General features: G+C 45.3%; 3 protein-coding genes across 13 annotated transcripts; 1 reads left to right on the plus strand and 2 right to left on the minus strand.

The window, feature by feature from the left end:
* Positions 1–26,183: 26,183 nt before the first annotated feature.
* Positions 26,184–86,030, plus strand: MAP7D3 (MAP7 domain containing 3). 6 transcript variants are annotated; one of them, XM_039217147.1, is made up of 20 exons: positions 26,184–26,255; positions 37,783–37,984; positions 59,528–59,623; positions 59,729–59,812; positions 61,167–61,330; positions 64,782–64,896; positions 65,428–65,532; positions 68,567–68,656; positions 70,407–70,532; positions 72,911–73,851; positions 74,427–74,554; positions 74,827–75,032; positions 76,441–76,570; positions 78,323–78,458; positions 79,873–79,977; positions 80,984–81,037; positions 82,459–82,561; positions 83,613–83,811; positions 84,710–84,755; positions 85,796–86,030. In XM_039217147.1, exons 2-19 carry the CDS (start codon positions 37,948–37,950, stop codon positions 84,735–84,737), a joined length of 2,847 nt encoding a protein of 948 aa, XP_039073078.1. In that variant the 5' UTR covers positions 26,184–26,255; positions 37,783–37,947; the 3' UTR covers positions 84,738–84,755; positions 85,796–86,030. The 6 variants fall into 6 exon arrangements, with proteins under 6 accessions (XP_039073078.1, XP_039073080.1, XP_039073076.1 ...); XM_039217149.1 differs by lacking the exons at positions 26,184–26,255; positions 37,783–37,984 and adding an exon at positions 52,793–52,883 and having other exon boundaries at positions 72,911–73,623; positions 73,732–73,851; XM_039217145.1 differs by lacking the exons at positions 26,184–26,255; positions 37,783–37,984 and adding an exon at positions 52,793–52,883.
* A 4,500-nt stretch (positions 86,031–90,530) lies between these two features.
* Positions 90,531–155,002, minus strand: FHL1 (four and a half LIM domains 1). 5 transcript variants are annotated; one of them, XM_039217155.1, is made up of 8 exons: positions 154,924–155,002; positions 130,745–130,815; positions 95,021–95,202; positions 94,645–94,819; positions 93,868–94,037; positions 93,217–93,403; positions 92,420–92,619; positions 91,881–92,046 (listed from the first exon to the last, which is right to left on the minus strand). In XM_039217155.1, the coding sequence occupies exons 3-8, from the start codon at positions 95,174–95,176 to the stop codon at positions 91,963–91,965; spliced, it is 972 nt and encodes a 323-aa protein (XP_039073086.1). In that variant the 5' UTR covers positions 95,177–95,202; positions 130,745–130,815; positions 154,924–155,002; the 3' UTR covers positions 91,881–91,962. The 5 variants fall into 5 exon arrangements, with proteins under 5 accessions (XP_039073088.1, XP_039073089.1, XP_039073086.1 ...); XM_039217154.1 differs by lacking the exon at positions 154,924–155,002 and adding an exon at positions 132,412–132,487; XM_039217157.1 differs by lacking the exons at positions 92,420–92,619; positions 154,924–155,002 and adding an exon at positions 132,412–132,487 and having other exon boundaries at positions 90,531–92,046.
* Positions 155,003–230,085: 75,083 nt separating this feature from the next.
* Positions 230,086–285,069, minus strand: SLC9A6 (solute carrier family 9 member A6). Of its 2 annotated transcripts, none has more exons than XM_039217141.1 (18): positions 284,993–285,069; positions 282,294–282,465; positions 281,877–282,101; positions 272,056–272,255; positions 270,103–270,180; positions 269,753–269,829; positions 269,093–269,205; positions 266,026–266,131; positions 261,507–261,648; positions 259,781–259,886; positions 259,405–259,493; positions 256,103–256,216; positions 250,181–250,292; positions 249,108–249,261; positions 243,761–243,791; positions 241,251–241,330; positions 235,918–236,023; positions 230,086–232,826 (listed from the first exon to the last, which is right to left on the minus strand). In XM_039217141.1, the coding sequence occupies exons 3-18, from the start codon at positions 282,043–282,045 to the stop codon at positions 232,554–232,556; spliced, it is 1,950 nt and encodes a 649-aa protein (XP_039073072.1). In that variant the 5' UTR covers positions 282,046–282,101; positions 282,294–282,465; positions 284,993–285,069; the 3' UTR covers positions 230,086–232,553. The 2 variants fall into 2 exon arrangements, with proteins under 2 accessions (XP_039073072.1, XP_039073071.1); XM_039217140.1 differs by lacking the exon at positions 284,993–285,069 and adding an exon at positions 284,108–284,187 and having other exon boundaries at positions 282,254–282,465.
* Between the last annotated feature and the right edge of the window lie 3,289 nt (positions 285,070–288,358).

The raw sequence follows: 288,358 nt of genomic DNA on the forward strand, positions 1-288,358 counted from the left end.
TGGATGGATGGATGGATGGGTGGATGGGTGGGTGGGTGGGTGGATAGGCAGATAGATAGATAGATAGATAGATAGATAGATAGATAGATAGATAGATAGAAAGAACCACTTGTGGCCATACTTGAGACTCTGTGTTTCTGGGGGCAGAGGTACATTCTACTTAGATATGAGCAGAAGTTGGTGTCGTGGGGTCCAAAGAACCAGCTCTGAGCCCCAGGTCTGCCCCTTAGTCACTGCATGAATGTGGACAATTAATGCACAAGAAAGTTTTTAGGACAGTGGCATTTAGTGAGCACTGTATGACTCTTCAATACACCCACGTCACTTCTCTGTGTCTCGTTCCCCCATGGTAAGGTAGGAATCATAATTACCGTCCTCACAGGGCCATTATGAGAGGGAGTGAAATAATAACCGCCATTTAGGTTTTGCGTATGAAATGTTTATAAAACGGGAAGCCCCGTGTAAATGTCAGCTGCCGTGTTCACCGCTGTCATTATTAGAAGTCTCTTTCTTCTCCCAACCCTCTTTTGTACTCTCACACAGGCGAGCATGTCTGTCTGGAGCCCTGCTGCAGCCCCCCGGGCCCCCAGCAGGAGCTGAGGGGGGCCAGGCTGTGCTGAGGCGGGACAAGGGCTTTGCCCTTCTGTTTGGCTGGGCGAGCAGCGTTCTCTGCTGGGCCTCTCCAGGGCCTGCTTCAAAGGCCACTTGTGTCTTTGCATATGATTTAACTATCCATTGCAGATGTCTACTTGGACACTGCCATCTGTTCCCTGGCAATTTTCAAGCCCAAATTGCATGATTGCTCCCCTGAAGTGTGTTCCCTCTTGATTTGCCTCCTCTGTGTCTCCTTGCCTCTATCTTGTTTTCTTTTATTTTAAATTACATGTATTGTTTTCCTCGCTTTAAAAAAAAAAAAAAGCTGTTTCTTCCATTATAAAAGTGATACTGTCCATGCTTTATAAAAGAAAAAAAAGGAAAGTCTTAGAAAAGTAAAAAGATGAGAACAAAGTCAGCCAGAGTTCTGCCACCCCGGGACGACATTTTGGTAAATTTCCTTTGGCGTTTCTTTTCTTCGGTGCGTGGGGTTTGTTTATTTCTATGTGGCTGAGATCATATTGTATGGAAAACTGGTACCTTGCTTTTCTCACATAACATGATGACATACGTATTTCCCATGGTAGCAAAAACTTGTCATGAGCCTCATTTAAATGGCTACGTTACATCCCTGGGAGTGCCAAGCACTGTTTTATTTGTATTGAGAAAATTGACATAATACAAACTTCACCATTTGGATTGGGTTTTTTTTTTAATGTTTTATTTATTTTTGAGACAGAGAGAGTCAGAGCATGAGAGGGGGAGGGGCAGAGAGAGAGGGAGACACAGAATCCGAAGCAGGCTCCAGGCTCTGAGCTGGCTGTCAGCACAGAGCCCGACGTGGGGCTCGAACCCATGAACATGAGATCATGACCTGAGCCAAAGTTGGATGTTTAACTGACTGAGCCACCAGGCGCCTCTGAATCGTTTTAAAGTGTACAGCTCAGTGGCAGTCAGTACATTCGTGATGGTGTATGACCATTGCTGTTAACTAGTTCTAGAACATCTTCAGCCTGACAAAAGGAAACCCCATATCCATTAAGCAGTCAACGACCCTTCCCTCCTCTGTCCGTCCGGCTGGCACTACTTTCTGTCCATATGGATTTGACTATTCTGGACATTTCATATAAGTGGAAACATACAAGTGGCCTTTTGTTTCTAGTTTCTTGCACTTCGCATAATGTTTCCAAATTCATCTGTGTTTTAGCACGTATCAGTCCATCATTTTTTTAAAGATCTTTTTTTTTTTTTTAAAGTAATCTCTATACCCAACGTGGGGCTCAAACTCACAACCCTGAGATCAAGAGTCACACGCTTTTCCAACCGAGCTGGCCAGGTACCCCCAGGACATCATTATTTTTGACGGCTGAGTGATATCCCATTATATGGATAGACTACATTTTGTTTACGGACTCATCTGTTAACGAACATTTGGATTGTTTCTACCTTTTAGCTATTATGAACAGTGTTATTGTGGACACTCATGCCATTTGTTTTGTTTGAACATGCATTCCTTGCTTTTGGGTGCATATCTAGGATGGGTCATGTAGTAATTCTATGTTTAACTTACTGAGTAACAGCCACGGGTTTCCACAGCAGCCATTTTCTATTCCCTCCAGCAGCTTATAAGCATTTTAATTTCTCTACATCTTCACCAACACTTGCTGGTTTCCATTTCTTTACATTAGTATTGTAGTATTATAACCATCATAGAGGGTGTGGAGTGCTATCTCACCATGGTTTTGATCTGCATTTCCCTAATGACTAATAACATTGAGCATCTTTTCATCTGTATTTTGACCATGTGCATATCTTCTTTGGAGAAATGTCTGTTCAAGTCTTTTGCCCATTTTTAAGTTGTGTTCTTTGTCTTTTGGTTGTTATGTTGTAAGCATTCTTTCTATGTTCTGTTTTTTTAATGTTTTATTATTTATTTTTAAAAGAGAGAGAGCACGGCTGGGGAACAGCTCGAGAGAAGGGGACAGAGGATCCAAAGCTGTCAGCACAGAGCCTGGTGTGGGGCTCAAATTCACAAACCACAAGATCATGACCTGAGCCAACGTCAGATGCTCAAATGTCTGAGGCATCCAGCTGCCCCGATATATATTCTAGATACTAGGATGTTATGAGATATAGGACTTGAAAACGTTTTCTCCCATTCTCTAGGCTGTATTTTCGGTTTCTTGACAGTGCCCTTTGATGCAGACATTTTTAATTTAGATGAAATCCAATTTATCTATTTTTTCTTTTCCTGCTTATTCTTTTGTTATTGTTTATTTATTTTGAGAGAGAGAGAACAGAGGAGGGGCAGAGAGAGAGGGAGAGAGAGAAAGAATCCTAAGCAGGCTCCAGACCATCAGCAAGGAGCCTGACGCAGGGCTCGAATGTACGAACCGAGAGATCATGACCTGAGCTAAAGAGTCAGATGCTTGACCAGCTGAACCCCCCAGGCACCCCGCTGCTTATTCTTTTGGTGTCAGAACTAAGACTCTATTGCCTAATCCAAGGTCATGAAGATTTACCTCTGTGCTTTCTTCTGATTTTTTATGGTTGTTCTTACATTTAGGTCCTTCATCCATTTTGACTTAATTTTTGTACATGCTGTGAAGAGGGGGTCTAACTTCATTCTTTTTTTAAATTTTTAAATGTTTATTTTTGAGAGAGAGGCAGAGACAGAGAGAGAGAGAGCAAGCAAGGAAAGGGCAGAGAGCAAGGGAGATGCAGGATCCGAAGCAGGCTCCACGCTCTGAGCTGTCAGCACAGAGCCTGACATGGGGTTTGAACTCACAAACTGAGATCATGACCTGAGCTGAAGTTGGACGCTGAACCAACTGAGCCACCCAGGCACCCCTGAACTTTATTCTTTTTATGTGTTTACATGTATATGTATAAGTTTACATGTCCAGCTGGGCCAGCACCATTTGTTGAAGAGGCTATTTTTCCCCCATTGAATGCTCTTGGTACCCTTGTGCAAAATTAACTGACCAGAAATATATGCATGGGTTTTCTTCTGGACTTTTGATTCCATGCCATTAATCTCTGTCTATTCTTTTTTTTAAAAATTTTTTATAGTTTGTTTTTGAGACAGAGAAAGACAGAGCATGAGCAGGGGAGAAGCAGAGAGAGAGGGAGACACGGAATCAGAAACAAGCTCCAGGCCCTGAGCTGCCAGCACAGAACCTGATGCCGGGCTCGAATCCACAAATCGTGAGATTATGACCTGAGCCAAAGTTGGGCACTTAACCGACTGAGCCACCCAGGCACCCCTAATCTATGTCTATTCTTATGTCAATAACACACTGTTTTGATTACCATAACTTTGTAGTAAGTTTTGAAACTGGGATGTGTTGGGGCGCCTGGGTGGCTCAGTCGTTTAAGTGTCCGACTTCGGCTCAGGTCATGATCTCCCGGTTAGTGGGTTCAAGCCCCGCGTCTGGCTCTGTGCTGACAGATCAGAGCCTGGGGCCTGCTTCAGATTCTGTGTCTCCCTCTTTCTCTGACCCTCCCCTGCTCACTCTGTCTCTCTGTTTCTCAAAAATAAATGAACATTTTAAAAAAACAAAAATATTAAAAAAAAAACTGAGATGTGTGATTTCTCCAACTTTGTTCTTTTTCAAGATTGTTTTGGCTATTCAGGGTCTCTTGCAATCCCATATGAATTGCACAATCAGCTTTTCCTTATCTGTAAAAAAACAAAGCCATTGGATTTGGATAAGATTTGCAATGAATGTGTAGATCTCTTTGGAGATTATTGACATTTTAATATTAAATCCTGTTATCTTTTTTTTTTAAGTAAACTGTATGCCCAATAAACCCGAGATCAAGGGTCAAATACTTTACTGACTCAGCCAGCCAGGCACCCCCAAATCATGTTACCTTAATATTAAATCCACGAGCATGGGATCTTTTCCATTTATTAGGTCTTCTTTCATTTCTTTCAGCAATGTTTGCAGTTTGAATGTAGAAGTCTTTCAACTACTTGGTTAAATTTTTCCTAGATATTTTATTCTTTTAAATAAATTTTTTAATGTTTCTTTATTTTTTAGAGAGAGAGACAGAAACAGAGCCACCCAGGCACCCTTTATAAAAGAATAAATATGTACTTTATTCTTTTAGATGCTAATGTAAATGAAATTATTTTCTTTCTTTACTTCAGACTGTTCCTTACTAGTACATAGAAATGCCACTAATTTTTGTGTTGATCTTGTGTCTTACAACTTCGCTGAATGTGTTTATTAACTTAAATATCTTTTTTTCTGGATTCTGTAGGATGTTCTATATGTAAGAACATGTCATCATCTGCAAATAGAGATAGTTTTACTTTTTCTTTCCAGTTTGGATGCCTTTTATATCTTTTTCTTGCCCAAGTTCTCTGGCTAGAACTTCCAGTATAATGTTGAATACAAGTGGTAAAAGTGGGTATTCTGGTCTTGTTCCTGATCTTAGGGGAAAGCTTTCAGCTTTTCATCACTAAGTATGATGTTTACTGTGGGTTTTTCCTAGATGGTCTTATCAGGTTGAGCAAGTTCCCTTTCATTTCTAGGGTGTCAAGCGTTTTCATCATGAAAAGGTGTTGGATTTTTGTCAAACGTTTTTCCTGCATCAATGGAGAGGATCATGTGGCCCTTCTTCAGTCTAGAAATGTGTTGAATTACATTGACTGAGCAATTTTTACATGTTGAACCACCCTTGCATTCATTCGTGGGATAAATTCTACTTGATCAAGATATATAATCCTCTTAATATATTGCCAGATTCAGTCTATTAGTATTTTGTTAAAATTTTTTGCATCCAGGGACACCTGGCTGGCTCAATGGATAGAGCATGAGACTCTTGATTTTAGAGTCATGAGTTAAAGACCCATATTGGATGTAGAGCTTACTTTTAAAAAAAAAAAGAAATTTTCAGGGGCACCTGGTGGGCTCATTCAGAAGAGCATGTGACTCTTGATCTTGGGGTTGTGAGTTCAAGCCCCACATTGCATGTAGAAATTACTTAAAATTCTTTGAAAAATATTTTTTAAAAAAGAATTTTGCATCTACATTTGTAAGACATATTGGTCTGTAATTTTCTTTTCTTGTGACGTCTATGTCTGCCAGCTACCATTTTTTAACTTTCTACCAGAATGATATAGCAAAAGATTGCGTCCCAGATCTATCTCTGGCAGAGCCTGGGGGAAAATAAAACTCTTGCTATAATGGTTGCTCGATATGTAATTTTATTTTGCCTTTTGATAAGTTCCAAAGCTGCTTTGCCTGGTGATGCCATGTTTACGCAATTTTTAAGCAGAACTGAATTCATTGAGCATGAAATTATGTCAGTTTTTCCCAGAATGCTCCAACTCTTGTATTATCTGATTTTTCAGGGCAGTGGCTTAACTCGAGTCTTTATCCCCTACTGCCAGCTTCCAGTGCCCAGCATAATGGCTGGCACATAGTAAGTCCTTTAGAGCTGTTTTCTGATAAATGGTTTGCCCACTATTAGGGCGCTGAGTTGGAGTCTAATGGATGGGCAGATAGAGGGCCGCTCCTTGTGCAAAGATATTGGGGATGTGGGTGAAGTATGTGGCATAGAATGAGAAGTTCTAAACTGGAAAGTTTCCTCTTCCTATTGGACCACAAAAGTGATAAATACATTCATTTTAAAAGTCATTGCGTAAAAGGTTTAGAACTCTAAGAGACTGGCAATACAAATGATTCTTCTTCAGCAAAATCCCTTAATTTTCTGAGGACGGCATTACGTAATCACCAGATATCTCCTGTATTTGTTTCTCTGTCCTCTCTAGGCCAAGTTCCTCCGTGCAATATTAAAGTGTTTCAAAGATCAGGGGGCTGAGATTCTAGGTGTACTGCCCTGAACCATCTTTGGAGGAGTGGACAAATGAAGTTCAGCACATGATCTGTTTCTCCCCCCCATGAGGTGACCTGCTCTCCTCTATTTTACTCAAGATTTCTGATCCAGAGAGCCTCAATGAGCAGCCGGTCCGGTGCTATGACAAAGTGCCACAGACCAGTGGGTTAAATGACATTCATTGTCCCATAGTGCTGGAGGCTGCAAGCTGAGATCAAAGTGTTGTCAGGGTCCTTTCCTTCTGAGGGCTCTGAATGGAAAATCTGTGCCTTTTCTCTCTCCTAGCTTCTGGTCTACTGGCAATATTTGATGCTCTGTGGCTTCTCTTGCATCTCCCCAGTCTCCACCTTTATCTCCACATGGCCTTCTCCCTATATGCGTGTCTGTGTCCAGATTGTCTCTGTTTATAAGGACACCAGTCATATCAGATTAGGGGCCCACCCTTCTACAGTATGACCTCAACTTTCCTTAACTAATTACATTTACGATGATCCTATTTCCAAATGTGAATACATTCTGAGGTGCTGAGGGAGAGGACTTCAACATATGAATTGGGGGGGAGGGGGCACAATTCAAATCATAACACTGTATAAAGCTTGAGGCCCAGCTAACCACCTGGAAGTACTTCCTGTCAGAAGAGGGAGATAGGGAGGGGACCCACCAGAGGCATTGGCTGCTTTTATACTGTGGAAAATCTGGCCACTCTGAGGATGGGCATTCTGCAAGGGTACGCCATGCCGGACTCAAGTGGGACACGTCACCACCCACTCATAAAAGGGGAGTGGGCGGACACTCATTTCCATGGTATGCAAAACCTATATCTGCACAAAGGGCCTTCTGGCTCTTAGTATCACAGACTCTTGTAAGTGAATGTTCAGGCGCATTGGAAACTCTTGTAGACCAGGTCTGAGTCTAGCAGATCCATGGCTGTCTGAGTTAATCCATGGGTAGGTGCTTGATACTATCTGCTACCCACTGCCTATATCTCCCTCTAGTCTTGTGAGTAACCAGCTAGTCTTTAGAGGAGCCAGATCTGTCACATATAAAAGCATCCATCTTTGAGCCTCATTTCTGTCACCAGTCACTAATCACAGAGCTTTCCAACACACCTGCTCCTCCAGGCCACAGGATGCTGACCGCGTATGTGGCCTGCCAAGAGTTCTTCGCAAAATAGGAAGCAGAAGAATTACCCCCACATAGGTAATGTGATTGGCCCTTCAAATCTGGGGTCCAAGGCCCATGTCTCACCCAACAAAATGGATGTCTTTACTTATAAAGCCAGAAGAACCATGGAGAATTCATCTATTCAACTCTGTAGCAGTGCTAGAGTACCTTGATAGAGTGAACTCATATTCACCTCAAGTCCTTGGCCCTAATCTGCTTACATTCCAGAGAGAGAGGTAGCCAGTAAACTAGTAAATATAAGAATTGCAAATTAGCAATGAATCATGAGAATTTACTCCCAAAGCCGAGAGCACACTGTGTACTCTGTATGTTAGCTAACTTGACAGTAAATTATATTTAAAAAAGAAAAAAAAAGAATTACAAATTGGGGGGTACCTGGCTGGCTCAGTCAGTAGAGCCTGTGCTCTTGATCTCAGGGTTGTGAGTTTGAGCCGCATGTTGGGTGTAGAGATTACTTAAAAATAAAATCTTAAAAAAAGAATTACAAATCGGGAAAAGTGCCCTGAAGGAAATGAACAAGCTGATGAGTTAGCTAATGGGGATAAGGTGAATGGGAACAGTTACATTAGACAGGATAGCTTAGGAAGACCTCTCTGAGAGAAGAGTTGTTTCCACTTAGTTCTAGGAGACTAAAAACAGCTAGGGTTACAAAGATGTGGAGTAAGAGTGACCCAGACTTGGGTAATAGCATATGGAAAGGCCCTGAAATAAGGTTATGCTTGACATGTTCAAGGAATAGGAAGGAAGCCAGTGTGTCTGGGGTGGAGTGAGAGAGGAAGCATGGTAGGAAATGAGGCCCAAGAAGCAGTGGGAGATCAGATCATGCAGTGCTTTTTTTTTTTTAAAGTCTTATTAAAGAATTTGGACCAGGGTACCTGGGTGGCTCAGTTGTTTGAGCATCCGGCTCTTTATCTCAGATCAGGTCATGATCTCACGGTTCGTGAGTTTGAGGCCCACATCCGGCTCCTCACTTAACAGAGCAGAGCCTGCTTGGGATTCTATCTCCCTCTCTCTCTGCCCCTCCCCTGCTTCTCTCTCTTTCTCTCTCAAAATAAATAAATAAACTTTTAAAAATGATCTCCAGTTTATTTAAAAGAAAAGCAAAGGGGCACCTGGGTGGCTCAGTTGGCTAAGCATCCAACTTAAGCTCAGGTCATGATCTCCCAGTATGTGAGTTGGAGTCCCGTGTCCAGCTCTGTGCTGACAGCTCAGAGCCTGGAGCCTGCTTCAGATTCTGTGTCTCCCTCTCTCTCTGCCCCTCACCCACCCATGCTCTGTTTCTCTCTCTCTCAAAATAATAAACATTAAAAAAATAAAAATAAATAATTTAAACATTAAAAAAAGGAATTTCGATTGTGTTCTAATTATGGAAATATATTGGCAGGTTTTGAGTTAGAAAGCGACATGATCTGACTTGACATAGCGAAGGATTGCTCTGGCCACGGTGCTGAGAACGGGCTATAGCAGAGCCAGAGTAGAAGCAGGGAGACCGGTGAGGAGTCTATTGCAACTTTATTCCTGTCTCCAGCTCCGTTCCACAACTATTCAGTTCTGACTTGTGTTCATCCCTTCTTGCTGGCTCTGCTCTCAACCCTTAGACATTAGGACGGAGTTGGTTTCTTCTTCTTGACCCTCGGTCTTCTTCCAGGAACATGGTTTTGCTCCACACTCTGGCTCCATCCATCTAGAGCATCTCAGTCATCTTCTGCCTGATCTAGTGTTTCCCTTAGACCTCTATCCCACAATGCCCCTCACAGTTGGGAAGCTGGAGACTCATTTGGAGCCTGAAGGGAACGGAACCTTAGTTAAGCCATTGTTTCAAGGACCGAATCTTCCCCCACCCCCTAGGAAGCAAATGATGAGCTTCTCACCAATTAAAGAACAATTAGAATGAATAATTTGATAACCTAAAAAAAATCATTGTCTTGACCCATGGTTTTGAGACTTGGTCTGGAAAACCTCGTGAATACTTTAAAATTACTTCTTCAGGGGGTGCCTAGGTGGCTCAGTCGGTTAAGCATCCGACTTCAGCTCAGGTCATGATCTCACGGTTTGTGGGTTCAAGCCCCACATTGGGCTCTGTGCGGAACGTTTGCTCAGAGCCTGGAGCCTGCTTTGGATTCTGTGTCTCCTCTCTCTCTCTGCCCCTCCTCTGCTCACACTCTGTCTCACTCTGACTCTCAAGAATAAATAAATGTAAAATAAATAAATAAATAAATAAATAAAATAATGAAATTACTTCTTCACAAACCCATTCTAATTTTCCAGTACAACACACTCTTCCACTTTTTCTTTCATGACTATAGTAAGGACTTCTAGACCCCTCTGTTCCTAGATCCCTCTATGTCATGCTCCGTGACCCCTCAAAAAAAAAAAAATCCCACACAGGATCAGTGTCACATACACCACCACCAAACAAGAGTTCAAAACTGTGTAATTTCAAGTTGCAATAATTTGTTCAACAAAACAAATTTATCAAATCAGCAAATATGTACTGAATGCCCAACCTGTGGGTCAAGTCCTGTGCTGTATTTTTTGGATAAAGCAATGGAGAAAACAGCTTCCGGCCTTAGAGGAAACAGGCAGGGAAAGATAAATCAGCTTCTTAGCAGGTAGTCAAGGCCAGGTGATAGAGTCACAGCTGTGCCCCATAGGTCCCATTTCAACCTTTATTATGAGAAACATGGCTTCCCATCGGGCCCTGCACTCAGCAAGAAGCCAGTCAGTTGTTTCTTGTTGATGGTGATGATGATTTGGCATTTTTCCAGAAGATCAGCACTCAATCTGAGGGCTATTCAAATTAAACCCCAGATCTGTTTCGTCAAGAATTGTCACTTGCTGGCATGTAGGACCTTTTAGCGAAAGACTGATGTGCTAAATGAACAATGTTATCAACTGACTGTACTTAATATGGACAAAGCTACAGCTTTCCAAGACAACTTTTCCGGAAATCTCCAAATTACCAGCTACCTCAGTTCAATTGTCTTAACCATCTCTGCTCTGCAGAGTAAAAACAAGGAATCTCTCCCCACTCCTGCCACACAGCCTAGGCACTGTCTGGGCCATTCCAGAACAGATCACTGTGAACCAGTGACCAGCTTCTGGCACACCTCAGTTTCCCCATCTATACTCTATGATTGATTATGGCCATGTAAAGCAGATGAAGATGATATCATAATAAAATAGATACAATAAAATAGATGCATAATATATCCGTAATAAAATAAAGTCAAAGAAAAGAACAGTGACCGTATAAAACAATTTTAAAAACTGTTGGATTTAAAACACGTATCATGCTCCCAGGGATCTTTAAATAAAGCATTTTGCATGAGAGAGAACAACCCAAAAGAAACCTGAAAGCCTCTGTTAAGTGTGCATTAGCCACCAAGTGACATTTCAGAATTGCATTAAGAAATGTCAAAGACAGTGCCTCACTGGCTCAGTTGGTAGAACACGCAACTCGTGATTTCAGGGTGGTGAGTTCAAGCCCCACGCTGGGCGTGGAGGCTACTTCATTTAAAAAAATAAAAAGAATAGAAATGTCAAGGACAATTACCCAAACTACTGTGTACTTGAGGCCAGTTTTTTATCAGCCTTACGCAACCATGAGTGAATGGATTCATTTACTGAAGTTTCAAATTGCCCTGCAGCCACATTGACCCAAAGGAAGCCGTTGAGAGGCTTCCCCCGCCTCAACTTTGCAAATGGTTCATTTCCATAACCGAGTGTCTACAAGGCATTGAAAGAAATCATGAAAGTACATTTTCAGGGCACCTCGGAGGCTCAGTTGGTTAAGCATCGGACTTCAGCTCAGGTCATGATCTCATGGTTTGTGGGTTCGAGCCCCGCATCAGGCTCTGTGCTGACAGCTAGCTCAATACCTGGAGCCTATTTTGGATTCTGTGTCTCCCTCTCTCTCTGACCCTCCCCTGTTCATACTGTCTCTATTTCTCTCTCAAAAATAAATAAAACTTTAAAAAAAGTACATTTTCTTACCTGAGAGAAAGGTACAACTCAACATGAGAATCAATCCATAAAGCCTCTGACATATGAGGTGTTCTTTCATTGTGTGAACCTGTGTTCAAAAAGTCAGAAATATGCCCAGCTGAGATTCAGAACAAACGATTTCCAAGTGTATGTGACCACACTTCTCCTTCCCATCCAATGCAAGGCTTTTTCCTATCGCTTAAAGCCGTGTCTGCCAGCCGCAGTATAGACGCTTCACTGAGTTACGCAGCTTGGCTGAAATCACCTCACTGATTGATGTATTTGCATATCCTTCCAACAAATTGGGACCGAGTGCCTACATGTGCCAGAGCCTGTGTTACACGCTGGAAATACAGTGCTGGGGAGACACGTTAGCCCAGAGGGGAAGACAGACATTGAATGCGTTAATAACAAAATGGGAGGTATTCCACCTTAACGCACACAACTTCAACCCAACAGCTTGCACTTGTAATGATCCTAAACGTTTTGAAGAAAAGCACCGTGCGAGAAGACTTTACTGGCGAAGGTAACTCATGAAATCATTTCTATTTTTAAAGCAGGTCTGTTTAGAGAAACCTAGTCACCTGCTTCATTTACCCAGCTTTTCTCCTTAAAAAAAAAAAAAAAAAGTGTAATTAAAGCTGCTTATTTGGGGAATACACTGGAAATCGCCCTTCTCCGGCCAAAAGGGTGGTAAAACTACAAATCTTACAGAACACACTGCAGAAGCTTGGAAGTAGGGTGTGGATGGGCCTTTTCTGATTTTAAATAAAATGCACTTCTGAATGATTTACTACTGATTTAAACATTTCTTTTCCTATAGGTAATGCAAAGTATTGTATTTCTTTCCACCTCTAAGTGGGATTTGGAGTGAAGAGACTTGCTTTACATTTAAAGTAACGGAAGCCAATTAGGAAACCAAATGAATCCTGGGCTGGTGATGAGTGCCAGCCATTAATACGGCTCTTCCTATTTACCGAGTGATTTACTGCCATTCTCATTAGAATAATAAGGGGATTTGTATGACTTGGATGGATTTGTATGACTACAAGCTGAGAAGTGGGGGAATGCCTAAATCTTTTATGGCTTGTGCGATGGAATGCAGCTTAAATTCACCGCGCTGTAGGGGGACCAGACTGAGAATCCATAACTAGCTGTAAGACCATATTTCTGTGCCTTCATTTCCCTGGGCCTCAGTTTCCTTATCTGTAAAAATGGAGATAATAATCTGCCTATTTCCCAGAGCTGCTATAGAAGAGGATCAAATTAGGTGATATTTCAAAGGCAATTTTCAAAGTATAAAGTGCTATAGAAATGGATACGATTGCTATCTATAAAATGGAATTTTCAGTAGCGAACAATCCAATTTATATCTTTCTTACATTTCCTCTAAACTTTTATAACCATTCCAATGTATGTTTCAGAAACTTACCTGGCACCCAATAAATAAACCATGGGACACAGTACAGAATACTATGCAGCCATTAAAAGGAGTCAGGTAAGTCTCTCTGTCTGTCTGAAAAGGTGGGTGGGGGTGGGGGGTGGGCACTGAGGACTTTCCTTTATACACCATGCAATTCTGTGCTGTTTTGTTCTTTTACGATCATCATATATTACCTAAGTAATTTTTAAATTGAAGGATAGGAGGGAGAGTGGGAGGGAGGGAGGAAAAAGACAAGACAGGAAGGAAGAATGGATACTAGATAGCTTTCCTCTATGCTAATACCATTCTGTACTGTTTGAGTATTTTATACTGAGCATGCATTACTCATATATTTGTACCAAATGGAAGAAAGAAGGGAAGGAGGAAAAGAAGAGAAAGAGAGAAAGAAAGGGTAGAGATTAAGGACCTTTGTTTTATACTTCATACAATTACATGCAGTTTGGTTCTGTTGTGGTGAATATATGTTATTTTCATCATTTAAAAGACATGTAAAGGCAGGAAGAAAGGAGGGAGAGGAGGAAGGAAAGAGGGAGGTAGGGAAGAAGGAAGGGAAGGTAGAAGAGAGAAAGAAAAACGCTTACCTGGGAGCTGGATTCCTCCAACTTCCCACCCCGTGTCACTGTGGGACCCAGAAGGAGAATTTGCTTTAAGAATGACCAGATCTGGTCTCCAAATCCCTACGTTTGGTGTGAAATGGAAAGAGCAAACCGCAGGAAGGATCATTATCTGCTGGCCATGCCTCAGTCGCCTTGTTTTATAGATCAACTCAGCCTTTCTGCTCTTAGCTTTATGGGGCTTATTGACTAGGGCAGATCTTCTTTCTGTGGCCTGCAGTACGTCATGGGGCTGCTCTCCCGAGCATGAAATCAGCCTGAGCAAAGTTCTCGGGTTATTACATACCTGCAATTACCCATTAATTTGCAGGCTCTTTCCCGGTGCTCACTAAGGATTGTCTTCAGTTGCTAGTTGATTATCACTTTAATTAAATTGGATATATTAAACCAGTATTTGCTCACTTAACTAAGGCTCATTTCACTTTATTGAGAAAATGGGGATGGGAGATAGTGTTCAGAACTGGGAGCAGAGGGGCCCCCGGATGGCTCAGTTGGTTAAGCATCCGACTTCGGCTCAGGTCATGATCTCGTGGTTTGTGAGCTCGAGCCCCAAGTCGGGCTCTGTGCTGACAGCTTGGAGCCTGGAGGCTGCTTCAGATTCTGTATCTCCCTTCCTCTCTCTGTCCCTTACCTGCTCATGCTCTGTCTCTCTCAAAAATAAATATTAAAAATTAAAAAAAAAAAAGGAGAGAGAACTGTGAGCAGAAATCTGAGGCCAAGGAAGTATTAACATGTTCACATCTCACACATCAGGACAGTGGAGCCAGCTTTTTACCCTCACAGCAGATCCATTCTTCAAAGTGCTTTGAAAAGAGGTTCCCTGAACTGGTTTTGTGTCCTTCTCAAGAGGGGGCTGTAGTTTTTGCTCCCGAAGGGGTCATTATAGCCCTTTGGAAATATCAGCAAATCCCATCAAACAATCCAGGGATGATCCCCGCCAGAGTCCGCATTTCCAAGGTCAGGGCCCTAAGTTCAGAGGGGACAATGACTTGCCCAAGGTCATAGAGATTATGAGAGGCAGAGCAGGGGTTACGACGAAGGAGGGCTCCCGGTTCCCAGGCCAATGCACTTTCCACTCCATCTCACACTTTAAATGGAAAAATTCAGTTTAATAACAGACCGAGTCAACCTGTTATCTTCAGGCCAGTGGCTCTCCGCAGGGGAGAAGGGAGGGAGGGGATGTATCAGAATCATCCATTACTCACCCCCAAGCCCCAAAACTGTTAGTGGTATGGTGAACAAGAACCAGGGCTCTCCTGAAACATAGATTCGTGTTTGCTTCTCAGTTGTGTGATATAGAGCCAGTTTCTTAACATCTCTGGAGCCTCTGGTGTCCTCATTTGCAAAAGGTGGCTACTGGCACCCACCTCATATCCCCTGTGAAGATTACATGAGACATTAGGTGTAAAGGGCTTAGCCCAGGGGCGCCTGGGTGGCTTAGTCGGTTGGGCGTCCGACTTTCGCTTAGGTCATGATCTCGCGGTTCGTGGGTTCGAGCCCTGCGTCGGGCTCGGCTCTGTGCTGACTGCCAGCTCAGAGCCTGGAGCCTGTTTCAGTCTGTGACTCCCTCTCTCTCTGACCCTCCCCTGCTCGCGCTGTCTCTCTCTCTCCTAGAAATAAATAAAACATTTAAAAAAAAAAAAAAAAGGGCTTAGCCCAGAGCCTGGCAAGGGTCCCAGTGACCCTGCTCCGGCCTCGAACGCCGCTGTTTTCTCTTCCCACCGTGCACAAGGCTAAGCTTTTGTGCCCTGCTCCCCACATGGTCCACACAGCTTACAAGGGGGCATCGGGCAATTGCCAAGGGTCATCTTAGCACTTCCTCGGCATTGATTTCTTTTCCACATCAGGCCCACTCATTGGTCTGCCTCCCCCCTACCCCCATAACACTATGAGCTCCGAAAGGACAGGAATGCCGTGTTATTCGGTGGCTCACACACTGTATGGCACATAGAGAGTGCTCATCCAACATCTGATAAATAAATGAATGCATGACTATGCCTTTGTCCCCTACTAAAGCCTGTGCTTACTGAGGACAGGGAGACACATCTCTGTTCTCCTCGTGCCCCGGGAGTCGGCACAGTGCCTGGCACATAGATGCTTCGTGCATATTTGTTGAAATCGAGAAAGAATTTAGAGGAGAACATGTTCTCACTTACCTGGATATGTTAAGAAAATTCTCTGGGGGCGCCTGGATGGTGCAGTCGGTTGAGCGTCCAAGTCTGGATTTTGGCTCAGGTCATGATCTCAAGGCTCGTGGGATTGAGCCCTGCGTCGGGCTCTGTGTTGGCAGCGCAGAGCCTGCTTAGGCCTCTCTCTCCCTCTCTCTCTGCACCCCCCCCCACTTGCTCGCTCGCTCTCTCAAAATAAATAGACTTAAAAAAATTCTCTGGAAAGAGACCCTGGTAAGAAGGGCTGATTGGATGGGAGGGAAAGTTACATTTCTCTACACATGCTTTTCTTCTGTTCAAATTCTCATCATTTGCAAGTGTTAATTTTTCAAAAAAAAATACTCATGTTTATTTTTTCTTTAAATCCAACGTGGTGTGGGGAGAGGGGCACGTGGCTGTCTCAGTCAGTAGAGCATGCAACTTTTGATCATGGGGTTGTGAATTCAAGCTGCACATTGGGAGTAGAGCTCCCTGAAAAACAAATCCGATGTAGTGCAAATGAAATGATTGACTGGAAAATGAAACATGTGCAAAAAATGAAGAGGCTGGAGCCCTTTGGTTGAGAAAAAAAAAATGTCACCTAAGGAGGGAACCCTCCCAGGTGGGTATCTTCCATTCTCTGGAAGATTAGAAGGAGAAAGTTGAGCATCTGTTCTCTGGATGTACGGAGAGAAATAGGAAATGGACTAAAAGTGCAGTGGGAGGTGTGGGTTAAACATAAAGAAGCAGTTACTGCAGATAGGAGTTGATAAACACCAGAAAAGGCTGTCACAAGATTTGATGAGCCATCCATACTCGGAAACTCAAAGGTCTAGATAGCTCATACAGCTTCACTGATTTACTTGTCCTCCCACAGAGGGAGAGGGCTCGGCTTATTGAGACTCTGTCCCCATTTCTCACACTAGAAGAGACCTTTATTTACTCTGGTGAAGGTCCCTGTTGTCACCATACCCCTCTTCCCTTCCTGGTGTAAGCATCCCACCAGGCCATTTGAGAATCTGGAAATTTCCATACAACATGGCCCCCAACCACAAACCAGCTACTGAGTTTAGGTCTCAACTGTAGACACAGTGAAAGGGTCCAATGCTACGGGGTGGGGAAATCATCTGTGTTGGGGACTTGCTAAGAGCTTTTATTTTTATTTTTTAACATTTATTTATTTTTGAGAGACAGAGAGAGACAGAGTACAGGCAGGGGTGGGGCAGAGAGAGAGGGAGACACAGAATCCAAAGCAGGCTCCAGGCTCTGAGCTGTCAGCACAGAGCCGGATGTGGGGCTGGAACTCACGAACCCTGAGATCATGACCTGAGTTGAAGTCAGATACTTAACTGACTGAGCCACCCAGGCGCCCTGGAAAGAGATTTTCAAGGACAATTTTGATGAGGTCTACATGCCACCTTAAATGCTATCAGTCAGCTGATTCCCTGCTGGCTGTCATTCCCATCCTACCTTCATACGTTGGCTACATATGTGGGCATCCTTTAACAACGTGTTTTTGACATCACATAAATGTGCATGCTTTTCAACATCATGTAAAAGGTATTGTACCGTGAGAGAGGCAGCACAACAGAGTAATTAGTAAAAAAAAGAAAAAAAGTCTCTGAAACCAGACTGCCTGGGTTCCTTCCTGTCTCCCTGCCTCAGTTTCTTCATCTGCAAAATGGGGATGATGATGGTGAGATGATGATGATGGTGATATGATGATGATGATAGTATCCATATCTAGTGTCTTTATGATATAAATGAGATAATATCTTGGGGCACCTGGGTGGCTCAGTCGGTTAAGCGTCTGACTTTGGCTCAGGTCATGATCTCTCGGTTCATGGGTTCGAGCCCCGCGTCGGGCTCTGTGCTGACAGCTCAGAGCCTGGAGCCTGCTTTGGATTCTGTATCTCCCTCTCTCTCTGCTCCTCCCCCATTCATGACCTGTCTCTCTCTGTCTCTCAAAAATAAATAAAATTTAAAACAATTTTAAATGAGATAATATCTGTAAAACACTTAGAGCACTGCATGGTAGTTAATAAACTTGTAAGTATTGGCTATTACCTTTTCTCCTGCAACTTAGTTTTCAAGCTCAACAGTACTCATTTACTCAAGAACGCTTGACTATTCTAAGATGCTGGGGCTTCAGCAGTGAACCAAACAGATAACCTTTCTCTCCTCACAAAGTTTATATTCAGATGTTCTAGAAACAGCGCTGAGGTCAGCGTGCCAGGAGCATAGCGAGCTAAGGGGACAACCGGGAGAGAAGGAGTAAGAGACATGACAGAGGGCCAAACCACACAGACTCTAGTGGGCCATTTCTAGAACTTTGTCTTTACTCTGGAGAAGCAGAGAGCCACCAGTATAGAGTGGTTCAAAACTTGTGACTTCAAAATAACATCAAGCGTTCAGAAGAGTTATCAGAAAAAATACAGTTGTTAACATTTTGCCACATTTGCCTCATCCCTCTTTACATTTATTTCTGAAACACTTAAGAATAAATTGGAGCCATGGTGCCCCTTTACCCTGAACACCTCAGCTGGCATTTTCCTGAGAACAAGAATAGCTTCTTACATAACCACAGTATAATTATCAAAATTGGGCAATTTACCTTGAGGTAATAGTATCTCCTATATGGTCCACATTCACATTTTAGCCAACTGTCTCACTAATGCCATCTATCATGGTCTTCCCCTCTGATCCGCGAGCAATTTGGATGACAAGCTGCTTTAGCTGCCATTATTTTTTAGTCTCCTTTAATCTGGAAATATTCCTCAGGCTTACCTTGACTTTCATGACGTTGACATTTTTTGAAGTGTACGGGCCAACTCTTTTACTGAATGTCCCTCAATTTGCGTTTGTCTAATCTCTCCTCAGAGTTCAGGTTATGTATTTTTGGCAGGAACAGAACAGAAGTGATGTTGTGTCCTAGGTACATCGCATTAGGATACATAGGATGTCACTCTGTCCCACTCTTGAGAATGTTAACTTTGATAACCTGGTTAAGATGGCACTCACCAGATTTCTCCACTGGAAAGTTATAATTTTTCCACTTGTAATTCATAAGTGATGTGTGGAAGAATACTTAGAGTCTGTGTAAATATCCTGTTCCTCTTTCTTTGGGGGCTGCTATAACCAAATACCATAGACTGGGTGACTTGGAAACAACAGACATATTGATTTATCACAGTTCTACAAACTGAGAAGTCCAACATTAAGACCCTGTCCAATTCAATGTCTGGTGAGAGCTCACCTGATGGTTCATAGATGGCCATCTTCTCCTTCCATGGCAGGAGGAATGAGGGGGCTCTCGGGATCTCTTTTATGAGCTCTTTTATGAGCTCTTCTTCCCATGCAGGAAAGTTTCACTCCAATGACTTCCCAAAGGCCTCACCTCCAAATACCATCAAGCTGGAGATTAGGATTTTGACGTATAAACTTTGGTTCCTTTGAATTCTGTTAACTATAGTGGAATTAAAAAAAAACAACAACAAACCCGTGGCATTGCAAAGAAAGCCCTTCCACAGCCTGGTCTTTGTGAACTTCTTCCTCTCCATCCCCCACTGCCCTCATTCCTCAAATCCTACACTATGCCTGTAGTGAACCTTTTAGAGTTCCCCAAATACCCCCATTCTCTTTTATTCTTCTGTGCTTTTGCGAATGTTGTTCCCTTTGATTAGAATATTCTTTTTTAAAATGTTTATTTATTTTTGAGAAACAGAGACAGAGCATGAGAGGGTGAGGGGCAGACAGAGAGGGAAACACAGAATCTGAAGCAGTTGCCAGGCTCCAAGCTGTCAGCACAGAGCCTGATGTGGGGCTTGAACCCATGAACTGCAAGATTATGACCTGAGCTGAAGTCGGAAGCTTGACCAACTGAGCCACCCAGGTGCCCTTATTTATTTATTTTTGAGAGAAAGAGACAGACAGACAGACAGACAGAATCTGAAGCAGGCTCCAGGTTCTGAGCTGTCAGCACAGAGACCAATTTGGGGCTCGAACCCACAAACCGTGAGACCATGACCTGAGCTGAAGTCGGATGCTCAACCAACTGAGCCACAAAGGGGCCCCTAGAATATTCTTTTTTTAATGTTTAGTTTATTTATTTTGAAAGAGAGAGAGAGCATGAGCAGGGGAGGGGCAGAAATAGAGGGAGGGAGGGAGGGAGAGAGAGAGAGAGAGAGAGAGAGAATCCCAAGCAGGCTCCATGCCATCAACTCAGAGCCTTACGTGGGGCTCAAACTCACGAACCGTGAGATCATGACCTGAGCTGAAATCAAGGTTCAGGTGATTAACCGACTTAGCCACCCAGGCACCCTGTGCCTGGAATATTCTTTTCACAGCCTGTCCCCCCTCACCCCACCCCTTGGCCACCTAAAGATTTCTTACTAATCCTTCAAGAGTCAACACAGCTATTTTTGTCTTCTGTGAAGTCTTTCCTGAGCCATCCCTTCCCCTTGCATCCCATCCCAAGCAGAAATGATCATTCAGGCCGTTGTGGCACCAGAGTTACTCTCCTTCAGCCCCCTTTCTGGACTCCTAGAAGAGATAAAAGTCACCTTTTCAGGTTCTTTGTGTCCTAGTGTATCAAGGGTAACAATTGGCTGTATTGATACAAGTGAATCCCTAGTGCTAGAGTGCTGGAATCCTTGAGACTTACCAGTGGTAGTAGGATTTCCAGGAGAGTGGAGGCCTGCTCAGACCTCCCTGGGGATATAGGTAGGCCAGAATTCAAAGGAGCCTGGGGCACCGGGAAGAGGGAGACAGGCTTAGTTAACTAGAAGATACAACTCAGTTGAGTTTTGAGGCTTCTGATTTTTCAAAAATGTTTATTTATTCTGAGAGACAGAGAGAGCACAAGCAGGGGAGGAGCAGAGAGAGAGGAAGAGAGCGAGAAACCCAAGCAGGTTCCATGCTGCCAGCACAGAGCCCGATGCAAGGCTCAAAGTCCCAAACCATGAGATCATGACCTGAGCTGAAATCAAGAGGCGGACATTCAACTGACTGAGCCACCCAGGCGCCCCTCACTCTTCTTCTTGTGATGACGTGAGATAATTAAATGCCTAGTGACAAGACACAGTGAGGTAAATGACATAGGTATTGCTACCCAGTGTCAGGCTGGGTCTTCTCATGATTCGTCAGGAGGGACCATCTGCTTCTAGACCGTGGTCGACCATGGGTAACAAACTGTGGAAAGCAGAACTGAGGAACAGGAGGGACTCCTGTACTTTAATTCATCCAGAGGCAGCAGTCACTCACATTAGCCAAGAGAGGGAGGTGTTTGGCATTTTGGGGGTTGCACCATGATCTTGTTTTTGTCTGCATTTAGACAAAATGATGAAGCAGCTTTGTTTGATATTACTTACCATGGACTTAGAGTAACCTTGGCTAACGCTGGTGTTCTGTAAGATTGTTTATGTCTAACAGGAGAACAACAGAGTCTACCTGTGAGGACCAAGCCAGCTTGTACCAACACTCAGGCTTAGCTGTGAGCATCTGACCACTTCCTGGATAATATGGGTGACTTCTTTTCTTTCTCTTTTGTCCAAGGACAGATGAAGTCCAGCTACAGGACATTACTCCCTGATACCCAGATTTCCCTACTGCCGATCAAGATGGCTGTTTAGAAAACATGGTCTGTTTTGGGGCTGAGGATAGTCCCTCCTGCTTGCTGCAAGATGAACTCTTGCATTCTTTGATATGCAAGTGGCCGTACATTAAGAGGTCAATATAAAAAGCCAGGAAGGTTTGCATCGGTCAACGTAACACAAGCCATTATCAGAAACAAATATCGGGGGTGCCTGGGTGGCTCAGTCGGTTAAGCGTCCAACTTCAGCTCAGGTCATGGTCTCACGATTCATGGGTTCGAGCCCTGCATTGGGCTCTGTGCTGATAACTAGCTCAGAGCCTAGAGCCTGTCTTCAGATTCTGTGTCTCCGTCTCTCTCTGACCCTCTCCTGCTCACGCCGTCTCTATCTCTCTCTCAAAAATAAATAAAACATTTAAAAAAAAATTTTTTTTTTAAAGAAACAAATATCAGTAACAGGTCTTAAAGTCAGGGGCCCAGATTAGTAAACCCAGCGAACAAAAACATGGCCCAGAATCCAACCAAGTCTGTTTTAGACAAGCAGGTGGCTTTTTCCTTGAGCTTAGTCACAAACTCTTCCACTTGCTCTGTATTATTTACATAAATGTAACAAGTAATATTTGCTATAGCACGAACTCTCCCTTGGCTGGCTAGGAGGAGATCAAGGGCCGGGCAACTGTCTGTGACAACACTAGCTCATGAATCTAGACGAGTTTGTTGGGCTTCCAGAGCAGAAGTATGTCATTTATGACTTCTATTCATGGCAGAGACAAGTTTGGGGCCACCGATCTAGCTGCAGTACCTGGTGTAGTTGTAACAAGAGAATCAATTATCCCTCTTGTGAATTCTCTTGAATAACCTATCTTTGCCTCATTTGGGAGGCTTCTGGGTGTCTTTCTCAAGGTATAAGGCTGATATCTTCATAAGATGTAGTACTCTAGTGAAGCGCAGATGATATTAGAAATAAAACTATTATTTACTACAATAAGAATAAGCCAATTTGGGTCTCTCAAGATGGACAAATCCCTTTAGTGGAGTTAAACAGTTCTTGCAAAGCAGGTTGGAGAGGAAGGACCATTGCAACCAGAGTATCCTCAGTATTAGTGCCTACTCTTGATCGACTAGGACTTGCTGATAAGACTCTAAGGACTTCAGCAGCAGCATTTTGTTGATGTGAGGTCAAGGTCCAATTTTTATAAGACTAAAGGTCAGGCTTAACACTGGGAAGGAAACAGGTACCAGAAGGGAACTGTAAAAGGGAATCTACCTCCTGAGGTGTTGGAAGGAACAGCTATTAAGTTTTTGTCAGCAGGGATAGGCAGGGGGTAACACATCCAGCAGTCAGTTCAATTCAGGGCAGTGGTTACAGAAAAAACACATAAGAGGGTTTGGTGTTTTTCTTCAGAGGTGGAAGGAGACCTGAGGAGGCAAACCATAATCGGATGGAGACAAGGGATGTCACGTTAGTGTTCTAGAGGGCATCAGAGTAGAGTAATAAGCAAGACTAGTAGAAGAAGAAAGGAACAAAACGAGTGTTGAAGAATCAGAAAACTAGTCTTGTTCTGTCATCTTGGGCAGAAGCTGTCCACTTCTGAAGTCAGCAGCTTCTGGAGGATTCCCAAGAATGCTCTTCACATGGAATGGATGTCTGGTAATCAGGATGAAGTGATATATGTCTTTTGAGGTGGAAACCGTGAACCCAAGGATCAATACCTTGGAGCTCTACTGCTATGACAGCTGTTAACGGTACCTGATATGGCCCTTTCTGTGAAGGCTCAGGAGCAGCTTTTCTTTAGTCTTTTCCAGAAGACAAAATGTCCAGCTTGCAGACCACGCAGAGGCTATTTAGGTAGATATTTGGAAATGTGGCTTGCACCCGTTGGTGACAAAGCTGGAGGTATGGTATGAATGTCTTGCATGAGCTATTCATATCTGCTGATAATCGGGTAGAATCTAAGGCGGGGGGGGTGGTGAAATTCCCCAACACATAGGGCTTATTATTTCACTAATCATTTTTTAAAGTTTATTTATTTGTTTTTGAGATAGCGAGCAGGGAAGGGGCAGAAAGAGAGAAGGAGAGACAGGATCCCAAGCAGGCTCTACACTGTCAGCACAGAGCCTGACACGGGGCTCGAACTCACCAACCTTGAGATCATGACCTGAGCCCAAACCAACAGTCAGATGCCCAACCGACTGAGCCACGCAGGTGCCCCCTCATAAATCCTTACTATTTCATGAGATAACTCGCCAGGCTGAAGGGGGTTGACCTTACAGACATTAAAGCTAGTGGTAATACTATAAGCTATAGAAAGTTTTAAGGTTTCTGAGAGCTTTGTTAGTTCTACTCTTGGAGTTCCATTAATTCTCTTTGCTTTTTCTGAGGACTCTGGATGATGAGTACAGTGTTCTAGGTAAAAGAGGGATGTTTATAGAGCTTCTCAATCACAGTGCTGGTAAATGAGTTTCTCTGTCACTAGAGAGATAAGTTGGAATGCCCCAGGCTGGGAAAAAAAATGAAATCAAGATTGTATTTTCGCCACATTCAGGGCCTGTTACGTGTTGAATTGTGTGCCCCCCAAATTCATATGTTGAAGTCCTCACCCCCAGAATGTGATTTTCTTTGTAGATAAGGCCTTTGCAGATATAATTAGTTCAGTTAAGATGAGGTCCTCAGGGTAGGCCCTACCCAACATGACTATAGTGTCCTTACAAAAAGGAGAAGTTCAGACACAGAAAGGGAAAGTGATGTGAAGAAACACGGGGAAAGGCAGCCATCTACAAGTTAAGGAGAGAGGCCTGGAATAGACCCTTCCCTTACAGCTTCAGAAGAAAGCAAGACAGGGCACCGGGCTGGCTCCATCAGTAGAGCCCGGGACTCTTGATCTCAGGGTTGTGAGTTTCAGCCCCATGTTGGGCATAGAGCTTGCTTAAATCAATCAATCAATAAGGAAATAAAGATGAAGAAACCAACCCCACCTTCATCTTGATTTCAGACATCTTGTCTCTAGAACCATGAGACAACCAATTTCTGTTATCCAGGCCACTCACTCTGTGGTACTTTATCAGAGCAGTCCTAGCACACTAATACAGGGCTGTGCTCTCTGAGAGGAAAAGCTTTAACCCACCCTGAAAACAAACAATAACCAGGCATATTTATAGCCTGTTGAGGAGACATTTGTGTAAAGTCTATTTGGGGGTGTTCAAAGGACTCTCCAGGTTTTGGTTCCTGTCCATGACCCACTTTACAATTTTAACCAAGATTGTGTCGTTAGCTGGTAGGGCATGTTTTGGAAACATTTTGACAATACCTCTCAAATTATCCCATCAATGGCGGTGGAATATCATGGCCAATTTGCCTCCACTGTTGTGGATAATATCACGAGGAATTCTTGCTGAAATCCATTTTAAAGGATTTGGCATCCCCAAATATTTTCTTCACACAATGAGCCTTCAAATATTTCCAAGGTATCTTTTTTTTTTTTTTCCCAAATTAAAGGCTTATCACTGACAGTTAGCAACAGTTAATGACAATCTGTCTCTGATAGTTAGCAACAACCTCAGAAGAATCCACTAATTCCTCCAAAGTCCTCTCCTTTCTGAGTAATCACAGGAGCAATTATCTTGGCCAAAGCTGCTTGATTAGCATAGCAGTCAGCTAAGGTTTTCGTAGGAGATTCTGGTTTCTTGCTCTTTGAATTATGCTCCCTTTTTACTATAGCTATTTCCTGAAGTATCTAAAAGCATCTAAAAGTTCTGAAAGTTGTCGGTTTTTAGCGGTGCTTCTGTCAAGGTCAGCAAACCATTATTTCAAGGCATTTTGAAGTCAGATTAACCCAAAACTATATGCTATCAATACAGATATACCTTTATCTTTTGGCATTTGGTAAATCTAGGCAACGACGACCAATTTAAGCCCTTTGAACTGATAGGTGATAAGTGAATAGTTTAAGAGTGAATTCAAGCCTGTGACAGCGCATCCAGTTCTCCAGTTTGTCAATTTGGGTTTTTACTTTTCACATATGATATAGTTAAATCAGCGTTACTCAAGGAGTCCCTGGAAGGTCTGTGCGGTGTATGAATAAGTGCCTCCTGTTGTTTCTTTTTCTTTAACAAAGACAAACGGTTACGGGATTTCCTTTCTCAGGCAAAGGAAGGAGGCTGAGTTCATAGTGTGCAAGCAATGGGTGGTGGTGTCCAAAGGAGAAAGCAACACCTTATGAGAGGTAGATAACAAGCTAAAAAATGGTGAGCGTTGGTTTTTTTTTTTTTAATACAAAGCATGAAAAACTATGGGGTTCAGTTAGAACTGGCCTAGCTGAAGTTTTTGTGTGTTGACCTACTGCTGTTACAGCTCTTAAATCAGGGGGATGCTAAAGCAGGCATGGCTTCAGGGTCTGACAAAAGACCAAAATAAGCAATAGGCCACTGATGAGTGTCTCGGAGGAGCTTGTAAGGTAGTACCCCTGGGGCCTGTTCACACTTTTCATGAACCAAAGGAGAAAGGTTGATTGTGAATCTAGAATGCTGAACAGTTTTGTGGTAATGTTATTATATAGGGCTTCGTGCTTATACATAAATGTTTCTTCTACCTTGAAAAATATTCAATCATTGAAATATATTCATATATAACCTAGTCCTGGTCCACCTATGTCATAGTTCAGGCCAGGTCATAGTGGGTTGATGAGCACACAATAGGGCAGTCTGGGTGGGGCATGGGTATACATACAGGCTTACACCCTGGGACAGCTCAGACACCGCCGAAGAGTCTAGATGAAGACATCAGAAACCCACCTTCGTGGCGAGGCTCCAGTCTAGAGAATTACCAACATCCATTCACCCACCAGGTGAGAGTCGGATCAGAAGAACAAGGCAACAGCAGGTGGAGTAGATAAGACACATAGAACCAGTAACTGCACAGTGGTCACCAAGCTGGGGCTTAGAGGTGAAACTCTCTGAAGAAGACTATTTCTTTACTATCTCTTTATTCATTCAGCCTGTTTGTTCCAAAATGTATTGGAGATAGCTTACAAGGCCTCATTCAATATAGCAATCTAAACAAATCTTAGATAAAGATGTAGAGGGCCAATGGATAAAGGTACTGGGCAGTTAAGCTAGCCCAGCCAGGTACAGATCCAGTTCTGACACCGGGTCTCAGTACAAACTAGCAGCAAAAGGGAGCATTTAAACTAGGGGCAAGACGGCTTCAAAGGAGACAGTGGACCTGGACTTGGGAGGGCAAGTAGCACTTGTGTGAGTGGGGATGAACTAACAAGCATTTCAGGCCAAGTGAGCACTGATACCTTCGTGCCTAGAGCAAAGATGGTGGGGAGGAGCCTTGGGGATTGAATGGGGCTGCAGGGGACTTAGCAAACCTGAAAGCTAAGTCCTGGGGTCCTGAAAGCCTGCTAAGGAGCAGGACTGGGCTCCTGTGCAAGGCCTCAGCAGTTTACAAAGGCCCTGAAGTGTGAGAAGCTGAGATATGCCTTAGAAAATGTGATGAATAATAAGGTAAATGATGCGTCCCAATGTGACTGCATGTAAATCTCTATGTATGGGAACAAGCAGGGATGAGTGTCTTTAACAAGCATTACCTGGTTACTGTAATATAAGGAGTCTATGACACCATAGAATAGGAGCAGGGAGAGTGGGTGGAGATAACAGGGGAAGAAAGATTCAGGAAACTCTTAGTTATTAATGGCCCCTTTTATTTGTACCTCTGCCCCGAGGGAAGGTGTTCAGAGGGAGAGATACATTCCCTGACATGACAGGCATGTGTCAGCACAAGGTGCTCTCAGAGTGGACCAGGGACCCATGGGGGGAAGGAGCCATGATGCCTCCACTGTGAGGTATTGATGACCCAACAAACTAAGGACTCCCATTGGTGGAAGCTGGCCAATGGCTGCCTCTTACTTAATCACATCCTCAGTAAAAGTAGCCAGTGTGTTTGATTCCTACCTCATAGTGTAGGGTGGGACTGTTAAGAAGAATAGGGATGGCCTTAGAAGGTAGTGTTCTCCCTATAACATTATGAACTCACACACTTAATCCTGCTCTAAGGGAAGCAATGCAGGGTTACAGAAGTCGGATATCCCTGCCATCACTATTCACATTGGAGTGTGGGGCGGGGGGCGGGGTGGAGAGTGGGTAAGAACCATGATGCCTCCATTGTGAGGTATTGTTGGCCTAGCAAACTAAGGTCTCCTATTGGTAGAATCTGGCCCAATAGCTGCACCCTACTTAATCAAGACCTCTATCATCAGCAGCCAAAGGACTCGATTTTAAATGCAGTACTCCTCATGATAGGTCATTAGGAGCAATAGGGGTGACCTTGGAAGTAGTCCTCCATGACACATCCACTTCCTCTCGCCAGATCTCATCCTAAGAAAAGGTCTTGAGTGGATAATAAAAGTTGTCCCTGACATCTCTATTCACATGTCAACACAAGGTGCTTTGGGATTGGCTAAAGGACCCACCTGGGGTGGAGGATGCCTCTTTTGTGAGGCTTTATTTGTCTCTCAAACTAAGGTCTTCCATTCGTGGAATCTGGTCCAATGGCAGCCTCCTACTTAATCACATCCTCAGTATCAGCAGCCAATGTGTCAGATTCCTGCCTCAATACCCATATCACAGGGTAGGGCCATTAGGGTCATAGAGATGGCTGTAGAACTTAATGTTGCCCGCCCATAACACTCCATCTTCAACTAAGCCTAGTTCTAGAAGAATGAGTAGAAGATAGCTTAAGTCATTCCTGATGTCACTACTCATATGTCAGCACAAGGTGCTGAGTGACTGAGGTACCCGGGGTGGGGGGGGGAGGAATTATGACACCTCCATTGTAAGGTGTTGATGGCCTCTCAAACAAAGGTCACCTATGGCTAGAAGCTGGTCCAAAACTCCTTGTTTTTGCAGTCTCATCAGCAGCCAATGTGCTTGCATCTCACCCCAGAACTCCATATCATAGTTTCTGATCTTTGTGAAGACTAGGGTTGACCCTGGAAGATAATGCTTCCCCCAGGAGATCTCCACCTCTACACACTGCATCCCGCCTAGAAGAAGGAATCCAGAGGGTTGCAGAAGTTATCCCTAACAGGACTATTCATATACAAGCATAAGGTGCTCTCTGAGTGGCCAAAGAAAGCCACTCAGAAGAGATGGGCAGAGACATAATGGCTCCATTATGAGGCGTTGATGGCCCCTCAAACTAAGGTCTCCCATTGGTGGAAACTGGCCCAATGGCTGTCCTTCTACTTTATCACACTCTCAGCAGCCAATGTGTTCATTTACCACCAGAGCATTCCAAATCATAGGGTCCAGCCATTAGGAGGAATAGGGGTGGCCTTAGAAGGTAGTAGTCCCCATGACATATTCACTTCCACCAACTAGACCTCATCTTTGGAGAAAGACCTGCTTGGGTAGCATTTGTCATCCCTGATATCACTATTCATATGTCAGCAACAAGGTACTCTCTGAGTGGCTGACGGATCCATGGTGGGGAGGAGCCACGATGCCTCCATTGTTGGGTGTTGATGGTCCTGCAAAGTAAGGCTTCCCATTGGCGGGCTCTGCCCAATGGTGGCCTGGTCCTGCATCAGATACCCTGTATCAGCAGTCAGTGTGCTTGTTCACCACCCCAGCACCTCAGATCATAAGGTCTGGCTATTTAGACAAATAGGGGTGGCCTTGAAAGGTAGTGCTCCCCCCATGACATCTCCACCTCCACACAGTGCAATCCACCCTGGGGAAGGAATTTAGAGGGTTCCAGAAGTCATTCCTAACATTACTATTCACATGTAGGACCAAGGTTCTCTCTAATTGGCTGAAGGGACCTATGAGGGGAATGAACTATGATGCTTCCATTGTGGGGCACTGACTGGCCCCTAAATACATATCCCATTGGTAGAAGCTGGGCCAATAGCTACCCTCCTACTTGATAATAGACTCTCTCTGCCAACCACAGTGGGGGTTTGTGTTAGATCTAAAGGTGAAAAGGTCTCTCCCCCATTACCACTCCCCTGAGTATACAGAAAGCCTAAGTGGGTTTTAATGAAGGGATTATTATATCTTGAGACATTAAGTGATAAATGTCGCTGAGAGTTTGTGGAATAGGAAAGACAGTATTGCACAAAATGGGAAAGTAATTTTTAAACCTTTCCACCTAATTATATGTAAATGTATATAATATATGATCTATATAATTTATATATCATATAAACATATAATGTAAAAACAGTGCCAGTCAGAAAAAGGTATGGGCCTTTTCCTGACCCCATTTGAATCTGTTGAAAGGGATTTTAATTTCCTTCTGGGATATATATATGAACTGGGTCGTGGTTGCTATGGAGATCTCAAAGCTCATCCTAACTTCTTGGTGGTTATGTCTGAAATTATGTCTTTGGGGAGATTCAAATTATGAGAATGAGGACTGTGGGTGTCTGCCTCTCAAGATGCCACTTGTTATCAGCTACCCTCATCTACTAAACTAGAAAGACTCATAGATTCCCAATCTTAATAGATGATTACATTTCATAGTAGATCTTTTATCCTGTCAACCATCCTGAATAACACACCAAATTAATTTGGGGGCATAAATGGATGTGCTTTTTAGGAGAGTTTGGCTCTATTTTCAGCTGTGAATTATGCATTAGTAAGAATTATTTGGACAGCATTCATCATCATTTCCGAAGTTAATGAAATTCCATTACACTTCAGTACATTTTCATTTCACCCAGTGGTAAATTAATTCTCCCTCACTCTTTCTGTCTCTGTCTCTTGCTCCTCTTTTGCATCATTTACAGTAGTTACAGAGTGGGAACATGGAGAGGCTTCCTAAGTAGAATAAGTTAAATAAGGGCCAGGAAAGACAGATGTTACCGATTCCCTCAATAATGACGATGTGCTCTATAACTCAACGCCAAGATGAGCAAGTCTGCTTGTTTTCACAGCTGTCACTGCTGTTTCCACTGCTCAAGAATTCAGGGCAGGGTCTGGGTTTCTGGGACGTAGCTGGGCTACAACCTAGAAGTCTGGCATAGAGCTCATCTCCTTAACACACAGCTCCCACTTGTGAGCTGCTCGCCGCGGTGCTTGCCACCCAATCACATTGCTGAATAGACTGCTTGACCTGGGGGAGCTCCATGGGCAAGTGAGAGGGCCAATAGCATTGCCAGGTCCAGCTTTGCCCCACCCAGGAGAAGCGAACCTGGAGCTCTCCTAGGTGCTGGATATTCCCCTTTCATTGTTACTGGTCTCCTCCTTCCTGGTCCCACCTCACTTCAAACCTAGTCACGGCTCAAGCCAAATCCTGCTCCCACAGGTCTCCTGCCCAATGGCCAATAAATCTCTTCTTCTGTCTGGCACTCTAGCAACTGCCCAAAGTGCACCCTGGAAGCTACTTTGACCCCCACTCACAAGAGGCTCTACATGTTTCTAGACTTTTCTTCCAGCTAATAGTGCAGTGGTTAAAAGGGAATTCTGGCTCAGAAGTCAGAAGGAGGAGCGTTAGAGTGCCTTGGACTTCCATGGGAACACTGCCAAGTTCTGTACCAACGTGAGTCCTAGTTTCCACAGCATGAGATGGAGATGATATCTCTCTCACAGACTCATTATGAGCAAGATATGAGATAATGTATGGGAAAGTATGGAGCCTGGGGCCTGAAACTTGGTAAATGGCTGCTATTATGATTATTACTAGCTCATTCTAATGATGTTCTCTGACTGCTTTCTGATTTTCTGCACTTTTTCCCTTCAATTTGCTGTTGTGCACAGCCTCCTGCCCATCCCCCACAAGGCTTTGAGGGGTAATGGGAGGCACTAAAGTGTGGCAGTTCCAGCCCCACTCATACTAACACGCCTACCTTCCCAGTCTAGGCCCACCCTAAGCATGCCATTTACTTCCTTCCTCATTCCTCCCTCTCATAAGTAGGCCCAGACAGCTTTGTTTACAATAACTATTTGCAGGTTGGTTTTCCCTACAGAAAGTGAGGGGAGGGGAGGGCTTCTCTCTTCTCTCTAACTGTTCCATTCAGCCCAACACTGAGCCCTATCAGGCACTGTGCTAGGCAAAGAAATATTTATTTTTTTAAATGTTTTATTTATTTCTGAGAGAGAGAGAGAGAGAGAGAGAGAGAGAGAGAGAGAGACAGCACGAGCAGGGGAGGGTCAGAGAGAGAGGGAGACACAGAATCCAAAACAGGCTCCAGGCTCTGAGCTGGCTGTCAGCACAGAGCCCGATGTGGGGCTCGAACCCATAAACTGTGAGATCATGACCTGAGCTGAAGTCAGACGCTTAACCAACTGAGCCACCCAGGCTCCCCCAAAGAAATATTTATTGAACACCTATTCTATCCCAGGCACCACACTAAATACTAAAGATTTCATGATCGGCAAAGTTAGACACAGTCCCTGATCTCATAGAACATAGTCTGCTAGGGGAGGAAGATATTAATAAAGTAGATGTGGTATTGATTTAACAACTCAAAACTAAGATAGGTGCTCCCTAGAGGGAGTTTTACCATAAAGATGAAATGGCTCATGAAGCTTCGAGTCAACTTTAGGGCTCTTCGTTTGAACGGGGTCCTGTAAGTGCTGGGAGATTCTGGGAGTCAGTGTGTTCTAGACGGAGAGAGATATAGATATGAAAGTCACCCTCAAGATGATGCAGGACTTGGGACAAAGAGGAAGGTCATTTCCAAAGCGTCTACTGATTTAATTATATAAGTAATAGGTGACATATTATCAACTCTCAGCCTTTGGGCAGATGTGTGCTTCACCTAAGAAACAGAATGGAACCTTTGAATCACTCATAGAGGGAAAGGGCTCCAAGTTCCTAAATATCAAAACCATACAAAAACAAGTCTGTTTCCATGGGTGAAAAAGTCCTCCATCAATCAATTCTGTCAGAACAATTAGAAATGATCACAGTCAGATGGATTGTTTTCTGGTCGATGGTATTCGGCCAAACTAACCGGAATGAAATCAACCAGCTGGCAATCCCATCGATTGTACAATCATCGGTCATTTTCTAGTCCAAAAAAATGACCTCCACATGAGCAATTCAGGCATGTAATAACAACACAGACTCTTGCTCATATACTGTAGTCATCGCTTTGGATTACTCTCTGGCTTGATTTAGTTGCCCCGTGTAACACAATGTATATTTATTCAGATTATTTGGTGTTCTCTATTTCAATTAACTCCAGACAGGTCCCCTTTAGAGGTAAAAGGCAGAGAGCATAAGTCTATTTACCTATATTAACCAAATTGGCAGGTAGTCAGGCAAGCAGAACCATGGCAACCTCTGTCTAGAAAGCTGCCCAGAGCTCCTGAGCCAGGAGGGTGATTTGAGTCAGGTGGAGATAAGAGCATAACCTTGACTATAATTCATAGTTGTCAGGGAAATGGCAGAACTGGGGAGGTGCCCTATTCTTGCTGAAAGCAGAAGCCATTAATGTGGGGAAGTAATTAGTATTGATTGAGAAAGGTACAGTAAATCCTGGGCCCACGTGCATCCCCTTATCAGCAGATGGTTTCCAAGGGTCACCAATCCCAGGAAGCTCAGATTCCTGGGGCTAATTTGGAACCAGGTAAATCTGCACGTAAACCTGAGGGCTAAAAGGCTGCATGATGCAGTCATTAGAGGGAACATTGAATTCGACCTGGCTCCCAGAGGCTCTGCAAAAGGAGTTACACCAAATGATCACAGGTCTCTCCCTCCGTCTCTCTCTTCCTCCTCTCCCCGCCCCCCTCCCCACTTTACAAACTTCTCCCTACTGAAAACAATCTACAAAGGTGATCAATTTCTTAAAATTGAAAGGAGACATGGGCGCCCCGGGTCTGGCTCAGTTGGTATAGCATGTGACTCTTAATCTCGGGGGTTGTGGTTTCGAGCCCCCTGTTGTGTGTAGAGATTACTTAAAAATAATTTTTTTTAAAAAAAGTAGGTTTCTAGAAGTATGTAATTCTAACAGAAAGAAGGTCAAAGAAACTGCCCACCTTTGGACCAGGCTTCAGGCTGAGACTAGGAACTTAAGTGTTTCTCCAAAGTTCTTCATTTTACCTTGGAATGATTTAGTCACTGCATGACACGTGGTCACTGCTGTTTTTAGCCATTGCCCTGGGTCGGGACCTACTTATAACGCTACTTTCTTTAGCCCTGGACAAGAAAAGGTCCATTCTAGACAAGAGACCAAATTAGTACACATTTTCATCCTGCTCTCCTTGAAGATTTCTCCTTCCACCAGCAATGTACGAGAGGTGCAAATAATCTGCATCCTTGCCAGCGTGTTGATAGTATCAGTTTTGTTTTTGCTTTGTTTCTGTTTGAACCCTCCTGATTCGGTATGCAGTGGTATCTCACTGTGGCTTTAATTTGCATTTCCCTCATGACTAATGAGGTCAAGCATCTTTTCATAGGCGTATTTACCAGCATTATGCCTAGCACATAATAATTGCTATCTGCCAAGATTTCAGGTGGTTTCTACCCTCTGGTTCCCAAATGCATGATTTGTAACAGAGGCCATGAGAGACCAGATCTTATCTCCCTGCTGGGATTTTTAAGTAGCTGTCACTTGCTGTAGGAGGAAGGCATGGAGAGCAAGGGAGACAAAGGGGGGTGTCTTTGGGAATTTCTCAATCCCCACACCGAGCACAGACTGATGGTAGTACGAACTATCCTAATTCTAAAAGTTCTTTCAATACTAAAAACTCTTCTGAATTCTAGCATCTCTGAATTAAACTCTGTCTCTCTCTCTCTCTCTCTCTCTCTCTCTCTCTCTCTCTCTCACACACACACACACACACACACACACAAGCAGTTTTCTCTTTTTAATTAAACAGTTGTTTCTGTCAGCTGGATTGGAAGGTGGCTTGTGACCAGAACTGCCCATTCCCGGCGTTGGCTGTGTTATTACAGTTATGATTCATATAAAATGAGATGAGATTTACTATCTTTACAGCCTCCCTTCACACTCAGAAATCAAGTCTCTATAGTTTCTCATTTCTTTTGCTGTTGAACAAGAAAAAAAGCAACTTGATTCTTGAGGACTGGAACCTGATTACATTTTGACTCACTCAATATTTATTGAGTATCTAAAAGCTGCTAGACAACCAGCAGGGAGTGGGGGGGGGGATTTAATGAAATATGAGCCTAATCTCAACCCCAGGAGGGCAATTTGTGGTCAGTATACCTTGGGCTTATTTCAGGAAACAGTGGAAAATTCTGCTTGTCGTCCACACTTGGTACATGGGGCCGAGGCATGAGACAGGGTCCCTTAAAAAAAAAATAATAAAACAAAAAAACTAGGGCTTTTTCTTTTTTTGATGACCCTCTGAACACAAAGTTTCCTTTAGTCTCCGACTCACTTCCTCATTGTAACAGCATTCTGTGCTTGTGCTCAACTATTTCCTGTTCACATTTTCCAAATGGCCTTGTTTCTTATTCTCTGCCTTACCAAGAACTACAGAGAAATGGCGTAAAATGTTATATAAGCCTTAGCCTGTATTCCTAGCCTAAGGAACCTAAAAAAGTCAAAAGGTGGGGGGAGAGGTGGGGCAAGAGTAACATTACTATTGTGCACATTTTGTTCAACTTACAGAGGAGATATGTACGTGACAGATGAGAGAGAGGTGACAGATAGATGTTCTTGTTAAAGGAAGCTCTTCACCTAATCAATAATTTCATGGGATTATACTTGACAATAAACACTGGAAGGAAGTCCCTTTCAGTGAATAATTCTGTGCGTGCTTGTGTATTACTGAAGAGAAGTTTACGTGAGCGGGGAAGATTTGAATCACTTAACTACACAGTCAGTTCTTAATTATCCATGTTAATAGAAGCAATCGCTCTGATCAGCTGAAACAACACATAATCAAAAATTCTTCTCCTTAATTAGTCACCTGTCCTCCTACAGTCTGTCCCCCCGAACGCCCGCGCCCAGCAAACGTTTTTTTTTTGTTGTGAACTCGAGAAAATGTTTTCCCGAGGTAATCTCTCCCCCTGCAGGCAGCTAGCCTATCAGCCTGGTGGATCGGCTCCCCGAGGAGCGGCTGCCACCAGAATGCTTCTGCGCTCGTTCTGGGTGGGGTCGGAGGGGGGCTGGCGAGGAGGGACACTTCCTCGAGCTGGAAATGTGCGTGTCCCCTGGCCAGAGTGCCACCCGTGCACCTCCTGATTCCTGTACGGGCGCATCCGGGAGGCCCAGCCGGCAGGGAGGAGGCGGTACAGGGTGGTGATCACGGGCTGGGAAAGTCAGGGGGAACCGTGGGACTCTGGGTAAACTGCTCTCGGAGCCTCAGCTTACTCAGCTGCAAAATGGGGATCACAATTAATACCTCGTTGACCTTTTGTGAGATGTAAATGCCATAATGCAAAGCCCTTGGTGACATCATCCATTTTATTATTATTATTAAAGACGATTGACTGTGCCAAGAACAATTATTACAAGAGTAAGTGGATTCCCCTCAACTAGGAGCTGTGATCTTGCTGCAGGTGATTTATTATAATCGTACTGAAAACTTCTGATTGCTTAAAACACATTCTAGCTTTCATTCTCATTCTGATAACTGTGGCGACAGAGGAAAAGGTAAGATTACACCTGATGCCTTGGGAGCCCTGGGCACGCCCCCCAAGGGTGGGAATGTCTCTCCGGAAATTGAGATTCTCTCGCTGGGGGCCTCAGGGGGTCCCGGTGAGCACTTCATTCAGCACGGAGCACCCTGCAGGGCCCCGGTGAGCACTTCATTCAGCACGGAGCACCCTGCAGCGCTTAAAGCTCCGGGAAGCGGGTAGGCTAAGCCCCAGCTCCTCCCGGTTTCGGGCCAGACCACGCTCTCCTCCCCACCGGAACTACTCAGGTTTCCTTTAAATTTGTAAATAGCGTTCATTACATCTCCAAACCTTGCTCCTGGCCTGGGAGCTATTCTCCTGGGAAGGTGATTTTGCAAATAAGTTAATCTCATCCATTCTGGGTGGACTTTATCAGGCCAGCTTTTGCAGTTCTGGGACCAGTCTACTGTCACCGCTGCCTATGTTAACTACCTGTGTGGCCTTGGTCAAAACACTGGTCCTCTGTACTATGAAATGGGTTGCCCTAGAAACTCTCCAAGGACGGTTCCTTCTGCTCAGACTTTCCAGGGTTCTAGGATTCCGGTCGGGAGGGGAGAGCGTGGGAAATGACACATATAGGCACAATTTGAGGGAGACCAGAGATGGCTCACGTATACTTAATAGTGCTGCTGCCCAGAGGAGTTCTTCTCCTAATCTCACCTTAGTCAAAGGGAGAGACTGCCTTGCAGAAACATCGCAAGGTTTCAGATCTGTGAAATCCCATGAATTATCTGATCAATACAATGATTTCTGGTACTTTTTCCCTAGGCTGCCACAAGAAAAGACCAGACCTTGCACCAGAGGCCATGCTCCTTTTCCTCACTAGGTGGCAGCAACACTTAGCTTTGCCAAACAGAAAAAGGGTCCCTTGTCAACTTGTATGACTATCAATCATCTAATGTTGGATTTGGGAGCATCGCCACGCTTTTCGTTTCTATTTCTATTTTTATTTTCCTGAACAACTAGTAATTGAAAATAATGGCACAGATTTCAGGGGGAAAGCCAGAAAAGAACCAAAGTAGTAACTGAAGAGGACCCTTTAATTTGTAGAGGGTGAAACAGCTGTGGCCAAGGTCATACCGCTAGGTGAAGGCGCAGACTGGGAACTAGAACTCAGTCGCTTAATTCTCAATCCCAGTCTCTTCCACTCTCCTTTGGGGAGGTAAATATGCCCAGTGGTTTCATTTAGCAACTGTACATCCTGAGGCAGATTAGTTAACCTCTCTGGACCTGGATAGAGTTCCTCATCTGTAATAAGGCCATAATAATGGTATTAACTTCCTAAGTTTTACAAAAATTAGGGACCAGGAGCATCTGGCTGCCTCAGTCGGTGGAGCACGCAACTGTTCATCTCGGGGTCGTGAGTTGAAGCCACACATTGCGTGTAGAGATTACATAAGGAAATTAAAAAAAAAAAAGGGGGGGGAAGAAAAGAATTACAGACCATGCGTGGAAGGGACAGAGAGGCACATCACACTCAGGGAGATGTGTCACCGGCAGGTGTGTCACACACACAGGTGTGCCTGAAGACATTTTGTTCCACAGTTTCCCACGGCAGAATCTGATACAACACACAACGTACAGTTTTCCTTCTCTTCTCTCCACACAGGGCAGTGTGTGCATTTTTTAACAAAAAGCCATAAAGCTATCCTCGGGAAATCAGGAATGGGAGAGGATAGTCAAGGCCTCTTTCAAAGCTAACTGTCTCCCAACAGTCTCTGATTCAGGTATGGAGGTGAACGGTGTCTAACTCCAGGTCTCTCCCATAGGAAAAGAAGTGCGAGGTGGCTGCTGCTTCACTTACCCTCACCTCCATCACTCGCCCACTACGGTAAGACAACGGTTAAGACCTGCGGCAGAGGCGCAGGGCCTGGCTGAGAAGACGAATCTCTGAGTACCACACCCAATCTCATTCATCGGACTCCATTTGAAACATGCAGAAGACCATCAGCATCAAGGACATCAATGCAGGTGAACCTCATCATCCTCCTTCCAGCTCCATTGATGGGGGGAGGGGCAGTGCATTTGCAAACATCAGAGTGAAATTGTCCTTAGGTACAAACTATTGAGTCTCTCCAGAAAGCCTTGGGCCAGGCTAGGTAACGTGTGGCCTGTTGGAGTCGTATAGAGTCACTGTAGCTAAATTAAATCCAAGTGATGGTAATGCCTGCCGTTGATAAAATGCCTACACATGTATACAATGTTTTGTCTACTCTTTACAAAGCACTTTGGGATTTGGGTCTCATTTGATCCTTGAAACAACCCTGGAGTCAATGTGGCAGATAAGTTACCATATCATAAGTGAGAGTATGAGAGGCAGGACAAGATCAAGCACAAAGAATATCAAATCAAACAGACATGAATTCATATCACAGCTGTAGCACTTCCTAGCGGTGTGACTCTGGGCAAGTTAAAAATATTTCTAAGCCTCAATTTATTCATCCATAAAATGGGGATGATAATAGAGTCCACTCTAAGGATTGCTGTGGGGATTAAATGAGATGATGCACAGAGCCAAAGGGCCGTGACATGCAAAAATGTAACTTATTCTTCAGTGACAATTTGTTAGCGATAGAAGTCAGAACGGGCACCCCAAGCCCAATGTTGAAATTCAAGTGCATAGACACATAGATCTCCAGTTAGATTTCTCTTTGCAAAACGGCAGGCTTTTCTTCAAAGCCCAAATCGCCTTTTTGTTCATGATGGGAAATTCGCAAGTGAATCTCCGCCATATTATTTGGTGAAGTGCTTGGGACAGTCACACCCCACGCCAGGCTCTGATATATTTTAATACAGAAACCGTTCATCCTGTTCTGCATTATCATGGTCACTTCTGCTCCAAGACACTGAGGAGGAGGAGGAAGTCAGAAAAAGGGCCAGGAAAGCACTAACACTGCCAAGAGGGTGGGAAAGGAAGTTTCAGGCAAGAGTCCCCTAGTTCCTCTTCTATGCCTAGACAGAACACTTAACCACTTATTTTTCCAATGGTATAGCCTCTCCTCACTGGGTGACACACAAACACAGTCGACTGGTGGTATTTCTCTGGAAAGCAATCTGGTTTGAGAGCTCTTTCTGTGTTTCATTCCATTTTTGAGAACATATTCACAGGAAACAACCCCAAAAGGGGCAGGACAGTGGGAGGGTGGTGAGCTATGGAAGGTTTTCCAAGCGCCACTATTTATAATGGTGAAACACTGAAAACAACCCAAATGTTCAGTAATGGTAAAGTGTCTATAAAAGAAGTAGAGTCTACTGACCAGATGGAGTGCTCTTTAGGCAGCATACACAAATGTGGTATAGACACAAATGTTACAACTATGTAAACCTAAAATATATGTGGACATGAATATGAAGGAAGGAAAATGCGTAGCGGCCAGAACATAGTCATTCAGTTTTGTGTAGCTACTATGCATGCCACTTTATAGACCTTGTCTCATTTAATCTTCATGGCAACTAATCATCTTGTCAGTTTCCACACACACAAATGCCCCGAGCTGGGATTCTCATTGTGTATAATGCCATTTTTTATTACTTTTTCTAAAGTTTATTTATTTTGAGAGAGACAAAGACAGTGCAAGTGGGGGAGGGGCAGAGAGAGAGAGGGGAGAGAGAGAATACCAAGCAGGCTCTGCTCTGTGAAGGTCTCACGAAACTGTGAGCATCACCTGAGCCGAAACCAAGAGTTGGACATTTAACCAACTGACCCAACCAGGCACCCTTTTTTTGTTACTTTTTAAATGTTTATTTTATTTAATTACTTTTTTTTTTTTTTTGAGAGAGAGCACACATGCACATTCAGGGGAGGAGCAGGGAAAGAGGGAGAGACAGATTCCCAAGCAGGCTCCACACTCTCAGCCCAGAGCCCAATGCAGGGCTTGATCCCACAAACCATGAGATCATGACCTGAGTGGAAATCAGGAGTCAGGTGCTCAACCAACTGAACCACCCAGGCACCCCAGAAGGTAAGTTTTAAATCTCACCCTCTCAAAATCGAGTGTCTTTGAGCTCTCAAATAAGTCACAGTTTGAGTGTTTCTCTCTCTGGTGCTTCTGAGAATCCCAGCACTCCAAAGTATTCCTTAACTTGTTTTTTTTTTTTTTTTTTAAATGCTTGTTTATGAGAGAGAGAGACAGACAGAGCGTGAGTGGGAGAGGGGCAGAGAGAGAGGGAGACACGGAATCTGAAGCAGGCTCCAGGCTCTGAGCTGTCAGCACAGAGCCCGACACGGGGCTCGAACCCACGAACCGTGAGATCATGACCTGAGCTGAAGTCGGAGGCATAACTGACTGACACCCAGGCGCCCCTTCCTTAACTTGTTTTGAAAGGTATGGTGCAAAATGCCACTGGAGAAAAATATAACTGACTTTCTTATTTTAAAACAATACACAATTCAAAATACTGTGTTACTGTCACTCATATTTCCATGAATTTTGGAGACCATGCTGCAAGTGCTTCCTTTCTACCACACCCAGAGAATTGGCAGAGATGACAGGGAGGGGGAAATGTACTGAGAAAGAATCTGGAACCAAGCACAGATAGTGTAAGTGAAAAATGTTGAAATTCTGTGCTGTGACATCCCCAGGGCCGAAGGGAAACTTGAATCGGCTTTGGTTTCAGTTAGCATTAAAACAGCCTTGTTATGGAGGAGGCACTATGTCCCCTACATGTGAGCTGTCCTTCCTCGGTGGGTGGAGTGGAGTGTTTAACCGTGTGACCTGCGTTAACCCCCACAGACCTGAGGTTCTTCAAGGCCCATGGGCCTCCTTCTTTGCCTTCCTCCTCAGAGAACAGTTCTCTTCAGGGCAACTTCGTGGCTCAGTTGGTTAAGCATCTAACTCTTTTTTTTTGGTTTGTTTTAAATGTAGTGTAAATTTTTTAAAGTTTATTTATTTTGAGAGAGAGACAGCACGTAGAGGAGGGGCAGAGAGAGAGAGGGAGAGAGAGAATCCCAAGCAGGCTCCGTGCTGTTAGTGCGGAGCCCGACGCGGGGCTCGATCTCACCGACCGTGAGATCTCGACCTGAGCCAAAACCAAGAGTCTGACGGATTTCAGCTCAGGTCGAGATCTCACGGTCGGTGAGATCGAGCCCCGCGTCGGGCTCCGCACTAACAGCACGGAGCCTGCTTGGGATTCTCTCTCTCCCTCTCTCTCTCTGCCCCTCCCCCACCCATGCTTACTCTCTCTCTCAAAATAAATATTAAGAAAAAAAGAGAACTATTCTCTTCTTGCAAGATCTGATAAGGCCATGTCCATTTGGAAGAAATGAGGAGAGCGCAGATCCTACTGGCTGCAGCGTATGTTTGGGCTGCAGCTCCTCCTGCTTTGTGACTTCCCTAGGAGGACGTGTGCCTGCACGCAGGGGACAGGGTCTGTGACTGCAAGCCACCGCAAGGGAACAGGCCCTACCCTGCCTCCTTCTGAAACAGGCCGTCTCCTCCCCTACAGCAGGGGGAAGCAGAGAGGGAAGGAGGGTGGGGAGCACTGAAGTGTATGAATGATTCCTGTGTTTGTCTCCCCCCAGACAAGCCTCTTTGTTAGAGAGTTAAACACAATTGTTATTCTTTGCATGAAAACTTGATCTCTTGTCTCTGACTGCAAACCCTTCTTCCAGCATTTGAGCTCCAAAATGCTTACTCTCTTGGTCTCTCGTCTTTATTACCCCATCACCTTGTGAAACATCTCCAGCCCTCTGGCTACAAGTGAAAACTCCGGGGGAAGGGGTTGGAGCGAGTAGGCAGGATTAGAAAGCGTGGAATTATTCCAATCTGAACTGTGTGCTATGTTATCATTATTAATCGCATTAGGCATTTTAGGGGATAATTCTACTGGCCTCGTGGCGTAATTGCCAAGAATAAGTGAGACAGTATGAAAAAAGCATGTCACTCGGTGCTGGACATGTGCCTTCAAAATGTTAGCTGCTGTTATTACTACTATTCGATACTGAGTTTATAATGTATATGGAGAACTGAACCTGATCCTTTATATCAACAAACAGTTTTTAATAGGTAGTATTTTATTTTTTTAACGTTTATTAATTTTTGAGAGGCAGAGCGTGAGCGGGGGAGGGGCAGAAAGCGAGGGAGACACAGAATTCGAAACAGGCCCCAGGCTCCGAACTGTTAGCATAGAGCCCGACACGGGGCTCAAACTCACTGACTGCAGGATCCTGACCTGAGCTGAAGTTGGATGCTCAACCGACTGAGCCACCCAGGCGCCCCATCCACAAAACAGTCTTAAGCAACTGTTATGCTCATTTTACAGATGACGAAACTGAGGTTCCATATCAAATGGTATTGAAGCGGCGGGACTGGGACCCAGGCCACCACACCATAATGGGCAAAGGGGATGTTTGGGGACTTAGCAAGTTAGCCAATCTATCACTCTCCTCGTCACTCTCCAGTTACTAAATTTTGAAAGCTTATATAAAGACAGCATTTCTCCCAGAACCAATTTCCTTCAAATGTCATTTCCTCCTTCTGTAAACAGACTGAACACATCCCTGACTCACATTTGAACAAAGTCATTTCACATTTTGAATTTTCTTTCCCCTGCAGTCAGCCCTATGGCAATGCCACAGGCCCGGGGCCCAATTCCAGCTCATAGTGGAGGATGTGTGAATACCATAGGCTAAGAAAATAGCAGGAGACCAACTGACAGTGATCCCCAAAGTGCTATCTTACCCAGCTTTTCCCCAGCAGGCCATGGATTAAGATTTAAATGAAACATATGGAGATGGCAAAAAGCATATGTCAAGCCTGCTGTGGCCCATGTTCCTGTCAAGTGCATGCACGGGGTCATTTTTAATCATGAAAACACAGCCAAGCAGGCTTCCCAAATATTTCTACAGAACTCAAATTGAAATCAGTGCTTTATTTCTCACACCTTCCTTCTGAAGTCAGACTCATCTGCAGTACCCCAGTGTACACACATCCAGAAGGAACCAGAATTTGGCACACACACACCCTGGTCCTCCCAGAAAAAGAACTGGTTAGTTCCAGGAGACTGAACAGTTCTTCCCGAATATGTTTCAGTTGAATTAATCACCCGCAGGCATAATAATAAATATCACCACCGACAACACAAACCCGCTACGGAACACTGTGTGGAGTTCTGAGGATAACACGTGTAAAAATTTACCATCCAATAAATAGCAGCCGTTTATATCGCCTGGTTGTAAAAGCTACTTCTTCCAGGAAGCCTCCCAGGTTACGCTGCTGCTTGGTCACCTCCCCCATTCCCACGCCCACTCCCAGATTCAAATAGCAATTCGATTTTGCGACTCTTCTTACCCTTGGCATAGGCTGCCAGGCACTGTTTCTAGCGGCCCCTGCTTGTTCTGGCTCCCCGCACCTCTCTGGAAAGCCCCAGAACTCTGGACTCAGTTTATCCTGAATTTGAATCCTGTCTCTGTGAGGTGGGGGAGTGAAGTGGCACGCAGCAGCCAAGGTGTTTCCCTGGTTTTGCTGCCGCAGAAAAGAGTTCCCGGGACAGGGTAATGAGAATTGAGTCAGATAGGGCTCACGTCATTGGACCCCTCGCAAAAATCATGGTTGTTCAACATCCTTTACGTGTGCCTTTGCCAACGTAGCCATATCTCAATCTATTTCCCTCCCATCTCCCTTTTCCGTTTCATTGGGAGGATATGGGTCAAATTCCAGCTGGATTACATAATGGTTCCCAGCACCGGATCCCGGATCGGCAATTGCTCACTTCTTTTTCTTCCAAAAGACAATTTGGACAGCCTTTCACGCATGTGCAGAGAAAAGAGCATTAGATGGGGTTCCAACTTCGGGAACGTGAGTCAAAATGAAGGACTGAAGGTCGTGGACTTGACAGTCATTCCTAGCTCTCACCTTCTGTGATTGTCTCAGACAGTAATATCTAGAATCTAAAGAAAAGCAAAGTCAAGGGTCTGTGTCTTTCTAGAGCAGAGATCTATGGTCTATTTACCCGCTGGTCTCAGAGACAGCCTGCACATTTTCTCTTCTCTGCCCTATCCGCCCCAAGAGTCTTATCTGGAAACACTCCTCTGGGGCCCGGAGGGGCTGGCTGTTGGGCGAATCTGACTGTGGGAAGTTTTGCTCTGTGTTACTGAGTCCTTCAGCCCAGCTGCACACAAGGATGAGAACCCATTGGCAAAACTCGCTTAGGCTCTTGGCTGCCCGAGTGTGCATTCCACTAGACCCACGTGCTCTGGAGAGTGTACACACAGGTTCCCTTGTACTCTGGGTCCCCCTTGTTCCCCCCTGAAAGTACACATTCTCTAAATAGATCTGCCAGCTGGCCTTGAACGAACAATGGGGTTTACAGTGCAGGCTTTCGACTACAACCGTATCAGCCCATTGACAAGCAATTAAGTTTTGCAAGGGGACATTCCGTTTTTCTGTAGATTTTTTTAATTTTGAAGCAATTTCTACACCCAACACGGGGCTTGAGCCCACAACCCTGTGCTCTGTGGTCACATGCTCTACTGACCGAGCCTGCCTGGTGCCTCAAGTCTCAAAGTTTTAAAGACCTAAGAGTTTTTAGAACACTACGTAGTCCCAGATAGAACTGGAGGATTCATGAAGTGCGGTATATCAATGTGGATGAGACGCCGTCCGTCTACACAACCCTCAAGCATCTAGATCAACCACAAAGCAACAAACCATTCCCTGTGCTACAGAGGCCTCAGTTTACCGCATGATAAACCTAGGGGCTGAGTGTAGCGGGTAAAGAAAGGGACAGGATCTACCGTAAATCTGACCAGAGCTCCCTGGGAAACGTGTCTGCCTCTCCGACTGTCTGTCTGTCTCTCTCCAGCAGAGTTTCTTTTGCATTTCACCCCCTGTGTGTGAACTGGGTGTTTCCCTCTCGGGCCCTCCAACTAGCTCCTTTTAAAATGTAGGAGCCTATGTGTGGTGGAGGGAAAGAGAAGGAAAACCGAGTATGTTGTGTGTTGTATCAGGCTCCGGCACAGGAAACCATGGTACCGAATGCCTTCAGGCATCCCTGCCACAGCTCCCTGTGTGTGTGATGCCCTCCCTCCTCTGTGATGCCCTTTCCTGTGTGTGTTGCCTCCAGGTGACGCCTTGATGCCTTGGCTTTCAATCCACCCTAGGGTACAGCAGCTGCCTGCCCAAGGTAACAAAAAAAGTGTGAAGTGTCAGGAGGTACAAGACGCTAGATCTATATTAGCATTTTTCATACTTATCACCATCAAGGCGTAATAACATTAAGTACTCAGGTCTACTTGACATCACACTAGACATTGTTTGGTATATTTCCTTAGAGGTGTATGGGATACAACTAATAGCGCTTAGGGAATCAGAAACTGTGGGGATGGGGCCCAGCAATCTGCATTTTAACAAACTACCCCGACTCCTCTTTTCTTCTCATTTTCTCCCATCTGGATTTCACCAAGTTTTAGCTTCATTGGAAATTCCAACGTGTCTGTAAAGGGCATTTCTTGATATTTTATGCTTTTGGTATCCTCTGAAGCTTCCTTTATACTACAGACCTGTATTTAGAATGAGAAGGCCTAGCCCATGTTTGCTCTACTTTATTTAAAGTCAAAGGGGGGAAACAGAGGACATTTTCTTGCCCTTTAATAATAATTTTAAGTCTAGACCTTTTCAACCCCCCAGTGGCCATCCAAAATATTTTCATTTCTTCCTCCTTCAGTACTGTAGAGGCTGGTAGTACTCTCTCTCGTTCATTCAACAAACATTTCATGCAGGATAAACTGCATTTTCTTCACACTTGCGTTTTGAACTCAGTCCTGAGTACTCAGCATTTATTGATTCTGCTCAGCCTTTCTGGAAGAAAGCTGCTTAAGAGGAATCCTATTCGGGGCGCCTGGGTGGCTCAGTCGGTTGAGGGTCTGACTTCAGCTCAGATCATGATCTCACGGTTCATGGGTTTGAGCCCTGCGTCGGGCTCTGTACTGACAGCTAGCTCAGAGCCTGGAGCCTGCTTCACATTCTATGTCTCCTTCTCTCTCTGCCCCTCCCCTGTTTGTGCTCTGTCTCACTCTGTCAATAATAAATAAATGTAAAAGAAAAATTAATAAAAAATAGTTTTAAAAAAAAGAGGAATCGTATTCATCTCTACTGCAAGTCATCTATTAAACACCCATTTTCTTTTTTTTTTTTAATGCTTTATTTATTTCTAGGAGAGAGAGAGACAGCGTGAGCAGGGGAGGGCCAGAGAGAGAGGGAGTCACAGACTCTGAAACAGGCTCCAGGCTCTGAGCTGGCAGTCAGCACAGAGCCCGACGCGGGGCTCCAACCCACAAACCCCGAGATCATGACCTAAGCGAAAATCGGACGCTTAACCGACTAAGCCACCCAGGCGCCCCTAAACACCCATTTTCAATGGTTTCTTATTCAATACTTTGAGTCAATTCTATCAAAGGCTTAAGAGACACCTACAGACACTTGGGTTGGGAGATATAGTTGTAGGAAGACATTACCAATTATAGAAAGTGCAGCTTTGAAAAGGCTCAGTAGGGGCGCCTGGGTGGCTTAGTCGGTTAAGCGTCCGACTTTCGCTTGGGTCATGATCTCACGGTTCGTGGGTTCAAGCCCTGCGTCGGGCTCTGTGCCGACTGCCAGCTCAGAGCCTGGAGCCTGTTTCAGTCTGTGACTCCCTCTCTCTTTGACCCACCCCTGCTCACGCTGTCTCTCTCTCTCTCTCCTAGAAATAAATAAAACATTAAAAGAAAGAAAGAAAGAAAGAAAGAAAGAAAGAAAGAAAGAAAGAAAGAAAGAAAGAAAGAAAGAAAGAAAAGGCTCAGTAGCCTGAATGTGGGGGCTGGATCAATGAAAAAGCAGAAGCCATGGGTTAGAAGTTAAGTGTGGACTAGAGATCGTCACCTGGTAAACTGGGAGACAAGTGGAAGGAGTATTAGACATATGTGGGCTTGAGTCTGGGCCCTGTCACTTCCTAGCTGTGCTAACCATGGACAGGTTAGGCAACCTTCTCTGTGCCTATTTCCTCATCTGTAAAATGAGGATGAGAATAGAAGCTACCTTATAAAATGGTGGTGAGGATTCTGTGAAATAATCCATGCAAAGCCTCTTGCCCTGCGCCAGTCATTGGGTAGGCACTGGACAAATGGCACCTCATACTATTTACCCTAAGTATCCAAGACGGACGTGCTAGTCCCAGCAGATGGCCACCACTGCCACCATACTCTCCCCCTCTGAGGTTTGTCCAAATTTCCAGTTTGGAGGGAAATACCACCCCCCAAACCAGTGGTAGTGGCCTTTTCTTCCTCTCCTCAAAAGCTCACTGTCCCCACCCTGGTGTGCTCAGGCCAAGACGATCAGCCCCCAGATCACCCCAGGAAGGGCCAGGGACTCCCTAAAAAGAGAGGGTACAGACAGCAAGGCCACCCTGGTGCTCCAAGAAAAGAGAAGGGGGAAGGGGGTGGGGGATGGGTGTGAGGGGTCTTAGCATGGAGGGGGGGAGGGGAGGGGGGGTGGAGGCTGCCAGGGTAGGAATTCCAAAGCTTTGGGAAAGCTTTGAGAAATTACCAGAGCCTGAGGTAAGCCTGTAACGTAGGAGGGAAGAAAAGTGCCGATTTGGGAAAAGAAAGGAAAATGTGAGTAGATTTGGCAAGAGATGAGTCCAGAATGAAACCTCACTCCTCCCCCTGCAGCACAGCTGAGCTGCAGCAGATGGGAGGTAAGAGGCAGAAATGCGAGGCGAAGGAACTCAAAACCAGATCCCTGCCTCCACTGTGTGCACGATGGCTGAATCTGACAGGTAGTTCCGGGATGGACAGGAAGAGCCGTCCCAGGGCTGTGAAGCTTCAAAGTCACAACAGAGGGCTGCGGTGGTGGCAGTTGCGACGCAGATGTGTTAGTTAGATTTGGTAAGTCCACCAAGTGTGTTTATTACATGTCAGCTTAGTTTTTAAAAACTTCATCGTTTAATAGGGAAAAAAATGTGACAAACCCGAGACCTATAGTGACTGTGGTTTCTGAACATTCTTCTTGCTGGTGTCAGGTTTGGGGGGGGGGGGATAGCCAAGTGGGGAAGAAAAGTGAGCAGGATTCCAGTTCTTTTTTGCTCACTGGGGAACATATGCTTTCCAAACACAGGAGGAGAGGAGCTGCCTGGGTTCTTTCCCAGAGGAGTCTGGGCTGGCTCCACAAGAATAGACTCATTCTACCCAAGCTGGCAGTCTTTACTTCCAATATTTTTCTGAGAAATATACAGTCTCGTGGGGGCTCCTTGGGGAGCTGCTCTAGCACAAGGAAACCTCGAAGGGGGGCCCTGATGTCTAATAATCAGTGTAGAATCAGTGGAGGACAGGGCTCCTTCCCCGTCTCCTTCTCCCCAGTTGGCCAGCCTCAGAGTGGGTGGTCAAGTTTGAGTGACTCCCCCTTTGGAATTAATGAACTGAACGCATGCTGAAGTTCACAGTGGTCTATCAAAGGTATTAGGGAGCAAGAAGAGTGATCTATAGATTAAAAGAGACTAAAAAGATATAACGGTGCCATGTGTGCACCTTGTTTGGATTTTTTTTTAAATTTATTTCTGAGAGAGAGAAAGAGAGAGAGACTGTGAGCAGGGGAGGGTCAGAGAGAGAGGGAGACACAGAATCCGAAACAGGCTCCAGGCTCCGAGCTAGCTGTCCGCACAGAGCCTTACACGGGGCTCAAACCCACTAACTGTGAGATCATGACCCGAGCCGAAGTCAGACACTTGACCGACTGAGCCACCCAGGTGCCCCTGTTTGGATTTTTTAAAATGCTGATCAGAGAGAGAGGGAGAGAGAGCGAGGGAGAGAGAGAGAGAGAGCACACTCATGAGTGAGGGAGGGGCAGAGAGAGAGAGAGGGAGACGGAAGATCTGAAGCAGGCTCTACACTGAGAATGCAGAGCCCTATGTGAGGGCTCAAACTCATGAACCTCATGAACCGTGAGATTGTGACCTGAGCCAACGTCTAACTGACTGAGCCACCAAGGTGCCCCTCCCCCCTTGTTTGGATTTTTATTCAAACATAAAAAATAAGACAGTTGAAAAATGGGACACCAATGAGGTAGATCATTTTATTTGCCCTGCAGCATGTTTTTCAAAACTTTGACTGTTGTCATCTAAGAGATTTTACATTAAAATCCAGATTTCCAGGCCTGCCTGGGTGGCTCAATCAGGTGGCTGACTCTCAGGCCATGATGGTGCCCGGGGAAGAGCCCAACCTGGGGTTCTGCAGGGACAGCTTCGAGCTCTCTTGGGATTCTCTCTCCCTCTCTTTCTGCCCCTCCCCCATGTGCTCTCTTTCTCTCTCAAAATAAATAAACTTAAAAAAAAAATTTTTTTTTAAATCCAGATGTCCAGCTACCATGGGCTGGAATGAAGGAGTAATTGCTCTCTTTTGGTCCTCAGATTCACAATAAGTGCCAATTCTTCATGATTTCTCATCCCTCTGAGCTCTTTAATTATTCACCCAGCTCCCAGCAAACCCTGCCTGCATTTGATTTTTGGTAAACCGCCTCCCCCCACACCTGGGTGGGATTAAGTCCTTTAGAGGCTCTAAATGCTGAAAAGATTAGGGAGAGTTCTTCCCCCATTTGTGATTTCAAATCAAATTTGATTTTTATTCAAAGGGGTGGTGTTTACAAGTCAGCTGAAGATACACATTCTAGATTTTAAAAATTCTCCCATTTTTTATGTTAGAGTTTCAAACACACAGAAGAATCGAAAGAACAGCAAACAAACATCTATATAACCATCCAGATTCACCAATTTTTAACATTTTGTGATGTTTGCTGTTTTTTCCCTCTGAACTGCTTGATGGGAAATCTCAGACATTATAATGCTTTGCCCCTAAATTCTTCAGCATTTATTTTTTAAGAAAAAGGACATTTTCCTAAGTGACCACAATATCATTCTCACGCCCATGAAACGTGATCTTGATACAATGTTATCTAATACACGGTTCATATTCAATGTATCCAGTTGCCCAGTGATGAAATGCTCTTTAAAGCTATTTTTTAAAAATCTTGTTTCAGGAGCGCCTGGGTGGCTTAGTTGGTTGAGCATCCGACTTTCACTTAGGTCATGATCTCGTGGTTCATGGGTTCAAGCCCCGCGTTGGGCTCTGTGCTGACTGCCAGCTCAGAGCCTGGAGCCTGTTTCAGTCTGTGACTCCCTCTCTCTCTGACCCTCCCCTGCTCACGCTGTCTCTCTCTCTCTCTCCTAGAAATAAATAAAACATTAAAAAAATAAAAATAAAAATAAAAATCCTGTTTCAAATCAAGGACGGTGTTTCACATTTACTCTCTGTACTCTCCTCTGATCTGGAACACTCCTCTGATGGTTTGCCTTTAATCCTTCCCGACAGTAACATTTTGAAGCACCCAGGCCAGTTGTTTTGCAGAATATGCCACCGTTTGGATTTGTCTGAATGTTTCCTCATGATTAGATGGTTTCACTCTCCAACAATGGGTTCAACATTTTGAACACTTGCAAGGAACTACAAAAGGTGCTGTTGCATTTTTCTAGACTGTCCATCTGTGAAGGTCTAGGTAAAGTCAGCAGAGCTGAATTTGTGTGTATGTGCTTTGCTCGTGCCTTAATCATAGGCGTGTCTTATTAATAATCATGGCTACCGGGGCGCCTGGGTGGCTTAGTCGGTTAAGCGTCCGACTTTCGCTTAGGTCATGATCTCGTGGTTCGTGGGTTCGAGCCCCGCGTTGGGCTCTGTGCTGACTGCCAGCTCAGAGCCTGGTGCCTGTTTCAGAGTCTGTGTCTCCCTCTGTCTCTGACCCTCCCCTGCTCACGCTGTCTCTCTCTCTCTGTCTCCTAGAAATAAATAAAAATATTTAAAAAAATAATAATCACGGCTACCATCATGTGCATCGTGCAAAACATTGGTCTGCGTATACATAGAAGCAGGGCTTTGGGTACTTTATAATGCCAAACTTCCCCCACCCCACCCCCGACTCCCACTGCACCCCCCATTCCCCCACCAGTAATTTTTTTTGCCACTCTCCCCACTATTAAGCTAAAACCTCACCGACACTTATTGTCCATTCTTTAAATTTGCTAAATCTGTAGTTGTAATACGATATCTTTCAGGTTTCCATTGTATTCTCTTGAATTCTAAAGAGTTTGAGCATCTTACATTTATTGATCATTTGTGATTTTTCTCCTGTGAGAGGCCTGTTCATGCCCTTTGCTCACTTTTCGGAGGTTGTCTTTTTAGCTCTTTATGCATTCTTGATATTAATCATTTATGAACTATATGCATATCTATAAATCTCCACTCTCCTGAAACAGTATCGCTGAAGGCTAAGCACATGGAGACTGGTCAGAGGTTTTGGGTTCAAATTCCAGTTCTGTTAGTAACTGTGTGACTGTGAATAGTTTAACTTCTCTCTGCTTTCCTTTCCTTATCTGTGAGATGGGAATGATAATGGTGCCTACTTTATCGGGTAGTAGGGGGATTAAATGAATTAATATATGTAACACAGTTAGAAAAGTGCCTGGCACATTGACTCTATTTAAGAGTCAATAAATATTTGCTGTTTGGGGCGCCTGGGTGGCTCAGTCGGTTAAGTGTCCGACTTCAGTTCAGGCCATGATCTCACTGTATGTGAGTTCGAGCCCTGCATGGAGCTCTGTGCTGACCATGATCTCACTGTATGTGAGTTCGAGCCCCGCATGGAGCTCTGTGCTGACCATGATCTCACTGTATGTGAGTTCGAGCCCCGCATGGAGCTCTGTGCTGACCGCTCAGAGCCTGGAGCCTGCTTCCCATTCTGTGTGTCTCTTCTCTTTCAGCCCCTCCCGGGCTCACTCTCTGTGTCTCTCTCAAAATAAATAGATGTTTAAAAAATTAAAAATAAATAAATATTTGCTGTTATTAGCTTCTTGCATTTTATAGCTCCCATGTAATTTTGAGATACAGTGGGCTCATCAAAATGCACAAATGCAGGTGATCTCCTGACCCGTACCTGCGGCCACATCATCAACTGCCCCCCTCCAATCATGTGCCACACCACACTAATAACAGGAGTGCCTTGACCTTGTACAGGCAAGCATGCAGGAAGTGATGCCTGCCCCTCAATGGTGTAGGAGGTTAATTAAGTTTTTTCTTTGTGAATGGGAAAAACACCTGCACTCTTTTATTTATTTATTTATTTATTTATTTATTCGTTCATTCATTCATTCATTCTCAAGTTAGTTAACATAGCATGCAGTCTTGGCTTCGGGAGCCCATTTTGGAAGGCTTCCTCCAAAACCTAGAGAGATTCATGTAAGTCAGCTCTCCTTCACTGTAAAGACCCACAAACGCCCTTAAAGATAATTCATGCAACTTGGAGACCTAACAGGAACCTCTCTCCCAATCAGCCTCTAGGCCTTTTCTCTCAACTTGGGCCTTTCTTTCTGTAGCGTTTCAAAGATTAGCAAACTCCGGGTGTAACCGCACCAAGCAGGCACTCAGTATAACGCTCCCTTAAAGGAACGAACGAGGGGAGGGAGGGATGTTACGGGCGTTGCTAGGTAGACTGGACAAAAGGAAAAATGGAATGTTGGACGGCCAATCCGGCCGGTGATTGGCCGGCCTACGCAACAGAGGAGGAGAGGGTCTCTTTAGACAAGTTGGTCGCGGCTCAACAGGTCACGACGCGGTGCGCGGCGAGCAGCCTGGCAGAGTTTGCGGATCCGAGGCGGGCGCGGCGGCCCCCCAGGCCCCGCCCCGCCTCACCACGCCCCTTGGCGTCGCGGCCCAGGCAGGCGAGACGGCGGCGTCCGAGACTGCGCACTGGGCCCCCGGCGCCGCCAGCGGTTCCCACCTCAGAGGCTCGGAAGATGGCGGAGCGTGCCGGCACCGGCGGGAGCACATCCCTGAGGGGACTGCGCGAACGGATGGGTGAGCGGCCCGGCGGCCCCGGGGGAGGCCCGGCCCGGGCGGGAGGCGGGCTGCTCGCGGCCCCAACGACCGCCGGAGCGGCGCGGCGGGCGCCAGAAAACTTTTCTGTGAGGTGGCCTCGCCCGGACCGTCCGGTCCTGCCCACACCCGCCCGGGAGTTCCCGAGGACGGGATGCGGAGCCCGGGGGGGGGGGGGGACGGGGGGCGGGGTGAGGAGGCGGCCGGTCGGCTCCGCTAACTGCCGACGTCCCGTGGCCAGCGGCCCAACCGCCGCCGCTAACGGTCGAACCCCGCGGGCGGGGCGCGAGGGAGCTAACGGGCGCGGGCGGTGGGGGGCGGCTGGGACCCCCGGACCTCGCGGACGGTCCTGGGCTCCGCCTGCCGCCGGGGGACGACGGACGCGCCGCAGCCCGGGATGTGCGAGCGCCCGCCCGGACCCCGCGCGCCGGGGCAGCCCTTTCCAGCCGGGAGTTTTCCCTCGGGCCGCTGCGCTCGCGCTCCGGTCGCCCCCCACGGTCCCAGTCTTCGCTTCTCCCAAGGGCGTGATGTCTTATCAGGGTCCCGGGAGGACGGAGCCTTGGGGGCACGGGGGGGGGGTTGTTGCTTTGAAAGTTGAGGAGAAACTTGCTTCTCTGCTCCTGATTTGCCTGCTGTAGCACATGACTTCGCCAAGATGTCACCTTCCGTGGGACATCTTGCGCGACCCTAGGCGGCAGTGGACGGGAAGGAGCACTTCAGAGTGCTTTCTCCTTAAACGGTCCCGTCGCCAAAATGGGTTTCCCCCAACATCGTTAATTTTTCTGACCTTCGGCAGCGCGTTGCTTCGCGCAGGAGGCGGCTTCCGCTAGCTGCGCGAAACGGGATTTCTTGCTTGTGGGAAGTCGCTTGCTGTTCTCAGGCCAGCTTCCTGTTATATGGGCTGGAATAAAACGATCTTATTTGATTTTATTGAAATCCTTAGGGATATTTTCGTTTGCATTGGAAAAAAAAATTAAGTTGCGTTCCTTCAGAATACTTTGAATCAACTCCCTAATGTATCAGAAGCAAATACCCTCTTCATCTTTCCTTGGGAGGTAAAACCCTTCTGCCTCTAGCTTATACTGCCTCACTTAAGAGTTGGCAGTAGGTTCGGATTGTTTTATTGCTTATTGACAACGAAGACTTTCTGCCATTGGTTTATTTCAGTGATTTAAATTAACCAGCATGCTGGATACCACTCCCCTCCCCGCCCCAAAAGCATTTTTGGATGTTGGATGTGAAGGATTTTAAAATTTTGAATGAGACAGGTGCTTGAATTCACAGTATATTTCAAACCAAAAACTAAGTCATGCAGAAAGGACTTATCCCAGAACCCGGGTTAACCTTGCTTTGCTGCCCCTTTCATATAAGGAATTGAAAACCTCAAGAGTTTCACAGAGTACCAGCTTCACTAGATTTGCCCCCATGGATTTCCTGAAGGGGACAAGGAGTCATTGAAATGTTTTGCTACTTTGTGAAATGAAATGGTGACAGTTGCCTTTTATTCTGTTGTCCAAACAACACTGAATAGCACCAAATCTGTTGATCTGGTCAATTCCATTTACTGCTGGGCACCTGGCTCCAAAAGTTAAAACACTCTACAAAACAAATAACTCCTTCAGGTGCAGAGTAATCTGTCCACCTCCATGTATCATGTACATTTATCGAATTATGTTTTCTGTGCAGAGTGCTGTGCAAAGATTGTAGCATACTGAAGAAATACACTTATTTCAACAAAATGCATGTTTTATATTTTTATACATAATTGTTTTCAAATTTATGTGTGGGGGCACCTGAGTACCTCAGTCATTAAGCGTCAGACTTCAGCTCAGGTCATGATCTCAGGGTTGGGAAGTTCCCACGTCAGGCTCTGTGCTGACAGCTCAGTGGGAAGGGCCAGGTATTGAGCTGCTGGAACTGTCTACTGCCAGACCCCATAGTGCACTACATAAGGCAGGAGCCATGATAGGACTTTGTGGCAATTACTTCTTTTTTTTTTCTTCTGTTTTCCAAATAACAATGAGTAGCACTAAATCTGTTAATCTGTAACAATTAGTTTCACAGTATGGTGGTTCTCTGCCACACTCACAGCCTTTTTTATCCAAAATAAACCCCTTTCAATAATTTTTTTACAGTCTACCCCTTTTGCTACCTAATAAAAATACTAATTTATGTGATTGAATATTTCTAATAAGTACAGAAGAAAGGATTTGGGGGAAGAAAGATCATGGTGGCAGAGTCTACAGATTTTATGTTGAATTCTGAGAGTGATAATCAAGAGCAACAGCTGTGGCAGACAACATAGAATTGCTGAATAAGTATTGGGATGAGTATTTTATCACTGGCGTCTCATGGGATTAAGCATTTTGGAGTGGCAGTCTTAGGAAGATTATTACCATTCTTGAACTAGTTGTCATAGAAAAGTGTTCTTCCTTTCTTGCGTTTAGTTTGCCCTAGTGACACAGATCCTGTGTGTGTGTTGGCGCGCTGGCAGAGAGAAGCAGGAACCTTCCACTATATTGAAGTTGGTAATGAGCTAAAACTTAGCTTTACATCCAAAAGAGGCCTCAAAATTTCAATGACATCTTTAAAAAATCGATTAAATCTAAAGCATTCTTTAACTGTGATATCCTTCGTGGTGGCTGTTTTTGTTTCATTTCATTCTGAGACTTTTACGGGGCTAGATAGCCAGGATGATTGAGTTTGTAAGTTTCCCCTCAGGAGGAAAATGGTTTTCCCTTTTTTTTTTTCAACTTTTAAAAAATATTTATTTTTGAGAGAGGCAGAGAGAGAGGGAGACAGAGGATCCAAAGAGGGCACCAAGCTGATAGCAGAGAGCCCTGAGGTGGGACTCAAACTCATGAACCCTGAGATTGTGAGCTGAGCTGAAGTGGAATGCTTAACCGACTGAGCCACCCAGGCACCCCAAGAATGGTTTTCTTCTAATGTCTTTCACAAGTATTTTTTTTCCTAAATTCAGGCCTTTCTTAGCACAGCAGAATAGTACTTTCTTTTAGAAGAATGGTAAGTGCTTTATTTTAAAATATTTCCATTGCTTTTCTTTTTAAGTTTATTTATTTTGATAGAGTGAGCAGGGAACCAGCAGAGAGATAGGGATACAGAGACAATCCCAACCAGGCTCTGATGGAGGACTTGGACTCATGAACTGTAAGATCATGACCTGAGCCTAAACCAAGAGTCAGATGCTTAATCAACTTGAGCCACTCAAGTGCCCCGTCATTGCTTTATTTCCTGAAAATTTTTTTAACATTTATTCTTTTTTTGAGAGACAGAGACAGAGCCTGAGCAGGGAAGGGGCATAGAGAGAGGGAGACACAGAATTTGAAGCAGGCTCCAGGCTCTGAGCTGTCAGAACAAAGCCTGATGTGGCGGTCAAACCCAAGAGCTGTGAGATGATGACCTGAGCTGGAGTTGGACACTTTAACCCACTGAGCCACCCAGGTGCCCCACCATTGCTGTATTTTCTTTTCTTTTCTTTTCTTTTCTTTTCTTTTTTTCTTTTCTTTTCTTTTCTTTTCTTTTTTTTTTACAAATAGTTTATTGTCAAATTAGTTTCCACATAACACCCAGTGCTCATCCCCACAAGTGCCCTCCTCCATGCCCATCCCCCCCCCCCCCCACATCCATCAGTCCTCAGTTTTTGTCAGCATTCAAGAGTCTCTCATGGTTTGCCTCTCTCCCTTTCCCCCACCATTTCACCCCTTCTTCTCCCCCTTGTTCCTCAGTTAAGTTCCTCCTAATCCTCCTATAAGTGCAAACATATGATATTTGTCCTTCTCTGCCTGACTTATTTCGCTCCATTGCTGTATTTTCAAAGTATACTTTAAACCAAACCCGTATATTTCATTTACTTCTTTGTTTTGTATTAAATTTTTTAAACGTTTATTTTATTTTTGAGAGACAGAGAGAAACATAGCATGAGTGGGGGAGGAGCAGAGACAGAGGGAGACACAGAATCCAAAGCAGGTTCCGGGCTCTGAGCTGTCAGCACAGAGTCAGACTCAGGGCTCGAACCCACTGACCTTGAGATCATGACCTGAGCCAAACTCAGACACTTAACTGACTGAGCCATCCAGGTGCCTCTATTTACTTTTTGTTGAGTCAACATTTGGATCTTAAGTCCTTCTTCGTGATATTTTAAACAAAAATAATCTTGGAAGTAGTGGAGGTGGGAATAATGAACTAAGTTGTATAAACAGGTTAATGTGAGTTTTATACAGTGTGGCCCTTGATAATTATGTAATATTTCAAAGTAAAGTTACTTTTTAATCTACAATTGAATCAAGTTCTGGCTTCACCAGTTACTACTTATGTGATATGGGAAAGTAATGTTTGTTTAGCTTCAGTTTTTCTTATATGTAAAATATATATATTCACTTTATAGGATCATTAGAATTTAATGAGGTCATACAAATGAAAAGAATTTCGTAAGTGGTGAGGTAATATACCTTTTATAGCAATTTTTACTTAAGTACCATAAATATAGATTAAGGTTCATATTTCAGTTTTAATAAGCTCTACACATCTTCTTAATCTCCAGGCAAAAGGTAACTTTTAACTTCTATTTGGGATTCAGAATTAGTATAGGTCTTAAACTGAACCTTGCTATAACCTTAAAATGAATGGTGGATGAATTTACTCATTCAATGGAATTGAGGAAAATACTCTGTTAAGCTCAGACATAAAGCCTTTCTCCCATTGGCTGAACATTTTAAATGATTTCTATGGCTTGTCCTTTTGGTAAATGTATTTCTTGCCAGTAAGAATTTGTATATAAAGTTCTAAAAATCAGACTTGATATTATTTCCACATTGACCTTTATGGTTCAGTTTATTATTCCCACCACAGCGAATTTGGAGGTTACTACTGTTTAATGAGGTCTTTATATCTGGTAAAATTGTATACTTTGAGTGAAATTGTCCTTATGGTTAGCTAAATTGTGCCAAAATATGGAGTTTCTTTGGTACTTCTAAGCAGGAAAGCTGAATGTGTGAAACCAACTGTTGTTTTTTCTCTGCTCACATAGAAATGTTACAAGTAGGACAGAGTGTATAGGAGAGTTTAATTAATTTATAGACTATACTTAAGAATTTTTCTTAATGCACTATAGTACTTAATTCAGAGGATAACTTCTGATCCATAAAATTGCTAGCTGTTGAACTACGAAGGAAGGAAGCTGAGAAGAGTCTAATCTTCAAATTTACCTAAATCATGGATTATCTGAGCGGTTAAGTCTCTGGGTTAAAAAAAAAAAATCCTTTTTCCCTTTTGAAATAGTGAGCCCTATGACAGCAATTGTGGCATCACTTTCAACGTTACTTGTAAAATGATTCCTGGATAGCTTTCCTCAGTGGCAAGGAACATCTCCGAGTCCTTTCTTTCTGTGAGGGGCAATGCAGCCACTCCATTCCTTTAATCATTTTAACTGTCCTAGGATTACTGTCCATAGGAACTATGCCCCTGTGATACTGCATTGTTTTCTATATATCAGGAAAAAATGGAACAATTGGTGTGTGGAATTTTAGTTTTTCTTACTCTCCTCAAATTGTGCTCCCCTAATCTTGTATTTCACCATTATTGAAGTTTCTTTGCCGCTTTTGGACCAGTTTTATAACGCATGTGTAAATTTATCTTTGCTGACATTTTTCTACCTAGAATAATACTTAGAATAATACTATCTCAATGGAAATTCCTGGGGTGCTTCTCCACCTTCACTGTGCATTAGAATAGTGCTCTTTGCAACTGATAATGCCTGGGCCCCCACCCCAGAGACTGGGGGTAGGGAGAAGCAGGCATTGCTAATACATTGCTAATGTATTTTGTTTTACAGTTTTTTAATGTTTATTTACTTTTTGAGAGAGACAGAGTGAGAATGGGGGAGGGGCAGAGAGAGAGAGAGGGAGACACAGAATCCTTAGCAGGCTCCAGGCTCTGCATCATCAGCACAGAGCACGACAAGGGGCTCAAACCCAGGAACCCTGAGATGACCTGAGCTGAAGTCAGACACTTAACTGACTGAGCCACCCAGGTGCCCCGATTGCTAATGTATTTTTAAAGCAACTTAGGTAACCCTAGTGTGCAGCCACAGTAGAAAAGCTCACATATAGGTAATTTATAAGGGTACTTAATATTGGGTCCAGTCTTTGAAGATCTCACTGTTGACACCTCTGCTTCCAAATTCAAATCCATAAACGCCAACTCTTTTCTAAATTCCCAATTTATGACAAAACAGTTTTTCCAATTCCTTGCCAGCTCACTTTTTCTAGTCCTTGGTGTAATGTCTTGTCTGACGCGTTTTTGAAAGCTATTAATCCTTAGTTCCTACTCATCTATAAGCTCCTGCTGCCCTGCAACTCCCCCTAACAACTCTCTGTCCACGGGTATGCCAGCACATCCACAGCAAAAACTTTAATTCTTAAACTGTTGCTGAACATCACAGGTTCTCAGTGTGTCTGTATTGTTGACCTGAATTAATCTGTCATGATTTTGCCCTATAGATGAGATGCCGTCCTTTATCATCAAAGATGCCTGCCTGTGTTGCTTCTCTCTGTATTAAACTGTATTCTTATTATCTAATCCCTTCCTCTTATCTCCCTGTATTCTAGTTGCTGCTGCTCATGCCATGGCTGAAGAAAGACGGAATCAAAGTGGTTTTAGTTCTCTGTCTCAATCCTCAAGTATAAAGTCATCAGTTAAGCCAGGTATAATTTCTAGAATGCTTTTTGATGTCAAAGTGTCATGTCATTAAAATTTGATATCCTTTTAATGTCTGCTTTTCTCTCTCTCTCTCTTTTTTTTGTTTTTAGTCATAGATGGTTCCATTCTTAAAAGTGACGCAAAACAGAGATTGGTGAAGGAGCGTCGAGAAGAAAAGAAAAAACAACAAGATGGTATATTTTAGAATTAAAAAAAAATAATTAGAATGAGTGAATTTTCTGTTAAGGTTATATATTTCCAGAGTGGATTTGCTTACTTTTCCTAATCTGTATATATTATAGATTATAATTTTCCTAGGATGTACTATATTGGATTCAATGATTACACTAAGTCAGATAAAGAAGGCCCAAGAGGAATAGTTGATTCCATTGTTTAATTTTGGAAGTGTAGTAATTTCTGTTAGCTCCAATTTTCTGAAAACTAAGGTATGAAAACTTCAACATTTGTAGAAACCAGAGGAATGGGATTTCAATAAAATGACTCTGAAAAGGAAAATGAAGTTGCTAATAATCCTAACATAGTCTTCCTAAGTGTACATTAGAATCTAAAAGAATATCTTTCTAAAATTTAAGGGATTGCTTTTCAACTGCATTTTTCTCTGGTCTTTGAAATCCCCTGACAAAACTTGTGCTCAGCTTCATTCAAATGGATATCATTTGTCTTTGTTTTAATGAGGAGCAGTTTCTTCCTGTAGCTCTTCAGAAGAGTATTTTAGAACTGCATAGATGGAGGGTGCCTGGGTGGCTCAGTGGCTTAAGCGTCTGACTTGGACTCAGATCATGGTCTCATGGTTCGTGGGGGTTTGAGCCCCACATTGGCTCTGTACTGACAGCTAGCTCAGAGCTTGGAGCCTGTCTTCAGATTCTGGGTCTCCCTCTCTCTCTGACCTTCCCCTGGTCACGCTGTCTCTCCCTCTCTCCCTCTCTCAGAAATAAATAAAACATTAAAAAAAAATAACCTTAAAAAAAAAAAAGAACCGCATAGATGCTCTGCAAGCTTTAGTGACTGGAAATTTGAAGTAGGAATACATCATGCTGTTCATAACATGGTACCGACTACATCCATGCATGTAAGACTGGCATGCTAGGTGTGGTCTGCATGGATGAGGCCCTTGAGAACAGTTTCCTGATAGAATGGAAAAAACACATAACCTCTGGCTATATGCCTTCTTTTTATTTCTTACCTTAATGTATATAGCACGTTAATGTGGTGGGGTTTAAATTCAGCTCAGATCAGCAGAAATAGCACGTGAAAGAAAATACTTGTTTTTAACTTGGAGTCTTAGTTTGGACAGGACATGAGGGGTCATCTAAGCCACCTCAGTTCTCTGGAGTTAAATGAACACCCAGTGCAAATACTTCTTTAGTGTTTTCTTACACTTACGTAGTCTTTTGTCATTAGCATAGGCTTTGTTATTTTTAAGAAAGAGACAGAGGTACATTAACTTTTTCCTTCTTGTGCATAATATGGAAAACTTAAATATTTGCTTGGCTCTTATACCTTGAAAATGTATTTGGACTATTTCAGCCAACAAAGAAACGCAACTGCTTGAAAAAGAAAGAAAGTCCAGGATCCAGTATGAAAAACAGATGGAAGAAAAACATCGAAAGCTGAAAGAACAGAAAGAAAAGGATGAACAGCGGAGAATATCCGCAGAAGAGAAAAGGAAACAAAAATTACACGAAGAAAGGGTACGTATTTTTCTAGCCTGTTAACCAGCTCATACACCGTGTTGCCCAGCACTGGGACCCTTTCTCTTCAGCCCTTCTGCCTTTACTGCCCCTCCCCTGCCAAAGGAACAAGCCCCAGTTCTCACAGCTTCCCTCCAGTGGTACCTCTGCTCCCTGTCCTACCAGATCCCTGAGTTTAGAACCACTAGCTGGGGGTAAAGAGGAGCCTCGCAGGCCCGGGAAGAGCGCCCTTCCACCCTCCCGGACTGGCCCTTCCGCTGGCCCTCCGGAGTCTCCCCTAATAGGCTCCCCCTCTTCCTTCTCACAGCAGCTCCTCTAACTTGTTGACTGCAGGCCAGTCAGAGGAGAGCACGTCCCATCTGGCTTCCCCTGTCCTTTCTCCTGCGTGCCCCGCCCCCCACCTGTCCCCGCAGTCCCTGTCTTTCTCCCTGCCGTTCTGTGGTCCTGCAGCGCTCTCTCCCTTTCTGGACTCGGTGTCTGGCGCTCTGTTGGTATGAGTCACTGCCTTAGTGATGCCCTCCCTTTCCCCTTCTGTCCCGCTTTCTGTCCCACTTCAGTCAGTTTGTCTTTTATTGTCCATACTTGGGCATCTGGCTACCTGTCTTGTTCTGTCTGACTCTCTTGGATATCAGATTCTTCTCCTGTAGGTCCCTCCACTACTTTACTCTGAGGAACCTTGACTTCTTGTGAATCTGGCATGGTCCCTGGGAAACCATCCTTTTTTGTGCTCTCATTCTCTCTTTTGCTTTATTCCAGTGATTCTCAAGAGTCCCTAAATCTTAGTTGTTCTGGTTCTCCATCTCACTCTGACCTTTTTCTGCCTGAGGGGCCTCACTTTTCTTTCCTCTTTCTTTGTCTTAGCTTTTCTGTCTTTTTCTCTCCCTGTCTTTGGGCTTTCTGCCTCTTCTCTCAATGTGTGTTTTTATCTCTCCCTCTTTTCTTCTGTTGCTCTAATTTAAAGTCTTCTTTTTCTGTCCTTTCTTTTTGGTTCTGTTTGTCCCCATGAGGCTTCTTCTCTGTGGTGCTCACTTTTCCTCCTTATGCACACGGTTGCTCTCGCACACCTCAGCCCCGCCCTGTCTGTGGATCTTCCTTATTCTAGGACTGTTCTCCTGCCATTTCTCCCCCACCCCCACTCCCCATGGTCCACTCCCACTTCTCTCTCTGTCTTATGAACTGTTTTCTGTGGTGGTTTATGCATTTTTTTCATCTTCCAGTATTGATGAACTCTCCTACAGAATTTCTATCACTCTCCATCTCCCTCTCTGAAAGAGCTCCTTAATTTACTTCTGTGGTAAAGAAAAGGAAGGCCAGGGATAGATCTGAACTAAGAGACTGAAAGAAGGTAGAATAGAAAACTGCAGAGTGGGGGAGGGTCCCTGGAGGAGAGAGACTCCCAGGGACTAAGAGAAAAAGAAAGATTATCTTAGAGAAAGAGGAACCTCACAGAGATCCCAGAGAAAAGAGAAGGTAACATAATGGCACGGTGGGGGGGAGGGGGGAGCCAGAGCTGTGGCAGGAGGAAAGGAACAAAAGAAAATCAACCTCATGGGGCGCCCGGGTGGCTTAGTCGGTTAAGCGTCCGACTTTCGCTCAGGTCATGATCTCGCGGTTCGTGGGTTCGAGCCCCGCGTCGGGCTCTGTGCTGACAGCTAGCTCAGAGCCTGGAGCCTGTTTCAGAGTCTGTGACTCCCTCTCTCTCTGACCTTCCCCTGCTCACGCTGTCTCTTTCTCTCCTAGAAATAAATAAATAAATAAATAAATAAATAAATAAATAAATAAAAAAAGAAAATCAACCTCACAAATCTAGTGCGGGGGGGGGGGCGGTTCCCCTGAAGAGAGCAAGAAGGAACCCTTGGATGCTGTGCGCAGCCTGTAGGTAGAAAAAGAGAGTAATTCCTTAGAGTAGGGAGAAAACCCAGACCCCATGGTGCCGAGGAGGGGCAGGGGAGTATGGACAGACATATAGGCTGGGACAGGAGCTTAGGTAGGAGCCACAGATACGACTGGAACCTGAAAGCACAGAGGCCTAGTGTTTGGAAGCAGGGGATAGAATTCTTAAGTATCAGTAATTTTCTAGTAATTTGAGACAACTTACTTTCTGTTAGAAAATATCATTTTAAAATATTGCCATTAGATGCATTTCATTTTAAGAATTGCAGTTGCTTTTCACCTTAAGGGTTATGGGCGACCCATCATTTTCCTAGTGATGTCTGTCTTTTCCCTCAGAGAAATGGTGGAGACATTGTAAGAATGATGTTGCGGTGAAACCGTTGTTGTCAGGGAATAATAGAAAGTCTCCTGGCCCTGCGGTTGATTTACTTACCTGCCTATAGTCCATGGTTTGTTATAGCCCAGAATGATCTGAGAAAGGAAAACCATGCATGGCACTGAGTTGCTTTTGCCCCAGTGTGGTGTTTATATTTGAATAGCTCTTATCCTGAGCAGCTCAATTAAAGTTGAAGTCAAGGGGCATCTGGCTGGCTCAGTCATAACAGCATGAGACTCTTGATCTCATGAGCTGGAGCTCCACATTGGGTGTAGAGATTACTCAAATAAAGAAAACTTTAAAGTTGAGGTCAAAACAAACACCTTGAGTATCTTTTTTTTTTACCTTTATTGAGGGACGCCTGGATGACTCAGTCACTTAAACATCTGACACTGAGTTCAGTCCCTACATCAGGCTCCATGCTGACTGTGAGGAGCCTGCTTGGGATTCTCTCTCTCCCTCCCCCTCTCTCTGTCCCTTCCCTGCTCTCTCTCTCAAAATAAATAAACTTAAAAAAAACTATTGATTAACACTAGAATTTAAGATCTTACAAATGTGGGTATTAGAGATGATTTCACTTATGTATGTTGATTTTTTTTTCTGTCTCATTCTACAAAGAATTTAAGGTACATATTATTTTTAATTAAAAAAAATTGAGGGGCACCTGGGTGGCTCAGTCATTTCCTCTGACTTCAGCTCAGGTATGATTTCGCTATTGGTGGGTTTGAGCTCCGCCTTGGGCTCTGTGCTGACAGCTCAGGAGCCTGGAGCCCATTTAGGATTCTGTGTCTCCCTCTCTCTCTGACCCTCCCCCACTCACACTTTGTATCTCTCTGTCTCTCAAAAATAAACATTAAAATTTTTTTTGAAATTAAGTTTATTTATTTTGAGAGAGAGTGTGTGTGTGCATGAGTTGGGAGGGGGCAGAGAGAAGGACACAGAGAATCCTAAGCAGGCTCTGCTTTGCCAGCGCAGAACCCAATGTGGGGCTCCAGATCCCAGGAACTGTGAGATCATGACCTGAGCCCAAATCAACAGTCAGATGCTTAACCGACTAAGCCACCCATGTGCCTCTCTAATTATTTTTAACTTCAAACTGATGTCCCTGAAAGCTTTGCTTGATACAAAAATTTGGTGATGGGATGGTTTTATAATACGTAAAACTCTGTTGGTGTTTAATAGGAGAGATTCAAAGCTGTTGTCTACCGTACACTGGAACGGAGCAACCGTGTTGATCATCGTCAAAAAAGATGGTCATGGGAAGGCTCTACAGCCGTGAACCCTGAGACTAAAAATGGTAATTAATACAACTGTTAAACTTGAAGTTCATTCAGGTTCATGTTTGGATATTGGCTATTGCTACAAGGTTGCTTTACAACAAGGTTTTGAACTTTGTATCTTAAATGAAAATACTGCCCTGTACTCTTTGGTGTGCACAATAATCTTATATTTAAATTTGTGTCATATAAAATTGCAAAAGAAATTTCATTATCATTTTACCCCTTATATGCTAAATCTTACCATTTAAATTTGTAATCTGTAAAAATGATTAATAATAAAGCTTTATACAACTTTATCCAATGCATGTTTTAAAAATACGTTGTCTGCCCCATTTGCTATTGAGGGAACTGTAAATTTTCCTATAAATGGGCATAATGTTACAGTTTTGTAAAACTTAAATTTCTATCATTTATTAGGAAAGACCATGAGCTTGTGCACCTAATTAATGCACATTTATACTCCATGAAATCCATTGGGAACCCACTTTTTTTTAGCTAATGAAGCTTCCTTTAAATATGAGTACAGTAAATATTATCTCTTTTCTCAGCTAATAAACGTTCTGTATCTTCTGAAAAACTCGAACAAGAGATTTCCGGTTTACATAAACAAATGCCTGTGTCATCAGCAGGTCTTCAGAATTCTGTTGCTAAAAGTAAGTAGTTATTTCATGTACTCCACTGAACTTTAAACCAATGAAATAAATTCATCATGTGTTTTTTTTACAGTACCACTGATCTTTTAGGCTGTAGAACATTTAGGTATATTTCAGAAGAGCACCACTTTGTTTTACAGTAGATAGCAATGGTCATTACTGTTTTGGATTTCATCAGTATTAATCCTTATTTCATGATTTGCCTGTGAATCATCAGATGCCTTTGTTGGGCTCAGGTAGGCCAAACTAAAACATATTTTGACCAAAAGACATTGCTGATAAGTTGTCATAATAATTTGTTGTGAAATAATTCATATTCTACCAAACAAGTAAATGAAACTAGTCATTCAGTTCCCATTAAGTTTCATGAGTATCACCTTATTTAAGGAAAATGTTAGCATATATAGTCCTGTCTAGGTTGATCTGCTTCCCTTATTTCATATTTGGTAATGCATGACAACCTTGTAAACTTGACAGGCAAGTATAATTACCTTCCTTCCTGGTTTTATAGTTAAGACCCCAGGAAATTCAGTGCTTTTCACTCTATCATGCTTGTTTGTGGTTTATATTTTGGCCATTTGGTAGATGGATCATGATGTTGAAATTGTACATTTCAATAAGAAGCTTGTGTTTTCCTCCAAAGCAAATACAGTGATACCCGTGTTTAATGAGAGAAGCATTTCTGAGCTCCATTTAAAAATTCTTCACAGTGCTAAGGTGGTGGTCTTTAAAAGAAAACAAAGTTATCTACTATGACTCCTTCAAATACCTTTTGTTTCTGGTGTTTGCCCTTTCAATTAGTGTTCCTTTTAAAAAAAAACCTTTATCTGAGTGTGTGTCAATGACCATTGCTGGCTTGTTGCACATGGTGCTTCTCACCGATAATTGAAATGGATTAGGCAACGATACCCATCAATCCAAAAAAAAAAAAAAAATCCCTTCCAGTGACAGAAACAGAAGTGACTTTGGCAGGAAAAAGACATGGCAATCATATTCCATATTCCCACTTTTGTGCCTTATGAATTTAAAAAAGGCATAATTATGGTTTGGATTTAAAATCTTTGCTTTATTAGATACCTTGACCTATTTTTGAGCAATGCTATAAAATTCCAGTGCAGCAAAAAGATTCTGGATCTCATTAAAGTATAATTAATTGTAGCAGCAGTTAACCTAGTGGAAAAAACTTCCATTTTTATCCAAATATTACAATTTTAAAATGTTGAAAAGGATTTTTGTTTTGTTCATACTTACATTATGTTATTTGTACTTTCAGGACTCATAATATCCAACCCCGAGCTTGAGAGATCTTTTGTTTGTCAGTCTGTGGTTATCATATTTTCTCTCATAATGGTCTAACAAAAGTTAATGCACTCAACACCCTAACCCTCGATAGGTTTTCCAAGAGCACTTATGTGTAGCTTGGGTTCATCTGTAGATTAATGTGGGAAGGTTTTCTTTAGTACCTTCCTTGTCATATAATAAAATTAATTTATTACTCCCCAGTTCAGTCCTTTAGAAAAATTAGATAACATTCATTGCAGTGCCATATACTTTCATTTTGATATATCTTAATTGTTTCACAAGCATTGACTCTGTTTTACTATCTAATTGCTTTGAGGAGTTAGCAAATATTTCTTCCACAGACACATGACATTTTTAATATGATGCGCAAACACTAGTATGCTTTCAATAATAGGTCTACTTGCTGTAACAGTGAGACTTGTAAGGAAGAACAGGTGATGACTTTCAAGATTATTAGTTAAATCGCACTGAAGGAACAATTCCAAGTAACTTTTTAAATGATTTCTTTGCTAGTTTTTAATACAAGAAGGTGTGTGTGGAAGATACTTTTGTGAAATTACTTACTTAAAGGTACAGTATATTGCACACTCTGACATGATGAATAATACTGTGATTAATAATGCCAGGGAAAATAAAATCCATATTGGTGGTGGCTTACCTTTGTAAAATCTCTTCACATTGACCTGTTTGATCCAGAGAGGTGAACATTTCAAACTTAAATTAAGTTCATAATCTAATAACCTGTAATGTTTTAAATAGCCCTGTTTTAAAGCTTGGCTGACTCAAATTATCTCTTTTTCTTCTGCTACTTGCTGACTCATAATAACTGTTAACACTATCTTGTCATTTCTTACCATATGATACTAAAGGATATGTGATTTAATCACATGATTGAATCAATTATACTGGTTCATGCTGTTCAGTTACATTATCAGATGAAGAATTGTCAAATGATGCTACGTTGTCAATATGTACAGGTCCCCAATTTAGTTTACAGGTTCCCAAAAGAGAGGTTATTCTTAAATTTTTTTTTAATGTTTATTTCTGAGAGAGAGAGACAGAGCACAAGCAGGGGAGGGGCAGAGAGAGAGGGAGACACAGAATATGAAGCCGGCTCTAGGCTCTGAGCGATGCAGGGCCCAAATCCACGAGCTGTGAGATGATGACCTGAGCCAAAACCAGGAGTCGGATGGTTAATTGACTGAGCCACCCAGGTGACCCAAGCAGTTATTCTTTAAACAGACACTTCTCAGTATTCTGAGCCAGAACATTTCAAGTGAAATGGAAAAGTGTCTACACAAAGCACATTTTTCATTAGGTTGCTAAAATTGCGACATCTATGTCAAATGTTAACGATCATTTTTAAAAAGTTTAAAGCCATGTTCGTTCTAACTAAAGTATACATTACCTTAGTAACAGATGTCATGGGCTGTGCCTACAATTTAAAATGTTGTATGTTTCTAATTTGGGAATGTTGATCTTGTCAGGTAGTATTAGACATTTTCCTCTTAATTTTTACCGTTTTTTTTTCCTAAATACTTTTATTTCAGATAACTTAGAGTAAATTAGTTTTAAGTTTGGGGATGTAGAATCTCTACATAAGATTTAAAATTTAAATCTTATAGGCAAGAGTAGAGAAGATAAAAAATGTTTGAAAAGAGGAATTGACTCCTGAAATAATACAGTTAAATAATGTGTAAAAAAATAATTGTCCTTTGCCTCTGATCTCCAGAAAAACCAGAAAAGAGAAGTTCATCTTTGAATAGAAGATCTAGCAAACTGCAGTCACCTATGGAAACAGAAAAAGTTGGAGAGAAACCAGGTGGTTAGCTATTTTGTTTTTAATTTTTTTAAATATTTATTTCTGAGAATGAGAAACAGAGCATGAGCAGGGGGAAGGGCAGAGAGAGGAAGACACGAAATCTGAAGCAGGCTCCAGGATCTGAGCTGTTAGCACAGAGCCCCAACGCGAGGCTTGAACTCACCAACCATGAGATCATGACCTGAGCCGAGGTCGGACGCTTAACCAGCTGAGTCACCCAGGTGCCCCTAAGTACCAGTCTTAAATAGTGGCTTAAAAGAGATCTATCTATGTCAACATTTGGTTCCTTGAGAAGTAGTTCTTAAAATTGGAAGCCGAAATATCCCTTCTTTAACATTTGGCTGAAGCCAAGAGTCTGTCTTTAAATGAAATATGTAATTCTGCCATCAATTGAGCAGGAGGTCTATAATGAAGCCGAGGGACTAGATCATAGAGTGTTGGTTTAAATTTTTCTTAACGTTTATTCATTTTTGAGAGCAGAGAGAACAGAACATGATGAATAGGTTACGGGCAGAGAGAGAGGGAGACAGAATCCGAAGCAGGCTTCAGTCTCTGAGCTGTCAGCACAGAGCCCAGTGCTGGGCTTGAACTCACTGACCGTGAGATCATAACCTGAGCCAAAGTCGTATGCTCAACCAACTGAGTCACCCAGGTGCCCCATAGAAAGTTGGCTTAGATAGAGATTTGTGTTGGAGGACTTGATTCTCTTCAAATATTTCAGGAGTTTGTGTTTAGAAGTTCTAAGTATTGACCATAATTTGAACTGGAAAGCTTTGCTTTGGTGCTTCATAGCATTACTCACATCCAACCTATGTGCATGTTTTCACTGCTGATTATGGTACAAAAATTTCATACTTCTTACTGAAGTACCTCTTTATTTAAAGTAGTTGCTTTATAATACCTTTCTACCCCTTTTTTTCTGTCAAACACGATTGTTGATTTTTATTTCTACCAAACCATTCACTTATAGAATACTCTCCAGTTTGTTGATCAGGGTCAAATCCTGTGATAACAAATGCCATTGTCACAGGGATATTTATGAGCATAAAAATTCACTGGAGCAAGAGATTTAGAAGATGCGTTTTTTTGTTGTTTTTTACTTTTTTAAATGTTTTATTTATTCCTGAGAGAGAGAGACATAGCGTGAGCAGGGGAGGGTCAGAGAGAGAGGGAGATACAGAATCCGAATTAGGCTCCAGGCTCTGAGCTAGCCGTCAGCACAGAGCCTGACACGGGGCTCAAACCCACAAACCGTGTGATCATGACCTGAGCCGAAGTTGGACGCTTAACTGACTGAGCCACCCAGGCGCCCCAGAAGATGCATTTTTTAACAAAAGAATTCTGTCACTCCCTTGGAGCTTTTGGCAATGAATCTGACCAGAGTAGGACTGTCAGTGGCAGATACCGGTAGGGATCCATGTCAAAGTTATTTTGTCATGTACAGGTTTTTCTTCCATATGCAAGTTCCTCTGTAGAGACTCTGAATATTGGCTAGGATGCTATTAAGTATGCTATGTAAATGTCTTCAGTGGGGTTATTATGTGTGCTGGGGCCTTTGCTCCTGTATTCAGGTGCTCTCTTTCCCAGCAAGGCAGTCTCATCTGGTAGCAGTGTTCAGTCCCATTCTGTATGTGTTGCTCTCGTTGTCTCTACTTTCAGGCTGGGCCAGTTCTCATTTGCAGCAGTTCACATTGCTCTTTGTTGCTTTGCATTTATTTGTGAGACCCTGACTATGTCTGTTCTCATTCAGTTCGTCACCAGTATACCAGTGTTCGAGAGAATAACTTAATCAGTCGCCTGCTCATCCCAACGAAAGCATCAATGGCCAGGAGCAAAAGTGCTGTTTCCTTGTCGGTCCCTGGAAAAGAAACCCCAGGTAACAGGCATAGGGCAGAAAGTATCAGTATTTGTACTTAAAGAGCAGGTTGTATCATTTAATTTGTTGCAGTAAGGCATAAAAATAAATTGAATCAGTAGTTTCCACATGACTGATTTTACCCAACATTAGTTAGTTTTGATTTGAGTTTCCAAATGTTGATTTTACTCAACATTAGTTATCTGGGTAACAGGTAATTTATAGGATGAGATAGGTAATTGTAGTGGTGGTTGTTAAACTTTTAAATGATTTTTTTTAAAGATTTAAAGAAAAATTTTTTTATTGTTTATTGTTGAGAGAGAGAGAGACAGAGTGTGAGCAGGGTAGGGGCAGTGAGGGAGGGAGACACAGAATGTGAAGCAGGCTCCCAGCTCTGAGCTGTCAGTGCAGAGCCCGATGGGAGCTTGAACTCACAAGCTCTGAGATTGTAACATGAGCCGAAGTCGGACGCTTAACTGGCTGAGCCACCCAGGTGCCCCGTAAAGATTTTTTTTTAATTTTTTTAAAATGTTTTTATTCATTTCTGAGAGAGAAAGAGACAGCGTGAGCAGGGGAGGGTCAGAGAGAGAGGGAGGTACAGAATCTGAAACAGGCTCCAGGCTCTGAGCTAGCTGTCAGCACAGAGCCGGACGCGGGGCTTGAACCCACGAACGTGAGATCATGACCTGAGCTGAAGTCGGATGCTTCACCGACTGAGCCACCCAGGCGCCCCAAGATTTTTTTTAAGTAATCTTTACACCCACCATATGGGGCAAGAACTTATAATCCTGAGATCAAGGGTCGTATGCTCTACCTACCAGCTGAGCCAGCCAGGCACCCCTAAGTTTTTAAAAGCTCTATGGGTTTCTTGACTTGTGCTTAAATGTGTCACAGGCCCTGTAAAAAGTACTGGATGTTAAAAGTATCTGGAAATTTATAATATCAAGGGAGAAAGTTTCCTACTTCACCCAACTTTTTTAAAAGTAAGACCAATCTTTAGGCTTATGGATTTTCTCGCTTGCAGGTCAGGTAGAGTGTTAGACATGCTGGGGGGAGGGGGGGTAAAATGCACTGTTTCCATCATTCTTTCTCTCTTCTTCCCTCCACATCTTTGTTTCCAGAATTTACCCCAGCACCTTTATTTTTTTTCTTCTGTTGAGATTCATATGATTAGTAAAATAAATCTGAGTGCGGCCACAGACTCTCTGGTAGTGCCCCTTTACTTCTTTTGGTTCCAATTCCTGATTTTGTTTATGCCTCATTATATGATGTCAGATTATTTTCTGCCAGTCTCCCCCCAGTCTACTGTAAGATATTTCTTATATTACTTTTATTTTTGTTTAATATTTTACTTCCATCAAAAATGCAATATCTTATCTTAAATTTCTATAGCTAATAAAAATCTAGTTGGGCGCCTGGGTGGCTCAGTCAGTTAAGCATTTGACTTCGGCTCAGATCATGATCTCGTGGTTCGTGGGTTCAAGCCCCACATCAGGTTCTGTACTGACAGTTCGGAGCCTGTTTCGCTTTCTGTGTTTCCCCCCCCCCTCTCTCTCTGCCCCTCCCCCACTCACGCTCTGTCTCAAAGGTGAATAAACATGAAAAAGCCAAAAAAAAGTAAAAATCTAGTTATTACGTTTAATGTATTATCTAGAACTGTCAGTGTTAAATAACGTGACTGTTGAGGTATATACAGATCTGCAAATAAAATACTTTTTCCACCAAAACAAGGGACTAAAAGCATTTAATTTAGTCACATTTCTTTATTCATGAGTAGTCAGTCTTTGGTAATTTGTTCTATTTTGATTATTTGATGAGATCATTAAAGTTTACCAACTAAATTTAAAGAGGAAGTGACAGATTTACCAAGTCTTAAGAAAGCTACCACCAAATACTTTTTAAAAAATATTTTCTTTTCGGGGCACCTGGGTGGCCCTGGTTAAAGCATCTGACTCTTGATTTCAGTTCAGCTCAGGTCTTGATCTCACAGTTCGTAAGTTGGAGCCACGCTTGGGGTTCTCTTCTCGTTCCCTCTCTACCCTTCCCCTATCCATACACACTCTCTCTCTCTCAAAATAAATAAGACTTAAAAAATTTTTAAACGATATTTACTTTATTATATAAGGAATAAATATTTAGTGTGGAAATCTGTAGTAGACAGTTGCTTTCACAATGCCTCTTTATGGAGGCACTTCTGAAGTACCAGCTTTGTCGTGCTTCTGTCCTGTGTCTGTGATCCATTTCACTAAATGCTTCTATGTTGGGCGTAATCCCTGCAGTTTCCTAATAAACACGGTCTCTTTTCTCTCTTCCTGTTCTCATACTGTTAACATGGCATGTTTCTGTCTTGTCAGGTTGCTAAGTGTATGGAGTCTCATTTTGTCCTCATTCACCTACAGGCAGTCGTTATCCTGTACTACAGTATGTGAACATGCCCTTGCGTAGCCATAGCAGTGATGAATTGAAGAATACCATAGTGCTTCGCAAGTCAGCAATGGCTGTGCCTCCCCAGGAGAATGTGGGGGCACTCCCCAAGGCAGAGGGTGAAGCTGTCCACAAGGAGAGAATGGAGGGGCCCCCCAAGGCGAAGGTGGAAGCACCCCCCAAGGTGAAGGTGGAAGCGTCCCCCAAGGCAGAGGTGGAAGCGCCCTGCAAGGCAGAGGTGGAAGCGCCCCGCAAGGCAGAGGTGGAAGCGCCCCCCAAGGCAGAGGTGGAAGCGCCCCGCAAGGCAGAGGTGGAAGCGCCCCCCAAGGCAGAGGTGGAAGCGCCCCCCAAGGCAGAGGTGGAAGCGCCCCACAAGGCAGAGGTGGAAGCGCCCCACAAGGCAGAGGTGGAAGCGCCCCGTAAGACAGAGGTGGAAGTGCCCTCCAAGGCAGATGTAGAAGCACCCCCTAAGGTGAAGGTGGAAGCGCCCCCCAAGGTGAGTGCAGGCGTGGAAGTGGCCTCCAACGTGAATGTGGAAGTGGTCCCTGAGGCGAACGTGGAGGTGGCCCCCGAGGTGAATGAAGCAACCCCCCAGGCAAGCATGGAAGGATCACCTGAAGAGAGCGTGGACGCATCACTTCAAGCAGGTGTGGAAGCATTTCCGGAGAGTGTGGAAACGTCACCAGAAGTGAGTGTGGACATGTCCCTCGAGGGGAGCGTGGACCCATCCCCCGAGGTGAGCATGGACTCATCTCTCGACATGAGCGCGGATGCCTCCCCCGATGTGAGCATACAGGTGTCATCCGAAGCCAGCGGGGAGGCCTCTCCCAAGGCCAGTGCTGTGTCATCCCCCGAGGCTAGTGTGGAAGCCCTCCCCAAAGAGAGCGCGGGAGCGCCCCCTGAAGCGTCCCTGGAGGTGAGCGTGCAGACATAGTCCAGGGTGAAAGTGAGACCCTTCACAGGTTTATTACGTGCCTTTTATTGACACATTTTCTGTTAAAGTCTTTATATTTAGTTGTGTAGGTCATGATAGGCTGAGTTTCACAACATAAGTTCTTAGATAGTATTTTGCAATAAAATTAGATAGGATAGGTCACTTTAATGATTTAAAATTCTGATAGTCATTGTACCAGTTTCCCCTCAAAGCTGGAATATTGCAGAAAGGAGTATGTATAACTGTTATAGGAACTGTTTCTAAACTGAAGAAAAGTTCAAGAAGAAATATTACAAACCTTTAATTAGGATTTAGAAGTAGAATCAGGTTTTGAAGGGAAAGATTTTTTAAAAATTATTTCTGTGAACTTCTTGAAATTTGTAATCTGAATTGTTAGTCCAGAAGAACATACTCTGTGTCTAATTCTCATGCTTGAAAAAAATGAGTTTAAGGAGCTAAAATTGTATTATATTTAGGGTATGTTAATCTTAAAAAGGAAAGCCCGCTGCAGAAAGGTAAATGCTAATTTCTTAATCTGATTGTATTGCTCCGTTCAGAAACCAGAAATGGACAAACAGGCCTCCAACCCTAGTACCAAGAAGCGCCCATCGTCACACATACCATGTTATAAATGGCCATCTTCTCCTGCAAGTGGGTGGCGCCCACCCTCTCCCATCAGTGTTAAGTAAGTAGCTTAATTACAGCTGTTCCTGATAGGTATTTTACCAGGATGCATGCCACATCAGTGTTTCATAAAGGAAATAATGGTAGTATGCATCGTAATGTAAATAGAAAAAATCTTCAAAAATGGACTTAACCTCTGTTAGAAAGTATCTCCTAGTATCAAGACGTTATATTTTATGAAATGGCACATTGGAAACTAATGCATTTAGTTTGTGCACATATCTACTACAAAACTGTATCCGACTTCCCCCATTAATGGTTACTTTTTCCCAGCAGGCAAATGCAGAAGAATCGCCCCCCATCACCTTCACCTGTCATGTCGAAACAATCACAGCCTTCTCTCTGTCATAAAGGAATTCCTGTTCCGCGTAACTTACTTGCACAAAAGGTATTAGGTACTCTTGGAAAGAAAAGAGAAGCCGTTTCTAAAACCACTAGTAGCTCCGAAGCTGTGAGCCAAAAACAGATAATCTGTGAAGGTAAGTTTCTTCACTGAGAAGTTTATTTTGGCAACACGGAAAAACCTTAAGGTAGTTCAGGAACAGTCACCTTTGTTTTATTCTCCAATTCTGAGAACTTTAGGGAGTAAGCTTTCTTTCTATGAAGAGAATTTAACCAGTCATTGGCACACTGCTCACTTTCCTTGCCAGAGCTTCTTACCCCCACCACCTTGTTGTTACGGAAAGTCCATTTTTGGAACCAATGTTAAAAGTACCGATTGGATGAGTGCGTTGCTCGAGGTGATTTCTAGGGGTCCCTTCCAGCTCTGATAGTGAATCGTTCTGTGAATGGCCCAAAGGTATTGTCCGTCTTTGGAGAGAGCACATTTGGCCATTTGTGGCTAAGTGGATTTCCGTTGGGAGCTGAAGGTCCATTTCCATACATAGACCATGACATGTCTGAGCAGTATGTGGGTTCCTAAAAGTCCCATATTGGCATTTTGTCTGTGACATGTCCGTAGACGTTACTTTATTTGATTCTACTGTTTTTTGACATTACTTCATTTTAAGTACACTAGTCAATTTTGCTTTTTGAAGGAATTCCACAGTGATTTCTTTATGACAGGAATAATAATTTTATTGCAAATTATTCATTCCTGATGTCTTAATATCCTCATGTTCATGTCATTTATTGAAATTTTTTCAATGTTTTATTTATTTTTGAGAGAGAGAGATAGAGACAGCATGAGCAGGGGAGGGGCAGAGAGAGGGAGACACAGAATCTGAAGCAGGCTCCAGGCTCTGAGCTGTCAGCACAGAGCCCGATGCGGGGCTCGAACCCATGAACCGTGAGATCTTGACCTGAGCTGAAATCAAGAGTCAGATGCTTCACTGACTGAGCCATCCAGGCAATTTGTGATTAATTTAAAATAGTTATCACGTGGACTGAAACTTTCAGCATGTAATGGCCCCGTGTGGGCACCTTATTTTACTGATAGTCTTGGTTTCTTTGGTTATGTAGTTAGCCACTTTGTGACCAGTCAAATAGTATACTATTCCCAACGTTCATTTAAGCAGTAATTATTTAGTAAAAATTTAGCATAAATTTCAAAACGTATGCTGGGTATGTTCTTGTTTAGTCAAGTATTTGTATGCCTCATAGAGACCGAGCCTAAGTTTGTCTTCCTCTGTGTTCAATGTGTCTTAATCCTTTTTCCTATAAGTAGATGTTAAAAAGAAACGGATTGCTACTTCTGTTTTTGGGAATGGGATTGGGGTTTTGAATGAAATCTGTTCTGTAATCACTCATAGATTGCTTGTTATTGATAAAGTTTGGACCATGCACGTATTGTTTGGGTTTTTAATGTTGCTTGTCTTGCACCTCTTTATTGGGCCTAGAGGTGTGAAGTTCCCTAAGCTAACTGTTTCACATGTTGATTTCAATTAGATGCTGGTAGTAAAAGCACACCAGGGTCACTAAATGCTGAGGAGGCTACAAAAATTTTGGCAGAGAAACGGCGCCTTGCTCGTGAACAAAAAGAAAAAGAAGAAAGACTACAAAAGGAAACAGAGGAAAGGTCGGCACACACCCGCTTTTTCTTTTTTTTTTTTTTAATATTTTTTATTTATTTCTAGGAGAGAGAGAGAGAGACAGCGTGAGCAGGGGAGGGTCAGAGAGAGAGGGAGTCACAGACTGAAACAGGCTCCAGGCTCTGAGCCGGCAGTCAGCACAGAGCCCGACGTGGGGCCCGAACCCACGAACCGTGAGATCATGACCTAAGCGAAAGTCGGACGCTTAACCGACTAAGCCACCCAGGCGCCCCACACACCCTCTTTTTCTATATGATCCTTTATGGCTGGGGCCCAGATTTTGAGAGACAGAATGTACTGTCGGGTTAGATGGATTATAAATGATCAACGAGTAACTGACTTTTTCTTTACCATGAATCAGAAGTGACCCCTTGCCTTCGGAACAAATGTGGGAAGCTCTCCAGCAGGGAGGCCACTGGTGTGTAGACAGACAGAATAGTTGTCCTTAGTATCCGTGTGTCATGTGTCATTAAGTTGCTCGGTAAAGATGCCTAAGGAGACCAGAACTTGTGTCAGGGTCCTGTATCTCAGCAGGAACACCTGGGTGATCACACCAGACAGTTCCTGTTGTCATTCACTGGTGCCTGCCCCTTTGTTTCAGAAGTCTTTTGTAACTTTGGAATGTGTAAACCTGGAAAGTGTACTTCTGCATGTTTTGCTAGGGGTGCTTTCCAGTGACCTTTGTGACAACCCGAATCTCCTCTCTCATTGCTGGCAGGCTTTCCTGTGGGCAGCAAGCCTCATGTACAATTGTGTTCATTTTGACTCCATCTCAAGGTTTCCTTGCCTTCAGTCTTAGAGCGCAAGAGGGGAGAAGAGCAGAGGGAGGGAGGAAGGAAGAGAAAGAATCCTTGCTGAATCCATGCTGAGCCTAATGTGGGGCTCGATCCCATGACCTGGGATCATGACCTGAGCCAAAAGAAAGAGTCAGATGGTCAACTGACTGAGCCACCCAAGTGCCCCAGCCCTCACTCTTGAAGCTCACTTGATCTAGGGCCCTGGAATAGAAACCTCTGTCTACTGCCTACAAAGAATAACTACAGTCCTGAGTTGTTTTTAAGTATAAGTATTTGAAATGCAGTCACATGCTTTCAATGTACTTTAAATGAGTTTGGAAGAAAGGAGAAGGAGATGTTGTGAATAGCAAAAACTGTTAACTGGAAGAACATCAATCATTGCTTCATGTAAACAAAGCTAGTTTAACATTTTAAATGTTAAATACATACATTTAATTTTAAATGTTAAATTCATGCCTGTCACCGCAGATGGGGCTTTCCCCTGGGTACCTCCAGACCCTCCTTTAAATTACACGTGTGTAAATAAGGCCTTTTGGAGGGTCCCATGTGTCTAAAATAGTTAAGAAGTGTCATTCTTTCTCTCGGTTTAAAATGCAGAGTAGGCCATTAATTGATAGAAATCTTTCTACTCCCAAGAGCTAGTTCCCCACACTTAAAAAGGGTGAAATTGTGCAAATTTTGTGCAGTAACAACAGAAAATGTAGCGAATCTAGTGTAAAAATGTAAGTTGTGTTCCTATACACAACTAGTTTCACTGTCAAAATGCAGGTACAGGGTCACCTGGCTGGCTCAGTCGGTGGAGCATGTGACTCTTAATTTCAGGGTCAGGAGTTCAAGCCCCATGTTGGGCACAGAGGTGACTGAAAAACATGTGCTACTGCGACCTCTCTATGGCAGAGACCGAGACAAATACTAAGAGTTGTTTAAATATTGTGTCATCAGGAAAGTGACGGAAATGACAGAGAAAGAAGTGGAAACCCAAGGAGAAGAGTTCTTAAAACTTGAAGACGGAGAGAGAGAGAATGAAATCAAAAAGAAAGAATGTCCAGATCCAGAAGACAAGACAGGGCTGCTACAGGTTTGCTGTGTCCCCACTTTATCAGGGGTTGACAGATTCTAAACTTCAGTTGAAACCCAAGGCAGATTCTCCAAGAAAGGAGAGGAACACATGCAGGCCTGGCCGGCTGCAGTTTTCCCTTGTAGTCGAGCTGTTACCCAGGGCTGCTGCGGCTCATTCTTGGCCACCCTTGGCAAAATCCTAGAATAGTTTCTAAGTGAAACAGAAGCCAAAAGCAGCGAATTATAGATTAGTAGTTTTTTATTTTGTCTATGTAAACAACATTGCAGCTTGGTTTCAGGAAATCAAATTGCTCACAGATTCAGTGTCTTATGTGAGTTTTTCTAACCGTGCATTCTGTGGCTACACTCCCTGCTGCACTCCACATGCACTTCCAATAGAGACGATAAACTTTACACATACCTCTAGAAGTTTAAAGTCCTCCGTGGGGCGCCTAGGTGGCTCAGTGGGTTGTATCCGACTCTTTTTTTTAATTCTTTTTAATGTTTTATTTATTTCTGAGAGAGAGCGTGAGCAGGGGAGGGTCAGAGACAGAGGGAGACACAATGCGAAACAGGCTCCAGGCTCTGAGCTAGGTGTTAGCACAGAGCCCGACGGGAGGCTCGAATCCACAAACCGCGAGATCACGACCTGAGCCCAAGTTGGACGCTCAACTGACTGAGCCAGCCAGGTGCCCCAAAGTGTCTGACTCTTGATTTCAGCTCAGGTCCTGATCTCACAGTTCATGAGATCGAGTCTTCTGTCCGGCTGTATGCTGACAGCGTGGAGCCTGCTTGGTATTCTCTCTCTCCCTGTCTCTCTGCCCCTCCCCCACTCAAGTGTATGCCCTCTCTCAAAATAAAACTTTAACAAAAAATCAGAAAAGAATAAAGTCCTCCAGTTCTCCAGTGAGAATGTTTCGGCCTTGCAAATTCAAATCACCAGGTAAATAAATCCACAACTGAGCTCAGACTGTACTCAATTTGAATTATTCACATAGCCTACTTTATATTCCATTTTTAGTGTATCCCTTAGTAAACTCAGGTATATGTTACATAAGTAATTGTGTGCATTTGAATTCCTCCAGAAGCTACCTTTAAGGACCCTCTCAGTGCTTTTGGAAGGTATAAGACTTCCAACTCCTGTTGCTCTGTTGGTGGAGCTATAGTGGCCTGGCAACCACTGTAATGCTAACCCCGAGGCCCTGGAGGGCACTGACTTGGCTTTTAAGTTCTCAAAATAATAGCCTCGTTTTGTGCATTTTAGCTAATGCTTTGAAAACTGACAATTCATGAAGGTTGTGTGTGTAGGCACTATCAGTCAAAAGGTTACATTCTTTTCTGCCAGGTAACAGTTTACTGTTTAACTTTTTCAACTGATGTTCTCGGTTATCACTCATTGAGATCAAAATGGTATTTTTATACAAATTTTCTAGAAGGGGGACGCCAAAATAAAAGCCCAGGAGGAGGCCGATGAACGGAAGAAGGAGCACGAGAGAATTATGTTACAGAATTTGCAGGAGAGATTAGAAAGAAAAAAGGTACTGTTTCTGTTTTGGGGGTTTGGTTGTTTTTGAAAAAATGTTGGGGACATAATATCAAAACGTGTTGTTCAAAATCACAAATGAGTGGTACGCTAGCCTCTGGTGGTTTTCCCACTAGAACTCACTTATCCAAGGATCTCGCCCTTCCTGCATACAAGGGTCTCCTCTTACCATACCTCTCCATCATGGACCACTGGTGACCAGTACAGTGACACCGACCTCTTTTGGAAACAAAGCTCATTTGAACAGAATCACTCCAATCACTGGGAGGGGTTGATGGAAGTTAGTTTCTTCTAAACTGGGCTGGAAATTAGGATAGCTCCAGCAAGGGAAGCAGAAGGGTGCAGCCTTCTCTGGAGGGCCAACGCAACACGCAGGCTGTTCATAAGGTAGGGCCTCCCTTTGTGCAACTCAGTTGGCTCATCTGGGAGCAGAGAAGGCCCCTGCCCAGGCTGCAAGGCATCTCTGTTGGGAGATGGAGGTCGCCCTGAGGAGGCCAGAGAGCTACAGCTCTCCTCACCTTCAGGGAAGGAAGTGTGCATCAGGGGGAAATTTCCCTCCTGTCTGTGTGCTCTTTCCAGCAAGAAACTTTGGGTAGTGTCACATCAGTGGGGTGCAGTCTTTTCGTTAATACCTGCTTCAGTCGTGGTCTCTTCAGACTAAAGTGCATTAAAAAATCCTCACTGGTTTGCAGTAATACATGCGTAGTTTAAGTAATGGATGTCTGAGTCTACAAATTTTGGAGTGAGAAGCCATTGGATCTGTGTGTTAGGATAGCTAGTGCAGCTACTACAACTCACAACGTCTTCTGGGCTGACTGAAACCAGGATTGGAAGAAGGGTTCTGGCGGCCGCCGTAGGGGTCTCCCGTCTGCTGAGTCTGTGGCTTGGGAACAGCCATCGATACCATCCACTTGTGGGAAACAAAGCAGGCAACTTCCTTAGGACCATTGTTTTGTTTTTAATCTGTTTTCGTGTTTGAATTTTTATTTTCCTTTAAATAGAGAATTGAGGAAATTATGAAGCGGACGAGAAAGACATATTCAAATACCTCACAGGTAGTCTATGCATTCCTGCCAGCGATGCCTAAGAATTCCTGTTGCTTCACCTTCTTGCCGACTTTCTCGTTCTTGCCAGTCTGGTGGTAATTAAAGCATCACACTCGCATGTCTCTGATTAAATATTAAAGAGGTTGAGCATGTTCTCCTGTCTTTAGTTAGCTGTCATGTTTTTTCTTGTGTGAGATGCTTATTCAGGTCTTTGCCCAAAACTTTTGGGTCGATTTGTCTTTTTCTCACCTGCTTGTAGTTCTTAAAATGTTGTGGATGCCACTACTTTCTTGCTTCTGTGGACTGCATATATCTTCCTTCTCCTGGCTTATTTATTTATGGCTTGTCTTAATGCTCTCTTCTCCTGGATAGAAGTTCTTAATTTGCACACTGTCGAATCTATTAATATTTTTTGATGATTAATGGAGTCCAGTGACTTTTCATCTGCTTTTTGGCCATTTGAAGATCTGCTTTGGTGAAGTGCCTTATCAAGTCCCTCGCCCATGTTTCTGTTTGGCAGCTGGCCTCTTTCTTGCTGATGTGTGGGAGTTTTTACCTGCTCTGGTTATGAGCCCTGTCATGTGTAGGCATTGCTGTAGTTGGCCTCATACTCTCAGATTGCCTTTTGGTGAACAGAAGTTCATTTTACCTCAGATTCAGCATTTTTTTCCCATTTATGGGAAGTGCTTTTTGGGGTCTGTCTCCGTACCCCAGCGTCCTGTCTTGTGAGGCATCCCGTGGCTGGGTACAGTCCCCCAGCGTGGTCACTCATATCCTGAACTTTCAGAATAGAAATGTCATTTCTGGAAAGTACGGGGAGTCACCAGCTGAAAGGTCATTTAGCCCACTGGCTCTGACAGCAGCCAAGAACTTTTTAAATTTTATTTTTTAACTTTTTTTTTTTTTTTCTAGGAGAGAGAGAGAGAGACAGCGTGAGCAGGGGAGGGTCAGAGAGAGAGGGAGTCACAGACTGAAACAGGCTCCAGGCTCCGAGCTGGCAGCCAGCACAGAGCCCGACGCGGGGCTCGAACCCACGAACCGCGAGATCATGACCTAAGCGAAAGTCGGACGCTTAACCGACTAAGCCACCCAGGCGCCCCAAGAACTTTTTAAAGCCACTTATCAGGCGTCTCTCCCTTGGCTTCGTTAGGACTTTGAGCCCACAGAGGCCACGTGCCAGCCCGAAGTGTCGTTCCTCGGCTCCCACTCCGGGGACGCTTTCATTCTGGAGTGTCTTTCCCTAACTGAAAGACACAGCTGGGGCCACCTGTTCTGCCCCCTGTAGTCTTTGGAGCCAAAGAGTTTAGACTTTTTATCTTTTAATTGAAATTCAGCAGCAGTCAGTCCAGCATGAAACCTATTTTCTTTGAAATAACCAAGTCAGGATAAGAGAGGAGTAGATGTGGCTGTGACGTCTTCCCTCCCCGCAGGCTGCAGAAGCGCTCAGCGACCGCATGTACGACGAGGACGAGGCAGATGACGAAGACGAGTCTGAAAGCGAGAGCGATGCCTTCGACGACCTGCAGCCATCAGGTTTGCTGGCCGCTTTTGCGTTCTAGTCATCAGCACTTAGGAGTCAAACTGCCTGGGTTCAGCCCAGGGGCTTCTCTGCTGCTGAGCTGTGTGGCTTCGGGCAACGTACTGAACCTCTCTGTACTCAGTTTTCCTACCTGAAAAAGGGGAAGCTACTGTTGTCCTGGTGTCGCCCGAGACCGCAGTGGGGTAAGGCGCGCGGTGCCTCGGACACACAGGGAACTCTCGCTGAAGGCCGTGCCCGCAGCGACCGTGCTGCCTTTGCTGGCTGTGCCGTTACACCGTAGGTGGGAGCTCTTAACTGAACGTGAGAACTGTGAGCGTTTCACAGCTCAGGGCCTTGCGCGGCATCCGTGCCCGATGGCAGGTGGAATGTCACTTTCCACCTCCCTGAGAGAAATATGATTCCTGTCCCGATCTGAGTGTTCCCCGAAATGGACGGCCGATTCCCTTCTGAGTAGGAACCACGTTATGGCAGCAGTGCTAGGAACTTGAGAAAACACTGTCGTCCACGTTTTACCTCACAAGTGGCTGTGAGCATGCAGGCGTTCTGGGTACCAGGGATACAGACAGGAGGAGACATGGCCCCAGGAGAGCCTTTGGGGAGACAGACCTAGGAGCGGACGGTGACCCTGCCGCAAGCTGGCCGGCCTGAATACGGTGAGAAGAACGAGCAGGGCCACGTGTAGGGTCCACCTAGGGCGCCGAGAAAAGCTGAAGGTAGAGGTAGCGCCAGAATCGAGACTAAAAGAAAAGGCGGGATTGGCTAGGTCGGCAGTCAGGAGGAGAGGTAAGAAGCCAGCTGCCCGCTGGCCGGTCTCACCCAGCAGAGGAAAGAGGCAAGGTCCTGAGAGGTGGCCCCCTTGTTCTTTGAGGCCAGAGCAGGTGCAGGCCCCAGGTACAGCTTACACCCCAGACAAGTGCTGTGTAGCTCCTCCTCCGGCCTCCACACAGCCAGCCACACTCTGGCCCAGCAGGATCACAGCCTTTGCCTCTTGTTGTCTGTGTTGTTGCACCTCCAGTTTTAATCTTCTTCCTTTCTTTTTCCAAGCCTTTATAAATGGCATGGATTCATCCACAATATTCAAAACACATTTTAAAAACACGAAGAAGAACACTCCCAAGCTGGTGTTTTTAGATGCCACTTCTGGCCAAGTCCATAGAGAGACAAAAACATTTTTTAATGGCGACATGAAAACCTTCAGACAAAAAAGTGCAAAAGACCCTTTGACTCAGGCGAAGGGTACCAGGTGAGTCACTCAGTGAGCCTATCAGAATAAACTTGGTGGGCGTCCTACACGAGATTAGTGCCTGAGCTCTTAGTTTGCACCGAGCACTGTGTCAGGGACTTCCAGAAACAAAGTAATCCCCACAGCAACCTTGCTAGGTAAGGGTTATCATCTTCACTTTTACAGACGAGGAAACTGAGGCACGGAGAGATTACAGGTCTTATTTGCCCAACATCCCACCTTTTAAGGGCAGAGCCCACATTCAAACCAGATATATCTGGCTCTAAGCTGTGCTTCTGTGCACACTGGTTAGCATTTTCTCATAAAATCAGGGAAGGGCGGGCACTGAGTGACTGCGGCGTACCAGGCGTCTTATGTTGCCTATTTCTCATTACAACTCTGAGTTCAGTATTGATGTCATTTTACATATGGGGAAACTGAGGGTCAGAAGTTTGGTTGGAAGAGTGGGAATCGATTCTTGGAAGGGAAGGCTCTGTGGGGAATTGCCTAAAGAGACACGAACCTCCAGGGCCCGTGGGAACACGACAGGCTGAGAGGCGCGGTCATGGGCCGGCACAAGCCCTGGAGCTGGGAAAGCCACGTCTGTCCTTGCTCCGCCACCTTGGTTGTGTCCCAGGCTATGGTGAAGTGGGGACAGGGGCTGCTGGGTCCCTGCGGGCTCAGCTGCTCTTAGCCCTGCGTAGTGTTCGTTGAGCCCTAGGACTTTGTGGGACACAGTTTGGAAACCATCGTGTCTCCTTGATCTCCAGGGCACCGTCCAGCCTTCCCGCTCCCGGGTTCTGAAGGTTACGTTACTTCCAAGGCATTTCTTAGAAGTTAATTAAAGGATAAAGCTTCTTTCAGGACAAAGCCTTGGTTCTGGGACAGTCAGGATTCTAACCCAAACGTCTCTTTCCAGATCGTCCAGCAAAAGAATAAGCAGCTGAGCAGCAAAAACCAGAAAGGCAAGTGAAACCAGCAACACGGCGGGACCTAACAAGAGTTCATAGCCAGGGGCACAGGAGTGGGTCTGTGACAAGTTTGTTGACATTAGAAATGAGGCAGAGTCACTCATGTTCAGTATCCCTCCTGATAGCTGAAAATACCACCCAAAAGTTTCCATCACAGTCCCCAGATGCCTTTAGATGACAAGGAAAACAGATGTGCACCTCCTCTATTGGGTAAGGCCTCATCCTGTCTTCACATGGTTTGAAAGGCAGTTGGCCATGAATCCTCCTGCTTCTGGCTTTTCCAGGGCCTTCTTGGCACCCTGTAACTTCGGAGGTGAGAGGGGAGACCGTGGTGGATCCAAACACCAGGTTGACCTCAAAGAGTCTTCCATTAAGTTGGTTTTGAGAGCTGGGGCACCTGGGTGGCTTAGTTGGTTAAGCGTCAGACTTCGATTCAGGTCATGATCTCCCGATTTGTGGGTTCAAGCCCCGTGTCCAGTTCTGCACTGATAGTGTAGAGCCTGCTTGGGATCCTCTCTCCCTCTGCTTCTCTTTCTCTCTGCCCCTCCCCCACTTGTACTTTTTCTCTCTCAAAATAAATAAATACACTTAAAAAAAACTTTAAAAGTTGGCTTTGAGAGGGTAAATAACTTGATTTTAGTTTTTATGCCCTGAATTTCCTATCAGATGTATCAAATAGGTTCTTTTCAGCCCCCAAGCCATGAGCTGCTTTACAGCATCCAGGTATAATCATTTAGGGCAGAGGGTTAGTGAGGCCTTTGGAATTAGTCTCTCTCTCACCTTGAATTTCCAAAACCAAAAGACCTTTGCTTTTCTTAAGAAGCTGTCTCTGAAACCAAGAGGCAGGTTGGGCCTATTTGTGGGTTGGGGTCATGGGGAACATTTATTATAAGGGCACCAGCGTGTCAGCAGCTTGGGTTGGAGAGCCAGTTGGCAAGGGTCCCGGCGCCCACCCCGAAGGGAGGCTGAGGCTCAGTGGCTGCGAGGGCAGCGTCCTCTCTACTCATCTTTCTTTTCTTTTTCCCTCTGGTCAGATACGTAAACCTCGTGCAGCCCAGAGGAAGAGTCATCCCCCACTCTGGATTTCAATCACTAGCCCCATTTCCCCAAATTTTTCTGCCTCTGACTTGAACCTGGCCAAGAAAATGACCATCAAAGAAAGAGAGAAATGTCAGTCACCTTAACACACGTCTCAGAAGATGCACATACCATCTTGGTTCTTGCCCACACCAAAGGTTCTGAGTAAAGGCTTGTTTTTGTCTCTAGAAACCTCCACTGTCTTGTTCTTGTTTTCCAGCCGGTGTGTGTGTGAGTGCATACCCCAGGCACCTTTATGAGATGGTAACTCTTGAGTTTCTAAACCAAGGAGTAATTTTCTCTCTCAAAATATTTTATGTTTATTCTGTTTAACAGTTCCATTACTTTAACAATTCAAAGCTGACATTCAGTCTCATAGAGGACTTAATGGGGGGTGCGAGGACCTCAGGATTGCTCATGAGAGCTTTGCTTAGATGGTTTCTAATAAATGGGAGGTTGCAGAATGTAGTGATAAGTCCCATGTTACTGCTACGTATGCCTTGAACTCACTGTCACCTGAATACAGAGGCCCCAGTGTCCCCGGATGCCAGGGGTCCTAGCAAGTGTCACCTGGGGACAGTTTAGCACTTTTCGTGCTCATCAGTGTTACCTCTTGACATGCACGGTGGCATGTATTTCCAAAAACTGTTTGGATCGTGCCTGCAGCACCGTGTGGCTGGTGTGCAGTGGGACACGTGTCCTCCCCCCAGTTGACCATGGCACCCCGTCGTCGTCTCCTCATGCCCTCCTGCCCTGCCTCCGGGCTGCACTCAGCCCTGGCACGTGGAGCCAGACTTGCTTGTCCTTTCCCAGCTTCTGGCCATAAGTGAGTACAAGAGCAGTGCCGTTCTTTGGTCGCCCTGATAGATAAGCACATGCGTACACATGCTCACACACGTTTGCATGTACGTGCACACACGCACACAGAGGGATGGACGCCTTCCTGTGTGCTTAAACCATCAGCTAAAACTTGAATGCACAGTAGTTGTCCTACTGCTGATGAGTTTTGTGGTGAATCACAAAGTTTCAAGCAGGCCATGTTCCTTTGTAGCCACTAGTCTTGGATTAGTAAAAGGAAAGAATTACTCTTTCTGGTTCCTTAGTTCTTTGCCGTTCAGTGTACTGTACCAGTGTTCCAGATCGGAGCTCGGTGCCTTAGATTTGCAAACTGTACACTAGCTCTTTCATAAAGAATGCAGAGACGGTCATCCTAACAAATGGGTTTCTGGGGTTTTTCTGCACAGGTGTCACGCGTGGGAACACTGTTACTCTCTCGTTCAGGTGTGTGCTCGGGGAAATAAACTTTGCGAATAAAGCAAGTTTTCTTTTCATTACAATAACAAAACACGTCCTGCTGCGTGGTGTAAAGGTGACCCCAAATGCCAACCTTGCTTTGAATACGGGCACACGGCTGCTCAATAAAAGGTAAGCAGGTCCTCTGATGCCCCCTTTCAGCTACCTGGTGACTTGGCAGAGCTCCACTCCTGGGACATTAGATGTGAATTTTCAAATTCTGCACCCTTTCTGGTGCTCGTTACTCTCGCTGAGGGTGGCTCAGACTTCGGCCTGAGCCTGGGGGTTATCGGCCACCTGTTTACTGTGGTGACACTCATGACACGTCCCAGTGAGGCGGCATTTAGTGCATTCATGGTGTGGCACAACCACCACCTGTACCTGGTTCTAGAATGTCCATCTAGCCCTCAAACCTGTGTCTTGAAGCACGTGCTGCCCCCACCCTCAGCCCCTTCAGGGGCATCGCTTTGGTGCCTGCTGTGAGGAGCGCAGTTAGCACTTTTCAGCCTGCTGCGCGCTCGGGCGGTGACGGCCCTTGTGTGCACCTCCGCTCGGACCTCGCCATCCCCGTGCACGGCTCCAGCGGATGTTCTCATCGGCCTGGAAGTGTTTATGGTTTCCATCCAGTCTTGAACCACGTGCTGTTCTGCTAGGTTGTGTTTCTGTGGGGCGAGGTTCTGGTGCTCCCGAGACGGGTGGCGGCCACCCCCCACTCACCGTTCCCTGGTGGTGGACATCCACTGGGGCTGTTGACCGGGTGGTTAGGTGGTGTGCACACAACCCGAAACGCGGTCAAAGCTCCCTGGCTACAGCTCCAAGACGGGGGCCGCTAGCGTAGCCTCACCCTCTTGCCCTGGGCTGGTACCCGAGCCTCTTATGGGACACGGTTGCCTCCAGTTTCCTTTCCTCTCTGGGTAATCACTTGGTGTCCCTGCCCCTGACGGATGGGTCCCCAGCTTCTGCCACTGGGTCCTGCGTATGAGCACGTCTCACACCCCTGTGTCTTCTTGCACAGGCGTGCAGCCTTGGAGCGGCCCTGGCCCCTGGCAGCCGCAGGGGTGCAGTGTGGGGTGCTGCGGAGGATGGCAGACGGGCTTGACGCCCTGAGTCTCAGGTGAGATGGCCGTGAGCTTGCCATGTGACTTTGCGTGCATGTTCATGGGACTGCTGCCCTTTTCGTCCCGTGGGATCACTCCCTGGGGCAAGAGCCTGAGAATCAGGAGGCGAGGCGGAAGCAGCAGCAGGAGCCAGTGCCGGGAAGCAAAAGCCTGGAGGCAGGCTGGCCGCCACGGTCCGTCAGGGGTCCTCCCTGAGGCCACCTCGGCGCCCCCGGGCCCTGCGGGCCTGGCTCACTGAAGCAGGCCCTGGAGAGGCCACTGTTGGTCTCCCTCCCTGGCCATCCTGTTTCAGGGTTCCTGGTTGGGTACATCCAGGGGTTCCCCAAGTCTGGTAATAACTGGTTATGTTCACACGTGCCCTATCGCCAGGTACTTTATCAGGCGTCTTTTAAAAACCCTGCGAAGGTGGGTATTCACTTTTCTCTAGGAGGACACATTTGCGGACACGGGTAGTCGTTTAACATCGTACAACTAGGAAGACGCAGGGCTGATGCTCAAATTCAAGGCTGATTGTAGAGCCAACACCCCAGCCTGCTCTGCGAGAGGGAGGGTCTTGTGGCTTGTATGGTCATCTGCTCTTTGGTGCTGGAGAGAAAAATAACTGCTAACAGTTACTGAGTGCTTTGACCAGGTGTCCGTCGCCCTATTAAACATTTGTATTATTACCATGTAATGTGCATGTGATTCTGGGAGGTAGGACTATTGTGTCATTTTACAGGTGAGGAAACAAGCTCAGAGAGGTTAGGCAGCCTCGCCTGTGGGCTCAGTGGCACAGCAAATGGCAGAGCAGCTGGGATTTGAACCCAGGCAGTCTGTTCCAGAACCAACCCTGTTAACCACGAGCAGGTGCATTCTGCATATGCTGATCCCCCTGATTATGAGCAAGGAAAGTGTCCTTTGATTAAAAGTCACCAACTAGGCATCTCCCCTCCTTCCTCCTGAGGCTTCCTGCGTCACTCTTCAAATGAAATACTGAGCAGACACCTGACAGTCACCTCACTGTAACGCATCAGACCCTACTCCTACCCTGGGGCCCTCATCATTTCTATGGCAATGTCTGGTCGTAAGAGACAGGCTGGAGGTTTGTCACTCATTAGCTGTGTGACCTTAGGTAGACCTCTTAACTTCTCTGAAAAGCTCTCATCTGGAAAATGGGGACGGTAGAGCCAGTGTTGGCTGTGAGGATTAGGTATGGGGGTGGGGGGTGGGGCGTGCTGGCCCAGGGAAGGCAAGGCCAAGTTAGCCAGGGTGGCTGCTGGAGTTAGTGGTGAGGCGCTTTTTTTTTTTTTTTATACAGCACAACTCGGCCCTGGTGCGGGCTAGGGTTTCACAGGCCGGGTCAGATGGGAAGGCCAAAGGGTGACAGGAATGAGGGCAAGCATAGAATCGGGGGTGGCATGGGCAGAGGAGGGCCCGTCCAGAAGGAGCGTGTGGGGAAAGCAGCCACTGTGCCCAAAGGCCCACAGTGCACTGGCGTGGAGGGCACTGGAGGTGTGCTGTGGTCTCGCCCCGAAGAGGAGTCCTGAGTGAAGTCCCCCCTCCATCCCAGGTTTGTCCCCTCCGGGCCCTGTCCCTCGCCACAATTTCAGTAACCTAGCCCGCTTCCCTTGGGAAGCAGAGGGGTGGCATGTCAATTCCCCACCCGAGCCCTGCTCCCTTGGGACCCCATACCACCAGACCGACGCTTTTCGTGGCTTTAACTGCTGGTTTCTCTAGGGGAACAGACACAAGGGACTGTCACCTGTTCATAAAAACACCTGTGGTTTCTCGCTGATGGGTTTGGATTTCCTGCTAACCGGGTCCGAGTAGCTCCGAAGGGGGTCCCGCCCTTTGCTTTTATTGCTGTGGCTCTGACACTCATCAGACTGTCCCCCGCTCCTCGCTGGCTGGGCCATGGCCCCAAGGGGGAGCGGGTTTCTCCCGCCGGCCCAAGGGCACACAGAGAGGGCAGCCCACAAAATGGGGGCTGTGAAGAGCCCAACACCCTTCAGCTGTCATTCTCTTCCCACCCCACCTGTCCCCGGCCCAAGAAAACCAGTGCCCTTCTTAAGGGATGTGACCATCTGGGAGATGCTTCTTTTGGGTCAGACTGCGGGGGGAGGGTGGCTGTTTTTACCTGGATGCAAGTGCTGCTACAGGCTTCAGCTTGCTTGTAATTCCTCTGTTCTGCGTGACTGCTCTGAACAGAGCATGTGCTTGAAGGAAAGCGGTCACTGGGGGTCTGGGAGCAATGGTGTCCCCTCAGGGCAACTCCACCGGCAGAATCAAAAGACGAGACGAGTTATTTATATTGCTGCTTTATTTCTGTAAGGATACACTGGAACTTGAAGATAATAGCTAATGACAAAATGTAGAAATGAGGCGTCGGCTTGTCTAACCACTCCTACAAGAATGTTAATATGCACTGTCATTACGTGTTTACTTCTGATACTGTCTCATACTATGTAATATAACAATGTCGAGAAGAATGCAGTAAGTTAGGTGAGCCTGCGTCTCAGGTAAGCACTGCGTGCGTGGAGGTCCGGCTGTGTCTGTGAGGGTGGCAGCCACTCCCCCCGAGGTCCAGCTGAGCTCTCGAGGGAGAGTCCTAAGAATCACGAGAGAAGGGACTTGGCGTGCCTCTTTGCCGCACAGACAAGGAGCAGACGACGGCTACGTTACAAGGGACCCCGCTCGGGTCGCTGCTGGGAAATGTCCTATCCATGCCGCAGACCGCCTGGCGCCTGCTCTAGAGTGTGATGGCTACCTCGGTGGGACAAATTGCAAACCTGCAGGAACGTCTGAGGGGCTGAAATACCGACATGCACGTCTCCAAACCCATAAACTATGTTACTATCAATTAAAACAGAAGAGTATTAAAAAAGAAAAACAAAAAGGGACAGCTGGGTTAGTTTCGTTAAGCTTCCAGAAGTGTTCACCGTGACGATGTTCCTGTGAAACAGGCTCGTTTTCTCCGGTCTGCCTACACTTTCCCAAATCACCTGCACGGTCCACGCTCGAAAGCAGGAACGTTCAGAAAACACGCCACACGGGGAAACCGAAGGTTAGTACGGGGGGCGGTGGGGGAGAAAGGCCAGTTTAGAATTACAGCAAAGTTCAAATGTTAACTTTCTGGCAATTTCGTGTTAGTCGTTTGAGAGCACAAAAGAACGGGAGGAAGAGCTCGAGGAGGAAGTTCAACCATGCATTTTGTTCAGTTCGCTTCCTGCTCACGGAACAGGTGAGCAGCCGAGTTGGAGCAGCCGCTGCAACTCTCGCGTGTCCGGAGGACACGGTGGGTCCCGGCTGAGCCGCGAGACGCGGCTCAGGGGGGCGGGGGGGCTTGTGTGTCATGCTTCTTGCTTAAGTCACTAAGCAGCTAAATGGTTAGCACGTTTTCGCTCTATGATACACATGCAGGAGAGTCAACCTATCTACGTGTTCGTGTTGTCACCGCAGCCGCGGAGACGGGGACTGCGCTGCTACATCCTAGAATGATCTCTGTGTGCCCTTATCTGAGCGATACTGTAAAATGGGAGCAAAGACAGAAGAAGCAACTTGAGAGGTGAGAGGCCACCCTGGCCCTATGGGTGGTGCAGGGCAGAGGGCGAGGACACAAGAACAAGACTCGGTTCCATTTACGGGACAGGAGCCCCTGTCGCTTTACAGCTTTTTGGCACAGTCGGGGCAATACACTTGCTCCTCGTGGAAAACAAAGCGCTTGTTGGCCAGATTCATGGAGCATTTTTTGCAGTGGAAGCAGTAGTCGTGCCAGGATTGTCCTTCATAGGCCACCACACTGGAGCCTTTACCAAACCCTGTGGAAACGACAAGAGAAAACGGAGGCGGCTGCTGAGTGGGCGCGGGTGGGAGGCGGACCGCCGCCTTGCCCGTCCGCGAGGCCGACACGCACGCAGGGGCAGCGTCTGCCCGGCCCCCCCCAGCCGCCCTCCTCCGCGCACCGTCCCCTGTGGCGCCGCCACCCTGCTGCGGCTCGCGGCGGGGGGGGGGGAGGGAACCTGAGGAGATGCCAGAGCTCAGCCACGAACCCGCATTCCCATGCCACCGCTATCGCCCTGTGACGCGCACCGACCTCCCAGCACAACCAGTGTCTTTGATTTAGGTCAGGGCCATGGCATCAAAGTGGCCACCAGGAGGCAAACTTGGGCCGTTCGCGGGGTGTGCACTTACCGGGCCTCGAGGAGCTGCTAAGCTTCGATTTTTTCTATAAAGAACCACCACCCACGAGGGACAAGTCCTCTCTCCACCCGGATGCCTGCCCCGGAGGTTGGCGCTGGGAAACAGGGTGAGAGGCAAGCGTTTCCCGCGGCACACTGGGGGCTTCCTAGCTTTAGAGACTGGGTGGCTCACTCTTGACACAGTCCTTTTCCCTGAGGATGGCAAAAGTCTTCTCAAATGTACATTTCAAGGCTCCCCGGGGAGACGGGAAAAGTGGAGGCGGGGAAAGGGCCCAGGGCACGTGGATCGCGGCCGCGCGAGGAGGAATGAAGTGATTCGCTCTGCTTCTGCTCGCAACACAGCTGCCCGCAGCCGCCTCTGAGCTAGCCTGCCGCTAGGGGCGCTCTAACCCCCGCCTGCCGCTCGCCAGCCTCCCCTCCCTTCCCCCTCCTCCCGCTGTTCCTCTCCCTTTCCCACCAGACAACCCCCCACCCCCGCCCACCCCCGCCACACGCGGTGCCTGCCTGCCCGTGGCCGTGGCCGTGGGTCTCAGGCTCGTGAACTCCGGCAGCGTCGTTAGTCAGCAGTAGTCAGGAGGTGTTTCTGTATTGCAAAGGCTAAGCTGGCCTGGGGGAGAATCCAAACTAATCGGGGGGGCGGGGAGGGGGGAGCCTTCGGGACCACAATGGCAGGGGAGAGAGACATTCTCTGGGGCGTTTGTGGATGAAACCGACGGCGGAGGAAAATGAGAGATGGTTACCATGCGCAAGACCTAGCCTGGCAGACTTAGCAAGGACTCTTTAGCCTACCAGTGATGGGGTTCTTGCATCCAGCACACTTCTTGGCCACAAAGTTCTTGTAGCAATCCACGCAGTAATACTGGTCCTCCACAGCGGTGAAACGCTGCCCAGCCAGCTTCTTAGAGCAGGTAACACACACAAAGCACTCGGCATGCCAGGGCTGATCCTGGTAAGTGATTCCTCCAGAGGTGATGGCCTAGACCAGGGAGTGTAGCACCGGATTCAGATTCAACAACTGTCTTGTTGAATGCCTACTACGTGCCAGGCACTGTGCTGGGCGCTCTGGTAGACAATATCTCATTTAATCGCCACAACGGCCATGGGAGGCAGGTGCGATTATTATCCCCGAGTTACAGACAAGGACACCGAGGCTCCGAGGAGGCGGGCCCCTGCGTGGGGGTTAGACAGCCACCAGGGGGCGGAGGCGGGCCTCTAGGGCCCGGGCTGCCGGCCTCCTAGGTGCGCCCACGGACCGCGCCCGACTGGGGCCCGGGCGCCACCTTCCACGGCCACGGTCTCCTCGCCTGCAGCACGAGAATAATAATTCCTACGTCGCAGGGCTGTCGTGAGGATGGAATGGGATAGCGTGTGTGCAAGGGCTCTGCAAATGGTCAAACACTTCTAGAAACAAGTCAACGCGGAACTCCCTCGTCAGCGTACCTTGTTGCACTTCACGCAGTGCTTGGCAAATTTGGTCTCGTGGCAGGTCACGCAGTAGAAGTCCTCCCCTTTGGGGAAGAAGCTTCCAGTCCCGATGACTTGCTTGCAGTTGCTGCAGGTGAAGCAGTCTTTGTGCCACACAGTCTTCTTGTACTCCACATTCTGATCTCCTGCGGGGGAAGCCATCGGTAGCCCCACTGCCGGTGCCCTGCAGGGGGCTGCATCCGCTCAGCCCGCCCCGGGGGGGCCCCCCCCACAGGGGAGGGAATGCAGGCCCTGCAGTTCCGGCCTCGCGCTCCCAGCTATGCTACCCACGGGGTGTGGGGGGCTTCTCCCCTCTGTCCTGCAGGGGTGGTGCAGACCCCGAAGGGGACCCCGGCAGTAGTGTTTCAGGATGGGGGGGCCTTGGTGGACTGGACCTGGAGACTTGCTGGGGGGGGAAGGGGGAAGGGGGCAGCTGGCCCATAATTCCACCAAAGAGGTCGCATGCTTTGATCACTTACTCTACCCAAATGAGAAAGCGCTACATACTTTTCACTTCTTTCTCCTGCCACAGACCGCTCTCTCCAGTGTTCTTTAGTTGCCGTGTGTGCGTGTGTGCGAGCATATATGTGTACGCAGATATATGTGTATATATATGCGTGCATATATACGCTAACATCTCAGCGCGGCTCGCGGCAGCATCACCCCAGCACCGCGAGCGCCCGCCCGCATCATCTCCGCCCCCCCCACCGGGGGCCTCCTCCCTGGCTGCCGGGGAGGGAGAGGGGGCACTACCTGCCACGATTGGCTTGAAGCACCCCTTGCACTTGGGGTTGTCCTCCCGAGTGGTGCACTTGTTGCAGAAGATCTTGTTGTCCTTGGCCACAAAGGTCTCGTTGGCCAAGGGGTGAAGGCACTTGGCACAGCGGAAGCAGGTGTCATGCCAGTAGCGGTTCTTATAGTGCACCTCCTGGGGAGCAAGCAGAGGGGGTGGGCTGCCGTGAGTACTGCTGGGGGCCGGGGGCTGGGGGGAGGGGTCGGGGCAGTGCCCCACCCCCCGCCGAGACTGCGACAGACACGAGGGACGGCCAGGAGTTCGTGAAACACGAGCAAGTCCCGCACCGGACAGCTGGGGCCCCTCCCGGCCCCCACATGCCGGGGCCGCCGTTACCTTGGAGTCGGCGCCGATGGGCTTCCGGCAATCCACGCAGGTGTTGGCGCAGAACTTGTCGAAGCACTTGAGGCAGCAGTGGTGGCCGTCCTTCTGCACGTACTTCTTCCCCTGCAGGTTGTCCCTGCAGTAGTGGCAGTCGAACTTCTCAGTCATGGTGCCCACCTTGTAGCTAGAGGGACCTGTGGGGGCAATGGGCCGGGCAAATGAGCCCCAGGAGGGAGGAGGGCCCGGACGCTGGGTTCTGGCGCCGTGACTGCACACACTTCACTGGGACCCGGGAAGAGATGGGTCCCCAGGGACTCGCGAGAGCCCTGCCAGCAGGACGCGCAGGCCAGATGGGGAGGGGGTGGCCTCCGGGAAGGCGCGGTGGCTCCGAGCACGAGCACGACAGAGGGTATTTCACAGGAGAGGATGCAAGCCGCATCCTGGAGGCAGGCTGCTTGGCAGGGGTGCCCATGGCGAGCCGGGCCCTCTGCTGCCAGCCCCCAGCTCTTCCTCAGGGGGCCTCGCTCCCTCCCATCTGCAAAACTCGGCTCATCGGATCATGGCTCAGTGTACCCGTGAGCGGTCGTTATGAGTGTACAAGGCGCATGCGTCTGATCCTTTAGATCCGCCAGAACACTTTTAAATCCCCAAAGGGATCCTGAACAGTTGTGTCCAGCACCGTTCACTGACTCAGGGCTCGAGCCACCACCCCAGAGTGCACTTCTAACAATGGCCTTCGCCGGCAGGACCCGCAACGCCTACAACCGTCAACACTTGGTACAGGACGTGCCCAAATCCAGTCCCCACTTTGTTCACGTGAGTCAGGATCAATAGGCAACGAAGCGATGCTACCCAGGACATCTGTTTTAAAAACTGCAACTTTACAATATGATCTACGGTGGGGGGCAGGCTTTAACAAAAAAAGTGGTAAGCCGATCTCTGCATGCGAAGAACCCCTTCCAATGCCTTCACAGGAACAGCCGCCCCAGTCCCCAAGTCCCCCCACACACCCCCAGGCTTGTGGCTGCACTTGCCAGCGTTGCTGGGGCACTCAGTTCGTCCCGACACCAGAAAGGTACCAGATGGGACTTTCTATGAGCCCCCAACGTCTTTACGCATATGCCGATCCCCCCCCCCCCCCCCCCCCCCCCCCGCCGCCCTGCTTACGCGGGGTAAGCAGACAGCAGTTATGTAATCTCACAGGAAAGAAACACCGGGACGGAGACGCGGCTCTCCGGCTCCCCACAAACGCGGTTACTGGGCTCGCAAATGCCCCAGGGTGACGCGGACACGGAGCGAGGGGAGACGGGCGGCGGCTGCCGCTACTCACCACCGCTCTTCCAGCTCTTCCACCACCACCGGCCTCAGACTCCCACAGTGCGCGGCGGGCCCAGGTTTTTTTATACAAACACATGTCCAAGTTGTTTGGGTCCTGTTGCCATGGGCAACCAAATAGCAGAGAGTGAGCTAAGGAAACCACACCCTGCGTCTCGGAGCCCGCCTCTGGAAGGCTGCTGAACTCTCACTCACAGCGGGGTGCAGTGCGGAAGCCAGGCAGCCAACAAAGCCCGGTGCCCGGCGGGGCCCGCGCGGCACAGGGTTCGGGGCCCGGGGCCAGCTCCGGCCCCCGCTAGGCAGGCGCAATCCTCGGACACGCCCCTGGCCTCCAGGGAACCAGCTGCCAGGGCGAGGCGTTCTTGGGCACCGACAGTTGCCTGAGCCCGTTGTGCCACAGTTCAGAGGCTTATGGAGACCGGAGAACAGTTCTTACTGGCACTTTCTGCCCCAAAGACAATCAGGACGCTCCCTTACATACACTGCGTTAGAAATGCCAAGTGGAGACACAAAGCAAAACCGAGGTCTAGCTCCTTGAACTGCGCACGGTGTGCGGAAGGTAGCTTTCAAACTGCCAGCGGCCTCAGTGCAAACAGACAAAAGCATCTGTGACAGTCACAGCACGCTGGAAGTCACCCTCCATTCATCTTGGCTGGCCCTTCACCTGTCCCCTAAAACCCTAGTCTTGTTAGCTTTTCCACACTGAAGTGGTGCACCCGACGAAGATTTACTTTCTTGTTAAGAGCTGAGCAGGGAAACTAAATAAATCACCAGTAGCAGTAATGCCAGGAAATTAAATTATCAGTGGCTCCTAAATGCCATTTGGCAGGAAATTGGAATTCGTAAGATTAGACAGCACCGGCTTCCTGCGCGGCGAGTAGTTGTGGCTGGGCTAGCCCTTCAGAGACTATCTTCCTGGACCACATTTGACCATCCCTCCTCCTCCCTCACCCAAGTCTCTATTTAGAATACAACTCCAGGCCACACTCCTTTTCTTCATATCACTCTCTTGATGTGTTTCAAAGCAGAAATGGCTTCCAAATACTTCTATGTGTCAGGTCCCTTCAGAGTCTCCCCCCGCCATGGGAGCCCCAGCTCGTGGTGTGTCGGAGTCCTAGCTTTGAGCTAAACATCTAGGGGTCAACGTCATACATAAGACAAACACCAGGAAACACAGTGAGTTCTATTTCAGTAGCCCGGGGTTTGGGGAGAAGGGAGACCACGATGGTTCATGGTACCAGAGAGGGCTTACCTGCCACGCCTTTCTCACTTCAAAACCATATACTATGAGAACCTGTCATTTTACCAATGCCAAGTTCTTCCCGGGTTACCTTCATAGTTCTAGAACACGATTCGCTCAGGCTTTCTAGGCATCCACTGATGAAATAATCCACGGCTCACCAATGAGCATGGAAGGTACCAGAGTATGTTGGAAATAGAGCCATGTTCGCGCAGCTGCACACCACGCTATCGCCCCTACAGGACAGGGGCATGAACCACACCAGAGGGAAAATTCAACAGGTCACCCCAAGTTAACGGTGCCTCGATGGAGAGTCCCACCTCTTTGTGTTTTTGTTTTAGGAACTATTATTATTTTGCCTTCCTGTGGTATGAGAAGCCCGGCATCAGCGTACATTCCCTGCCCCTGTACATTTAAACCCAAAGAGTGCACCCACGTGGACGGATTTCAAGGGGCACATCCTCTTAGAACTGATTTCCACAGGTGACTCGGGCCATTTTCGTGTGTGTGGAAACACATATTTATAAAGATAAAATAGACACTTCTGGGAGCGTTGGCTTTATTGCCTAATAAGTAAACAGGCTGGAAATACTTGAAGCATGTTAACAATGCCGATGTCAAGTCTGTGAACTTTAGTTCTTTTTTTGCAATAATTCCAATTAAGTGCAACTCCGGGCACCCTGAATTAGCTTACCTCGTGTTCTGCTAAATTTAGGACTATTTGGTCCAAAACTGTATTTCAAGCCTTCACGTAGCATGCCTACGAGGAAGTTGGAGGAATATATTCCTGCTGATGAGATCGGTACCATGTCAAAACTCTGCATAGAGGGGCGCCTGGGTGGCTTAGTCGGTTAAGCGGCCGACTTTCGCTTAGGTCATGATCTTGCGGTTCGTGGGTTCGAGCTCTGCATCGGGCTCTGTGCTGACTGCCAGCTCAGAGCCTGGAGCCTATTTCAGAGTCTGTGTCTCCCTCTCTCTCTCTAACCCTCCCCTGTTCATGCTGTCTCTCTCTCTCCTAGAAATAAATTAAAAAAAAAAAACAACACTCTACATAGAACGTGAATGTGTGCAAGGGGAAGGAATTTTGTTACTAGTCCTCTTCAGAGAAGTTAACAAGTCTAAGAGGACAGCTTACAAACGACAACGCTTCTCTCTCTCTCTCTCTCTCTCTCTCTCTCACACACACACACACACACACACACACACACAATATATGTTCCGAAACAAGCCACAGCTGAGTCTCGACTTCCTGAGGCGAGAAAAGCCTGGTGCCTTCCTTTCCTTCCTCTTTGTTAGAAATAAGGGAATGGAGAGAAACGATGATAGTGTTTTACGTGGTCTTTGAGGCTCTCTCTAATCTGACTGAATTACATATACTTAAGGTGCTTATCTCCTAGGGAATACTTTTTTTTAATCCCCTTAACCATTTCTAAGAACATGAAATATGAAGTCTTCTGACCTTCCCCAGCATCCAGATCTGCTTCCCTGGACCCACTGCTGTTACCTGGGAAATCGATCATCATCGATCATCATAGGTGAGACTGGATCCGTAGAATTGCGATGCTCCTTCCCTTCCTGCCTGTCTTTGTCGCCTCGCATTTGCCATCTGGTAGCTCTTTGACTAATTTTAACCTGGAGGTGTGACCCGCGTGCATATGCCGGGATGAGGTTTCTCTATCACAGAAGAAGTCTGCAAATGCACTAGGAGTCCCGGGGGACCTAATCGCGGGCCCGGAGTGCAGTAGTCATACAGTAAGTATGTGCCTGTTGATGGCCAGGTGGGGGAGAGAAGTCACCACCGTTAAGCTCCTCAGACCTCTTTTATCAAAGGCGTTTTGTAACAAATATTTGCTTTTAAAAATCAAGGCACTACTGTTGCCACCATAAAGTGCTGATGGCTGACCCAGAGTCCTTTGCAGACGTAGCGGGTTCGAATGCAGTCGGAGATGTGACTGGGTGAATTTTAGATACTTATTCCAAGATGGTCGCCTTTCTTGCTATGCCTGCACCAAAAGACACATCGTTCTTCCCTTAATAAACAAGCTTCCTCTTTCAGGAGATTCCTGAGCTACATCCAACACGCTAAGAGGTGCCTCGGTATCTCAATAAAAACGTGTTGGCTTTCCGTTTCCTTGCAGACACAACAGAGGAGAAATGTGACATTGCGACATTTCTAGAACTATAAACCTCTCACGAGAAGATTCCATTCGTATTTAATAATTGGGCTGGTGTTTTTGGATGTATTTTCTCATGTGTTTCTTGCTAATGCCCATCTCTCCCCCTCCTCCCCAAGTGGTTTGAAATAGGGAGATTTCAGGAAACCGTGAATATTCAGGCAAAGCCGCATTCTTCGATGTGCTCTCCCTGAGTCGTACAGTATACAGTGTAAACAACGGACAGCGACCCAGATGAAAAAAAAAATTGGGGCTATTTCGGGTCTGTTAATTGCTAAGTCCAACATACCAGTCCGTTAGTCAACACGTGTATAAATCCTGGCTTCTAAAGAAAGGGTATATTGCTTTCCTGAGAACATTCAACAAACAGAGTGAAGCCTTAGCCGATGAATAAGGCGCTTGTGTGGCCGACATGCTAACGCACCTGGAGGTGTCGTCAGACATTTGGGAGTAAATACCTAACTAGCTGGAATGAGACGGAGTTCTTGAGTCATGGCTGAAAAGTAAGTCTTTCATAGAATTTCATAGAAAATCAGAAAGTGTTTTTTTCCCTTAAAAACAGAACACATACAAAAGGATTCAATGCTATTTGCAACCTCACTTGTACACTGCATTTAGAGAAAAACTCCTCAATCTCTTCTGGGTCACTGATAAACAGTTTTAGATTATACCTGGTAAGGGAGGGTTGGATAGAGATTATTCAACAAAAAACTGGGTGCCACCGAGCCTCCTCCAGACCAGATTCTATGCCAGCACTACTCTGTCCGCGTACAAAGCTTTTCTTAATGTTGCGCATGTTAACCTGAGCACCTTCCAGCTTTCGTATCCGAAAACAAGTGCTTCCGACCTGGCAGCAACAGGACGTGTGTTTTTAGTGTTCCTAGTTGTGGTGAAGTAGACGGCGGTCATTTGGTGGTTATGAGAAGCACACAGTGTTCAAGTTTCACCCCTGACCGAATTTCTGGCTGCCATTTTTCAGTTATTTAAAGAAGCCAACCCAGTTTGATTACTCGCTCACACCACCATTTCATTTTCCACCCTTGCCCCAAGAAAAGGCGGCAGGGGACGGTGAAGGGAACTAACGGCTGTAGAATATGGCAAATGGCCTTACTTCCCTCCTCATCCACACCCCCCAGCCCAGTCCTCAACTTGAAAGGGCAAGGGGTAAAGGCATTGAATCTACATAACTTTGCAGACTGAAAGTGTCCAATAACAAAAATATAAATTCCTGTCATCGAAATGTCCTCTCAGTATATGGATGGCCACTAAAAATGGATTCTGATCCAGTTATCTGAGCCTCTAATTTGTGTATACAAAGCCCATTTCAGGGCAACGTGGGTTTTCTTTTTGTGAGGACTTCTCTCTTTCCTGCTTTCATAGACCTATACATCTAATGCAATACAAAATGACAGTCCTTGATTTTAAGAACCACCTAGAGGCACCTGGGTGGCTTGGTCGGTTAAGGGTCTGACTTCGGCTCAGGTCATGATCCGGCAGTCAGTGAGTTCGAGCCCTGCATTGGGCTCTGTGCTGACAGCTCGGAGCCTGGAGCCTGCTTCAGATTCTGTGTCTCCCTCTCTCTCTTCTCCTCCACTGCTCATGCTCTCTCTCCCTCTCTCTCTCTCAGGAATAAATAAACATAAGAAAACATCTAAAAGGTGTCAACAATCTGTCTCATTTAGTCACTGTTACAGACTCCAGATTTATATAAGCAAGAATAATGTCCGGATTCGGTGCAACTTAAAATTGCGAGGTTGGGTGTGCTGTAAATAGGTTACCTTTTAAATGTATTTTCCTATTCTGTCACTTGATTAGTAAATAACATGTTACCACCAGGTAACAGGCGCTGAAGGCCCATCGGAACCACGGGTACACAGTGGCATAGTCTGCCCACACCCGGAGAACGTACGTGCTGGCCAGTTAGCACAATCCCAGGCCTGTGGTGCCATGTTTGTAAAACGGCTCCTGGGGGTGGGGGGAAGAAGCTCCTCAACATTTGGGAACAAGAGAAACACTGCATGTTAATTCACCAAAGCGGGGACTGCCATCACAGTGCATTTGTGTTTAAACACCCAGGGAGACTTTCTAAAAGTATTCTCCTTATTTAAATCAGGAGGGGCAATGACAAGTTTGCAGAAATAGTTTTGTCCGGCCACCCCCACATGAACTCGTCCCGTAATCTGCAAGCCGGGAGATGGGACCTGGTGCCTGGCTCTAAGAAAGGGGAGCCCTCCTTAGGCAGAGGGCAGGAGAGCCACGGCAGCAGGGTGACCTCAGACAGCCGGGCTCTCTGGGGAGACGGCCCGCCCTTCAGTCCGTTAGCCCGTTCCCCGGGTGTCTGTCCACGGCCGAAGGGCCTCCTTCGTGCCCGGTCACAAAACCAGAAGACGACTCTCACGGGAAGGACGGTGTAGAGGTTCCGAAACGTAGCCCCCTTTTCTGACAAGAACGGTTACTAACCTACTTGTCACATGGAAAGGCTCCTAGTCGCTTCTCTTCAGGAAGGCTGAGCACATCGTTCAGAAAAGGAAAGAGGTGGTAAGTCATTATGGACTTTCTCTGTTGTCAGTGTTTCTCCCGTCAGCTCGATAGTCCACTGACCTTTTCTAAACACTCAAAATTCGACGTAAAGCAGTCATGATGAACATCTGTTATAAATAGCAAAAACTGCTAACCACCCCCCCCCAAAGTCTTTCCTCACACAGTCTTTTACGATTTCATAAGATGTCCTAAAATGTGTAAACTGTAGTAATGAGTTTCTGTTTTTAAAAAACCAGCCGCTCGACCTGCCTTTTGTCTTGCGAACAGCAGCACAAGGCAGCGACAGAACAGGCGAGCCGGGCTTATTCATTTGCTATCTGAGACCAGGCTAAAACCACTTCATCAAAAACTACCTTTTAGTCAGGTGCTGGATTTCCTGCCCCAACACAACTGTGCTCGACGGAAGAGAAAGGATAGGAAGCTTTACCTGAGTGCCTATGGGAAGCCATGGCTCGGAGACCAAGTTCAGGAGCGGCACCTAGACCAGTCTTCCCCCAACCTCAGCTGATAAGACTGTGGCTCATTTGTGAACATACATTTAAGGGGAAGCGGCTCACACAAAAATAACCGGGAGCAGATGGCCCACCCCTCCCCGGAGATCACAACCTTAATCCCACTAGAAAATTCTTAACCATTTTAGGTGATCCAAGGGAGAAGAATAGGACCCAGTAAAAATACCAAACACTACATATAAATACCTGTGGAGCTACTCAGCATCCAAATTAGCTCCAGAGCCAGAGAGGCCACATAGAAAGTCATCCCTGTACCAGAATAAAATTTGGACTCAGCTCCGGCGTAGCTGAACGCTGAGCCTTATTAATCCACTTTATATGCCTGAACAGCTTGCACTGGGCCCTACAGAGAACTCAGTTTTGGGCCGCTAACGACAGAAATAACTGTGAGAGACAGACCTGTGTTAACTGGTGTGATTAAAAGGCACTGGGCACTGGGGACAGAGACATCAGGGGCATTGCCCACGTCCTCCCTGGGGTGTACCAGAGACCAGCAGAAGCCCCAAGGGGTGACTCTAGCCACACGTGTCCCTCGTGTCAGACAAGAGCCACACACACAGACCCCCAAGGACCCAAGGAGGATGCTTTGTCCCGCAAATGAAATCTGCTTTTCAGCGGCAGGGACGACAAAAGTAAAAACACGGATGAAAACGGAGAGGGCAACCTAACGTGTTGTAACAGCTGGAGGGCGGCCTGTAAGTCCCTCCGTGACCCCACACCCGTCCCGTCTGGCCTTCTCCCCGGCCCCCCTGGCGCCCTGCGCTCCAGCCCCACGCTGGCCTCCTCGCTGGCCCCCACGCCCTCCACGCGCGCCCGGCCTGGGGCCCCAACACCCGCTCCCCACCCCCCTCCCCACCCCAGAGCCTCTCACATTTGCTCCTCTACCTCCTTCCAGGCTTTGCTCAAGTCGCTTTCACTGGCATGTCGTTGCAACCACGCTCCCTGTCCCTGCCCCCTTCCCCGACCCATTCCCCACAGTAACTGTCTGCTGAGAAATGAATTAAAAAAAGCAAAGTGTCCATCAAGTCTCATATGAAAACCAAAACACAGTCCCACCTGCAACTCAGGAAGGCATCTGAATGGATGAGCTTTACAATTCTCTTTTTAAATGTTTATTTTTGAGAGAGAGAGAGATGAGATGAGCGGGGGAGGGGCAGAGAGAGATGGGGACAGAGGATCAGAACCAACGCAGGGCTCACATTCGTGAACCTCGAGATCCTGAGCTGAGCCAAAGTCAGACGCTGAACGCACTGAGCCACCCAGGCGCCCCCATGTTTTACAATTCTGACGCTCTTCAAATGTTTAGTGAAGAACTTCTTCCAACAGCTAAACTTGTAACTTCTAGTTAGCTAGAAAATGACAGAACGACAAAAGCCAGGATGTCACTGGCAAATCTGTCATGTATTGGGTCCAGGAATCAGTCTGGGACAAGAAGGGGGATGACACTGTGCCCCCCACCCCATCTCAGCACCTGACCTAATGCTGCAGGAAGCCTGGCCGGTTGGGAAATGGCTGCACCCCTGAAACAAAGGTCAGTGTGTCACCTGGCAGAAATGTGTATTTTGTAGGAGATGAGGGACCGTTATGAACCGGAAAGGAGATTTCAGTGAGGTGCGTTCTGAGGTAGAACCTTCCTCCAGGAAGCCAGTCTGGCTTCAAACCCCACACAAGATGGCATGTTCTTGCACCAAGTGCAGTAGTGAGCATTTGGAAAAGTCCCAGCAGAGTATGGACAGACTGGTGGCCTTGTCCAGTTGGCGAACACATCTGTTTTGCCCGAAACATGGGAGAAAATACACAAACCAGAGGACTTCTGATCTGTACGAGGCGGATGAGGACGAGCGGCGCAAGCGGGAGCTGGCGGTCAGTCCACCTGTGGCTGACCTCCCCCCCAACCAGGTGGACCCGCGTTCCCCCCCAAACCTCAGGAAGCCTGACCGCTGCTTGCTCTGACATGTGTCCCCACCGCCGTGGCCTCAAGTCCCAGAACTGCAACTTGCAGAAAACCAGAGTGGGAAAGGCCCCAGGTGATGGGGAGGCACGGTCTCTCACCAGGAGAGCTGGTGACCCTGCCCTGCCTGGGGTCTGTGGCTCAGAACTGCTGGTGGTCACTTAGCAGACACCACAGCAGTCGCGGTGTTCACAAGCGTCTGAGCCAAGTTCATTACACATTCACAGCATGATGTTTGATGATGTCCTTAATAATCGCCGGGGTGCCCCAGAGCGCCTTCGTCTGCTGCTTTCTGAAGGCCACGTTCCAGGCCTTCTATTCTCTTGCGCTGCATCGGGGTGATTTTTTAGCGAGTGTCAGGCATCAAAAGCCCCAAGCTGCCTCTGGCATCACCCATCCTGAGAACCATTCACTTCCCCCATGTGGGCTCGGCCTGTAGGTAACACCACCCCGTGCCGTCCTTTACTTTATGAGGCAAACAGCACATGTCCTAGTATGCAGTGCCAGGGATTTTTCTGGTCACAAAGAGTACCATACGGCCCCTTCCTTCCAAGTGGATCAGCATCATACAGAAAGGACCGTCATTGCGGCAGATACAAGGCAGCATCCAGCCAGGGTGGGGGGCCAGATAAGACCTGCTGGAAGTGACCACACGTGGTCTATCTGGCCCCTGAAGGATGGGTAAGAGGGGCCTTCAAAGAAAAGGTGCGGTGTGAGCAAAGTGGCACGTGGCCCAGTGGGGGCGGGAGCCGGGGATCAGGAAGTGGGACACGTGACACTGGGAGGGCCACTGGGCTGTAAGAGGGGTGCTTCTTGGAGAAGGGAGCCTGGGGGCTGGTAGAGAGCCTGGAAGGGTTCTGCCCGCTCCAGATGAGGCCCAACAATGAGTGCAGGCGGCCGCTGGCACCATGAGGGACACCATGGGGCGGGACCGGAGGGGATGGAGCCCGAAGGCCCTCGGACGTCGGGCTTCTGCATGATCGGGGTGATGACGGGGAACACGGGGATGGCTGCACTTGGCCCTTTAGAACGAGCTTCTGCTGAGGTGTTGCGGTTGCATCGAGGTGTCGCTGTCGCGCCGGGAGAGAACTAGGTGAAACCGCGAGGGCCCCGGGGAGCCGCGTCCGCGGGCACTCGGGCACCGCAACCCAATCCCGGACGCTCTACCTCAGGAGCCCCCCGGGGAGGATCAAACTTCACCCACGAGTCAAACACAGCAAATTCAGTGACCCAGTTGGCCCACGCCTCGGGGGTTCCTCGTCCTCCCCCGCCTGCCTTGTGGTCACCCTCCTCCCTTTCCCATAGTTTTCTCTCTCCAAAGAAATTTCCAAATGGTTGCAAACTCATTCAGACAGTGGCTGCCATTAGCCACAGCCAGAGGCAAGAGCCATGGAGTCTCTGTGGACCCACCAGTGGTTCATCTTAATCACACAATACCCCCTTCCTCCTCCTCCTCCCCTTCCTCCTCCTCCTCCCCTTCCTCCTCCTCCTCCCCTTCCTCCTCCTCCTCCCCTTCCTCATGCCTACCACTAAGTCATACATTCAGCAGGTTTTTTTCCCTCAATATAACTCTGTCCGGCTACTCATCCCCCCACCAACAATCTTACTGAGTGACTCCAGCTGCGAGATGACAGCACCCGGTCATGTGCTGGGCATTTGCGCTGGGCGTCCACGCTGGGCTCTCCAGGCCACTTCTTGGCCAGTGTGGCCTCAGCCCATCTCATGTTCCTGTTAATCTTTAGGGTGGGAAGAGTACTCTTCCTTCCTGACACGTCCAATTTTGCAAAGTCACTGCTTAAATGGCACAATTTGGGGCATGGCTGTCAGAGAGTTAACTAGGAGCCCCCCAAGAACACACGGGGGCGATTTCATCATGCAAGACCCAAACGAAAGCGAGCCCCCAGAATCGTGCTTCCCCAAAGGGTCTCTGAATTGCAGAGCAAAGGAAAGGGGCCCCAAGAAAGGGCAGTGCCTGCCACCAGCGAGAAAAGACGCAGGAAATGGAAGCCCCTGCCAATGGTCAAGTACCCTGAAAATGCTAATTCACTCCAGAGAAAGCATCTCATAATTAACCTTAGATGGTTTCCTTGTAATACTCATAGATTAAGAATTTAATCTTAAATGGCCTCTGCCATTCAATTTTTGAAAATGTCATTGTATGATTAGGAATAGTTTTATTTTTTCTTAAATTTTCTTAAAGACTTTTTTTTAAAGTTTATTTTGAGAGAGGGAGAGAGAGAGAGGGATGGAGGGAGTGGCGGAGACAGAGAGAAGGAGTGAGAATCCCATGCAGGCTCCTGAGCTGTCAGCACAGAGCCCGATGAGGGGCTCGATCCCACGAACCATGAGATCATGACCTGAGCCAAAGCCCAATGGTTAACTGACTGAGCCACCCAGTCGTCCCTAAAGATTTTATTAAGTAATCTCAACACCCAAAGTGGGGCTTGATCTCCCAACCCTGAGATCAAGAGTCACATGGTCCACTGACTGAGGCAGTCAGGCACCCAGGAATAGTCTTAAATGCCTCCTGTCCCCAAAGTCTGCCCCCTCCTATACTGTTCTGAGAGTCTCACCGAGATGTAGGAACGATCCCAGCCACATCCTATAGATATTTTCATGGGCCTCTAACCAGAAATCACCAGTGACGACAATGCTGAATAAATGGCTTTCTAAGCAAGCCACCATGGTGATCTCAGATTAAAAAAAAAAATGAAGTAGCACTTAAAAAGAGAGAATATAAAGAAAAAAATGAGAAGAACAAAAAAACACAAACCAGGAAGAGTTTTAGAAGGAACCATATAATAAAAATGCAGACTCTCAGATCAGAGGCAAATAAATGTTACAGGAAACCGAGAAGCTAGTAGGGATAAATCTTTGTCATATTTTAGGTGTTAAAATTCTCTTCCAGTCTATTTCTACCATCCACTTGTGATAGATCTGTTTTATTTCCATGGTGCCATGTGCCGTGACTCACAACACCCTTTCAGTCATGCTAAGTCCTGGCATTCACCAAGCCCACCTGTTAGGGACATTTCAAGCCTCTGATAGATGCTCTGGGGCTAAGCATTCCATGACCCTAGTCTATAATTTACCCAGCCGATTAATACCCGCAACAGGAAAGGACAGGGCATCGAATAAGCTCCCATCTCTTTATTCTTAGTGCTGTTAAGTGGGGTCGGCCGCCTTGACCAGGGGCGTCCTCACAATGTCTCATGAGCCCTGCTTCCCGATGCAGGGATCTCACCTAGTAACATGTCATCTGTCTTCATTTACCGAAGACTATAATTAACACCCTGCCTTATTGTGCCCTGGCTCGGCCCTGGCATTCGGGGCAAAGGTTGGGAGCCCTTGGTGAGTGGGGCGCAGAGCGGCAGTGGGAGTACGGGAGGCAGGCGACAAAGCAGGGTCTAGGGGTCACTCAGGAAGTCTCCATCTCATTAGGCGAGAGGGCGGATCAACCAAGAGGGGCAATCCGGGGTTCTGGAGGGTTGAAACGACATTAAGGCGAAAGCCTCGCTTGGCCCCCACCCGCCAACTTGCTCCGAGGGCCATCATTTGTCTGCCTGAGCAGTGTCACAATCCTGATTCGAGGCACACACTCGGGCGGACCAGGAGGGTGGTGGTCCCCAGGGAGTCCCGTCTGAGAGAGCAAATGCGCCCAGCTCTCTGTGGGAACGGCTACTCCGTTTGCAAGGACAGCCGGTACACTGTGAAGACGCCGCAGGAAGACCAGAGTGAAGGCCGGTGTGATCTTGTGGGTGGCCTACCGTGACGTGACTGCCCCAATGGGTAGCTGGTTTTGTCCATCCGTGCACGGTGAAGACAGAGGAGAATGGGTGGGGTCCGTGCACGATTCCACCTTCACAAGGACCGCTGTAGTTTTTCCATCTGTCGTTACGCAGAGTTGGAAACGCCCTTAGATACGACGCGGCCCAGCCACCCCACTTGACAGACGGGAAAACTAAAGCCCAGGGATGGGACATGCCCTGCTTCACTCCATTGCCAGCGGTTCCAGATCTAGACCCGGAGTGTCTGGAGCCCCAGGGTCCCGTCCCTCACATAGCATCATGGCAGTGTAAAACTGGGGACCGTACCTTATGGTCCCTTGACTTGAGAGTCATAGGCAGAGGCTCAGTGTCTGGGTCATGGACCTCAAGACTAAGGGACAGTAAAACACTCTAGATTCTCTCCTGCAAGAGGCCACTCAGAGACCATCAACTTTGGCCCAGGCCGTGGGTAAGCAGCAGCTGCTGGAGAGCAGGAGACGGAAGGTCCAGGTCAACGGAGGGGTGAAGGGTCCCCCTAGAACAGCTGACACTCAAGGAGCACGAGTGAGCGGTTCCAAAGCCCTGGAAGTCAGGCAGTGCGCACCCGGTGCCAGGTGGCGGGTACATGAAGAGAGTGACAGGAACACGAAGTCCAGCAACTAGAACACGAGAAGCAGGGCTGCAGCTACAGTGCCTGGAGTCACCAAAGGTCACGCACTTGTGAAGAGGACATCACATTTATCTCAAATCCCAACCTTTCTTGTTGGCTTTCAAGCAGCGAGACACTCGAAGAGAACACATAACACGTACCACGTGAAGGGGAGACCAGCCTCTCAGGTGCGGAGAATCCACTGCGGAGTTTGGTGGAATTCAGGGAAAATGGCGTCCACCGGGCCGCGAGCATTTTGGAGGGCTTCGGTGGAAGAAAGTCAAGTCTTCGTTTTACAGGCAATTAGCGGGACAACTAATACTGTTCTAAGACAAGCAACGCGGAATCTGCTCGGAGTTTAATACGGGGGGATCGATTGTACAAAGTTTCAAGGGAACTTGTGGGGATGAGCACGGGGTGTTATATGGAAATCAACTTGACAATAAACTATTAAAAAAAATAAATAAAGTTTCAAGGGAACTCTGCAGTGGTGAAGGGCACAGGCCCCGGAGCCAGAGCACCTGGCATCGAATCCGGGCTCCACCACTTACTGCTTGTGCACAAGCAAATTCTACGTAACCTCTCTGTGACTCAGCTTTGCTCATCTGTAGGATGGGGATAATGGGAGTGCCTAGGTTGATAATAGAACGTTGCTGGGAGAAATAAAGTGCTCCACCCTTGTAGAACAGGGGCTGGTGCCCAGTGGGCACGATATATTGCTATTTATTCAACTATGCTCTAAAAATGAGGATTCCCAAGCCGCAGACTCCTGCAAAAAGAAAATTTCTTTTCGAATTTACCAGTTGACAGGGCACACGTGACAAACAGGTAGCAGCCCGACTGCGAAGGTTACAGGCCTGACGCGTCTCTGGAACGACAATCTGAAATGTCCTAGGGACTCAGAGGAATCAGCCTCCGGTGGCACGACAGCCCGGAAGACACACCTGTACATCCCGCATGGACACAGACGGTTTACGGACGGTGACAGACACCTCAGAAAGATGAGGCTGCTCTCTTGATCCTCTAGTGAAAATAAAAGACCCACTAGGTGTAGGTCACCTGCTCAGACTTGGGGTGAGGAAGGAGTTTTTCCCACATCCCTCCTACCAAGTAAGGTCCTAGTGAGCCCAATGGATGATCAGACTTTCCAACACAACAAGTAGAGGCTTGCTTTGAGGAAAGAAAGCCCTTAATGAGGCGGGCCACCTATGGATCACCTCTCTGACCTCAAGTTGGCCCAAGAAGGCTACGAACAAAAAGGCACTACCTATAGCATCAGAAACAGCTCTGGCCAGAGCATAGGTTACTTCTGCACGTTTGATGGGAGTTCATTTGTTTTTACATGTTGTTTAAGCATTGGACTACATGAATAATTTGGTGACTATTTCTAATGTTTCTTATTTACTTTTGAGAGAAAGAGAGAGAGAGGGAGAGAGAGAGTAAGCAGGGGAGGGGCAGAGAGAGAGTGAGTCACAGAATCCAAAGCAGGCTCCCGGCTCCTAGCTGTCAGCACCAAGCCCGACGTGGGGCTCAAACTCATGAACCTCGAGATCATGACGTAAGCCGAAGTTGGACACTCAATTGACTGAGCCACCCAGGCGCCCCTGATATGAGTGAATTCTGGATGAATGCCAAGGACACGGATCTCAAAGACCTGTCTTTCTAGGCCACTCAGAGGAAGGGCTCAGCAGCTGACATGACAGAAGATTGCTTGTGGGGACACTTAGCTTAAGTGAGGTCTTCAGGTCTCAGGGTAGCCCAGCTGAAAAGATGCATCATGTACCCCACTGCTGACTAAACAACACCGGAGTTGGGAAAACTGACGGAACAGTTAACCTGACCACCCACGGACAGGCTGGATGCTATGGCGGTAACTGTCCTGTCGGATGACAGCTCACAGGGCCGCAGCACCTGTGATGTGCTAGCGACGAGGTCCTGAAAGAGGAGCTGGGTCTGTCAGGCCCACCAGTCTCCCTCCTTTTAGGAAGGGCTCCTGAAACCTGTGACTCAGCTCAACCCAGGAAAAGGAAACAAAGGGAACCGGGGGCGGCGCCTGGAGGCGGGGGGGCAGTGCGGGGACAGGGGTCCCTGGGGGGCAGTTACAGGAGAGAAAGGGCAGACGGGTACAAACGGTTCTCTGAGGCTCCGGCCAAACCTGGCAGGGCCGCGGCCGGGGGAGGCCCACAGCCACAGCATCTCAATCCCACACACCAAACATCCTTTCTGTCAATCTGGGCTCCCTTCTTTTCGGTCAACAACACCCCCCGATAAAATGGGAAGATCACTGGCGCGTGTCAGTGGAAGCAGCAGCAAAGAGGGAGTGAAAGCCTCTGGCGTTGCCAGTGAGCCTATGTACGGTCTTTTCCGATGGAAACAATTCGGGTGGAAACGTAAGAAGGTGATTCATTGTGTTCGGTGCTCACGGTGATGCTTAACACGTTTCCATGTTCACGACTCGAAGCTGTTTTTCATTTAATATATTAAGACACAATTTGGGGCGCCTGGGCGGCTCAGTCGGTTAAGCGTCCAACTTCGGCCTAGGTCATGATCTCACCATTCCTGAGTTCAAGCCCCGCGTCAAGCTCTGCGCTGAGAGCTAGCTCAGAGCCCGGAGCCTGCTTCAGATTCTGGGTCTCCCCGTCTCTCTGTGCCCCTCCCCTGCTCATGCTCTCTCTCTCTCAAAAATAAACAAACATTAAAAAAAGACACAACTTACACACCATAGAACGTACCCTTTCAAAGCTCACACGTCGGTGGTTTTTAGCATATTCACCAAGTTGTGCGGCCATCACCCTCATCTGATTCCAGAACATTTTCATCACGAAGAAAGACACCCTGTGGCCATCAGCAGTCACTCCCTAGACCTCCCCCTCTTTTCCTCCAGCCTTCCGGGAACCACTAATCTACTTTCTGGCTGGGGATCTGCCTATTCTGGACACTTCTGTATAAATGGGATGATACGATGTGTGTGATCTTTTGTGTCCAGCTTCTCTCATTAAGCCTGATGTCTTCAAGTTTCACCCATGCTGTAGCATAAATCAGTACTTCGTTGTATTTTACTGCCGAATAATATTCCATTGTACAGATACGCCACGCCTGCCTGCTCACTCAACCACTGACGGACACGAGCTGTTTCTTCGTTTTAGCTATTATGGGTGCTGCTGCTATTGAACATTCTTGTTTGTGTATGGATTTCTTTTCTTTTTCTAAATATTAAAATGTTTTTTGGGCACCTGGGTGGCTTAGTCGGTTAAGTGTCTGACTTCGGCTCAGGTCATGATCTCACAGTTGGTGGGTTCGAGCCCTGCGATGGGCTCTGTGCTGACAGCTCAGAGCCTGGAGCCTGCTTCAGATTCTGGGTCTCCCCCTGTCTCTGTCCTCCCCTGCTCACGCTCTCTCTCAAAACTAAACAAACATTAAAAGAATATTAAAATGTTTTTCCTAAAGGTACAAAAGAGTATATAGTGAAAAGTCTTCATCTCCTGCCCGTCCCCAAACATCCACTTCCCTTCTCCACTGGTTACCAATGACCCCACTGTCTTCTTACAGTTCCAGAGACACTGGGCATATGAAAAATACGTAGCTGTATATATTTTTCTTTCTCCCTTTTTAAAAACATGGTGGTGATGTGCTACACATACTCTCCTACACCCTGCCTTTTCTATTTGTGTATTTCAGAGAATTCTACCTGTTAGCACCAAAAGCGCGTCCACTTTTATAAACTATATAGTATTCACCTGTGTACATATACCACAATTTTTTTATATGTAATTTTTAAAATGTTTATTTTTGAGAGAAAGAGACAGAGCACGAGCAGGGGTGGGGCAGAGAGAGAGGGAGACACGGAATCCAAAGCAAGCTCTAGGCTCCAAGATGTCAGCACACAGCCCGATGCAGGGCTCGAACCCATGAACCATAAGATCATGACCTGAGCTGAAGTCAGGTGCTTAACTGGCTGAGCCACCCAGGAGCCCCCGATATACCACAATTTTCTTAATCAGCCCCTTATGGACAGACATTTGTTTCTAGTCTGTTATCACAAAAACGCTGTGAGAAATATGCCAAGTTCAAAACCGTGGAATGAACCAACCAGTAAAAGTAGTAAGTTACTTTAATCAGATTGCCTTCCTCTGACACACAGGGGTCAGTCAGATGCAGGAAAGAGTTGTGACCCCAAGACAAGGGAGAGAGGAAAAGGAGAGGGATGAAAGGCTCCCGCAAGTGGATCAGGCGCACCCACCAAAGCTCACTGAACGGGCAGGTTAGTTTTGTCCGGGCACAGAAGGAGCCATGTGGAAATCTCATGCCAACTATGCTAAGGCCACCCTCGGTGAATAAGCCACGCAGGGACGAGGTGGCTTTTGATTCCCAGTCTAGTGCTCTTTGCACCAAACCACAGTGCCTCGCGATGAATTACAAAACAAGAAACTGACTAAAACGCTGATGCCGATGGCGTCCACATGGGTCCACGCGGTGCTGTCCTGTGACAGATTAGCGGTAATGGCCGGTCTCGGTCCCAACATAAGGAGGCACTCAGCGCTCACTGAGTCTGTAGGCTGAAAAGCTATAAGGTGCCTATGCCATTTTATTCTCAGATGTCCCTGTGCTCCTCTTTATCTATTTTTAAAAACGAAATGTGGCTTCTCAGCTGGGGGTTATAATGGAGCGACCTGCTCTGGGCACAAGCCCTCTTGGATGATTTTAGACTGGCAACAGGTCACCGATGCATGCCACCACCAAAGCGCCCGGCTCTGAGTCACAGGTCTGACCTTCAAACTGCATGCTGGGAAAACAAAACACCATCCTCCTTCGTTACAGAAACCTGGTAGGGATTTTTTTTGACTCTGTCTGTATCAGGGCTGTCAGTTAACCCTGTGAGTGTTTCTTTTTTATTTTTAAATTTTATTTGTTTTTTTAAAGTATTTATTTATTTTTGGGAGACAGAGACACAGAGTGCAAGCAGGGGAGTGGCAGACAGAGGGAGACACAGAATCCGAAGCAGGCTCCAGGCTCTGAGCCATCAGCACAGAGCCCGACGTGGGGCTCGAACCCACAAAGCGCAAGAACATGACCTGGGCCGAAGTCGGATGCTCAACCAACTGAGCCACCCAGGCGCCCCACGTGTTTCTTTTCTCAAGCAGAAGAGTAACTGGGTATCTGTAGTCTCAAAAGCCAGTCTTTTCTGAAATGGGCACTGGTTTTTACAAGGTCACGTAACTAACTGAGGCCAGGTGGCTCATGTTCTATCTGTCACCAACTTGCCAACGTAGATTGTACCTCCCTGCTTCTAAGGACAAACGAGAAAAAGAAATGTCACCAGCACCACACTCCAATCTCAGGGCGGACACTTCAAAGGTTAACGCTTTGGATTTCAGGAAAGGGGGGTGATGTTTATAATTAGGCATAATACATGCAAATCGACTGAGAAGTATGCCTACTAGCTATTTTTGTTAGACGTTAGGAGAGAGATTCCCCAGTCACAGCAAGGTGGCAATTCAGTGTGGCCAAGCAGGAGCGTTATGATTATCGCAAAACCGAATTAATTTTAATTCACTTCAAGCTGTCTACTCATGTAAATGTCACAAATCAATGGGGAAGCCTATATAAATGATCACAATGGCAAGGAAGTGAACAGGAGCTTAGCAAGTTCAAAGCCAATTACGACTTAACTTTGTAAAAACAGAGAAGGGGCACCTGGGTGGCTCAGTTGGTTGAGCATCTGATTTCGGCTCAGGTCATCATCTCCTGGTTTGTGAGTTCGAGCCCTACAACGGGCTCAGAACCTGATGCCTGCTTCGGATTCTGTGTCTCCCTCTTTCTGTCTCACCCCTGCTCACACTCTGTCTCTCGCTCTCTCTCAAAAATAAACAAACATTAAAAAATATGTTAAAAAAACAGAGAAAACACTATAAAAGTTAAATTAGTTTTAAGCTTTCATTTAATGAAAAGACCAGGAGCGTTTGGTTGCCTTTGTTGTTTTGCAACTCAAGGAATGAGCAATAGACATGAGATCAGAAATGCCAGCCAGAGTCCTCGGGCTCTGCTGGTTCATTTTTCTTCCCCATCGATACAATGGGGACATGAATACCTGCCCTGCTTTCCCTGTCGGACTGTTTTAGGAACCACATTACATCGCATGTGCCCAGGTACTGTGTGAGCTGAAAAGTAATATTGAAATAAAGATTTCTAAAAGAAGAGACAAATAAATACACGTATCAGGCTTTGTACCGAAGCAGGTAGCGTGTCCTCGTTTTTCAACCCTTTGCATGCCTCATGCCCCACGACTGCCACAGAAAACATATGCCCATTTATCATGCACCATAAAATCTAAGAGCAGATCACTGGGAAAAGACGGACAACCTCCGTGATGGGGATTCTCTCTCTCATCAGCCCACACATTCCAGGATAGAGACTTCAGAAGGAGTGGGCCTTTCGCTTCTACTTAGGGACTAGCTACTCAATCCTCCTGTATTATGTTACTATTTAATTCTCTGCAGAGACGCAAGGAGCTGGGGACAAATGTACCATAGGCCAGCTCCACATAATCTTGGTTCTTTGCTTTGATCTACAAATCAAAAGCCTACTCCCCTGCACGCTGGCAGAGGGCGATTTTAGCTGCTTTGAGTAACTGACACAGTTTACCCTTCAGTCTCCACAAAGACAAGAATTTGGAAAATACCCAACAGAAGAAAACCTGAAGCCAAGGGTGGTTTGAAGACTTCTATCCTGGAAAAACCAAAGAAAACAAGGAGCACTTTTTATTTCTGTTGTGGGAAGGGCTGGGGATTTAGTAACGACTTGAAGAAGTGAGTTAATCCCTTTGTAACCCGGCCAAGACAGGGTTTATTTTCCTACTGTTATGATGGTAACTTAGAACACACAGGACAACAATATCAAATATCAATTCCCTCCAGGGCTGTAACTTTCTAAATGTAGTGATTAGTAATTTGTCAAGATCATCGTTCGACATACAGTTTCCACGCAGTCATCTGAACCTCCACGCCACGTTCTGCAGCACATCCTCAAGTGCCATCAGATAGAAACCAGGTACCGTTTTCGCAAAAGAGGGCTACAGGTGTTATCGAGGGATAAACTGAGACATTAAAAAGCTGAAGGGCCTTGCCTTAAGAGAGGGGGACGAGGTCAAACTAAGAATAGAAATGCAAGTCCTGTCACCTGTCCTCGCCATAAATCTGGACAACTGTCCAGCTTCCGGCCAGCAGTAAGCACACAGTCTAATCAGTTTCTGTGTGTTTTAAACATGCGTGTTGCAGGGAGGAAACGAATCTTCTAAACGGACCTGCGGAAATGTTTAGTTACGGGCAGTGCCCCACGTACAGGCTACGGGACATAAAGGATTCGTACACAAAACAACTCTTTTCAAAAATCAAATCTGATTAACGATAGTATCTAAACGTTAACAGAATAATCCAAGCACTTGAGTGGTAACAAAAACCAGAGACGGTTTTCACGGGCTCTATTAGACCGCAGGCAGTTAATCAGCTGTGTTATCGGTGCTTACGCCACCGTCACGTAACAGGCCAGTCACATCCTGAGATTCAAGAGCAAGTCGGTGGTAGGGAGGAATCAAGACCTCTGAGGCCCACCAGTCTCTTCTAGGGCTCAAGTACGTACAGTTCTATGGAGCCGAGGACTTTGTATGGGTCTGAAAGGGTAGCGTGTCTATCTGAGGAGGCTGGTAAAGCTCCTACAAGTTCCCTATGCCTAACGTTGTTGTGTTTCCTCCTTTCGTTGTATCTGTGTTCTGTGGACACATTTAAAATGATTCTAACCACTCAGCCCACCCACATCCCACACCTACTCCCTTTCCCAAAGATTGTCGGCCCGAACTTTTTGGTCTTCTGTATTACATTCTCATGGAAGGTCAAGAGGGGGAACCCGGCGGAGACCCGCCTCTACCCAAGCAACAGCAGCTGGCGCTGAGGTGCGAGCTACAGATCGGCCCCTCTGGGGAAGGGGAGAAGCTGCTTGGAAATGCTTTTAAGGGATCTGCCAGCTAACTCAAGAGTGCAAGTGACGACTTCCAGAAGGAAACCTACCCAGCCAACCCCCTGGGCCAAGGGAGAGTGTTTGGACACGACGTTGGGGATTGAGAATAAAGGGAACAACACAGCTTTGCGAGAACGGAGAGTGTGCTTTCTGCACAAAGAGGGGCAAAAGCCATACGCCACAGTCTTTTCGTCCCCATCCCGCCCTCACTGTTCCAATTGTAACGAGGGTGTTTTTCAAATAATTTGTGCTTGACACCAGGGTTGGGGACTGGATCCAGCAGAGGCCAATTTAGGCCTCAGTGAACGGCTCCTCTCTGCTTTCCAAATAAAATAGATTTTGTTAGAGTGACCAACACTTGCTGTGTATAACACTTTCAAAGACGAGCCTGCCTCTCTGTGAGAAGTGAAAGTTATTTGGCTCCTGTCTCAACAATGCAAACAAAATTTATAAGGATACCCCCCCCTTTATTGGGGGTCAGCATCGTCTGAGTCATGAGGAAATTCTGATTTAAAAATACACTGGTATTCTTTTCCAACTCCATGCCAGAATCCCAGAAAATCTGTTACTTTTAAAATAAGGCTTCTAAATTTTTTTTTCTCCAGTTAAAACTGAGCATTTATTTTACTTCTTGCACAGGACTCTATGCCAATCCATGCACATTTGTGTAGTGCTCAAAAAGCCAGACTCCAAGTGTGTAAAATATATAAAGCTACTTAACGGGTAAAATCTACTGCATTTAGTTTGAAATGCATCCAGAAATAATATGGAATTATGGATAGACAGAGGGATGGGTAGATGTGGTGATCAAACAGATATGGTAACGTGTTAATGACGGACTCTAGATGATGGGCATACAGGTGTTCCCCCACAGAATCATTTCCACTTAAAAAATCCTAATCAGAAGATGTTGGGGGAAAATAAAACATACATAGGCAAACATTTTAAACACAACCGAAGGCACAAGCAGGTGCTGGCTTCCAAAAGGCACTTTAAGACTCTGAGCACAGAAGGTGGTACGATCCGGAATGAAAGCAAGTACTGCAGGCCCCATCTGAAAGCGATCTGCCAAGGCCACTGTAAAGCTTCTCAGGCATAATCTAAGCAGCCCCAAAAATCTCATCATGAACTGCACTATTGGACGCATATGTCTTCAGACGTCGGGCGAGCAGTCTGAGCTGCGGGCCAAGACGGAGACCTTTTAGAAGGTTCCCTAATCCATTCCCATGGCCCGAACTGAGAGAAGACACTAGAGCCAGCCTCCAACCTCTTAACTACCTTTTCCCCTTTTATGGCTGCTTCGAGTGGAAAGCATATACTCATCTGTTTCCAGATTCCTAAAGGTACCAGAAAAAAAAAATCTAAATATAACAGATGGCTAAGCGCTCATGGTAACTGGAAACCCAACTGTAACTTCAGCTTTCTGGGGCCGAGGCCCTTAACACCATGGCTTTAGTGGAATGGTCTCACTGAAGACCTTTTGTCTTTATTTCCGTAACAGGAACCTTACCCTGGCTTTGATGGATGACAGATAGGTGTTATCCAAAATTTTATTTTAAGTTGACATTAATAACCTTTACTTATTTTCAGGTCAATCGGTAAGAGTTGTCCAGTATGTTCAAATGTACCCCAAACCATGGTGGAGTGTGTCCGTTGGTTTTTGTCAGTTTCTCAAATAGTTCGATATGCTCTGAAAACATCGAATTCAAATGTTGAAGCCTTTGCAACATTTCTATGAATTCTAGGGCTCCCCACAATATAATGGAAAAACCATTAGAATGGAAAGACTCACGGGCCACCGGGTTGGCTCAGCAGGTGGATTGCGTGACTCTTGAACTTGGGGTCATGAGTTTGAGCCCCACGTTGAGTGCAGAGATTACTTAAAATTAGAATCTTGGAAAAAAGAAAGAAGAATGGAAAGACCCCACACTTGTCCTGTTACTGCTTATTAGATCTATGACTCCCTCCAACAAACTAAAGCTTACCCCCAGCCACTAAACCTTCCCAAGACTTGGGGTAAGCAGTAGCACCCTGGTAACTTCCTGGCTCTGAACCTCTCTCCCCTGCCCCTTATCACACCTATAGCTCTAACCTTTCGCCCTCCTAGCTTCACCCCAATTCTCCAGTTTTCCTCACATACATAAGACCCTCAACTCTGTGTCCTTGGCTGGCCTTCCAAGCCTCAACAATACAAATATGGTGACCATGCAAGGTGGGGGAGAGGGGACGGCGATGTATACGTATTTGTATGCTGGCAGTAATTAGAAAACCAAACACCCCAGAGTCTGAGAAGGGAGCACATTTCACATTCAACTTACTGTGTCTTCTTAGGCATCATCAAAACAAACGCCAGAACCTTAAAGATCCGAAAGCAGGGCTACGGATGTCAGAACTGAAACCACGTAATGATATGTACGCTCATGCGTTTGGGGGTGACCTGTATGGATGCTGGCGGTCTCCTCTGAAATGCATCCAAAACTGCAGACAGACCAACGCGTGGACGGATGTGTCATATAGGACACAACAGTGAATATGTTTAACTGTGGAGCCTGGGTGTTGGGAACAGGAATACTGACTGTGGAACTTCAACATTTTCTCCCTCTTTGAAGACTGCATAGTACAAGGCCACAAAACAATGTGGCCGTGCCACAATGAGGCAGGAGGGACTGTCGTGTTGAAGAACGAGCTCCGATGACGTCAGGAATAGTGGAACAGGGAGTCAGAAAAAGATCCCAAGATAGTCCCGGGTAACGCCACAATAATGCAATCTAGGGTTTCTAACTCATAAAATGCCTTTCACTCAATTAACTGTTTCTCTAGTAAATGCTTGCAAAGCCTCCGGCACTAAATAATAAATGACCGGGAGGACATCAGAGAAAACATCAGTATTCCCACTCCCAAACGGCGTCCAGCTTCCTGGGGAAAGCAGGGTGCGGTAGTGTCTCCTCACCCACAGGGCATCCGGCCCACGGCCCCCAGTGGGTGCCGGAAGCCACAGGTAGTACTGATCCCTACAAGAGGCTCTGTTTTTTCCTATATGACACACATACCTATGACATCGTTTAATGTATAAATTAGGCGCAGGAGGAGACAAGCAACAATAACTACTGATAAATCAGACCAATTACCGCACCGTACTGTTATAAGGTTATGTGAACTTGGTCTCTCTCTCACAGTATCTTATTGTATTGCACTCTTCCTTCACACGACGATGACGTGAGGTAAAATGCCTACATGATGAATGACGGAGGCACCGTGACGCAGTGTTAGGGGGCTTCTGGTCTTCTGGCGCTACCCCAGGAGGATCGCCTGCCCCCAGACCGTGGCCGACTGTGGGTGACGGAAACCCCAGAATGCGAAAGCACAGACAATGGGGAACTACTGTACCGTTTAAGCCAGTAGCCCCAACCACCTCCTTGACTCTCTCTGTGCCTTTGGCTGTCCTGGTAATAAAAACGGAAAACGCCCTGGAGAGGACCAAAGGAGGTGGGTCAAGATCCTGTGTAACGTCTATAAGAACTTAGGACACAGAGGGCATAGTTGGGAACATAAAGGAGGGGCTACAAATAATGGAACACACTGTAGTGTTTCTGGGTTTAAGTCTGTCGTGTGAGCCCGAGGCCATGGGTGGAACTCACCTTCTCCAACTAGTGAGCATCTGAACCACGTTAGTGTGCAAAAGATACTACTGATTATGAATACCCTATCACACACACACCGACAACCGTGTGCACAAAGCCATCACCGGAATCCACAGGAAAATCTCTACACATTCTGGAAAAGAAACTCTTGGGATGTCTTAAGTAAATTGCTAACTCATAGTCCTGAAGAACTATATGACCTATAAGAATGGTCCTATCACGTACATGTTTTACGAGGTGTCGACAGACTCACAAAGACCACAAATTCTCACCAAACCACCTGAGGACCACCACTCACTACTTAGGCGGAGAAGTGGCACAGAAATCGGACTGGTCATCCGCTCCGCAGATCCCACTCGGGGAGGGATGCCGTAGCAAGGGTGCGGCTGATCCGGCTGAGAGGAGAGCAGAATGAGGCCGCTATTCTAAACACGTTTTGCAGATTTCATCCTTTTTAGTTAAACTGATTTGATGCCTAGAGCTGTTTAAACAAAATGGAAATACTAACAATTAAAGAAAACAAATCAAATAAATTATGGCTAGTATTGGCACAGCTCTCCACCGTGGGCTTTCAGCACACAGAATAGGATAATGATGGTGACAATGATCATAAGGAGGATAGAGTGCTACTCTTTCTCAAAAGCATGCTCAAGGGCTGTAGCCCTCACGGCTGGATGTCTGCAAAAGCTATGACCTCAACTGTGCCTACTATACAGACCGCGATAAAATGGACACCATTTAACTGTAAAGCTGTGACCTGAATCTAGCAAGTTTCAAACCCAGGACTTAGTGACTATCCAACATTCACCTCCCAAGTATGGATCTCTTTACAGGCAAGCATCTGTGTTGGCTTCTCAAGTCTCTGTCCTATTAATAGACAAGATGATGATGGAAAAAGTCATAAAACGACTTCCACGGCCATGGAGTTTTATGACGTTACAAAATCTTCATAGAAACATTAGGTATTCACAAGTTCCTACTCGACTTGAACCCAAGTTGAAAACAGATACGAACCCTATTGTTTCACTGGAGAATAAGGACGCAGGTGCACTCATGTCCCCTCTCGCCTCAGCCTTTGTGCGTTCCTTTGCTTTGGTTTGAGAGTTTGTTTGAGAGAGAGAGAGAGAAAGAGAGAGAGAGAGGATGGGAGCAAGGGAGAGGGTCGGAGAGGGAGAGAGGGGGAGAGAGAGACAGAGAGAGACAGAGAGGATGGGAGGGAGGGGCAGAGAGAGAGAGAGGGAGAGAGAGAATCCCAAGCAGGCTCCACATTGCCAGTGCAGAGCCTAATGCCGGGGCTTGATCCCACAACTGCGAGATCACGACCTAAGCCAAAGTCAAGAGTCAGACCCTTAACCAACTGAGCTACCCAGGAATCGCTCCTTTGATTTGGTTTTAAAGAGAATTCACATATATGAGTTTGCTCTTAGAGAAGATGAAGGAACTTGCAAACAGGTGAATTCTTCATGAAAAACGAACACAGTATACAGAAGCCCTGAATAAAGTAAAGCTCTGACTCAATTCTGGATACATCATTACACTTTCTGAAACTGGAGTATCCTTCCAAGTCTTGAAGCATCATATGGAAGAGCATAAAAGGTTTTAAAAGGGTCCTTTGAACCAGCTGAAGTCCAAGATGGTGTGACTCGAGCTACCTTAGAGGTCAGATAGCCCGTGTCTTCATTTCACACCAAGTGAGGTACAGGTGGAATGCTAGACTTCCACTGCAGCGTCACAATCTGGCTTTTTCCATGGGAGTCCTTGTCAAACCCAACCATTATTATGACTTCCACGGCACAGCTGAATATGCTTAAATGTGAAACATGGTTTAAACATGTATGTTACATGCCAACCGATAATCCCATAATGGACAAAGAAGATACTTTTTAAAAATAAAAAAAATGTGTAATAGCCAATTAATGTTCCAGTGATTTAATATTCTTTTTTTTTTAAATGTTTTATTTATTTCCAGGAGAGAGAGAGACAGCGTGAGCAGGGGAGGGTCAGAGAGAGAGGCAGCCACAGACTGAAACAGGCTCCAGGCTCTGAGCTGGCAGTCAGCACAGAGCCCGACACGGGGCTCGAACCCACGAACCGCGAGATCATGACCTAAGCGAAAGTCGGACGCCCAACCGACTAAGCCACCCAGGCGCCCCATCCAGTGATTTAATATTCTTAACAAACGGTTCTCTTATAAAAAGTTCCTACAGACAGTTAGTTCACTCACATGAACTACACAAGACTTAATTTCACTGAAAAGAAAAGTATCTTCTGGGGCCATGGGTGAGGTCGTGCGTGTGTGTGTGTTTCTCTTGAAGACCTCCCTGCTCTCTTTCCAAGTGCTGTGTGAGCTCTGACAGAAGACGGCCGAAACAACCCACAAGTCTGGTTGGGACCCTTCCTCTAAGTGCGGCAGTTTCTCTCCTCCAGTGAAAATGAATTCCTTCTCTATGGGAGGCTGGGAAAGTTGGGAGACGCACAAGAGGTCAACATTAAGTCCATTAAATCCCAGCCCCGGATTTAGTCACCATAGAGACGGGGAGATAAATAAACCAGGAACCTTAACAAATGTGCTGCACCTTTGCCAGACATCTCTCTGACTTACCATTATTTTTACTTAAGTATCTTTCAGTCCAAACATAACTGACGATGAAGACTACAAAACCAAACAGAACAAGGCCCAAAAGAAATAGGAGTGCTCATGCAGGCGAGGAGTCAAGCGCTACCCCCCCCCCTTTGGTAATGTGCTCTCTGTTCCCCTTGAAAAGCGATTGCAACACGGAGCTCCAGAGGCAATGACATATGGGGAAAATATGTGGCGCTAAAGCCAGAGGAAACCGTGTCAAAAAAGAAAAACAGACATGAAGTAACTGACCTAATTAAAGGAGAAAAGTACACTTCCAGCAGGGAAACAAGGATGTCTGATGTGGGGAGCATGGCTGGAGGGGAGGGGGTGCCGGCCGCAGGCTCGGGACACGAGAGGGGACTTTTGTCACTTGGCTAAATACCACCAGAGGAGGAAACAGGCACTGCCCCTGCTCTACGGCTCCACTAAGCTTCTGCTTAAGTGAACGTGGAGCCTTGAGACACCAAGATTCACTCCCGGGCCGCACGGCCGTGAACAGCTCGGAGACAAGTGCTTGTACTTTATCACGTGGGACACCAAGGGGTGCCTCGCCACCAACTACAGAGAACAGATGAAACATGGGCAAAGAGAGGGGGAAAAGGCAGAAACATGGGAGGCCACATGGTGCACATCCCATCGTAGGCTCTAGGCGGGAGTGCTCCTCGTGAGCCACGGCCATTCACATAACACCAACGGCTTGTGGTGTGGAGTCAAGAAGGTAGAAGCTGAGGAGTCTCAACCTCTAAGCGAGCCACAGACTTCTGGCAAAATGTGCCCACAACAGGACAGTAATACGAACACAACCTCAAATGAAGCATTACTTCTAGCCTTCATCCACATGCGCGCTGGCACTTTACAAGCCTATCATCACAGCACGTAAACAACGGCCGGATCATACAAGGTCTTCCATATCGGTCTGCGAGCATCAAGATTATAATTTTGGACAGACTCATGGGATTCCACTGCACAGATGTATCCCAATTACTTACCCAAGAATCTTTCTTGAGTACACGAACATTTAAATTCTAACTTTTTTGTTCATACCAATAGCACTGTGACGGGGGTGCCTGGGTGGCTCAGGCAGTTGAGCATCTGACTCTTGATCTTGGCTCAGGCCATGACTTCACGGTTCATGGGTTCAAGCCTCGAGTCGGGCTCTGTGCTGATGGCACAGAGCCTGCTTGGGATTTTGTCTCTCCTTCTCTCTCTGCCCCTCCCCCACTTGTCTGCGCTCACTGTCTCTCTCGCTCTCTCTCAAAATAAACTAAAAAAAAAATACCGCTGTGATGCATACCCGCAACATACAGCGTTTATTTTCTTCTCTTAGAACAATTTGTTTCTTAGAGCACATGTCCCAAAATAGGATTACTGGATCAAGGGGTATCAATCTGTGACCCTGGCCACAAACTGCCACAAAATGTTCCAAAGCGCTTATAGACCAATTTACAGAACTCCCAGCAGTAAGTGTTTCTCAGTTTCAAGGTAACCAACCATAGTAGCACTAGGTGTTTTTTGCTGTGTTGACTTAATAGGCAAAAAATATACCCTCTTAGGGTTTGAACGTGGTTCATCCTTGCATACCATGGAGGCTGGGCACTTTGCCATGCATTTACTCACTCTGGGATATAACATGTATGTCTTTTACCCTTCCACCTACTGGAGAATTCATTCAGCCAATGGTTACGGAGTACCTACCATAGGCCAGGCAAGTGCTAGGCCTTACGATCTATGTGAGCTCCGGGTGTTAATACGGAAACTAATTATGTTATCACATCCACCACAAACTCTCCTGGTATGTTTTCATCATTTGCCCCCAGCTTTACTGAGGTTTAATTAGTGCAAATCATACACATCGAAGGTAAACCTGATGATCTGATACACACACACACACACACACACACACACACACAGTGAGTTCATTACCACGATCAAGTTAGTTACCACCCCCACCCCGTCAGACTTCCCATTTCTGTGTGGGTGGTGAGAGCACTGAAGGTCTACTCTCTCAGAAAATTTTTATGGATTTGAGTCTGTTGATCTCTTCCTGACGACTTCTATCATTTTATAGCTTACAGGTTATCATTTATGCAAGGATTGGATAAGTGTCCTATTTTCTATGGTCTCATTCGTAAGTTTTCTAAGCCTCTCACCAATATATTCTCCTGTAATTACAAAATTAACAGCGCTAATCCCTAAGACAGGATTCTTGAGCTTTAACATATGTAGCTTTTTTACTACCAGTAACTTAAAGTCTTAAAATAAAAATTAAATTTATCTTTTATATGCACTACATCAGTTTCAAAAATAACTGACTTTTTAGGGGCACCTGGGTGGCCCAGTCATTTAAGCATCTGACTTTGGCTCAGGTCATGACCTCACGGTTCAGGAGTTTGAGCCCCACATCAGGCTCTATGTGGACAGCTCAGAGCCTGAAGCCTATTTCAGATTCTGTGTCTCCCTCTCTCTCTCTGACCTCCCCCACTCATGCTCTGTGTATGTGTGTGTCTCCCTCTCTCTCAAAAATAAACATTGCAAAAAATTTTTAATTGACTTTTTAAACTTCTTCTACTGCAATGAGAAGTGAACTCAGATTTATCTATGAAGATTTGATCTCCTTTTCTTTCTTAGGCCAAAGATAAAGATACGTCAAAACATCCCTGCAGGACTCCTTTTTCTTAGAAGGATTGCTTTAAGGTGGAGTCCCCTTGCTACTCAAAGGGAAACAGGTCCTTGGACTAGCAGCGGTACAATCTGGGGCTCACTGGAGTTATGTAATCTCAGGCCCAACTCCAGACATCCTTCCTGTGTTAGAACCCACCCGTGCAAGTCTGATGAAACACGGGGGCGGACCCCAGGAGCCTGCCAAATTCTGCTGATACCCTTTCTCCTATTCAGACACCATCACAAGGTATGTCTCTTCTCAACCCTCAACTCTGTTTTTTTTTTTTTTTTAAATCTCTACAGTCAATATGGGGCTCGAACTCACGACCCCAAGATCAAGAGTCGGACGCTCTACTGACTGAACCAGCCAGGCGCTCTCAACCCTTTTAATGCACGCCCTTAAATTAAAATGGGTATCACCCAACACCACATACCTGAAAATTATAAGCTAGTATTTTGGGAGAAAGGATAGCTCTAAGTTGGTAGCCTCAGTTTCACTTAGGCCTGAGGTTGAAAACTTGCTTGCCTGTAAGAGCCAAGCAGGTCTTTAAAAAAATGAGGAACACATTCAGATAATGGCCACGTTCAACATTCAGATAAAGGACCCCTGTCCCTGGACCAAGGAGGTAAGAGAGTGGTAGGGACTCTGGCAAATTTCAGAGTTCATGCTCCAGCTGAAGACACGGCAGCTATCTGGCTATTCAGCCTCGTATTGCCCAAAAGGAATGCAGACTCGGTGTTGCCAGATCTTCTGATATTTCAAGAGAAGCTGAAAATCTGGATTTTTTTTTTTAAACATGTGAAATCTCTCAAATTTTAAATGCTGGCAACTCACTTAAAATTTTAAAAGAACACCCCTGTGTGCCAGATTCAGCCCACCAGTTTGAGACCTTGGCTCTGGACTGATAGTTTCCAAATTCTTTAAGCTTGTGTAAGCCATCTGTGCTCATTTTCACGCTTGCTTGCTGGTTTACCAAGAAGAGAGGTCACGTCGATATAAATGGTACAAACCAAATCACTATGCCTACTATATTTTAAATTTATGTTCTGTGAATATTAAAAACTGCCAAATCAATAATTAAAGTGACCATATGTTAGTGATACAAATATTTCTTCAATGTGAAATACATGTTTAATTCTTAATTAACAACATTGCTGCTCCTACAGAAACAAATACACAGAGCACCCAGCTCGTGTATGTTAAGAATTATGTTGGGTTCAGGGCTCCTGGTGGCCTCAGTTGGAGAAGTGTGCCACCCTTGATCTCAGGGTTGGGAGTTCGAGCCCCATGTTGTGTGTAGAGTTTATTTGAATGAATGAATGAATGAATGAATGAATGAATGAAAACTTTAAAAAGAGCAAAAAAAAAAAAAGAATTATGTTGGGTTCAACATTTTGTTCCAGGGTGCCTGGATGACTCAGTAGGTTAAGCATCCGACTTCAGCTCAGGTCATGATCTCGCAGTTCATAGGTTCAAGCCCTGCTTCAGGCTCTATGCTGACAGCTCAGAGCCTGGAGCCTGCTTCAGATTCTGTGTCTCCCTCTCTCTCTCTCTCTGCCCCTCCCCCACTTACACTTTGTCTCCCTCTCTCAAATATAAATAAACAATATATATAGGGGTGCCTGGGTGGCTCAGTCAGTTAAGCGTCCCACTTCGGCTCAGGTCATGGTCTCATGGTTCGTGGGTTCGAGCCCCGCGTTGGGCTCTGTACTGACTGCCAGCTCAGAGCCTGGAGCCTGTTTCGGATTCGGTGTCTCCCTCTCTCTCTGACCCTCCCCTGCTCATGCTGTGTCTCTCTCTCTCTCTCAGAAATAAATAAAACATTAAAAAAATTAAAATATATATATATATATAAACATTAAGTCAAATATAAATAAAACATTTAAAAAATGTTTTCATTCCATACGATTCCATAACAAAAACGTGGCCAAGTGGGATAACTTCAAGTTCTTGAAAACAAAGTTTTTATCATTTAAAAAACCAAAATATTCTCATGTGAAAACTGCAAAGTCCATTTTCCTAAACCATTCAATTGCATGTCAGCAAACTTCCAAACCAGAGTACGAAACACACGATTTACATTTGCTTTCACTTTGGGGGCATCTGGGCTCCAGGCACTGCCCGTCTACTCCATTATTTGCCCATGCCTGTCTGGGGGGACCAGCATCACAGGCTCAGAGACCAGACTGGAGACAGGGACTTTGGACTGCACCCCTGAACCCATCCGGGCCTACTCAATACTGGGCGATTTAATTTAAAAAGGAAAATCGGCTTTGTTTCTCCATCTGCAAAAAGGAAAATCGTCTAGGGAGGTCCCCTAGTTGAAGAAGATCAAGATGAAAATGGATGATTCTTTTTCTTTTGCTTGAGCCTACGTCCCTGGCCTAACACGTAGTGGGGCTGAATGAATGAATACATCAGTAAGAAAAATGAAGAAAGATGACAAGACACAACCGCGTTGTGACTGTGGAATGGTTTCATGTCAATCCTATCGATTTCTGTCACAGTCCAACAGAATTTAACAGATTTGATCAAGTCACCCGAGAAATTCAATGCTCTAAAGGGAAACCCAAGTGGGGCGCCTGGGTGGCTCAGTCGGTTAAACGTCTGACTTTTGGCTTCGGCTCAGGTCATGATCTCACAGTTTGCGAGTTCGGGCCCCACATCGGGCTCCACATTGACAGCACAGAGCCTGCCTGGGATTCTTGCTCTCCCTCGCTCTCTGCCCCTCCTCTGTTCTGTCTCTCAAAAGAAATAAACTTAAAAACCTTTTAAAGGAAACCCAAAGATGCTAAGCTTGGGTCAAATAAAAGATGTCACTGGGGTGGTTTAATATCTCAAAACCACTTCAAATACGTATTCAAAAACCTTCCATTAAAATGTTTCATTTTAAGAACACACATAGCTTCCATCAGTTTTCTCCCGATGAAGCGTACCAAAGTTGTAGATGGCTAAGGGCAAACCACCTAGCCAGCATTTTCAACCACATTGACAGGCCAGCCCCTCGGTGGACCTCGTTACACAGTCTAGTCTCTACTGCTGTGGGGAAATACAGGCAAGCTGCCCTCGGGTTCCTCAGAGGATGATGAGAGTCACAGTTCTGCTCTGGTGGGGGAAGACCTAAGATTTTATTTGAAGACAGGTTTCTATCATTAAAAAAAATAAAAATCTCTGTGGCACCTGGGAGGCTCAGTTGGTTAAGCATCCGACTTCAGCTCAGGTCATGACCTCACAATTCGTGGGTTCGAGCTCCGTGTCAGGCTCTGTGCCGAACGCTTGCTCAGAGCCTGGAGCCTGCTTCGGATGCTGTGTCTCCTTCTCTCTCTCTGCCCCTCCCCTGCTCACACTCTGTCTCACTGTCTCAAAAATAAATAACTGTAAAAAAAAATTTCTTTTTTTTTAAAGTCTGAAAACAACCACTTTAGGTAAAGGCCATGAATGACAGCAGCGCAGGGCTTCCCCCAAGCTGGCCGAGCAGATCGCTCGCAGCTGAGAGCCTGTGGAGGCTTTGGTGTCCGGGCCGGTTTGAACCCCAGGCCCTGGGAAGACCTTCCAGCTTCCACGCCATCAAGGAAACTGACAAAATTCAGATCAAACACTTCTCCAAGTCTGTCTTATTTTGGTTTTTTATTCTTTAAGGTAGAACTATATGTATTTTAATATGTATGAAGCAACTGGAGACAACTTTGGCCAGCTCCGTGACCATCTGCCCTAACAGAAAACAACAACCCTCACCGAATGTGAGACTGAGCACGAAAGCAGGGGTTGGGGCAGGGGGGCATAAACAAACATGCAGCAAGCTTTTGACGGAGAGAAGTGCGAATCTGGAGTGGTCTGCTTCGGGCAAATGTCACCTCCTCTCCCAAAAACGTGTGCAGGGCAGGGCACAGAAAGCCCCAAGACTGGGGCCCCTTACACCGTGCCTGGACGAACCAAGTTTGAGATCTGCAAAGTGAAGTGTCCCATCTCTCAAGGAGAGCACTGCGTAACCCTCAATCATCATCACAGAGCGTACATAAACCCTGTGGCTAAATGAAGCCCGAGGCCGCCTGTCCACACTGTCCGCTAAACGAAAGGGTTTCTCCATCTGGCTGTTCACACCGGCGCCGCTGTGCCCTGAACATCGATTCTGATCTGAAACCAATATGCTGGCCCTCGATGGCATAACCCAACGGAAGCCCTCCCTGGAGCTCCTACCCCAGATCTTGCACAAAGATCCCTGACAGCTGATTGGATCAGCCCCACCTTCCCCCCGCTGGCCTCCTCTCCTCGCTCGATGCCAGGACTGCTCGGCGTGGCTTTCCTGCTCCCTACTGTTCACGCCGGGGCATGAACACATCTGTATTTTCAGGCAGGCCTTCTAACAGTTCTGTTGTGCTTGGCACATTCACTTTTCATGCCCCCCAATTAAAAGCACATGAGATTTGTTTTTCCCCTTGAAAAGACATTTTCCCCTTGAAAGCTGATATTTAGGATAAGCAGAGAGATTTGTTGGGTCAACTAAAATGAATCCTGTTCAATCTACTGTACAAATAAAGCTTTTTTTTTTTCTTTTACAAGGTCAACCCCAACACCACTAACTGGGAGGCTGAAGGTCAGTGTCCGAATTTGTGGCCATTGGTCAGACTTACCTCACACTGGATGCGTGGAGACTGGGAGGTATTCAGCAAGGGCTGGACACAGTGGGCGACTTCCAATGTGCCTAAGTTAGGAAAAAACGAGAAGCGAGATGCAAAGTTACCTCTCCAGAAAAAAAGTTTAGAAATTAAAAAAAAAAAAAAAACACAAAAAACAAAACAACCTCCTCCCCCCAGCCGAGCTCCTTTGAAATGCCTCACGGTAACACATTCTACTTGATATTTACAACCCTTAAAAGTTAAAGCGCCAAGATGTTCTGCATCCTTCCCCGATGCCTGCTTATCGTGTACCATTTGCACTGGCGCTGGGTCTGGCCCTCATCGTCAGGCTGTGTTAGCTCAAACACTCAGCATTGTTAGCACAGTGAGCTCATGGCCTATTTCAGTTTTAAATTAACATTTGGCAATCACCCGGGTAATCAAAACAAATGACTCAGTCGTTTAGAATAGATTTATTAGTTGAGCCTCCCCCCACCTTTTAACATCTTTAGAATATTTTGCCACAGGAGGGCTCAGATCCAGGCAGAATGTAGAGCACAAGTCACCAGAGGAATATTTAGAGGTGTTTCCATGGAGACGAGGTGCCGTGCTGTGTGACCACTGAAGTTATCGCCAATCAACAACGGCATTGGGATGCGGGCGGGCTCACGGGCTCATCCCCGCCTGCCTGGGGCGGAGGGCTCAGCAACACCGGGAAACAGGTGTGCCCTGTGCCGTTCCCATCACCCAAGCAGGGACAGTCCCCGGATGCTGCCCTCCTCGCGCCCTTGAGACCTCCCCAGAGGCATCTCACTGCCTTACCCACCCCCCTTATTCAAAGGGCTGGCTGGGGCTAAGGAGAAAGGAGGCGTGTGAAATCCGGAAACTTCTACCAAGAGCACTTTTATATCAGCTGTGAAATGTACATGAGCAAATGAAATAGGAGGAAAAGACCACTCCCTGTGAGGAAGGCCCCCATCTGTTCTGTTCACTGCTCTAACCTCATGCCCAGAACAGTGCCTGTGCCACACTGGGACCCTCTCGAGAACCATCTATGGAGCGAGAATCAGGGCAAACTTAAACCATGGATTCTAACCAGGCTCATAAGTGCCCCCCTCCCGCCCCCAGGCAACCGTTTCCAGGCTGATCGCCCAACAGGAGGGGGTTAGAGATTTTTTTAAATGGTGACATCCTGGAAAATAAATCGCTGGTCCAGTTAGTTCAATAGGCTAATGGGTTCATCTCTTTAGAGATCTTAATGACACCTGTCATGTTGAAGACAACCCTTCTGACCTCAAAATGGACCAGTCTGCTGACCACAGGGACGGGTTCTTGCCTGTCAGATCCAAAGCCCAGAGGAGGGGACTCTGTGCCCGCAGCGAAGAGCTAACTTTCAAAGGCAAATGTCTGAAAGTGACAGATTTAAAAGAAACACCTTCTAGTCCTCTTCCCACCTCTCGTTAACTAGAGATAATATTTTCAGATTCTGCCACACAAATACATATTATTTGTTTCATGCTATGTGTCATTTGTTCTACAGAACTTAGAGTGTCGTTGTCTGGGTGGCAGGGACAGAAACCCCGCCTTTCTTCCCTGACAGTACTTAGCACGGCGCGGACACCTAAACAGGCTTTACCCGATCTCTTTTCCCACTACCCACAACCCATCCACACGGAACTCACTGTTTCTAGAAGGTACCGCACCCTGGCACGTAACCGTGGTGAGAATGCAGCATGGCACAGCTGTTCCCAGCAAGGGTGCCAGACTCACACTGCCTGGGCTCGAACACTGGCCCTGCCTTATGTTAGCCGGGCCTCACAATGGTAAGCTACTTCACAGAGGCTATGAGGTAGCAAGGGGGCAGGGCATGCAAAGCACTTCCCAGGGCCCCACATGTAACAGGGACCCCCCAGGCGGGAGGGAGACGCAGGGATCCCTCTTACCGTCACAGGTGCAGAGTAGAAGCGTTCTCACACTTGGATAAGGAGGTCACGTGCTGTCACGAAACCTTGGCATCAACTGCACCCGTTTAGACTGAATCCAGTTTAACCTTCAAACCTGAATCCGCCACACACTAGCCTTAACATATTATTTCACTTCACTCACCCTTCTGGAATTGATTTTTCCCAGAGATGGGGTCCAATACACACTGGGCTCTACTTGAAGGAATCGGTTCTGTACTTAAAGACTCGGAATCGCATCCTCCTTAACAGCCCAACCCCGTCGGTGCCTTTCGGGCATTCCCTGTCTGCTCCCCACCTTTACAAGTTCAGGTTTCGAGGGCCCGGGGTGGACGGGCAAGAGGCCTGTCCTCGAGTAACCAATGCCCAGGCCCTGGGGCTCTCCTTTGCGTCGGCAATCCTTGCATGTCATGTCCCCAGACACCCCCCAGAGGGCAGAAGAGAGAAAGGCCCAAAGGCTGAGGGGGCTGAGCTCACACACCAGGGTCAGACCCGGGGCTCTGCCAAGTTCGGCTCCACAGTTTATGCTTTCACCATCAGGAACCAGACGACCAAGGGTGATAAAAACGTACAGGGAGACAGAGCTCACAACAGCATTTGTAGCTCCACTTCATTTTCCTGTCTGTGCTAGCATGTCACACTTAACATTAAGTTGGGGCTGGGAGGTAGAGTTGTGCACACGGGACCGTGCCTCTGACCAGACGTAGTACAAACTACGATTATGCACACGTCAAAGTATAAAAACCAAACAGCAGCCAAACACACTGGGTAAAATATGATGGCAGCAAAGTAAAACCCAAATACTGTAGGGTCAGCCAGGCTTTAAAATAAATCATGTTAATCTTATCGCACCGATAGAATAAGTGAAATCGGACAAACCTTTTGTGTGTCTGCAGAAAAAGCCAGGAGCTACGTTCCAGTGACATTTAACGTACACAATCATCCTTGTGCAGGTCTGGCAATAGTATCGTGGCCACAGACCCTGGTGACCCTATCATTACTGACGGCCAAGCTTACACGATCCCTAAGCCACCGATCAACTGGGTGACTTATGTGGAAAAATAAAATCCAGAGATGGGAGCCATCTGAATGAAACTAAAAGACCAGCTGAATCAATCAAAATGGATGAGCCCCACAGATTCACAGTCTCCTCTAAAGTCTCTGAAATGTGATCGTCATGGTAACCATTTCTTCATCATGCTTCAGATATTCTTTTCCTTCAGAATATTCTTTTCCTACCTAAGAAGCCAAAGAGTAGTGAACCCCAAGTATCTTCATCAGCTACACTCAGGAGGGTAATGGGTGCCTCAGTCGTCTCGTTTTTCCTATTTTTATTCAAGAGCTCACACTACTATGGTAGTCAGAAACATTGGCACATGTACTGTTCAAAACACATTTTAAATGTTACCACAAATGCAATAAATACAGATGAGCTGGCCACCGGCTCCGTACCTTTAGCAGAACTGATAAACTGGCTCTCATTCAGCAAAATGATTTATTGGGAAAAATAAACACAGATGAGGGGCGCCTGGGTGGCTCAGTCAGTTAGGCGTCCGACTTTGGGCTTTTGGGCTCAGGTCATGATCTCACGGTTGGGGAGTTTGAGGCCCGCATCAGGCTCTGTGCTGACAGCTCGGAGTAGTCAAACTGACAAACATTTTCGCTGGAGTAGTAAGACATTAAGAATATCTTTGCAACAAAAACAAAAAGAAGTGGGACTACATCCTACTAAAATGTTTGAGCACGGCAAAGGAAACCATCAACAAAATGAAAAGGCAGCCTACTGAATGGGGAGAAAATATCTGCAAATCATATATCCAATGAGCCTAATATCCGATCCATGCTTCAGATCCTCTGTCCCCCTCTCTCTCTGCCCCTTCTGAGCTCGCACACAAGCACAGCTACTGTCTCTCTCTCTCTCTCTCACAAAAATAAACAAACATTAAAAAAAAAAACAGATGGAAGATGCCTCATTTGTAATCATTTCAACATAATTAAGATCTGTAACATAATCAAATCTTTAACAATATATTAACTCAATAAGCAAAAAACAAAAGGATATTACGTTACAGAAATACAATAAAATATAATTATGTGTCCGTGTATTAGGATTTAGTATAGAGTATATACCAAACATACTTTAGAAGATCATTTATTTATTCCACACAAGTTTCTGATATGTACTTTCTATGGTACAATCATAATATTCTTCACAGTTTTTTTATACTTAACAATTTATTTGGGGGACCATTCCATATTGGTATATACAGAGCAGACTCATTTTTAAAAATGTTTATTCATTTATTTTGAGGAAGAGAGAAATCCCAAGCAGGCTGCATACTCAGTGAGGAGCCCAACACAGGTCTCGATGCCACGAACTGCAAGATCCTGACTTGAGCTGAAATCAAGTCAGACACTCAACTGACGGAGCCACCCAGACGCCCCAGAACTGCCTCGTTTTTAAATGGTTCTATAGTAGGGGCGCCTGGGTGGCTTAGTCGGTTAAGCGTCCGACTTTCGCTTAGGTCATGATCTCGCGGTTCGTGGGTTCGAGCCCCGCGTCGGGCTCTGTGCTGACTGCCAGCTCAGAGCCTGGAGCCTGTTTCGGAGTCTGTGACTCCCTCTCTCTCTGACCCTCCCCTGCTCACGCTGTCTCTCTCTCTCTCCTAGAAATAAATTAAAAAAAAAATTTTAAATGGTTCTATAGTAGTCCACTGTATGGGAGTACAACGATAACTGTTACATTAGTTGAGGTATACAGCGTAGTGACTCAACAAGTCTACACTTTCTGCCATCCTCACCACTGTTCTCTACAACTTGGAAACAGGAAGGTTTTATCCTCATTCAGTTTCAGAGAAGAGAAGCTATATTTTTAAAAGATACCCAATACATATACTACGCATGAAAGCTGTGATCACTCTAGATTTCCCCCGAGGTTTGTCCAGTTCCTTCCGAACGCTAAAAAGGCTACAGCTTTACCAAAGTTCAAGTGGTGAGCCGTTTTTAAACCTTGCGCTGAAAAACAAGTAACACTTTAAAATAGTGAATTTGCTCTTACAGGTTTCCAAACTAGGGAAGAATAGGGGCCTTTCCTTCTGGATGCAGCATGACCTGTAAACTAACAAAAGGTGGAAAGGTGAGCAGTGCCCCCTCCATGCCCCAAATAAACACGAAGAGGCTTTTTTAAATAAATTTTTAAAATTATTTTTATTTATTTTTGAAACAGAGAGAGATAGAGCATGAGCAGGGGAGGGGCAGAGAGAGAGGGAGACACAGAATCTGAAACAGGCTCCAGGCTCTGAGCTGCCTGCACAGAATCCAACATGGGGCTCGAACCCACGAACCGCTAGATCATGACCTGAGCCCAAGTCGGACACTTAACTGGACTGAGCCACCTGGGCGCCCCTAAGAGGCTCTTTCCATGGGCCATTGCTGGATTTAAATTCAAATACTTTTTTGGTCATAAAGGGGGGAGGTATTAAAAGAAAATATTTTTTCATTCCTTCACTGGAGTAGTAAAACATTAAGAATATTTTTGCAACAAAGATAAAAATAAGTAAGTGGGGTGGGGTGCCTGGGTGGCTGGGTCAGTTAGGCGTCTGACTCTTGGTTTCAGCTCAGGTCATGATCTCTTGGTTCGTGAGTTTAAATCAAGTTCAGGCTCTGGGCTGACAGCTTGGAGCCTGCTTGGGATTCTCTCTCTCTCTCCCTCTCTCTGTCTATCCTCTGCTCATGCTCTCTCTCTCTCTCTCTCAAAATAAATAAATAAACTTTAAAGAAAGGAAGAAATCTATGCAGTTAAAAGAAAGCATGACTACATCCTACTAAAATGCTTGAGCACAGCAAAAGAAACCATCAGCAAAATGAAAGTCTACTGAACGGGGAGAAAATATCTGCAAATCACATACCCAACGGGGCTATTATCCAATACATAAAGCCTTCATACAACTCCATGGCCAAAAAAAAAAAACCAATCCAATTAAAAGATGGGCAGAAGATCTCAACAGACATTTTCCCAAAGAAGACATACAGGTGGCCAACAGGTACATGAAAAGATGCTCAACATCATTAATCAGCAGGGAAATGCAAATGGAAACCACAGTAAGCTTTCACCTCACAGCACTCAGAATGGCCATCACAATAAAGAGAACACAAGAGCTGGTGCAGATGTGAAAAAAAGGGCACCCTTGTATACTATGGGTGGGGGTATAAACTGGTAGGGCCGCTATGAAAAACAGTATGGAGATGCCTCAAAAAATTAAAAATGGAACTATCCTATGATCCAGCAATCCCACTTCTGAGTATCTATCCAAAGAAAATAAAGACACTAACTTTGAAATACACACACACACACACACACACACACACACAACATACTCATGTTCACTGCAGCATTATTTACAATAGCCAAGACATGGGAACCACCTAAGTGTCCATTGACGAATGGATAAAGAAGAGGTGGTATAAATATGCTGTGAAATATTACTCAGCCATTAAAAAGAATGGAATCTTGCCATTTACAATGACATGGATTGACCTCGAGGGCATTATGCTGAGTGAAATAAGCCGGACAGAGAAAGACAAATAGCAAATGATCTCACTTATATGCAGAATCCTAAAACACACACACACACACACACACACACACACAGATTGGTGGTTGCCAGAGGCAGGGGGTCGCGAGTGGAAGAAAGGGGGTTGAAAGGTAAAAAAACAAAAAAACAAAGATGAGAGCTATTTTTCCATGCATATCATTGCATAATTGCTGGTACAAGAGCTTTATGAGAATGAAGTAGAAAACGAAAACAATATAATAAAACTTTAAGAATACTTAAGAATAATAAAGGCCATCAATAACAGAGTAGAGGAAACTAAAATTATCAGGCATTAGGAACAAATGAAAACAACGCAAAACAAAACAAATGGCGAAATCCAGCAAGAAAAATGGAGTGGCAAATATTTGCTAAAGTCAAAAGGTAAAACCCTAAAATTCTTGTCCTTTGCCCTAATGTTCAATGGTATTTTTGTTTTGTTTTAAAAATATGAAGATTGATGTCCTTTCAATGACTAGTACAACAGCTCCCAAATAAAACAAATGATAAAATAAAAATTCATTTAATTGACTGATAGGCTCGAACTAGTCCTTGCCAAGTTTACAACTTTCCCACAACTCCAAGCATTCTTTCGTTAAGAAACAGGATTTGTTCCCCCTGCCAGGGTGACCGTGGGTAGCTTTCTGGAGGACTACAGTTCTGTATTTTTACATAACTCACTGGGGAATACCCGCTCCCCAAGTCAAAGCAACGAGGGACAGAGAATGAGCACGGATCCATAGAATGTGACAAGTCTGATAGAAGCATCTAGAGCATGCAGGCTGTCTCAGAAGGCTGAGAGGAAGTAGTGGACCAAGGACGTTCTAACACTGCCCTCACCCCGACAAACCATCACCAGATCCTGTCCTTTCATCCTGCCAAAGAGGCTCCAGACCTTCTCTTCCTTACGACGATCTCATTTTTGCGATCCTGATCTGGCCCATTATCCTGATCTGGCCCTTTCCCCTAACCCTTCCTCCACGGCAGTCTACAGACCGAATTTCTAGCAAGAAATCCACGGCCTTCCCACGAGACCCACGTTTCGCCTTCTGCCATATCCAACTCTGGCTCTGGCTGACTCCCGGCCTCTGGGCTTTGTCACCACCAGAGAACAGGTGCTTTGGCTCATGCCACTCTCCCCTAAACCAGGGATTCTCAAATTCTGGCTGCACCTGCAGAGCCAGAACTACTAGTGACGCCTGGGTGCCCTCTCCCACCAAATTCCCTCCGATGGATCTAACATACAACTGAATTCGAGAACCACTGCCCCATGTTCCTATGGCCCAAAGCTGGGCAAGTTTAGTGGGCATCAGAGTCTTCTGGGCAAGCGGGAGTTGTTCGAACACAAAGTGTTGGGCTCCCACCCCTGGGGTTTCTGATTCGGTAGGTCTGGGGTGGGCCCCTGAATCTGCATTTCTAACAAGCTCCCAGGTGATGCTGATGCTGCAGGTCAGGTCCGAGTACCCCACTTTGAGAAACACCAGTCAAGAGTTAAAATCGATATAATTATATGGTAGAGATAGGTACTGTATACCTACAGTAGTAACTATCATACATACGCTTTATTTAGCCAAAGACAATGCACCATCTTCTGGAATCTCTTCTACTATTGCTCTGCACTGTTCAACTTTTTAACACATTTGTTGATGAGCCAATCCACAGACTTAGAGATTACCTAGTCTGATTCTCTTTTTAGAAACTGAGACCCCAAAAAGGGAAAATGATTTATCCAAGGAATCGGATGGTGACAGGCAAACTTGGGCTGGGATTTGAGACTCCCGACTCTCTCCTCCTCCCCCTCAGTTCAAGCCTCTCCACCACACCCTTTCTGCACCTCTAATAGCTTCTCCAATTAGAATGGGAAGTTCACTGCTTGAAGAGATCGCCTTTGTTTTTTTTTTTTTAATGTTTTATTTATTTCTGAGAGAGATGACAACATGAGCAGGGGAGGGGCAGAGAGAGAGGGAGATACAGAATCTGAAACAGGCTCCAGGCTCTGAGCTAGCTGTCAGCACAGAGCCCGACGCGGGGCTCGAACCCACAAACCGTGAGACAATTACCTGAGCCAAAGTTGGACGCTTAACCGACTGAGCCACCCAGGCGCCCCTTGTTTTTAAGAACTCCCCTCGGCATCCAGCAAGCCAAGCCAAGTGCCTTGCACAGAGTAAGCGCTCAATAAACGTTTGTTGATTTCATCATGTGAAGCACCCTGACTCCTACTTTCCAAGCTGTGTCTGGCACTCTGCGAACAGTCTCCTTTCGCGCGGGCAACCTGGCAGCCCTGCTCCAATCAATTAGCCCCAAAGTAAATCCTTCGCGTCAGCCTGCACTCTGCTGGAATCGGCTACAGGGACAAGAATAAACACATAAAGAAAAATTATAGGGGCTTTAAAGGTGGACGGAACGATCACTTGATAAGGTGCCACAATTCAATTTTCAAGTTGTATGCCAGAACACGTTTACAAAGTCCTCCTGAAGTTCCATTATTATACCTAACAAACCAGCGCGGCAGTAAAACCCCAGCAGAGCCGGAAGCCTAAAGTACACTGCTCTCATAGTTTGAAAGCTTAGGCCAAGAGTCCCCCACCTTTTTTGGGCTGACATCCTCCTTTGTTCCTTAAGGGAAAATTCACAAGTACCTGGATTAAGGGTACAGAGGAGACAGAGGGGAAGCAGAAGATGAGGTGCCAAAGGGCTGTGAGAAGCACCTGGCTGAGCAGGAAGGGAAGGGCCAGGTGGATGTTGTCGCATACCTGCCCAGCATGCCATCGCCCCTGCACCTTCCCAGGTCTTCCAGCTATTTCCAGCAGCTTGAGCGGGAGGGGCAAGACTATACTAGGCCTTGCGACTGACCCAGCCTGTCTATACCTATGATGCAAAAACATTATGCGGCGGTCAGATGGTTACTTCCGCCATCTCTACAACAGACAGGGATCGCTGTACAATTGAGTCGGCTACAGGACTCGGTACAAAGTGACGGTGACCACATCCGTGTGTCTCCATCTGGTTCACCACGGGCAGAGGGTGCCCCGTGATCTTAGCGACTAAACTGGAATCCCCAAGCCTCCACGTGGATTGTGACTCAAGGGAGAGGTTATTTCTGTCCCCTCACCCCTGTTAAAATCTGCCACGTCTAACAGAGGTAGGACCACAGGTATAGTCAATCAGTGAAACTAAGTAGTGAAATCGAGAAAAATGTGTAACGGTTTATCCAGTAACAGGTGTAATGACGAATACACCTGACAAGACCCATACATAAAAGTTACTTCTGACATATAAAATAAACACATCTGGGGGCGCCTGGGTGGCTTAGTCGGTTAAGCGTCCGACTTTCGCTTAGGTCATGATCTCACGGTTCGTGGGTTCAAGCCCTGCGTCGGGCTCTGTGCTGACTGCCAGCTCAGAGCCTGGAGCCTGTTTCAGAGTCTGTATCTCCCTCTCTCTCTGACCCTCCCCTGCTCATGCTGTCTCTCTCTCTCCCCTAGAAATAAATAAAAAATATTAAAAATAAATAAATAAAAATAAAATAAAATAAACACATCTGAAATAGGTGAGCTCTACAGCCAACTCTCCCCTGTATTTGTATTTTTTTCAGGTAACTGGAGTTTCTCACCCTGGGTCTAATCACAGGCCCAAAGGGACACATGCTGTGAACCACCGGATCCCCAAGGCATCCATTCCCTAGATGATTACTTTCATTTATGTTCTAATCCTTGATGTCTTATCGGTTTTCTTCTCTTCTGGTCTTTCTCTTTTTGTCTCCCTCAGTCGCAATGGCCCCCCTCAGAACCCATTCCCTGACCTCTGCTTACTACTACCTACCATAGAATGTTCCAAGGTTTTTTTTTTTACCCCAAAGAAAACTCTACCCCCAACGTGGGGCTCGAACTCATGAACCTGAGATCAAGAGTCACATGCTCCACCGTGGGCTAGCTGGGCACCCCTAGAATGTTCTGTTTTTACAGCCAGCTCAAGAAAGCAACACATACTTCCAGTTGCCCATAATAATCGCCCAGTTTCAATGTACAGACACAAATCACAGTAAGACCTTAAAAAGCCTCATCTTTTCATACAGGCTTACAGGACAGCTGGCCGCAGTGAGTCACGGCATGGAGGTTCTGGTGTTAGGTCGATGCCACTACAAGCCATGCAATAGCCTGTGGGCCAAAGCAATCAAACTCTGACCTGGATACTGGCTCAAAGAGTTGGCATGAGCTCACCAACTGCCAGTGTTGCTAGGGACACCATAAAAACGAGGGTCAAAAAAGGGATCACTGATGGGGGCGCCTGCAGGAGTGGCTCAGTCAGTTAAGCGTCCGACTTCAGCTCAGGTCACGATCTCACGGTTCGTGGGTTTGAGCCTCGCGTCGGGCTCTCTGCTGATGGCTTAGCTCAGAGCCTGGAGCCTGCTTCGGATTCTGTCTCCCTCTCTCTCTGACCTTCCCCTGCTCACGCTGTCTCTGTCTCTGTCTCTCTCAGAAATAAATAAAAACATTAAAAAAAATTTTCTAAAAAAAAGGGTCACTGGGTTATAGGGCAGGGGACTTATTTAAGTCTGGGGCCCCACTCCCCCCAATGGTGGCAGGTAAAGAAAGCCCCAGCCCAATGCTCACACAGATCTTTCCAGTAACTATTGTACAAGCCGACAGGGGCTGGCAGAGCAGGGCCGCTCTCTCCGAAGCTCACCTTTTCACTTTTCAGGGGGCCCAGGTTACCAGTTACATCACTCAAGGAGAAGCGCTTGTCTATGTTGCTAGTGCTTAAAAACCAATGCTGCACTTTTATCTGCAAGTGAGTAATAAAAAGTGCCTGATATATTCTTTATGTTTCTGAGTCCTGAAGGGTTTTTAGGTAGACTTTTTGGCGGTTTTGGGTTTGCAGAGAAATTGAGCAGAAAGTACATTTTCCACATACCTCTGCAACATCCCCCTCCAGATTTCCCCCATTAACATCTTGGATCACTGTAGTATGTGTGCTACGCCGGATAAGCCAATATCCCTACATTATTCTTCATTAAGGTGCGCAGTTGACATCAGGGTTCACCGTGTCGTACGTACACTCTATAGATCTTAACAAACGTCCAAGGTTTCCCGTCTTACAGTACATGCTGGGGAGCAGTTAAGTCACAATTCTCAAAACAATTCTAACGGCTTTAGCTTTGTAAAAGGTAGTTTCGCAGGATTATACTGTACATCATTTTGAATGATTCATGGTCTCCCAGACTGTCTCTATCCCAGCCCACATGCATATTCAACTTTGATGACCCGCAAACCAACTGTTCGTGACTCTCAAACCTCCAGCAGGCCCCCAACCTTGAGAGAAGCCTGAAGAAATTACTGGACTGCAGAGGAAAAAGTAAGAAAAATGGTCTCCAAAAGGACACCTGATGTGCTGGAATTGGTCACTCTGAGGACAACTCAGTCTGGAGAAGTTTATAAAAGCAGTGTCGTCATGAGAAGGCAGGGCAGCATAAGTGAAGAAGCATCAGGAGACAGAAAGGATGAGGAAGAAGAAAATCGGGAAAGGAAGATGGGGCAGGGCAGGCAGCGTCGCAATCACAAGTGGCACATGGAGACAAGGCAGACAGAGTGACTGCAATGAATAGCCAGCTACACGTAAGAGAAAAGGGATGTGGACTTATTTTTTTGGGGGTAGGGTAAGTGAGGAAAGGACACATTCCGTCTCATGACCGTGGCCTTTAAGTTGTTGAATTATTCTTCCACCTCAACATGTCAACGGGAAAACAACATTTTGTATATGAAAAGCTTGCTTTGCATACGAAGTGTGTAAAGATGGTACACCTTCTGCCCATGGGAAATTCCCTCTGAAACCTGTTTCAAATCTTTTGGAAGGCTGAAGGGACAGGGTTTTGCTCCTGTACGATGATTATATACACACACTAGCTAGAGGCATAAATATGTAGGGATGCAAAATACTCTCATTTTTGTCATTTTTACTTAATGAGTAAGCATGAAGCAAAACTCAAATGAGTTGATGTGTCCTGTTCTTGGGGGATTTGACATCTTCCTGTAACTACTTCAGGAGAACATGTACCACTTCTCTGTTTCTCCAGAATCGTTTTTCTCTTAGCTGGAATTTCCCTCTGACCCAAGTATGTAAGGAGTCTGTTTAAGGATGCTGTCGTTTACTTGCAGGCAAAATTCTCAAGTGCTCATTTGTACGCAATCATGAAAACATTCTAGGAACTCAGACCTGGAATCACTCTGTCATATTATGTTATCTTAAATGAAAAGAAAATTGTGTTTCACATGTACATCTGGTCCCTGGGTAGAGAAGGATCCACCACCTTGCACATGTAAGCTTGCCAAGGGGCTCTCGCACAAACGCAGACCAGTGGTTGGCTGAGCACAGGGCACAGGGAAGGATGTACAGCAAACAGGGCACAAGGAAACATGGGGGGAGGGGAGTGATACCAGCATCCTATACCCTGATGGTGGTAGTGGGTCCACGGGCACGTACGTCTGCCCAAACCCTCATGCTCTATGCCTTAAGTGGATGCAATTTATCGTACATAAATGAGGAGTGTCATCATAAAGTGGATTTTAAATTATCCTGATCATTCCACAACGCACATGTACATCATTATCATGTTGTACTCTTTAAACATTCATAGTTATGTCTGTTAATCATTCCTTAATAAAATAGGGAAAGTCTGGATGTTAAAAAGGGGGCTCTAGCTAAAAAAAGGGGGGGCTCTAACAAAGGCACACCGCTTTATCTGTAGATGTGAGTATAAACTTTCACCTCCTATTAGCGTGGCTGTTACTGCAGTTACGTGTGCTTGCCACACTACAGAATTCCTTCCCAGTTCCTTCCTTACAAGAGGCAGAGCTTCTCGGGGCGCCTGGGGGGCTCAGTCCGTTCAGCAGCCAACTCTCGGTTTCAGCCCAGGTCACAATCTCACGTTTCGTGAGTTCCAGCCCCAAATCGGGCTCCATGCTGATGGCATGGAGCCTGCCTGGGATCCTGTCTCCCTCTCTCTCTCTGCCCCTCCCCTGCTTGCTCTCTCCTTCTCTCCCTCTCTCAAAAATAAATAAATAAATAAATAAACATTAAACACAAAAGAGGCAGAGTTTCTTGTGGCCTAGAAGGAAAGGGCCTAGAATTTGAAAATTTGAATTGAGCCTGGCATCTGGAGATGTAGAATCCTCAACAAGGAGTTTAAAAAGCTCCTTAGCTTCCAGAAGCTACCTGCTGAGGAATCTGTCATTTCAATTATTTGAAACTACAGTTATTTACAGGCTATTTCTTAGAAACTGTAGAAAAACACAAAATTGTGTTCATTCAAATGTCTAAATCCACTATGACGGCTCAGTGATACAGAAACGCTTGGACTTTATGATTCATATGTGTGTGGCCACGTATGCCCTTTGGTCTCTAAGAGACCTGGGGGAGGGGATACCTGTTACTTCCCTTCACCTGGCCACGTGAAAGTGCAGACGATTGATTATGTCCAGGCGGACGCCAGCAATCAGATTCACAAACAAGACTGACGGGTAAAACTAGACCTGGCAGGAATGTGCCGAAAAACCAATCCTTGATGTCTTCCTAATAAATCACACATTTCAAATTTGACAGAAGTCGAGTGATCTTATCCACACTCTAAAACTGAAAGAGAATAACAAGACTGAATTAATCAAATCTGGAAATTCAGTTTTGTACCATCCTCATCAAAATCACCTTGATGACAAAACCTGTGTGTTCCCAGCTATCATTTTCTTAGTACTGAAAAGTAAACTTAAAACCTTGTGGATATTACAGGGGTGGGTGGGTGGCTCTGCCAGTTGAGTGTCCGACTTTGGCTCAGGTCATGATTGCACGGTTTGTGGGTTTGAGCCCCACATTGGGCTCTGTGCTGATAGCTCGGAGCCTGGAGCCTGTTTCAGATTCTGTGTCTCCCTCTCTCTCTGCCCCTCCCCTTCTTGCGGGCTCTCGCTCTCAAAAATAAACATAAAAAAAAAAAAAAACCTTGTGGATATTACAAATTCTTGTATTACGCCTGTGTAACATTTCATGTCTTAGAATATATATACGATCCAGAGAGTTTTTATGTGGGTAAATAAAACATGAATTCTTTTTTTAAAAAGCTTATTTACATATCTTGAGAGAGAGAGAGAGCACAAGCGGAAGAGGAGCAGAGAGAGAGAGAGAGAGAGAGGAGAGAGAATCCCAAGCGGGCTCCACACTTTCAGCACAGAGCCCAACGCAGGGCTCGAACCCATGAACCATGAGATCATGACGTGAGCCGAAACTGAGACACAGATGCTCACTCGCTGGAGCCATCCAGGCACCCCTGTAAAACCTGAATTCTACAAGCAGTGAAGTGCTGACAACGATGACTGATTGTGCTGGTTGTTTTTCTGGGTTTCGCTGCATTTCAGAACCAGTACACGTGTATCTTCTGTGCATTTCATATCTATACTAGCTCAAATATGAAGTACATCTCGCTGGTCTAGACACAGAGGAAGCCCCGTTTCCAGAAGAGAAACACAGTGCACTACAGGAAGCTGGGAAGGCCGGCTGCTCCCTGACAACGCACACACTCATTAGCAGGCAATAATGAGGAACAGGAGCAGAGTCTACTTGAGAACGCACCCCTAGGCAAGGGTACAATTTTCTCATTTGTTCAAATGGTAAGCCCTTGGCAATGAGTATCCATATTCATTATTTCACGTCGCTTCGGCTTTGCTGGGGCCCTGGCTGTAGAGAAGGGACGATGTCGTCTTCACCGGTTTACACGTCTGCAGCCTGCGTCATCTCTGAACTTATTTTGTTTAGTTCTATTCTACCAGTGGTCTTTCTCTATCGAGTGACACCAGCTCTCCACACCGCACACCTGCTCTGGAGAGCAACCTCCCTGCCCACACAGGGCAGAAAAGACCTGGCCCAGTCCAGGCTGGGGTGACTCTAACACCGGCAAAAGGGGTAAATTAGGGAAGATGCAGGGGCCGGTGAACGTGATGATGTGGGTATGCAAAGAGCCTGGTAAAAGGAACGTGCACAGAGTCAACTGGACTGAGAAGAGTGACCCTGACAGTGACACAGGCAAAGGACATGCAAAGAAATTAAGAATGAAGAAGGCCATGGAAAGAACGAGAGGAAAGCTTAAGAATTTATTTTATTTAAGGGGCGCCTGGGTGGCTCAGTTGGTGAAGCGTCCAGCTTCGGCTCAGGTCATGATCTCACGGTTCGTGGGTTTGAGCCCCGTGTCAGGCTCTGTGCTGACGGCTCGGAGCCTGGAGCCTGCTTCGGATTCTGTGTCTTCCTCTCTCTCTGCCCCTTCCCCACTCATGCTCTGTCTCTCTCTCTCAAAGAGATGAACAAACATTAAAACTTTTTTTAAAAGAATTTATTTAATAGTGCCAGATTAGAAGGACTGTGTGTGCCCATTTTAATGACGCCATGCTGCCAGCATTCGCTACAACTTGTTAACGTCCTACCTAAGTTTGGAAGCAGATGCGGTCTTTAAAATTTCCTTCCCCCACTGTTAACAGGTATCCCCATTTGTAAAGTAAAAAACACTTAACATGCTGCAACAGCTGAAAGGGTGGTCCTTGCAGACTACCATTAGGGAAGACTCTTAGAAAGCCACCGTTCATGTCTGTGACTACAGGCGGTTTGACCCGCCTTGCCACTTGGCCCGCAGGCCAAGGGAAATTAAACTGAGGGCTAGATGCACGAAAGAGGTTCCCCACCAGTAACGCTCAGTCTCAATAAAAGCAAGCAGGAGACAAATTCCTGTACTACTCCCAGCTGGTTATTTTTTATTTTAAAAAAATTTAATATTTTATTTATTTCTGAGAGAGAGAGACAGCGTGGGCAGGGGAAGTGTAGAGAGAGAGGGAGACACAGAATCTGAAACAGGCTCCAGGCTCTGAGCTAGCTGTCAGCACAGAGCCTGATGCGGGGCTCGAATCCACGAACCATGAGATCGTGACCTGAGCTGAAGTCGGACACTTAACCGACTGAGCCACCCAGGCGCCCCTGGTTATTTTTTAAAGATTTTTTTTTTGTCCTTCTCTGCCTGACTTATTTCGCTCAGCATAACACCCTCAAGTTCCATCCATGTTGCTACACGTGGCCAGATTTCATTCTTTCTCATTGCCATGTAGTATTCCATCGTATAGATAAACTACATCTTCTTGATCCATTCGTCCGGGGCTTGAACTCATGAGCCCCCAAGATCAAAAGTCCCATTTTATGCTGACTAGGCCACCCAGGTGCCCCTCATAATTGCCTTTTTGTAAGCAAACTACTTCCTTCCTCCACCCATAACTATTAACTCTTATGTTTCTAAAAATGTCACTTCAAAAGTATTATACCAATGGAATGTACAGTATGTAACCTTTGCAATTGGAATTAGTAACTTTTTCACTCAGAATTATTCCCTGTATATTCATTCAACTTTAAAATTTTGTTACTTTTTATTGTTGAGTAGTATTCCATGGCATAAATGTAATAAGGTCTATTAAAGCTATCCATCTGTTGAAGGACATCTGAATTGATTCTAGTCTGGGGCTACTACAAATAAAGCTGCTATGAACATTTGTGTAAAAAAAAAAAAAAAGATTTTTTTTTTAAGTAATCTCTATACCCAGCGTGAGGCTCAAACTCACAACCCCAAGATCAAGAGTCACATGCTCCACCAACTGAGCCAACCAGGCTCCTTCTCCCAAGTGTTTTGATATGAAATTTAGGAAATACTTGGCCTTTGTGGTATCCTTTACCATAGGAAATAGACTTCCATCATAAAAGTCTGTTCTTTATTCTTTAAATGTTTATTTTTGAAAGTGAGCGAGCGTGCATGAGTGGGGGAGAGCTGGAGAAGGAGGGAGACAGAGGACCCCAAGGGGCTCTGAGGTGGGGCTCGAACTCACAAACCAGGAGATCATGACTTGAGCCGGAGTCAGACTCTTAACCAACTGAGCCACCCAGGTGCCCCCAAAAGTCTGTTCTTTTGAGGGACAGGCCCACAAAAAGTTCGCGACTATGACGAGTTTTTAATTAGGAAATAAAAACTTACCTACATATGGAGGGCCTAATGCTTCGAACTGAACCTCCAGTATTAACACGTTATGTGATCTGGGGGCAGAGGCCTGAACTCTTTGGGCCTCATAAAATGAAGGGGAGTGGGTCCTGACAGCCCTTTATAGTGTAGAAATTTTTTAATCTTCCTTTATTTGGGCACGAGGGGCAGAAAGGGGGACAGAGGATCTGAAGCGGGCTCTGCATTGACGGCAGTTGAGTCTGATGCGGGGCTTGAGCCCACGAACCACAGAGATCATGACTCCAGCCGAAGCTGGACTCTCAACTGACCGAGCCACCCAGGCGCCTCTCAAGCATGGAAATTCTATGACCCAAGTTGAAGGAGGAGGACTGTGAAGGGCTCACGTGAGGAGGCCACTAACCCGCTGGCGCTATTCCCAGTTCATGTCTACGACCAGGACTTCTCTCCAGAGATGCAACAATAATTCAGAAACTCTTTTGGTAAAGTTTAAAAAAAAAATAACTTAGCCTACATTTAGAAGCTGGAGATTTTGCAATGGACTTGAGGCCACCATTAAAAAAAAAAAAAAGCCATTGCATTTTAAAGAGAAATACAAAAAAAAAAAAAAAACACGGTCACTAATTTCTGGATGGTGGGTTATAAGCTGATTTTTATATTCTTTAGGCTTTTCTGTAGTTTCTGAGTTTCCCTACAACGTAAAAGTACCACTATTATCATGAAAAGGTTGGATTTTTGAAAGGATTAGTGCATTCTTGCCAGTTTTATCAGATCTCTGGAGTCTACTCTAAAATCATGGGGAGAGGGGGTACAAAAGCAGTCTCACAATGCGCGCCTGTACCCAGGGGCTGATCACCCCAGTGGCTGACTGCTGCCGACTCATGACATTATTATTATAATCAGATCTATGGCTCCCAAACCTACGTGGAAATCAAAACATGCATTTTATCTAAATAACATTTCTTTTTTTCCCCTAGCATCCTGGCCCTTGAGAATCATGGTTAAAATTCCTTTCCAATTTAAAGCAAATGAAATGAAACATGAAGTCCTCCTTCTACCCACACACAAAAAAATCGCTTGCCAGACAAAATATGATTGCTATTCGGCTGGGTTGGTTTTTTTTTAATTTTTCCTCTTGTTATGCTCAAAAATACAACACATCAGAAGTTAAAATAAATATTTAGCTGTCGAAACAAAACACACCCCCCCATATGGAAAACACAAGTATGAGTCTGATGACATTTATTTAAAAACAATTTCCATGGCAAAAACAAACGTCCAAATTGTTTAAGGAGATGACAAAACCGAATGCTGTCAGTACTAAGTTCTACACGACAGTCCTAGGGAAGGTAGGAGAAGGAGATGCAGAAAGATAAAAGCACTACTCGGCAACCTCCCGTTCCATGGTTACGGAACCAGTCTGAAAAATCCAAGGAAGACAGAAAATGAAGTTTTCCAGAGTGACTTTTACAGGCTTAGCTTGGGTAGATGTCTAGAACAAGTTCTCTGTCGACCTCAGCCCTCCTCGGGGGAAGAAAGCACAGGGATTCACCTCTCCATTCTCTACCTGGGAATGACCCATCATCTAGGACATGTTACCACCTTTCATCCAGGACCCGTTACTCACCTTCTGGCAGCCTGTTCAACTTCCCCCTCTTCACCAACCCCAAGATTGACAGAAAGCGGCAAGGGACACTGGCTTCGTCATGGGGCTTATGTCCCGCCTCGGCCGCTTAGCTAAGTTACTTTGCTAACCTCGTCTGTGACATGTGCATCGTCGCTTTGCAGAGTTGCCGTGCGGATCAAATTATGTAATGGGTGTGAATTCAACCAGTGTATTTTCTAGAACCACAGCAGGCCTTCAAGTAATGCCAGTTCCCTTTCTCCCCTACTCCTGGCCACTTACTTCCAAGTATGATCAAATTTAACGTCCGTGGCTTTAATTACTCTCAAGCAAGCTCAATGGTATGTAGGACACGTAGTAATTTTAATTTCGTTAAGTAAGATTTTGAATGGAACATGTCACATGGGAGACAGTACAACAGTGTGCTCAAAAGCCATGGACTTCTGAGGAGTATGATGATCTTAATGTTGATGTCTGCTTCCAATCCTGAGGCCACCATTAAAAAAAAAAAAAAAAAAAAAAAAAAAGCCTAAAGGACTCACGTTGCCTCTTGGAGCCTGGTTCCTCGTTTATAAAATGAAGGGAATATAGAACGTGTACAAGGGCCTGGCATAGGGGAAGGCCCATCAATGGTAGCTCTCACTGGTCTCTAACTATTTGGGTCGATTGACTAGCCAGTTTTTAGACCAGTCGAGTGAGCTCAGCTGACGTTAAACATCACATCAAGATACCGTTCCTGTTTCCTACTCTCCTGAGCTTCCACTTTACTGCATCTTGTAGAGGGAATTACATCAACCTCAGCACTACTGACATTTTGGGTCAGATCATTCTTTGTTGCAGGGGGGCAGGCGGGGGGGAGGCTGCCGCATGCAGTGTAGAGAATGTTTAGACACCAGCAGCATGCTGCATCCCAATTCACGACAGCCAAAAATGTCTCCAGACATTGTTCAGTGCCCCGTGGGGGGGGGGTGGACAAAACTGCCCCCAGGTAAACACCACTGGTCTAGCGCGATCCACATACAGGGGAACGTGCAAAGACCCCAGGAGGTGACCCTGCAAGAGGGCGAAGGTCTCCTCGGGCTACCATTCAGTATCTTTCACACTCTTCTGGCCTTCATCATCCATCATCTACAATTCAAAGCTGGCCACACAGGGATCATTTTGTGTGGCCCCATTTGCCGCTAGAAGATGCTTTTAAGTCACAGGAAGGGCTGCTGGCCTGGCCGCTGCCTCCTCACTCCTCCACAAAGTGATATAAAATGCCCAACTTAAATATCAGGAAGTCCGCTGTGTCCTATGCACTTCACATAAAACGTGTCTTCTTGGAAAAGGCCACGGACCTTAAGATCCTCACGATGACTTATAAACCGCTTTACCCAAAATGAAAAAGTATGCCTTAACGAGGAAGGTGAGGTACTGTTTATACAAGGCATAATTCCCTGGCAAGAAACGACTCCACCGTGTGCCTGGCTGAAGCACGGTTAATGTATATAAAGTGCTAGGTTACTGTCCAAATACTCTGGCCACCTCTTGATTATTCCCAACAAATTCATCATCTGTTTTCCGTTTTAGGAGATGCCCCCCCAGAAAGTGGGAGCCATTTGTTATCTACTGTGTATCCCTGAACCTAGTAGCACCGAGCCTCCAACACAGGTGGTAACTCAGTAAATGTTTGCTGAATACATGAGCAGTCATATATTCTGCTTGATTAAGTACTCCGTTGACCAAAAAAAAAAAAAAAAATACAAAACCCAAAACCAAACAAACAAAAAAAAACCTCTCTTTGCTCCCATCCAACAGGAGATGAAAGAAGGTCTTTTAAGAGAAAATCATTACAGTCTACTCCCTTTTACCCCAAATCCAAACAACTGGAAAGTCCAATTAACCAAAAAAATTTTGTAGGCAAAAGCTGGGGAAGGCAGCCAAAGAGATAAGGCCTAAAGTTCAAGCAAGCACAAACATTTGTTCAACTCCCAATGCTGCTGGCACCGAATGCGGTGAAAGGAGGGGTTCGGGGCAGAAGGGAACCCCGGGCGGTGGAGAGCAGGGAACAGGGCGCAGCTTCAGAATGTCAGCCTCCACCTTAACGCACTGGTATTTCTTTTAATGTCAAAACTTTGGGAGGGAGGGAGGGCCAATGTCTTGCACAAAGTCTCCATTTGCAAATTATTCTTCAAATGGCTATAAGGAAAATCTTGAAGAATACTTAGGAAGCCACTTGACCATTTTTGTTAATTGCTGGAACGTCTTCATCCTTTCCCCCTCTTTTCGTCTACAGGAACTTAAGTCCCCACTACCCATCACCACATTTCCCTCTCTAAGATTTGACCACTCTGGGCAGTCTGTGCATAAGAGAAAAAACAATCAGACTTAAATTGTATTTCTAAGTGCGTGAGTTTTAGATTGTCTGCTGCCTGTATACAGGATGTATTTCTAAGTGCATGAGTTTTAGATTGTCTGCTGCCTGTATACAGGATGTATATCGAAGTAACATTAGAAAGGCTGCACATAACAGTACTTAATTAAACACATTTTTGTCTGAGGCCAAAAATCTCTATTATCACCTACCCATTTCCAGTTTAGTGTTTCCAGTAAACAAATCATTATTTAAGCGGTCCATTCGTTTGGTAGATATTAAATTAGCTCCAGTGCACCGGTATCCTACAAGAGGAAGCTGACCAATTGAAAACGTATACAGAATTTTCTTTTACTGTTTCACTCCAAAATCTAGACTTGGTTGAAAGTCCAGCTTTTCTTCTCCAAAACTTCAATACGGGAATGGTAGCACAGAATTTCAAAAACCATATATGGTTACAGAACCTATACGGGAATCTTAGACTATATTGGGAGGCAGTTTGCGTAAATCACGGCCTATCTAACCAATTTCCTGTTGTATAAAGATTATATTTGCTCTTGGGGCGCCTGGGTGGCTTAGTCGGTTAAGCGTCCGACTTTCGCTTGGGTCATGATTTCGCGGTTTGTGGGTTCGAGCCCGGCGTCAGGCTCTGTGCTGACTGCCAGCTCAGAGCCTGGAGCCTGTTTCAGAGTCTGTGATTCCCTCTCTCTCTGACCCTCCCCTGCTCACGCTGTCTCTCTCTCTCCTAGAAATAAATAAAAACATTTTAAAAAAAAAGTTGAAATAAAGAAAAAAAAAGATTATATTTGCTCTTAAAAATGTTAAATAACCATTTTTAAAGACTGAAGGTAAAAAGTAGATTGGAACCTTATGGCCCCAAAATGGGAAAGCACTATAGCCTCACCACATTAAAGGCCAATGCCTTTTCAGTATGTACTCTTCAGCAAATATGAGCTGGAGTTTTCAAAGGCAAAGCTGCCATCCCAGAAGCCCTTGCTTCTTCAGTGTAAAGAATGGGGGGGGGGTTCTCTTCCCAGAGAAGATGAGATGGGGAGTGAAAGGCTTTACAAAATTCCAAGGGACTCATAATTTAAACTTCTGCTATTCTGCAAAGGTTCGCATTTCCAAGGAACAACATCAAATTTACATTAAAACTGTCTTAATCAAGATAACTAAAAAAAAATTATTCCTACTGCTCTATAAGCTCGCCATAGATTTGATAACCCAGGGAAGAATTACAGGCAATTACAAAATGATGGCTCCAATTAGGAAAACTGGATCCATTCCAAATTCAAATCAAAGGGGGCTCAGATAATCCCGATGGGATCATTTAAACGAATACAGGGATCTTCCAGCAAAGACATACGTTTTTTCCATTTCTCCCTCTTCTAAAAGCCAAGCAAAATGCTACGACGGCGTATCCCCTGCCCTTCAGGAAATTAGAAAACCAAATCTGGGGTCCCCTTTATAAACCTTGTTCCCTTCGTTTCCCAAGGGGTCTCCCTGGCACAGGGTTTTATGGTAAAGGGCAATCCAAACAAACCTGAGAGATTCGCACGGTTCCTAATGCAGAAAATGATGTAGCACAGAACATGAACCACAGAGTCTTCCCTTGCTTATTTCCAAACCTCTACCTAGTCCTGGACGGCTGAGAAGAGGCCAGGAGGAATGGAAGAGAAAGGGAAGGAATGGAACAGAACCAGAAACTTCGAAAGCAGAAACCTCTCTTCCAGCACCTGGAACAGATAGCACCTTGTAGCGATTTCACGCTTTTTGAGACGCAAAGGTCACACCCTGCCGTTTTGAAAACCCACCTTCTAAGGCTCAACCCACGTGACAGAACCTTCCTCTCGCTTCTCCAGGTTCCACGCTGGAGCTGAAATCCCCCACTGTCCCCACCCCCATGCGCCAACCCACCCCCACCCCCCGCCATCCCCTCAGTTGGAAGAACGACTGCCGGGCCCTCCCCGTCCTCCTCACTCCCTCGGCACCCCACCCCCAACCCCTCCAACCGCCCCCCCCAGCATCCCCGTCGAGAAAAGCCCTGCGAGCCCGCTCACCTCCACGCCCCGCTCGTCCCCACCCCCGCCCTCTCCGTTGTGCGAACCCGGCCAGGTTGCACCCTCGCCGCCTCGCCATCCGCGCCACCCCGGAGGAGCGCGCCGAGGGGGGTGGGGGCCCAGCTCACCCGCCTGCGCCCCACAGCCGCCCCTGCTGAGAACGCCCAGGGGTGCCCCACCTCGCCCCGCCCCCCCGCCCTCCAGCCTCGGTGGGAAAATCAGGGACCCCCTGCCCCCCACCCGCCCCGCTCCCCACCATTCCGCGGAGGACGCACCGTGAGCCCCCGGGCACGCCCGCTCCCCCGCCCCTCCCTCCCCCGTCGCTCCCCATCCCCATGCCCGCCACCCCAGTGGCGCAAGCCCAGGGCGGCCGAGGCACGCACCCGCGGGGACCCCGCGGCCGCCACCCCGGGCAGCCGGCCGAGGCCCGACCGAGGCCGCAGGTACCGGCCGCGGCAGGCCGGGCGGCCCGGGCGGCGGCGGCGGCGGGGCTGGAGGGCGGCCGCTCCCCCGGGCCGCGGGCGGGCGGGCGGGAGGCGCACACGCACGCACACGCGGAAAGAAAGCGGGCTTACTGCCTGGCGATGCTCGCCCGCGCAGCTGTCTCGGCGGCGGCCGCTGCCTGCACCGAAGCCGAGGCGCGGCGGCGGCGGCTGCGGCGGCGGCTGCGGACTGAGCCCCCTGGGCCGGGCGCTGGATGTAGGGCGCGGGAGGGGCGCGAGGGGAGGGGCGCGCGGGGGAGGCGGGGAGGGGGCGGGCGCGCGCGCGGGGGCGGGGCGCGGCGCGCGTCTGCCCGGGCTCTGCCCACGGGGGCTGCGGGACGCGGCGCGCGCGCGGGAGCCGGCCCCGCGGGGCGTGGGGGTGCCCCCCGCTTCGGGAGCGGCCGGGCTGCCGGCGCGGCGCGGGTGCGCGGGGAAGGTGGCCGCGGGGGAGCGGGGGCGAGGACTCCCCGGGAGGGGCGGCTCTGGCCTGAAGACCGAGGGGAGGGCGGGCTGGGGGTACCCGTCCCCCCCCCCCAGCTCCGTCGCGCTGCAGCCCTCGAGGCCGGCGGGGAGTCACGAGTCACTGCAGGCAGCCACGGCCAGGGCAGGGGGGTGGGAGCAACAAAGAGAGTCGAGTGAGCGAAGGTGGCCTCACCAGGGGCCTCCGCTAACCTGCACACTCCCTGCAAAGCGGCAGGGGCCTCGTAGTGCGCCGGGTTTCGGTCCCCGACTGCGGAACCCCGTGGTCCGGATCGCTACCGGCGACCCTTCCCCTTAGTAGCAAGCCGGAGGGAGCGAAAGAAGCTCCACGCGTAAGCCTAATGCCACCATCCGGAGGGCTTTACATCACTCAGGAAAGCAATGATGGCAAGGTGGCACGTGGATACTCCTTCACTCAGTCAACATTTGGTTTCCTGAGCCCTCACCACGTGCCAAGCACCGTGCCAGGTGCTGGGGATACGGTGCGGAGTCAGGCGGAACACCATCCACCCTTTCCTGGGAGCTTGCAATCTAGTGGAGGAGACAGATGATGAAGGAGTGAGAAAATAATCAAATTTGGGATAATGCCTGTGCGGGAGAAGAAGAGTGTGCAAATTGTGTGGTTAGGAAAGGAGGAGGTGACATTTAAGCTGAGCCCTGAAAGTTACGACAGAAGCGACCATAGAAAGAGCCAAGGCAAAGCATTCCAGAAAGAGGGAGCAGATGTATGAAGGCCAGAAGGAGGAGGCAAATCTTGATGCCTTGGAATTAAGAGGTGGTGATTGTGATTGGCACCGGCAGAGCCTGGGGTGGGGTGCGGAGCAGAATATAAAGCTGGACAGGTTGGCAGGAACCAGATCTCCTACTGCATCCTAGGCAATGGGCAGACAGTTTTATTCCAAACACGATGGGGGGCCATTGAATGAATGGCTTTGTCCCAGGGCGTGACATGATCTCATTTAGATTTCCTTTACATTTGCTTTTCTTTTGGAATCATTGTAAATTCACATACATTTGTAAGAACTAATGCAGGGAGATGTTATGTACTCCTTACCAAGCTTACCCCGCTGCAGAACAATAGTCCAAGATCACAACCACAATACTGACCAATCTTACTCAGATTTCGCTGGTTTTACTTGTACTCGTGTGCATTTAATTCTATACAATTTTATCACATGTTTAGGCTCATGTGTCCACCACCACAATCAAAATACAAAATAGTTCCATCATTACAAGGATCCAGCCCGTTCGTTACTCTTTTATGGCCACACCCACTGCCCTAGGCCCCCAAGTCCTTGGCCCCTCGCAACCATTAATCTGCCCTCCATTTCTATAATTTTATTTCTAGAATATTATGTAAATCAGTCATACAGTGTATAACCTTTGGGGATTGGCTTTTTGCCCTCAGCTTAATTCCCTTGAGTTTCATCCAAATTGTTGCATGTATCCGTAGTTCTGTTTTGTTGCTGAGTAGTATTGTGGGTCTGATATATGTGTGTAGTGTGTGTGTTTATTTTATTTATTTTTGAGAGAGAGAGAGAGAGAGCAACCAGGGGAGAGGCAGAGAGAGAGGGAGACAGAATCCGAAGCAGGCTCTCTGACAGCAGAGAGCCCTACAAGGGGCTGGAACTCACAAACAGTGACATCATGACCTGAGACAAAGTCTGCCACTTGGCCAATGGAGCCGCCCAGGTGCCCCATCTGATATATATTTTTAAAAGCTCACCATGGTTTTGGATTTGATGGAACACATTTGAAGAGGAAGTTGGAATTGAAGCAGGGATGGCAGAGCGTGGACAATTCTTTTGAGACCTTTCACTGTACAGGGGAACTGAAGTCGAGTGGAACGAGAGGAACAAGAAGGGAGAAGAGAAAGTTCTCCCCTTTCTTTTGGATTTTGAGAGATGAGAGCATGTTTAGGAATAAGCCGGAGGGAAGATGAAATGAGAGCTGGATTTCATGCAGAGGATGGGCCGTCCACCTGCTAAAAGGCATTCTCCACCGTAAGCCCGTGGATGTATATGCTGATCAGGGCGCCGGGTGGGGGTAGCTGGCTGTATGTATAGATCAAGCCAATCCAGTCTGATGACTTCTCTTTTCTCGGTGTACAAACTGGGTGCTGGCCGCCCTTTGGGGCGACCATCAGCTCTTGCAAAGTTCCCTTCTCTCTTCCTGGCACTAGTGGTCTTGGGCCTTCCCTTTTCCCATTCCAAGCCCTCAGAAGCACTGAAGTTTGGTCTTTCTGGATGTCAGAAGAGACTCTGGCTTCACACTCTGATTAACAGGCAACTCCCTAATAGAATACCAGCCCAGCGTCCCGCCCACAAGGAGCCAAGAGGCGCCCAAAGATGGAAGGCTCTGAATGAAGGGCCCTCTCCCTGGAACCTCCTCGCCATTCTTCGGCACTCAATCAGTGTTATTTGTGGTTCATTTCTCAGAAGACCCCTTTATCCACCCACTTCTTTTCTCCGTCTTTTCTTCTTCTTCCTTCCTGCTCCCCCCGCCGGCCCCCCCCGTCTATCCCCACCTCCGCTACTTCCTTCCGCCCTTCCTCCCTTGCACAGATATTCATGATGTGCTCCTAGTAGGTACGAGGCACAGATCTCGCACATTCCCCTGGCTTGGTCTATGCGCAAGGCCAGTCCTGTCTGCCTCTTAACACTTCATCTCCTCAGATTTGAACTCAGCGTTTGCGGGTCATGGAAACGCATTGTTCCACTTAAAATATGTAGGGGACTGTGTTGCAGAATAAGCAAAATGGATAAAAGGGAAAAGGCTGCCCACATTGTGAACGTGTGTGCTGCATTCTGGCAATGTTTTCAGCATTAAGAAGCAAAAATAAATTAAACAGACTAAAATCAGATGGTATGATCTCAGATCTGATCTTTTTCATTTCTGTTTTAGTAAGGAAATGGGCGTGAGGAGAAGAGTCTTAGGTTTCAACCGAATTTAAAACACCTTTAGAAGGAAATATAAAGCACTTATCAGCATACAAAAAAATCAAGTCTTTTGCTTTCTCCTCAAAAAGTACCATCACAAAGTTATTGACAGTGTATTAGTATACCAGTGTAGTATTCTACCAGACAGTTTATCTGCATCATTTTATTCCACACTAGATTCTCATCCCCACTGTACAGATGAGAAGACTGAGGCTCAAAAAGGCGAAGCAGCTTTGGAGCCAGGATTTAACACCAAGCAGTATGGCTCCAGAGGCCACAGTCCAAGCCAGGATACTCTACTTCCAAAACAACGAAAGAGGAGAGTGCATCACTTTTCCCATGGGTCATCCAAAGTGGCTGATTCTGGGGCACCTGGGTGGCTCAGTCGGTTAAGCGTCCGACTTCCGTTCACGTCATGATCTCACAGTTTGTGGGTTCGAGTCCTGCATGGAGCCTATCCTCGGATTCTGTGTCTCCCTCTCTCTCTGACTCTCCCCTGCTGGTGCTGTCTCTCTCTGTCTCTCAAAACAAACAAACAAACAAACAAAACAAACACAAAGTGGCTGATTCTTTCTGGTAAGCGATTCTTTTCTTTCCAAAGTGATGCCAACTCCTTCATCTCCGTGACTCTTCCCTATCAATGGAACCCATGGAGTTCTAGTGTCTTCTTCCACAGAGGCCTCGAGCCTATAGACAATTGCTCCATTTTGTGGTCATCACACACGGTGGCAGTGGCGGACCCTGGCGCACCTCCCAGTGAGTACATCTACCTCTCTGGCTAGCCTCACCTCCTACTTCCTCCCTCTCAGACTCTATGGGCCATCAGCCTGGGGTCTAGGGGGACCTTAAAATACATCCTGTGCATTCCCCTCTGGAAAACTTTGGTACTGTAGTTCCTTTGCTGAGAACAGGTTTTTTCAAATGTTTATTTATTTATTTTGAGAGAGCAAGTGAGCCCACACTCAAGTGGGGCAGAGACAGGGAGAGAGAAAATCCTAAGCAGGCTCTTCCCTGTCAGCACAGAGCCCGATGTGGGACCTCACGAACTGTGAGATCATGACCTGAGCCGAAATCAAGAGTCGGACCCTTAACCGACTGAGCCACCCATGCGCCCCAAGCACACAGTTTCAACAAGTTCCTGGACATCCGTATGTTGCGTCGACATCTCCAACCTGCCTGCCCTCACCCTGACCTATTTGTTCTCCTGTATTCCTTCTTCGTTAATGGCATGGCCACCCACCCAGGTACCCAGGGTGAAAGCTTTCATTACCTTTGACTCCTTCTTCACATCCGGTAAGTTGCCAAATCCTATAAATTCTGCTTGTGGGGCGCCTGGCTGGCTCAGTCAGTAAAGCATGTGACTCTTGATCTCGAGGTGGGGAGTTCGAGCCCCACATTGGGTGTAGAGCCTACTTAAAAAAATAAATTCTGCCTGTGGAACAGTCAAATCTCACCTCCTCTTCCAACTCATCCCTGACAAACTCGGGCGGAATTAGTTGCTCCCTGGTTTACACTGGTAGTGTAGCAGGTAATTGTGTACAATCCTGATGCTTCTAGGGGTCTGTTTCCCCCAACAGATCACAGACTTCTTGAGGGCGGACAGTGTGTCTTTCCTGTTTATACTTCCAGTTTCTTGGAACACAATAGGCATTAAATTAATACTAATTTTAAAACTTATTTTGGGGCGCCTGGGTGGCTTAGTCGGTTAAGCGACCAACTTTCGCTTAGGTCATGATCTTGCGGTTCGTGGGTTCGCGACAGAGCCGCGTCGGGCTCTGTGCTGACTGCCAGCTCAGAGCCTGGAGCCTGTTTCAGTCTGTGACTCCCTCTCTCTCTGACCCTCCCCTGCTCACGCTGTCTCTCTCTCTCTCTCTCTCTCCTAGAAATAAATAAAACATTAAAAAAATTTAAAAAAAAAACTTATTTCATTATGACAAAATAAAGACATACGCCAAATAGAGAAAATAGTACAATGAACTTAACATGTACCCAACACCCGGCTTTAACAATCATCGACACGTGACCAGTTTTGTTTCATTTACATTCCACGCCTAATCTCTCCAAGGCACACACACAGTGGGCTATTTTCAAAGAAGGGCAACGTGGGGCGCCTGGGTGGCTCAGTCGGTTAAGCATCTGACTTTGGCTCAGGTCATGATCTCACGGTTCGTGGGTTTGAGCCCCATGTCGGGCTCTGTGCTGACAGCTCAGAGCCTGGAGCCTGCTTCAGATTCTGTGCTTCCCTCTCTCTGCCCCTCCCCTGCTTGTGCTGTCTCTCTCTGTCTCTCAAAAATAAATAAAACATTAAAAAAATTAAAACAAAGGCAGCACACCATATTCCATCCAGGAATAATTTAGTATTCATTGCTAAAAGACAGAGGCTGTCTTCTTTTCTATAAGATTTTATTTTTTTTAATATTTTTTTTAATGTTTTATTTATTTCTAGGAGAGAGAGAGAGAGACAGCGTGAGCAGGGGAGGGTCAGAGAGAGAGGGAGATACAGACTCTGAAACAGGCTCCAGGCTCTGAGCTGGCAGTCAGCACAGAGCCCAACGCGGGGCTCGAACCCATGAACCGTGAGATCATGACCTAAGCGAAAGTCGGATGCTTAACCGACTAAGCCACCCAGGCGCCCCTATAAGATTTTATTTTTAAGTAATCTCTACATCCAACGTGGGGTTCAAACTTATAACCTCAAGATCAAGAGTCACATTGCTCCACTCACTGAGCCAGCCAGGCACTCCAACTTTCTTCCTTTTTTTAGCATAAGTGCAACAACATTATCACACCTCAAAGGAATTAACTAAAACTCCTTAATATCAATAAATACCGAGTCAAGATTCAGAAGTCCCCAGATGTCTCTCAAATGTTTTCTATAGTTTATTTATTCCAAACAGGACTTTTTTCTTTTTAAGTGTATTCATTTATTTTGAGAGAGAGAGACAGAGTGCGAGTGGGCGTGGGGCAGAGGGAGAGGGAAAGAGAGAATCCCACGCAGGCTCTACATTGTCAGCACAGAGCACAGCCCAAGGCTCCATCTCATGAACTGTGAGATCATGACCTGAGCCGAAATCAAGAGTCAGTCGCTCAACCGGCTGAGCCACCCAGGTGCCCTCCCACTCAGGACATTTTTAAAGCTTCATTTATTATATTTGATTGATGTCTGTAGTTAATGGTTCTTGGATGAATGAATGAACTAATTAATCCTCCCTACCTTCTCTCACTAACACGTCTTCACCAAATTCTACCCATTTTACAAAGACTCATCTGATGCTAGAATCTACTCGAGCTCCCTCATAACTTTTTCCAAAATATCTGATGCCCTTATTACATTTAATCTCATATTAAGGATTTTGTGAAGACAGCTTATCTCTTCCTGTAACATTTTCAGCTCCACGAGGTAAGTAATATACCTTAAATCATTATTGTGCATCTAGTGACAACGAGCACAGCACCTTGCTCATATTAAACAACCAAATAAATTATTTCTACATTGAAGGGAGTTTAATTATGACCAACATTCGCAGACTCCTTTGTCTCCCCTGGGCACAGTGAAAGGGCCACACGCTTTGGAATCTTGCAAACATGGGTTCAAGTTCGAGCTTGGCCACCTGATGGCTGTGTGGCCCAGGGCAAGTTATATACTCAGATGTCTGCAAAGTTTTTTCTGGTGACTATAGTAAAAAGGAAAAACAAACAAACAAAAAAATTTTTTTGCTTTCCTGTTCCCTAAAATAATTTTGAAAACCTGTTAAGCCCCTCACACGTTGTATGTAAATTGGTATCTAAAAGTTTTCATCCTAGGTTTAGTTACAAAGGCACTTATTTTTAGTATATAGTAAATATCGACATTCTAAAATAAAAGGGTTACATTACTTTTTTGAGCCTGTCCAGTTGAATCTGAATACAATAGCCATTTTACACCCACCATCAGCTATTTTAAAAGTACATGGTTAAGATCTTGAAAATTTTACATCCTTCCCTTTTTCTGCTTTCTACTTCTCCCACAGAATGTTGTCCTAATGTAATATATTTTATGCTTATAAGTCTATTGTTTTTTGCTTATAAGTCTATTTTTGATCACTCTGTATACTTCTCTGCAACAAAAATATGAACATTAATTAAAATCCCCACCACTACCACACCCCCAATCCCTCACCCCCACCTCCGGCAACCTCCAATCAGTTCTCTGTATCTAAGGGCTTGGGTTGTTGTTTGTTTGTTTGTTTGTTTGTTTAGATTCTGCATATAAAAAAGATCATACAGTACTTGTCTTTCTCTGTCTTATTTCACTTAGCATAATGCCCTCAGGGTCCATCTATGTTGTCACAAATGGCAAGATTTCATCCTCCTTTTGTGGCCAAATGGCATTTCATTTTATTCCATAGATTCCATTTTTTTCTTTTTTCTTTCCCATACATTCCATTTTATACCACATTTTCTTTTCCATTCATCCGCTGATGGACACTTAGGTTGTTTTCATATCTTGACTATTGTGAATAATGTGGCAATGAACATGGGGGTGCAGACGTCTTTTCAAGTTAGTGTTTTCATTTAAATACCCAGAAGTGGAATTACTGAATCATACGGTAATTCTATTTTTAATTTTTTTGAGGAAACTTCTTTCTGTTTTCTATAGTGACTGCACCAATTTATATCCCCACCAATATCGCCAGGGCAGTTTAAAATTAATTTTTAAAATTTCCTATGACCATAAAGCTCTACGTGCTAAAACTAGAAACTTTTCTGGATAGAATTATCTTTAGTATACAATTGATCCAAAGAGCATCAATATTTTATAAGATTTGAAAAATAATTTAAATATCCAATATAACAAATGTTTTTGAAAGTCTCTCTCCGGAGAAGGATGAGGTGTTTTTCAATCAGTTCATGCATTTGTGGATAAACATTACTTATTGCTAGAATAAGGCAGAATTCAGTATCAATCTGATTTTGATCCTTTTTTTTTTTTACTTTTTAAAAATATAAACGCTAAGAAGCTTCTTTGTTCACAGAAGGAGGTAGAATGAAATGAAAATTTTTCTCACAGCATTGTCACACAATTCTTTGTGTTTCTTCTGAGTTATGTACCAAAAATCCCATTGCGATCTATCATCAAAAATTAATTTTAATGATCTATTAGCTGACAATTCCATTAGCGCCTTCAGCAGTTTTGTTGAAAACAAAGAATTAGAAACCACCTGTGTTGCAAAAGGTCTTGTTAAACGGTGATTAGGGTCATTCACTTTTCCACACCAACACCCTGATTTTGGCTGGTCCCATTGTCTGTACCCAGAGGTTTCTGCCTCCCCTGGGGGCTATGCACCAAAGTCAGATTAGTGACGGAGGGGAATGTGGGTGGGGGAGGGGTGGTGGGGCATGATTGTCTTTCTTTTGCAAAATGGGAGAAAGGCTGTTGGGTCAGAGGAGGTGAGAAAGAGAATCCACCTGGCAGAGAGTCGGTATTCTCAGGAGATCAATTTTAGGAAGTTGCAAGTCCAGAAATTGATTGCTTTACAACTGAATGTGCCCAGTTTCCATATCTGCAGTTTGGGACTGGCATTACCTAAATCACAGGATTAATATGAGGGTGGAATTAAATTACACACCACATGTACATTTAGCAAATATTAGGTGCCTTCCCCACCCTTACACCTTGACATGCCCATTTCCACAGAGGCACATGGATAATCATTTTTCTGACAGCCTGGAGAGTATGTTTAAAAAAAAAAAAAGTTATGTGGCCAATATAATATATTGACATGAAATCAATAAAAGTGGGCTGAAAATCCAATTCAGGATATTTCCTGGTGTGTTATTTTTAAGTTTCAGACATTTTTAAAGAGAAAAATACAAAGAATAGTATAACAAACACTCATGCTTCTATTACTCAGAATTACTCAGAAACAGCTGATAACAGTTTATATCCACTTTAAGTCTCTCTTTTGAGACACAAAGGAATGAAATATTATAGATAAATATTTAAAATTGGCCACTGACGTCAGTCCTATACCACCCTCTCTCTCCTACGTCAGCCACTATTGTGAGTTGGTTTTGTCTTATGATTTTATGCTTAATGTACGTTAGTGGTACCATTAGTGTATTTCATGCTGCAACTTATTTTTGTTTCTCTATTTGTCTCAGTGTCGTGGGTGGCTTTATACAATCCTCTCCTTCTACCCCGCCATCATCATTTTAGAAGTTATACATTCTATTTATATCGTTTAGTCCAATATAATCTGTATCTCTATCCTTCTCCCAATTTCTGAGCCCCGCCCCCCCCCACTCCAGCTCTGGTGTTTTTGTTGTTTGTGATTTTTGTTCCAGTTCTTTGTTCTGTTTTTGTACAGCATGTTGATTTGATACATTCATATATTGCAACACGATTGTCATCGTAGTCTTAGCGAATACCTGTTTTATTTTAAGTTGAGAGGCAATTGACCTACCGTAAAGTTCACCCCTAAGTGTATAGTTCATTGGTTTTTAGCATATTTACAGAGCTTTGCAACCATCACCACTACCTAATTCCAGAACATTTATCATCCAAAAGGAAGTCAGTCCGCTAGCAGTCAGTCTCTCCATCATTTCCGATCCCCACTCCCCCCACCCCTACCCCAGCTCCAGCTCCAGCAACCATTAATCTTTCTTTCCCCATGCATTTGCCTCTTCTGGATGTTTCATATAAATGAGATTATACAATCTGTGACCTTTTCTGTCTGCCTTCTTTCATTTAGCGTAATATTTTCAAGGTTCATCCTTTATATTGCTGAATAATACACCCTTGTATGCATATTTTGTTTATCCGTTTATCAGTTGAAGAACATTTGAGTGGTTCCCACGTTTTGGCTATTAAGCATACCGTCACAATGAATATGTGGGTACAGATTTTTGCATGGACATGTCTCAGGTCTCTTGGATATGTGAAAATTAATAAGGGAAACCTTGTTTAGAATGGAGTCATTTGTTATTGTCAGTTGCAGACCCAACAGGAAGAAGACCTTGCACATGGATACTACCTTACTACCCCAGCCCAGGAAGGAAGGCTTCCTCCTCTCCTGGAAAACAGCCCAGCCAATGAGAGACAGTCACAGCTCAGCCAATGAGAGGCCACTATACTTGGAACTCCAAAGGGCCTCTTGTTTATAACAGCCCTCCCAACTGCCACTTTTTCTCTGTTAAAGGGAGTATCTGTCCTTTGTTCTCCTAATTTGCTTATGGTTTTGCCATAACTTGTTCTGAATTGCAGCTCTGTGCTGTTCCTGAATAAACCTATATTTGCTGGGAAAATAACTGGCAGTTTTATTTTTAAAGTTAACAAGTACATACCTAGGAGCAGAATTGCTGGGTCCAATGGTAACTAAATGTTTAAGCTTTTGGGGAACTGCCAAACTGTTTTCCAATTGCCTGCACTATTTTACACTCCCAACCTAAATGTATAAGGGTTCCAATTTCTCCACATCTTTATCAACACTTGTTACTGTCTGTCTTTTTTAGTATAAACATGCTGGTATGTGTGAAGTGGTGTTTCACTGTAGATTTTGCATTTCCCCCTGATGACTAATGATATTTGTCAATTTCTGCAAAAAACCCAGCTGGGATTTTAGTAGGGGTTGCATTGAATTTGTAGATCAATTTGGGGAATATTGTCATCTTCACAAATTAAGTCTTCTAATGCATAAACTTGGGATGTCTTTCAATGGATTTAGGCTTTCTTTTTCTCTCTCTTTCTCTCCTTTTTTCTATTTTTTTAAGTAGGCTTCACACCCAGCGCGTAGCCCAACATGGGCCTTGAACTCATGACCTTGAGATCAAGACCTGAGCTGAGATCAAGAATGAGATACTTAACTGAATGAACCACTCAGGTGCCTCATAGGCCTTCTTTAAACAATGATGTGTAGTTTCCAGAGTACAGGTTTTACACTTTTTTTGGTTAAATTTATTCCCGAGTGTTTTATTCTTTTGTTTTGGAATTGTGGGAAATGGAATTCCAAATGGAATTGTTTTCTTAATTTCAACAGCAGATTGTTCATTATTAGTGTGTAGAATTACAATGGATTTTTACATCTTGATCTTGACCTGCAGATTTATATAAGATCATGTCATCTGCAAGTAGAGATAGTTTTACTTCTTTCTTCCCAATCTGGATGCCTTTTATTTCTTTCTTTCTCTTGCCTGATACACTAGCTAGAACCTCCAGAGCAATGTTGAGTAAAAGTGGTAAGAATGGATAACCCTGTCCTACAGGTTTTCACCATTAAGTAGAACATTAGCTGTAGACTTTTGTAGAGGAAGAGCCTCTCCATTGCTAGTTTGTAGAGTGTTTTTATCATGAAGAGATGCTGAATTTTGTCAAATGCTTTTTCTGAGTGTATTGAGATGACCATGTGTCCTTTATTCTATTGAGATGGATATTCTATATCAGTGCTATTGATATGTTGTACTACATTGCTTTTCTGATGTTAAATTACCTTCACATTCCTGGGATAAATCCCATTGGTCAGATGTATAATGCTTCTTATACGTATATATGTTGCCAGATTTGGTTTGCTAGTATCACGTTGAGGATTTTTGCATCTACATTCAGAAGCGATATTGATTGTAGTTTTCTTGTGGTGTCTTTGGCTCTGGCATCAGTATCGGTGTAGCGGCCTGATGGAATGAGTTAGGCAGAGTTTCCTGCTCTTCCATTTTTTGGAAGAGTTTGTGAAGAATTGATATTAATCCTTTTTTAAATGTTTGAACATGGTCACCAGTGAAGCCGTCCAGTCCTGGGCTTTTCTTCGTGCAAAATTTAAAAATCACTAATTAAATCTCTTTACTTGTTATAGCTCTATTCGGATTTCCTATTTTTTTCTTGAATCAGTTTCAGTAGTTTGTTTCTTTCTAGGAATTTTTCTATTTCATTTATAGTATCTAATTTGTTGGGATATATTTGTTCACAGTATAACATTAGCTGTGGATTTTTGTAGAGGAAGCTCCTCTCTATTGCTAGTTGGTTGAGTGTTTTTATCATGTATAATCCTTGTAATTTCTATCAAATCAGTAGCAATGTACCGCCTTTCTTTTCTCATTTTAGTAAATTGAGTCTTCTCTCTTTTCCCATTGGTCAGTCTTACAGAAGGCTTGTGAATCTATTGATATTTTCAAAGAAACGACTTTTTATTTGGTTGTATTGTTTTTCTCTTCCTTATCCAATCGGCTTCTTCTTCTTTTTGTTTTCAATTGATTTCTTATTGGATGTACCTACCTCATAATCTATTCAAATTTTACGTATTAATTTTCCTTTTTTATCTTTGGAAAGTTTATGTGTTTTTGTTTATACTTTTGCTTTCCTCAACTTTTTTATTTTGAAATATTTCCAACCTCTAGAAAGATTGCAAGAACATTATCATGAGAACCCATCTACCCTTTAGCTACATTCATCTCTTGTTAATATCTTTCTACGTTTGCTTTAACTGTGTATGGATGCCTATCTGTATACTATCCTATCTATCTATCTTTCTGAACCATTTGAGAGTTATAGTTGTAGAGGACATGACACTCCACCCATAAATATGCATTTCGTAGAAACTAGGGCATATGCTTGCATAACCTCAGTACAATAATCACACTTGGGAAATTTATCACTAATACGATATCATTGAATTTGCATCCATAATCAAATTTCCCCAGTTGTCCCAATAATATCCTTTAGAGTTGCTTTTATTTCTTTTTTAAAAGATTTTTATTTTTAAGTAATCTCTACACCCAACGTGGGGCTCGAACTTACAACTTCGAGATCAAGAGTCACATGCTCTACTGAACCAGCCAGGTGCTGTTTTTAAATCAGAATCCAGTTGAGAATTAAGCATTGCATTACGTGTCTCTTTAGACCACTTTGATCTAGAATAATTTCCCAGCCTTTTTTTTTCATTTCCTGATGTTGACATTTTGAGGAGTCTAAATTAGTTATTCTTCTAGAAAGTCCTTCAATTTGGATTATATATGGGCAAGTATATGATATATATGTCCTTCTTAGTGCATCATATCATGAGGCACACGATGTCAGCTTGTCCTGTTACTATGTGAGGTCTGATCACTTGGTTCGGATGGTTTCCAGCAGACTTCTCCGTTCTAAGTGTTCCTTTCCCCCTTGTAATTAGTAAGGAATCTGTGAAGTGATATTTTGAGACTGCATGTGAACATCCTATTCCTCAACATGCTTTCACTTGATAGTTTCAGCATCGATTGATGAATTTCACTTGAATCACATTATAGTGGTGATTATAAAATGATGATTTTCTATTTCTGTCCTTCCTTCCACATTTCTGAGTTGGAACTCTTCTATGAATAAGAGCTCTCCCTTCTCCGACTGTTTTTGAACTTGTTTTCAGTATCTGTATGGACTGATTGGTCCTTTATTTATTATTATTCGGTGTGTTACAGTACATCCTTGTCCTTATTCATTTTGATGCTCAAATTATCCCAAATACACCTAGTGCGGTCCCTTCTAGCTGCCTCTTGTGTCTTTTTTTTTTTTTTTTTTTTTACATAGTCTACCCATTTCTGAGCATCTCCTTACTTTCGGGCATAACAAGCTATTCCACCTTGACGTCATTTCTTTCCTCACCCTGGACGTAGAATGAGTCCCATCTCCAAGGAAATCTAGCACCTGTTAGTGGGGAGTCATGTCAAAGACGTGATGTCAAGATCACCCTTCAGGAAAGGACTTGCTGCCCAGCTGGGGGCGGGGGGGGGAGTGTGGTCAGTGAGCAGCCCCCAGCTGTCAGCTTCTCCAGGGTCTGCCTCAGATGCAGAGCCACCTCACCTAGGGGCACGCCTTCCCTGGGGCAGCCCACATCCAATGACTGAGTGAGGGCAGGGTATGAGGGCCCAGCTTTTCAACTTGATGCAGGACACTCTTGTTGGGGCAAAATGCAGCTCTGGGGCTCCCTACTGGGATGACGGAAGCTTTCTCAGCTCTGAATCTTGTTCCTCTTCTCAGCCCTCCTTCCTCTTCCATCTTTATACATTTGCCGATCCCTAGTAAATATCTTGTACTTGTTCAAACGCCATCCCAGCACTCTTTCCCAGGAGCCCAACCTGAGGCGTGTGGTATTTAGTATCCAAGATCTAGGTGCTGTAAGCTCATTGCAACTGGGGTGTCGTTGCTTTAGCCCCTTTTAGTAGACAGATATGGATTTTTAGGTCCTGAGTTCACACTAGTAGCTATGTTCTCCAGCATCACGTGGTTCTTTCCTTTCCCCGTAATACACTTTGTGTTTCCCTTTACTCCCGGTGAGAACCCTAACTCCCAATGTATGTACCCATTTACAGTGTATTGAATTATTTGCTCAATCTAGTGGTACACACGAAATAGCTTCAGAATCGTTACAGCAATATATTATCAATAATGAACCTACTAAAAATCTCCAAGATTACATCACAGCTGTATTTAAACTTTATATAATGTATCCCACGGAACATGGACACTGAGAGCACCGTGTCAAAAGTTATTGGACTAAATATTTTTATAATTCTGCTGTGTAGTTATATTTTCAATGTGATGTGCAGTTTGATTTATTTGTTTGTGTTGAATTTTAGCTTTTTCTTGTCATTAGTTCAATTTTTGGAATATATACACATATATGTGATTAACAGAAAAATATACAAAAATACACTCCTAAAAGTCCCCTTGCCCTTTATTGCATTCCATTTGTTTCCTTTTTTAAAGTTTATTTTCACTTTATGCTTTGTTTATTAAAAATGTGCACTCTGCTGTCATAATCCAACAAAACCTTTCCAATATAGGAGGATTGTTAAGATCTCTTGAAGGAGTGCTCACCTCACCCGCCTCCTCCTCCCTCACCTCTACCTGGATATAGACTCTCAAAATACGAAGCATTTCTATAGAGGTGCGCCTGGGTGGCTCAGCAGGTTAAGCCTCCGACTTCAGCTCAGGTCACGATCTCTTGGTCTGTGGGTTCGGGACCTGCATTGGGTTCTCTACTGATGGTACAGAGCCTGCTTGGGATTCTCGCTCTCCCTCTCTCTCCCTCTCTCTCTCTGCTCCCTCCCCACTTGCACTCTGTCTCTCTCTCTCAAAATAAACTTTAAAAAAGAGAAGCATTTCTATAGAAAATAAAAACTCACCCTGAGAAGAAAAGCTTTTCCTTTATTCCTTAAAACCTCCCATTGGATGCCCAGGAGCCTTTAAATGCTAAAGTAGACCACATGGATTTTTTATTTTTGTAAAAAAACAAAAACAAAAACACGCTGCCCCTTACTCAGGACGCTGCATTATTCCCTAGGACCTCTTATGTAGATGGGGTCTTGACTTTTTTTAAATGGTAAATTATCTTAAGGAATTCACTGCTGATGTGAATTCCGGCTTCCCTGCCGATCTCTTACTTCTGGCCCCCACCCCCTACCCCCCCAGCCCACATTTCTCCTCTGACGGATGTGTACTGACGCTGAGCGTGACATTTTTCCTGATTGTTGTGCCTCACGTCTTTTTATCCTTCTCTGGAAATGCTAAAATTGGACGCATTTTCAGCCTCTGGTTCAATGCTGAGACAAAAGGCCTCCTCTGCTCTTTGATATTTAACAGGCTGATGTGCTGACTAATTCTGTCGCAGCTTTTCTGCATTAGTTCAATTGCTAAATATAGCAGTGGACATGGTGTCTGATAAAAAGCGAGCTAATTAAACATTACGTTTCAGCCATTAATATTTCAGTTGTTCACTGTTTAAGCACAAACAACATCATTGTAGAAACAACAATTCAAAACAACAGTGCAGGCGTACTCAGAATATTTAAATGTAATAGTCAACCATGTCCGTTCTCAAATTATTTCTGCTGTTTCAGTACGGAAAGCCACTGATAACTGCAAAACACTCCCCCCCCCCAAAAAAAATGTGGTCTCCCACACATCAGAGGCTAATGTTCCCTTTTGAGAATTGCTGAGGACTAAGGGAAGCCAAAGAGACCCACTGAGGAAGAGCCAGCATAAGCTTAGGAGGGTTGTTCTGTCTGGGGTTAAATCATGTCCACGTAATTGTTTCTTAGTCCAGACCCTACCACGTATGCTCTTGGTACCAAGATGCGCAGCTCCTCTCTCGGCCTGGGCTCACGGAGCTTCGAGTCTGCTGAATGCTAACAGCAGCTGAATCCTGAAGAGCCAGGTAATTCGTGCTGGGTATTGATTTATGGTTTGGGCAATACTGAACGAAAATGGAGGCAAATGAATTCTTGACCTGGTTTCTAGCCTGGATTAGCTTAGGAGTGAGAGCCATTCTTGGTCGAGATGAGGCCTGTATTTGGGAATTGGGCAAGAAGTGATTCTCCAGGAAGCTCACCGTGGGGGCAGCCACAAAAAAGAAGCCAGTGACTGAAGTTACCATTAGTTTGGGTCATTTTCTTTCTTTTCTGGGCCCCCCACCCCCAATATCTTAGCTCAGACAGCACATCGTTAATAGCTGTGAATTCAGTACAAATGGAAACTGTCTTCATTCTACAGGGTTTTTTTTAAAAGAAGACAGAAATAAAGAAATAAAAATAGTTCGTGTTTGTTGGCTTCTCTGGTGTTGTTGGGTTTTTTTTGAGGGGGGGCAATATGGAGGATTAGCTATTTTTTTTTCCACAAAGGTATTGTTTATGAATATAATTTATTGTCAACTTGGCTTCCATATAACACCCAGGGCTCATCCCAACAAGTGCCCTCCTCAATGCCCATCACCCATTTCCCCCTCTGCTCTGGAAAACAGTGTGGAGGTTCCTCAAAAAATTAAAAACAGAACTACCCCATGACCCAGTAAAGGCACTGCTAGGTGCTAGGATGGGGTTGGGGCCGGGCTTCTCAAAAGTCAGGGAGTCAGGCCTGTGTCCCTGGCCAGAGGAAGCCTGCTGTCCCACGGCCAGGAGAGCAGGGGCCCAGTAGATCCTTTCCCATCCCAGCCTCCCGTGTCTGGTCTGTCCCGGCTCTGAAAACTTCTGTGAAAAAGTGGGAGGGGGGACGTCACCCTCCAGGAGTTGGTTTCCTTTGAGATCCAGTTGGACCAGGGCCGGGGTTGAGGGGAGTTTGGGCAAAAAGACCTTTCTTGATGTTGTCTCCTAGTTGCTTACCATCTGGCTCTGTCCTGTCGTTCCACAGTGACCTCAGACAGAGGCGCTCCCAAGCCCCCAAGCTCAGACCCCGGCTTTGCCCGCCTGCTTCGCTTTCTTCATGACATCATCACTGGCCGTCTACATTTATTTGTATACCTCATGTTTTCTGTCCGCACCAGAATGTAAACTCCCTGAGGGCACAGACTTCTCTTGTTCTTCCTCTATCCCCACAATGAAGATTAACCCGATTAACCCGAACCTGGTGTATCATAGCCCCTTAATAAATATTCACGAACCCCCCCCAAAAAAGAAGATACAGGAGTGGTGATGCATAGGGGCACATGTACCCCAGTGTTCATAGCAGCACCCTCAACAATAGCCAAATCATGGAAAGAGCCTAAGTGTCCATCAATGGACGAATGGACAAAGAAGATGTGGTTTATATATACAATGGCATTGTTTTTTTTAAATGTTTATTTGTTTTGAGAGAGAGAGAGGCAGAGAGAGAATCCCAAGCAGAGTCTGCACTGTCAGCACAGAGCTCAACATGGGGCTCGATCTCACAAACTGTGAGATCATGACCTAAGTTGACATCAAGCGTCTGATACTTAACCAACTGAGCCACTCAGGCGCCCCTGTGTCTGGCATTGTTTTAAGAACTTTACATGTATAATCTCATTGAAACTATACAATGTTATTATAATATTATTATAATTAATTAGGCAATGAATTAGTATTTCTTCACTTACCACTATATGCTTAGCACTGTGCAATCTGCTGCAAAAGACTGAGAAGAAATTAAGGTGTGACCATGCAGTGGAGAGCCCTCCACTGCCTTCTAAAGTGTAATAAAATCTGAACCTCCTTCCATGACCTAAGGTCTTGCATGCCTGGCCCTTACCTCCCTTCCCCATTACAGCACCTACCAGCCTCCCTTCTTCCTGTGCTCCAGCAACACCGACCCTTCCTTCACTAAACACACGCAGCTTATATCTACCCCAGGGCATTTGCACTTGCTGTTCTAGCTGCACAGAACAATCTTTCTCCGCAGTCTCATATGGCTGGTTCCTTGCCATCAAGTCTCCTCTAACCACCCTATTTCAATAGCACCCACCCCCAGGTCACTGTCACAGATCTTGCTTTTATATCTTCATAGTGTCTGTAACTATTGAAAATGGTCTTGAACATTTGCTTATTGTCTCTTTCTCCCATGAGAATGTGAACTGCACAAAGGATTTTTGTCTCTTTTGTTCTCTGTGCTAGAACAGCACCTGGCATCTAGCAAGTGCTCAAATAAACATTGAATGAATGAATGAATGAATGATAAAGGGCTAACTTGCTTGTTACCCAGATAGCTAAGTAAACCACAGGGGTTCTGAAGTAAAGGAGAGAAAGGAACGAAAATTTTAAAGGGGGGTCAGAGGGGCGCCTGGGTGGCTCAGTTGGTTGAGCGTCAGACTCTTGATTTCAGCTCAGGTCATGATCCCAGTGTCGTGGGGACTGAGGCCCAAGGTGCGCTCCACGCTGAGAGTGGAGTCGGCTTGAGATTCAATCTGTCTCTCTCTCTCCCTCAGCCCTTCTCCCCTGCTTGCTCTCTTTCTCTCCTTCTCAAATAAAATTTTAAAAATAATTTAAAAAATAAAGAGGAGGTCAGAGTTCAACTGGGAGATAGATTTTTTTAAAATGATGACTCAGAGCGCATTTTATTGTTTTTAGAGGTGATTGATTAGCTGCATCTACTTGAGCTCTGCTGGTAGTTCATCGTATTTAAAAAGCCTAAATACATCACGAGGTGGCCAGCAAACCAGAAAAGCTTTTGAAATTTTAGAATACTTAGCCCTGTTTTATAAGTAATACTTTTTGCCCTTGAGTCAGAACAAATTGAAGAACTGATAACTAATCTGTTGTTGGCTAATTGTGAGCAGCCATGATTTCTCCAGTCCTCGGGAGAGGACTGAATGTGCCCAGGAGTCACAGACTCAAAGCCCTGTTGGGGGTGGCGGTGGGGAGCAGGCAGCTCCTGCAGGGACAGCCTTGACAAACTGGAGCGCACGTGCCCCCATATATGCACGCGGCTGTGTGGGCCTGACATGGCCAGGCTTACCCCCCCTTTTTTTTTTTTCAAGAAAATCCAGAAATCCAGATTTTTATGTGAAACTGCTTGATTTTTCAGTGTTGGCAACTAATCTAAATAGTTTTAAAATACCACAGGGGCCAACTAAAACATGTCTACAGGCTGAACTTGGCTCACGGTCTCCTGCCCTGGCTTTCTAAAGTTCCTTCCAACTTCTCAAATGCCTCCAGTCCATGAAATTTCATTTTTAAAGTTGACACATAATCTGGGTAAACATTTTAAAACCCTGATTAGCACAGAAACCTTTTCTTTTCTTAAGATCGAAAGAAGACATTGTTTCAAGTCAAGTTAATTAATATTCACTGTGTGCTTGAGTTCTGAGCAATATACTAGATGTTTTGGTAAAGTTGTTCACTACTAAATGAACCACAGGGCAAGGGGAGCCTGCAATCTAAAGCGAGAAGAGTGTGCTAGTTGAGATATCTTCAAGCCAAGATGAAGAAAAATGGAGACCAGCCTCTGTAGGTGAAGGGCTGGTGTAAATTTATGTTTGGTGAAAAACTCAAAATTTATCCAAAATGTTAATTGCAGAGTCCTGATCTTGGTCTTTGAGAAATTTAATCACATTGGATCAGATTCTCAGTTCATTAAAGAAAGGAGGAGATCAATACTCGCACCCAAGAATTTTCCATGTCCTCTAGAAGAACGATATAGAAATACCCACGTATCCAAGAAGCATACTAAATACATTAACGATTACCATACAACTTTCTACAAGAACCAAATAAGCAGTTTCACCTCAAATTTTCTCAGATAAGATGGGGTTGGCTTAGAATTCGTATATTAAATCCATTAGTGAAGTCAATTATTTCCATATTACCAAAACACATTAAAAGGATCGTTTAAAAAGTTTTATTACTGTGGAGACCATTGCAAAACATTGGGACTCCTGAAAACAGCAACCTAAAAATATTACCAACCTTTGATTTTAAACTTAGAGGTTGATTGTGGTGATTTTTTAAAAATCTCTTATTCAAAATTTTACAGTAACAAAAACAAGTATTGGTGAAGATGTGGGGAAAAAAAGGAATTCTTGTACACTGTTGGTGGGAATGCAAATTGGCACAGCCACTATGGAAGACAGTATGGAGTTTCCTCAAAAAGTTAAAAATAGAACCACCCTACAATCCAGTAATTGCACTACTGGGTATTTACCCCCCCCATATAAAAACGCTAATTTGAAGCAATACCAGCACCCCTATATTTATTGCAGCATTATTTGCAATAGCCAATGTATAGAAGTGGCCCAAGGGTCCACAAATATAAATATATATAGTGGAATATTACTCAGCCATTAAGAAGAATGAAATCTTGCTATTTGCAATGACATGGATGGAGCTAGAGAGTATTATGCTAAACAAAACGTCAAAGAAAGACATGATTTTGTTCATATGTGGAACTTAAGAAACAAATGAGCAAAGAACAGAGGGAGAGAAAGAGAGAGACAAACTAAGAGGCTGATTCTTAACCATAGAAAACAAACTGATGGTTACTAGAGGGGAGGTGGGAGTGGATGGGTGAAATAGGTGATGGGGATCAAGGAGGGCACTTGTTGTGATGAGCACCAGGTGATGTATGGAAGTGTTGAAATTACTATATTGTCCACTTGAAACTAATATAACACTGTATGCTATAATATACACTACATAATATAACACTATATAATATATACTATATAACACTATATAATATAACACTATAAATTGAATAATTTACTGGAATTAAAGTTAAAAAGAAGTTAAAAATGTTACAGTAACAACTTGAAAATAAAATTAAGAAAAATTCCATTTACAGGGTGCCTGGGGGGCTCAGCGGGTTGAGCATCCAACTCTTGGTCTCAGCGCAAGTCTTGACCTTGGGGTTATGAGTTTAAGCCCTGCCTTGGGCTCCATACTGGACACAAAGCCTACTTTAAAAAATCATTTAAAAAAGAAAAATTCCATTTACAATAGCATAAAAGGAATAAATTACTTAGGAATAAATTGAACAAAAGAGGTATAAAACTTGTACTCTGAAAAGTACAAAGCACTGTATAAATTAAAGAAGACCTAAATAAGTGAAAGACATCCCACATTCATGGAAGCAGAAGATTTAATATTGTGAGGATGGCAACACTCCCCAACTGATCTACAAATTCAATGTAATCTCTTTCAAAATCCCAATAGTCTTTGGGCGCCTGGGTGACTCAGATGGTTAAGTGTCTGACTTCAGCTCAGGTCATGATCTCACACTCTGTGAGTTTGAGCCCCACATTGGGCTCTGTGCTGACAGCTCAGAGCCTTTAGCCTGCTTTGGATTCTGTGTCTCCCTCTCTCTCTGCCCCTCCCTCACTCACTGTCTCTCAAAAGTAAGTAAACATTAAAAAAATTCCAACGGTCCTTTTTTTTTCTTTTGCAGAAATGGCAAAGACCATTCTTAAATCTATACATAATCACAGGGGTCCTAAATAGCTAAAACAATGCTGAGAAAGAATATCGTTGGAATGCTAACACTTCCCACTATCAAAATTTACTGCACAGCTCTAGCATCAGAAACAGTGGGGTACTGGCATAGAGGTAGACATACAGACTAATGTAATGAAATTGAGACTTAAGAAACTAACCTATACATCTATGATCGCTGGATTTTCAGCAAGGGTGCCAAGACTATTCAATGGAGAAAGAGTAGTCTCTTCAACAAATGGTGGTGAATCCACCATTTTGCTGGATATCCACATACAAAAGGATGAAGTTGGACCTCTACCTCACACCATATATAAATATTAACTCAGAATGGATGAAAGGCCTCACCATAGGAGCTAAACTATAAAACTCTTGGGAGAAAACATAGGAGTACATCTTGGTGACTTTGGGCTAGGCAAAACCTTCTTAAAGATGACACCAAAGGCACAAGTGACAAAAAAATAGATAAATTGGACTTTATCAAAGCGAACAACTTTTGTATTTCAAGAGGGCGCCATCAGGGAAGTGAAAAAACAACCAACAGAATGTAAGAACACACTTGCAAATTGTATACTTCAGAAGCCACTCGTACACAGGACATATAAGGAACACTTAAAACTCAATAATAAAAAGAGAACCCAAATAAAAAGTCGACAAAGAACTTGAATAGACATTTCTCCAAAGAAGGCATACAGATGGCCAATAAGCATATGAAAAGATGCTCAAAATCACTAATTATTAAGAGAATGCAAATTAAAACCACTATGAAGGGTAGATCTTAACAATTTCCATCTCGGGGAGCCTGGCTGGCTCAGTCAGTAGAGCATGTGGCTCTTGAACTTGAGGTCATGAGTTTGAACCCTATGTTGGGTGCAGAGATTGCTTAAATAAATAAACTAAAAAAAAATTCCCATCACAAGGGAAAACAAATTGTTACTATGTGAGGTAATGGATGTCAACTAAACTTATTGTGCTAATCATTTTGCAATGTGTACATATATCAAATCATTATGTCATATGCCTTAAACGAATACAATGTTTTAGGTCAACTATATCTGAATATAACTGGAAAAAGTAAAGTGAAAAATCATTTAAAAAAGAAAATAACAAATGCTAGAGAAGGATATGGAGAAATTAGAACCCTTGTACGCTGTTGGTGGGAATGTAAAAAATGATGTAACCACCATGGAAAATAGTAAGACAATTTCTCAAAAAAATAAATATAATATTACCATATGATCCGGCACTTCCACTTGTGTGTATACACCCAAAAGAATTCGAAGCATGCTCTTGAAGAGATACTTGTACACACATGTCCATAGCAGCTTTAACCACAATCTCCAAGAGGTGGAAGCAATCCAGATGCCCATCGGTGGATGACTGGGTAAACAAAATGCAGTGTATACATACAATGGAATATTATTTAGCTTTCAAAACAAAATTGTGGTACATGTACAACCTGGATGAACCTTGAGGATATTACGCTAAGCGATACAAGCCAGTCACAAAAAAAGACTAACGCCGTTTGATAGCACTCGTATGAGGTACTTAGAGTTATCGAATTCATAGCGACAGGGAGTAGAATGGCAGCTTCTAGGGGTGGCGGGAGGGGAGAATGGTGAGTTATTGTGTAATGGGTGCAGAGTTTCAGTTTTGCAAAATGAAAAAGTTCTGGAGACAGATGGTGGTGACAGTTGCCCAGCAATGCGAGTGTACTTAATGGTTAAGTACACTTAAAAGTGGTTAAGATGGTCAAGTTTCTGTTATGTGTATTTTACACAATTAGAAATAATTTTTTATTTTTAAATTTTTATTATTTTTTAAGTGTTTTTATTTATTTTTGAGACACAGAGAGACCAAGCATGAGCAGGGAAAGGGGAAAGAGAGAGAGAGGGAGACACAGAATCGGAAACAGGCTCCAGGCTCTGAGCTGTCAGCACAGAGTCCGATGCCGGGCTCAAACTCATGGACTATGAGATCATGACCCAAGCTGAAGTCAAGGATGCTTAGCCGACTGAGCCACCCTGGAGCCCCTAGAAATATTTTTTTAAAATTCGCAAAGGATCTGAATAGATGTTTCTCCAAGGAAAATAAACAAATGGCCAATAAGCATGTGAGAAGATGCTTAACATCCACTGGGGAAATGGGGATCAAACCCATAATGACATGGGGGCACCTGGCTGGCTTAGTTGGTAGAGCACATGACTCTTGATCTTGGGGTCATGAGTTCAAGTCCAACATTGGGCATAGGGCTTACTTAAAAAAAAACAAAAACATGCCACTTCACACCTACTATAATAGCTATAATCAAAAAGACAATCACTAGTATTCACCAGGATGTGGAGAAATGGAACCTTTGTATATTACTGATGGGATGTAAAATGGTGCAACCACTTTGGAAAGCAGTTTGGCAGCTCCTCAAAAAATTAAACGTGGTGTTATTCTACGTCCCAGAGATTTGACTCCTAGGGACCTAGCCAAGAGAAATGAAAACATATGTTTCTCCAAAAAATGTTCATAGCAACATTATTTATAATGGTCAAACGTGGAAACAAACTAAATGTTATTCAACTGCAGAATGGATAAGTAAAATGTGGTATTTTCATACAACGGAATATTAGTTGTCAATAAAAAGTAATTAAGTACTGTTCCATACCACAAATATGGATGAGCCTAGAACACCTGCTAAGAAACTAGTTGCAACCCCCCCCCACACATATTTATGGTTCCATTAGTATGAAATGTCCAGAATAGGCTAATCTATAGAGATGGACAGTAGACAAATATTTGCCTAGAATGCGGGGCTAGGGGGGAAATCGGGAGTATCTACTAATGGCTACAGGGTTCCTTTTTGTGGTGATGAAAACATTCTAAACCTGATTGTGGTGATGACTGCACAACTCTGCGATTATACTAAAAACCACTGAATTGTACACTTTAACTGGGCAAATTGTTTGGTATGTGAGTTATATCCCAGTAAAGATATTAAAATGTGAAAATCTTCTTCCACATTTACAGAAATCACAGATTTACTTATTTTACAAACATCGATGGAGCACCTACTGTATGCCATACATTGTGCGAGGTGCCTTTCGAGCCAAAAAGCTAGATTTTACGTAAGTACTGTCTCAAAGAGGTTTCAGTACAGGACGTGTACATCAGTGACTATAACACATTGAAGGAAGAAGAGCCTGAACCAAAGAGATATCAAAAGCTATGATGAGGGTAAGATATATATATTTTTTTAAGTTTATTTATTTAGGGGCATCTGGGTGCTCAGTGGTTTAAGCGTCTGACTCTTGATTTTCAGCTCAGGTCATGATCTCACAATTTGTGGGACTGAGCCCCATGATCATGCTGGCAGCACAGAGCCTGCTTGGGATTCTCTCTTTCCCTCTCTCTCTCTCTATCTGTCCTTCTCTCTCTCTCTCTCTCTCAAAATAAATTAAAATAAATAAATAATAAACAAACTTTAAAGTTTATTTATAAAACCTTTTACGTTTATTTATTTATTTTGAGAGAGAGAGAGTGCATGCACAAGTAGGGCAGGGCAGAGAGAGGGAGGGAGAGAGAGAATCCCAAGCAGGTTCTATGCTGTCAGCACAGAGCCCGATGTGAGGCTCGATCCCATAATCTGAGAGATCATGACTTGAGTCAAAAATCAAGTCAGACGCTTAACCGACTGAACCACCCAGGCGCCTCAAGATAAATTCTTAATGGAGGTACCACTTGGGGTATTGAGGGTAGTGGATTTTGACAGGTATAGTTCAGTGAGAGAGGTATCCTAGCTGTGTGTGGGGTGGTGAGGCAGGGATGGGCGTGGAACAGTAGAAAGGAGAAGCGCCTATCGTGTTTAAAAAATGTCAAGTATCCTAGTCAACCTGGAGGCTCGAACTGGGATGTAATGACACCCCAAGGCAGGACAGGCAGGTTAGGTCATATCCTGGAGAGCATTGAATGCCATGCTCAAGGGTTTGGACTTGCCTCACTGGGTAAGAGAGAAACATGAAGGCTTTTGAGCAGGGGAGTTACACGATCAGAACTGTGCTTAAGACAGATACCCTTGCCCCGCACACTACCTCCACCCCAGCCCTCACCCTCACCCTGAATCACACAGTGCCAAGTGCACGTCTTGTCCTCCAGCGAGAGATCTGAGCAAGTGAACTAGAGAGGCTTGTGACCCGACACCAGGCACAGCGCAGACGAAGCTGAAGTGTCAGAACAATAGGTATGTTTTGTCTCTCAGGCATCTTTCTGAAGCTACTGGTGGATATGCAAGAGAAAGACTTGAGGGAATATCTAATATTATGGAGATGTTACAAAGAATTTAGGGTATGTGGATGATTTATAAGGCAAAAGAAAACAAAGCAAAAGGTAATTAGTAGTTCCAGGAAAAAATATAAAAAAATATATTACGAGAAAGAAAAAGAATCATATTACTTGACTCCACAGTAAATGATAGTAACATAATTGTGATGGTATAAACACTTTTATTTTATTTTATTTTATTTTATTTTATTTTATTTTATTTTATTTTATTTCATTTTATTAAGAGAGAGACAGAGAGAGAGTGTGTGTGTGCACATGAGCAGAGGAGGGTCAGAGAGAGAGAGAATTCCAAGAATCCCATTGTGGGGCTCAATCTCACAAACCATGAGATCATGACCTGAGCCAAAACCAAGAGTCAGATGGTTAAACAACTGAGCTACCTTGGTGCCCCAACATTTTTTATTTTGTTTTATTATTTTATATTTATTTTTTAATGTTTTATTTATTTTTCAGAGAGAGAGAGAGAGAGCGAGCAGGGGAGGTGCAGAGTAGGAGGGGCCAGAGGATCCCAAGCAGGCTCCACACTGACAGCAGTGAGCCTGACACGGGGCTTGAACTCATGAACCGTGAGATCAAGACCTGAGCTGAGGTTGGACACTCAACCGACTGAGCCACCCAGGTGCCCCAACACTTGTTTTATTTTAAAATATAATTACTTACAAGTATATAGTGTTAGATTGTTAGACTTCATCTACGTAGTCTTCTTCTAGCATAATAAGGAGTCAATAGATGGTGTCTGAAACTGATGAACCCAATCCAATCATAATGTAAAGATATGTGGTCACAATTTCTAGAAGGAAGAGCAGAAAGTATTTACGTGGTTGCTTCTGCGGAGCAGAACTAGGGTGTCATGAAAGGTGAGTAGCGGGGACTGTGGGTTTTCATTGTGCGATATTTGATTCTGAATTAATTTTTGATAGTATTCATATATTATATTAACACATGTTTTAAATTATATATTTAAAAAAAAAACCTCTAACTGTGGATGTGCTGTGAAGGCTGACCTGGAGAGGGTTGAAGCCTAATTAGAAGGATGGTATCAAAGTGCCGATAAACGATATTAAGGGTCTGAACTAGGCTGGTTGGGCGAGCAAATGTTCAACCAGATTTGTTCAATTCATATTCACCCAGACCTTCTTCTGTCGGGAGTCTCATTACAACGTTATCTCCTGCAGAAGAGGGCCCCTGTCTATCACGTTCTCTGCTGTAGCCCCAGCATCTAGCAAGTACAAGCTCGATTCGTATTGATTGAGTGAAGGAAGGAATCCATCTTGACACATTTTTCGAGGCCCAGTTGCATTCTTTCTGATTCCTCAGGTGATGCTTACTCATAAAGAGAAGGCTTCCTTGAATGGCAACAGGACAAGAGCCTCATCACTGTCGTCTCTCCTTTCCCAAGAAAAGACAGAAGAGAGGGGGGCCATTTCATCTAACAGAAAGCAGGGCGACAGCTGGCTTCAGGAGCACAGAGAAGAACTGTCACTCTGACGTGTGTGCTCACAGGTAGAGGATTCCAGGCAAGGGTGCACAGGGCTTGTTCTATTTGCCTCCCCCCCCTCCCCGCCAAGAGCAGCAGGCTTCCCATGATCCCACCCTCTTTATCTTTGGCAAATAGGTTCTGATCAAATGCAGACTTGAAGATCCGGCTATTTTCAAACAGGGTGTTTTCATAGAATTGTGTAGAGAAGCCCCAGAAGCTTTCCTGGAATTTGAGAAAGCCACGGCTCAAGAGGCAGAGTGCCTGAGAAGTATTCTATCAAGTTATACAACTGTCTAGAAGCAGTGCCAAAGGAGCTCTGCATCAAAGTATTAAAAAATAAGCAGCAGAAGTTTCAATGGCAGAGACGACAGCACGGCATCTGAGCAAGTGCCAGGCAGGTTATAGATGAAATGAATCCACCCAGGTGTACGGGCTGCAGATCCCTAGACATTTAAGATTAGGGTCTGATTATTTGAGTGTGACATGGTATTGTATCTACAAACTACAAAATATCTGTTAACTGCACAAAGGCAAGTTACGGAGGCAAGAAGCCAACTGCGGGGGAGGAAGACAAGAATCGTGGCGGTGGTTTTGGGGTTTGGGGTGTGGACTGCGCTTGGTTTCCATCCCTCCCTCCCCACTTTTCCTCACTGGTTTCTCGATACCCCAGCCAGGTCCACTCTGCCACAACTCTGGGGGGTTGCTCCACCTCAAAGAATATCACCCTTGAAACTTGGGATACTTCCAGTTTGCTCCAACTTGTAGCAGTTAACCCTGCTAATTCCTGTTAACCTCTGGAATTTTTAAGCTAGTCGACGTGGCTTGTATTATATGGTTTGGTTTCCTTGCTACTCTTGTAATATGAAAAATATTTTTAATAATTAAATTTTTATAATGTTTATGTATTTTTGAGAGAGAGAGACAGAGCACAAGGGGGGGAGGGGCAGAAAGAGAGAGGGAGACACAGACTCGGAAGCAGGCTCCGGGCTCAGAGCTGTCAGCACAGAGCCCGACGTGGGGCTCGGACCCACGAACCGTGGGATCATGACCTGAGCCGACGTTGGACGCTTAACCAACTGAGCCACCCAGGCGCCCTTGAAAAATATTTTTTAAATTAGAAGTTGGAAGGATGCTCAAGAATGAGAGACTGTTTGTATTTTCCCTGTGCGCACAAGGCATAAACTATGTCTCTCAACATTGCAGCTGCTGAGTCGTGCAGCCAGGTTTCCAGTCTCTTAAATGTTTGCTTATGTGCTCCTGCGTTCCCATGATACCATTCAAAAGTTGTGCTGAAGTCCCCCGTGACTTAGGTGCACAATAAGAATAGGAAAAATCATTTCCCATTTATTCTTATTCCTTGTGCTATAGACCGAATGTTTGCTCCCCCTTCCATTCATATGTTTGAGCCTAACCTCCAATGTGATGTATTAAGAGGTGGTGGGCCTTTGGGAGGTGATGAGGTCATGATCCCCCATGATGCGTTTAGGGTCCTTATAAAAGAGACCCCGGAGAGCTCCCTCACCCTTTCCACCATATGAGGACACAGCAAGAAGATGGCTGTCTGTGAACCAGGAAGAGAGTTCTCACCAGACACTGAATCTGTCAACACCTTGATCTTGGACTTCCAGCCTCCAGAACTGTGAGTGATACATTTCTGCTGTTCACGGAGACACCCAGTCTGCAGTCTTTTGTTCTAGCAGCCCAAACAGACTAAGGCATCTTGGGGATCGGGAGCCGACTCCATCGCCATTCTAGAATAGACAGTTCAAAGCAGGAAGTGTTTTCTCAGGACAAGGTGAGTATGGTGTCTTGTCCTAAACACAAACGTTAAGGCTCTATCATTCATCCAGCGTCGGGACCTGGGCTATTGGAAGTGAACACGCAGACCTGTTTCCTGCCCTCATCAGGCTTACAGTCTAGTAGAGAGAGACAGACTATAAACAAGAAAACAAAGGGAGAGCATTTCAAGGCGTGAGCAGAGCTATGGTGGACATAAGCAGGGAAGTATGGTAAGAGTCACCGGTGGGGGAGGGGGGCACTATTATGGAGAGTCAACATTTTCCTTTTGATTACAACGGCCTTGCCCTGAGAACTTTTCAGTCTAGTGAGAGAGACAGGCTAAAAACAAGTAGACCAAAAAATGAACCTAATTGTGGGTTATGATAAAAGAAATAAACAAAGAAACAAAGGGTGGTCAGAGAAGGCCTCTCCCAGGGGGTGCAAATTCAGCCAAGGCCTCATGGGGGAGAATGAACCAACGAGCCCAGAGCTGGGGAAAGAACATTCCAAGCAGTGGGAACAGAAAATTGAAAGTCTTCAAGATGGGGAAAAGCGGGTCATTTTCAGAAAGGAGACCGGTGTCAGTGAGAAATGTGAAATGTTTGAAAGCATAATAAGTCAGCCTTGGCCTTGAACAAGTGAATATTTGAAGACAGCAGTTATATGCAGACCTGTCCTCATAGACCATAATGGCCAGCAACCTGGTACACCAAGCGAAGCTTGTGTCTGTTCCCCCTTCACTTTGGGGAGTACGGAGGGGGGCGCCTGGATGGCTCAGTTGTTGATCCTTTGACTCTTGGTTTCAGCTCAGGTCATGATCTCATAGTTCATGGGATCGAGCCCTGCGTCAGGCTCTGTGCTGACAACAAGGAGCCTGTCTGGGATTCTCTGCACCCCCACCCCCACCATGAACCTCTCCCCTTCCAGAAACAAACATTAAAAAAAGTGTTTTAGGGGTTAAGCGCCTGACTCTTGGTTTCGTCTCAGGTCATGATCTCACGGTTCTTGGGTTTGAGCCCCACATGGCGCTCTGTGCTGACAAGGGCAGAAAGCTCTCTCTGCCCCTCCTGTACTCAGTGCCTGTTCTCTCTCTCTCAAAATAAATAAAAATAAACTTAAGAAAATAAAACGGCTAGCAAGGACAATGTTTCTAACATACAGTGATATTTGCTATGTTCATACTATTTTCCTCTCTTAATAAGTAACTAAAGTAGCAGTTTGGTCAGTAACATTCTGCCTCCTTCCAAAGGGGATATGAAGCAGGTCACATAAATCCATGTAATACCACAGGATCAACAATGATCAATAGATAAAGTTCATGACCAAGGGGAAATATGGGTAGGAAAAAAACATGAAGCCAGGAAGAAAGTTAAAACAGTTTGCTGGATTTCTACAAGCAGTTCACAAACCTAGATACGGGCCGTCTGGTAGGCAAATAAAAGAAGGAAGCAAGACCAAATTCATAGTGTCTGTAAGATAAACCATAGTTTTGCCCAAGATGAGTGCAGCTCTTCATGGCATGGAAGCCTGAGAGAAATGTCTCTCACGGCTCCTTCTAGACTGGGTACACTGGGCTCAGGTGCACCTAGGATTTTTTTTTAAAAAAGCAACTTTACTGAGGTATTATTTACATACCATAAAATTCACCTGTTTTTTTTAAAATTTTTATTTTATTGTCATTTTTTAAAGTTTATTTATTTAGAGAGAGAAAGTGCAAGTGGGGGTGGGGCAGAGGGCGAGAGAGAATCCCAAGCAGGCTCTGTGCTGACCCCGTATAGCAGATGCGGGCTCCAACCCACAAACCATGTGATCATGAGCTGAGCTAAAGTCATATGCTTAACCAATTGAGCCACCCAGGCTCACCTGTTTGTTTGTTTGTTTGTTTTTAAAGATTTTTTTAAATGTAATCTCTGCACCCAACATGGGGCTTGAGGTCACAACCCCAAGATCAAGATTCGCATGCTCTACTGACCAAGCCAGCCAGGAACCCTCAAATTCACCAGTTGGTTTTTTTTTTTTAGGCTTATTTATTAATTTTGAAAGAGAGAGAAAGTATGAGTGGAGGAGTGGCAGAGAGAGAGGAGAAAGAGAATCCCAAGCAGGTTCCTCAGCTGTCATCACAGAGCCCGACGTGGGGCTCAATCTCATGAATCAGGAGATCACGACCTGAGTTGAAATCAAGAGTCGGATGCTTAACCGACTGAGCCACCCAGACGTTCCCAAAATCACCTGTTTGAAGTTTCAATTCCTTATGTCCCAATGTCTTCTTCAAGGCTTCTACATAAGGACACCTACGGAGGTGTTGTAATCGGGTCACAGTACTCTCTTTCCTTCAAATAAAGTGATTCGCGTGGGTAATCATAGTTTCTCCTAGCAAACAGCTCTATAATTCTTAGCATATTCTTTCTAATTACTAATTTTAAGAATTACAGTATTCATTCCACTTTATAAGATGGAGAACCTAAAGAGCAGGGCTAGACTTCAAAACTGGACTGTTCCACGTGCCATATTCTGATTCTAATTGCTTAGTATGGGTTGATTTGTCCCTGTTTACTCTTATAGTGTGTACATCTCACTCAATTGAAGTCCGGAAATGTGAAAGGGCTCCAGGAATTCCAACGCCCTCATGACCCCATGTCAGATTGCTAAACACAGATTAACTGTGACTAATACACTCCAATGCTATAAATGAAGAAAAGGAGATGTTTGCTTCTTTATTTTTGGAGAAACATACGAACATTTTCTTTTGTACTTCAAAAAAGTAGGTAGAAAATGCCAGCACGTAGATCCAGAAATTAGTGTCTCAGAACTTTGCTCTTGTTGGTTAATGACATGTGGCCCCACGGGGATGTATCGATAATCGCTCTCGAGCACAATGTGAAATATGAAGATATTCTTGCAAAAGACCTTGCAATTTTCCAGAGTATATTCACAGAAGTATAACAGGCAGTCTAAAACGTTTATAAATTCATCCTCTTTGTTTATCCGGCATTTTTGAATTCCTTGCAAAGTATTCTACAGAGCCAAGTGAGGATTTGACCATTCTGGATCCCACAGTCCTTAACCAGGACATATTTATGATCTCTCCAGACTCCAGCCAGCATAAACTAGGAGCTGGAAAGGGACAGAGAGGCCAGAAGGTGCTTTCTGGGATCATCTAAGAGCCCCACACAGTGCTGAGAACATAGTAGGTACTCAGTAATTGGATCTTAACCTGAAGATGCTGGGGTGGCAAAACAGTTTTTTTATTTTCCTGTTTTTTTGTGCCTTAAAAACCAACTTTTTTGTTGAGTATAAGTGTAGAGCTTGGTGAATCTTCACAAGCTGACCACACCTGCCTAATCAGTTAGCCATTTCCAATGGAGGATTTTTTTTTAAGTTTATTTATTTGTTTTGAGAGAGAGACAGTGTGCGAGTGGGAGAGGGGCAGAGAGAGGGAGATAGAAAGAATCCCAAGCAGGCCGCCCATTGCTAGCACAGAGCCTGAAGTGGGGCACGAACTCATGCACTGTGAGATCATGACCTGAGCTCAAGGCAAGAGTCGTACACGGAACCGACTGAGCCACCTAGGCACTCCTCTGATAGAGGATTTTTCACAAGAGGTGAGAAGAAAAATGGGTAAGACCTGTGCTCTGCACTGGAGAAAGGCATCATCTGGTAGAGGAGACAGATGACAAGCAAAACCCAAAAACATTACCGTCCACATGCTGAGTGCTCCAATCGAAGTGTGCACGTGGTGCTTAGAGACACGGTGGAGACAGGGGTTCACTTTCCCTTGACTTACCGGAGTCCTCAGAGAGGGGACGTTTGAGATGGATCTTAAAGGATAAGAGCTTTTTGCGTGGAGTAGGGTAGAGACAGAACTTTGCATGCGACAAGAACAGTCTGGACAGAGGCAAGTTTGGGAGAATGGAGGGAAGGAGACTGAGGCAAGAATGCGGGGTGCAGGAAACTTCCCCCATTGACCCCACAACCTTCTCCATCAGATACTCTTCTTTCCTGCCTGCCTCACAGCACAGCTTCTCCAAAGACTGGTCTCCTTACACCGCCTCTTCCTCCGCAGTCCCATCCACTCCTCAACCCACTCTGATCTGTCTTGCTGAGACAGCCAATTTACATGCTGGCAAAGCAAAGGGACATTCTTCTATCCTATTATTTAGCCTCTCAGCAATATCCAGACGAGCAATATCCGGATGTCAAATCTTCTTTCCTAGGACTCTTTTCTTGATTTTGGTGCCATCCCACTTCTTCGCTTTCTTCAAGCTTCTCCTTCAGTGCCTTTTGCTAGATCCCCCTCTTCCTCTACCCTTGCAAAGAGTGAGTAAGATAATGCATGAAAAGTGCTTAAAATGGTTCATGGTAAATAGTAAGCACTCAATAAATGGTACCTATTATTATTTCTAGTGTTCCTGTGTCATCACTTTCATTTTTCCACTCCTGCTATTGATTTATGCTTATTTTAAGTTATTATCCAACCTCTGAATTTTGTTATTCCTCAGGACTCATGTTTTAAATAGGATTCATCTAATTATGAATCACAAATTTCCAATTCTAGCCTTTCTTATCCACTGAACCCTTTTTTTCACACAGTAGCCAGAATATTTTTTTTGAGAGAGAAAGAGAGAGAGAGAGAGAATGCACAAGTAGGGGAGGGACAGAGGGAGAGGGAGAGCAAATCTCAAGCAGCCTCTGCAGTGGGACCCGTGTTGACAGCAGAGAGCCTGATGCAAGGCTTGATCTCATGACTGTGAGATTATGACCTGAGCTGAAATCAAGAGTCAGACACTTAAATGACTGAGCCACCCAGGCACCCCCAGAACACTCTTTTTGAGACTTATATATCATCATATTTACTGGTGATATAGTGAGGACTAAGACTGATAGCAAAGCAACAATATTGGCTCCTTTTTTCAAGTAAACTCTATGTCCCATACAAGGCTTGAACTCATGATCCCAAGATCAAGAGTCTCATACTCTACCAACTAAGCCAGCCAGGCGCCCCAAGAATGTCTACTCTTGTCATTAAAAAAAAAAAAAAACAAAACTCCAGTATAGTTAACATACAGTATTATATTACTCTCAAGCATACAATATAGTGATTCAACAATTCTATACATTACTCAACGCTCATCATGATACGTGTGCTCTTTAAAAAAAAAAAGTTTTATTGGGGCACCTGGGTGGCTCAGTCGGTTAAGTGTCAGACTTTGGCTCAGGTCATGATCTCACAGGGTAAGTTCAAGCCCTGCATGTGGAGCCTGCTTGGGATTCTCTCTCTTCTTCTCTCTCTCTGCCCCTCCCCCACTCGCTCTCACTCTCTCAAAATAAATCAACTTAAAAAATTTTTAAATTAAAAAAAATTTATGTATTTAAATGATCTCTATATGCCATGTGGGGCTCGAACTCACGACCCTGGGAACAAGATTCACATGCTCTTCTGACTGAGCCAGACAGGTGCCCCTACTCTTGCCGCTTTTTTTCAACATCATCCTGGAGGTTCTACCCAGCACAATGAGTCAAGAAAAAGAAATAAAGGCATGCAAATTGGGGAAGAAAAAAAGTTAAGTTTTTATTTCAATACCATAATTGTGTATAGAAAAAACTTTAAGGAAGCTACAAAAAAACCCAGAAGAGGTAATAAGCATATTAAGCTAGGTCACAGGTACAAGATCAATATACAAATTCATTGCATTTCTATATACTAGCAATGAGAAATTGGGAAATAAAAAATCAAAACACATTATTATTTATGATAGCATCAAAAAATCCTTCAAAATGCAGAAAAAATCTAATAAAAGACGTTCAAGATCTCTCGACTGAAAAATAAAACACATTACCAAAGGAAATTAAAGAAGACCTAAATAAATGGAGAGATACATCATGGTGATGGATTGGAAGTATTCATGTGGGTGGGATGTCAGTTCTCCCCAGATGGATCTATGGATTGAATGCAGTCCCATTTGTAATCCCAGCAAATATCTCTTGCCGAAATTAACAAGATGATTATAAAATTGATACGAAAATGCAAAAGATCTGGCAAAAATAATCTTTTTTAAAAAAATTTAATGTTTATTTATATTTGAGAGAGAGACAGAGGGAAACATCATGAATGGGGGAGAGGCAGAGAGAGAGAGGGAGACACAGAATCCAAAGCAAGCTCCAGGCTCTGAGGTATCAGCACAGAGCCCGACACGGGGCTTGAACTCATGAACCGCGAGATCATGAACTGAGCAGAAGTTGGATGCTCAACTGACTGAGCCACCCAGGTATAAAATATATATCAAAAATATAACACTGAACAAAAAACAGCCGGACGTAAGAGTGTACACCATTGTGAGTTCATTTATATGAAGTTCCAGAAAAAACAACTAATCTATAGGTGGGGGTAAGGGGCATGAAAGAACTTTCTGGAGTGATGGAGATGTTATATTTATTTTTTATTAAGCTTTTCACTTAATTCCAATATAGTTAACATATAGTGTTACATTAGTTTCAAGTGCACAATATCTCAACTTGACAATTATATACATTATCTAGTGCTCGTGATGGAGATGTTTTATGGCTTGATTAGGGTGTTGGTTACACAGAAGTTTATAACTGTCTCAACTAATTGAACTTAAGACTAATAGATTTCTGCAAAATTATAATTAAAAGTATAAATAAAAATGCAATTAAAATTAAAAATAAAAGCCCCAGAGCCTGAAACAGCAACAAAAAGCCTTCTTTTATCCAGCTACTTAATTGGCATCACTACTTGGATGATTACGTAGGCATCTCAAATGGAACTCGGGTACTGAATGGTAGTCTCAAAGGCCTTTGACACCGTGAAGAAAATAAAATAAGGTCATGTGACAGAGGGTGACTGGACAAGGGCTTATTTTAGTTTGGGTAATTAGGAAGCCATGCAGTGAGCTGAGGAAAGAATGTTCCAGACAGAGGGAAAGCAAATGCAAAGACTCTAAGATAAGAATGATCTGGCCACATGCCTGGAACTTAGTGAGCAAGGGAGAAGTGATGGGAGAGGACATCAAAGACGTGGGGCTAGAACCGTAGGGCCCCTATAGGCCATGGTTGAGAGCTTCGATTTTATTTGGCGTGGGATGAGAAGCCACTGGAGGGGTCCAAACAGGCCCACGGTATGACTTACATAATAAAGGATCACTCTGGCTGCACTGCAGAGAACAGATTGGCAAGAGTGGAAGCAAAGTGACCAGTCGGAAGCTGCGTTGCTTCTTTCCCTTAACCTCCTCACCTCTTACCCCATTACGTTCTCTGCCTTCTCTGAAGGCTGAACCCTGTACATGGAATCAATCTTTAGGGCTCCTTTGCAGGCTGGTTTCTTGTTGCGTTTGACAAATGGCAGGCACTGGCAGGACATCAGAAGGTGGGAGAAGAGAGATCAGGGTCCTCGTTATCACTCTCCTTGCCCCATTTCTGTTCTTCCTCAACCAGGTCCTGGCTGTGGCTGTGTCTCTGGAGCTCCTGGCACCGGTTCCTGGTGCTTCAGACCTTTTGGTTGTTTTCTTAAGCCTCCCCACACCTTGGTTTAATGGTCGATAGCTAATGGTTTGTATATAACCATTGTATATACATAAGGATATAACGTCTATAGTAATAATAATATAGAGTAGTGATATATAATGGTTTATAGTTAATAGTTACTTAGTTATAGACTCTCTGATTAATGTCTTCTGAGTGCACCATGTCCTTCCTTGAGTGACTGGTGGTGCTCCTTCCCGAGGCAGGAATGTCTGAAGGTGATGGAGGCTTGTAGGGGGAGTCAAGGATTTCTGGTTTGCCATGATAAATTGGAATTGTTGACTAGGCATTCGAATGGAAATGTCACATAGGCATGCAGACACATGAATCTGGAGCTCAGTACAGATGTTGGCTAGAAACAGAAATTTGGGGGAGGGGAGAGGACAGACATTTGGAGCCATGGGTGTGTTGAGGCACGTAAAGCCCGGGCACAGGATGAGGTTGCCCGGTGCGGGGAGCATGTTGGGGAATCTCCATCGTGAGTCGAGATGGGAGGCAGGCCTTGACTTCCACTGGGGAAAATGAAAATGCCAGACACTCACTTTCCCTGATCCCTGGAAGCCGGGGCCTGGATGTGTGACCAAAGCTCAGCTGCCCTAGGACTCCTGTCGGGGACCTTGAATCTGGAGTCGGCGTCACAAACAAGCAAGAGACAGTTTCAAGTGTGTTCTGATGGTGGCAGCTGTGGCATCAAAGCGGTCACCGGCAGCGGTTGGTGGTGACAGTGTCACCACTTGGTGTCCAGTCCGGAGGCACCTAACCAGTCTGTTTTTGCGGTGTGAGCTTGGCTGGGACTCTGACCCCTCTGTCTCAGATTGTTTCCAAGCCCGGTTCACTGGGTTTCCTGTCAGTTCTGTTTGCTACCTGACTTCCTGCCAGTAAATTCCTTTTCTCCTTCCGTTAACCAGAGTTGGTTTCTGTTGATTGCAACCAAGAGCCCTTTTAGCACCATGAGCTTGGGAGGCATTCAACAAGTATTTGCTGATTAAGTGTCTGAATACGTTCCCCCTCATGAAAAAATTACTCAGTAAGGAGTCCCATGCTTTTCTACCATGGCTGCCAGGGTCTAAGGGCGACCACTCCTTTTTATTCATTGACAGCTTTCTTTGGAGTTTCCGAAGGACTGAGAAACAAGAGGTCAGCAGCTGAAGTAACTGTCATCCTAATCTAACAGGAATAAACATATTGACTCATGGGTGAAGTCAGTTTCCTTCTAAAAATAACACGTGGGAATTATTATTCATGGAGAAGGACCTTCTCTGGATCCTCTGTTATTTAACAACGTCCACATCAACCCACTCACTTATAACCCGCATTTAAACAGCACTTATAGAAGCCCATGAACTCCTGACTTTAGAATACGTATCCATAATGAGAGCAAGGATGCCTTTTGTGCTTTGCAACGGGAATAAAGCGATCACATTTTCCTTTTCAAAACTTCTCAAGGTAATTCAATTCCTCCTTCCCCTCCAGTACTTTTAAATGAAAGTCAACTGTTGTCTTTGAGAAGATTTAAAGAAATTATTGAAACAGCTGGAGTCTAAATCTGCTTTGGCAAAAACAAAAACAAAAAAAAAAGCGTGGAACTATCCTTCACTGTTCTATCTTACATTTTATTGATTTTGAGCTGCGTAAGAGGCCATCTGCTGGGACTCCTGGAAAGAAACCAACTTTCTGTCCACAGACAACTCCAAACCTGAAATGAAGGCCAGCTTCTCAGCTGTGGTGGGGACCCAGTCCAGGAGAGTGTGCGGTCACTTGGAGCCTTAGCTGATGGAAAAGGGGAAATGTCAGCAGATGGAGAAATGAATTCATTTAAAAGGGATCACTACATCTGATGCTAAATTCTGTCACTTCTACCTTCATAGCTGTCTCATATCTATACTCTCCTGTCCATCCTTATTTAGTCTTGGACAATGCTTCTACACTTTTTTAAGGTTTATTTATCCGTTTTGAGAGAGAGAGAGAGAGAGCACACATGTGTGCGCGAGCGGGGAAGGGGCAGAGAGGTAGAGAGAGAGAATCCCAAGCAGGCTCCCCGCTGTCAGTACAGAGCCAGGCACAGGGCTTGATCTCACTACGATGAGATCATGATGTGAGCAGCAGTCAAAAGTCGGACACTTAACCAACTGAGTCACCCGGGCACCCCAACATTTCTCCAATTTTAATACAGATACCAACCACCTGGGGAATCTTTGTTATAATGCAGGTCTGATTCAGCAGGTGTGTGGTGGAGCCTGAGAGTCTTCATGTGCGACAAGGTCCCAAGTGACGCGTGAGGTCTTGGCCCATGCTTTGAGTAGCCAGGGTCTAGGCTGCCATAACATGTCTTACCTGGATATCTACATCAGCGTTCTAACTGCTCTCCTACCTCTAGGTGTGCTCTTATTATCAACTGATTCTTCACAGAGAATATAGAAATAATTGATTCAGAAGCTAAGCCTGGGGTGGTAACATTCTCTTTGTCTCTCTTCACTTATGTGTCCCCAGTAGCACCCAATGTTGTTAGAGTACAGTGTAGACCCCTTGCTGCGTCACCATCGGTCTCTATGCCTACAAGCCTCCAAACAACACTCTTTTCTAAGTGTGCCCTGCAACCCGGCCGTCCCACAGTCTGTGTTCTCTCCCAGCTCTGTCTTTGCAAGTCTTTTTCGTACTTCTTCAATGGCACCCGCTCCCCTCAAGCTGGTGAGTGATAGTTTGGTAAGCCTTTTCCTTCTCTCCACAGCTCCTGCCTCCTTCACAGAGCGAGGGCCCCTTCCGATGCGTTCCCACAGTATCCTGAAACTATCTCTACCACCAGTTTTATTAAACTGCATTTGAATTGTTTATATGATTATTCCCTAGTCCTAAATTGTGAGCTCCTTAAAAGCATAGGCCTCCTTCCTTCCTCCCTTCTCCCCTCCCTCTTTCCTTCCTCCCCTTCTTCTCTCCCTCATTTCTTTCCTTCTGTCACACTGAACTATCTGAAAGTTCTGAAATCTTTGGTCTATGGGGCTTTGGAACACTGTTTCACCTTCCCAGGATATCCTTTCCCTAATGGACCTGGAAACACATATTCATTCTGGAGGATTCAGCTGAGATGGCACGTGCTCCGAGGAACTTCCATTAATAATTCTTACTCCCACTCCACCCCCCAGCCTGACCAGGGGCCCCCACAACACTCTATGCAAATATGTCATAGCACTGATTACACAGTACTGTAACTGACTGTTTACTTGTCTACCCAGCTAGACTATGTACTCATTCATTCACTTATTCATATATTTACTCATTTATTCAAATATTTATTGAGCACTTGCTGTTCTAGGCACCAGGGATACAGCCGTTTACACAAAATGCAAACCTGCTCCTACTTCCTTGGAGCTTATATTCTAATGGAGGGAGACACACAATAGACAAATACATATATCAGGTGATGATAAAGACTTTAAATAAAAAGAAATCAAGTCAAGGCGACAGAGAGGGTGGGGAGGTGTGCTATTTAGGGCGGTAAGGAAACGCCTCTTGAGTAAGTTGGTATGTTTGGGCAGAGGACTGAAGGAAGTAAGGAAGCAAGCCGTGCAGGTATCTGGGAGTGTTCTAGACAGAGGGGAACAGCAAGCACAGAGGCCATGAGAATGGAATGTACTGGACATTTCTTAGAAATAGCACGGAAGCCACAGTGGCTGGAACAGAATGAGTAAGGAGAGTGGTGGGAGGCATTGCTGAGCCTTTGAGTAGGACAACCTTCAAAAGTAAAGAAGATCAGGGCACCTGGGTGGGTCAGCCAGTTAAGCATCCAACTCTTGATTTCAGCTCGGGTCATGATCTCATGGTTCATGAGTTTGAGCCCCGTGTTGGGCTCTGTGCTGAAAACAAGGAGCCTGCTTGGGATTCTTTCTCTCTCTCTGCCCCTTCTCTGCTCACACTATCTCTCTCTCTCACACAGAGTAAATAACCAAACATTAAAAAAATAAAGGTCACGGACTAGGGAAGACAGGGAGCTTCATGCGTGGTCAACACCCAATACAGACTAACATTTCATGCATATCAAGAGGCGTTGTTTACTTCACCCCTGCCATGGGCTCATTATCTTCAATGCTCACAATAACCCTGCCAGGGAGGGGATGTTAACCCAATTGTACACATGAAGCAACTAAGTCTACGTGATTTGCCAAAGGTCACTAAGCTAATAGGTAGAACAGGGGGGAGCAGCACTTGGGTCCGTCTGACTGCGTGATGTATCTTTATAGTCAAAAAGCAGTATTGATTAATGCCAAAGCCTGATTTGGGGAGTGAAATGAAACATTCCCATAGCTTAAATGGTTAAAACTAAAACAGGGGGTCGCCTGGGTGGCTCAGTTGGTTAAGCATCTGACTTCAGCTCAGGTCATGATCTCACGGTTCGTGGGTTCGAGCCCCGTGTCAGGCTCTGTGCTGACAGCTAGCTCAGAGCCTGGAACCTGTTTCGGATTCTGTGTCTCCCTCTCTCTCTGACCCTCCCCTGTTCACGCCGTCTCTCTCTCTCTCTCAGAAATAAATAAAAAACTTAAAAAAAAAATAAAACAGGGCATGGCATACCATTTAAAACTTAGAAGTACAAGAAATACCAGGAACATAATGCCATAGTATTCTAAACCGGACACGGCCATTCTCAATGAGAAATGATGGGTGGTGCATTAGTTAGCTGGGGCTGCTTTGACAAATGACCACAACTTGGTGGTCTACGAGAACTGAAATTTATTCTGTTCTGGAGGCCTGAACTCCAATGCCAAGATGGCAGGCAGGGCCAAAGTGTCTAGGGGAGAGCCCTTCTTGGCATCCTTCAGCTTCTGGTGGCTTCTCACATTCCTTGGCTCATGGGGTACATCACTCCAGTCTCTGCCTCTGTCTTTCTCTCTTCTCCCTGCATCTATGTCTTCTAATCTGTCTTAAATACTTGTAATGGGATTCAGAGTCCACCTGGGTAATTCAGGACCATCTTGTCTTGGGGCCCTTAACTTATTACATGTGCGAAAGCCCTTTTTCCAAATACAGTCACACTCACAGGGTCTAAAAGTTAGGAGGTAGACATATCTTTTGTGGGGAGCACCATACAACCCACTACAGTTGGTGACATGACATTAAGGCATTCATAGTCTTCCAGTGACCATCCTGATCACACTTGGGCCCCCACACTCCTCCTGAACCCTAGTCCTTCTCAAATGCTTCAGACCCTACAAAGGAGAAAGAGAAACACAGTGACATCAGTTGTGTGTGTGAATTCTTGCACTAAAGTATCATAAAGTAAATCCAATGGGTTTGTATTTATTTACTTATTTAAATTTTTTAAAAAATATTTGATTTTATTTTTTGAGAGACAGAGACAGAGCATGAGCAGGGAAGGGGCAGAGAGAGAGGGAGACACAGAATCCGAAGGAGGCTCCAGGCTCGGAACTGTCAGCACAGAGTCCAACACGGGGCTCGAACCCACAGCAGTGAGATCATGACCTGAGCCGAAGTCAGATGCTTAACCGACTGAGCCATCCAGGCGTCTCTAAAATAATCTTTTTTAAAAAATGTATTTACTTATTTTGAGAGAGAGATGGAGGGCTTGAGCAGGGGAGGGGCAGGGAGAGAAGGAGAGAATCCCAAGCAGGCTCTACATCGTCAGCGTGGAGCCCGATGCGGGGCTTGAACTCCCGAACTGTGAGATGATGAACTGAGCTGAAATCAAGAGTCAGATGCATAAAAGACTGAGCCACCCAGGCCCCCCTCCCCATTTTTTAAATAACACTGAGCTACCCAAGTGCAACACATCTGCTGCTTTTCTCAGTCTACAGGACACCCTTGTGTACCCTGTGATACTCCAACCATCTCAATGACAGAAAACAAACTTGAGATTCAGAGAGGCGAAGCAATTCGCCCAAAGCCAAACAGCTTGCTGCTGACAGCTGAGATGGAAACTGAGCTCCACTCATCCCTACTCGGTCCTCTCCCCATCTTTATCCGCAGTCTGCACTTATCCCTACAGTGCCCTGATAAGCCCTTACCATTCCCGGGACTGTGGCTCATTGTCCAGGCTTTTCCTATCCCCGTGGCACCAACCTCCCTTGATCCTCATAATCAATTCCCCAAAACTTCTCCCTATTCCCTATGGCCCTGCTCCATGTTTGGCCTAACCTGAAAAAAGAATTCATGCTAAGGTAGCTTTGGAGGCAATGCCTTAATATGAATGGGTACAGCCAGTTAGGTCGGTTGGCTATGCCAAGTCAAGGATAAACCCTTTTATAGCAAAGTCATCAGGGAAGGCAATATAACATTGTGGCTAACAGTTTGGGATCTCCACTTATGGGGACTGGGGTTCAAATCCTGACTGTGTTACTTTGGAAAAGTTACTTGTCTTCTCTCTGCCTTAATTTTATTCTCTGCAAAATTGTTTCAGATATTGGTTTCTGCTTCACAGCAGCACAATGAGGATGAGAGAGAGAACATGCCAAGTTCATAGCACAGTGTCCGGCATTCAGCAATCCATCACAAGTGACAGATTTTGGGGAAAAAAATCAATAAAAAAAAATACATCCCATGATGAGTATTCTTCGGCAGTCTGGATTGCTTCTGTGCTCCGGGTCTCACTGGACTTCAGAGAATAAAGGGGTAGGAAGGGAGGAAAAATCTTCTAGGTCAAATGTGTTTCCATATGTGAATATATATATCGCCAGGTTATGTTCGTGTAAAGAAGAGCTCTTTCATACACTTTCCCTGTAAAAAGGGGTTACTTAGCAGGGCTGTTTTTGGTGCACCAGGAATAAATAGACAGAAATGGAATAATCATGGAATAGACAAATTGAAGCTAATACATACAACTGGGGATACCAGCCAGCGAACTGGAAGAGGCCAGGAATGACTCGGAATAAACCACAAGAGGAAGACAACAGGGGGCAGACTCTGTATCCTCTTGTTCTGCTCAACATTTCTAATCAGTAACGGGAATTCAGACTAGAGGGAAAATTAATTGTATTTGTAGGCAGCATACGGCTTGCAAGGGATGGTTAAGTACCTTGCATGACAGAATCAGGTTTCAAAAGGACCTGAGGGGCACCTGGCCAGCTCAGTCAGGAGAGCATGCGACTCTTGATCTCAGGGTTGTGAGTTTGAGCCCCATGTTGGGTGTAGAGATTACTTAAAAATAAAATTTAGGGGCACCTGGGTGGCTCAGTTGGTTAAGTGTCCGACTTCATCTCAGGTCATGATCTCACGGTTCGTGGCTCAAACCCCGCCTTGGGCTATGTGCTGACAGCTCAGAGCTTGGAGCCTGCTTCGGATTCTGTGTCTCCCTCTCTCTCTGCCTTCCTGCACCCTGCTTATGTTCTGTCTCTTTCTCTTTCTCAAAAACAAATAAGCATGCATAAATAAATAAATAAATAAATAAATAAATAAATAAAGTCTTTTTTAAAAAAGACCTGAAAAGAAATCTGACTTCCTGGCCCAATAAGATAGTTATTACAACTAGAAAGCCCTAGCACAACAGAACAAGCAAACATATGAAGAGTCTAAAAGGTTTAAAGAAGAAGGCAGACTTGGCTAGGGACCTGAAGACCTCAGGAATGACATGGCAGTGAGTTCTTTGAGTTTCCCTTTGCTGCCCGTATATCTAGAATGGGCACTGGAGAAGTCTGAAGCCTGAAACAACCAACAGGTGTAGAAGAAAAACTCTCCAAGAAGGGCCTGCTTCTTTCTACCCAAAGGAGTAGAAAAAGAGTGGCTCCCAAGAACCGAAAGCCTTTTTGACAATACCTGCCCCACTCCAGCTAGATACCAGTCCATGTGTCTATCTCTTCACCAATACCACACTGTCTTGATTACTATGGCTATATAGTGCATCTTACATTGGATGTACATAGCAATTTGAGTGGGAACTTTTATTATTGACTTAGGACATTCCCTCTTTTCTAATGTGTGAATTTAGTTCTATGAATTGCCCTTTGGCACTGCTGTAGTTGAATCCCACAAACTTGGATGTGTTGTATTCTCATTGTCATTTCTTGGAATGTATCATTTGGTTTCCTTGAGACTCTTTTTTTGGCCCATGGGTTAGTTAGAAGTGTGTTACTCAGGCTCCAAGCATTGGGGATTTTCCTGTTATCTTTGTGTTCTTGGTTTGTGGTTTGACTCCACTACGGCTGGAGAACACACTCTGTATGATTTGAATTCTCTCATATTTCTGAATGTTCTTGGTGAATGTTCCATGGGCACTTGAAAATAATGTGTATTCTGCTTTTATTGGGTGGAGTGTTCTATAGACGTTGATTAGATACGGTTGGTTAGAGGTGTAGTGGACTTCTGTATCACTGCTGATTTTCTTTCTAATTGTTCTACCAATTGCTGAGAGTAAGGTGTTGAAGTCTCCAGGTATAATTGTGGATTTCCATTCCTTTTTCGGCTCTATCAGTTTTTCTCCATGTATTTTGAAGCTCTGTTGTTTGATGAACACTTAGAATCATTGTGTCGTATTGGTGTATTGATCCTTTTATCATTATGTAATTTCCCCCTTTCACCTGGTAGGTTATGTTTTTGGTCTGAAGTCTACTCTGTATGATATTAATATAGCCACTACTACTTTTTCAAAATTAATGTTTGTACAATATATATTTTCCTATACTTTTTCTTTCAATCTCCTTATGTTGTTATGCTTGAAGTGGATTTCTTATAGAGTTGGATTATGCTTTTTAATTCACCCTGTCATTTTCTTCTTTTAATTGATATATTTAGACCATTTACATTTAATATAGTTATTGATATGTTAGGATTTAAGTCTACCATTTCATTATTTTTTTTCTCTTTGCTTTCTCTGTTTTCTTTTTCCTGTCTTCCTGTGGATCACTTGAACATTTTTTTTAGAATTACATTTTGATTTACCTATATTTGAAAAATGAAGAGGATAAAGAATCCTACCAACATTCTTTTTGTGATGACATATGAATTGTCTAAGATGATATAGGTTTTCTTTTTTAAGAAAAATTTAATGTTTATTTATTTTTGAGAGAAAGAGTGTGAGCAGGTGACATAGAATCCAACGCAGGCTCCAGGTTCCAAGCTGTCAACACAGAGCCTGATGTGGGGCTCGAACCCATGAACTGTGAGATCATGACCTGAGCCGAAGTCGGACACTTAACCGACTGAGCCACCCAGGCACTCCAACTTAGGCTTTCTTTACTATGCTCCTGACTTCCTCCTGAGCACTCCCTAGCAGGATCTTTAACATATATATTCTTATTGACAGTCTGTCCAAACCAATATAGGATTTTTCTATCATGCTTTTCAAAATTCTTCCAGCCTCCACCCATTACCCGATTCCAAAGTCACTTCCACATGTTTAGGAATTTGTTGCAGCAGCACTCTCCTGGTATAAAATCTGTATCAGTCAAAGTTCAAACAGAGAAATAAAACCAGTTTGAAGTATATACTGAAGTTTATTGGAAGATATTGGCTTATGCAATTGTGGGAGCTAGCTAGGCACGTCTGAAATCCACAGAATAGACTAGCAGGAAGGGCAATCAGGAATTCTTGGTCATGAGCTGAAGATGCTGCCCATATGCAGAATTTCTCCACCAGGGAAACCTTAGCTCTACGTTTAAGACCTTTTACCTGATTGAATCAGCCCCACCCAAATTATCTAGCATAATGTCAATTACTTAAATTCAACTGATTATGGACTTTCATCACATCTACAAAATACTTTATAGCAACACATAGGTAAGTGTTTGATTGAATAACTGGGGACTGTAGGACACATAAAACTGGCCATCACAGACTGTACATCGCCACAATCACCTTTTAAAACTGTTTGTTTATACTAAAGCTAAGCGTACATGTATTCTATGAACCAGCAAGCATCCTTCCAGGTTTATACCTAATATAAATTCACGTATCCGCCAAAAGTCATGTACAAGAATGTTCATAACAACATTATTTGTATTAGCCTGAAATTGGAAACAACCCAAATTTCCATCAACAGGAGAATGGATAAATAAATTAAGATATATCCACATAATGGACTATTACTTAGCAATGGAAAAGAACCATCTGCTATATGCAAGAGTATAGATGAATCTCACAGCAGTAATTGTCAAGTGAAACAAGTCATTCACAAATGAGTACATTCTGTATTCCATTTATGTGAAGTTCAAAAACATGCAAAACTAATCTACACTGTTACCTTCGGGTGGGAGTTATTTGGCCAGATATCTTCTGGGTGCTGGTAATGCTCTGTGTCTTGATCTGTGTGGTGATTAAAAGTGTGTGTGTGTGTGTGTGTGTGTGTGTGAAGATCAGTCAAGCTGTGAACTTAAGATCTATACACTTTACTTAAGTTATACCTTAATAGACAATTTTTAAATAATAAGAAGGTCCAGACAGTCCAAAGTAATGAGTAGAAGGCAACAAGATGATCTTCAATGTCTAACAATTTTAAAGTAGTGTATAAGGAAGACCTAATTGGCAGCCTGGAGAAGAACTTGGGGGCTTCAGGTAACCACAAGTTCTGTATGAGTCAGCCATGTGTGTGACGTGGCAATTTTGAAAGCACTCGTAATTTAAGCTGCTTTAGCAAATGCAAAAGCTTCTGTTATATTTCATCTTGTTGGTTCTGGCCCATCATTTTCAAATCTCTTTGGATCTTCATTTTGTCATGTAGGACAGAATGCAGTTGTAAAAAGAACTCGTAGCTAGGAAAATAAAGTAAAGCCTTGGAACTCTCTTCCTAATTGAGACAACCATTTTTAATGTTGAGCAAGAGCTCAATGAGTTGTTTTCTTTGTGCCTGGGCTTAGATTTAGAGACCAAATGCAATGCTGTTGGAAAGATCTTGACAAAATTAAGAGGGGGCAGAGGCCAATAGTTAGGATGACAATGAGAAGTAACCCTTCCATGTATGGAGGAGCTTGAGATAAAAACCTAAGGAGGGACATGGAAGGTGTTTTTTTTCATTTTGAATATTGGAAGGGCTGGTTTATGGAAGAGGGAATAGTTGTTCTGCAGAGCTTAGCCTGCAGAGAGGTGTGATGGTAAAGCTTGCCTGCGTTTTGTATTAAGAAGGAACTGCCTATGGGGGGCCTGGGTGGTTCAGTCAGTTAGGTATCCACCGTCAGTTCAGGTCACGATCTCGCGGTTCATGAGTTAGAGTCCTGCGTTGGGCTCTGTGCTGACAGCTCAGAGCCTCGAGCCTGCTTCAGATTCTCTGTCACCCTCTCTCTCTGCCTCTCCCCGACTCATGCTCCGTCTCTCTCTCAAACATAAATAAACATTAAAAAAATTTTTTTTTAAAGAAGAAGGAACCGCCTAATGTCTGGGGCCCTGAGAAAGAAAGAGAGGTGGCAGTTTAAGTGGTCACTCAAAGGCCACAGGCTGGCTAGTGGTCAGAGAACCCTGCTGCATAGCGTCTCTTTCCAGATGTGAAGAAGCAAACAATGGCTCCGAGGGGAAGGAAGGCACACTGTCAAAGATAAGGAGAAAAGACTCCTGCTGATACCTATGCTCAATCGCTACTATCCATTTGCAATCTCTTAAAGGTGGTGGTGGGGGTGTGTGTGCCTGTAAAGCACCAAACATTTTTAAACTAGAAATGACCAGAAATAGAAGGTGAGGTTTGTTGCAGCTTCCCTGACTCACCTCTGTAAAATGGAGCTAATATCAACCACCAGCATTATGTTTTCAGAAGAGAGAGGCCAGTCCAAGTGCTGTTCAGACTCTCCAGTCCATGTATGGGGCCACCCGTTTCCAAATCTTGCCTCTGTCAAGCGGCATAAAAAACACCTTAGTACAACCCTTTTAAAAACATCCTCTTCAACCACACTCCCATTGCCCCTCCAAAACTTAAGTCTTGCCTGGTGGAAAAACGCACCCAGATCTTTATGTTCATAATAGAATGATTTTGCTTTAACTGGGTTTAATTTAGCCGAGTTGGCATCAACTATCAAGGATTCTGCCAGCAAATATTGGGCAATGTGACCCCGTCCAGAATGCGATGCTTGTTTTATTATATGGCTGCAAAAATATTGTCACAAGTATCCCTGACTATCTATAAAGTCCCTAAAGTTATTAAAGTGCATTCTCTTACTAAACAAAGCTAGAAGCAAGCATATTTTCTTTGTTTAAATAACACTAAGGAAGCCACTGAAGCAAGGCTTCTGACGGGCTGGCAGGCGGCAGGGAGATAATTTCAGTGATGATACGACATGATAAATTGCCTCGGCTGTACACAATTTTCACTCCAGAAAATAATTCATCTTGTACTCCCGTCACATTGTTCTTTCTCACTGATGCGTGTGTCAGTTCCATCATCTCTGGTGTCTGAGCAGGACCAAGTTTGTCCTTTGTGGCTGTATCTCCAAAGATGGAAAAGCATGAAAGAAAAATAAACCCACAAGGCACAGCCTGCTTTTGGACAATCTATAACGTGTAAACGTCACTATTAGAGTCCCATTTACATGTCTGCGTTGAGAGTCCAGAGACACCCATAGAATAATACCCTTTTGAGACAAGGTACCTTGAGAAGAGGCAAGAGCAGCCACACTGTGACCTATGGAAGCTTGATTTGGAAACCAAGCATTTACCAGATGTGTGAGTTTCAGTAATTCACTTAACTCCCCAGTTTCCTCCGCTGCAAAATATGGATGTAATACAACTACTTAGGGTTGTTATGAAAATTAGGTGATGTCATAAATGTGAGGTGTCTAGTTGCATAGTTTGTGTCTGTTAATTGGTATCACCTCGTAAAAATTATTCAGTCTTTTTTTTTAAGTGTATTTATTTTGAGAAAGAGAGAGAGAGAGCGAGCACAGGGGAAAGGCAGAGAGGGAGAGAGAAGGAGAGAGAGTATCCCAAGCAGGCTCCATGCTGTCAGTGCAGAGCCCGATATGGGGCTTGAACTCATGAACCATGAGGTCATGATCTGAGCTGAAATCAAGAGTTGGATGCTTAACCGACTAAGGCACCCAGATGCCCCAACTTTTCAGTCATTTAATGAATATTTACTGAATACCTATTTTTCCAAGCACTGTTCTAGGTGCTGAGAATACAGCATATGAATAAAGAAACCCAAATCCCTTCTCTGATAGATCTTAAAACTACTGAAGGGAAACAAACAGTAAACAAACTAAACAAGTAAAGCCTGGAGGTTGTGAGAAGGCAATAATTCCTTCTCCATGGAGTATGCTATGGCAGGGAGAGGAGAATGAGGGGGGCAGGGATTGAGTGTGGGGTTGCATGTTTTCAGGGTGTGGTTGCCTAAGATGATGGTACGTGAGCAGATGCCTGAAGGAAGTGAATGAGTGAGCCATGAGGATACCCGCACAGTATGTTTCAGACAGAGGGAATAGCAACTCAACAGCCCTGAAACGGAAGCATGAATGGGATGTTCAGAACAGCAGGGAGGCCATTGTGGAGTCGTATGGATGGGGGAAGTAGTAGCAAATGAAATCAGAGAGGTAATGGGGCCAGAGCACACGAGACCTTGCAGTGCCTGGCATCTGGCAGGCGCTATGTATGTAATAGGTATCATTATATAATGCCACCCTTACCTCCAAACTTAAATATTTAAAGAATCATCCTTTTCTGGGGCACCTGGGTGGCTCAGTCAGTTAACCGTCTTACTCTTAGTTTTGGCTCAGGTAATGATCTCACAATTTGTGGGACTGAGCCCTGCACTAGACTCTATGCTGACAGCACAGAACCTGCTTGGGATCTCTCTCTCTCCCTCTCTCTCTCTCTCTCTCTCTCTCTCTGTCTCTGTCAATAAATAAATAAATAAATAAATAAATAAATAAATAAATATTTGTTAAAAATCTTAAAAAAAAGGAATCATCCTTTTCTGGGTTGAAAACTATAGAAGGCACAAAGGTGGCAACAGGGAGGTTACTGAAATAACCAGGTGAGAAATGATGGTGACTCAGACAAGAGAAACAGCAGTGGAGATTGTGAGACACGGTTGGATTCTGGATATATTGTGGCATCAGAGCCCACAGGATTTCCTGACGTAGTAGATGTCAGGTGTGAGTGGAAGAGAGGAGTCAAAGATGACTTCAAGGTTTTGGTGCCTGAGCCACTGGAAAGATGGGATTGTCATAATCTGAGATGAAGCCTATATAGGTAGAGCAGATTCTAGGTGATCAGCAACTTGTTTTGACCACATTACATTTGAGAGGTCTACTAGACATCCTCATGGACAGGTTAAGTAGGGAGGTGGATATCCAAGTCTAGAATTCAGGAGAGAGGCCCATGATGGTGGTATCAGTATATGGATTGTATTTAAACCCATGGAACTGAATGAGATCACCAAGGAGTAAGGATAAAGAGACAGAGGAGCTCATCCCTAGAGTGTTCCAATGCTAAGAAGTCAGAAAAAAAGAATAGATAAATCCAAAGACATGGAAAGTAGATTCACAGTTGGCTGGGGGTGGGGACAGAGAATGACTGTTCATAAATAAGGGTTACTTTTTACAGTGATGCCAATGTTCTGGAATTAGATCATTGTGATGATTACCAACTCTGTAAGTATACTAAAGCCCACTTAATTGTACACTACAAAAGGGCAAATTTAATGGTACGTGAATTATATCTCAATTAAAAAAAAAGAAGTCAGAAGGGGGTGCCTGGCTGGCTCAGTCGGTAGAGCTTGGGACTCAATCTTGGGGTCACAAGTTCAAGCCCTACGTTAGGTGTAGAGATTACTTAAAAATTAATTCAAAAAAACAAAGAAGTCAGAGGGAAGAGGAGGAATCAACAAAGGAGCAGTCTGTGAAGTGGGGAGAAAACCAGGAGACTGGATTGTTCTGGAAGAAAGGAGAAAAAAAGTGTTTCAACAGGAGTGTGTCAAATGCTGTTGAGATTTAACCTAGGTTGAGGCTTCTTCACTGGGTTTAGCACCATGAAGATCAGTGATGACCTGGACCAGAGCCATTTAAGTGGGATGATGGAGGTGAAAGCTTGGCTGGAGCGCAATGGAGAAAACATTCATTGGTCACTTTTAGAGGGTGCTAAGGATCCAACCCATTATTTTAAGAACTGGTGAATAGAGGGAAAGAATCAAGTATCCTTCTTGTCTTTCTATAGAAATGGTACCACTATAAAACCATACAGTAGATGAAGGGACATTTCTATTTATAGAAGTATTTCCAGCTGGTAAGTGAAGATGGGATGGTAGAATTCTAATATCACCACTTTGCAATCCTCAATTGAAAACTATGCCTGAGACGGGGTGCCTGGGTGGCTTAGTCGGTTAAGCGTCCAACTTTCGCTTAGGTCATGATCTCGCGGTTCGTGGGTTCGAGCCCCACGTCGGGCTCTGTGCTGACTGCCAGCTCAGAGCCTGGAACCTGTTTCAGAGTCTGTATCTCCCTCTCTCTCTGACCCTCCCTTGCTCACGCTGTCTCTCTCTCTCTCCTAGAAATAAATAAAAAAAATATTAAAAAAAGAAAGAAAGAAAGAAAACTATGCCTGAGATTAGCCATGTTAGCAATTGCTGCTAACATCACATGGACATTGTCACATGTTCCTACCTCCTGATGGAGGCACACACCGCCACCAAAGAAGTGGTCTTGCTAAAAAAAAAAACAAAAAACAAAAAAACCAAAACCACAAATCTGGTTAAGCCTCTAGATTCAATCACCAATATACCAAAAAAATAAAGGAGACCCAGGAGCATGTTAAAATATCTCATGAATCTGCCCACTTATCTTCATCTCCATCCACCGCCCTGATCTAAGCCAACATCCTCTCTCACCCGTATAGCTGAATTCATCTCCTAACTGATCTTCCTGTCTCCACGTGCACTCCCCTTCAGCCCAGTTTCCCCATAGCAGACAGAACAATGGTCTTTTCAAAGCACATTGGACTGTGTTTCTCCCCCACTTAAAATTGTTTGAGAGTTCCTTCACTGTCATCAAAATATGAATCCCAAATCCATAACGTGACTGTATCTACCTCTCCCGTCTCCCCTTCCAGGACTCCCTCCCCTTTCTCATGCTCTGTGAACTTTCCTTGGTCCCTCAGACATGCCCATGCACTGTGAGCACTGGCCCTTCAAGTATATTGCCCCTTGTCTTCCCTTCGCCTTCACCCTGTGGACCTGGCTGACTTCTCATCCTTCATGGCGCAGCTTAAATGCCACTTCCTCCAGAAGGCCTATTTTGGCCCTTGCACTCGGTTTTTGGGGCCTTTGCTCTGTATTTCCAGAGCTCTCCACAAATCTTTCCTGCCATAGCCTTGACTTAACTGAATTGTAGCTGCCTCTTTTCTGTCTCTCCATCTAGATTAGAAGCTTTGGAAGCCAGAGATGTCTTCTCGCATGTTCCCCTCCGTATGCCATGTGTCTAGCTCATAGTTGGCTCTTTGCTCCAGCCCAGCCTTATACTCTCATCCTTCACATCTCAGGCTCCTGGTCATCTCCTTATGGATGCTGTCCCTGCCCACCCAGTCACTCTACCACATTCCCCTACTTTCTATTTTTTTAAAAAAATTGTTTTTAATGTTTTATTTACTTCTGAGAGAGAGAGACAGCTTGAGCAGGGGAGGGTCAGAGAGATAGACACACACAGAATCTGAAACAGGCTCCAGGCTCTGAGCTAGCTGTCAGCACAGAGCCTGACATGGGACTCAAACCCACGAACCGTGAGATCATTACCTGAGCTGAAGTCAGATGCTTAACCAACTGAGCCACTCAGGTGCTCCCCATACACTTTCATTCACTGCATGGCACTTTCCACTCTTGGATCTTTCCCTTGTTCGTGTTTCTTTGTTTATCATCTACCCTTTTCAAGCAGGAATGTACACTCCATGGGAACAGGGACCTTGTCTGGTTTTGCCCCACTCTGTACCATGGCACCTGGGTTAAACCTTGGCACATGGTGGGATTGATATTGGATGAAGACACGATGGATGAATTGAATGAATGAAACAATGTATAAACGAATCAAATGTAACCCTTAGAGGATAGCAGCAGTCCTCATATGGGAGCAGTAAACTAAGTGACAAGCCTGCAAAGCCTTGGCTGGGGCCTCGGATGGGTCACTAGCTGTTCCCTAAGGGCTGGGGCCTACCTTCTCCTAGCATGATCTGCCTCTGGCACTCATGAAAGAACACTGGGGAAGGTTCTTTTTTTTTTTCTTCATTTTTTTTTATGAGAGAGAGAAAGAGAGACAGAGAGAGAATCCCAAGCAGGCTCTGAGCAGTCAGTGCAGAGCCCAATGCGGGGGTCGAGCTCATGAACCATGAGATCATGACCTAAGCTGAAGACTCAGATGCTTAACCGACTGAGCCACCCAGACATTCCAAGGTTCTTATTTTTTTTTTAATTTCCAAATGGGACAGACCCTTGATACGGAAAGAAGAAAACATAGCCCGACCTGTGGCTGGCTTTAACAAAAAGAAGCTGCCTTCTCAAAACTTTCATTGGGGTGCTGGAGGCTGGTTAATTGGTAATAGGTAAGGCCTGGGGCACAGATGTCCCATGAACACACGTGAGAACCAGCATGCTGCTGGCTAGTGACAAGACCCAAGGCAGGATTGAGTGGCCTGGATGTCTAGTGGCCTTTTAGAACAGTCCCAGCTTTTCTGGGGAGCAGTGGAGAGGGATATTGGCAACAGCGCCTGCATTCTCTCACGGCCCTGCCTCTGTCTTCAGGGCTCCCACGTCTCTCCTCCTCCCCCCACGTCCCCACCCCCACACCCCCACCAGCAAGAACAGAAAGTCATCATTCCACCTCCAGAAGTTCTGCCCACAGGAACGTGTCCAACCTACTAAACGGAGTTCTTCACTCTCATGAATACTAAGTAGGGAGCCCAAAGGGAGCCCTTGCCAACATGACTTCTCCCTTGCTCCGCATCAAAATTGAGGTTCTGAGCTTTCCAACAAACATCTCTGAAGCCACCCCCTTTCTTTTGTTGAAACTGCAAAGTAAAGAGCTCTCTTAAAAAAAAAAAAAAAAAAAAAAAAGCCTCTCCTCTACCTCTCCCTTTGGTGGAGAGCCATGACAGTTTGGACATCTCCCAAGGACCAGACTTTTTATGCCAGGCTTTTTATGAACAAAGCGCAAGTTCCCTCAAATGCTGCCTGATGGATGGAAGTCCTGGGGGATTCAACCCTTGGACGATTCACACCCCAAGGCCTCTTGATGATTAAGTCCTAGCAGAATGGACAGTAAACCCAAAATATAAAACCAAATGCCCAAAGTCCCATTTGCTTGCTAGTTCACATACCACCATAGACAATTCAGCTCATTATGTGCCCCTCATTCAAGAGACCCTGTGTGGTGCTGCCCGAATAATAGGAGACATAATTCCTACCCCTGAAAGAGTCCAGTGGGACCAGAGAGACATATTTGGGAAGGACACATATGACAACGAAGAATCATGCAGTGCAGATGCATATGGTATGACCAGTATTCTCTGCACCACCTCTGGTGAGTGGGCAGAGGCTCTCTGTGTCCTTGGGGGCCCAGGACATAAAAGACCTGGCTCCAGAACTCGAGGACCACCCGTCACCTGTGGCTACAGAGCTCAAGTATGAGTTCTGATCCCTGGGACAAGAAAATCTCAGAAGAGGCAAAGAGCCTCCCAACTGAAACCTGTCTTCGTTAGATTTCTATTCTTTGTTAACTAAGAGTCAGTTGGAAAGCGCCATTCTCTGGGGTGCCTGGGTGGCTCAGTCCATTAGGCATCAGAGTCTTGATTTTGGCTCAGGTCATGATCTCACAGGGTTCGAGCCCCATGTCAGGCTCTGCGCTGACAGTGTGGAGTCTGCTTGGGGTCCTCTCTCTCTGCGCCTCCCCTTCTCTCTCTCTCTCTCTCTCTCTCTCTCACTCTTTCTCTCTTTCAAAATAAATAAACTTTAAAAAAATAATAGAAAAAGAAGGCACCAGCCTCCCCCACTCCTCAGAACCAGGGCGGGGCATGAACCCAGGAGCACAGGAGAGGAGTTTACACTCAGGGTTCCAGTTCTAGTCTTCCTTACTTCCTAGCGATCCACTCGATTGGACTTCATGAGAGCACTTGGGAAGTATAAGCACACACTAGGATCTGAGTAACTCCTCCCCATCCCCGGAAGCCCAGCAGAAATCAGTGAGCTCAGGAAATGCAAACATTTTGTGTGGGAGGCAAGAAGAGAGAGAGAGGACCCACCAAAAAGCAACTCACTGAACTGGTTATCTTTTTGCTTCAGGGCTGGTCATGCACTATCCCCATTGCTGAATGAGTTGAAGGAAAGTGAGGAAGCAGAAATGTGGAGCAGAGAGTAGGCATCTCATGTTTTATCGTTGTTGAGAGAGAGCAAGAGAGAGCAAATGGAGGGGCAGAGAGCAAGGGACAGAGAATTCCAAGCAGGCTCCGAACTGACAGTGCAGAGCCTGACTCAGGGCTCCATCCCATGAAGATCACAACCTGAGCTGAAATCAAGAGTCGGTCACCTAACTGACTGAGCCACCTAGGTGCTCCTGCATCTCATGATATCCAGAAACCATCAAATTGCAGAGGCCCTCCGCCTCAGTGGTCCAGAGCGCATAGCGCTCCGGTCTGTGAGACAGGAGTGGCTACCAAATGTTGACCTGCCCACCGCCTACCCTGTCCGCCAGCAAGCCCAGCCCTCCCACAGCAGTCCCTCAAAAGAGAGGAGAAAGCCCCACGCTGAGTGTTTCATTTTGTGAGAAATCAAATGGCCCAAATGCTGAAAACACACACCCAAATCCCAAAAGGTGTTTCTGGAACACATCCCCGGACTCTCAATCCCTTGGGTATGGCTGACATCCCTTTTTTTCTGAAGAAATCTTCTGTGGAGTGTTTTTTAGGGAATTACCTTCAGAACCTGCAGCCGATTCCCTGGGATGGCCTGACGGCAAAATTGATTTTGTGTTTTAATTGGCCAACATCTGATCCATGGCTGCTAGGCCAATGTTCTAAGAAGGTCACACTACTTTGGGCCCAAAGAGAAGGTGAAGGGGATTATTCTCAGGTGTCACATAACTCGACTCTGAAGAGCAGCCCCCGAGATGTCCTGGCGGCAGCAATGGAATAAGTGTGCAATCTCCCAAGGGGACATCTTGGAAGGACAAGGCTCATTTACTAAATGTAAAAGTTCTGATGTCATTGAATAAATATGAAAGCTTTGATATGCTTGTTAAAAACCAATCTCTCTCTTTTGTGTGCCATGTGTTTGGGGAGGAGGGGAAGGAAATGGGGGCCGCCACTAAACTCACACGCTCTCTTCCAGGGGTGAGGGGGAGGTTGGGGGGAGAGGGGCGGTGGCTTCGTTGCAGGGCTTGGCAAACGTTTTCTGTAAGGGCCAGATAGTAGGTATCTGCAGCTTCGTGAGTCATATGGGCTCTGTCACCTGGGCTGAACTCTGCCTCTGTAGTGCAACAGCAGTGACATACAATGTGCAGACCAATGAGCATGGCTGTGTGCCAATAAAACTTTATTTGCAAAAACAGCTGGCTCGGACTTGCTCAGTGGGCTGAATGCGGTGCGACCCCTGCTCTCTGCAAAGCAAACACTCATTTGCACACTTCTTGTTTAACATCTCCAAACAATTTGCTGAAAGGTAAAGGCGCAAGTTTGGTCCCTAGGCTCCCATAATCACTTGTCTTCAACCGTTCTCTGTTGAATCCCATGATGTCATTCTGCAATGCAGTGGGTCATTGACGGGGTCACATTACTCAGAGAAAAACAGGATGTTTGACACCTAAAATACTCAGAACAAGCCCAGAGCTCATCTCTGCAAAAATGCTCTTATATAATGGGAAGCCGGGACAAAGGGAAGGCCGCAAGGGTGGCTGCGCGGGGACAGCCACTCCCACGGAGGAGGCGCGCTGGGCTGGGTTCAGATGGCAGACCTCCTGCCCGGAGAGAGCACATCTCTGCTTGCAGCTGTCACTCTAGTGGGCAGATGACTTCATTTCGACTCCCTCCCCCAAATAAAGGGGTAATAATCTCCCACTTGGGAGAAACACCATATGGTAGATGCTTTGAAAAGTTGTAAGAACAGTATAAAGTACTTGGGGTGGGGGGAAAGCTATATACGAAGGCATGAAATTTGTCTAGAAAAGGATCAGGCAGTTTCTTTGAAATACCACAGCTTCCTAGAAAACCGAGTCTAAACCAGTGGGATTAGATAACAAGAGGGGCATTATCAAGGCAGATCACCGGGGAGATCTGGTTCTTGTGTTTACATACCTTTAGTGCAGCTCAAATCCGGAACACTTATCCGCACAACCCTCCGGTGACCTGCCCCAGCCGGAACCTCAGTGCCCACCGCTCTCTACCTTATACCCCACGCTCACAAACACATAACATAACAGCTTCTAATTCCCCAGGTGCCCAGAGGTATGTGGCTTCCTGCCTCTGAGGCTCTGCTCGTTGGGGTTGCTTGTACTGGAAGGCCCTTCTCACCCTTCAAAATTCAGCCTCCTTTGGCTGTTCCCTACACCCCCAAATGTGTTCAGCACCCCTACTTCTGTGCTACTCTGGGGTCTTATACATATTTCTCCTGTTATACTTACCACACTGTCCGGCCATGTATTTGATTCTATGACTGATTTCTTCCAGTAAAGTGTGAGTTCCTTGCTGTCCGATTCATCTCTGGATCCCCAGAGCATAGAGTGCACTGGCTCACGGGAAGAATACCATAAACCTTTGTGGAAGTGGATGTCCAATCACGGGGACACCTTGCATGTCCAGCTGTTGTCTTTTGAGCCAAAGCTGTATTTGCCAGGGCTAGCCTGAGTTAGGGCTCCAAGTTAAGGTCTCTAGAACACAGTCTCTGTAGCCTTGGTTTCCTCAGCATGAGGCTCCCGTCAACAGAGTCACTTGCATAGCTCTTCTGTTAACTTATTTATTTATTTTACTTTTTTTTGAGAGAGAGAGGAAGAGAGAAAGTGTGAGCGAGCGGTGGCAGGGGGACAGAGGGAGACAGAGAGAGAATTTCAAGAAGGCTCCGTGCTCACACAAGAAGGCTCCGTGCTCAACGCAGAGCCCGATGTGGGGCTTGAGCCCACGAACCTGAGATCATGACCTGAGCCGACATCAAGAGTCGGACGTTCAACCGACTGAGCCACCCAGGCGCCCAACTTCCATAAACTTTAACTGAACGTCTACACACCAAGACTTCCAAGCCTATTACTGGGAGTCTCCCAGCCAGCTCCTTCTCATCCGCCAGGGCCTCATCTTCAGGGTCCTCTTCTGAGAGGCTGTCCCTGACTGCCCAGGCACGGGTTGGTCTCCCCATCACTCTGTCATGGCACATGGTTCTTTTGCTTTAGCCCATTCATCACAATCTGTAAGGACTGACAGTATCTCTTTACTTGTTTAAGGTCTGCTTCTCCTGCTGGAGGGTTAGCTCCATGAAGGGAGGGCCCATCCATCTCCTTCACTGTTGCAGCCTTGGCCTGGCACAGCACTCGGCATTTAGCAGGCATTCGAGAACTATCTGTTGAGTGAATGCTACAAAGTCTGAGTAACATAACACACCTGGAATGCCTCACATAGTACCCACTGCCTGTAGGCTCGCTGTAAATGTTTTCTCAACACCTCTTCAATCACACAAATTCCCAGAAACGACCAGGATAATGAAGCTACATTTCCCCCACTCCAGTGCTTACAAAAATGCTTTTCTTCACCTACAGACAAACATAAAGGGAGATGGTAGCCAGAAAAAGGTCAATTGTCATCTTTCATGTCCAAATAAGACGTGTGTAGAGTTCGCGGCATTCCTATTTCCTTCAAGCGCCGTAGAAGCTAAATCCCTCACAGCTTGAGCAAATGGAAACACCAGAAATGGTCACACATAACCTTAAAAGTGGATCTGACCACGCTGCAGAGCGAGACAAGCCCGGGTTAGGAGATTATGCCCATATAAGGCCCTGCAGGCAGCTCCCAGTGGAGCCTGAGATAATTTGGCACCTCTCGGCAAAGAACAACAGGATTGCTTTCAGGGCCGTGTTCACAAATAATCCTAGAGCCGCTGTCTACATTTTCATCTAAACATGTGAGGGAAAAACCTAATACCACCCTAAACATCTCGGGCCACAAAAGAAGTGCTGAAAAGAACTCAGAGGCAGCCATCTTGGACACGCTCACTGGAGGCTCCCTGCAGATCTCGCGGGGTTGCTGAGGAAGAGGCTGGGCTAGGAGGACAGGGCTCTGGAAACTACCTGAGCTCCAACGTGGGCTGACACCTGCTTTTTTTTTCTGCCGGTGACCTGCAAGGTGATGCAGGGGAGGAGTTGGCAAACTCTTCCTGTAAAGAGCTAACTTCGTGGGCCATGAGACCTCGGTCACAAATCCTCAACCCTGCTGTTACCGTGGAAATGCCTTAGACCGTGTGTAACTGAATGGGTGTGGCTGTGCCTCAATAAAACTTTATTGGATCTCATGTAATTTTCACTTCAAAAAATATTCTTCTTTCGATTTTTTTTTTTTAACCATTTAGAAACGTAACAGCCAAGCTTCGCTCTTGGCAGTTAAGCGTCGGTGAAGCGTCCAACTTGGTTTTGGCTCAGGTCATGATCTCATGGTTTGTGAGTTCCAACCCCACATTGGGCTCTGAGCTGACAGCACGGGGCCTGCTTGGGATTCTCTTTCTCCCTCTCTCTCTGCCCGTCCCCAGCCTGCATGCTCTCTGTCTCTCACAATAAATAACCATTAAAAAAAATACGGGCAGTGGGCCAGATGAGAACTATAGGCTCCAGTTGACTGACCCCTCCAGTAAGCAGTAATGCACAAATGCCTCGGGCCTTTGGACTTACTTGGGTTTTTCAAGCTTACTTCTGCAACTTTTTGGTTAGGTGGCCTGGAGCAAGTCAGTAAAATCTCTGAGCCTCAGTTTCCCCATCTGTAAGGACCAACTTCCCAGTTCTGGAATGAGGATAAGGCATGGACAGCAGTGAGCCCAGTGTCGGGCACTCAATAAATGTCAGCTACTGTTCTCTGAAATTCCCTTGGATGCGAGCTGGGACTCTCCCCTGTGATGAGCTGAGTGCCTGGCACAGTGCCTCTCATGGATTGTGTTTTGAATGAATGAATGAATGAATGAATGAATGAACAAACGAATAAATGGACAGCTACTGCCCAAGCCAAGTCCTCTGGTATTTGAAGTCCAAGAAGAACACCCGTTCTCCCTCAGCTCTGGGGCTCATGACGTTCGGGGGGCATTCGGATGAGGGGACTCCTCTGAAAGTCCACTTGGGGAGGCAGAAGATCATCGTGTGGCACTATCCACCTTCCTCAGTGGGTCCCGCGGGGGCAGCTGGCCTGTCCACCACCTGCCTCCCTGGGCAACACAGCTCCCACACAAACAAACTGGGGCTTTTTGGGGCCAAGTTGCTCTCTGCAGACACACCCTCTTCCACAGGGCCGCGTGCTCCAGCTGCTAAGGTAAAAGAGGGGTTAGCCAGTGATTCAGGCCCGTGTGCTTCATGGGGGGAAGCCATTTATTTCATATAAACAGCATCTGGTGCTCATCTACCCCTCAGGAGGAGGCTGTGGGGATTCCTGGCACGAGGGTCATTTGAAGTTTCAAAGTTCCTCCCGGATCCAGGAAAAAAAAAAAAAAAAAAAAACGGCAGAAAACACGGGAAGGGAGACATCTTGTGTTGTCCGTAGCAGTCCTGAACCACGAAGAGCATCGTGAGCAGAGCAGAGGCCCAGCAAAGGGCTCGCTGGGGAGAGGCCCCGGCAAGGCCAAGGTGGGCTGATATGGTGCTGGTCCCCCCCCCCCAGAGAGGCAGCGCGGGGGTCAATGGGCACACTGTCTCAGCAGCTGCCCTTGGCCTCGGGAGACACCGGCAAGGGGCCCGTGGGCTACGGGTGCACTGACGAGCCCCTTCAGATCTGCCCTCCCGAGGAAGGCTTGACTTGGCTCCGACTACAAATACCATCAACCACATCATAGCCATTTCACAAAAGCGCTCAGAAAATGGAAAATGTTCAGGGCGTTTGCGGGAACCAAGAAGGAGCCAAACACAAGCATGGCATCGTTTTCCCCCACCACCCAAGGAGCCACCTTCCCAAGTCCTGAAGAAGCAGAAATGGGGGCCGGGGAGGGGGTGCCTTGGGGTCCATTGAGCAGGCCTCCATGAGCTATAGGAGGCCTTAAGGGTGTCTGCCTCTCAGAGCCTGCTTTGGGCCTTTGAGCCCACGGCATCAGCGATTGCTTATGATTAATAATAGTGATACTAACCGTAACACCCCCGCTGACAGTGTTCACGGTGGTCCAGGCACTCTACTAAGTAGCTGTGTGACCTTGCACATTTACCAAACCTCTCTGAGCCTCAATTTGTTGCTTATGTGTAAAAGAAAAGTAGTGCTTGGCTCAGAGGGCTGTTGTGAGGACCCATCGAGGCAATGTGTGGGAAGGCCTCCACCGTGTCCCTAGCCCATGTCGGGCACACTGTAAGCGGCAACTATTGCTATTATTATTCCATGTGAAAAACCTCAAATGATTAGGATCGAAGGGGCAAATGAGAACAGTTCTAACTTTGACCTCTGCCCTCCCTCACCCTCCCTCTTCTCATCTTACCTTGGTTCTCTTTTTTTTTTTAATGTTTTATTTGCTTCTGAGAGAGAGAGAGAGAGACAGCGTGAGCAGGGGAGGGTCAGAGAGAGAGGGAGATACAGAATCTGCAACAGGCTCCAGGCTCTGAGCTGGCTGTCAGCACAGAGCCCGACGCGGGGCTTGAACCCACGAACCGTGAGATCGTGACCTGAGCCAAAGTCGGACGCTTAATGGACTGAGCCACCCAGGCACCCCTTACCTTGGCTCTCTTAGGCACAGACCGTTTCCACTCTCTCCCAACCCCCCAGGACGGCGGGCAGGGTGAGAGCTGACCTGGCCGGCAAGAAGCCCAGACCAATCACTCTTGAGTCCATGGGCCCATCAACGGCAACTCTGAGCAGACTGCCTCTTCCTTCCGCCTCGCCAGGTCCATTTTCTGTATTTCACATGCCCTTGACAATGCAACTTTGGCCTGCCTCCCCAGGGCAGCGCGTAAGGCATGCCCCACTGCTGTGACAACTTGTCTGTTGGCCATCTTGCCAGGCCGGGTAGCTGTGAGTCAGAAATGCCAAGGTGGGGGCACCTGGGTGGCTCGGTTGGTTAAATGTCCAACTTTAGATCAGGTCATGATTTCACGGTTCTTGAGTTCGAGCCCCACGTCGGGCTCTGTGCTCAGCACAGAGCCCGCTTCGGATCCTCTGTCTCCCTCTCTCTCTGCTCCTCCCCTGCTTCTCTCTCTCAACAACATCCACCCCTCTGTGGAGAAAAATGAGTGCCAGCAACTGGTCCAGTGAACAGAGTGTTTCATCTTGGTGTGTAGCTCTGCTCATTCATTTCATTATCAGGAAGCAGCTACTCTTTGCTGAGTAATATGCCACAGGCATGGGCAGAAATGGGGCGAACAGGAGAAGGTGATGGTGCCTTAGGGGTGCACCGTCTAGTGGGGGGAGGCGGACAAAGTAAACGAACACTTCCAATGTGCCAAGGTGCCAAGTTCTCTGCAGCAGAGGAGCACAAGGTACTGTGAGGCCCTCGAGGAACGGGCACCGAACTCATCCGGGGGCGTGTGTGTTTGCGTCCAAGAAAAAGCCAGCAGCAACAACAAAACTCAGGCTTTGAAGAAAACAAGTGGAACTCAGCAGCCCAGGAAACTGAGCGTGGCAGGCACACCGTCTGCAAAGGGAGCTTTGAAGCTTCTTCTTCTGGGTCGTGGTTGTTCTGGTTTTCTTTCCTGTCCACCCCCAAGCCTGCCAGTCAGCCTCCTGCCCCCAGCCCTCAAGGAAGAGTTAATTCTTAAGAAAATGCCCACACAGGCGCCTGGGTGGCTCAGTCACGTAAGCATCCGGCTTTTAATTTCAGCTCGGTCATGATCTCAGGGTTGTGAGATTGAGCCCTGTGTTGGGCTCTGTGCTGACAACAAGGAGCCTGCTTGGGTTTCTCTCCCTCTCACTCTCTCTGCCCCTCCCCTGCTTGTGCTCTGTCTCCAAATAAATAGGTAAACTTAAAAAAAAAAAAAAAGAAAGAAAATGCTCACAATTTGAAGTTACAAAACACACAATAAAAATACAAAATCCGGGGCACCTGGGTGGCTCAGTAGGTTAAGCGTCTCTTGGTTTTTGGCTCAGGTCATGATCTCGCTTTGTCTGTGGGATCGAGCCCCGTACTGGGCTTTGCACTGACAGTGCAGAGCCTACTTGGGATTATCTCTCTCCCTCTCTCTGCTCCACCCCTGCTTGCGCTCTCTGTCTCTTAAAATAAGTTAGTAAGCATTTTTTAAAAACGCAAAGTCCTGTATACGGCGGGATTCCAATTTTATGCACTTTGTTTCTGTGTGTGGGTGTGAATATACGGATACAGTACAAGGATCAGAAGGAAACCCATCAAAATGTTAATGATGGTTATCTTTAGGAAACATTTTTATATCTTCCTGTTTCTTGTTAAACATTTAAAATTTTCCACATTGAACACATATTAATCTTATTATCAGAAAAAATAATGTTGATTTCAACAGTGAAGAGGCAGCAAAAGGCTACCTGCTGTACAACTCTGTTTATATGACATTCTGGAAAAAGCAAACCTATAGGGACAGCAAACAGCTCAGTGGTTGCCAGGGGCGGGGTGGGGACACAAGAGAATTCTTTGATTAAAAATGTTCTGTATCTTTATCGTGGTGACGGTTACGGGACTGTGTGTTTTTCAAAAACTCCCAGAACTGTATAATTTTCAAAAGGATAAATTTTACTGTACATACATTGCTCCTTAATAAATCAGTTTGTTTGTTTTTTTAAGTTAGAGTCTAGACCATTCTTCAGTTCTATTGTTCCTGGAGCATCTGATAAACCTAGGAAGATACGGAGAATTTTGGAGTATAGGATTTCAAAAGGCAGATTAAAGAAACGAAGAAAATTTTCCTCTGCCTGTCAGTGCCTCCAAATTCAGCCTTGAATGGCCAGGGCTTGAGTTTTATTTTTCGTTCGTTGCTCTCTTCTCCTCTTTCTTTCTTTTTTTTTAAGTCACTTGAGACCAGGATTTATGTGAAAGACATAGTTCTTCTGGGTATTTAATGAGGTGAGTTTAGTAGGAATTCAAGTATATGATTTACAACCGGTGTGACATCTTTATGAAACATTTACATCGGTGACAACACCTAATAAAACTTTTTATTGGAAACACCGCTTGTATGGTTGGAACAGACTGTCAAAATAATTCCCCTGGGACCAGATGCATCACAAATCGATCATTTATACTGTTGCTCTTGCCAGTATTGTATCTAAATTCAATCAGATGGGGGAATCGAGAAAAGGGCAGGCCAGTGACATCATTTTCTTTATGAAGATTGGAGTTTTCATTTACTGCGAGGGACGCGACATAAAGACTATCGTAGGGTAGGAGACTGAAGCTTTTATCTGTGGTAGGAAAAAGGGACACAGACCCTCCCTCTCACCTAAGGACTACTGAGGGACTACTGTATGTATGGCATAGGGATAGGTGCTACGATTCGTGCTCTGAATGACCAGGTAGACACTGTTGAATTCAGTCATGTCCTTGAAATATTTGTGACTGCTTTGTGCTTTATTTAATATAGAATCTGATCACCATTCATAATTACTGACATTGGATGCTGTATACTTGAGACAGAATCCGAAGCTGCCCTTTGGTTTTTTCCTTAGGTTCACAACAAGAGAAGGTTCTATGACACATCACTGATACAGAAAGGAGGTGGGTACTTGGCTCAGTACTGAGAAAAGAACTGTTCCAGCTACTTTTTAATTTGCCTGTAATTTCTCCTGGTTTTCCTTACAAGTGGCTCCAAATGCGTGGTACAGAAACTATATGTACAGATGCTTTTGGTTCAAATGAAATCAGTGAAGAAATCAGAGAAATACCACAAATTAGAAAATATCTAAGCCACTGGTCCTGGCAAAGGGCATAATGAAAAGGTGGCATGGAGTTCCCAGCCGAAGACAACTGGCCACGTCAGTCTACTTTATTTACAAACTAGGATTTTGGAGCTCTAGACCCATCTAGCTAATGGCCATCTTCGCTTGCATACCCATAGGTACCTCATGCTCAATGCGTCCAACCTCAATGTGTCCTGAACCCCTTCTCTCCCTCCCTCCCCCGATCTGCTCTTCCTGAGGTCCATGTCATGGAGAATGGCACCACCACTCACCACCAGTCACTTGGGCCAAAAGCCTGGTAGTTATTCTGTATGTTCCACTCTCCCTCACCTCCCATGGCCAAGTACTCAGCATGTCTCTCCCAAGCCTGCCTGTGCTACCCCCTTACTGTCACTGTTGGTCAGTGATGTCTCCATGTTCCTGGACCCAGTGGATGATCCTTGGTCTTTGTATTACTTGATCTCTTGGCTGATTTTTGACATTACTGACCATCCTGTCCTTAGGAAAATTCTTTTTTCTCCCTTGATATCTGTAACACCACTCTCTTCTTGTTTGCCACCAACTTCTCAAGTTATTCCCTTCCAGTCACCTCTTATTCTACTTTCCCTTTATTTTTAAAAAATGTTTCTTTATTTTGAGAGAGAGAGAACGAGAGTGAGAGAGGAGGGCACACACATGCATGATCTGGGGAGGGGCAGAAAGAGGTAGAGAGAGAATCCCAAGCAGGCTCTGGACTGTCAGCGCAGAGCCCGGTGTAGAGCCCGGCACTGGGCTTGAAATCACGAACCATGAGATCATGACCTGAGCCAAAACCAAGAGTTGGACGCTTAACCAACTGAGCCACTCAGGCCCCCGTTCTTTCCCTTTAAATGTCACTGGTTTTGTTTGCTCTGGTTTGGTTTTGGCTTATTTCATATTTTTTTTTGTAAGACTTCGTCTATTAAACACTGTCTTTTGGTGATCCCATCCACGCCCAAAGTCTAGATCTCTCTCCTGTATTTTGGGCTCATAGATCTAACTTATCCTTTAAGGCTCAATTCAATCCCACCTAAATACAGGTCTGTCTCTACCACTATTCTGTGAGCTACTGGACGGCACGACCCTTGCCACATTCACCTTTGAATTTCCCAGGACCCAGAGTAGGCACTCAGGCAGTTTGCTAAATAAATAAGTGGTGTGTAGAATCTAGTAGTCATCTATGAAAGGTAGAGGTTTGACTCCCACTACTGACATCACTAGCAATGGGTCAGAAAAAATAGAGCTTGGCCGGATAGAGTATAGAATAATTAGGAAGAAGTTGCAGGCTCCATCATTACATAGACCTGTCAGCTTATCCTGGACAGTAACCACAGGCCAACTTTGAACTCTGACCAGCCATCTTGAAAATGTAATGTTGGTCACCAAGAGGAGTGGATGAGAACACAGAATCACCAGCCCAAAGGGTGGTAGGGTCTAGCCCTAGCAAGTAATCTTCCTCTCTCCTCGGTATGTCCACCTGAGCTCCCTCTGTCGGGTGGGGTTGGTGCTGGTTCAAGAAAACCTTGCAGAGAGGGAGAGACTTTTCTCCTTTTGTGTCTCTAGGGGCTACACATCTAACCCACTCTCTACGGGGAAAGACTAAGGTGAGCCCCTCAAGTTGTCTTTATAGTGTGAAGGGCATACTTTGTGAAATTCGGAGCTTAGTGCACACTTTCAGGTCAGCACATTCGTCCTACAATTTCTGGGTGAAGGACTAACATCTTGCTGAGGAAGGACTATCATCATGAGTTAACATAAAAGCAATTTTAGGAAACGCTTATCAGGACCAACATTACATTAAAAAAAAAAAAAACTGACACCTCTCTGCGGATCATCTTTCCTTCAAGCTAGTTCTCAAGTGACTTTTCCCAATGAGTCTAGAGGCAACGAAGACTCCATTTTGGAAACATTGGCCAGGGAGCTGGTGACTCACACCTCAGATGAATTAATAAAAGTTACGAAAACAAAAACCAGATGTCTCCTTCACTTTAATATAGGCCTCTATGCTTTCTTTCATCCATTCCACTGTCCATTGCTGACTTCCTTCCACTGAGGCAAAAATCAGTTTTTACCAAGTTTCAATCCTTGCATATTCGACGAACTCTGTCCCAATAGTTGCTATTTGGCTCAAACCTCCACAAAAACAGCAGCTCAGGCACCGACTGTTTCAGCATGCCAATGGCACAAAGTGCTTGAGAACAGCATACCCGAGAGCTTTGGATTTGCTAGAGGACTCATCTAACAGCCTTTGGGGAAAAGCACAAAGGGAAGCGGTCTCCTCGTTTGCGCGTAAGCCTCCGCAGAACCAGAAAGGGTTTGGCCAAATAGCCGGGGCTTCCTTTCCAGGTCCAGTGTCCATTCCTTGGCCCTTGACCCTCCTGGAAAATGCTAAGAACTGCATTTTACAGAGCCCACAACATATATTTTCATCCTTCTGGCCAGACCAGTGGAGGGTACACCGACATCCAGAGTGACGCACTTTTTAATTCCCTAATAACACCACCCATCATTCCCTGAGAACTTCGGAAGCTTGCCACTTTCTGTAAGGAGGGGAAATAATTTATTTTTTCCTCCATCTATTGTACTTTGGTTAAAGCAATTATTTTCCCCAGACACCACCCATAGCAGAAAGCTCCAGATGTTCCTGGGTTAGAATGGGAGAATGGATTACAAGCCCTGGCGTTTTTTTCCAAACTTGGCATCCTGTCCCAACTTTCTCATTTGGGGCCCTCAGTCCCCATCTCCCACCCCCTTCCCCACTGGGCTCCATCTTTTCTTACCTAAATGATCCGGAGGCAAACTTAGATTTGTACCTTGGCGGCTATAGCTCTTAACTTCTTTGTCATAAAAGTATTTTCTAAAATTGCAGTTACTGCCCTTCCACCCACCCATGTGCCCAACCCAGACGGCTGGGAATCATTGTAACCGCCCCCCTCCCCAGTTAGTCTCTCCCCAGTCATTTCACTGCAGTTAGTCTCTGACTCCTGCTGAGTCTACTGACTAAATGTCTCTCGCATCTGCTCCCTCCTCTCCACCCCACGGATAGTTCTCTCGTCCGGGCCGTCCGGGCCAGCTCTCTCACCTGGCCAAGTGTTCTAACCATTATTCCTTTGTCTGCTTTTGCTCCTGTCTCGATAATCCATCCCTCCCACTGCAGCCACAAGAAGAGGGACTTTTCTAGAACCCAAATATTTTTTCTATATATATTTTTTTAATTAGAGAGAGAGAGAGAGGTGGGGAGAAGGGCAGAGGGAGAGAGAGAATCTTAAGCAGGCTCCAGGCTCAGCGTGGAGCCTGACGCAGGGCTCGATCCCACGACCCTGGGATCATGACCTGAGCCGAAATCAAGAGTCGGAGGCTCTACTGACTGAGTCACCCAGGCGCCCCTTAGAACCCAAATATGATCATGTCTTCCATACACTGCCACTCCCTGGTGATGTAGCGGGCATGATGGCCTGGGAAAATTCCTCCCACTGGTGAGTAACATGTCAGTGTTAACGTCATCGAAATGGCACGGCCTTCCCGGCCTCCCGACCCTGCCCCTAGCTGTGGATTCATCATGTGGACTTGTCCCCACCATGGTGCCACAACGCCTGTATACCTGCTGGGGTCCCCCACTGGGCTGTGCACTCTTGACCATTTTCAGTTGTGTATCTGCAGCACCGTGAACAGTGCCTGGCACGGAGCAGACGTTCAAAACTAAATAGTAACAGGACCACACTCTCCCTCTCGAAGGCAGTGTGTCAGTGACCTATCGTTGCCAGAACAGATTACTATAGACTTGGTGGCTTAAAGCAATGCCCACTTGCCTTCTTACGGTTCTGTAGCTCAGGAGTCTGATGTGACTTCAACCGGGCTGAAATCAAGGTGCCTGTAGGCTGCATTCTTTCCGGAGGCTGTATCTGATGATCTATTTTCTTGCCTTTTCCAGCTTCCAGAGACGTCCTGCCTTTCTTTTCTTTTAGGTATAATAATGTTAAAAGCTTTATTAAGAAAACAACTCTACCAGTACTCTGTTCCATTCCACTCCCTAAAGGTAGCCATTCAATTTTAAGCTTTTTTAAAATAATAGTTTATTGTCAAGTTGGTTTCCATATAACACCCAGTGCTCATCCCCACAAGTGCCCCCCTCCATGCCCATCACCCCCTTCCCCTCCCCCCACCCCCATCAGTCCTCAGTTTGTTCTCGGCATTCAAGAGTCTCTCATGGTTTGCCTCCCTCCCTCTCCCCATTTTCCCCCTTCTTCTCCCCCCACGGTCCTCCGTTAAGTTCCTCCTAATCCTCCTATACGTGCAAACATATGGTAGCTGTCCTTCTCTGCCTGACTTATTTCGCTCAGCATAACGCCCTCAAGTTCTTTTCAAAGCCAGCAACGTAGCATCTCTCTGACCCTGCTTCTGATGTCACACCTCTTCCTCTGAACACAGCCAGGAAAGGGTCTCTAGTTTTGCGAGCCTGTGTGATAAGGTTGGGCCCAGGATAATCTCCCCATCTCAAGATCAGCTGGTTAGCATCTCTCACGTACAACCTTGACTCTCTTTGCCATGTAACCTAACACATTCACAGGTTCCCGGGATGTCCCGCGGCCATCTTTAGGGACCATTAGTCTGCCTGCCATAAGCAGCAACGGGTGAGGGAATTCCATCTGAATTCCCTCGCTAATACTTTTCACACAACTGCAATGCTTTTATGTAATTGGCCACGGTCGCCTGTAGATCAAAACTGCCAGTGCCTGGCGCAGGGCTCAGCCCATATGATATGTTCAGTGTTTGCTGACTGGAAGGGAGGAAGTGCAATATCGGTTAGCTGGAATGTCTAAATATCAACGTCTTGGTTCCCCTTCCAAGACAGAGCTTTGATTGTCGAGATTTCAAGAAAGTGTTAAAAAACCAATTGTGGAGCACCGTCAAGGGTCCAATTGCCATTGTCATGCTTTCTCCCACGAAACCAGCGCTAGGTTAAAAAACAAAACAAAACATCAAAACAGGCATCTTCCATTATTTGACAGAAATCTTCCCGATTTTTGAGACAAAAAAAACAGCTCACATGCTTTTTGCCTAGTCCACACGGGAACACAGCTGTATATTCAAATGAACAAATGAAAAAAGAAATCATGCAATAAAGCCTCGTGACTCCCAAAGCAACTTGAGAATTGAGTATTTCTCAAGCAATTTTTGTAAGATTAGTATTTAAACACACAGTGAGCCACCTCAGTTCCAACAAATCTGGAGCAGTTAAACCTTGCTTCCAAGAAGGGCTCACTGAGCCTCCAGTGCATGTTATTGCATCACTGCAAAAGAAAGAACTTGCATAATTAAGCTGTGTCTCTTTAGTGGGACCCAGCGCCCAGCAGACAGCACCAAGTGGAAAATGAGTAGACCTGGTGTCCAAGTGGATGCCAAGGGCAGAACTCCCTGGCTACCATTGCAGTATGGGGCGTGGACAAGGACAGCGACTCTTTCACTGGGCAGACAGAATTGTCCAAAAACTGTCAGGTCTCAGCAAGTTCCGGCTCCAGCCATGACAGCCCCAGCGAAGGCAGTTCCCAGAGTTCGGGCTTCACCGTGGCAACCGCTTGGGACACCTCCAACTTGCTGAACTGGAGATTTCAAAGGAAAGCAGCCCGGAGTAGACTCATGGTCTGGAAAGTGTTTTCTGTATTTTACTCGTATAGCACCTCATCAGCGAAACCTTACGGAGGACTCAACCTCCGTTTCCAGAGCCTTCTGAATCCTGGTCCAACCATTTCAATGTACCTCACTTCGTCTGATCCTCTGAACAGGGCTGGCAGCTACTCGGGGCTGGAGTCGGATTCCAGTACCTACCACAGTGCTGGCACAGGACAGTAGCTAAGTAAATGTTTACTGCCTCAGTGAACTGTCATCATTTTGTAGAGGAAGAAACGGGCCCAGAGAGGTTTAGGTGGCTTCCTAAGAGCGCCCAGTGACAGGCAGGGCTGGGCTTCTGGCCTATCACTTCTATTTAAAAAAAAAAAAAAATGTTTATTTTTGAGAGAGAGAGAAGCAGAAAGAGGGAGACACAGAATCCAAAACAGGCTCCAGGCTCTGAGCTCAGCATGGAGCCTGACGCGGGTCTCAAGCTCATGAGCCGTGAGATCATGACCTGAGCTGAAGTCGGATGCTTAAGTGACTGAGCCCTCTAGGCAGCCCTGGCCTATCACTTCTATTCCACCACGGAGGCCTTCCAAATCCAACTCAGTAAAGGTCAGGGGGACATTCTGCTCCTTTACAACACACCTCTGTTGAGTGTCTACCCTAAACCAGCCCTTTCTACCACTCTTCCACACTCCGCCCCTGCCTCCTCACACCCGTCGCCCTCTGCCACATTCCCTCCTTGTGACTTAGCACAATCTCTAATTATTTTATGTGTTTATTTATTTATGGTTGGCCTTCCTTGACTGGAATAGAAGCTATGTGAGGGCAGGGAGCCGGCTCAACTTTCTCGTAAGATGGGGGATATGTGGCCACTGAAACAAAAAGCCAGTGTGGTCTCAGGCACATTCAGGAAAAACGTCTAGAACCGCAGACTCCTGGTACATGTCCAGAAGATGGGAAGACAATGGGGCTGTTAGCCTGGGGGCAAAAAGACCCAGAAGACATACCAGTTCCTCTTTTCAAATGTCTAAAGGCTACAAGTGAACAGAGGCCACAGACTCGCCTTGCAGGTGCAGCAGGAAAGGCCTGAAGGGGAGGAAGTCGCAGGGGCAGGTGTGGCTTCAAGGTGCCCCTTGTTACAACTGGCGGGTACTCTCTTCCACACCGATACGGACGTGCTATGAGGGTAGCCCATGTCTATTTCATTCCTCTCTATATGTATATAGCACAGTACATGGCAGGTTTGTCAATCGATAGCTATTTGATTGGATGTATATTGTGTGAAAGGTCAATTATAGGTGGTGAGTTGTTCACTCTGCCCAGAATGTTCCGTGTCCTCACCCCCCTTCATCTGGTTGACCCCTTGCTTATCTTCCAGGTCTTCGCTTAAATTCCACCCTCATCAGAAAGAGCTTCCCTACCCCCGCTCCTGGCCTCCTGTACTCTGCCATCACAGCCTTTATGGCTATTGTATCTTATGTGATCTGCTGATTGTTTAAGACACATACTCCTCTGCCAGGAGGCAATCCGTCTTTCTCGCGTGAATGATTCCTAACAGCCCCATGAAATAGCTATTGGCATCTCCTGTAGAATATGGTCCGTGAGAACAAGGATCGATATGGAGTGGGTCGCTAAAGTAAGCGCTCAAGTTATTTCTTGAGTGAATTAACTTTACAGCTAAGGAAGCAGAAAGGCTCAGCTGAGTCAAGTAACGAGCTGACATGACACGGTGAGCAAAGAGCAGAGACTGGCTTTGAAACCAGGTGTGTGTAGCTCCAAAGCCTGGGTTTTTTCTACTACACCAAACTGCGTGAGCACAGAGCTACTGTTTAGGACCACACGCTCCGCCACAAAAGATGGGCCCCCTTGGTGAAAATGGTGGAAGGCAGAGTGGGAAGGCATGGTTCTAGCCAGGTTGACTCAGCTGTGGGCTTGAAGAGACCCAGGAGGGCACTTCACTAAGAATTCGAGAAACTTCCCAACCACGGTAACTCATGTCCAGCAGCCAACAGTGCAGTAAATGAGGGGGACGCAGCTGAGACTTCGTGCCCTTCCCTGGCCTGGTGTCAAGCAAGTGGCCGGCAGCAGGACAGAAGTCTGCAACTCCCTGCATCATCCTTCCAGATCTCAAGATGGATTAGCCCACAGCCCACCAGTGGAGCCACCTGGAGTCATGGTTAACAATCTAGACTTTGGCTCAAGACTGGTTTGGGGTCCTGTGTCTGTCACTTACTAGCAGTGTAGCAACTTTCCTGCACCTCAGTTTTCACATCTGTGAAATGTAAAGAAGAAGACGTACCCTCACAGCATGATTAGCATTAAATTGAAATGAGAGGGCGCCTGGCGGGTGGGGGGGGGGGGCTCAGTCAGTTAGGCATCTGACTCTTGATTTCTGCTCAGGTCATGATCTCATGGTTGTGGGACAGAGCCCTATGTTGGGGTCTGTGTTGGGAGTGGGGGCCCGCTTGGGATTCAGTCTCTCCTTCTCCCTCTGTTCCTCCCCATCTCATGCTCTCTCAAAAAGAAATGATTACATTAAAATGTAAATTTTAAAAAGACCGTGTATACACATAGCCTATATCAAAGAGGGGCACAAAAACTGGGACCTACTATTAGTATCATTTCCAATTTACTCCAAGCCTCATACCTTCTACTGTATAATCTGTGCGAGGTACTTCCTATTAAGGATGTCCTGATGTTAAAAACATCTATACCTTCATCTCTCTCTCTCTCTCTCTCTCTTTTTAACGTAAACTCTAATGCCAAGATGGGGCTTGAACTCCAGACCCTGAGATCGAGAGTCACATGCTCTCCCAACTGAGCCAGCCAGGTGCCCCTCTACTTTCATCTCTTTACACTCCTGCACTGGGTCCAGTTAACAAATGTACTTGCCCAAATCAAATGGCGGGTTTTATCTGTGAATCAGAAAACATGGGTTTGTTCTGGAAAAGAGATGTGGGGTGTAGGCCCACCGTGCGTGTCTCTCACTGGACCATGAAGAAGAAAGCTGGCAACAAAACACAGTACTAGTGTGGTTTGTGCCTTGACTAGACAAAGTTGCTGTCGATAAACTCGAAACTATGAAACCACTCATGTACAAAAAGAAAGACGTATCTTTCACGTGGAAAAAGGATGATTTGCGTGATCGTGCTTGCCACCAAACTCCCTTTCTACCTAACCAGATACAGAATCTACTCTTGCCAAATAATGGAACTAACATTTTCGCGACGTTATCCATTACCAAGCTAACAGGCTACAAATCAATGTGACAGAATATGACTGCTCCGAGTCTTATTTCTTAAATGATTCAATCGTGACCATAAGCAACTACGTCCAGCCTTACCCATAAGCCGCCACCCCCCCCCCCCCAAACTGGCAACCCCATAGATTATGTTCTGGTAGGTTCTGTTTGTCTTTCCCACTTTCCCCGTAGGTGTATAGGTAGAAAAATAAATGAAGTCAGTACTCTTTACTTCTCACTTGAATAAACGGTGACTCAAATACGGCGACTGGTTATTTGCAAGGCTATAATTTTTTTTAATGACAGATTTTCCTAAAAGAAACCACGATAACATCTGTCCAAGTACTCCAAGGGAAAACAAAAAATACATACAGATTAAGTCTATTTCTTTAACAGCACATTGCCAAACACAGATGAGGATAAATGCCAAGGAACCTTACAAAATAACTTGAAAAGATGCAATGTTGGAGTCATTCAAACGTGTAGGGCTCACAAAGAACAGAACGGCAAGTCCGAGAGCAGCTCTACTTGTGTGTGATGGTAACTCAGACTGTCCTTCATTCAAGTTCACTCGGGTGTCTAAAACCAATGGGTATGAGAGCACAGTTTGTGTTTTCTTCTTTGCTTGGAGATGTGCACACAGATTAGAGGAGAGGAGAATCTTCCAGATGCTGACATAAGCACAGAAGGCCTGGTCCCCCCCTGATACGGTACGAAGGCAGATTCAGGTGACTCAAGCTGTATCGGTTTCCCTAAGAAAAGGTGTGACGCATGCTGAAAGAGACGAGTTACTGAATTTGTCATGCTAAGTATTTACAGCCATTTTCATAAAGTGAGCTCAGTAAACTGACAGAATAAAAAAGGTCGTTGTTAATTTTTTCGTATAACCTTTTACAACTCGAATAACTTGGTGGGTAAGTGACGCTGAAGTTCAAAGCCTCTCAAACACACGTTAACGAGAAATTAGAGACTGCACAAAGAGGCACACATCATATAAAACGCACACTTCACGGGGTTCCTGCATAGCAGGAAAGTCGCTACCACTACGTAACAAATGGCCATGCCAACAGTTAGAGCTGCCACTCAAGGGCACGACAGGACAATTCCCTTAACATCTCCAGGAGTGTTTGCAACAGTACAGATACCTCAGGGAGAATGAGTACATATTTTGTTTGGAAAGATATTTTTTTTGGTTGAACAATTTTAACATCAGGTAAACAAATCAATTTTGTAAATTGGGTAAAATTTAAGGCAATGCTACTCAGACCTGAAGGGGGAAAGACCCACAAAATTCCTATTTTTCTTCTGAAACATTAACAGGTCAGGATCAACATCAGAGGGTAACCCCCTTCTAGGCATTCGACGCACCTGTGGGTGTTTCTGGCATTACAAAATAGAATCGACTTTCATTCTCTTGATAGGAAATGGGAGGTTGCTACGTACTCTTCCTTGAAAACTATAAAAAAACAAAACAAAAAACCCCACACCCACACACACCCGCGCACCACACACACTCCCACACACGGCAGCTTGGACATTCCATATTAAAAAGTAACATGAAAACAAAGATAACTACAGCCGGTGCACGTAAAGCAGCCGCTGTCCTGATGCTCAGCTCTCCAGGCCAGCGCGGCGCTTCACGACGGACTTTGATGTAGTGTGGGGACGATCGTGGAGTCATAAATTAACTTTTAACATCAACTACAGACTAACGAAGGACAATTAGACACAGTAAGTTCAAAAATTTTACATTTTGCTCCTGTTTGGCTGCTAAAGAGCAGCGATTTAAACTGATATAAAACCACGTGACCACAACGCTTGCTATACAGATAAAGTTCATGATCAAAAAGTAAGCAGCAACTGAGTTTCTTATTTAAACTTAATCTGGTATTGAATATTTACACATTCAGGAAGAGAGGTCTCCGAAACACCGACCCTCTCTCCCTTCTCCTCTCCTGCGCTCTGCTGCGGCCCCTGCCGATGGGAACCTGTGCCCCGGACCATGTACACCTGTACTTTCGGCTCAGCAGGCCGGACGACACAACTCCTATCCATGGTCTGGGTCTGGGAGAAAAGTAATGAAGTCTTGGATGGCATCTGTAGCCCTTCTTTTCCAAACACCAGTGTCAGTGAATCTGTTCTTTCACAGCGGAGGGAGGGGAGGGCCTCCCCGTCCCCCACTTCACTCCCAAGACCAACGGGGCAAGATCTGAACACCGTCAGCTTCTGATGCCACAACAGGCCACCGGAGAAAAAGGAAAGAGAAAGGTCACGACCAAGGCGGGAGCAATGAACACGTGCTTGTTTCCCAACAAAGGAACCTCTCCTCCCTGGGCTTCCCCAGAAATAACACTCCCTTTCCTCTCCCACAAAACAAAATTAATGCACTACACAAGAACTTGGTACTCTGGTTAAGTATCGGGCAAGTGTAAGAAAGAGTACATCTGTCACTTTTTATACTTTAACTGAGACATAAAGCTAACGGAACACACAACATCACTGTGAAAATAACTTTTTTCTAAAACGGATCCAATCTACATAGTGCAGCCAATGAAACATAAAAGAAGAGTTTGTTCACAATCTGCCTTGTACAGGATATTTATATTCTCTCGATGCTCTAGAAGGAGCATTTATATAGCTTAAACATTCAGAGACATGCACGGGGACTTTTTAGGTAGTACAAATTTCTTCACAATCACATGTGCAAATTTTACAAATCACTAAGTGAGTATTAGTAAGCTTAGGCCGGACTGTGTCTCGTATTATCTAACAGATTTAGTGGGGGTTCAGAATCATCCATGGGAAGAACCAAGCGTGTTCCCCGAATGACCAGTTCGTGGTCCCCAAATGAGAGCTCCCGGTCCAAGGCATCTTCAGAACTATTTCCCATAAACCTCCTAGGGGCACCGGATGCTCCTGATTCGGTGTTCACAGTCGAATCCCCATACGTCAAACTAATATCACCATCGTTGAGAATAAGATCGGAGTCATCGTCTTTCAGCTGCTCCTGGTTCTAAATGCAAATAAAATAAGTCTTAAGAGTTGCTGTGTGACTCAAGAAACATTTTCAGCAGAAGAAATTTCAAGGATTCCCTATTTAGAACCCTTCAGGGCTAGCCTGCCGCCTTCAGGAGAAAAGCCTACAGTCCTTACCTTCGCTTCAAGACACCTTGGTACTTGGGCCCCTCACGCCCCACTGCGTCTGCTTCACCCACTCCAACCGCACCAATGCGTGCCTGCCACGTAAACTGCTGACAGGTGCCCCAATCGCTCGTGCCTCCCTGACCTCCCGTCTCTTCTGTCTTCCTTCCGGTGACTAGGGCCTGCTTATCACTGCCGTCTCAGCTTAAAACAAAGTCCCTTCCTGCGAGAAGTCTTCCTTGATCGTGCGAAGCGGGCTTAGGTGTGCCTCGTGTGTGCCCTCCCGGCATCTTGTACTTCGCCCTCTCCCTGCGGCGGCCTCTGCCCGGGGACCAGCGCCGTGTGTGTGCCGGTCTGCTCTGCACTAGCCTCCCATACTAGCCTCTGAGCCCCGTCTCTGCCCCCGTCCAGCCACCTGACAGCTCAGGGCACACAGAGAGTACTCTCCAAATGTTACTTCAATGGATTATTGAGTGGATTTCTAAAAGTGAAGCTTTTACTTCTGTATTAGCAATGCCTAGTAATAGAATAACCCCCAAATACGCTGAACCCTCATTGTGTACTTGTCTCCCAGCTCAATAAGCCTTGCTTCTAATGGAGACTTTGTGTGGCCAAAAAAGTATAATTAATTAAAGGGGGGAAAATCAAGTATATATATAACACCATTTTGGTAAATAAAAATATGTACTTGTGCATAGGCTGACAGAAACAGCATACAGCCAGCTCTTCTAAGCTTTTTTCTAAGTTTGAAAATGTTAAATTTGCCTAAGATAGACTGAGGAGACTATTAGACACAAATTTAAAACATTTTTAATTTGCTGTTGGTGGAGATCTGCCTACTCAAAGATACGTGAATCGAAACCCATGGGTCGTCTGGGTGGCTCAGTCAGTGAAGTGTCTGACTTCAGCTCAGGTCACGAGCTCATGGTTCATGGGTTCGAGCCCCGCGTCAGGTTCTGTGCTGACAGCTAGCTCAGAGCCTGGAGCCTGCTTCGGATTCTGTGTCTCCCTCTCTCTGACCCTCCCCTGCTCACTTGCTCTCTCTCTCTCTCTCTCTTTGAAATAGGTTAAACAAACAAACAAATCCATTCCACCAACCATGACCCCTTCTGCCCAATGCAGCTGGAAAGCTGTCTGGCCAGTGTCTACCCCTTCACTAAGCGATACAGCAAAGCTCTGTGCGCCTTCACACACCAGCGGGGCTCTTCAGCACCTTCTAAGGTCTTTATTGAGTTTGAGGTTTGGGGCACCATCTATCACATTTTTAAATGCCTTTTGCCCCAGCAACTTAACGTTTAAAATCTATTTTATATGCCTTTATATACACTTGGATAAACTCATATGTACAAGAATGTTTACCATAACAGGGGAGGCAGGAAGGAATAAATGCTCCTTGCCTTCCTCAAAAAAAAAAAAAAAAAAAAAAAGACTGTTTACTATAAACATCATTTGTAATAACGAAGAAAGGAAAGGAACCGACTTAAAGGTCTGTCTGCAGGCGGCCGATTACATCAATGCTGGCACAACCTCTACGCAGCCATGAGTGAAGAGAAGGTGATGGGTCTCATGAAGCCATCGAAAGGTGGCCACAATGTATCACTAAGTGAACAACCCAAGCAGCAGGACGATGCAATTGTGATCTCATTTGTGTAAACCGGTAACAAAGCCACAGGCGCAGGTCCAAGTTTGTGCAGATAAAGTAGATCAGGAAGTACACACAACAAATCCTTCATAAAGCCCGCTTCTGGGGGACGGATGTGGGAGGCGGAGGGGGCTTTGATTTGGCCCCAAGTATGTTAACTTTTATAACTAAAAAAGTAGTTGAGGACAATGAAAAATAACATTAGCAGTGTTATGGTTGTGAAGGGTTACATTACATCCCTCCCAAAGATGTCAGAATCCTAACCCTGAGTCCCTGTGAATGTGACATTATATGGGCACAGGGTCTTTTCAGATGGTCACACTAAGATGAGGTCATTAGTGTGGGCCCTGATCCCATAGGACTGGTGGGTGTCCTTAAAAATGGGGAAATCTGGTCACACACACACACACACACACACACCATCACATGCCAATTAGGACAGAGATCTCTGGAATGCATCTGTCAGAAATGTACACAGACTGAGCGGAACACAAGGCTGGAGGGCAGCCCTTCTGTGTCCCACATGCCATGGAGGAGGTCGTAGGGAGCCGAAGGTGCGTGTCTACACTGCCTCGCCTCTCTACTACGGTGTTGCCTCACAGAGGTCAAGTCGGTGGGTTTGTTAATGCAGGCACTTTGATGCCACCAATTATTTTCGAAGGGCTGAGTTAGAAGCAAAGATTTATTGTTGTTTTTTAAAGAACTTGAAAAATAAGATGCTCATATTTTCAAATAAAGGCTGGTTAGCATTTGTCATTTGTCTCTGTGCTGCAACACTTGCCGCACCACCAATCGTATGTTGGCAGCTAAGGAAGGGAGTGCGGAATCTAGATTATACGTGGATACGCTCACGCCTCCTGTCATTGCACAACACGGGTAGATAAACGCTCGCTGACACCCGAAAGCTGGCAGGTCTGCAGTACGAGGCCATCTGCCGCACTTGAGGGACAGGACACACTGCTGCGTCAATCCTCTCACCACGTCTGCGGCTGCTCTAATTCACGGGGGAAAACACAGCACGTCTAGTACCGAGCTCAGGCCACACACATGGCAGCTCCGTGAAAACCAGCACCGAAACAGAATTATTTACTAAAATCACGGACAGGAAGATGAGGTAACACGCGGTTATCTGTGTTTCAAAGACTGTGAATTGGAGCTACGGCTTTCGGTGTCTTTTCGGGCTGAGCAAACTACACTTGAGGCCCTCTCGTGCCTTCTGTACCTCAAAGGCAGGCAAAGCGAAATCAAACCGGCGACCCATCCACAGAGCAGATGAATTTAACTTCATGAAGAACTCAGCTTTGGGATAAAGCCAACTTACCTCATAGGCTTGGGGGCTGGTCAGGCACCTCGCGATGGGCCCGCAGCAGGCAGGGAGTGTGGTGGTGAGGGGGGGCCCGCTGTGCGTCAGCAGAGGCTTCAGGTAGCTGTGCCGGTTAAGGAAGAGCCGCGTTCCTGTCGTCACGAATTCAAAAGAGCCACCCATCTGATCACAACCGCCCTCACTGCGCACATGCCACTTCCGAGGAGAGCAAAGGGCTTTCGCCCATGTCGCTCGTTTCATCACCGTATTATGTCCGTGAGATACAAAGGAGAGTTTGTCACGACCTCTGATTCGCAGAAATGGAAACCAAGGCTCAGAGAAATCAAGGATCTGCCTAAAGTCACACAATGAAGCAAAGGGAAAGACTAGTACACAAACCCAGACTGGTTTGATTCCAAGTGCCATTTCCATGGCGTCCTAGTGTGCCTTTCTGATCTTACTAAACCCAAAGGGAAGGCAAAATCACTCTCAATTTCGTACTGAAGGAGATATGCTAAAAAAGTAGAGCGGTAAGGGGCAGAAAAAAGATGAAATATCCCGGTCACAGAATAAGTAACAAAACTGGTTTTAATCATTTATTGTGAGTTCAGCTGGCCTCTTGAATGAGTTGAAACTTAGTATCAAAGGAAATCCAATTCTAAAAATGTTTTAAAAAGGATGTATTAGGAGTTCCTCTATCACAGACCCTCATTTCAGTATTCACTCATTCTCAAAAAATAAAAAGACATGGTAACATATGTGATACTCAGAAGAAAACAAGAGGGAATCTTAAGAAAACGTAGAGAGAATGGAAGAAAGACACATACACATACTCATGAGAAGTGAGGAATAGTCTGGGCATCTGGGTGGCTCAGTCAGTTAAGCGTCTGACTCTTGACTTTGGCTCAGGTCATGATTTCACAGTTCGTGAGTTCAAGCCCCACATTGCAGAGCCTGCTGGGAATTCTCTTTCTCCCTCTCTCTCTCTCTGCTCCTCCCCTGCTCATTCTCTCTCCCAAAATAAATAAATATAAATTTTAAAAATGAGGGAATAGTCCCATATCTATTAAAGAAATGAAAAACCTTCTCATATAAAATACTCCAGGGCCCAGGTGCCCTCACCAGTAAAATCTCCCCAGCATTTAAGGAAGAAACCCCACCCATCCTCCAGAAAATAGAAAAAGAGAAAAATTCTACCCCCTTCATTTTGTTAAACCAACATTATCTTGTTACAGATACTTGACAGGGACATTAAGACAAAAAACCCCACAAGCCAGTATCACTCATGAAAACAGACACAAAAGATGAGTACACTAAATCCAGTGGCACACACGGGATAACTAATAAACATAAAAAAACACAAACAGAGAAAATCAGCATAATGACAGATTAAAAGAGAAAAAGCAAATACATGATCATCTCATTTGATGCAGAAAACTCATCTGATAATATTCAATACCTGAAGTTATGATAAAAACTCTTGGCAAACTAGAAATAGAAGGGGGTATTCTTAATTTGACAAAGGCTATCTCAAAAACCTACAGCTAACATCATACTTAATGGTGAAATATTGAAAAATTTCCTCCTGAGGTCAGGAATAAGACAAAAATGTCCACTATCATCACTTACATTCAACTTTGTACTGGAGACGTCCAGCCAGTGTAGTAAGATACAAAAAAAAAATATATATATATATATATATGTGGAATTAGAAAAGACAAAATATATAAAACGCTATTATTTACTTGATTTTATGAACCATAAATCAAAAAGAATCTATAAACCATTCGATAATAAGTGAACTTAACAAGATTGCTGAATACAAAGTCAATATATAAAAATTCCAATCACATACCTACATATTAAGAGAAAATGAGTAGAAAATAAACACCATTTGCAATAGCATCAAATACTTTGGGGTAATAAATATAATGAAAGATGTGCAAGACTTGTCACTGAAAACTATTAAAACATTAATGAGAGAAATTAAAGATTTAAATGAATGGAGGGATATAGTGTGTTCACAAATTGGAAGACTCAATATTATTAAGAGGTCAGTTCTCTCCAGATTCATCTACTGACTTAATATGAAGCCAAAAGAACTGCCAGTGGGTGTTCTGAGTGAATGAGTGTGAGTGTGAGTGTGTGTGAGTGTGTGTGTGTGTGTGTGTGTGTGTTTGGAAAGTGGCAAGCTGTCTCTAAAATTTAGATGAACATGCAGTGAACCTAAAATAGCCAAGGCAATACTAAGGAATAACAAACCTGTAGGATTTCCCTTATCGGATAGCAAGATTTATTACAAAGTTCAATAATTAACAGAGTGCGGTATTAATGTGAAAAAATGGCAAAAAGGAAAAGAAAGTCCAGAGGCAGACCTCCACTTACATGCCCACGTGATTTACAACTAAGGGTCCAATGCAGTTCAGTGGATTAAGGACAGCATTTTCAATACATGGTGCTGGGTCAACTAAACTCTCATACGGGGGGAGAAAAGTAGGTCGTGACCCGTACCTCACAACCACACACAAAAATTAACTTGCGGTGGATCGGAGACTTAAAATGTGACAGCTAAGACAATCACTTTTAGAAGAAAACACAGGACCTTGGGATATACAAGATTTATCAAGACACAAAAGCACTAACCAAAAGAAGAGAGTAATAAGGCAAACCTCATTAAAATGCAGAATTTCTGGTTCTCACAAGATAGGATGGAGAAAATGAAAAGGTGAGCTACAGACGTGGAGAAGATATTCACCGTGCATGTGATCAACAAAGAACCCAATTCAGGAATGAGAAAGGACAAGTTAATGAGGAAAAGATAAGACGACTCAATTAAATAATGGGCAAAAGAACTAAGCAGACATACTTCATAAAAAACGACATCCAAATAGCCAATAAACATATGAAGGGATGTGTGGCCTTGCTGGCCATCAGAGAACTGCAAATTCAACCACATGCAGTATCGCTACACACCCACTGCAATGGCTAACATTTAAAAGGCTGATGAAAGATCAAGTTTTGGTGGAGGTGTGGGGCAGCCGGCACTCCCTTAGGTTGCTGGTGGGAGGGGCAATCAGTTCCAGCCACTCTGGAAAAGTGGCTGGCAAGATCTTGTCAAGTTCAACAATACACCTGGCCTAAATTTTTCTCCCACGTCTATGCCCAAGAGAAATGAGTGCCGATGTCCACCACAAGATGCGCACGCACACAGAGGTTTGACTTTGTTTGTAACAGCCCAGGGCGAGAAACGCCCCAACTGCTTCTCAACAGAGGAATGGTAGGAGGGAAAAAAAACAACTGCAGTGTATTCACCCTGTGGACCACCACACAATAATGAACAAGAATGAATCATGGGCACAGGCAACAGTATGGGTAAATTACATGCTGCTACATGAAAAGAAGCAAATAATATGTAATACAGGATTTCATTTAGATGAAGATGAAAACCCATGTTGCTACAAATCAGAATAGTGGCTGCCCTTTGGGGGGGGTGCAGGGAAGGCACTACTGACTGTAAGGGAACATGGGCCAGCTTCTGGGGTGCTGGAGATGTTTTAGGTGTCTTTAATTTTTTAAAAGTTTATTTATTTATTTTGAGGGAGGAAGGGGGGAGACAGAGAGAGAGAGAGAGAGAGAGATGGAGATCACAAGCAGGAAAGGGGTAGAGAGAGAGGGAGAGAATTTCAAGCAGGCTCTACACTGTCAGCACAGAGCCCAATGCGGGGCTCAAACCCATGAACGAGGAGATCATGGCCTGAGCCGAAACCAAGAGTCGGGCGTTTAGCCAACTGAGAGCCACCCAGGCGCCCCATATCTTCAGATGGGTAGCAAGCACACTGGCATATACACAGGGCACGAGCTAAAGATTCAGATATATTATTTAAGTTACAGCTCAATTGCAACAAATAATCTGGTGACACAAAGGAACTGAGATCTAGAGTGATGAATGATTAATGCTACTAGGGGACTAGGTATGACAATTACTGGGTTTTAGTCTAGTAGTACTTACAAGGGTAGTACTGAGTCAAACAAATCTTAGCGCTTACTTCTGTAAAAATACACAGAAAAATAAGCTATTATTCTACACTTTCTCTACATCAGGATTATTTGCTTTGTACATATATTATGCAGATGATGTACAAAACATTTTATTCAGGAAATATTAAACATTTTTTGTGAAATCAGAGGGATGAAAAAGCCCCAAGAGATATGGGAGTGGATTATACCCAAAATGCTGAAAATGGAGCCAAAAGTAATGATGTAATCATTAAACAATTTTAAAGAGCCAGGATCTCCTACTGAGTCTTAATACAACAGATATGATGGCATTGTTGTTCCCATACAGTAAGTTAATTTTGAGTACCTGCAAAAAGTGATTGTAAAAATCCAGCAAATAGAACATAGTAAGTAGTAGCTTCTAACGAAAAATGCCAAGTGCATTTTCCTTTTTTTTTAAGTTTATTTATTTTTGAGGAGAGGCAGAGAGGCACAGAGAGAGAGACAGAGAGAGAGAGAGAGAGAGAGAGAGAGAGAAATCCCAAGCAGGTTCCACGCTGTCAGCAGAGCCTGACATGGGGCTCAAACTCACGAACTGTAAGATCATGACCTGAGCCGAACTCACCCAGGTGCCCCCCAAGTGCATTTTTCTTAAATATTCAAGGCTTTCGTCAGAAAGTCAAAAGCAAGGTAAAAATGTTTACACGGTTGTCCCAAACTGCCTTCGGCAGAACATGAACCAGGTTTTGATTCATTTGCTAATAAGCCTCAGCTTAAAAGAACTCCATGGTCCTTTTTTCTCATTCAACTTTCAAGAGATTAATTTTAATAAATAGTAAGAGAGAAAATATGTTTTGAAAAGCATGACTTAAACAGGTCATGGAACATAACACAACCCAGAGCAGAGGTATGAAGAAGACAGTTCAGAGAGGAGAAGAAAGGGGTTTGGTGAACAGCGAAACAGTGGCACCCTTACTAGACAGGAGAATCTTCCAGGCTTCTGGAAGGTCAGGGAAAACGGGCCTGCCCCTGACTACTGAATTAGGTAAAAGACAATGACTGCTCAGTAAGTAAAGCAATATACAAGAGCGGGTCTATCATCAAGCCTCCTGAGTCCTTTCACGCAGCCAGCCTCTGCACTCACCAGTCCCTACTGGGTTCATGGGGTTTCAGGGCGACTCATCTGTGTGGGTTTCCTTTAATAGCTTTCTCCAGCTACTCCACTGAAGGGGAAAGGGAAGACCAAATGTGGGTTTTGTACTCCACTTCCAGAAGGGAATGGTCAAAACAGCTGTTCCATTAAATTGGAACTGGCCCTGCACACACTACCGCACTCCCTCCTTGGTTAAGGATACTTATGATCAAAGTTGTACCATATCCGGAAAAGCCAGGCACTCTCTGCTTTGGTGGTTCTTCTTTCATTTTCCGGAATACCCTGCAAACAGATAATAAAGAAATCAATCCATACGCTAAGATAAAAGACACATTTATTTAGAGTCATTTCTCTGTAGACTTGGAAATACAGCCTACTTCATAGACGGTACTCTCTATCATGGGTAACATCAGAAGTTTAATAGCTTGCATACTGCAGCTTTGGCATATGAAATGGAAATGTTTTTCTCAACACCTCTATTACTCAAGGCTGCCTGCTGATTTAGGAGTCTACTGTCATTTAAAAAAATCAACGTGGGATAATTTGTCCTTAAATCTGAAAGACTTACACCCACAATGTGAATTGCATCTTAAGTAGAAAACATCACATCGACATCTCTGTCTTTGGGAGTTGTTTATGGGTCCCGAAAGTAACTGGCATTTTCAAAGGTGCTACTATGTTCTTAGAACATCAGCAAAATAAAGTAGAAACACTCCATGGAGGCCTGGACTGGCCAGAAGGGAAAACGAACACAGCAAGCAGGCCTCTTCTTCTAAAATAGCTTCCAAAACCAAACTGGATCCTTGTCATGTGGTACGGTCAGCAGCAGGGGCAGTTAGGTGATCTGGTTCATCTCAGCTCTGACATGGGCTGGGTTGGACAAGTCCCTTCCCCTCTCTGGGCCTGGATTTCCTCATGTACACAGGGTGAGCGTTAGAGAATCTCAAAGGACCTTCGCAGCGTGCGTGTTCCATGGGTCTGTGCTTTTTGAAGAACACGGTTTAGATTCTGGGTTTTGGTTCTTTCCTGTCCTTCCTGGTCTAACGAAATAAATCTTCCTCTCGGGATGTATCAAAGCATATACAACATAAGGATGCCTGAGTATGGGTGTACTTCCTTTCACACCAGTACACAGAGCTTTGTGAACCTCTGTGTTTCAAGGGCAGTTAGTCTATAAATCTCATGATCCCCTCAGTCCTGAAACCTGGACGCCGACCCCCACAGGCTCCTCACTCACTGTCACGTTCCCCTCTGCCTCCCCGCGGACACACAAAATACAGACTAAACAATATAACGAACCAAGACACCCACAGGGTTTTGAGGGCAAGGGAAAAGTGGTATTTTTTTCTGTATGTCCCCAGCTGGTACTCACCTACCTGGCATTCTCTCTGCATTTCTATTTCTCCTCTGTGGTGACCGAGGTGACAGAGCAGATGAAGGCTAATGTGGATCACGACCAAGCATTTGTCTGGTGAGCTGTATGATATTTTGTTCTTGTTTGGACATGGGTGGAGGCGTTGAGGGGCTACTATCCCTTAGAAACTACCCCAAGCCGCTCAGCGTCATGGGGATTTACCCGGCCTTGTTTGTGCCAGTATTTCAAGCCCAAGAAACTACACTTGTATGGTTCTGACCACAAAAGAGGCCAAGTACTTACTATGTTACCTATGCACTCCTCACTCAACAGCTGACAAAATTAGCATTGAGGAAATGGATCTGAGAAATGTATTTTTTTTTTTGAACCACACCCTGAAGACAAATAGACCACGGCTTGTGTCAGACGGGAAAGAGAATGTGTTTTAGAAGAGATGCTTTCCCTCTTTAAAAATAGAATTTCTGTGATTCGCCATTCAATGTCTTAGGACAGAGTCACGTATTCAGTGGTGTCAGAGATCCTTATAAAGCAGATGGCGGGGCACCTAGGGGGCTCAGTCGGTTGAGTGTCTGACTCTTGATTTCGGCCCCGGTCACGATCTCACAGTTTCATGAGGTCAAGCCCCACCCTGGGCTCTGCACTAACTCTGCAGAGCCTGCTTGGGATTCATTCTCCCTCTCTCTCTCTCTGCCCTTCCCCTGCTCATGTTCTCTCTGTCTCTCTCAAAATGAATAAACTTTAAAAATTATTAAAAAAAAAAAAAAAGCAGACAGAACAGGATGGTCAGTCTCAGGCTCAGGTTCAGGGGAACAAACGAGAAATGGACACCCAGGATTAAGCAAGGTTGAGGCCCGGGGCAGGGAAGTGCCTTCTCCTGAACGGTCAGGGAAGACTGGTTGAAGGCTGCAAAGCTTCCAGGCTGTTCTCAAGGGCAGCTGCTGCTCATCCGATTTGAAAGTTACACAGGAAGAGCAGCTGGAGCGGGGCTGACATCAGACTCAAGCCCTCATGCTCAAACCAGAGTGGAAAAAGGCTCCCTGTGCCAGAGCAGTCACTTGAAAACCCAGGGACGCTTCAGGGACCGTTCCCCTCCATGGCTAAAGCCCGGAATGGCCCACAGATAGGAGAGCTGTCACCCTTGATAACCACATGTTGTCTAAAATTTGGTTGTGTCTCTATCAAGCAGTGAGAAAAGCCAGGAATGATGTCAGTTAAAAGCTGGTACAAACAGGACACGATCTAAATAACAGTGGCATGAAGTCTACAGTAGACCGTTTTCTTTCCAAACGGCTGCACATTGGACAAAAATGCTAGAGACAACACAAATGCATATTTACCAAATGTTCTTGGTCGGAATCGACACCAACCCTAAAGGAGAAACACAAAAGGCAAATGAGATCTTTGAGGCCAAGTCAAGGTCTATTTCACGTACGTACAGTGGCAGGCAGCTACTCTTCCTACCATGCCAGCTGCGGAATGGTTAATATTTGCTTGCTTCTCTCTGGTTGTTGACGCTGATTTTTTGCTCCTGCCACTTTCCTTAGCAACAGCTTAGATCCTGAGGCAGGCAGGGTCTACTAATGATTCCCTTCCTGCAATCTCACTCACCAGTTGCAGAAAAATTACATTCTTGTCTCTGAACGGAAGCGCACTAGGAGCAGAGCTGGGGAAAGCAGCGCTGCCCCAGTTGCTGAATAGGAGCCACTGGGCAGTTCCGAACACAAGGCTGGCACGACGCACGTCCAGGAGGGGGCTGCGTGTTTTCGGACCTCTCAGCTCTCATGGCAACGTTCTGTTATGATGACTGAAGAGAGGGCCCGCTTACAGTTTTCTTCATAGGCTGATGAACAGATATTAGCCTCGGGGCTTCATAATTATCTTTTATCTGCTTAGAGTTCCCGCTTTCTGTAACCCAGGAACAGCTTCATTACGAAGCTCTCTTGGACTCTCGTCTATCCCCTCCACACGAGCACCCACCAAGTCTGTCCATTCTTTCTCTAAACTGTTGCTCACTTCTTTCCTTTCGATCCCGACTGCTCAGGCTCAGGCCTCACTCTGAGTCACGAGGTCTGTGGTAGTTGGGCCCAAAGGTTGTCTAGCTGCCAGGCTGTCCCCTAGAGTTAGGTATGTAAAGCGTGGAATGCACTGGGTCGTTCCGCTGGCAAAAGACTCCGAGAGTGGCGTACAACCGACAGAGTCAAGTCTAAAGCCCTTTGGGCAGCACTGAAGACTGTCTACAAACTAGTGACCCCTGCCACTCTGACCTACCTCTCCACTCTCATTTCCCCTCATTCTCTTCTACATGTCCTATATTAGCCATACCCACCTACTTCTCTCCCCAATGCCGGTCCTCTCCCGAGCCTCCATGCCTTTGCTCGGGCCCTTCCCTTTATCTGAAACATAGGGTCCTTCATGTTTTCCTGACTCCTAACTCCAAACGAATCATTCCAGAACCCTTCCAGGTAGAGCCATTCTTTCCTCTATACTTCCACAGCACTTTCTAGATTCCTCTATTAGAATACTTAGCACAGTAGAGTGTAATTATTTACCTGTCAGTCTCCCCAAATAGACTATGAGCTCCTTGAGGGTAAAGGCCATGTCTCAATTCATCTCTGTATCCCCAGAGTCTAGCACAGTACCTGATGCCCAAGAGGTGCCCAAATGTTTATTGATTAAGGTCACTACAGACAACACAGAAAAAAACAGCAGCGTGAGATGCCGTAGCAGTAGCATCTCGGACCACGAACACACCGAAGGGAGAAAAATGATGCAAGGCCTCGTCTGGAAGGCAAGTGAATCGTGGTCAAGTACTTGAAAACAGCCAGCCATGACCAGATCTGTAATTCAAAGAAAGGCTCGTTTCTTCTGTGTTAAATGGCCAGAAGCTGCCGAATGCCTTCGTAGCCATCTTACACTCTGGACACACTTGTGCATGTAAAGTGACATCTAGTGGTCTTGGAGATAGCACATTTGTAACACTCAGAACGTTACTGGAAGCCAGTTCAGTGTAGTAAACGTTTCTAGAGCGTTTATTACCTGCGAGGCACTGTGCTAGGCACAGGGCGTAGACACGAGTGAGACACGGTCCCTGCCCTCAAGAGCTCACAGACTAGCGAGGGCTACAGAAACAACTAGGGCGCAATCCGCAATCCCTCAGCTCCTTCCTAGCTGTGTGAACTCGGGTTATGCAGCCCAACGGACTCCAAGATTATCACCTGGAAAATGGGGGAAATGTCCACCACTTGGAGTTGATGCAAGGATTAAACGAGAAAATGTATCTAAAGGTTTTAAAGGTGTCTGATGTGTCACTTCATCCTCACTAAATAGTGGCTCTCACAGCACTACCATCATCACAAAGCTGACCGAAGTAAGCGTGTCATAGAGATACCTGCGCGAAGCACCCAGAAGAGCAGCCTGGTCGGAAGAGGGCAAAGGCAGGAGGCGTTTGAGCTGTGCTATTTCCTGGGGGTGAAGGAGACTTCCAGGCAGAGGAAACGGGAGCAAAGGCTCAGAGACAGAGGAGTGCCAAGCGTGTGCGGGAAATGACAGTGAGTCGAGTGTGACTGTCACACGCTTCATGGAAGGACATCGGGATAGCTGGCTGGCTGGCCCCAGCTCACTGAGGACCCTTTGTCCGCACAACAGCTGGAGTGATCCTTTCATACCGTAAAACAGATCAGGTCACTCTGTTGCTTTAAAATCCTACAAGATTTCCAACCAGATTTTAAAATCCAAACTCCTCAGCAGGTCCTACAAGACCAGATAGCAGGGCTTCCCGAACTCCGGCCCAGAGGTCACATCTGGTGCACCTCCTATTTGGTTGGAACACAGCAATCGCAACTGATTTACGTGTGGTCTACGGCTGCTTTCATGCTAGAGCTGAGGAGCGGAGACAGAGACCATATGGCCTGCAAAGCCTAGAATAGTTACGATCTGGCCCTTTATAGGACACGTTTGCCAACCCCTGCCCCTGTAGGGTCTTGCCCACCTCATTTCCTACCTACCCTTCAATCACTATTTCCAGCCATGTGAGTTTTTTTCCTGTTCATTAAACTGGCGAAGTTGGTCCTGCCTCAGGGCCTTTGCACTTTCTTTCCTCACTGCCTGGACCACTCTTCTTCCAGCTCACTGTTGAACTCGCAGTGTCTTGTTGGTCAGGTCACCTGAGCTCAAATGGAACCTAAGAGGCCTTAGCTTACCTCTGGGTATAAAGTTCACTCTATCCCCAGTCACAATCACACTACTGTGTGTGTCATCACAGCATTTACTATCATCTACATCGTTTTCTTCATTTATTCGTTTACTAGCTTATTGTCTGTCTTCTCCCACTAAAGTGTAGACTCCATGAGACGAGGGACCATCCCAATCTTATTGCTACCACTATCCCTCTCCCTCCAGAGCAGGGTCTTTTAACCTTTGCATTATTGAGATTTTGGCCCAGATGGCTGTGATGGGTGCTGCGCTGTGCACTAGAGGACATTTAGGGGCGTTCCCTGGCCTCGGCCGACGAGATGCCAGGAGCAGCCTCCTCTCTCTGATCGTGACAATCAAAAATGTTTCCAGGCATTGCCAAATGCCTTCCCTACCCCCACGTGAGAACCACTAAGTTAGAGCCTAAACCAGTGCCTGGTACATGGTTGGGATCAATTGGTATTCATCAAATGAATGACTAAAAGGCACATCTGAACTGCTGTGCTGAGAGCTTTACAGACATCAGCTCACTGAATCCTTACAACAACCCCAGAGGAGGCAGATACTATCATACACATGTTACAAATGAGGAAACGGAGGCTCGCAAAGGCTAAAGAACTTGCCCAAGATCACAGAACTGGTGAATGAAGGAGCAAGAACCCAGAGTCAAATCTAAGTCTGCATGCATTTTAAACATTAAGGATTTGTCAGCATCCTCACAATTGCACCACACAAATTTCAGGGGAGGGAAAAGAAACTTACAATCCAGCCTCTGCTCGTAGAGAGGCCAAAAAACCCCAAAACAATCACAATAAGAACTAACCTAAGACTGTAAGGCAACGCATATAATTAAGTGCCAAACTCTGCTACAGGACACAAGATGGGCCAAAGCACTAGCAGAGCTGGTGAGATCGATTCAGCTCTATGAGAAGAGGTGCTTTTCTTGGGCACAGGGGTAAGCATGGGTATTTTTGTGTGGATGACAGGACACAGAACTGAGACTCTGCTGGACAGCAATTATTTTTCATAACTTGTCTTATATTTAATTTTGTTCTTCTTAGTAGAATAAGGAGAATCATCACCCACAAGCTCTTAAAGAGTTTAATCCTTCCAAAATTTAACCCCCTCCTTTCTCGATGCAGCACAGTCCACGAGAAAGGTGAGACTGGAGGCTTCTTTGTCTGCTACTTAACTCTCTGTATGATCCTGAACAACTTAGAAACTTTTAAAGCCACTATTTCCTTGCTTGCACGATGGGGGTATTGTGATTAGATAAATATGTGAACTGCATTCCGCACAATAACCAGCACATAGCAGGTGCTCAACAAATGCCAGGGCTTCCCTGAAGTCATGGTCAGGATCATAAGAATGTTATTTTCGATTATACACAACAGTAGCACAGAAATTGGAAGATAGAGGAGTTTGAATAGTAGAAAGAAAGAAAGACAACAAATAAAGACAACAATACCAACATGACTTAGGGCTGGCTGGGCTTTAGAATGTTTAAGAGAAAGCATGATGGAATGAAAAACACGGAGGAGAGATTTTATAAAATGTGAAATACTGTTTTCTCTAATGAACCCTACACATTCTAGAGGCTCAGTAGAAGGTCTATGAAGTTTCAGCCAAACACAGAACTAAAATCTACAAAAGCTTTAGCAACACAGGCTGCTGTATCCATGGAAACAATGCAGAACTCTTGAGATACAGGGAGCTTTCCAACTGAATACATTAACGAGTATGCATTTAACACTAACACTTCACAGTCTTGGCCTCGGATTGGCAGGTTCGCGAGTGATGATCATCAAGTTGAGAAAGAATGATAATGTCGAGGACTGATGAGGGTTGGGATCAACTGGACTGTCTCCTATGCTACAGACAAGAAGAAGCATTTGTGATCGGATCAGGTGATATGGATCAAAAGCCTTAAATATATGCATACCCTTTGATTAAGCAACTCCACTCCTAGGAATGGATCTCAAGGAAGTGGTCAAACAAATGCACGGTGGTGTGTGCATTTATGGATGCTCACACTGTTAATGGTGATACTAATAGCAAAGTCCTCAAATGTTAATGGTAACAGAAAAACCCTAGAAGCAATGCAAAAGTCCAAAGACAGGGATTTGTTTAAATAGCTCATGAGGTACTCAGCCATTAAGTTATGACGTAAATATATTTACTAACATGAATGTCCGTGCTGGATTAAATTTAAAAACCACTTTACAAGAATATCTGTAGTGTTGCCCCCTTGTTAAAAATATATATAACACACAGCAAGAGATATTGGAAGGGTCATGTCTCGATGTGTGAACAATGGCTTTTAACTTTCTTTTGCACATTTCCCATTTTCTCTGTCCTACGCTATAGAGGTTTGTAAAGGAAAAATAAAGCATACATTCGTCAAAGCTCGAAATTTTCTCATAATTAAAAGAAAAAAAAACCAACCCTGAATCAGAGTTTAAAGTTAAAACGAGGTCCCCAGGCGCCACCTACCTTATATGCAAGCACGACAGCATGGCCGTGGTGCCGCCGCCGAATACCCACACGGTAAAAAACACAATCAGAAGGGTGGTGCTGAACATCATTTGCCGGGCGTATGTGGCAGTGTCTCGAATGGCCAAAGCAAATGCCATTGCGCCGCGGAGGCCTGTAAGGGAACGGGAGAGGTAATCCCTCAGCCACTCGTTACCTGCACCAGCTTTGTCAGTTCAGACAAATCAGGCACAGTGTGAGAACCCAGAAGCACGTGAACATTACATACATGAACTACGTTAACATACAAAAGCGTATACAGGGAAAGAGAGTTAGTAGATGATACTGACACGCGCTGACCCCTTAATCATAGTTAGTTTTATTTTTAGGTTTACATACACTACAACCCACTCTTTCTTGGTATACGACCCCATGGGTTTTGACAGTGCATGCCACTGCGTGGCCACTACCGCGACCAAGACACAGAGCAAGGTCATCGCCCCTACCACCTGCCTCCCCGAATCCGTTGGGGCTACACAGTTTTAGCTCATCCTCTCTGTCACCCTGCCGCACCCCTGCCAACTACTGAGCTATTCTCCATCACTATGTTTTTGTCCTTTTTGAGAATGCAACCTTTAGAGACTAGACTGGTTTCCTTCACTCGGCACGATGCTTCGGGGGTTCATCCACGTTGCTGTGCTTAACAACAGTTTGGTGTTTCAGGGCTGAGGGGCACGGCATGGCCTCGCGGACATTCTAGTCTGCCCATTCGTTCACCCACTGGGCTACTTCCAGATTTGGGTGATTGTGCCATAAACACATAACACGTTTCTGTGTGAAAAGACATTAATCTTTATCTTGTCCACTACCATGTGCTGGATTTCTGGACTAGGAATTTGAAACCAAAAAAAAAAAAAAAAATCCTCACAGAAGGGAATGGGACACTATAAAAAGAATTTCCTATTGGAGGTTGCGACTTGCACATTTAAGGGAGTCTCATATTACTAGCACATCATTTCCATTTAAAATCAAGCTGGCATATGTGCCGTGAGCGATTCTTGGAGTGGGCTAAGGGAGGGAAAGTTACAACTTACCAGCAAACATCATCATGTGCTGAAAATTGGATCCAATTTTACTTCTTCTACCCAAATTGAGTAAGAGGGACAAGGGGTAAATATTAGCAGCTCTTCCCAAGAAAATAGCAATCTAAAATTAATAGGTTAAGGCGAATTTCTTTTTAATGTTAATGTTATTTAGACGACACGTTCACGATGGCAAAAGGCCATCTTCAGAAGCTCAGTCTCCGACCATCTTTTACTTCTACTAACAGAGCACCGTCTGATGGCACTTTCTGCAATGGTGAAAATGTTCTGTATCGGCACCGTCCGACGTGGCAAGCGCCTGAAATGTGGTTAGTGTGACAAGGAACTAAAACTTCAGTTTTATTTCATTTAAATGAACTTAAATTTAAATAATTGTATACAGTGAATTGCTACCAAATTGGACAGTGCAGCTCTAACATATAGGAAACTCACAGATGAACAGAAACATGTTTAAAAGCTGATCCTCCGTGGTATACCCATGAGATTATGAATATACTAGGTTAAGTCATCTTAATTGTCAGTGCTGGTGGGAGGGAGAGCAATAGTGGCTAAACTTGCCCTTGCTTCCTCAGAACAAAGAAAAGGGCAGCTCGGACCCTTCATACCACTGAAATTCCTGCTTGCCCTGGTGTGTTCCTCCAAGTCTATACCTCCACCCTGCTTCAAAGGGAAGGCTTCATGGGAATTCAGACTGGTTTCAACTAGAAACCAATTCTTGTGTCTTTTTGCCCAGTTTGCTGTGATAGAGACTCCTGCTTTGCAATTACAATTTTTATTTCAGTTGTCATAATGCAGTCTCCACCCCATTTTCTAAAAGGAACATAAAGGAACGTTTACAATGGAAAACAAAACAGGGTAAGAGGAAGAGGGGGAGGAGAAAAAACAAACTAGGTGGAGTAAACAGTGCTGACCTAAGGAACTTTGGAAGTGGACAGTCTGTAAGACTAAAGGCACGAGGAACCGCACACAGACATCATACGACCATTGGTAAAGTCGTTTCCCATGGGAGTACTGAGCACCAGTTCCGATGCTCCTACATATGCTGCAATGGAACGATTAAGTGAATGGGATGGCAGACAGTGGGAGCTAGGCTTCTCACTATACTTGAACCAGACTTTCAAGAGGAGGAGGCAGGATGATGCACATGATCATGGATTACAGCTGGAGACATCAGTATGAACTCATGCTTAGCTTACTAGACATATGGATGATTACATACAGATTTATAGATTTATGTATGTATAGGAGCTAGCATATATGTACATATTTCCTCCCTGTGTCAGCTGACAGTGCCTAGAAGCCAGGACACCTCAATGGCACTGAATACACTAGAGCCCAGATCCTGGTTTCTAATAACACTCCCCAATAACAGGAACCAGGATCCTTGGAAAAATGGCTGATTCAAGACCAGGGCAGAAAATATACAAGATGAGCATGAAGCATCTTCCCTAGAAAGTGAGGAAGTGTTCAAGGTGTGTCTGGGTGGCTCAATCAGTTAAGCATCTGACTCTTGATCTCAGCTCAGGTCACAAGCTCAGGCTTGTGAGTTCAAGCCCTACGTTGGGCTCCACACTGGGTGTGAAGCTTACTTTAAAACAAACAAACAAAACTTTGGGGCACCTGGGTGGCTCAGTCGGTTAAGTATCCGACTCTTGGTTTCAGCTCCGGTCATGATCTCACGGTTGGCGGATTCGAGCCCTGTGCTGTGCTCCGTCCTGACAGTGCAGAGTCTGCTTGGGATTCTCTCTCTCCCTCTCTCTCTGCCCCTCTCCCACTCATGCTCTCTGTCTCAAAATGAATAAATAAACTTTGAAAAAATTCAAAACACATAATGGTGGAGGTGTGCCAAAGGGACAAAGTACCCACTGGAAGAGTTCCAAATGGCCAAAGCTGGAACAGTCTGGGCAACAAAATTTTAAAAAGCAGTAATGTATCATAACCCAAAGTAGAAAATAAGTATCACTGATTCCATACTGATATGACAATAAATGACAATAAAACAATAAATGGAGAACAGTTAAACACCTTATTGAAAGAACTCCTTGAGGTCGCAGAATGTAACTCCCTGCTCCCCACGTGTGGGCCGCATAGGGTGACTCCCTTCTAAGCACTACGACATAGAAAGGGGGAAAATGAGTAACTTTACAGGGCAGCAGCCTGACAAACACTAGGTCAGTCGAGTGATTAAGGCTAACACCAACATTATTAATGTGCCCGTAAGTACGCAGCCTTGATACAACGTGGGGAGAATGGCACCTTCCCTCTGTGTCTTCCTCCCCAAAGAACGCACAACTCCAAGTAACCATGGGGAAGACAGCAAATTCTGGTTGGGACACATTCTGCAAAACATCTGACCAGCAGCCCCTCAAAACTATCAAGGGCCATCAAAAACAAGTTTGCAAAACTGTCACAGTCGGCCAGAACTTATGGAGGCAGGACAACTAAACAAAAGGTGGCATCGTGGGTGGGATTTTGGACTAGAAAAAGGCCATTAGGGAAGAATTCTGAGAATCTTAATAAAGCATGAGCTTCAGGTGATGACAACGTGTCAATCTTGGTTCATGGATTGTGCCAAGTGTACCATGCTAGTGTGAGATGTTAGTAACGGGGAACGTGGGCGTGGAGCATATGAGAGCTTTCTGCATTATCTTTGCGATTTTTCTGTAAATCGAAATCTACTCTAGAATACAAAGGCTATTAAAAATAGTGATTCCATGGGGCGCCTGGGTGGCTCAGTCAGTAAAGTATCTGATTCTTGGTTTTGGCTCAGGCCATGATCTCCCGGTTTCGTGGGTTTGAGCCTGCTTGGGGTTCTCTCTCTCCCTATCTGCCTCTCCCTCACTCATGCTGTCTCTCAGTCTCTCAAAAATAAATCAATAAATTTAAAAAAAATAGTGATTCCTTGGAAAAAGAAAAAAGAAAATAACAACAAAACAGGTAGGCCAACGTGGCAGTGACAGTGAGTTGCATCCTCAATGCCTATCCTTCCCTTCCTCTCGAGGAGGAGATGCTCCTCACTTCCACCTCCAATTTTCATCTGTGTACATGGGGCACCCAGATAAAGAACGTAATTCCCAGCCTTTCCTGCAGGTAGGTGTAACCCAACGATGTGAAGTGGAAGTGATGTGTACCTATTCTGGGTCATGTTTTTAACAAGAATTGGCAGACACAGGGCTGAGCCACCTTGGCCCCTACAAATAAGGGCAATTCCCAAAGGATGGCTGCGGGAAGGCTGCTCGGGTCCCTGACGACTTCAAGAAGCAGAGCTGCCACACCAGGTCACACTTTTACACGAGAAAGAAAGAAACTTCTACCTTGCTCAAACATGGGTTCATCTGGGTCACTGTCACATAAAACCAAACCTCCATCCTAACTAATATAGCCAGCAAGGGGACAGCTCTCTCCTGGTAAAAGTCCATTTTCATGGTCAGCTTTTGTATTGAGGAACCTGAATTCCTAGCAGACTCAGAAACCTCTGGAGAATAGTTAGCCTCATTCCTGGATAAGTCCAGTGGATCAAGCCACTTGCCTGCTCTAAAATATTCTCAAAGACTAGCAGGATATGAAGCTACTGATCTCACGGGAGTCCTCGAGCTATGGTTCTTCTCTTACTGATAGGGTTTTCTCTTTCTCACCTGAAGTTCATTCCCAGAAAACATTTCAGTAATGCCTCACTTTCTCAGAGAAATGGTACTTAGAGTCTTAATTTTAAAAATATTTCTGGTAATCTCTTTAGCAGACACGTCATTCTGAAGCAGGTTTTTAAAACTATTTCTTTTGGAAACCACTAATTCAAACATCCCTCTCTCTAACCGCACTCTCTGCTTCCAGGGTTCACGTTTAGCTCTCCCATTTGGATGGTTCCCCCACCTCCCTGGGACCTCCCATCCTAAGAGTTCTCGGTTCTTCCCTCAAACAACCAGTCCAGCCTTCTCCCCTCTTTACTTCTGTCCTCAGCCACATCTTATTAACACTCTTCGCGGGGCGCCTGAGCAGCTCAGTTGGTTTAGTGCCTGACTCTTGATTTGGGCTTAGGTCATGATCTCACAGTGTGTGAGATCGAGCCCCTTGTCAGGCTACGTGCGGACAGCACAGAGTCTGCTTGGGATTCTCTCCCCCTCTCTTTCTGCCCCTTCCCCACTCACGCTCTCTTTTTCTCTCTCTCAAAATAAATTTAAAACCGAGGGGCGCCTGGGTGGCTTAGTCGGTTAAGCGTCCGACTTTCGCTTAGGTCATGATCTCGCGGTTCGTGGGTTCGAGCCCCGCGTCGGGCTCTGTGCTGACTGCCAGCTCAGAGCCTGGAGACTGTTTCAGTCTGTGAATCCCTCTCTCTCTGACCCTCCCCTGCTCACACTGTCTCTCTCTCTCTCCTAGAAATAAATAAAACATAAAAAAAAAATTTAAAAAAAATAAATTTAAGACCTTAAAAAAAAAAAAAAAAGAAGTTAAAACAACAACAGTCTTCCCTGTACCCTGCATTCATCTGCCTCTCTCTAGGATTTCACTGCAGTCACTGGACTAAACCCGAAACCTGAAAGGACCCATGTCGCTCTTCGTGCTCCCAGCCAAGTACTCCTGGACAAAATATACAACAGGGCAGGCTGGTTCTAATGTTAGTATCTATTCCTCAAACTCAAATGGGTCCTGAATACCGCTCGGCAATCCTACTGCGTTTCTTTGGTCAGCTCATTCTCTCCCTCCCTCCCTCCCCCACTCTCTACAACTATTTCCAAACCTCCTCAAACCTCCTGTCACCTGTGGAAGACAGCCTCCAAGATGGCTCCCAACAGCCCCTGCTCCCTAGCGCTCACACCTTCGTGTCGTCCCTGCTCCCACTGTATCAGTGTCCATCTGTGTGACCAACGGGATGTGGTGGAAGGGACGATGGTCACTTCCGGGATTAGGTTAGAAGAGGCACTTCGGCTTCGCTCTTGGTGCTCTCTCAGGTCGCTCCCCCTGGGGGAAGCTATATGGTGAGCTGCCCCATGGAGAGGTCCCCTGGAGAAAAACTTAGGCCTCCAGCTAACAGCCATGTGAGCGAGCCTGGGGAGGATCCTCCACCCTCAGTCAAGTCCAGAGAGAGTGCAGTCCCAGCCCAGAGCAACACGGTAACCTCACACAAGACCTCTGCGCCAAAACCCAGCCAGGCTGCTCCTGGATTCCTGACCCTCAGAAACTGTGTGAGGTAATACAGGTTTGTTGTTCTAAGCTGCGAAATTCTAGGCTAATTTGTCACACAACAGAAAAGTGATAGGCGCCCTGCTCCTCCCTCCTTCTCAACAGGTGCTCTCACCTCCTACTCTGCAGATAAAAATAGAAGCTGGGGACAGGACTGCCAGCTTACACACGTACTGGCCTCTTTACCCACCCTGTCCTCCGCTGGGACAGTGGCGGGGCCTCCTGCGTCTGGAGGCCAACCCCACTCCACCTGTGTTAGATTCCGTTTTCTCCTGCTCTCTCCTGAGGCTGGCACTCGCCTTCACGTACTCGGCTTTTCCATTTGGGCTGCTTTGTAAAGACAGACACAGAGATGAAGACAGCCTCCTTCGGCCTTTCACCACCCTGCAGCCACTGCCTTAAGGAGCAGACTAACTCTTCCCCGGGATCTACTCTCCCTTTCTCCCCTTCAGTGACACAGGACAGTTTTATTCCGGGGGGATGAGGGGGGCTCACTGGGGGGATGGGTGGAGACTCTCTTCTGTCATTTTGCCCTGTGTCGTTTGTGCACTCAACAAAAATGAAGAGAGGGTGGAATACAACAGAAGAGAAGAAAGAGTTGAAATCCTTCTTTGTTTCACTCAGAGGAACATTTCATATATTTAAATGTATTCATATCAACCACCCCCTCCAGAAAACAAGTGCAAACCTCAAGTGAAAAGAAGTTTACAAACCAGAACACATAATAAAGGATACAAATGCGCCGACTACGAAAGTTGGATTAAAGACATGGTTCTGGAAGGTGAACAGTGTCAGTCCCATGTAGGAGAAGATGAAATTCTCTGCCAAGAAATTGAGAAGCTCAAACAACTGAAACGAAATTTTAAAAGGTTAGTCCAGTAAATGCATTAAGTTATATATATCATTTGAAAACACGAAGTATCACCAAGATAATGAAGCAGACACCTCACCTACGTAAAGCTCACGTTCATCCCCAAAATACGTGCTTCCCAGGGGAGCCAATGTAGAGAGGACATTTCTAGCCCCACAGAAAGAGCCAGAAATGTTGCCTCCGCACGTCCCGCCATCGGCTTCCTGGGCCCAGTCCCCATGTTCAGTCGCTCTCCTCTTCCTCCTCCAAACCCTCAAGCTTCCTCTGGGGATGCTCCTTGCGGCCCCCGCCCCTGCGTTAGTCTGGCTTCTGGGCTTCCATCACTGCCCGCGCCCACTGCCGCACAGGGTCCCTACCTGTGTCCCTGCCACCCCCTTCCTGCACCCTCACCCAGGGGGGCTCTCTCAGCATGCCAGTTTGAAGACACCTCCCTCTTTCAGGCTCGTAGATCTAGTTCAAATTCGTTTCTCTGGGCATTAAATGCTTCGTGACAACTCTTGTACCACCGCCTCGTGTGATGTCACTTTTTACATGGGTCCCAGCCCCCGTTTAGGGAGCAGGGGCTTACACGTCACAGCCGTGTGCTGTGCCCTCCCCAGCTGCCTGCCTCCTCCCGCCTGCTCACACCACTGCCTGTCAAGTGGTACTGACACAACAGGGATTCGAGATTTGCCGAATGAATGACGTCCAGGACCCCCGTAATCCAGCATCTGTCTGTCCATCACAGTTATCTACCACCGCTCTGGAACATGAGCCCTCTGGCCCACTAAATGGGGTAGTGGGTAAGTAACAACATGGGCCCAGGGGTGAAAATGCCTTGGCTTGAATCCTGCTTTTCCTGCTTGCTGGCTGCGCAGCTTTGGGCAAGTTAACCTTTCTAAACTGTGGTTGCCTCATTCTAGAAAAATGGGAATTAGTAACGGAAATAAGTATATATTTAATTTACTTTAAGCGACTTAATAGACTATTATTATTAGTTACTTATCTGCTTAATTACAAAGCTAACCTTTTTTAGTTTAATAGCTAAAACGGTTTTTGTTATGTGCCTGGTACTATGCTCAGGACTTGTACAAGCATTATATGGTTTTAATTTCACAACCCCATGAGGTAGGTCCTATTATTATCCTTTTAAAGATATTAACAGTGAAGATATTAACAGAGAAGTTATGTAACTTGCCCCCGGACACACAGCCAGCAGGTACTAGAACCAGGGTTTGGAACAACACAGATTCTCTGCTTTAACACCACATCACCAAGGCTGGGGGGCAAATGTTTCCCGTGAAGGACCCAAGAGAAAGTAAATATTTGAGGCTTTGCAGGCCACACGGTCCCTGTCACGGGCACTCAGCTCTGCCACCACAGCACAAAAGCAGCCGTGTAAAAAAAAAAAAAAAAAAAAAAAAAGTTGTGGCAATGTGCCAATAAAACCACTAGAGGACACTGAACTCTGGGTTTCATTTCACTGTCATGTGTCACAAAATATTCTTCTTCTTTTGATCTGTTTCCATCCGTTGAGAAACGTAAACATCCCCCTCAGCTCACAGACCTCACAGGCAGGTCTGGCCACTGGCTGCCAACCCCCGTGCCACACAGCACGGCCTTCCGTTCGCTAACGTTACCTACGTTTTGTTCCCGCCTTTACCGGTATGGTTTCCCCTGTGGCTCTTTTCCTTATGCTTTTGCCTTTTCTTTTTATCATTTCTTTTTTGTTTTTTCATTTGAATGTGTCTAGAGTCTTGGAAGCTTGACTACCCTACGTTCTCCTACGAATGGACCTTGAGAGCTTGTTTGGAGGTTCCCGGAGGGGAGCGCAGCTACTCATATACCCTTGACCGAAGAACAGTCCTCCTCTATTGGGGAAGATCATCCTCTTCGACCGAGCGCACAGCTTCGGAAGGGACACACATGGAGCGGTGAGGGAGGAAGGGGACGCCCGCCTAGCCAGCCAGATCAGCGGAATCAACCCTGGCGATCAATGGGGTGACAGATGTCGCAGCCAGATCGCCCTCACATCCGCTTCTGCTTTTACTATGCTTTTCCGAATCCTTCCCGTCTTTCTAGGTGTACCATGTCTCCTGTGATAGTTGTCCTGCCTCTTCAGGCCTCAAACCACTTCTGCACTTCTCCGACCTCTCGTATGCATATCACCTGAAACGCACAATCTAGAAGGTCTAGTAGTCTGGGATTTTTTTCCACTCTTGGACAAGCTTCATATCACCAACAAGACTGGAGACTCCTGCCTTGTCGTTTCCGCATTCCCCGCCCGTTGCCTAAAGAAACGCCAGATACCCCAGCTGATTTTCTCCTCTACACTTATTGCAGTGAATGCATTTGTGAAAGGGATCTGTAGCCCCAATATATATGCTTGGGGACGAAAAGTCTGATCTCTTTTGAGGAGTTAGGAAAAAAGCTCAGGTTCATATACCACATTTGTGGCTCCAGAAGAAAGAAGAAAGGAATGGGGACATTTTCTCCTGCTTTTTCAGGACTCCTTTCCTGGGTAATCTCACTGCGTTCTAATCATTTGGCAGGACAGAAAGCTTCGGCTTCTCAATACGATCACGGCCAGGTATGCGGTGGTTTCTATTCCGGACATTACATATTGTTCATCCACGTGTTCCATCCACTTCGTAAGACTAGAAAACACTGTGCCGATTTCCTTTAGAATCCCCTTCAGGTACCCTGCACAACTGATCGTTCCGGGCCGTAGGAAATCCGACCACCGGTGGAGCCGCCATCCCTGGAAATGCAGCAGCTGTGCGGTGCATGAGAGGAAGTCGATCTTCTCTGGATCACCTGGCAACAGATCCAGTCAGATCTGTTGGAAATGAATCTCATTTCTATCACCCAGCGGTACTTGTAGTCAGACCTGGAAGAACTTCTAGGATGTTCCTCTTAGGAAAACAGGGAAAGGGAGCTAACTGATCACTGGAGCCATGATGATGATGGCCCCTTGCTAATCTGCTGAACGATCTCTACCCTAAGACCTGCCGCCCTGCAAACTCCCAATCCTATCCATCTCTGGAGTCAAAGCAAGAGACGCTGGAATGAGTAGGCACTGTTTGGAACCGACTAAAGATGATTTTTCAGTTAAAAAAAAAAAAAGAGACTTCCGTTTTGCTGCAAGGAGGAAAAGCTTACTCACAAACTGTAAAGTTTCTCTTACCTGTTTAGTTCTATGCTGAGACTCTGTGGACAGGTTGTTGTAGGTATAATGGGCCTGTGTGATGCCGCAAAACAACACTGCGACCACACCTACAAAGACAACAAGTTCCAAGTTCACATCAAAGGAGAATTCCCGACTTTCAGAGTGAGGCTTTTACTTTACAGAAGATCGTGGGCTCAGAGTTGATGTTTCCAGTTGTCACTTACCTTAAGAGGAGCCACGTCCACGAAAAATCTTTCTTATATAAGGTAACCACATAAATGCCAACCCTAACAAGTCTGTTCAAATGCTAGAAGCTCTGCCCACAGGTAGAAAAAACGGACCAGTAAGGTCACTCCCTGTGAAGGTTTACAATGAAAAGGGAAGAGGACCCTACCTGTGAAACCCCACGCCTCAGCCAAGAGGAAAGTACTCCAGGACATCAGGAAGAACAAGCCTGTCTCCAACAACTGGAACTCCCGTAACTTGGTGAACTTTGTCACGTAAGGCTGTCAAGGTTAGTAACGAGATCTCATAATACAGAAGTGCCACTGGGAAAAAAATAAATAAAAAGCGAAGCAAGGCAACCGTACAAGGAGGGTTTTCCAGTCTAACGCAGAAGTCATGGGATAAGGAGGCACCAAAGTGAAGGAACTCGTAAAATGCGCATCGTACTGAGGAGGCAGCAGTCTTTGCCTCCGAGAGGTGGCGGCACAGTTTTGTCAATCTGGTTGTTTTAGGGGGTACCAAGTGCCTCGCTGGACCGGCAGAGCCGGGAGTGACAGAGCAGACGCACAACATGCCACCTCTGACTGGTAATCTGCAACCCAAAGCAGGACAACTTCCATAATGATGGCATTTCCATGACATTTGGCATACCTTTGATCCCCTAGCACCTGTGGGACGCAGCGTCGTCTGCGCTGAAGACACTGAGGCTCATCACCCATATACACTAATCTGAAAAGTATGGTGGTCAACGGGAGAAGGGCCCGTGTAGACCTGTGACAAATCCCAGACTGGAGTCTACGTTCGCTTCAACAACCATGCACCACAACAAGATTACTAACAAGATATGCTCCCTACCCTCAAGGAGACTGTTAATGGGGCAGGGATACAATCTGTCCTGCCTCCTCCTTCAGAACATCTTACTGTCTCTTTGTGCCTCGGTTCACCTGTAAAAAGCCGTAAGACAAGTCTCTTCCAGCACAAAGCTGAAGTAGAGCAAACTTAACAGATCCTTGAAAAAAGTATTTTTTTAAGATTTTATTTTTAAGTAGTCTCTACACCCAATGTGGGGCTCGAACTCACAACCCTGAGATCAAGAATCACATGCACTGACTGAGCCAGCCAGGTGCCCCCAAGAGTATTTGTTTCGTATAAAAATGACCTTAAGAGTTCTAGAACTGGAAGCTCTTTAGAGGTCATCTAGTCCCAGTCATCTTCCCTGCTGGCCCCACCTGCCACCTTCCTACACCGAGGGCCCAGAGGCGAAATGCCGGTGTTCCTACACAGGAAGCACCAGGAAGGCAGAGGCCACGTGCGTCTTGTCCATCTTTGATGCCCAGAGCGTAGCATCTGGCATGTAGGAGGCAATCGGGAAGTGTTTTTTGACTGAACATAAGAGTACCTTGCCCAACATCTCCAAAGCAGACCGGTGGCAATGCCAAAGCCTCTGGAACAGAAGATTAAAACCGGCTAAGAGCTGAGATGAACTCCCATCTGTCCAAACCCAGGAAGCCTCTTTTGTTCAACTGGCATCGTGGTCGCACATGTCTGTGTGTCCTATTCAACAAGGAGCAAACAAAGAGCCGTGTGGAATACCCAGAGGCTTGGTGAGATATATTTGCCTTTACATCCATTTAGTCTACAAGCTTGGAGGGCTCACTGTCTCTCATTAGACTTTTGTAGTGAAGGTTTGAGGGCATGGAGCCAAATGCAAAGCGATGAAATTCCTTTAATTAAATTGTCACTAAAGATGATTGCCTAATGTTTTCAAGCCAAGTGCTTGAAGGCTATAAGGTTACTAATTAGAACACAAGGACAATTACGGAATTTAGGAGACCGTAGAATACAGTAATTCAACCACTTTGTTGCATTAATAGGGAAAATCAGTAAAAGGATATTAAAGCTGTCACCACGCCAGTAGCGGCACCCATTGCGAAAGATCCACTGAAGATCCCAAGGAAGATCCCGATAGACTTGAACATGGCTGTGACATCAAAGGTGTGGCTGTTGTCTCCGGCTGGCTGGTATGCCACTATTGAGCTATAAAAGAGACACTGTTTTTACTTCTGGAAGCAGCTTTTACTTTAAAAACGATCTAAAACAATAAATAAATAAATAAATACATCATCTGGTGTAGTAGGGTTCAAAAGATGAAATTGGGGTCCGGGCAGGGGTTGGCGGGGAGAGAACAAAAACTTTCTATTCCAATTGCCAAAACAAGGACAAAAGGTTACTAAAACACCCTTGGTGGGTCCAACTAGCAAGAAAACTCCACTTTTACGTAAAGGACCACTTCAGGAGACAGAACATTTTAAGGGGCTCTCTGTGAAGCTGCACCAAGCCTTCTTTCCCAGGGACAACATCCTGTGCGGCACTAGTCTTTTATGAGTCTATTTAAGACTTACTAGCACTGAGTGCCTACAAGCCCTCACACCCTAATGTGAACAAACTAATGAAAAATTCCACTGATTCCCAGCAGAGGGATAAGAATATAAATAATACTGCTCAATACTCAACCAGGTCACATTTTGTTCTCCCTGTCGACTTTTAGAATACCAGAATGGGCCCAATGCCTAACATCCATTCACTCACTGAAATGGACTTTTACAGGCAAATGGGCCTGAAAGTCCATCCAAAGAATTAAAATCCACTTGACAATACTTTTAGCTTGCCCGGCTGGGTCTCCACCTCAAACTTCTGAAAGAAAGTCACTCTGGAACAGGCCAAGACTGGCAATTATGGGAGACACCCTCCATCTTGAACTTACAGTCCAAACCTGGTCTAAAAATGCTTCTTTTTAGAAGAGCCACCCCAGGAAATAGAAATGGCTGAGAAAATCACAGTTGCCAGCAGGTGTCTGGTGAGAGTACCCTGCCATTACTAAGTCAGTTCTCATCTCAGTTAATTGAGGTCCCAGTGTTTTTATAAAAAGTCTAGACCCAAAGATATTTTATAAGTCACGTCAAAGAAAAGAAGGAGAAAAAACACGTTCCTAGGAAAATAATGAATTCTCCCTGTGGTTACTGCCATGTTTTCTTTAAGATTCAAGGCTGCAAAATGGGCTTGCTATGCCATGTACACCAAGTTCTTTTCATACCTCCCCAGTTAGGTTAAAAAAAATATTTAATAAATAAGAAATGGCCTCTAATGTCATGCTATCTTACCTATACATAAAAGGCCTCACCAACACAAATGAGATTTGACCACACAGTAACAGGAAAATGTAGCAGCTAGCTGGAGAAGAGAAAGGCTCTTGCTGCTACAACTTTCTTTCTCTCTGGTGACAGTTTTCAAAATGCTGGCTGGAACAAAATATCTATGCCATGCCTCCCAAGACTGCTTTCCGTGGATTCGTTCATGTAACTTCAAGACTCACACTAGTCATTATTTTGTTCTTTAATCACTAAAATGTACAAGAACACACGAGAGCATGGTAGGCTGAGAACAGAGAAGAGGCTTATTTTTTCTTATCTAATGCTGGCCTCCGAATTGAAATCGTAACTCATCTCTTCCACAAATATTTTATCTTGAGGCAGCAATATTTTTATAAATACTTTAAATATTTAATGCTTATTCATTTTTGAGAGAGAGAGAGAGAGAAACAGAGAGCGTGAGCAGGGAAGGGGCAGAGAGAGATACACAGAATCTGAAGCAGGCTCCAGGCTCTGAGCTGTCAGCACACAGCCTGACATGGGGCTCGAACCCATCGACTGTGAGCTGAAGTCAGACGCTCAACTGACTGAGCCACCCAGGTGCCCCTATAAATACCTTTTTTAATCCCAAAAGTAATACAATATACAATTTAGGGGGAAAAATCATTCCTTCATTCTACTGCCTGGACAGAGCTGTCTTATTTGCCTTCTATATTTCTTTCCCCTCTTCCTGTTACATGTGTGCTATTTCACATTTAGTTGTAATTATAGGGAATATATGGTTTTTAATTCTGCTTCTTCATCTGACAATGACATAAATTATTAGTCTCTCTAACCATGGTTTTTAAGACTTCAAAAATGGTCCAGATGGATTTAACAATTTGTTTAACTATTTTCCCACCGTTAGATATTTAAAAGTTGCTTCTAATATTTTTCCTAAACAAAAATGTGAAAGAGCATATTTGCACTTTTTACAAATTTTGGACTATTTTCTTGTGTTACATCCCTGGAAACTGGGTATTACTATACCTACGGCTCCTTTCACATGTTGTGCAACTTTCAAGTAGATCTGTTTTCAGAGGGAAATAGGACTATCTCTCTCAATGTTTTATTGATCATATCCATTGGCCTAGAAATTCTACTTCTTTTAAAAAAATTTTTTTTTAACTTTAGTCATTTATCCTGGGGTGGGGGGAGGGGCAGATAGAGAGGGAGAGAGAGAATCCCAAGCAGGCTCACACTGTCAGCACAGAGCCCAATGCAGAGCTTGAACTCACAAACCGTGAGATCATGACCTGAGCCGAAACCAAGGGCCAGACGCTTAACTGACTGGGCCACCCAGAAATTCTACCTCTAAAAAATAGCCTACAGAAGTACTCATAATGATTCATAGAGATTTACACATAAATATGTGCACTGCAGTGCCATTCACAATAATACAATAATAGAAAACACGACACATTAATCAACAGGGGACAGGAGAGGTGAATTTCTGGTGTATCCATACAATAGGATCATAGAAATAATATAGTAAAATGTCCAAACGAGAAAAACAAGTTACAGATGAATATGTTTAATACTATGCCTTTGTTTGCTTAAAATTATTACTACATTTATACATATGTTACTATCCTAAAGGAGAAGTCTGGATGAAAACTTAAACAGTGGTTATTTCTGAGAGCTGAAATTTCAGTAATTTTTCTCCTTTCTAAGTTAAATACTTTGAAATTTTGGTTACGAATCCATATTAATTTTATTATCATAAATAATGACACAAGATAGAATACAAAAGAGGAGGTGGTACTAGTTTCAATGGTTAGCGACAATGTACAAGTGACCTTGGTTAGAACACCAGGGTCTCTCGGTCCCGGCACTATTGCTATTTGGGGCCAGAGAATTATCTGTCGGGTGGCGAATGCCGTCCCATGCATTGAAGGATACTGAGCAACCCCCAATCCCCAGCCTCCAGCCACTAGATGGTCTGGAGTAAAGGCAACTGTCCAGAGGGCTAGAGAGTCGCTTAGCAGGAGCAGGTGGGCAGGACTGAGTTCCTCAGAGGTTCAGACTCCTTCACCCGCAAACACCTTCTCATAACACACATAGTAATTCCTGAAAGTAGATTAAAATATTGCTCGTTTCAGTAACTGTCTTTAAAAAGAGCATTAACGGACCCTTCTAAAAATTAACAAGTGTTTCTGCAATGCTTATGTTAAATAAGAGGAACCCAAATGGAACTACAACGAGGGATTGCTCAATCATCAAATTGGCAAAAACACAAAAGTTTGACAAATATTCTGTTGGTGAAGCTATGAGGAAGCAGGCGCTCCCATAATTCAGTGGTTGAAGTGCAAAATGGCATAATCTCTTTGACAGGCGATTTAGCAAGGTCTAACAAAATTACAAATGTATTTACCCTTTAACATGCTAATCTCACTTCTCGAAAATTATCCTACTAATATACCACTGTATGTATAAAACAGGTGAGTTCAAGGTTAATCACTGTAGCACTGCTTGGGATAGCAAAGGATTGAAAACTCTTAAGTTTCCAGCAATAGGAGACTGATTAAATAAACTTTATACAATTCATAGTACAGTACATAGATTGAGAAAACCCTCTGTATGGACATGGAAAGATCTCCAGGATACAGTTGTATGAGAGAAAGCTAGTATCGAATATATTTATCATGCTTTGAAAATAAGAACAAGAGTCAAGTAAGAATATTTATTCATGCGTTTGTTTGCATTTGTATAAAGACATAGGAAGACACACAAGAACTCAGTAAAAATGGTTACATATCAGGGGCTGGGGGGACAGGTGGATGAGAACAAGAGTAAGGCCATGAGGTTTCTATGTCACCTCTCTGTACAGTTTTGATTTTTGAACCACATAAATATATTATCTGTTCCAAAATTTTAATTTAATTAAAAGAGAAATGTTCGTATTATAATGTTAAAAAAGAATAAAAAATTATACACACACCATAATCACAACTCTGTAAAAACAGCGTGGCTAGAAAACAAGAATAAAAGGCAATGTCCTCGAATCTTTATAGTAACTGTCTTTAGGTGTGAGGAGGACATATCATTTGTTCTTTCTCGAATTTTCCATCTTGTCTGTAAGTATGCATTTCTTTAAGAGGAAAAATAAAAAGCTTCATTCTTTCAAATGTCTGCATTCATAATGCACTTCATTCAATAAGTAACTTGTGGTTCCTAGTACCCAACATTGACTATACAGGATATAATAAGAAAAAAGAACACTTACGAAGACAGCACTATGGCAACAGCATCATTGAGGACACTCTCCCCAAAAAGAAGTGCATAGAGTTCAACATCCACTTGAAGCTCGTGGAATATGGCAAGGACAGTCACTAGCAAGTAGAAAGCGTCAGAGGAATATTTAGTTATTACAAACATAACAGTCCCCTCCGTACATGACTATAATGGTTACTTAGAAATTCGTCTCTTCCTCCTAGGATCCAATCCCCATAAACATTAGCTTACCGTATTAAAGATGAGGTAAGTTCCTGTCGATACTTCCCTTTTCCCTAATTGTGCACCTGCAATATTTCCTTTACCTTACAAACAGCTGAAACTAAGTTGGAGGACCGAGTTGACCTACATGTGTCATGCAGATGCTAATATTCTTGTCCTGTAGATTTCTTTTCCATAAAGAATATATGCAGAATTTCTTACAGACCAGACAATCATTAAGCTTTGATGAAGAAGGGTATTATGAAAAGCATCTCTTCCTGCAAATTTCCTTTCTTTGCAAAGACAGTAGGAAATGAAAGCACAGGTTTGGTATTGGTTGAGATAAAATTTATGACCAGGATTATAGTTTCTATATTTAATTTAATAAGAAGCCAATGATGAGACTATTACAGCTTGAGAAGATGAAAAAAAAAAATCCTTCTTCCGGGCAACAATTCTATGAGAATTCTTAGAAAATCAGATGAGAATGAAGTTGCATTATAACTTTGATTGCTGAGTCACATACAGCTCGCTCCCTAGACACACCCAAGCAGACATGAAAGAAACTTATAACCAGAGATGGGAGAGCCCTTTCAAATGCCAACCAATAAAAGGGGAAACTTGCATTTTGAAAGATGCAGTTTCTACTGCAAAGCATTTTATCTGAAACGTATGGATACAAAAGCTTACCGAGAGGAGGAGAAAAAGAGGGCAAAAGCACTGCTGAAGAATTTTGCAAAGAGGATTTACAGCTCACCCTTCTAATAAGTAAACAATTAGAAAGTAACACCATTCTTACAGGGGCAAATGCCTATATAACTCAGAAGAGGCATAACTGTCCAATTTAATACCAGAAAAACAGTTTTGCTAGAACCATTCAGGCAGTATTTCGTAACCAAAACAAAACCGGAAGGCTGAAGTAACGTAGCTAGTCCAATTGACTCAGATTTCTCATAGACATTACAGTCGAGGACCCTGCTTCTAAGCCAAAAGGACGCAGAAAATAGAGACGACTGGCTCCTTGCAAAACCCATCCTGTGCATACTGATAATGGGAGCAGCTCTAAGCAGTACGGTGGTAGCCTTTATTGTCTGTAAGGGAGCAATTTGATTTTCTGTTTTAAAAATGCCAAACCGTACAAATGCCTCTCTGAAATGCCCTCTGAGGGGCACCTGGGTGGCTCAGTCGGTGAAGCGTCTGACTTCAGCTCAGGTCATGATCTCACGGTTCGTGGGTTCAAGCCCCACATCGGGCTCCGTGCTGACAGCTAGCTCAGAGCCTGGAGCCTGCTTCACATTCTGTGTCTCCCTTTCTCTCTGACCCTCCCCTGCTCACGCGGTCTCTCTCTCTCTCTCTCAGAAATAAGTAAAACATTAAAAGAATTTAAAAAAATAAAATGCCCTCTGAGCTTTATAAAATCATCTCCTAGAGAGCAGAGAACATATTTTCCTACTTCCTATATATAATGCCCTGTGTTATCAGTTAACACAGGAATTCAGAGATAAGCTTAAGATCCTACCTTTAATTGTGCTGGATGACAATTAAAGTAGATGATTAAATGAACGAGGGCAAAAAGTAAAACTGAACAAACCTCTGCCAAGGCCCTAAAGCCTAGTAAAAGAAACCCTGCATCCATAGTTCAAAAACTGCAGTCTACATTCCTGTTGCTATGTCTTCAGCTTGCATATTCTCTAATTTTTTTAATATTTGAGAGACAGACAGGGTGTGAGTGGGGGGGGGGTCTGGGGGAGGGAGACAGAGAGAGAGGGAGACACAGAATCCGAAGCAGGCTCCAGGCTCTGAATTGTCTGCACGGGGCCCGTCGTGGAACTGGAACTCAAGAACCGTAAGATCACAGCCTGAGCCGAAGCTGGACGCTTAACTGACTGAGCTACCCAGGCGCCCCCAGTGTGCATATTCTCTAGATTCCTGATGTGAATGTAGTTCTGAGGCTCACCAGTGCTGTATTAGGAAAACTACAAACTAACTCCATAGAATTACATTCATTCTCCAGCTGTGCTCATATCAAAACTATTTCATAGCCATAAAACCAACTTTATAAAAACAATTCTTTCATGTATAGTAAGGCCCACCAATGAGAACAAATCACACTTATTGAGGCACAACTGCCTTCTTTTTAAATAAATATTTATAGATATATAGATATATAGACATATTTATATTTTAGAAAGAGAAAGAGCGAGCAAGTGTGCAAGTGGCAGAGAGGGGGAGAGGGAGAGAGAGAGAATCTCAAGAGGCTCCATGGTCGGCACGGAGCCCAATGTGGGGCTCAATCCCATGACTCGAGGATCATGACCTGAGCCGAAATCAAGGGTAGGACACTCAACCGACTGGACCACCCAGGTGCCCCACACAGCTGCCTTCTAACAATCATTTAAAAACTGTTTTTCTTACTCTTAAATGCAGATAGTTGAATATAAACAGAAGATTTTTAAGGAACTGGTTTTCCAGAAGCTTGAAAGAATAAACCATTATTACCCATTTCAACTAATCTAGTTCATATTCACCAAATAAGCAATTACTAAAGATAGACACCAACCTGAATTTCTGAAGAAAAGGTCTGAGAGCCCTCATCTAAATAGCATCAAACTGTGGGCCAGTAATGAGTAAATGTAATAAAATAAAATAAATAAAATAAAAATAAAATAACAATAAAATGTATGCTTAAGCCAAAAGGGCCCATAAATTTTGTTTTTTCCTCTACAGCTGGAAAGTGAAGTACTATGGGAATTTAGGATTTCTACACCTAAAGAAGGGCAGCACACACGCCCTTCTGCAAACAAAACACTGCACCATAAGTACTTAAGAACTTAAGCTCCCCTCTCATGGACACATACCTGGGTCAGTTGCTGACACAATGGCACCAAACAGCAGACAGTCTGTAAAGTAAAAATCTCCCGCAAGCTGTCCGGTTACTTTCATCAGCGTGACACAGCCATACATTATTGACCTGGTCAATGAACACATTTCGACGTTAGAGAAAACAGTAACGGTTACGGAAGTTAGAATATACTAAGAAGAAGAAGACGGGCCTACTGTAGTACTCTGTGACTAATCCCAAATTTAACTCATGTCATTTAAATTTGGGAATACCGCGGGACGCCTGGGTGACTCAGTCAGTTAAGCGTCCGACTTTGGCTCAAGTCATGATCTCACAGTTCGTGGGTTCGAGCCCTGCGTCGGGCTTTGTGCTGACAGCTCAGAGCCTGGAGCCTGCTTCAGATTCTGTGTCTCCCTCTCTCTCTGACCCTCCCCTGCTCGTGCGGCCTCTCTCTCTCTCTCAGAAATAAATAAAACATTAAGAATAAATAAATAAATAAGTTTGGGAATACCCCGGCCTTAAGGAAAATTGAAACAACTTGTTATCTATGTGAATACATTTTACAGAAAAAGGTCCTTAGACGCGCTCAGGAGCACAATACTGCATAAACTGAATACACATTATTTAAAAAGCGCCATTTGAAGGATAAAAAAATGTTTCACCTTCAAGTACTTACCCAATTACAAAACAAGAAATCGCTGTTCCAAGAAAAGCGTATGCTAGGATAGACCCGAGGTTTCGGAAGAAATGCCTCTGGGGAAAAAAAAAAAAAAAAGTTATAGTGTGGTAGAATACTTACCAATTATTTGAAAAAGAAAAGGCTTTCTATTCTAGTCTGCTTTGCTAATATTAAATGCATTATTCATTAAAGGAAATAAGAGAAAGAATTTTTGTACAGGCATCAATTTCAGCAAGGAGAGAAGGGAGGGAAACCTGGAAAGAACTGCCTGTTTCTGAAGCAACAAAGATGACAAAGCCTGTGGAGTTTAAGGTTGTTCAAAGTATATGAAATACAAAAGCACTTACTCTTTTCAGACTGTATCCTGCATAAAATATGATAGGAGGAAGCAATATGTTGAAAAATACTTCTGGATCAAAGGTAACCTGTTAAAATAGAGAGTTCTTTCAGATGAATTCCTTTAGGAGACCTCGTTATTACATTATCAAACTATCAAAAAGAAATAAGATTTAATTTTAAGCTGGTGAAAGGCAAGAATATAACTGTGGTAACTGCAAAATATTTCATGTAGGAGAGCTGTTGTTCTATTTGTCAACCAAACGACAAGGAGACAGTGTCGGAGCAATCTGTTAGGTCATATCTGTGGAAAGCGTGTTAGAACACTATGACATTAGGGGCGCCTAGGTGGCTCAGTGGGTTGAGCGTCCGACTTCAGCTCAGGTCATGGTCTCACAGTTCATGGGTTTGAGTCCCACATCGGGTTCTATGCTGACAGCTCAGAGCCTGAAGCCTGCCTCGGATTCCGATGTCTCCCTCTCTCTCCGCCCCTGCCCAGCTCATGCTCTGTAGCTCTCTCTCTCTCAAGAATAAACAAACATTTTAAAAAAATTCTATGACATTAAAAATCTTAAAAATGGGGGACGGCACCTGGGTGGCTCAGTGTGTTAAGCGTCCAACTTCAGCTCAGGTCATGATCTCAGGGCTCTTGAGTTCAAGCCCCGCGTCGGTCTCTGTGCTGACAGCTCAGAGCCTAGAGCCTGCTTCGGATTCTGTGTGTGTGTGTGTGTGTCTCTCTCTGCCCCTCCCCTGATTGCACTCTATCTGTCTCTCTCTCAAGAATAAATAAACATTAAAAAAATTTTTTTTAATAAATTTTTAAAAATCTTAAAAATGGGAAAAATATGAACATATCTTTGCTTTAAATAAGAGACCCCAAACTGGTACCAAAATTTGATTGTATGGCATTATTGCTGGCAAGAAGGAACAGACTTCTTGCACAGGGAACATCTCTAAAAGTATATAGCATAATATTACAGTAAAAAGATTCTATATGACTAAGATTTCTAGCCCTGACAGCCTATTTCTTTTAATACTTATTCCCTATAATACAGACACTCCTTTCTGTTCATGAGGCTACAGTAGGATCTGACATGCACAGAAAGCAGCTACACACATACCAATGCTACAATTTCATGTGCTAGAACTTTTAAGGAACTGAAATTTTCCATAGGTCGAAAGAACTCTTGCTGCAAAGTAAATGAAGTTCGTATGCAATTTTAAAAAGCATTAAAGATGGCCATGACCACAACCAAGTAGCTATGAGAGCCAAGTCCTGCCCATGCAGAAGATAAAAGTGGAGGCAAATGGCCAAGGGTGGGTGGAAAAAAAGAGACATGCGCAAAGAGGCCCTTAGAAGCTTCATGGGAGGGGGGACTATGATGGGGACAGGAGAAGGCAGCTCCAGGAATGTCTGGGAGCCAGTAAGACTGCAACACAGCCTCCTGCATAAAGCCTTATGCATAGCCTGGTACAAGAACTGATACTCAGAATGGGGACCCTGAAGTTGCGCCAGATTGTGAATCAAAGAAAGATTAAATTGTCCTCAGTACAGAATACAATGAAAACAAGAAAAAATTCAAAGAAATATTAATGGCATATTTTAGGTATCATCAAACAAACGCAATGGGCTAATGTACTATAAAACTCTAAAGACCATCTGCAAATTGAAAGAAATGCTTATAAATTCTGCTTAAGTCAATACTGGTCACCATTTATTACAATTGTAAACATCGTGGAGTGAAACAAAAAGGATTATCGTACTTGGCCTCAATCAGAAAATGAAATGTACAGATGTCCATTTCCTTAGCATTACATTTGTTAATTGAGATTTTTCTCCATTTTAAAAGACTCATTATTTTAAAAATCATTAAAGATTCATTATTAATTTTTCTCCTGAATCATTCTGCTGTAGTTATACATTTAAAAAAAAATCCAAATATTCCCTTTAAGTGAGAACTTACCTTTCTAAGCATTTCATTATCTTGTACGTTATTGAGTTCATGTGAACTAATCTCTCCTTTAAGTGTATATTCATAAAATTTTCCACTAACATTTACCAATAAGGTAGTTGGGCTTGACTGCACTTCACAGCTCAGGGTCACATTATTTACATCACTTGGGACATGAATGCCATATCGAAGCACAAGGCCCACCAAAAGACCTGGAAAAAATAAAGGGACCATATAAGTTCTTCTTTAGGACAAAGACTACTTCTTTAATACCCCACACATACCTTTGGATTAACAGCACGACTCTTATGATAGTCTCCTGTGCTTCAGAACCAATTTTTAGACTGAATGCAGTTACATTTTAAAGCATTACTAACTTCACAAATCTGAGTCCAATATTCATATACTCCAGTGGGACTAGAAGGAAAAACATTCCCTAGGGTACAGCATATATCATTGCATTTCTAAATCAAGATACAGGTAAGTAGTCAGGAGTGTAACAAAATGAAAAATACCTTCAAATTATCTATACACAGAATATGCTCTAAAGTGTCCCAAACCGACAGTGTGATCACATTAGAAATGTTTACCGCCTCCCCCTCCACCCATCAATTCATAGGACTGTTAAACACACAACATTTCTCAAGTTATTCCTACAGTACTGGGCTGGCCAAATCATACACATTTAACAAACTGGAACGTCAATAATATCTGGGGCGCCTGGGTGGCTTAGTTGGTTGGGCGTCCGACTTTCGCTTAGGTCGTGATCTCGCGGTTCGTGGGTTCGAGCCCCGCGTCGGGCTCTGTGCTGACTGCCAGCTCAGAGCCTGGAGCCTGTTTCAGTCTGTGACTCTCTCTCTCTGACCCTCCCCTGCTCACGCTGTCTCTCTCTCTCTCTCCTAGAAATAAATAAAATATTAAAAAAAAAATATCTGTAGTTGACTGAGTTCTTCTGCCAGTAAAAGGTCAGATTTTAATTTTAAAATATGTGCTTTAAAATCAAAACATGGAATAGAAGTTCTCAGCCTGGCATGATGACATCAACATATTGCTAGAATTGTTCTTGAATAAAAATATTGATATTCATGCGTGCACAAATAAAACCTATATTGATCAAACTATTTAATAATGACTTTATTGAGATGTAATTCACATACCATAAAGTTTACCCTTTTAAATCATAGGATTCAGTGGCTTTTAGTATATTCACAAAGTTGTATACTGATCACCACCATCCAATTCCAAAACATTTTCATCGCTCCAAAAAGAAACTCCATACTATTAGCAGTCATTTCCACTCCCCTCAACTCCCAGCCCCTGGCAATCACTAATCTGTTTACTAGAACTTCATTCCTTTTTATGGGCAAATAATACTCCACTGTATAGATACACCTCAACCGCAGACTGAACTCAAACTTCTGGATCTTTGCTTAACTCCAAGATGTACAGCATACCACGATCACTTACATTTTACCTCCCTGTTGCCTTTCACATAAACTTGCCAGCCATCCTTTTAATAAAAATGAACAGAATACTATGCTGAGAAGGTCCCCAGGGTTCAGAGATGGAAACAAGGTCCCTCCACCAAGTAGTCCTCAGTCCAGTTAGCAAAAACAGACCAAATAAGCACTTACAGCACAAGGTGTTATACAAGAAAACAGGAAAGAGGTACCTAACCCAGCCTGAGGAAGTGGGACAACAGGAAAGTCTTTCCAAAGGTGTCACCTAAGCAAGGGAACAAAATAAAAGGTCTTCCAGGTAGGAGGTACAGTAGTACACATCCAGTCATGGAAGAGCGAGAGAACACAGCCCATTCAGGGAATCACATGTAGCTCGGTATGGCTGGGTTATAAAGTGGCAGAGTTGAGGTGTGAAAGATCGGCAGGAGCTGAGTCATAAAAGACCTTGCAAGTTGGGGAAGGGAGTTTACACATCTTGAAAGCAAAAGGAAGTCATAGAAGGGTTATAAATAAACAGGGGCTTGACATTAGATTTCTATTTTAGAAAGAGATGGTTGATCTAGACTATGGAGGCTCAAAGAGGCCAGACAGAAGGCCACTGCAAGTCACTCAGGCACTAATTGTTTAGGGCTTAATCTAAGATAGCAGAGAAAGGGACAGAAAAAGATTTTTAGAAGGCATTATCTTTTAGAAGAATTCGGTGACTGAGTAGACCAAGAGGAAGGGAGACTGAGAGCCAAAGTGACTTGGCAACTAGGTGGGAAAGCTGGCCTGAGCGACCAGACAGGTAGCAGCAGGGCCATCTGTGAGAAAGGGAAAAGATTCAAAAGGGGGGGGGGGACGTACGGTTCTGTTTGGAAATGTTGAGTTTGATGTACCTGTGACACATGCACAGTGGAGTATGTGGGATCTGAAGTTCAAGGAAGTACAGGGTGTCAAGTGGAGACGGCTGAAGTCAGGTGCCTTTGGGATTACCTGGGGAGCAAATAAAATGGGGAGAGGACTATGGATATACACCCAGAGTGTTTTCCCAACATTTAATAGCCAACATGAAGGAGCTGGTAGAGGAGGGGCAGCTGACGGAGGAGGCTAAGAAGGAAAAGCAACAGGAGTAAGAAGAGGAGAGGAGGAAGTGATGGAAACTAGTCAGCGCCGCAGCAACGTCAAGGGAGACAGGTGTTAAGAGGTATCCACTGGGTTTGGTAATGAGGAGCTCATAGGTGACCTTGGTAAGGGAGTGGCAGGGGCAGAAGCCAGGCCAGAGTGGGAAGTGATAAAATGGGAGGAGGGGAAAGGAGCTAAGAAGTGAGGAGGGAGCAGAGAGGAGGCATTCTCCCAGGGAACTCACAGTCACGTGTTTTTTTTTAAAGCGAGCAGCAGTAACTACTACACAGTATGATGACCTCAACCTTTTAAAAGGTTTTAACAAAGTTTCAGATTGAATATCAATGAAAGAGAAGATATCTGCAAGCCATATACCTGATAAGGGACTGATATCCAAAGTACATAAAGAAATCAAATAACTCAATAGCAAAAAAAAATCTGATTAAAAAATGGCCAGAAGATCTGAACACTTTTCCAAAGAAGACATAGAGACAGCCAACAGGTACACAAAAAGATGCTCAACATCATTAAGCATCACGGAGATGGGGAAATGCAGATTAAAACCATGATGAGATCACCTCATACCTGTTAGAACGGCTAAGATCAAAAAGACAAGAAATAACCAGTGTTGGCAAGGACGTGAAAAAAAGGGAGCCCTCGTGTGGGAATGTAAATTGGTGCAGCCCCTATGAAAACTAGTATGGAGGTTCCTCAAAAAATTAAAAATAAAACTCCCATATGATCTAGTAATTCTACTTTTGGGTATTTATCTGAGGTAAACAAAAGCACTAACTCAGAAAGATAATATGGACCCCCCATGTTCATTGCAGCATCATCTACAATAGCAGAGATATGGAATCAACCTAAATGTGCGTTAATGGATGAATGGAGAAAGAAAATGTGGTACACACACACACACACACACACACACACACACACACTGGAATATTACTCAGCCATGAAAGAGAATGAAATCTTGCCATTTATAACAATATGGATGGACCCGGAAGGGATTATGCTGAGTGAAATCATACAGAGAAAGACGAACACCATATGATACCTCTTCTATGTGGAGACCAAACCAAACCAAAAGAAAACAAAACTCATGGATACAGAGAACAGACTGGTGGTTGCCAGAGACAGGGGCTGGGGTGGAAGGTAGAAGAAATGAGTGAAGAAGTATACATTTATTTAAAAACATTTTTAAATGGGGGCACCTGGGTGGCTCAGTCAGTTAAGCATCTGACTCTGGATTTTGGCTCAGGTCATGATCTCATGGCTTGGGAGTTCGAGCCCCACATCTGGCTCTGTGCTGACAGCGCAGAGCCCACTTGGGATTCTTTCTTTCTCCCTCTCCCTCTGCTCCTCTCCTGCCCGTGCTCACTCTGTCTTGCAAAATAAATAAATAAACTTAAAAAAAATTGTTTAAAAATAAAAGGTACACTGAAAATACCCAGCCTCTAAAAACCAAAATGGAAAGGTGATAGGTGGGTATCAACTGGGTTTGATAAACATAGCCTGGATGAAAAAACGCTGTAGGTCCACAGTCATCCTGCCTATATGATACAGAAAGAGCTCTTTTCTCTACTATCCCGTAAGACCTCCCAATTCAGAGGTGCAGAAAAAGTTATCCCCTTATGTTTTGGGGCAAAAATCATAGCTAAGCTACTACAAATAATCACAACAGCAGAACAAAGTCTTCCCAAGTCCTGAAGCCTGTCTGTAAGGAATGGAAGCTTTTACAGCACTCTGACTGAATGCTGAAATGTCGCTGGGGGCCCTGAGGAGGGCTCAGCGCTTGGACAAATTTCGAACACACACTTTGGCAGTTAAAACTTCAGCAAGGAGCATAATTACTTAGGTTGGAAAAAATCAAGCTCCTTTTATTATAGCAGCAGACATCTGAAAAACTGGAATTTCTCTGAATACAGTTGACAGTTCAAGTTAATGGGGGTTCTGTGAAAGGTCAAATCAGAATCAAGGAGTTAAAGCAATTCTCAGTCAAGAGAAGGTGCACAAAAGGGTGCTTTGTTAAAGGGATAAGGCGGAAACTTCTGGCCTCCTACACAGAGGCACAAAAAATATTGATATCACGAAATTTAAAATCACCACTAACAGGCAACAAAGACTACAACCACAAAGAGAGATCTTTCATGGAACAGAGAGGCCCCACCCCTCCTAAACATTCCTGACCCTCCAGTGTTGGAACTCCCCTCAGGGATAAAGAACTCCCTAACATCCGAGGCCACAACACATGTATAGGTCTCACGGTCAATGGAAATTGGTTTTCTAATGGATTTCAGCCCATTCTCCCAGGCTACGACACTAGAAGCCTCTGACAGTCAAAAATATGGAAGAATAGGGGCGCCTGGGTGGCTTAGTCGGTTAAGCGTCCAACTTTCGCTTGGGTCATGATCTCGAGGTTCGTGGGTTCGAGCCCCGCGTCGGGCTCTGTGCTGACTCCCATTTCAGAGTCTGTGTCTCCCTCTCTCTCTGACCCTCCCCTGCTCACGCTGTCTCTCTCTCTCTCCTAGAAATAAATAAAAAATAAAAAAATAAAAATACGGAAGAATATCATTGGGATATTAAGTGTGGCCAACGCTGATACAATTTCTACAGATTAACAAGTGTATCTATGTACATATAGACTTATATGCACATATCTGTGTACCTGTGTATGTATGTATATAACATTTATCTCCTTCTTGAAGAATGCTGTTAGATTTTGTTTTAAAAGTTAACTCAACTTCAAGACAGCCAAAAAAAAAAAAAAAAAAAAAAAGGCAAGGCCTTTGCCAGCCTCTGGTTAGTTTTACATGTGCTTAATTTTTTTTGTCTTCTAGCACATTCTTTTTAGTAGCTCTTCCAACCTTTACCCTCCTTCTCAGATCCTCAATTTCACTGCCTATTTTTTAGAGAAGCTATAGGCCACCTGATGTACGCTGCCTCAATCCCATGCCTCTCCATGTCAACATTAGCCTATTTCCCCTAACCCCCGCTTTGGGGAAGATCAACCTCTTTTCCAAGGGGATTCTTTCGCCTAGCACCCTGAATCAATCACTCTCTGTCCTAATTCTTTCTGCATATATTATCTGAGCCTCATAACCTTATGCAGTAGACACTATTATAAATCTCTCAGTCACTGTTTCCTCATCACTAAAATGGGGATAAATGACTTGCCCAACAGTATTTGGCATTAAGTGATAAAAACTGGCATTATAATCTGGTTTTTCTATTTCCAAAGCCTCTCTACTGTTCTAATCATCTCCTCACTCTCACCACTAACTGCTTCAGTGGTTAAGGTCTCCATTCTCTCACAATGCACCTGCAAAACCCCTATGACTGTAAGTATTATCTTTCTCCATATCTGATCTTTCTTATGAAATTTACTACAGCACAGTGTATGATGTATGAGAAAAAGCACACGCTTGAAAATCAGATAGATGTATTAATTCTGGCTCTATCAAGTTCTAGTCTGTGGCCTTAGGGTAGATAACCTCTCACTGGACCTCCTGTTTTCTCAGATGTAATGATAAACCAGCGTATCTTTATTGTTAAGCTTTATCTCTTCAATATAAGGCAATATGGTTCCGGGCTAAAAGAATGGGGCTTCTGAGCCAGGCTGACTGGGTCTGAATCCTGGCTCAATACTAACAAACTATGTGACTTTAAGCACTTTAACCTCTCTGTGCCCCAATCTCCTTACCTGTAAATGGGAAAGATAATAGTACCCATCTCACAGGGTTGGTAGGAACTTTAAATGAAGTGATACTTGTAGAGCACATTATAATGCTCAATAAACATTACCTATTAAGGCACTAGATCGTAATTGCTTTGTGGGCAGGGATAATGACTCATATCTGTACTTCCCATCACATCTCATACGTCAACGACACTTGATATTTACTGATGAATCACATCAGTTAAGTGTAGGACTCTGGATGCTCTAAGTTTCAGGCAAAATATTTCTTCCCTGTCCCTTGCTTTTTATACAATGTGTAAGCACACTACAGTGAGTGATCACTTTTCAGACTTAATTAACTACCCTGACAATTTTTACTAATGGTGACTCACTTTTAAGCTTCTTAAGCAAGCTAGCCCAATGAACAGAACACTTGGGCGCTTTCGCACCGTGTTTGGAGCCGTAGCAATTAGGCTGTATTACAATCTAGAAACTGACCGTATTGGCACTTTTTCTTTCTTTCTTTTTTTTTTTTACCCTTGATTCTCAAACATATAAAGGAGAGGTTTATTTTAAATAGCATTTTCCCAGGATTTAGGTAGCTAAACCGACATCACAGAAATAAAACCCATCAGTAGGCTGAATCTTGGAGGGCTGGATATCCCCAGAGCAAGGAGCCTATTCCTCTGGAAGTCAAGCTGAAAATTAAAGGTCTTAAAATAATATATTAACATACCAGCTATGGTGGTATAAGAGTCATAAGAAAAGGTAAATGGCAGACAGTAATTAGGATTTAAAAACATCAACGTCCACGGCACTGAAAAGACTTTGACCCAATCCCATCTATTCTCAAATTGGACTTGGGAGTTAGCCAGGAGGCTGTTGATCTATAGCCCCCATTGCCATTCTGAGAAAATGGAACAGGCTGAAGAATGCCAAATCGTGGCAAACCAAGCCCAGAACTGACTCCCAGATAATATCCTTCTACTTTATATTCCGCCAAGGGCTACCTCTGTTTTTCCTTCACAAGATAACTAACACTGAGGTATTCCATCACCTTTCACTATCTCAGACACATCAGGAAATGCAGTCAGTAATCCCACTTTTCTACTTAGCTCAAGAGTTCGAGGAGGTTAAAGGTATCAACTACCAAGGAGCAAATATTTCCAGGGCAATTCTAAGTCCTTGTTTGATATTAAAAAAGAAGAAGAAGAAGAAGAAGAAGAAGAAGAAGAAGAAGACAACAACAACACTGTGTTTGCCTCTTAACTTGTAAGACGGAGCAATTAAAAGAACTGTTCCGAGCCTAACCTGAGAAAATGCAGTTATAAGAGCAATTTACAATAGTATCACGGGTATCATTTATTGAGCATTTACTTAGGGGTCAGGTACTAGTTAAAAACATTTCTCCCTCCCAATAATGCAACTATCATGTTTCCCAATTTACGGATGACAGGGCAAGAGGGTAAGGGACTTTGCCTACAAACAGATGGCACACTGGTACAGGGGCCCAGGTCTGACTCTAAAGCAGGGGTTGGTTTGGTTTTGCATGGCCTAAGAGCTAAAAAACCGTTTTTACATTCTTTAGGTTTATAAATGGTTTGTAAAAAGAAAAAGACGAAAAGAAGAAAACGCAGCAGAGACACAGAGACCTCTGTGACCCACAAAGTCAACAATAATTACTATCTGGCTCTTTAGAGAAAAAAAATTAGCATACCTCTGGTCTAAAGCCTTGCACCTTTAGCCACTACATCGTACTCTCTCTCCATATGGAGGAAAGAGAGTTCTGTGATCGGTTCCTTATTTTAACACCATAATACCCACTGGGCATTTAACTAAGTTTAAGATGCCGTTATTTTCTTTATATGACCTGTCTACCCAAGATAGCAAAGCTCCTTGAAGGTGGGGATCTATTTCGTCGTATTTTCTGTGCCTCATACATAGTTGGCCGCCCAGCAAATGTTTGTAGAGAGCAGTAAATATAAATAAATCATGTGCACATTTGATTTATAAATGCACATGCTGTTATACAAGAAATTACATAGAGATGCGAAGCTTATTTGGCCAGTTTAGCTTAAGGGGTGCTGCCAGTCAAATGCAAAAAATATGAAATATGAAAACCAGCTAATATGTCTACAAACTAAGAATTCTAGGGAGCAGTGAGAGTTGCACGCAGGCTTAGAATCGTATTACCTTACAAATGAAAAATAAGCCTGAGTTCATGTGTTTTCCTGATGCACTCAACTACCTTGTTTGGCCACCCTTGAGCTGCACATTCCAGAAGTCTGTATTTACTGGAAAGGGCTGGGGGGGAGGGGGGTCCATGGAGAAATGTTTTTTTGTGTGTGTGCCAAGGATGCTTCTATCTATTTGTGAGTCTGCGAAACAAAGCTCGACCAGCTCATCAGTGTAAGCCTGTTCTATATGAAGATTCGTGGTCGGAAAGGAGTGTCCACCATCATCTCTTCAGCCATCTCTATACCCACACGATCACATTGAGACCGTCAGCAATATGCATCTTTTCCTCTCCTAAGGCCTCGCGCAGGCCAAAACGCCTGTGAGCCCATGGATTGCTTTGCCCATCTCTCCTTATGACCAAAATATAACTATGCATCAATAAATCTCAAAAAGAAAGCACACTAAGACACAGGGGCTGAAGGCATTTACTCAACGATCGGTCAATAACCTTAGGTCACCAGCAAGTCCCTCATCCTGCATATGCGTGGTGCTCCTGATTACTGTTTGGTTGAACTGTCCTGATCATCCTATAGTACAACACACGGCTGGGAGACCTTTTAACTCTTCCTTGCCCTCACCTCGGCCTGTCGAGCTTAGGAGGGTCGGCCACACGTACCCTAATCAGATATTACAAGCGTAGTACAATAAACCAGGACGTCATGAAAAATACCCTAAGCCTTCTTTATAGCTCCTTTCGCGTTCAGATATTCTCTCTGGCTACACCGGAGTGAGGTTTTCATTCTCAACCTCGAAAAGGACAGGGCGTAGCAAGAGCGGGGGTGATGGGTAAAGGTGGACTCCGGCTCCAAGGGAACGCCAGATTCGGAGCAGGAGAGATCCTACCGCAGCTTCCACGGATCTTAAACAAACTGACACCCCGGAGAAACGGATCGCTAGGCTGTCTTCCCCTCCCCCAGTCCCCAGCCCAATCTGAGACACCGCACCCACTCCCTTCCCATCCTCAGTCCCGGGTCCCAGGTCTCGGGTCCCGAGCTCGGGAGGCAGAGGCGGCAGGGCGGGGGTGGGGGGGAGGGATGCGCGGAAGAAAAAGGGGGTGGGGTCGAAGTAAAAAAGGTGTGGACGCGCAAAGGAAAGGGGGTGCGAGGCAGAGAAAACAGGGGATGAGGCTGACAAGGAAACGAGGTGAGGCTGAGAAATGAGGGGCATAGCATAAAAAAAGGGGGGGGCGAGGCAGAGAAACGAGGGTGAGGGGGCAGGCGAGGCGGAAAATAAAAGGACTCAGAAGGGGAGCCGACCACAGGCCGAGCAGGGCCAGGAGAAGAGGTGAAGCAGCCGGCGTTCAGAGAAAGGGGGAGCGCCAGGGGGCGGACATGGGTTGAGGCACTTGCCATAAATCATAGCCAGGCCGGTTTCGTGCAGGAAGCGGGCCCGGCGGTGCTTGAAGAGCCAGATCGTGAGAATGGTGAGCGTGAGCAGCAGGATGAAGATGAGCAGGTTGGCGCTGTCCTGCCGGTGGCTCTCCTCCGCTTGCTTCTCGGACACGATCTCCTCGTCCATGGCTCTCGTTGCTCCGCCGGCGCCGTCCGAAGCCCCGGCCCAGCTAAAGACGCCCACTGCGAGGAGCAACCAGAGCGGCCGCATGAGCCGGCGGGCCCCGGGGCGGCGGCCGCCGCCGCAGCCGCCGCCGCCGCCGCCGCGGCCGAGGGGCGCCCGCAGCCAGCCGCGTCGAGCCATGACTCCCCCCGCCCCCCGCCCCGCTCCTCACCCGCAGCCGCCCGCGGTCGGACCACTCCCCGAGGGCTCACGGGAAAGGGGCGGGGCCCCAGGGAAGCCGTCGGAGCGCGCGCCGCCGCCGCCGCCGCCGCCGCCGCTCTTAAAGGGGACGCGACACTCCTGGCTGGTTCGGGCCCCATCCCTTCGCCTTTCGGGTCTCCACCGCACGGGTTTCCCCCAGCCCCGGACGCGCAGCCTCAGGTGCTGCCAAGGAACGAAAAGGCTGTTGAATCTTGCCCACGGCCTTCTGGAAAGAACCCTCAGCTGGGCGTGATCAGGCAGAGGCCGATCGTGCTAGGTCTACTTTGGTCCTATTCTTATAGCACTCAGGGGACTCGAGCTTTCATAACCCATCTCAATATTGTCCCCCGGTGTCTCTTAACTGGATAAGAAGTTGTCCCCTTGGGAGACGCCTGAAACTCCACCTCATTTAAATCGGGTTCTCCTTGCTCTGCCCCCAGTGGGGGAAAAACAACAACACTATAGTAGTTCATAAAAGAATCGACTCAAAGGCAAAGAATATGCGTGTGCCCTTACGTTCCGTTTTCCTTACATGTAAACCACCCGAGGTCCGAGTCGCCTCTCGCGTCAGGACCTGTGCAGAGACACTCATCAATCTCGCAAAGATTCAATCGGTGTGTGCTCAAATCTACCGGAGCTCCAAACACTCCCCTCCCTTCCCAAAGAAGAAATCTTTTGAGGTGTGGTGCGTTTCTCCCTCTCCCCATGCTCCTTTCGAACGCTGTCCCAACGCACATTTCACCCAACTGGTGTCACCTTTGACACCGTCTCTCGCCTCTCACGCCGGCACACCAGAATATCCCCGGTTCTTCGTATCTCCCCCCATTCTTATCAGATCACACCTTAGTCTGTACGGGCTGTTTTCTCTGGACTTTCCTCTCTACCTCTACGCGAATGAACTGCAAACCCAAACCCTGACCTGCCACCCTCCCTTCACCCCTCCACCGGATGGGCACCGAGCACATAACCTGTTCAGGGCCCCACCAAGCTCAAAAACTAAAACTGCTTTTTTAAAACATTTTTTAACGTGCATTTAGTTTTGAGAGACCACAGGCAGGGGTGGGGGTGGGGGGGCAGAGAGGGAGACACAGAATCCAAAGCAGGCTCTGGGCTCTGAGCTGTCAGCACAGAGCCCAACACGGGGCTCGAACTCACAAACGGTGAGATCAGACGTGAACTGAAGTTGGATGCTTGACCCAAGACTGAGCCACCCAGGAGCCCCTCAAAACCTAAAACTTCTTTGAAATGAGCTCATTTCCCCCATTACAGACATGAAATGTTTCTCAGATTTTGCAAACCGTTACTGGTACCATCAATCCAATTTTATCATTCTGCTTAGCAGAGGTCCTGATTCTCAAACGTTTTCATCTCATGGCCATATACCCTCCTTGCTAAGGCAAAGAACATCCAGGCAACTCCAAGCTACCCCATTTTGGATTCACTCCCACTCACCAGCGCTTTAAGTTCTGTGAGGATAGTGAGCTGGAAAAACAAAACCAAACAAAATAAAACCTAGAGCAGGTGTTCAACTCCAAATTCTGTCTCTGTCGCATCAGGAACTATCCCAGAGACTGTGAGCTCAGCTTCTCCTCTTAGTACTTGTGTCTGTCTGAGCATTCCCAAGAAATCTCATGGCTGCCTGGCCCCCCTACACCCTGGCTCAGCCTAACCACACGGCCCTGTGCATGCAGGGCGGGACTTTAGAGAGGCAAGAAGACCAGGTGAGGCTCCTTCCCAGTTTCCCCACTGCCCCGTCCCCAGACCTATCTTGATCACTCCCGAAGGCCCAGCAAATTAGTTTGCCTGTTTCTTCAGGCCCACCCACCTTATCCAAGGCTGTTTTGCTTCAGTACAAATCAGCCTCTTCGTGTTGGGAACTTGAAAATGACCAAAGCCCCAGATTGCTTGCCTGACCACAGTAAGCCAGTCAGTATCTTCAAGCCTCGGACTCCGCCTCTGTTGACAGGCCCCAGCAGCTTAGTGGCCCCGCCTCCCCAGTCACCTTTTAACATCAAAGTTCCTGGAGGAATCCTGGGATGGCAATGACTCTACCAAGTGGGCCAGTCTCCGTGAATTCTGCCTCCCCTTAGAACGTGCACCGCCCTCAACCCAACGCTTCTCTGTGCTGTGGCTCTTGCGGCGCCGCCACCCCCAATCTGCCATCCTCCCACTACTGCCCTCCCTGCGGTGTGCTTTCTGAAGTGACCTCCGTTATGAACAAATTACCCAGCCTTCTCAGTGGCTGCCCCTTCCATCTCCTCCTTTAATCAGTACTTGAATCTCACCCAAGGACATCACGTGTTCTGAGGCTGTTTCAGGTGGTGCTATTTGTTTCTTCACCGCCGATCTCTCTCTCTCTCTCTCTCTCTCTCTCTCACACAGACACACACACACACGCGCGCGCGCCCTGTATCATGTGGCCTGAAGGAGGACTTGTCGCTCAGCTCACTTCCCGATCCTTGTTCCAAGCCCATCACCCCTCCACCTTCAGGGAAGCTCTAACACTCTCCATTCCTCGTCACCTGATGACCTCCTGGTCACTGCCATTCATTCTCTCGGAGGACCCCGGGCAGCTGGGCCACAGCTTCCTCTCTTCCCCATACCCCAGCCCTGCCTTCATCTCCGATGCTCCTATGATAAACCCCCTGGAATTTGAGCCTTGCCTCCTTTTTCACTGTGAAAATCAAGACCCCCAAGAAAATTCACTTACTTTACTCTGCAATCCACTTAAGTCTCTTGTCAGTGTCCCTCCTTTCGTCCTCCCCTCCAGCCTCAAGTGAAAGCGGGGCTTTCTCCTCCCTCATGAAACACCTACACTGCAGTCTGTACTATGCATCCCGTCACTTCCTGCCTCTTCCCGGATCTAGTCCGACAATCATCTCTCTCCACCATTTGCAATGGCTCCTTGTCCAGGATCTTTCTTTTTATCGAAGTATAAGTGACATACACTGTTGCATTGTTAATTTCAGGTGCACAACTCAGTGATTCCACAAGTCTATACGTTATGCTGTGCTCACCACAAGTGTAGCTCCCATTTGAGCCCATACAGCGCTATTATAATACCACTGACTATATTCCCTATGCGGTCCCTTTCATCCCTGTGACTTATTTATTCCAAGACTGGTCCACTATCTCTTCCTGTTCTCCAAAACCACTTCCAGGTCTCTCCTGAGACACAGGCCTTTGTCTACACCTGCCTCCACTACCGCACTAGTTCTTTCTCCTCCTCGGCAATGAGCTTCTCAAAAGAGTTGGCAACATTCTCTACACTCTGATCCCCTAGGCCAGAGATTAGCCACAATGGACAGCCAGCCAAATCCGGCCTGCCACCCGTGTTGGTATACCCTGAAACTACGAATGCTTCATACATTTTTTTTTAATGGCTGGAAAAAAGTCAAGCGAGGACTATTCCGTGACACGTGAAAATGACGTGCAATTCACATTTCAGTGTCTATCAGTAAAGTTTATTGGACACGACCGTGCCCATTTGTTTGCTTACGGTCTGCAGCGACTTTTGCACTAGAAGGCAGAGTTGAGTAGTTGCCAAAAAGACTGTAGAGACTGCAAACAGCCTAAGCCATTTACTGCCTAGTCTTTTTTTTTTTCCTAGGAGAGAGAGAGAGAGAGAGAGAGCGTGAGCAGGGGAGGGTCAGAGAGAGAGGGAGTCAGAGACTGAAACAGGCTCCAGGCTCTGAGCTGGCAGTCAGCACAGAGCCCGACGTGGGGCTCGAACCCACGAAACGCGAGATCATGACCTAAGCGAAAGTCGGACGCTTAACCGACTAAGCCACCCAGGCGCCCCCACAAATTTTTTCTTCTGATGAGAACTTTTAAGATTACATCCCAAGCAACTTTCACATATATAATACAATATTATTAACCATAGTGCCATGTTGTACATTACGTTCCCATTGGTCATTTTTAAAAAACCTATATTGACTGACATTTAAATGGATTTCNTTAAGATTCTCTCTTTCTCCCCACCTCTCTCACTCCCTCTATCCCTCTCCTCGGCTAGTGCTCTTTTGCTCTCTCTCTAAAAAGTTTCTGACAAAGAAATATCTAGGCTTAGCTGGATACACAGGAGAATTCTGCCAAACATTTTTTTTTTATATTTTTATTTATTTCTAGGAGAGAGAGAGAGAGAGACAGCGTGAACAGGGGAGGGTCAGAGAGAGAGGGTGTCACAGACTGAAACAGGCTCCAGGTTCCGAGCTGGCAGTCAGCACAGAGCCCGACGCGGGGCTCGAACCCACAAACCGCGAGATCATGACCTAAGCGAAAGTCGGACGCTTAACCGACTAAGCCACCCAGGCGCCCCCTGCCTAGTCTTTTATGAGAAAGGTTTGCTGACCTCTGCCTTGGTCTCCACCAATTGTCCTTCCGTGCTTCTACTAGAGGGATCTTTCTGAAGCGCAAATCTGATTATACATAGCACAGCCCTGCTCCAACCCCCCCACATCATCTTCAGTTCTGCCTCCTTAGCATGGCACCCAACACTCCGGTCAGAAGTCCTGACTTCCAACTCCTTCTTCACCTCCTAGCCCATCCTTCTCCCCAAAGTATATTTTGCTCCAGCCATTCTGAAGTCCTTTGTAGTTTTCTGAATGCTTCACGTGGTTTCCTACGTCTATGTGCAGTTCCATGGGCTCCTTCTGCCCTTCAACCCTTTCCTCACCTAATTTCTGCTTACTTGACAAAACTCAGTTTAAAGGTCACTAAGCTTTAGTGACGCCCTCAGGCTGACTTTGGGGTCCCTCGTATGAGCTCCCACAGCACCCTGCGCAACTCTCTCTCTAAGCCCTCCTGAAGTATTATCATGCTTGATTTACAGGTCTGTTACTCTACAGGTAAGGGGAAGCTTCAGGGAAGTAACCAGGTGTTGCTTATTTCTTTACTGACAGCACCTAGCATAAGGTCTAACCAAAATAGTTATTCAATAAAGCACATCTGAGGTTCCAAGAAGGTCTCTCAAATTTAACTGAGTACCAAGGAAATCTCCATGATTGCAGAGGGCATTAAATTCACTCAGGGACGTGGATTCAGTTCAAGGACTAAACTGAAATAGGACTTTACAGTACCAGGTGCATAGTAAGTGCTCAGGAAATACTTGGTCGCTGAAAAGTGTAGATAAATTTAGCCTGGTGGTTAGCACCGTCCTTGGCCTACTGGATGTGCCTGATAAACATTGAGTTGATTAGTTCCTGTACTTGAGGGAAATGCCGGAAACTAAGTTGAGGCCATACTGTGGAAGGTCTTTATGCCACAGAAAATTTTAACTCATTCATCTCCCTGGTCAAAACCTCCCCAATGATGGGGCGCCCGGGCGGCTCAGTTAGTGGGACATCTCTTTTTCTCAGCTCAGGTCGTGATCTCACGGTTTGTGGGATTGAGCCCTGCGTCAGGCTCTGCTCTGTCAGTGCGGAGCCTGCTTGGGATTCTCTCTCTCCTTCCCTCTCTGCCCTTCCCCCATGCTCCCTCTCTCTTAAAATAAATAAACTTTAAAAAATCTTTAAAAAAAGATTCTCTCCCTCTCCCTCTGCTCCTCTCCCCTGCTCACACGTTCTCTAAAATAAAAAAATAAATAAATAAACCCCAAACTCCCCCCATGTTAATTTGACAGAAGAAAGGGGGATGAATGAAATGCAGAGAGATGGGCAGTAGCGAGGCCAGTTGAGAAGTTAGAAAGGTGAAAACAAAGTGGTTAGAACAGTAGTCTTGCCGAAAAGTCAGGAGGCCTTAACTTACCAGAGGCAGTAGGAATGGAAAAGGGAGAAAGGAGGCTGGATGCAGGAGCCAATGTCTTGGCAACTGATTGGGTGGGTAGACTGGGGATGCTTGAGGCAGAACGACTGGAAGAAGACTCCAAGGTTTTGAACCTGCGTAACTAGAAAACACAGGAGTGGAGCACCTGGGTGGCTCAGTTGGTTAAGCATCCGACTTGGGCTCAGGTCATGATCTCACAGTTGGTGGGTTCGAGCCCCGCATCGGGTTCTCTGCTGACAGCTCCGAGCCTGGAACCTGTTTCAGATTCTGTGTCTCCCTCTCTCTCTCTCTGCCCCTCCCCCACTCATAC

Source organism: Hyaena hyaena, unplaced genomic scaffold (assembly GCF_003009895.1).
Source record: "Hyaena hyaena isolate Hyena2069 unplaced genomic scaffold, ASM300989v1 scaffold_669, whole genome shotgun sequence".
Taxonomy (NCBI): domain Eukaryota; kingdom Metazoa; phylum Chordata; class Mammalia; order Carnivora; family Hyaenidae; genus Hyaena; species Hyaena hyaena.

Coding starts and splice junctions, on each gene's coding strand:
- SLC9A6 (XM_039217140.1), bottom strand. CDS start 282,401: ATGGGGCCCGAACCAGCCAGGAGTGTCGCGTCCCCTTTAAGAGCGGCG. Junction 259,887..261,506: donor CTGGCGTGGTGACAGCTTTA/ATATCCTTTTAC, acceptor TGACAGCCTTAC/GTGACAAAGTTCACCAAGTT. Junction 250,293..256,102: donor CTTTCGTAGTCGGCGCATTT/GTATCCTTTATT, acceptor TATTAATTTTAG/ATTGCTATTTTCTTGGGAAG.
- FHL1 (XM_039217155.1), bottom strand. CDS start 95,176: ATGACTGAGAAGTTCGACTGCCACTACTGCAGGGACAACCTGCAGGGG. Junction 93,404..93,867: donor ACTGCGTGAAGTGCAACAAG/GTACGCTGACGA, acceptor TCCCTGGTCTAG/GCCATCACCTCTGGAGGAAT. Junction 92,620..93,216: donor ATGCAAGAACCCCATCACTG/GTAGGCTAAAGA, acceptor TGCCATCCTCAG/GGAAAAGGACTGTGTCAAGA.
- MAP7D3 (XM_039217145.1), top strand. CDS start 52,823: ATGGCGGAGCGTGCCGGCACCGGCGGGAGCACATCCCTGAGGGGACTG. Junction 74,555..74,826: donor CCCTCTCCCATCAGTGTTAA/GTAAGTAGCTTA, acceptor ACTTTTTCCCAG/CAGGCAAATGCAGAAGAATC. Junction 75,033..76,440: donor AAAACAGATAATCTGTGAAG/GTAAGTTTCTTC, acceptor GATTTCAATTAG/ATGCTGGTAGTAAAAGCACA.